This window comes from Bos indicus, chromosome 21 (genome assembly GCF_029378745.1).
Source record: "Bos indicus isolate NIAB-ARS_2022 breed Sahiwal x Tharparkar chromosome 21, NIAB-ARS_B.indTharparkar_mat_pri_1.0, whole genome shotgun sequence".
NCBI lineage: Eukaryota > Metazoa > Chordata > Mammalia > Artiodactyla > Bovidae > Bos > Bos indicus.
The window spans coordinates 62,855,186-63,143,543 of NC_091780.1; the positions used below are offsets into that span (position 1 = coordinate 62,855,186).

Here is a 288,358-nt window from a genome sequence, read left to right on the forward strand (position 1 = left end):
ACTTTAGAAAATCAGAAATTTAGACATAGAATGTATTGAACCAATAAATTCAGGGAGGGACCCTGAGAAAGGCAGAGAAGATGAGGGGGAATGCCCACAAGGCCTTGCACAAAATAATCCCATTGATGAGTTCATCCCAGGCACAGCTGGGAATCCACCTGGGTCTCCAGAGCTACCAGGTTAAAGCAGTGTTCTGCAGACACGTGTTACCTGTTTTGATGCCCTTCTCTTATTTACATTTCTTTACAGTGGAATGTTACAAGGAGAGTGTCTGGGGTAATAACATTCTTTTGTTCACTTGGTGAATATGTAAAGAATAAGACTGATTTGATATAATTGACATGATTGATCGAGCCAGCTCCATCTTGGAGGATAGATAACATGGGGAAAATTCTGGACAGGACAGAGGTTGAGATCCTGAAGCGATGGAATTGGACCACTTCAGTTTGTGAATTGGGAATTGCCAACATGTTTCCTAAATAAGGATATTGCTAAAGGAAAGGAAACCCCAGAACTGAGAGGTGACAGAGCCTTTGCAAATGTGTTTGGTGCAGTGGTGATTGTGGCGGTTCCCTAGCTTGATGTCATTCCCCACAGAATGCTGTACATCCAAGGCATTAGGTGAGCAGAGATTCTTAAGACACGCATCATTGCCTTCAGAACTTGGGAAACGCTGCATTCCAGTCTCCTGGCACTGGTGTTTGTTATAGAGAAACCTGCAGCGAACTTGAATATTTCCGTCTTTGTCAGTAACTAGCTTTTTTTTTTTTTTCTCTTCCTTGATGCCTGTAGCTTTCAGCCTTCATCCTTTTTCAGTAAATTTTACATATCTTGATGTTGTTTACCCCATCAAATTCTTCCCTGGGATCTTGGGACCTACTATGTACTTTTTAAATTAATTAATTTATTTTTAATTGAACTATAATTGCTCTACAATGTTGTGCTAATTTCTGCTTTACACCAACATGAATCAGTCCTCCTTCTTGAGCCTATCTCCAACTCCTCCAGCCCATCCCTTTAGGTCATCACAGAGTACTGAGCCCCTGTCCTTACCCCAGTGTGTACTATACATTTTTACTTCAAATTCAAGCTTTTATCTAAGCATTAAACTTTCTTTATAGCATTGGATATTTTCCTATGACCTTTTATGTTGACCTGTTGATTCACTGTGCTCATTGTCTTCACTCTGACTCTCCTTCCTCATGTGTAGTAACTTCTCTGTAGTCATTTATTACTCAGCCATTAAAAGGAATACATTTGAATCAGTTCTAATGAGGTGGATGAAACTGGAGCCTATTATACAGAGTGAAGTAAGCCAGAAAGAAAAACACCAATACAGTATACTAATGCATATATATGGAATTTAGAAAGATGGTAACAATAACCCTGTATATGAGACAGCAAAAGAGACACTGATGTATAGATAAGTCTTATGGACTCTGTGGGAGAGGGAGAGGGTGGGAAGATTTGGGAGAATGGCATTGACACATGTATAATATCATCTATGAAACAAGTTGCCAGTCCAGGTTCGATGCACGATACTGGATGCTTGGGGCTGGTGCACTGGGACGACCCAGAGGGATGGTATGGGGAGGGAGGAGGGAGGAGGGTTCAGGATGAGGAACAAATGTATACCTGTGGTGGATCCATTTTGATATTTGGCAAAACTAATACAATATTATAAAGTTTAAAAATAAAATAAAATTAAAAAATTAAAAAAAAATGCTTTTTCATTTAAAGCACTGTCATTTTTCTAAGAGAATTTTCTATGCCCTTGTCTCTGCTTTAGTTTGTTTATCCCTCCATTTTCTTTCTGGTTTTTTTTTTTTTTTTTTTGTACCTTTTACTTCTTTTCATTTTTCTCTAATACCCATTTTCCTGACCTCAATTTCTTTCTATTTAATCTTACCATCTAGTCATCAGTCGGTTGCATCTCTTTCCTGAGCTGTTTTCCCAAAACACCAATTTCGGGATTGGTGTCTTCAATGTCTCCCAACTCTTCATCTGTTTCCAGGATTTATTCTTTCCCAGATTTATGTGTCTTACCTGATATGTTCTCATTTCCCTCCTTCCATTCTTTCTCTTTCCTCAACAACTTTTGAACACCCTGATACTTGATTTCTGGTATTTATTCATCTTCAGTAAGAACGGTCCTTTCTGGGGCTAATATTTTTTTAAAAGAGTGGGAAGCTGGCTTAGTCTGAGATTGTTCATGTTGTAATAGATATCTAATACATCCATTTCTCGCAGTCAGGTAGCTTGTAAGCATCCCGCGGGACCACATGACCCATAGCTGCTTGTGCTATGATACGTCAGTTACGGCTTCCTCCCCCTTCTGCACCTTATCTGGTCTCCATCACTCCTTTTGGTGAAGAGATAGAATCTCAGAAAGTGGGAACAGAGCATCTGTGCTCCGCCTTCACCTCTACCAACCTTGACGTTATGCAGCACAGAACTGTGTCTAGAGAAACATCTTTCTACTGTTTGCTTTCTTTCTTTGCTCCATTTTCCCCTCTGTGTCTAATCCATAAGTCAGGGTCTAAGGATTTAAAGAATCCATCTGCAATGCAGGAGACCTGGGTTCGACCCCTGGGTTGAGAAGATCCCCTGGAGAAAGAAAAGGCTACCCACTCCAGTATTCTGGCCTGAAGAATTCCATGGACTGTATAGTCCATGGGGTCACAAAGAGTCATACACGACTGAGCGACTTTCACTTTCACCTTCCACCCAAAGTCTGAGGAGATCTGTGTTGGCTCTTGCCCGCCTTCCACAATTGGATTCACATTTTATTATATCTGGCAGAAAGTCTTCATATTTTGTGGTTTGGGATTGTGGCCATTTCCTTGTCTCATTGAAAATGATGGTCTCTTCTTTACAGTGTGTGTTTCTCAGAAGAGAGATAGACTTTCTAGCAAAAACTATATCCTCTGACCATGCTTTCTGCATTGTTACAAAAGATACACAGAATTTTTTGAGATGCACGAGAGAAAACAAAATTTTTAATAGGTTGAATTGCCTGATAGTCTTTCTTTTTTCACAAAAGGTCTGCATGAAGAGAAAACTAATGTGGCAAAAGGGCCATGTTGATAACTTACCTCTCTAGAAGCTAGCGAATTTCCTGACAGTCAAGGCAATTCTGAGAAAGCTGCTTTTAACAGGTTTGACTACTGGATTTCTAAGTTACTTTGCAAAATAGAGTTCTGCTTTTTGTCACTGGCCTTGGAAGTTCATACAGGCAGTAGTAGCTAAGAAAAGAAACAACAATATCTCAGATTTCTAAAACTGGCGTTTTCCTTAGCTATATAACTTTGGTGACATTATGTAGCTTCTTTAAAGGCTCAGTTCGGTCACCTGTGAAATGAGTATTTGTGTTGATAAAGTGAAAATGAACACAAGAAAGAGCTTTTTAAACTATAGGCCCCTCTGCCTGAGAAATAATGGCAGGAGAACAGGTAGAAAGGCTGAGAGACATGGCTTTCAGTAAGAATTACTCTCCTGACCTGCGAGACACTTATTTTCACTGACTCTAACTTTCTTCATCAGTAAAAGAGATAGTCTATGCAAGATGATTGAAAAGATTTATTAAGACGATCACATAAGTAGAGAGTCTGGAGGCAAAGATAGGGAAATTGTTGAAATTCAATTAATGACTGGCCCTCTTTAAATTCTTGCTAATTTACTTTGTCATGAAAGGTTCAAGGTATTTATGGGTGTCAGAAATTCCGAGGGACCTTTGCAGGCCCCAGGCTTCCCCTGTAGCTCAGCTGGTAAAGAATCCGCCTGCAATGTGAGGAACCTGAATTTGATTCCTGGGTTGGGAAGATCCCCTGGAGAAGGGAAAGGCTACCCACTGCAGTATTCTGGCCTGGAGAATTCCATGGACCCTATAGTCCATGGGGTCTCAAAGAGTCGGACACGCCTGAGCAACTTTTACTTTTGCAGGCTCCCGGTCAAGGTCCTTAATACTCTTATTTTATGAATACTTTCTATCTGCAACTACCAGTGGAGCCACTGACATTGTGAAAAAAATAATAAATAAATAACGTGGAGGGACAGGCAGGCCTGTACCAGGGCCAGGACCCACTGCAAACATGGCTGCCCAGTCCTGCTCTCTGGGTCTCCCCAGTCCTTCTTCCTCACCACGGTGGCCTTTTATGGGACTGACCCCATTTCTCTGAAATCACAGTCCTCTTATTCATGAATGGCTTCATTTGACAGTTCTGCTTCTTACCTGCCCTCTCTGGCAGTCAAGTCTAGATTCCTCCTGACACTTGCCATCACAGTCTCTGCTCATTCAAAAAGCATCCCCATTTCTATGAGTGCAAAATGATAGGGTTGGGCTAGATCGTCTCTAGGACTGCTGTAGAATGTGGCGGTTTAGTCATTAAGTCATGTCTGACTCTTGTGATCCCATGGACTGTAGCCCACCAGGCTCTTCTGTCCATGGGATTCTCCAGGCAAGAATACTGGAGTGGGTTGCCATTTCTTTGTCCAGGTGATCTTCCTGACCCAGGGATTGAACCCAGGTCTCCTGCATTGCAGGCAGATTCTTTACCGTCTGAGCTATGAGGAGGGAGAATGCAAGAAGACAAAAGCATGGGAAAGATTCGCTCCTATTTCCTGAGCCAATGAGGCACAACTCTGTAACAGGGCACTTTTCTATCTGGCCTGGAAGGATTTTGAAATCTCCTTCTACACCATGGTCCAGCATCAGTTGTAGGTGAATTAAAATCTCTTCACTGTGCAAAGACCAAGAGACAATGGAAGACAGTGATTTCTCCTGCTTCTCTAAAAACCCAGCACCAAGCCCAGTGCCTAGGACAGGTGGGTGCTGAATGGGTGCCTGACGAATCAATTAGTCTCAGCCATCAAAGCTCTTGCTCCTACATCTTTGAAGCTGGAACTGAAAAGTGATGTCATCTCTCTGGGAAGGAACATTGAACACTCCTTTATTTATTTGAAAGAGAAGCGGCTCTCTCCACGTCTTGGAGATGATGTAAGTTGGGCAGAGGACAGACCATTCTCCAAAGGGAAGAGACATCATTAAGAGCAATCGCAGTTCCTGCCTTGTTGGCTTCTTCTCAGAAAGCAAAGAGCAGTTACTGTAAGGAAGCTGGCTGTCTGGGCCAGCGGCGTTATCAATGAATAATTTCCTGAAAGGAAGAGAATCTGTAGAGACCATACACTATATTTGATCTCGGTGTGTGCACCAAGCTCGCAGGACTATCTTTGATTCAAAGGAAGCGAGATAATTGTTTCCCAAACAGACTCTTGCTGGAGAGCGTGCTCCCTCCCACTCGGGTGACCCGTGCACCAGCAGCCTGGGGTCTGCCCCAGACAATTATCCTGTTTTGCTAGGGAACAAATTGCTCTTTTGGGGTAATTCCGAGCAAGTTTGCCAAGTTCACAGCCATCCCAGGGGAGCCTCTGGGGGAAAAGCACTCTCCAAATCCCCTCTCCGGCCCTTTGAAAGGAAAGCAGGTCATTTTTTACAGAATTCCAAAGAAAGCAGCTCATTCTGAATGATCCATCCCACCTTGCGAGAGGCCTCGGGGGCCATCCGCTGAGTTCCTTGTGCTGGTCTGAAGCTAGGGAATCAATTTCCCATGCAAGTAATTATGTGTACAATTAAATAATTGTAGATGGAAAGGGAAAAAAGAAGAGGACAATGCCAAAAAAGAAGTTGTGTGCCTTTAACTTTCAAAAGACAGCCTGTAGGACTTGGGAGTTGAACCCCATTTGGATCTGAGTCTTGCAAAGGACTGAATAAAATCCAGAGCTTGGAAAGAATAAACGTTAGCTATCGTGTAGTACTAAGAATATGGACCCTGAGGCCACCTTGTGCGTGTGCAAAGCATGGACCTGTCATTTGTCTGCCGTGGGATTTGGGGCAGGTTACTTAAGCTTTCTGCACCTCCCGTTATTGAGTCAGGTTAATAATTGAGCCAGTATCACGTGGTTGCCAAACTTTAAATAAATAAATGGCGTTAAGTCACCAAGTCATTTCCAACTTTTGGTGACCTCATGGACTGTAGTCTGCTAGGCTCCTCTGTCTTGCCTGGGTCCCAGGCAAGAATATTGGAGTAAGTTGCCATTTCCTCCTCCAGGGGATCTTCCCAACTCAGAGATCAAACCCACATCTCCTGCACTGGCAGGCAGGTTCTTTACCGCTGAGCCACGTGGGAAGCCCATGTATGTGTGTGTATATATATGGGTTATATATGTGCATAGAGGTGTGTGTGTGTGTGTGTGTGTGTGTGTGTGTGTGTGTGTGTATGTATGAAGTTTAAAACAGTACCAGACATTATAAAATTAACTATTATTGCAGTTTAACTGATGATATTTTAACTAAATCCTGAGCAGTCATTTTATTAAAGAGCTAAGGTACTCATTCAGCTTTTTTGGGAATTCTTTTCTTGTGACCTTTTCCCTTTAGTCTTAGAAAATCAACCCAGTAAGTAAAGGGTAAACAAGTAAAAAGTGCTTGGTTAGGAGATGACAAAAAAGTACTCTGAATCCGGCAGGGAAACGGTCAAGGCCACGACCCTCCAGGACTCCCCAGAGAACGGTGTTGTTTACAGTATATGTTTAAAATAATATTCTTGCTTAGTTGGGGCTCCCCTTGGGACAATGCAATTTCAACAGTAACAGAGGATTAATTAAAGCTGGTCTCGCTGGTGAGCCTGGTGATTTGGGAAGCAGCAGCGGGGTGCACCCCCCACTCCATGGCCCCCACTGCCCACCAGGAAGGGGCCAGGCCTGCTGGAAGTAATTAGTGCAGCCCAGGGGCTCCTGATGCCTTTGCCCCATTTGTATGATTTTGATTAATACTTTCATTTCACCTTCTTTGAATGCAGAAGAGGCAAGAAATGAACAAGGAAGATGGAGCCTCTCCAAACCAAAATTAATAAAGACTGAATCCTTTCTCAGGCCACCTTGGAAGGGGTTATCTATTTTTCAGATGTTGTGGGAAAGGGCCTCTGGATGGATCATACCTGTGCTGTGAAGGGTGGCTCCCAGCAGATTCGTTTTTGAAAACAGACACAAAGGCATACGTTGGGGACAGGGAGTGAGCTGGTTTGGAACCCCAGGGGCTGCAGGAAAGAGAGCAGACAGCCCTTTTATGCCCCAGGAAATATCCGCAGGCTGCCCACTGTCTGCTGGGCCACGCAGATGCTCTTGGCTTAGGCTGCACATCTTAGGGTATCAGCCCTGCATCACTCCAGCCATCCTTCACTGGCTCAGGGAGCAATCCCGTGACTGCTTCCCTATCCTGGTTCAGATCTTCCAAGAATGGGCTTCCTGGGGTCCATGATCCTGTCTGGAAATTGTGTACCAAAGCATGGAAGGGGAGATAGAGTCCATAGCTCCCTGGCCCTAAAGGGTTAAGAACCACAGCTCTAGGGCATCCCTATTCCCTTTAGGACAAGGGTTTCCCTGATGGCTCAGCAGGGTAAAGAATCTGCCTGTAATGCAGGAGACACAGGAGATGTGAGTTTGATCTTCTAGAGTAGGAAATAGCAACCTTCCCTGGTGGCTCAGAGGTTAAAGTGTCTGCTTGGAATGTGGGAGACTGGGGTTCAATCCCTGGGTTGGGAAGATCCCCTGGAGAAGGAAAAGGCAACCCACTCCAGTACTCTTGCCTGGAGAATCCCATGGAGGGAGGAGCCTGGTAGGCTACAGCCCATGGGGTCACAAAGAGTCGGACACAACTGAGAGACTTCACTTTTTTTTTTTCCCTAGTATACTTGCCTAAAAAAATCCAATGAACAGAGGAGCCTGGTGTGCTACAGTCTAAAGGGTGTACAAGCACATGTGCCTTTTAGGACAAAGCCCAAGCTCCTCAGTATGATGAGCCAAACTCTCTAGGATCTAGGATCACACCTCTCTGGGCTGTTCCCTCCCCACACTCCCATCATGGGAGTCCACAGTCCACGCCTAGAGCCTCTTTGATGCCCAACCCTTCCCCTTTCTGCCTGGAGCTCTCTGCTCAGACCCAGATCAGGCTTTCCTTGATAACCCTTGGCCCAGCTGAGCAATCCCACCCTGTTCTATCTTCCAGATACCCCCAGATCACAAAGGTGAGCTTTGGAACACTGGACCCTGTGTCCCTATGTCTGTATATAGTTGGGAGGAGAGTCTGGTGAGGTGTTGGACTCAATTGAGTAATTAGGATTAGGACCTTGGGGCTTTCCTGGTGGCTCAATTGTAAAGAATCCACCTGCCAGTGGCAGGAGAAACAAGTTTGATCCCTGGGCTGGAGAGATCCCCCGAAGAAGGAAATGGCAACCCCCTCCAGTGTTATTGCCTGGGAAATCCATGGACAAAGGAGCCTGGTGGGCTATAATCCATGGGATCACAAAAGAGTGGGACATAACTTAGTGAGTAAACAACAACAGCAACGATGATAGGACCTTGGGTAAGGCAAGCAGTCCAAGGCTCTGAGCTTGGAACACAAAAATGTTGATAATCAAACGAAATCTATTAGAACAGGGAAGATTCTCTCGGACTGTGATGTTGGATGGATAGTCACTAACCATGTGCGGCCATTCAAGTTAAATAAAATGGAACATTCCAGGCCTCAGTTGCTGGAGCACTTCCGGGCCGCGCAGTGACCTCTCTCGGCTCACGGCTTCTGAGCTGTCCTGCACTGTGCAGTATATTGCAGAGTGTATGTACTTGCGCAGAATGTTGCATGGGACGCAGCCATCTTTGTGGACATTTCTGATGGACAGCAAGGCTCTAGGTAGCTCAGTTCCTCCACAGCTGGCACACTGGAAGTTTAGAAACCTGCAGATTCCTTCCCTGTTGGCCCTTTCTCCTGCTGATCCCAGGCTTTCCTTTCAAAGTGACTGGAATTACAGAGAAACAACTCCCTGCTCACCCTGTGTGCATTCCCTGCACTTGGATTTTTTGGATTGTCTTCCTTGAGGCAGGGAGAGCAGGAAATGGAGGGTCTCTTCCCCTCCTCCCCGGGGAAACCCAAACAGACCCTCCTCTATGCTGTGGGTCACCAGTGGGGAGGGATGGGGCTCCTGGGGTTCCTGTGGACCAGATACATCTCAGGGTGGGCCTGGAGATGAGGGTGAGACCCTTCAAGTAAATGTACCCCTGGATAAGCCTTCTGGCTTATTCAAACCTGGAGCTTTGGAAATAGGTTCTGGGACAGAAAACTTCAGGCATTTGGGAGGAAAAACAAACAAATGTTAAAAACTGAAAGAAAATTTGGTGAATTTTTGGAAAAAGACTCAAGTACAGAGTTCAGACAAGCTCTGTTTCCAAGCATAGGAGGCAGGGGCAAGCTCCGGCCAGGGAACTGAAGAGGCTCATTTTAGTGCCTCTTTGCCACCCACTGGCAGGTGATCTACGGTGAGTCCCTGCTCTCTTTCTGGGCCAGCACACTCCCCATCTCTTTACTAAAGGTATAAGCGAGAGCTCTCAGTGTCCTTTATTCCAGAGTAGGGTGCCGAAGGGTGCCAGTCTGTTTCCTTTGGTAGCTCTTAGAATGGTGCAATCAGGAATTCCACTGAAGGCCTTTTAGGTCTGTGGATGGAGTCTGCTCTCTTGAGGGTCCCCATGAGGCAAAGTGGGCCTTAGAAAGCATCACTACGAACAAAGCTATTGGAGGTGATGGAATTCCAGTTGAGCTGTTCCAAATCCTGAAAGATGATGTTGTGAAAGTGCTGCACTCAATATGCCAGCAAATTTGGAAAATTCAGCAGTGGCCACAGGACTGGAAAAGGTCAGTTTTCATTCCAATCCCAAAGAAAGGCAATGCCAAAGAATGTTCAAACTATTGCACAATTGCACTCATCTCACACGTTAGTAAAGTAATGCTCAAAATTCTCCAAGCCAGGCTTCAGCAATATGTGAACCGTGAACTTCCTGATGATCAAGCTGGTTTTAGAAAAGGCAGAGGAACCAGAGATCAAATTGCCAACATCTGCTGGATCATGGAAAAAGCAAGAGAGTTCCAGAAAAACATCTATTTCTGCTTTATTGACTATGCCAAAGCCTTTGACTGTGTGGATCACAATAAACTGTGGAAAATTCTGAAAGAGATGGGAATACCAGACCACCTGATCTGCCTCTTGAGAAATGTGTATGCAGGTCAGGAAGCAACAGTTAGAACTGGACATGGAACAACAGACTGGTTCCAAATAGGAAAAGGAGTTCGTCAAGGCTGTATATTGTCACCCTGCTTATTTAACTTATATGCAGAGTACATCATGAGAAACGCTGGACTGGAAGAAACACAAGCTGGAATCAAGATTGCCAGGAGAAATATCAATAACCTCAGATATGCAGATGACACCACCCTTATGGCAGAAAGTGAAGAGGAACTCAAAAGCCTCTTGATGAAAGTGAAAGTGGAGAGTGAGAAAGTTGGCTTAAAGCTCAACATTCAGAAAACAAAGATCACGGCATCCGGTCCCATCACTTCATGGGAAATAGATGGGGAAACAGTGGAAACAGTGTCAGACTTTATTTTTCTGGGCTCCAAAATCACTACAGATGGTAACTGCAGCCATGAAATTAAAAGACGCTTACTCCTTGGAAGGAAAGTTATGACCAACCTAGATAGCATATTCAAAAGCAGAGACATTACTTTGCCAACAAAAGTCCGGCTAGTCAAAGCTATGGTTTTTCCTGTGGTCATGTATGGATGTGAGAGTTGGACTGTGAAGAAGGCTGAGCGCCGAAGAATTGATGCTTTTGAACTGTGGTGTTGGAGAAGACTCTTGAGAATCCCTTGGACTGCAAGGAGATCCAACCGATCCATTCTGAAGGAGATCAGCCCTGGGATTTCTTTGGAAGGAATGATGCTAAAGCTGAAACTCCAGTACTTTGTCCACCTCAAGTGAAGAGTTGACTCACTGGAAAAGACTCTGATGCTGGGAGGGATTGGGGGCAGGAGGAGAAGGGGACGACAGAGGATGAGATGGCTGGATGGCATCACTGACTCGATGGACGTGAGTCTCAGTGAACTCCGGGAGTTGGTGATGGACAGGGAGGCCTGGCGTGCTGCGATTCATGGGGTTGCAAAGAGTCGGACACAACTGAGCAACTGATCTGATCTGATGAGGCAAAGACTCAACATCAGGCCCGTATTCACCACTCCAGCCTTTCTGGGTCTCTAAGCCTGAAACTGGTGGAGGAAATGAGCCACCTGGATGTTTGGAAATGACTCTGAGTCATTCTGGTGTGTGCTGCTGATGTGTTTCCCACATCTCCACAGTGCCTGGGTGATGGAGGCCCAGTCAATTAGAAATAGATGACCAACAGCCCCCAGTCTCATGGTCTGCACAGGCTTCATGCTGTCACCTCTCGTCCCAGACACCCTCTCCTTTAACATTCTCATCAACTCCTCCAGGAGGGCAAGCTAGAAATTGCAGGTGTGGCTGCATGACAGAAGCAGGCCTTAGAATCCTCCAGCATAGCTCAGCAGAAGTGGAAAAGCTGAGTTTCAACTCAGGGCCTCTGAGGCTGGTCCCCTGGGCAGGTTGGATTTAGAGTCTCCTCCTTTGGAGGGAAGTAGGTTAGAGTTGGACTATAAAGAAGACTTGATGCTTTTGAACTGTGGTGCTAGAGAAGACTCTTGAGAGTCCCTTCGACAGCAAGATCAAATCAGTCAATACAAAAGGAAATCAACCCTGAATGTTCACTGGAAGGACTGGAACTGAAGCTGAAACTCCAATACTTTGGCCACCTGATGTGAAGAGCTGACTCATTAGAAAAGACCCTGATGCTGGGAAAAATTGAAAGCAGGAGGAGAAGGGGACGACAGAGGATGAGATCGTTGGATGGCATCACCAACTCAGTGGACATGAATTTGAGCAAACTCCTGGAGATAGTGAAGGACAGGGGAGCCGGGTGTGCTGCAGTCCATGGGGTCCCAGAGAGTCTGATGTGACTTAGTGACTGAACAGCAACAACAACAAAGTGAGTCCATGAGCTTCTGTGAAACTCTGTGCCGTTCCAACCAGAGGCTGGGCCCGAACACCGCTTGCTGTTGTAAACCTACAGTCATAGATCACAGGGAGGTATTGAGAAAGCCTGGAGATGAAATCAGGTTCCTCTTCCTTTTTTCTTGTGAAGCCAGAACTTGTGCAAATTCACCTCCTGCAGGCTTACAGTCCTCCTTTGCAACAGAGAAGGGAGTCCCTGCCCTCAGGCTTGTTTTGAGAACAGAAGCATGGTAATGAAGCTCTTAAAGTAGATGCCCCCGTGGTCTTTTTCCTTTCTTTATAACAGCTTGCAAGAATGGCTGAAAATAGGCAGAGAGAAGGACAAAGCTTCGTGTTCCTGGCCGGGGACTGAGCACTGAGACTGGTGAGCAGATGCTCCTAACAGATGTGAGACTGGTTCTTGCCAGACGACTGTTTTGGATGGTGGAAGCTTCTGCAGAAAGTAGGGAGGTGTGGCTGGGACCATGAGAACCTGCACGGAGACCCCAGAGCCCAAGGACTGAGTCTTTCTCTTGTATCCCCATCCACCCAGGCTTCTCCAGCTCCTCTGTTCACTCCTGGCATGATACCCATCCCTTCAGCCAAGCAGGGAGGAGGTGGGGTTAGGGGTGATGGCAGATTCCTGCCACTGAAGGAAAGAGGCCAGGCTTTGTCCCCGTGTATGGTGGGGTGGGTGACTCAGGGCTTTTGCTTAATTTAGCAAGAATTATGTGAACTCAATCCCGCCCCCAACCCTGCCCCGCCCCCAGCTGGCAGTCCCAGACATTGCTCTATGTGACTTTCCCAAAGATGGTGATTGAGTTCAGAGTTGGGATGGGAATGAAGCTGCCAAGTGCCGTGGGAAAGGGCCGGGCCTGCAGAGAGCTCAGTGACCTCTCCCTCCCAGGGTAAACAAAAGCAGCTGCCAGGGGACCCTGCCTCTGATGAAAAACTGACCTCTTGTTATCTGACTCTTTTATTTTCTAGAAAGAAGAGAAGAAGATAAGGAGCTCACAGGGACCTGGGAGCCATGGATTCTGCTCCACCTCCTCCCTAACTTTAGGTGTGACTTGAGATCAGGAGTGAGTGAAAGGCACTCAGTTGTGTCCAACTCTTTGCGACCCCATAGACTACAGCCCTCCAGGCTCCTCTGTCCATGGGATTCTTCAGGCAAAAATACTGGAGCGGGTAGCCATTCCCTTCTCCAGGGGATCTTCCTAACCCAGGGATAGAACCCAGGTCTCGTGCACTGCAGAAAGATTCTTTACCATCTGAACCACCAGAGAAGGAACTCAAATATAAATGAAGAATTATGACCTAAGATCAGATGCTACAAGTCACATCCAAAACACTGTTGGCGTGTGCTCTTTTAAAGAAATTAGCCCCCTTTTTCCAAGTTGTTTTTAGCAGTAAATTCACACAGGCCTATGGGGGCAAAGTCTCTGGTCTCCCCCCTGAAATAGAAATACTCTCCTTCAGTTCAGTTCAGTTCAGTTCAGTCACTCAGTCGTGTCCGACTCTTTGCGACCCCACGAATCGCAGCACGCCAGGCCTCCCTGTCCATCACCAACTCCCAGAGTTCACTCAGACTCACGTCCATCGAGTCAGTGATGCCATCCAGCCATCTCATCCTCTGTCGTCCCCTTCTCCTCCTGCCCCCAATCCCTCCCAGCATCAGAGTCTTTTCCAATGAGTCAACTCTTAGCATGAGGTGGCCAAAGTACTGGAGTTTCAGCTTGGTTTGTGTATTTCCTTTTTTTCTCCTTGTTTATTGTCACGTATCTTTCCTGCCAAGAAGAATAACAACTGTGATTAATTTTATTGGGTTCTGACAATGAGTCAAGTCCTGTCTAAACACTTTCCCTGCCCTCTTACTTACTCCTCAGCAGATCCATGATGTCGTGGCACTGTGAGTGACCATTTACAAATGAGGTGACCGCAGTTCAGAGGAGGGAGATGTCTGCCCAAACCCCCACTCTTGGTCACTTGAGAGCCCAACTCTGTGGCCAGCTCCTCTGCTCTCAGGGACTACCTTCTCCTTTGGAGCACCCAAGCCTGGGGTCGGCCTGAGATCTTCCCCTCGGGTCATCTGGGCTCACAGAGTGGGACTCCCAGTCTCCCCACTTTCCTACTGGGCTCCAGGCTCTCAACACCTGGGGTGCCTTGAGAAGTCCTTCTGGTCTCTCGGGGCAGGACCCATCATTCCTGCAGGGGCTACTCCGAAGAGCTGCTAAGGGTAGGGGCCTGTGAGAGTCTTCCCCAGTGTCCTGAAGAAAGTGAGTGAGGACGAGGGGGAAGTGGGGGCAAGGGAAGGGGTTTTACAGTGCATTCAAAGGCAAGCATTAGTGTCTAGATTTTAAATCGAAGCTAAAATGCATCTAGGGGCTTCCCTGGTGGCTCAGTGGTAAAGAATCCACTTGCCAATGAGGAGCCACCGAGATGAGCAGCCCATGCACTGCAACTGGGGAAAAGCCTATAGAACAGTGAAGACCCAGCACAGCCAAAAATAAATAAACAGACAAAATGCATCTAGGAAGGACCATATTTGCCCTGCTTCCAACACACAATGTCACCAGAGGTGCAAAGGACTTGAGGACATTCCTATTTCGAACCTCAATTAAGTCAATAGGCTCGATGAAAACAAGCAAACAAACAATCTTTGTAACTGAGTTTATTACAGAAAAATTTAAGGGCTATATTCATCGACAGGCAGATGCCAGAGGACCCATAGTATTTCTTAAAGGATGGAGTGAATGGATGAACTAAATATAAATGATTTAGATTATTAATAATTGGCTTTAGTCTTTGGTACATTCTTACAAATGGCAATGATTGCAGTCTTGCGAGAGAATGAGGTGGATCTGGAGACTGAACAGAAAGGTGGCCCTTCTTTCCAGACTGGACTCTCCTGACGGAAGGTCTGGGGCTGGTGGGAGGGCGCACTAGATGCTGACCAAACCTACTCTCAAAATTTGGCTCCTCTGCTTCCTAATTCTGAGTCTCCTGAAAGCCATTTAAACTAGTCCAAGTTTCTTCATTTATAATGCAAATTACTTTTAGAAGTTCTCTTGACATTTTGTGAGGACTCGAGGCTTCTAAAGCATCCAACTCAGAGTCTGAAATACAGTCCTATATAGAGAAAGATAGGGGGATCAAGAGCGGGGATCCTACCTATTAGCCAAATAGTTATAGCTGTAGTTCTAGTTATAGCCTAACTGCCTATTAGCCCACAGCTCCAGGAACTGTATCACTCAACTGCCTTTAACTATTCTGGGTACAGGACATGTTGAATCCAAAAGATTAGCAGATTCTTTGGCTTTTCATTCACATTGGATTCTGGGAGCTTGAGCTACTGAGATGTCAGTCAAGGAAAAGTGTTGGATGCTCAAAATAACACACAAAGTTGTGTCTCTCTCAGGGTTGTCCATCTATCCAATTGATTGTCCTTATCTCAGGCTGAGTCAGAAATTCAAACACCAAGGCTGTCCTAAGGCTAAAGGGATGGAGTCTATCAAGTGAGTAAAGCACTGGACCAGCTATTTAAGGATGCTGGGTCCATCTTTAACCACCTATGAGTATGCGAAAGTCATTAACCTCCCTGATCCCCAGTTTCCTCATCTGTAAAATGGATTTGATAAAGCTTATCTCCTAGGGCTATCATGAGGTTAACTGTGATGAAATATTCAAAAGTCCCTATCTCATTAAGGTATCAAAAATATCCTGGCAACTTGGGTATGTTGATGAACAGATCTAAACTTTGTACGTTTCATAAATGATTTTCCAATGTGACATCTGTGGGACCCAGTCTATGAAATGCACCTCCGTTTCTCAACTGAGCTTTCAAGACCAGGATTCCATCAGTCAGGCTCCACTGCACAGACACAGAAGGAAGTCAGAGGGTAACAACTTGCCTTGGGCACATGAAGAAGCATTTTGAGAGTCAAGGTAAACATTCATGACTCCCAGCCCCCTGCGGCCTAAGCTGCATCAGTCATGTCCAACTCTGTAACCCTATGGGCTGTAGCCCCAGACTCTTCTGTCCCTGGGATTCTCCAGGCAACAATACTGGAGCGGGTTGCCATGCCCTCCTCCAAGGGATCTTCCCAACCCAGGGATACCATCTACATCTCTTCCATCTCCTGCATTGGCAGGTGGGTTCTTTACCGTCAGTGTGACCTCGGAAGCCAATTCCCCTATAAAGACCACCTCCTGCTGACATAGAAACTTATAAGGAAAGCTTGGGGTCAGCCAGGATTTACCCTCAAGGTGGGCTCAAGTTCAGCACACATAAGAAAGATTTTTAGCTATTATTCTGAAATCTTTCTCATCTTAAGTGATTCCTCCATCTTGGAAGGCAGCAAGTAAATAAAAGAGACCTCACCCAGACTTGCCTTCACTGTGAGCCCATGAAAACCTGCATGACTTCACACACCAGAATTTACTCTCCTGAACCTTAGCATCTCACCTCTGAACTGGGAATAATGAAAAGTCTTTAGGGAACAAATGGAATGAAATGTGTAGAGTGCTTAATCAATGCCCCTGCCACACCTATCTCCTGAGATAGTCACATTAAAAAAAATTATTGATTTTTAATGGAAGGATAATTGCTTTCCAATATTGCTTTTGTTACTACCATACATCAGTATGAATCAGCCATAGGTATACCTATACCTCCTCCTTTTTGAACCCCCTTCCCACCCCATCCCATGCCTCTAAGTTGTTACAGAGCCCTGGTTTGAGCTCTGTGGGTCACATAACCAATTATCCCCAGGATGTCTGTTTTGAATTCAGAGAACTTATCGAAGCTTCAGAAACTCTCCCACTTGAAAGAGCCTGGGAAGCAGCTGGGAAGATTGTGGATTTGGACTCTGTGGTCTTGGGTAAGACCTGAGATTGAGACTCTGCATTTCCTACAAGCTCTCGGGATTCTAGTGGTTCACGAATTCCATTTGGAGTTTTGGTGACTTCCTGGATGAAGGAAGGTAGAACCAGGAAGCATGAAGCCAGGGATCTGATTTGTCTTCAGCTCACAGGGGGCCTCCTCTTTGTATGCACAGAAGCGCAGACACACTCCTGCTGACACACACACTCCTGGAGACACACGCAAGCATGTCTTGGTGCACACTCAACTGTGCACAGACTCCCACTGCACTTGGCCTCACCAAGCTGGTTGACTCCATACTCCTTCTCACAGGCGGAGTTCCAGCTCCTGTGCTAGCTGCAGTTCCTGAGCACAGGATTGATCCTGGAGCCTGTTCTGGGTGTGACAAAGCTCATTTCACAAATGGGAAATCTGAGTGCCACAGATGGAGTGCTTGTGTTCCCTCAAAATTCATATGTTGAAATCCTGATACTCTGCTACCCACCATTCCCACTCGCTGCCTTGAGACCATATTAGTACCCGGAGCCTTTGGGAAGTGATTAGGTCATGAGGGTGGAGTCCTCATGAATGGGGTTAGTGCTCTTATAAATGGTGCGGTAGTAAAGAATCCTCGCACCAAAGCAGGAGATGGGGGTTTAATTGCTGGGTCAGAAAGATACCCTGGAGGAGGAAACGTCAACCCTCTCCAGTATTCAGTCAGACACAACTGAGTGACTGAGCACACATGCAGCACACATGCACACTCATAAAAGAGACCCCACAGGGCTCTCTGCCCATTTCTACACGCATGGTCAAAGAGAGAAGATGGCTGTCGGTGAGCCAGGAAGACGGTCCTCCCCAGACACCAAATCTGCTGACACCTTGATCTCAGGCTCCCCAGCTTGCAGAACTAAGAAAGATATAAATTTCTGTTGCTTATAAGCTACCCAATCTGTAGTATTTTGCTATAGCAACCTGAATAGATTAAAATACCAAGTCTTGGGCTCATAAAGAGAGATGACACAAGCCTCTCCAGGGGTAAGTGGCAGCTCAGAAGTTGTACCTACCCTGGCTGACACTTTTCACTGTTACTTGGTCTTTCCTCCTACACAGGAGTCACAAAGAGGAAGATAAGAATAAATTTTGAAGAAACATTCACATGTGAGAATTATAGATGGTCGTAGTGAAGGAGAATTTATGTAGAAGATAAGAAACTTGGGCCCTTAAAGGAGAAAAAGCTTGACTGATAACTGGAGGTCATGGGGCTCACCAATGACCCTGACATCACTACACCAATCCATGGAATCTTCTCCAGGCTGGTGCCGTGGTGGAAGGTGGGCTGCAAGTCCTGTTCTCAACTCACAATCCTTTATCATGTAACACACATACAAGCACACATACACACAATCACACACAATTTGAATCATGGGAAGTGTTGTGTCAATTCCACTGAATCTAAACTTTGTGTGGGTTAGTTACTCAGTCATGTCCAGCTCTTTGTGACCCCATGGACTGTAGCCCATCAGGCTCCTCTTTCCGTGGAATTCTCCAGGTAAGAATACTGGAGTGGGTTGCCATTTCCTTCTAAAGGGGATCTTCCTGACCCAGGAATTGAACCTGGGTCTCTTGAATTGCAGGCAGATTCTTTACCAACTGAACCACCAGGGAAGCCTATCTAACCTTTACAAGGCTGTTATTTCAGTCTCTGATCCTCTGATTGTCAAAGGCAACCTCTAATTTCACTATTTGCAGAGAACCAGGGTTTGGTCTCATACAGGTCTCACCTAGTTGTACACATGGGAAAGTTCATGGAACTCAGTATTTTGGGTGCCCTGGTGTGATCTAGCTTCATGCTCATACCCTCTTGTTACATTATCCAATTCATTGCCAAGACAGATTTCTCAACGATACAGTAAGATGTGGATTTTAGACAAAGGGATTTCTGTGAAGAGTCAGGCTGCTTCGTGATGAAATGTTTATAAGGTGATATTTCTACACATGGTCCTCTCTACCAGATTCATTGGTGTTGTGATAAAAACCACATTGATCCACACCTATTTGTCTTGTTGTCTCATCTCTTTCCCACTCCTCACCATCTTTGCTTACATGCAATATGGCTTTCCTTGTAATTTCCTAATTCAATCCCGCTGTTTTTAGACTTCTGTGCTCTTCCTCATCCATTTGTTCTGCTTGGAACTCCATCCTTTCATTTATAAGACATCTCAGGGATCCCCCTGAGCAAGCCACCTGCCCGACCACAGCTCTCCTTTTATCCAAAGAAGTTTATCTTCACGACTGTCCAACACTGTGCATGGGTTTCTATCTTAGCTCCTTTCTCCATATATTTCAAAGATTTTCTTTGCATTGCATCTCCTCTATAGGCTCAGGAGTTCCTGAAGTTGATGAGTTTCCTATTTATCCCTGTAGCTCTAACACAGAACATAGGGCCTGGCACGGAAATACTTCCACGTGGCTGGTTCAGTGAGTGAACAAGTGGATGGATGGGTGGATGGATGGATGGATGAAGACATGGATGGATGGATGGATGGAGGCATGGATGGATGGATGGATGGATGGGTGGATGGATGGATTGGTGAGAAGGTTAAGGGGGGACAGCTAAGTAGATGTTGGGAGATTTGCTCCACCATAGTGAAGGTCGCTCAGTCGTGCCTGACTCTTTGCAACCCCATGGACTATACAGTCCTGAAATTCTTCAGGCCAGAATACTGAAGTAAGTAGCCTTTCCCTTTTCCAGGAGATCTTACCAACCCAAGGACCGAACCCAGGTCTCCCGCATTGCAGGCGGATTCTTTACCAGGTGAGCCACCAGGGAAGCCCTTGTTCCACCATAGCGAAAGAGTAAATCCACATGGGAGAAGCTTTACAAAGCTGAGAAAAATTCATTTTTTACTGAAATTAGCAATGAAGAGTCATAGACACTGCTTGTGTAGGAAAGAGATTAGATCAGAACAGTCCACAGGAAGAACTGAAACTCTGTAATTACAACTCTGCTGTCTTTTCCTGATCATACTCTCCATTGCTCGTGATACTCCAGCCACACTAGCCCTGCTGTATTCCCCTTAAGCACACCAAACCTGAGCTCCTCTTCTACTAAGCTGCTCATCAGCAGCTGCTTTAAAACTGGAGCTCCAACATTGGGCTCCTTCTTATTCAGTTCAGTTCAGTTCAGATCAGTTCTCAGTCGTGTCCGACTCTTTGCGACCCCATGAATCGCAGCACATCAGGCCTCCCTGTCCATCACCAACTCCTGGAGTTCACTCAGACTCACATCCATCGAGCCGGTGATGCCATCCAGCCATCTCATCCTCTGTCGTCCCCTTCTCCTCCTGCCCCCAATCCCTCCCAGCATCAGTCTTTTCCAATGAGTCAACTCTTCACATGAGGTGGCCAAAGTACTGGAGTTTCAGCTTTAGCATCATTCCTTCCAAAGAAATCCCAGGGCTGATCTTCAGAATGGACTGATTGGATCTCTTTGCAGTCCAGGGGACTCTCAGGAGTCTTCTCCAACACCGCAGTTCAAAAGCATCAATTCTTCGGTGCTCAGGTTTCTTCACAGTCCAACTCTCACATCCATACATGACCACTGGAAAAACCATAGCCTTGACTAGATGGACCTTTGTTGCTAAAGTAATGTCTCTGCTTTTCAATATGCTGTCTAGGTTGGTCATAACTTTTCTTCCAAGGAGTAAGTGTATTTTAATTTCATGGCTGCAGTCACCATCTGCAGTGATTTTGGAGCCCAAAAAACTAAAGTCTGACACTGTTTCCACTGTTTCCCCATCTATTTGCCATGAAGTGATGGGACCAGATGCCATGATCCTCGTTTTCTGAATGTTGAGTTTTAAGCCAACTTTTTCACTCTCCTCTTTCACTTTCATCAAGAGGCTTTTTAGTTCCTCTTCACTTTCTGCCATAAGGGTGGTGTCATCTGCATATCTGAGGTGATTGATATTTCTCCCGGCAATCTTGATTCCAGCTTGTGCTTCTTCCAACCCAGCATTTCTCATGATGTACTCTGCATAGAAGTTAAATAAGCAGGGTGACAATATACAGCCTTGACGTACTCCTTTTCCTATTTGGAACCATTCTGTTGTTCTATGTCCAGTTCTAACTGTTGCTTCCTGACCTGCATACAAATTTCTCAAGAGGCAGGTCAGGTGGTCTGGTATTCCCATCTCTTTCAGAATTTTCCACAGTTTATTGTGGTCCACACAGTTAAAGGCTTTGGCATAAGTCAATAAAGAAGAAATAGATGTTTTCCTGGAACTCTCTTGCTTTTTCAATGATCCAGCGGATGTTGGCAATTTGGTCTCTGGTTCCTTTGCCTTTTCTAAAACCTTCTTATTACTCAGGTCCTAACCCAGATATCATATCCTTGGAGAGGTCCTTGAGCCCCGCCCTTGTACTGCTAGTCCACCCACCACTCTGTATCATATCACTCTGGTTCATTTCATCCACAGTACTTTTCACTATTCAAAAATATCATGTTCTTTCTTTCCTGCTTTTTTTTTTTCCCCCCACCAATAAGAATGTGGCTTTTCATTGACTTCAATCTGGTTTATCTTGTATTCAGTACTAGGATTGCTTGGCATAAAATAGAAGCTCACTTAACATTTCCTGAATGAATGTATGAGTGAATGAATAAAGAATGGATGGAAAGATCCAGAGAGTAAAGACAGGACATCAGTTAGGAGGCTGTGTTAGCCAAAGCCTTGGGAAAAGGGAAACATCCCTGAGAGGGGAACAGTGGCCATCGGATAGACTGGATTTGGTACTATATTTCAGTTCCAAAAGCAAGGAAAAATCTGTTAACACCCCCATAACCAATGCTTCACTGGTGAATTGACAGAGGCCCTGGGGGTAGAGAGAAGACTCAAGGAATCAGCTTGGTGGATGAAGAAAAAGGGGTTGTAGAAGGAGGAGCCCAGTACTCTTTGACGGAAGAGTCATGCATTTCTGGGTGTGATTGAATTGTCAGCTGGAAATATGGGACTGGAGTTGAGGAAAGAGATTTGAGGCTGAAAGTAATCATTTGAAAGGTACTCATTCATTCCTTCATTTATGATCTGACACTTTATAAAATCCAACTACAAACTGAAAACTTACTGAGACACGTATTGAAAAAGCAAAATAAATAAATAATTAAACCAGTGCCCTGACCCTGTCCCCAGGGAGCTGACAGTTTCATTGGTCCTTCTGAGCTTGCACATTTTCAGATGAGATTTCTGAGGATTTGGGTAAAGCTAGTAAAAGAGAAAGAGTTTGCTGTCTACTCTGGGCAACAGGAGAGATGGGGGGCGGGGGGAAAGGAGGCATTAGAAAAAAAGATTGGAAGTAAGAAAACAGGAGACTTTACTGTCACAGTAGATAGGGGAATCCCACTGAAGAGAGACATTTCCTTTTGTTTATGAATGGTTGCACTGTATTTGATGCTACGGTACCTTAAAGGTACAAAGAATGGATGCTGTTGAGTGAGGCAGCCCTACACTGGTGTCCCAGTGCTTCAGTGAGCTCTCCTGCTTCTAGAATGATATCAAGACTTTGATACGCCTCCTCTGGTGCATCCTGGGACCGGAACAAGACATAGAAAAGGGAGAGCGGCCAGGTCTTTGCCCTCACAGTTGCAGCTTTTGGTAGATCAGAAGCTCTGCCCACTTGCAGTTTCGGCTGGAGTCTTGAGTCTCGTAGCCTGACAGCATCCTGGCGCCCTTGGCCCCGTGTGACCTCACATCCTCTCTATTTAAATGATGTGAATTAATTCATGAAAAGCTCTTGAACCAATGCCTGGTATACCTTACACTCTTAAAAATAATATTACTCTCCCTTATTATTCCTTGTCGATGAAATCTACAGCCATCTCTAAAAGTTGTGTAAGTCTGCCAGGACCTTCAAGCAGTCAAGTCACACCGAGGAACCCCCTTGCTCAAAGGACCTCTTCGTGACCCCAAGCCAAGGCTCTGTTAAGTCCTGATGCACAGAAAAACTCTTTCAGCCATTGCGGTCCACAACTACTTAATTTGTTAAAAGTATATTTAATGACTGTTTGCCTTTATCAGATAGCGTGTTTTACATATCTGGCAATTATATTTCTCCTTTTAATCCAAGGAGGTTTTTTCCTGAACTCTACATGGAACATCTCACATTTGTCCTTTAATGCCAGAGGGGGAAAAGGGTGTTTCATTTTATTAGCAAGAGGGACAATTAAAAACACCCCCTGCCCAGTTTTATAGCTCTCCTAAACACTTTCAAACACACTTGCAGTAGTTACATGAGGTTAGTGTTAAATGCTCCACGTCACTAGATGGAATCATGGCTCAGAGAAGTTGTGTGATTTGCCCAAAGTCACTGAGCTAGAAGGGCTTCCCTCATAGCTCAGCTGGTAAAGAATCTGCCTGCAATGCAGGAAACCCTGGTTCGATTCCTGGGACAGGAAGATCTGCTTGAGAAGTGATGGGCTACCCACTCCAGTGTTCTTGGGCTTCCCTGGTGGCTCAGCTGGTAAAGAATCACCCTGCAATGTGGGAGACCTGGGTTTGATTCCTGGGTTCGGAAGATCCCCTGCAGAAGGGAAAGGCTACCCACTCCAGTATTCTCTCCTGGAGAAAATCATGGACTGTATAGTCCATGGGGTCTGCAAAGAGTCAGACACGGCTGAGCGAGTTCCCTGAGCGAGGAAGTGATTAAATGGGGAATGCCCCTTGGTTGTTTCAATTCACAAATTATGTTCTTTCAAATATTTCCAGGTGCTTCTAAAATTCGGAATTGCATGTAATTTGTAATTTATGACTCAAGTTACTCATGTATATGCTTTTAGGTAGCTTCCCTGGTGGCTCAGAGATAAAGAATCCACCTGCCAAGCAGGAGACAAGGGTTTGATTCCTGGGTCAGGAAGATCCCCTGGAGAAGGAAATGGCAACCCACTCCAGTCATCGTATGGACAGAGGAGCCTAATGAGCTACAGTTCACAGGGCTGCAAAAGAGCTGGATGCAACTTAGAGACTAAAAACTATAAACGTATATATTTATGCATGAAAATAAATCCCTACCAATGTTCTGTGTAGTGGAAATAAGCAACTCTATAGCCCATGGAAGGGGCCATGTAGGTGGTTATCTGAGTGTGGGGCTGTGTTCACCAGTCTTGGGCTTAGGTGCTAGAAGATTCTCTCTTGGAAAGAGAAGGAGGTGCCTGGAGCTTAAACAGATGGGTTGTTGGCCTCTCGCTGAAAAGAACAGCACTGTATCAGAGTCTGCTGGGGTTTCACAAACCCCAGACAGAGGCAGAGGTTGTGGCATAACCCATAGGAGAAAAATTAAGCGAATGCTGAAACCTTTCTTTGAGAGAACGGCTTCCATGTGAAGACTGCCACTTGGTTGGTTGTTGGCACGTCTCCTGTCCTCGATGGCAGGGTTCCACCCGACGCCCCAGCGCCTGCCTGCCCATCGTCCCTGAGCCGCCCTGGTGGGGGACCGCCAAAGCACACAAGCACACATCCCTGCGCTCCCGGCCCACGGCCCCCTAAAAATAGCTTCTTGCTCTCTGAGTCTTGAGAAGAAAATAACTTGGTTCGCTCGAGGCATTTTTGGGTTGTGCTGCTCTTTGTGGTTGTTCTGTTGTTGTGTTTTGCTCACTGAAAAGAGAAAGTTAACATTTGTTCCTCCACACAAATCTCTTCTCCATCTGGAATCAATGGGGGGGGGGGCCTCAGCAGATCACCCCTGAGGACTGGCTGATGTTTATAAGATCTTAATCCTGGGGGGACAGGCTGGCTGAGGAGGCTGGTAATAGGATAAGAAACCTCTCTTCTCCAGGGTACCAGCTGGAAGCCAGCCCAGCTCCTAATGACGGGAAGTTTCCAGCTATCACGAGGTTCTTTCTGCTAAATGTGGTGGTGGGCTGAGTCCAAGGTGGCTTCTGCTCCATCCCCCCCCCCATTCCTGTTTCCGGGTTCCATGTCAAGGATTTCCACTCAGTGTCAAGGAGGCATTGGGGCCTGAGGACATGCTCACCATGATCAGTTTGCAATGGACACAATGCAGGAGAAATGGGGACGTGTTTTCCCACCAGACAACCTACTTGTGCCAAATGCTCTGCAAGGTCAGAGAACATGCTGTCCCAATTAACCCTCAGAGCCATCCCCTGCTTCCCAGATGGCAGCAGTGGTAAAGAACCCACCTGCCACTGCAAGAGACATAAGGTACTAGTTCAATCCCTAGGTTGAGAAGATCCCCTGGAAGAGGGCGTGGTAACCCAATCCAGTATTCTTGCCTGAAAATCCCCATGGTCAGAGGAGCCTGGCAGGCTACAGTCCATAGAGTCACAAAGAGTCAGGCACAACAAGGGATTTAGCATGTATGCCATCTTCTGCAGATGGCAATGGCACCCTGCTCACACAGATAGGGAAACCGAGGGTCAGAGAAGGGGGTGTAATTTACCCAAAGCTGTACAAGTAAAATGCTTTCCTGATGCCAGAATCTGTCGTCTTTTCATTTCTCATTAATGATACGGAATTAGGAGAAGGGGTGCATGTTACAAAAAAAGAGATTGGAGTGAGTGAAGGCCTGGGGTACAGAGTGACTCTGGAGATAGGGAATAGTCTGGCACAGGGGTGTGACCCAGAGGAAGATCAAGACCAGCTTAGGAAAAAACTGAATGCTGGCCAGAGATCTCTACATGTGGTCTACAATCTCCACTGGGTTTGTACATATTCCAAGTGCAACTGGAAAGGAGATTTGAAATTGCATGTCCAATGATTTGAAACTGATTTATGGTAAGGGAGAAAAACACACATGTGGAGGTACAGGAGAACATGTGCTTCTGGAATCAAGTGGGCCAAGAGGGCCTGGCTGTAGCGATAGGAGCCGAAGGTCCAGGGGAGCGAGACATGCAGAGCAGAAGGCGGAAACGTGCAAAATCTAAGATCAGCCCAACCTTGGTGAAAACATACACCTCTGGCTGTGTGACCTCAGTCCAGTTGCTTAACCTCTCTGTGTTTGAGCTTCATCCTGTCCTTTGACTCTGAGTGAATGCTGTGTACCATTCAAGGATATGATAACAGTGACAAGAGGTGGTGCCAATGACACATGCAATCTGTGTCTGAGGTCTGTCCCTGTGTGTGCTCAGTTGTGTCCAACTCTTTGTGACCCCCATGGACTGTAGCCCACCAGTCTCCTCTGTCTTTGCGATATCCCAACCAAGAATACTGGAGTGGGTTGCATTTCTTTCTTCAATATCAGAGGTGTGTTAGGACCTTAACAAGCACAGGGAGACTTTCTCTTGTCCACGATCAAGACATGTGCTTCATTCAGAGCAGAGCTGTTGAATTCCTCCCTGATTGCAAGGGCAGAGCATCCTGCCTTCAGCTGGGGTGGGTGGGATGATGGGATTCCCATGAGGACATTGCTGCCTTCCTTGGGAAGCCAGGAGGAGAAATGGTTTCATGTCTATGCCACATTTGCTCTCTGCACATCAATTCTTGAGTCTTTCTTGAACACCCCAAGCCCAGTTCTCCCTCTCAGCAGGTGCATAGACTTTCCTCACTTCCAGAAATATCTCTCATTTCTTCTTTCCTCTGAAATCTCCCAAGGCCCAGACCAAAGGCCACCTTCTTGGTGAAAAGTCCCCTGAGTTTCACCTCTGTCGTTCATGATGGTCCCACTCTAATGTCGTGACGAAGCTGCACTGTTGATTTATGTCCCTCATTTTCACTTTTCACTTTCATGCATTGGAGAAGGAAATGGCAACCCACTCCAGTGTTCTTGCCTGGAGAGTCCCAGTGACGGGGGAGCCTGGTGGGCTGCCGTCTATGGAGTCGGACACGACTGAAGCGACTTAGCAGCAGCAGCAGCAGCCACCCAGAAAACCCAAGTTTCTCAAGACCAGGTTTGAGTTACCTTTGTGAAAATAGCTTCTGACATCACGTTTCTATATTTTGTGCAGATTAGGTACAAATGATGGTACAGATTGGAGAATGAACAGAATCAGAGATAAAATAGATACTGTATCTTGGCTGCTGTATACAGTCCTGGCCTCATGCTAGGAGTTTTGTGATTAATATTTATTTAATGTTATTTTTTATCTAATACAATGCCTCATCAGTAGATGTCATTTTCCTTGACAAGAAAGGAAACTGAAGCTCCAAGTGACAGAACACTGCAAAATCTGCACTCAAAGCTGCCTGCCTTTCAAAGCATAGGTCTTCAAGCAGACCATCTCTTTCCCCAGGACCTGGAAATAGCATGCACAAACAAACATCCTCCTTGGCTCTGCTCCCTCAACACAGGGCTGTGCTGGGTCTGTGGGATGTTCTGAGCGATGTCCTTGGGGTTCATTGTGGTCACCCTGCTCCACCGGTGGCCTTAAATGCACATGGAGACTGAATGCCCTGGCACAGCCGAATTTCTCCTGCACTCAAAGGCCCCTTCACCGACAATGACGAATTCGAAAATGGAGACATCTTCCAAAGGCACACATTTGAATGGGGTGAGAACAATAGCGTCATCCTTGAACCAAGGGGCGGGCAGAGTGACTGCTTCAAGTGTCTGGTTTCTATTCTGTGTTTTAGTCATCTCAACGCTGCATTTGTACAAAGGAGCAAGAAGCGTCTCCCCGTATGTGCTGTCCAGCTGCACAGGCAGAGGCGGCCGGGTGGGGGGTGGCCCGCCCTGGGAGGCACAGCTGTTTGTAGAAAGCCACTGAGCCCACATGATGAAGTCCTCAGATGGGCAGGATTAGGGCCGCCCAGAGATGCCTCATAGTCCCTAGGACCCAGGAGTAGATTACCTTTGGGGGGAAGGGGACTTTGCAGGCGTCTTTCAGATGTTGAGATGGGGGAATTATTTTAGATTATCTGATTGGGTCCTAAATGTAATCACAAAGATCCTCAAAATCAGTGGACCTTTCTTGACTGAGTTCAGAGTCAGGGGGAGAAGTAAATACAGAAAACTCAAGAAGGATGTGATGGTTATGGCTTTGCAGAAAGAGGAAAGGGTTCTTGAGCTGAGGCATGAGGGAGACCTTTATAAACAGAAAAAGGCAAGGGGACATTTTCCCCTAGAGGCTTCAGCAAGGAACAAGCCAGCTGATACCTTGACAGTGGCTTAGTGAGACGGAGATCGATTTCTGTCGTACAAAATCGTGAGATCATATGTTTGTGTTGCTGTATGTCACTCAACAGATGCTAACTGGCTAAAATGATAACAGAAGACTAACACACATATCCACTCTTCGGTTTCCCCCAAAACAAACTAACTTCTCATGAAAGGGCAGCCAGCTCACCTTCAGCTGCGGCTTTCTAGCACCAAAATGCTTACAGCCCAGGACACCTTTGACATCTCCAGAAATGGACTCGTTGTGACCCTAAGGACCATAGCTCACCAGACTCCTTTGTCCATGGGATTCTCCAGGCAAGAAGACTGGAGTAGGTTGCCACACCTTTGGGGGATTTTTCCAATCCAAAGGACTGTACTTGTACCTCTTATGTCTCCTGCAATGGCAGGTGGGTTCCTTATCATTGGCACCACCAGGGAAGCCCTAAATAATCAGTGCTGGATCCCAAAAGACAGCATGGGATACGGGAATATTCTTGGGGTTTTCAGTCAAATCTGCTGAGTTCAGATTCTGCTTTATTCATTCACTGGCCTTCTGGCCTTCAATGACCGTGATCGGTTTAGTCTGAAAATCATAGCGTGTGACTTCTGCTTATGTTGAGGATCACACAAGACGGTGACTCTATTATCTAACTGTCACCACTGAAACCTCGGAGATGCTCAGTAAATTGTATTGTTTTTATTATTTTGCTGCTTTTCTTTAGTTTATGCCTTTATTTCCCCCCAAATATTGGAACTAAGTTATTCAGTTACTTCATATGAGTATCAGTGATAACTATCAATCCAATATCTCCTTTTATGAATTTCTGAAATTTTTATTAAGTAGTAGGTGGATATCATTTTAAAAAGTCAAATGGTAGCACAAGAATTGCCACACAAATAAGCAGAGTTCTCTACTCAACACAGACTCCAGACTTCTCTTTCTAGAGGCAAACATTTTTAATTTCTTTAGTCTTTTTGATGATATTTACCCCTCACTTTATAAATAATATTCTTATAATACCATTACATCTTGATTTTCTCTTTTGTACATACTGTTATATTTAAAATGAATAGCCAACAAGTATCCGACTGTATAGCACAGGGAACTCTGTTCAACGTTATGCGGCAGCTTGGATGGAGAGAAGCTTGGTGAAGAATGGATATATGTATCTGTATGTCTAAGTCCCTTTGCTGTCCACCTGAAACTATCAAAAACATTGTTAACTGGCTGTATCTCACTATAAAATAAAAAGTTTAAAATAAATAAATTTTAACTTCCTAATTCAGAGAGTGATTTAGCTCTCTTCAAATATACACATACATGACTTCCTATGTAGCTTTAATAGAAACTTTCATAAATCATAAGTGTTTGAATAAGTTAAATACTGAACCATTTATTGATTACAATTTTATATGCTTGGTGGTGAAGCTATTTTCCCCAAAGTAAATGACTATTTTTAAAATTATTATTTAGTTTGCTTAATTTTCTGTATCACTATTTATTTATCTAATTTTTATCTTAAAAATTGTAATATGGTTCACATTTAGTCAGACACTGGTGGTTTATTAGAATTCTTTATTTCCCTCAGAAATATCCATTCTCCATTTCTCTGTCATGCTTCAGTGAGATAGGCTGTTTCTGAGGCTGACTTCTCAGCTTTGACTGAGAAGTCTTCAATCTCAGCTCAGAATTTCTCTCTGCCTCCTTCTCTATCGCATCCCCTTGTCTTGAATTCTGTCTTTGTTATTATTGGTTTAATAACTTATTCTGTTGGAGAACAAACTAGTAACCTCCTAAGGCAGCTTATGGAAGTTCAAATTTCAATTTCTTTCATGTCTGGAAATTTCTTCATTTTGCCTTCATACTTAAGAGTCTGACTGGAAGTCATATTCTCTCGTGATAAGAAAGGCATTGCACATCTGTCGTCTAGTTTCATTATCACGGCTGAGAAACCCAATTTTACCACCATCTAGTTGTTTTTCTTTTCTCTTCTGTGAATGTACAGGATGCTGCATTTATTCCCCGTGTCGTGAAATTCTATGTTGACATGCCTTGATATGGATGGCTTTCTGGGAACTGTGCCAACCGCTTTGGAGAGATAGTTGTTGTTTAGCCACTAAGTCATGTCTGACTCTTTGTGACCGTGGAGTATAGCCTGCTAGGCTCCTCTGTCCATGGATTTTCCAGCCAGTACTGGAGGGTTTACCATTTTCTTCTCCAGGGGATCTTCCTGACAGAAGGATCAAACCCTTGTCTCCTGCACTGGCAGGTGGATTTGTTACCACTGGGCCATCTGGGAAGCCCTTGGAGAGATGGAATAGCTTTCAAATGGAAACTTACGTATTTTCATTCTGAAGAAAATTTCTTGTATTATATCTTGAAAAACATTCTTTTGTTTTCTATTCCTGAAGCTCATATGGAGAAAATACTGAGTTTCTTAAATTTATATATTTATCTTTATTACCACATTTTTATATACTTGAATTTGTTATTTATCTTGAAAATTTTCCCAATCTAATCTTTAATCTCTGTATTGGATTTTTTTCCCTGGACTCTTGCTCTTTGAACTCCAAGGGTTCTATCTTATTCTCTGAATATTATTTCATTGTGTTTTAGTGTTTATTGAATGCAATATTTTTTTTTATTTCACTCAGTATAGTAATTATGTTTATTTGCAACTTTCTTCTGGTCAATGCAGTCTCCATTTCTGGTGGTTTTCTCTACTTGTTTGTTGTTTTGGTGATAATATTCCATGCTACGAGTTTTTATCTAACATCTGGAAGTACTTGGTTGTCAATTTTGACTTGGGAGCTTGCGAGTAAATACCTAAGAGGAAACATTGTATATTTGGATGGAGCCTGTCCACCACTGAGTCTCACTGTTGCTTAAATGGAAAGTCCCCTGGGTTAAGCACATGTAGTCTTTTCTCTCAGGTCAGTCAGTATCTCCTGAGAGGGTACCCAAGGATGGTGTCTAATTGCCAGTGCTGTGACTCAAGTGTGAGAATGTTATTTTTCAAAGACCTCTGATTTAGATTCCTATAATTTCCAAGGCTTGTTGAATTCATATAGAAACATAACCCAGTGTTTCATTTGTTTGTTTTCCACGAGAAACCTCTATTTTCAATACCTGTATTACATTAAAGAGTTATGGCTTCAAACTTTCTCAAAAGTCCAGAAACACAAGCAGTATTTTCTTGGCATCAATCTCCAGGGTCAAGGAGGAAGAGACTGAGGGATCAAGGTCATAAATAGGTGCCAGAATTTCTAGAGAGCAATGTGTCTGCATTTTCTCTCATCTGATCTTTCCAGTCACTTGTGGCAGTTCCCCTTACCCCAATCAGACAGACGAAGAAGCCAAGGTCATACGACCATATGGTGAGGTCACCTGTCCATGGCTGCATGGCTAATCAATGGTCAGAGCCAGTTCCAAGGGAAGGTCTGGCTAATTTCCTCTGTTCATCACCTTCCCGCTACTCCATATTCTATTCTTCTTGCTATAGCAGATTTACTGAAGATGCTTGTCTACATCAATACTTGGAGCTAGGAATCATACTTATCATTGCCACTTTATAACTGTGAAAGGCTTCGTCACTTGGAGACTTGATATAACTTGATTAAGACCATGCCACTCATGGTGATAGAATGGGAATTCAAACTCAGTCACCCAGATTCCATAGACTGCAATCTGCACACTTTACCACTGGGCCATAAGCCGTCTTCTTTCTTTCTTCTCTTTATTCAAAAGTCTGATATGCTAATTAGTTAAAGAACAAAGTTCAAACTTTTTAGCAAAGCATGCAGTGTTCTTTATCTCTGGCCCCTGCAAATCTCTTGTTCCCCTTTCTTGCAAATTATATATGCACCAAATTCCTTGCAGATTCAGGAACCTGGCACACTTTCTCTTTTTATAGATTTTGCTTGTGTTGGTGGCATTCAAGCATCCAGGTCAGCCACACGTCTCAAGTTGCCTGGGCATTATTGACAGATTTTTCAAGACTTAGTAAGAATGTCAGCTTCCCTGGAATGATTGCTATGCCCCTTCCTTGCACCAGATGAAGACTCAACCCACGATGAATTGGGGGCTCACAGTAGGCTCCTCGGGAATCCAGCATATGCTTTGTATCACACACACACAAATGTCTATTCTTTATTCTCTTTTATTGGCTGACTATCTATCACCCCATATTATAAGGTCAAGAACTGTCTGGTCATCTCTACTTTCTCCATCTAAACACTTTGGCACTTAGAAAGTGCTTTAAAATATCTTCAGAAAAAAAAAAAAAAAAAGAAAGAGAGAGAGAGAAAGAGAGAAAGAGCAGGAGCAAGAGAAAAGACAAGAAGAATAAAAAATAAATAAAACATAAAATGTGAGCTGCAGTTGCTTGGCTGGTTCGAGGTTTTTTTTTTTTTTTTTTTTTTTTTTTATATTCATGTTAACACACATATAAATACTGGGAATTCCCGTTGCTAAATTCAAGTTTGCAAAGCTTTGGTCTTTCATAAGATTACATCATTGGAGAGGAAATCACTACATTTTTTAAAGAGGAGCCAGACCAAATACTGAGAAGTGTATAATGGGAGAGAAAATAATAAACTCCAGAAAGCAATTGCCATAAATGTAATGTTCACCTCCCCACAACACATGCATATGCCAAAAAGGCTCTGCTTTTGCTGAATTTGCAGTAGCTAAAGTCATTAATTAAAACCATGTCCAAATCTACATCGACCAGGATAATAATGCCAAATAGATTAACCATGCTAATCCATCTTTTATAACAGTTTTAAATACAAAAATAATAATAATAAAAATAAATCAAATGGAAGAAGAAAATGTAGGCAGACATAGCCCTCTAACCACTAAAAAAAAAACTTTTTAAAAAAGATGATTAAATAAAAAAAGAAAGAAAAGAAAACTTCCAAAGTGGTTGAACCAGTTCATCGTGGTCTGTTAAGGAAAACACATTTTTTTGTGTGTCATATGGGAAGGTGTTTCTCATGGTATGGTCTAGGCATTCTCTCCAAAGTATGCTGTGTGAAACATTCTCAAGCTTTATTTAGCATCAGGTCATATTCCTCCTTCCAAGGTTGACCACTTGTTGTAAGAATAGATTACGCTGAGCAGTTTGTTCTGAGATGGGCCCACCCCTTTAAAGCCAGGATGGAGTATGTTAAGTTGAAACCAGCCAAACACACGGTGGAAAGAGTAAAGAACACCTTCCTGCAAGTTAAAAAAAAAAATCAAGAGATGGTCATCCTTCTACCATCTGTGTTCTTGCTGCATTTCCCAAGCCAAAGTCCGAGACAAGTCCTAGGCCTTGTAAGGCTCTTGAAGTCTTAAATCTTCCTCACTAGGCCCTTCCTGTGTTTGACTCGCTCTCACACCATGATGCACTGTGAATCCTCTCTGGCCCCATTACAGATCCTTTCCCGGAGGGTAAGTGGAAAACCGGGCAAGGTTTTAGGTTTGTGTAAAGTCCTGCTGAGAAACCCTAACATTTGATGCTTCTGGCTCCATGAAAGAGTGTTTGAAGTAGATTCCAGGTACTAAAAGTTAAAAAAAAAAAATCTGATTTTTCTCTTACATGCTGAAGGGAGGGGGACTAGTTATGGGAGTCTGACTTTATGTCTGTGTGTCTCATATTATAAGAAATCTTGAAGTTTTGATAGACTTAATCCTTACCACAGGAGCATATAAAATAGCAGAGTTAAACTGCCAGCAAAAACCAGGGCCACACCAGGAAAGCCGTGGGCTTTCAAGTGGCTACCTGCCATGTCCTGCCTGGCAAATTCCCAGCTAATGAATGAATGCTCAGTATCCCAATCTATCAAGCTGGACTTGGCTTTGCCCTGGTCCAGGTGAGGTCTGAGGTGGCCATCACTATTCAACACACCGTCTTTCTTGGACGAACTTCTCTATCCTGTGGAAGATGCACACGTGAAGAGAAACTTTTGCTGGAACCCATCTCTGCGTTCCCAGTGCCCTTGTAGGCCTTACCGGTTCTGCTGTGTATGTGCGTGTATTTGTCAGTACTTTCCTCCTACCAAAGTGTCTTTACGAATTATGACAACTCACAGATCTTTCTTTGTCTTTTCCTAGTTGCTGCCGTTCAGACCGATTTTCGTCTTGCATATGATTTTAATACAAGCTCTTGTAATATGATTACATTAACTGTTGAGCAATATCGCCTCAGCACAACCAAACCACAGGGCTTTTTTTAACTGCACTGGGAATGCCAGGGCTGGATCCACACTTTCAATTCTCCATTAAAGTTCAGGAAAGAGAGGTTGGCTTTAAAGCTGTGTGTAACTGTGCATTTGGATGGCTGGGTGTAATGGCTCAGGAGAAGGGCATGGTGGGGAGGTAAATATTGCTTTTTTTTTTTTGGACTCAAAGTAAATTTTCCTTCTTCCCTTCAATGATTCTAGTGACTTCCTGGAAATGTGCCCTCTTTCAAGTTTGGCCTTTGGAAGTTTGGATAAAAGTGAGTTCTTTCCTTTTACCAGTTTTCCAGAAGGGAATTCTAGGAGAACTGTGAATTGTGGCTAATGGACAGAGGGAAGGGAAATAATCTGCTGTGGTTTATAGGAAGGAATGCCTCTGAATAAGATTCTGAAGGTCAAATTATGATGATTATGATGACAACGATGATGACAAAGAAAAGAAGAGGAGAAGGAGGAGGGGAAGGAGATTATTCCATTCACCCATGCGTGTGCGTGTTTTAAAATTGTGTGTGATCAGTATAGAAACTTTATGTTCCAATTGTCTTATTCGGTGATTTCTGGAACAGTGTGATGTCAGAATTTCCATGCCATTGTCTTTAATAAAACAAAAAGGATTCTACAATCCCGCTAATGAAAGAGTAAAAAGTATAGCCTCTACACTGCCTCTTGACATGGAAATATTCCAAGAATTGATCTTCTCAGACTGTGTACCTAGAATTTTTCTTTTGGCTCAGAAAATATCACAATCCTGTCATCGAGGGAGGATGTGTATATGTGGAGGGGTTTTATACTGGAGGTGGCAGACGTAACCTTAAGGTATATTCTGATCAGGGAAACAGCACAAGCCACTCAAAGCTTTTGGTCCATTCTCAAACCCTCAAACCCAAATGGATAGGATGTTTTGTTTATTTATTTTTCTTAATCTTCACTTTTTTTTCTCAACACATTATGACTGTACAAAATATGAATATATACATATATAAACACAGATTTTTTTCTTGTTGTTCCAGGTTCACATCTGATGCTCTTTGCTTAGCTTAGAGAGGATGCATCTGATGAGGGTGGCTAAAGTAACCATTCTTATAACTCAAGTGCAGATGTTAATGATTTTGATGCTTAAAAAAAAGAGTTGCTCATGGATCTGCCATTAGTATGATTTCATTCTCTCCCATTCTCCCGTCTTCTTGTCCTTTGATATCAGGGCAGGAGTCTCTTCTGTTCTGAGCTGATGTCATCTGGAAATGCTCTCTTTGCTTGTTCTGGGAGCCATGGCCTGTTTCCAGACAAGAACACATTTCTGAACACCCCTACAGGACTTCTGTGGTCAGTGGCCCTGGTCTGCCAAGACGAAGGGGACTCTGGCTTCCGGAATATTAACACCAGCTTGTGCCAATGACAGACCAGGTATTGCTGTCCAGGGGCCCATAGTTGGGACCTGCTGAGGAGACCCATGGTTTTAAAATGCCTTGGGAGATGATTTATCTTAAAGTATCCTTGAACTTGCTTTCTTATTTCCCAAAAGGGTTAAGAGTGCCTCCTTGTAAAGAGCCAAACAATGATGAAGACACGCTATAATATTTTCTTTTGATTACATATGAAGACCAGAAGCAGAGGAACAGTGACGTGCCAGTGAAGTTTAACAACCAGAACTCTGGGAAAAACAGCTGAATGGTTGTTGTTCAGTTACTAAGTCGTGTCTGACTCTTTGTGATCCCATGGACTGCAGCACATCAGGCTTCCCTGTCCTTCATTATCTCCCAAAGTTTGCTCAAACTCATGTCCATTGAGCCAGTGATGCCTTGACTGGTAGCAGTTTTGACTATTTCCATGGTGTAATAGTCAAACTCACCATGGCTGACTTCAAGCTATCTCCCTTAATGTGAATTTGGAAAGAGGTGCCTGTAATTGGCTCTTATAAGTCAGGACTGAAATGGAGCAGAATCCTATGGTCCTTGCCCCTGCCTCCAAACTCCCCAGTCCTCAGCCTGCCTTTTGCTTGTGGAAAACTTTAGTCAAAGAACAACTTTAATCAGATAAATGAGAACATGCAGAAATTAAGGAAAACAGTCAAAGGAGACTAATTAATAATAATGTAGTCATTAAGCATAGGAGAAGGCACTGGCACCCCACTCCAGTACTCTTGCCTGGAAAATCCCATGGATGGAGGAGCCTGGGTAGGCTGCAGTCCATGGGGTCGCAAAGAGTCGAACGCAACTGAGCAACTTCACTTTCACTTTTCACTTTCATGCATTGGAGAAGGAAATGGCAACCCACTCCAGTGTTCTTGCCTGGAGAATCCCAGGGATGGAGGAGCCTGGTAGGCTGCTGTCTATGGGGTCGCACAGAATCGGACACGACTGACATGACTTAGCAGCAGCAGTCATTAAGCATAGTCAAGGACCTTTGTTCTTTCTCAAGGGCTATAGACATTATTCTGAACCATATTCTGTGAATTTTCTTATAGGTACTGAAATCCCAGGTGGAGAAATTAACTCATGATGACCAGACTGTACCCATGACATCAGCTGCCACAGTTCTGAGAACGGGTCTCAAAGATACGGAAACAAACCGAACTTGGAACTGAAGATTAACTGTACCTAAAACAATCAAGATGACACTAATCAGACCACCAATGATCAGTTTGAAGATGGCTGTCAGAGCTGACTGTGCTGCTTCTGCATGTAGCCGCCTCCTTCAGTCTATAAAAGCTCTCGTCCCACTTGTTGTCAATGGCAGGAGTTGGCCTTTGGACAGATGTCCACCTTCTCACCCAGTTGCCTACATCTGAAAAAGAGCAAATTTTCCTTTCCACCAACCTGGCCTGTTTACTGGCTTTTGGATGGCGAGCAGCTGGACCCTACCCCATTCGGTAACAGGATCAACTTTAGCACAGCCACTGCTTTAGGCTGTGGAATAGCAGATGAAGAGAGCATGGAGTTTGGAGAACAAAGAGCTGGCTTGGATTCCAAATATATTTTTTCCTGACTCAAGTATTGCTAAGCTACTTTTGGATCCTCTGTTGTTCAGTTGCTAAGTCATGTCCATTGAGTTGGTGATGCCATCCAACCATCTCAACCTCAGTCATCGCCTTCTCCTCCTTCCCTCAATCATTCCCAGCATCACAGCCTTTTCCAATGAGTCAGCTCTTCACATAAATGGGCAAAGTATCAGAGCTTCAGCATCAGTCCTTCCAGTGAATACTCAGGGTTAGTTTCTTTTAGGATTGACTGTTTTTATCTCCTTGCTGTCCAAGGGACTCTCAAAAGTCTTCTCCAGCACCATAATTCAAAAGCATCATTTCATTGGTGCTCAGCCTTCTTTATGGTTCAACTCTCTGCTGCAGCTGCTGCTGCTGCTAAGTCGCTTCAGTCGTGCCTGACTCGACTCTGTGTGACCCTATAGACGGCAGCCCACCAGGCTCCCCTGTCCCTGGGATTCTCCAAGCAAGAACACTGGAGCAGGTTGCCATTTCCTTCTCCAATGCATGAAAGTAAAAGTGAAGTTGCTCAGTCGTGTCCGACTCTTAGCGACCCCATGGACTGCAGCCTACCAGGCTCCTCCGTCCAGAGGATTTTCCAGGCAAGAGTACTGGAATGGGGTGCCATTGCCTTCTCCGAACACTCTGCTAGTACCTCCAAAAAATAGAAGAATGTGAGCTTTTCCAGCTGAGTGTAACCTTACTAAGGAAATGCATGCGGAAGTTTTCTCTGGCAAGCGCATTGTCTTCATCTGGACTCACCTGAGAGGTACTGGGCTGCTCCAAGGGTGCCACTGGATTCCTCTCAGTTTTTCCTACTGTGCCTTCTCACGTGTAAAATGCAAAATAGTTTTAATTTACAAAATAAAAACTGTCTCTGAGAAGTGAAGAAATCCCCTCATAAAACTCACCCGCTCTCGTCTGCATTTCTACACAGCCTTTTCATTGCAACTTCTGTGAGATGAGAAAGTATTTATTTTATACTAATGGATATCCCTTTGGAATTTTTTTTTAAAGGGAATTTCCTAAAGAGAGAAAGGTGGCAAGATCCTTGTGCTATACCAATTCAAGTATTAATAACATCCTTTTATCTCTTCCCATCAGTTAAAGAATGATGGACTGTATACAAAAGGCATTCTTGTGTTCTCTGAACACAGGATTGATTGCTTTCTGGGAGCTGTGAAGACAAGCTAGCCGTGTCATTGGCTTATTTATTTACATTCCACTTCTAAGGAAGGTAAAACCTAAAGGTCATGAATTGGGGATTGCAGGATGCTGGCTTCTCCCTCCATCTCTTCCATTTACTGCATGGCTGGCCTAGGTTGAGGTCTTCCTTTCTCCAGGAATCAGAAGAACCTCATCTGGAAACAAAGAATATTCATAAATTCCTCATTGAGTCTGTGTGTGTGTTTGCAAGACAGAATGCAGATAGTGAGTGCAAACTCCCAGAGGGCAGAGTCTGCCTCTCCCAGCCTTTCACCTTCAGTATACATCTAGCTGCAATTTTGTTCCTATTTGATTAATAAGTCGGTCAAGAGTCCGGAACAAAAACCACCAACAGAATACACTTAATAAGTGTCAGTGGTATTGAATCCAGACCCTAAGAGCCTGTAACAACCTCCTCAGACTTCTGGAAAATGACAGCTCTATGGTTGTACCATTTCCAGATCAAGAGAGACACGTATTTCTTCATTGTGAGCTTACTTTCAATGTGAAATGACTTCTCCAAAATAACCACCACAAGCAGCTAATAAATTGGGAATAAATCATGTACAACACTGCAAACTGCATCCCTAATAATCTGTCATACATACATCTACTCTGGATCATGCAAGCCAACCATGACACCTTGATTTAATTGGACCAGTGAGTGGTGGCATATGCATTATGGTGGTCTCATTGACATCTTTTGCACCCAAGGAATCAAATTAAAGCCTACCTGCATATTAAGCACTATGTGGTCCTTTCTCCCCTGGAAGTGAACATGTGTTGCTATAAGCCTGGGCTTGACGGCATGGGAAGAGAATCTTGGGGTGCAGTGGTGAGGCCAGGCAATATCCTATTGATTTCAGTGGGACCGTGTATTCTTTGAAATGATCTGCCATGGTCCCGGATGGTCTCTTTCTCGGTCCAGCTGCAGTGCTAATAAAAGTGCTTCGTAATAATGACCTAATTACATGCGGGGGCCTGAAATATTGCCACATATACTGTATCTTCTCCATCTTTGCCTCCGAACCACTTTGATGCTCTCTACTAGGAACAATACCAGAGCCACCCAATCAGATGACCTCGGCCACACCTTAGCTGTGCTCAGGAATGCTAAGCTGGCCAATTCCATCTCATTTAGCATCAGAAGGGCAGTTTAATTCTAGCTGCTTCAGTCCTGGGTCTCAGAGAGCAGAGTATCAAAGCAGTGCTGAAACAAATATCAGATTGAATACATTTTGTACCATCCTTCTCGAGGAGAGGTTAGCGTGCTGGTCTCTTCCATTGGAGGGCAGGGCAGGGAATGGAATCATCACGGGGTCCTTGGGAAGGGGAAGCACAGAGGGACTTGCTCTTCCTCCTTCTCTGAGGGCTGCTTGGCTGTGTCCAGCAAGCCCACCTCCCCGTGGTCATGCCTGCCCCCGCCTGCATTATGCAAATCAATCTCTCCTACAAGCTTCTATTCACTGGCGGGCAGGAATCTCAGCCTTCCCAAGCCCCAAGCCTGGAAGCTGAGCAGCTCTAGGCAATTATCTGTTTTGAAGGAATACACTGATTTGACATTCTTAAGAAGTCACAGACGTCTGATTTCATAATATAATTTGTAGAAGTAAAAAAGGCAAGTTAAACATTTGCTTACACATATCATGTTTACATGTGTTCAAAGAACTTTCCAAAACTTTGCAGTCTCATCCAACTGCATCTTTTTTAAGCTCGCTTCGCTCTTGTAGGTTTGCAAACAAATTCCACAGCACATTCAACCGCAAATTGATTTACTTTTGGGGAAACTCCTTGAGTTTCGCGACTTTCTTCTTGCTGTTTAACGTACACACAGATGCAAAAAAGAAAAAACAATCTCCTAACACAGGAACACAAATCTGGCATCCGGAGGAGTCAATTTTTTCATTTATTCTCAAAGTGAAGGGAAAGCAGCAATGGATGAGATCCAGATTGCCAAGGAGTGTGCAAATGACTTCTTGGTCCCCGCTGGCGGTGTGACTGACAGCGCATCTCAGGGTAGGGTGGCGGAGGGAGACGGGAGCGTCCCCGCACGAGGGAAGACCATTTGTTTAACATGTAACCTGGGTGTCCGGCCTTCCATCACTCAGTGAAGGGCATCACCACTCTCAGGCGTTCAACTGCATTGTCTCTGGTATCTCCCATTGAGTAATCAGTCCCTGAGGCTGAGTCCCACTGAATAGGAATCCTGTCTCCTGCATCTTGAATTTGCTTCTTCATCCCTGATACTTTAGCACTTGGATTCTGGCAATAACTTCCCCCCCAAACTGTGCGGACCCAGCCTCCTTCTGTCCCATACATGCTCCTCATTGCTACCAGAGAGAGAAATACAAGCTGTCCATCTGACCCCAGGGACATCCTTGTTAAACGTACAAGGACTCTCCCTCCTTCAGGATAAAGGGTCAACTCCACAGCATAACTTTGGAGGCCTTTTATGATCAAGCCCCTGCTTTCTTTGACTCTGATTTCCATGAGTATGTCTCAAGCTCCAACCAAATTCTGGGTAGGTGTCTTTCTGTGCATCCCACAGGGCCTTTGCATATGCTGTTCCATTGACCATGAATAACCTCTTACCATTTTCACCCGGAAGACGCCTACTCATCCTTCAAAATCAGCTCAGATGCCATGTCTGGATCATTCCTGAGTGCCCCCCAGAACAGGGTTAAGACTTTCTTTCCCCTGTCCCTAGCACCCTACACTTCTCTACACTAGCATCTGTTATTCTCTATAATCACTTGCCTCTTCACTGATGCATATCTCACTAAACTTTAATTTTCATGAGACTGAGGTGGTGTCCATCATGAGATTTGAAATCTGTATGTCTTTTAGCACCGCACTTTGATCACTTTTCTCCATATGACAAAAACAGTTCCTGGAATGCAGTAGGTGCTGCAGAAAAGGTTCACAAAAATGAATGGCTACATGAAGGAGATAGGTCATGAAGTGGACTGGTGAGCAATAGCTCAAAATGCTATGGCTCAGGCCCTTCTGCCTAGCAAAGGTGCCTCCTAAAAGAGCCCAGATTTATTACACAAAAGTCAGGCCACTGAATGCTGCGAACTCCGTAGGCAGTGGGTAGGAAAACCACTTCCTCAGGGGCCTGAAATAAAGGCAACATCATTGCATCATTGCATTGGCCCCAATCTTTAGACATTAGCCTTCTTACACACCTACCACTGCATTGGACGGCTTGATTTTCTGCTGATGCTGGAGGGGGCCTCAGAGAAGCTGAGGGTGTAAAGAGAGGGCTAACACCTGGAAGGGAGCCCATGGGAGAGCCAGAGAGCTGGAGAGAGGATGGCGGGGTGCCCCCTCCTGCAGCTGAGCTGGCCCAGGGCTTACTGGACAAGGATCTCTCATCTGTACGGTGCCAGCTTCTCCTTGGCTGGAGTTTCAGAATACCCCCTGCCCTACAGTCTGTGCCGTGAGAGGGGATGGAGACCTTACTGACTCCCCAACCCCACCCAGCCGGGTCTCTCCTCACTTTAAAGTCACCTCTCTCAGTTTGGCAAAGATGCCAAAGGCCTGGCCACTGACGACAGGCCCCATGGAAAGCAGCCTTCACAGAGCACAGTGAAGGACGCCAGAGTTTACCAACAAATAGGACTTCCAATCTGCCTGACTTCTGTCCGTGAGTAAAGGAGCATCTGCCCAGCCTCCCACCTTCCAAGTTTTGCAGTTCTGTTTTTTGTGTTTGCTTTCTGAGAAGTTTGTAAGTATCCCAGTGTCCAGGCCGTAAAGGCTGACTCCGGAAAGATCTTGCTGGATTATAACCTGGTTGGCAGCTGGCTGCCCCGGGCCGTCCTTGTCTCCAGCCAGAGCTCTGCCATTAAGGCTTGGAAAGCCGCAGCGCTAATAGGAACCAGGCAGGGAAAGTGAAGCTGAAACCAGGAATGTGTGGCCAAGGCTTCCAGCTCTGCTCAGCTGTGTGGGGCCCGGCTCAGTCACGCATTGCTGCAGCTGGGTCGCTCCAGACCAGGGCGTTGGCAACTGGGTGCCTGGATTTGGCCCCCAGTGTTTTCTAGGTGCTTTTGTCCAGGATTTTGGTTCCCAGACACCCCTTCTTTGTTCCTGGGAGGCAGCCTGGTGTTGAAACCCCAGCCCCCGTGGGACTCACAGTCTATTCTTCAGCCTGGTCCTTGCAGGCATTTGGAGTGAAGGGTGTGGAAGAGCCCTGGATACAGTAGAGTTATTTTGGCCAAGGGCTCGCTCTGCCAGATCTGCAGACCTCGAGGTGTGACTCATGGACCAGAAGGAAGCAGGCGTGGACACTGACCATCAACATGGTCACCTAATGGGATCATGGACAGAAAATTAATTGCAGGCTACCAAGGATTGATGCTTTAGAATTATGGTGCTGGAGAAGACTCTGAAGAGTCCCTAGGACAGCAAGGAGATCAAACCAGTCAATCCTAAAGGAAATCAACCCTGAATATTCATTGAATGACTGATGCTGAAGCTGAAGTTCCAATGCTTTAGCCACCTGATGTGAAGAGCCAACTCATTGGAAAAGACCCTGATTCTAGGAAAGCTTGAAGGTGGGAGGAGAGGGGGACAGCAGAGGGTGAGATGGTTGGATGGCATCACCGACTCAATGGACATGAGTCTGAGCAAACTCTGGGATATTGTGAAGAACAGGGGAACCTGGTTGCTGCAATTCACATCTCAAAGAGTCAGACACGACTTAGTGATTAAACAACAACAACAACAACACATCAATCCAACTTCAAAAGCCCTCACACAACTGTCCTTGGAAGAGTCATCTACATGCACGCCACCTAAGAACTCTGATGTCACTGAGGAGCTCAGTTTGAATGCCCTTTAGAAGCATCACCTTCTAAACTCCACTTCAAGTAAAGAATCTGCCTGCAATGTTGGAGACCCGAGTTCGATCCCTGGGTTGGGAAGATGTCCTGCAGAAGGGAAAGGCTACCCACTCCAGTATTCTGGCCTGGAGAATTCCATGAACTCTATAGTCCATGGGGTTGCAAACAGTTGGACACAACTGAGCGACTTTCACTATCTATAACTGTCTAACCTTCAGCCTCCCTGTAGGTCTGACAGCTCTCGCTGCAGGCTGGACTGCCCATCCTGGAAGCTCTGTGCTGCCAAGGACAACACAACTGCTCTGGCCAAGGGGGTGCCAAGCTGGGGGTGGGGTGGGGGGCTGGGGCAAGAACTTTGGGAAATCTTAATACTGTTGCAGAGCATTGGTAGCACAGACAGTTAAGAATCTGCCTGAAATGTGGGAGACCTGGGTTCGATCCCTGGGTCAGGAAGATCCCCTGCAGAAGGGAATGGCAGCCCACTCCAGTATTCTGGCCTGGATAATTTCAGGGACAGAGGAGCCTGAAGGGCTAGTCCATGGGGTCACAAAGAGTCGGACACGACTGAGCAACCAACACAATGACAACAACAATACTGTTCAGATCATGACTAACCCTCAGGAGCTGAGGGAAGTGGAGGCTGGGAATGGGGAGAGGGTGTCTTCCGGACCTGGAATATACACAGTACTAAGCTAAGTGAATGGCCTACCACTGGCTAGGTTCTCTAATTTTTCCTTTGTACCTGCTATTTTGGGTTTGTTTTTCCATGGACAAGCTGGCGTGATTCATACAACAGAGTTGGCAAGTGAATTGACAGCATGCATGGGAGGTGCTGTCTCATTACCTGCGTGCGTGTGCGTGTGTGTAGAATACTTGTAGATTTGAGATAGGTATAGATATAGATACATATTTTTATAATCATGAAAGAGAATTTATTCTTATTGTAGGAAACTTGGAAGACATTAAATAGGTCAGTTCAGCTCAGTGGCTCACTCATGTCTGACCCTTTGCAACCCCGTGGACTGCAGCACTCCAGGCTTCCTGTCCATCACCAACACCTGGAGCTTGCTCAAACTCATATCCAACAAGTCAGTGATGCCATCCAACCATTTCTTCCTCTGTCACCCCCTTCTCCTCCTACCTTCAGTGTTTCCCAGCATCAGGGTATTTTCTAAGGAGTCAGTTCTTTGCATGGTGGCCAAAGTATTGGAGCTTCAGCATCAGTCCTTTCAATGAATATTCAGGACTGATTTCTTTTAGAAATGACTGGTTTGATCTTCTCGCAGTCCAAGGGACTCTCAAGAGTCTTCTCCAACATCCAGTTCAAAAGCATCAATTCTTCCGTGCTCAGCTTTCTTAATGGTCCAACTCCCACATCTATACACAATTACAGAAAAAAACATAGCTTTGACTAAATGGACTATTAAATTGGTAAGAAAATGAAAATCATTCATGATTGCATCATCCAGAGACTCACATCTTAACATATTTTGCTCTGCTAGCAAATATTATTTTACATGTTTGAAGTCACACTGAATACATGATCACATCTGGCTTTTTTTTTTTTTTTTTTTCATCTAATGTTGTGTTGTAAGTAGGTTTTATGCCCCCTGCCCAGGACATAATTCTATTTTAGCTTAATTTTCATTTTGTTTAATAAGGATACATTTTTTCATTTTATCTGAGTAAGAGAGAGCAGGAACACTGATTCTGGACAAGAATTCGAGCAAACTCTGGGAGATGATGAAGGACAGGGGAGCCTGGTGTGCTGCAGTCCATGGGGTCGCAGAGAGTTGGACACGACTTGGTGATCGAGCATCAACAGCAAAAAGAGAACAGAAACTCTGAATTTCTTTTAAATGTTTTCAGCTGTTGGTATTTGTTCACTCTCTGGATTTCTGCAGCCTTTTGGTAGTTTGAACAAAGAAAGAATAAAGTCACCTGCTATCCATGCCCAAACTATAGGTCAAGTGTGTGAAAGGAAATTAACCACACAGAGCTGAATGGTAGTCTGATCTTCTTATAGCAGAGTCATGTGAGGCCCGAGGAGGCAGAGGAGGACTCTGGTGCCACAGAGTCAGAGGGCAGAAGCAGAGGTGGAGGGCCCTGCTCCTGACAACTCTGCCGAGGGGCTGCAAGCACGTTTAACTTCCCATTAGCCATTTTACTGCCGTGTTTATTCTTTCATTCCTGTACAGAAATCCATGCGTAAGCGATAACCTTGCATGTCAAGCATACGTAATCATGGTGTTTCTTAACCAAATTGAAAACATTCAGACCAGGGCCAGATAGGAGGGTGGTGGGGTATTTTCAATTGTTCATGCCAAAAATGGGACAGAGACACTGTTTTCTTTCTTTCTTGCATGCGTGTGAAGTTTGAAAGAAGGATATACTAGGGTGTGGAGTAATGGAATAAAAGGCAAACTTAATCCTATTTTGACATCAAGCCTTCACTTCATTTTGCTAGGATTGGTTTGAAAAACAAAACAAACCTTTGCTTGGCTAAGCACCCAACTTGCCAATTTGTAGATCTGTATGTAGGTGTGCACACACATAATGGCTCGCTTTATCCAGGGACTCTTGGGAAATTTTCAAGTGATACTCTTTCACGAGCTCCTCGGTGTCACGTACCATCTCAGACAAGTTACATCCAAAGACCAGTTATGTCCTAGGCCTGCAGCCAGGCTCTTTGTATCCATATGTCAGTGGAAAAAGGGGATAAATGATGAGCAGTCAAGACAGACATATGGGGGGAATGATTTCTATTTTGGGTGTGTGTGTACTCAGTTCTCAGTCAGGGTCCAACTCTTTGCAGCCCCTTGGACTGTAACCCGCCAGGCTCCTTTGTCCATGAGATTCTCCAGGCAAGAATACCAGAGTGGGTTGCCATTTCCTTCCTGACCCAGGGATGGAAATCGTGTCTCTGGAAGCTTCTGCATTGTCAGGTGGATTCTTTACCACTAAGCCACCTGAATAATTTCTTATGTATCCTAAAGGGTGATCATTCTACTGAGAGATGTTAATGAAACAGAGATGGATTTTGTTGTCATGTAGCTGGGTGGCCTTGGCAAGCCCGTCTTCACTCAGTGCTTCAGTGTCCCCAACTTTAAAGTGAAGCCAGTGGCAGTTTCTGCCTGTGAGGCTGTTGTAAGAGGTCGGTGTGACCATGAGCATCCTACCTGCATGTATCAGGTACTCACCAAAGAGAAATCAGAGAAAAGAAAAATGCAAGCGTAGTTATCATTAACCCAGTGAAGGACTCCGCGTGACAATAGCACATCTGATTCTGATTCACAGCCATCCTGGTGACTTTTCCCATGTGTGAACTTCCACAGCCCAGGGATTGTACTTGGGCTGTGAAAGTATGAAAATCAGAAACTCATCACAACACCGTCATACTGAATATCTAGGCGTCAGGGTCTAAACATCTTTTCTCACCAACAGTTAGAGGTGTCGGAGGTTTGAGAGGAGGACCGACCTGCCCACGTTCATGTGCTGAGTAGGAAATGAGTCATAGTCGAAGCCAAAGCCAACTAAAGTCTTGTCCTATCCTCTGAGTACCACACCACACTGCTCCTCATCCTCTCCCTCAGGGAACTGGTGAGTGGATTCTCTGAGATGATGCTTGCAAGTCAGCCGACAGAGGACCAGCTGCTGCCTATACCTACCAGGCATTCTTCCAGGCACAGTTACTGGTCACACAGTATGGGCCAGGATCTCTAGTGGGCACTGGGGAGTAGAATCGAATAAATCCCCATCATATTTTAAAAGATTCTATAACCCAGCGGAGAGAAGTCTGTGTAGACAGCAGATGAAGCACAGTACAGTGCGGATTAGGGAAAGGAGGCTTTCTATGCTTCCTGACCACCTCATCTTTTCTCCTGTCTAGATCACTCTCCTGCATCTCAAACTTCTTGGTGAGATCTTGGCTTGGACAGAACCTTCAACTTTCATGTCCCGTTTAACTCAGATGGTAAAGAATCTGCCTGCAATGTGGGAGACCTGGATTCAATCCCTGAGTCAGGAAGATCTCCTAGAGAAGGGAATGGCAACCCACTCCAGTATTCTTTCCTAGAGAAGCCCATGGACAGAGGAGCCTGGTGGGCTCCAGTCCATGTGGTCACAAAGAGTCCAACACAGCTGAGCGACCTTCACACACTTGACTTTACCCACAGCATTCTCTGCTTACTTACTTTCCTACACCTACTGAAGCCTTTTTGCCAGAAAGTCTTCCTCCTTCCTGAAATCCCAGGGAAAAGCTACACAACCCACTTTTGAACAAATGACCTTTTGGTCCTACAGTTGCTTTATATCTCAGTGTTGGCTTATTTTCATGGTTGTATTGACAGTGTAAGGTTATAAAACTCAAGTGTTCCATTTATCCCAGCAGAGTCATCAGCACACAGTAGGCAGTTAGCAGGTGTGTTTTGATTTACCAGCTCTGAAGTCTCCTGAAAGTGAATCAAGGGGGAAAATGCAACTCTGGAGAGCCAGGAGCCAGGACTGCAGAGCCCAGCTGATCAGAGCGCACTATCTCCAACAGTTTGTGTGCCTAACAGGTTCCCTGAGATGTGATCAATGAGTCAGATCCAAGAGAGCCTTCAGGACTCTGGGCGAGCCGGGTTCAGTTGGTTGTGAGGTGAAAGGCAAGGGCAAGCTTGTGGTATGCTTGAAACAGAATTCATCAGCACAGCCTCTCCTGATGAGCAGACTAGCTCCGTGTTGGAATAGAATGTGGAATCAGTCTCCTCCGTCTAAGTGGCCAAAAAGATAGGGTTGTGTTTGCTGGTTTGGGTCAGATTTGATAGCAGATGCCCTCTTTGCCCTTACTGATGGATGGATGTGTTTTGCCAATTCCTTCACTGCGTGAGGCTTCTTGTACCGTCAAGTTGTCCTGCTGAATCTTTAAGTATCAATCTCCATCAAGGGAGCAAAGAACATTCTCATGTGAGTGAAACTCGCATGAAACATTTGCTTCCATCAGCTATGACCCTGTTTGATCTTTATACCAGACTCAGTATATTCAGCATCTGGGCACTGATTCATTTGAAAGGGGGAGATCTGATGACTTCACCATCAGCCTGATCCCTAGGAAGCTCAGAGGTGTGGTGCCAGCTGAGTCTTGATGGTTCTGCTTATAGCCTAACCGAAAGAAGGATCTGGATGATTTTTTTAATTGAAGTATAGCAGATTTACAATGTTGTGTTAGATTCTGGTGTACAGCAAAGTGATTCAGTTACGCATATGTATACATATTCTTTTTCATGTTCTTTTCCCTGATGGTTTATTACAGGGTATTGAATCAAGTTCCCTGTGCTGTATAGTAGGACATTGCTGTTCATCTATTTTATAGATAGTAGCTGGCATCCGCTAATCCCAAACTCTTAATTTATCGCTCCTCCACCTGCCCCCCCTTGTTTTCTGTGGCTGTGAGTCTATTTCTGTTTCATAAATAAGTTCTTTTGTGTCACATTTTAAATTCCACATGTAAGTGACATCATATGGTGCTTGTCTTGATGTAAGAAAGATCTACACTAATGTTGATGCCTAGAGATCATGGTGGTCCCTTTGGTGTGAGAGCAGTGACTATGTTCACAGATCTGGGTGGAGGGTGAATATTGAATATATTCCATGAAAGGTTCCTCTGGGCAACAATAAAACTCCAGGAAGGAGTTTCCTCCTTGTTTCCATTCACTTAGCACAATCTGCTTACATGGAAGATGTGTCAGGAACCATGTGGAGGGTTAATGAGGAATAAATTTATAGGGCAGCGCCTCTGTCTTTAAGATACTCAGGTTGCCCAGCAAGCTTGGGATGACCATACTCCATACAATAAAGGAGGGTTTAACAGAGATCCATGAGATATGGAATGGCTCAGGCTTCGAGGTCAGATGGATACTGGGTCCTAACCCAGACCTACCTTAATTCGGCTATTTGTCCTTGGGTTTAGTTTTGCTCCCCAAATCTTTCTTTTTTATTCTTCTTTTTTAACCCAAATAATTATTAATTTGAGATTTTTTTCTTTTGTAACATGTAATAGTAGGTATTGTGTGCCAAGCACTTAATGCCTAATACCTGCTAAACACACCTGGATGTTATTGTTACCATCATGTTTTATTATTGATACTTTTATCACCACCATCATCATCATCATCTCTATTTAGTGGATGAGAAAAGGCTTCATGGTAGAGGAACAATCAAGTAACATTTTGAAAACCAGGCAAGGATTGTCAAGGTGCCTGAAGGCGGAAGCACAACCCAGAGAGAAGAGTTTGTGCAAAGACTCAAAAGTGTGGTGGGGTGGGTGGGAGGACTGGGCTACTTTATGGGATCAGCAACCACTGAAATGCTGAAGGAAAAGATGGATTTCTGGATGAACTGGGGCCAAAGGGGTGAGTATATAGATCCTTAAAGAACTGAGTTGTGGCCTAATAGATGATGATCAAACCATGAGACGTTTCAAATGGGATGGCAAGAAAGTAAGGAGAAGTTACTGATGACATTGGATCAAAGCTTAGCATGATGGTCAGAGTGGACACTGGGTTGGAGGAAACTGGGAGATAAACTCATCTAGAAAGATCAGGAAGAAGTGGTACTTAAGGAAGGCACTTGGTACTAGAAGCAGCCAACCATCAGAAATGCAAGGCAGGTGGCTGAGGTTTATCTCTGAAGGTCATGAGATGGTCCTCTTGCCCCCTTGCACTCTGAAAAGCCTGTTTTCTTCTTTAGTTCTTGAAGCAATTAAAAAGCTGCAATTTGGATTTTTATTTGCAAAGGAAACTATGACTGCAGAGCTGACAGCATTCCTGTCAGATTTAAAATATGGATTCTTTCTTCTGATCTCTCAGTTTGATGGCCATAAGTGAGCTGAATTCCACAGAGCTAAGAGAACCTGCTTCCAAGATCAGCTCCCTTCTAGCTAATGGCATCTGTCAGTCCAGATCTTTTAGAGAGGCTGAAAGAATTATTTGGGGGAACGAAAAGGAAAACAAATATATAGTATAGAATTTCTTCTTCTAGTAATAGATCCTCTGGTTCTACTGGAAAGAGATTTTAATTTAAACATGCACAGCCTCAACTTTTCAGGAAGATTTCTACTGTGTCATGTAACAGATCCCTGAAAATTGTTTCTAGTTTTTTTTCAGAACTGGTGCTAGAAATATAGAGATGAAAAATTAGTATCCCTGCCTTTTGAGGGCCACAGTCCAACGCAAGACACCAGAATGAAAGTGCTTGAATGAAGATGATACAGCAACTGTAGTGGGAGCTCAGAGAAGCAGCTTCATCTGCCTGGGAAAGGAAGGCAGGGAAGAGCTTTTGTACGTGGGTAAAGAAAGCCTTCTATCCCATAGTGGTGAAGATACATCTGCCATATGGAGACCATATTTTTGAATCAGAATTGGGATAGATGATCTGACACTAGCTCTGTCGATGGGACAGAATATTTGAAATCAAGGCTGTCCAAAGAAACCCAGGACATATGGCCACCATAACCAATCATTATCGTGCTTACGGGGCCATGGTTTGATCCACAGAGTAACCAAAGCCAGGATTCAGGCAGACGATTTATGTTAATACTTAACTGCAGATGTGTAAGAACTATATTCCCTGACCTTATCTATCAGAATAGGCAAAGGCTAGTGTACTAACAAATTCATAGCATCCTAAACAAAGCCAGGCATACCAGAATGTTAGAATGACAAGGCTGGAAATACCTTTAGTGACCACTGGGTTTGAACTTCAGCCCTCTGCAATGGCTGAAAAAACTGAGGCTCATTCCTCAAAAGCATGTATCTGCCAAGGGACAGAGTTGCCTATCTGTGTTGTCCAAAGCCCAACTGAGGTATTGCACTTCTTTAGGGTTGAATTTGGAGATACACCAGCAAATCCCATGAATTACGAGAAACCCCACAACACTGGTCTTGGCCCCACAAAGTTGACATTTAGTAGGCTACCACCTTGTCAAACAACCAGGCTGCCATATTTGATGACCTTGAACTCAGATCTCACCAGGATATAGATGAGGCTCCCAAGCTGAATGTCAATACCAGGCCATTTACGATGCAGAAGAAGTAGTTGTAACAAAAGTCAGCAATGTCACAGAGTCCAGGGTACCTAGTCCTCTCATATTTTGCTGACAATTCTCCACTGGTGATGAGGCAGTAACAGAAAGGAGGCTCATCACAAAAAAGTGGGGGTATTTAGTTATGAGCATTTAGGAGTTAGGAGTTCAGTCTCTGCTGGGCAAGCAGAAGGTCAAAAGTCTATAGGTCTCTTTCCAAGATGGCCCCAGGGAGGTCTGGGAACCCACTTGGTAACTGAATCCACTGATTTCTAAACTTTTTGACTCAGGAAGAGGCTGAGCTCTAGACTGCACACTTTCAAGTAACACTGAAAGGATAGACTACCCACTTCAGTATTCTTGGGCTTCCCTCATAGCTCAGTTGGTAAAGAATCTGTCTGCAATGTAGGAGACTTGGGTTTGGTCCCTGGGTTGGGAAGACCCCCTGGAGGAGGACATGGCAACCCAGTCCAGTATCTTGCCTGCAGAATCCTTATGGACAGAGGAGCCTGGGGGGCCTACAGTCCATGGGGTTGCACAGAGTTGGACAAGACTGAGTGACTAAGCACCTTCACAGCCCTCCAAAAAAGCAAGATGCTGCCTAGCATGTGAGAAATGTAGACAGGGAAGTGGCTTTATATCTGGGGCTGATAAATATCCATGCAGAACTCTGAGATTAAAATGCATGGCAGACATTCTCCTCCTAGTGTGGGTCTGGACTGGAGGAACGGTAATTAAAAAGGATAAATGGTGTGGTCTGTGCTTGGGCTACATGTGTCTTCCTCTGGACTTCCAGAACAATTCCACCTGGGGGATGCAGATCTATTTGTGGGCGTGTGGTCCAGGCTGCAAACCACCAGGGCTTTTTGTTTTGTTTTTGTTTTTACTTTTCCCTTCTTTTCTTTTTTCTGCTTTCCTTTGCTTCACAGCCTTTTGTTTTCATTGCAGCCTCTCTGGGCTGATATATACTAGTGACTCTAGGTATGCATCTTTCTTTGCCTAGATGCTGTCAGGCTCCAAGTTGCCCTCTAGACATGACGATTATTCTTAGCCAGCCCTCCAGGGGTCCACTCATCCATTCACCTAGCCATCCATTTCTCTTACCATCCACCAGCCACTCATGTATTTATTCTTCCCTTCACTTCAAATCAGCAAGTATTTCCTGAATCAAAGATAATTGTCAAAGACCCATGAAATCCCCTTTTCTAACAAAGATAAATATGACCTAGACCTTGAATTGGGCTTCCCTGGTGGCTCAGTGGTAAAGAATTTGCATGCCAATGTACCAGATGCAGGAGACACACGTTTGATCCATAGGTTGGAAAGATCTCCTGCGGAAAGAAATGGCGACCCACTCCATTATTCTTGCCTGGGAAATCCCATAGACAGAGGAGCCTGGTGGGCTACAGTCCATGGGGATCACAAAAGAGATGGACATGACTTACTGACTAAAAAGCAACAGACTTTGAATTAAAGATACCACTCATAATCTAGGAGGTCGACTTGTAATTATGTCTTAATAAGTGCTGTAAGGGCTTGATCAGTGCTTGATAAGAGAAGGGTTTGGGATACATACTGTTCAGCCTCTCAGTGAGCAGGAGTTGGTCATTTGAAAGGAGAGGGGGGGAAGGAAACACTAAGTTGAGGGTTGGTAAGGCAAAAGCATAGAAACAGGAAAAGCAACCAATAGCTGGGTATTTCTAGAGGAGGAAACGGGAGGTGGAGGCTGATAGTGCCCAAACTGCAGACCTAAAAAGGGTCCAAGTCCGAGTGAAAAATATAAACTACTAACCTTTCCAATGAGTATGGATTTTAGGCCTCATCCCATCACACACTTAGGGTGACTAATGGTCCTGGTCCCCCCAGGACTAAAGAGATTCTGAAGATACAGGATTTTCACTTTTAAAACCAATGCAGTCTCAGACAAACTCAAATGATGTATGTGGTAGCAAGACTAATGTCCCCAAAGATGGTCAAATCCTGATTTTTCAAACTTGTAAATCCGTTACCTTCATGACCAAAAAAAGAGAAAAACTTTGCAGATGCAATTATTATACATTAGAATTTTGAGATGGGGAGATTAACCTGAACTATCCTGGGGGCTCAGTGTAATCACCAGCATCCTGAGAAGGGAAAGAGGAAGGAGGCTCCAAGTCAGAGGATATGTGATGCTGGAAGCAGAGGTCAAATGATGTGATTGCTAGAAGGGGCCACAAGCCGAGGACTGTGGACCATATCTAGAGACTGGAAAAAACCTTTTCCTCCAGAGCCTCTAGAGAACTATAGCCATTCTGACACCTAGATTTTGGCCTTGTTAGAACCATTTGGCGCTCCTGGCCTCCAAACTTATAAGAGAATAAGCGTGTGCTGCTTTAAACCACTGAGTTTATGGTAATTTGTCATGGTAGCAATGCAAAACTGATACACTCTATTGTCCAAATGATATGTCTAAAAGATGGCTGCAGGTGGTGCCTTGATGATTTTCCACGGCCACTGGGCAGACCCTGGTTTCTCCCCAAATAGCATTATTCTGTTAAGTACAGGAGGTATTATAGGAAGGACCCAGAGCACCTTGAAAAGCCATCCATTTATTGATCACCCTGGCATGGTGGGAGTGCTGGGGTGGGATTCAGGATGCTTTAGTATCTGCCTGGTTCTGCCTTTCCTGTCTCTGTGAGCTTGGCTCACTTTCCTGGACCCTCTGGTTCTTATTTACCTAAATCACCTTCCCTGGTGGCTCAGATGGTAAAGAATCCACCTGCAATGCAGGAGACCTGGGTTTGATCCCTGGGTTGGGAAGATCCCCTAGAGAAGGGAATGGCTACCCACTCAGTATTCTGGTCTGGAGAATTCCATGAACTGTATAGTTCATGGGGTTGCAAAAAGTCGGGCATGACTGAGCGACTTTCACAAGACAAATTAAATGATATAGATCTATCACTTCAAATTTATAAAGCTTTTACATATTATTAAGCGACCATGCATTTATAATATATTTTTGGCAAAGCATATATTTTCAGGGAAAGGCAACATTACCCCCCAAATGGGCTAAAGTTGTTTCTTGGGGGAGTAGAGAAATTTCACTGTACATTTAAATCACAAGCATATAGATGGTACATAAACAAGTATTCAATATATGGTGGTATCAACATTTCATGGGGGGCATTTAGGGAAAAGTCTCTGAATATTTTAATGAAAATAAACAATATTGAGAACCACCTATCTAGTGAACATATGCCACATATTGCTATCCATCGACATGCACACACTGTTATACTTAAAATAGATAAACAACAAGGTCTGACTGTATAGCACAGGGAATGCTGCTCCTACACTGTAATAACCTAAGTGGGACAAGAATTTGAAAAAGAATAGATACGTGTGTGTATTACAGAATCATTCTGCTGTACACCTGACTCTAACACAACATTGTTAATCAATTCTACTCCAACATAAAATCAAATTAAAAAAAAATCACATGGTAAAGAAATAGATACATATATATGTAAAAATGAATCACTTTGCTGTACATATGAAACACGTTGTTAATCAAATAAGCTCAATATAAAATTTTAAACAATTAAGTATTTCAAATGGCACTGGGAAAGATGATGGAGCAGACAAGCTGAGGAACTTTATGGAGTTAAGCTGATTTAATTTCATCTAGTTTAATCTGATTCTTCCACATAGCTATGGGGTCCCCACCACTCTGAGCTTGGTCTCTTTATCTGGGAGAGAAAGAATCCACCTATGATTGCTGTTTGTGATGGTGGTGGTGCTTTAGTCACTCAGTTGGGTCTGCCTCTTGCGACCCCATGGACAGTGGCCCATCAGGCTCCTCTATCCATGGGATTTCCCAGGCATACTGGAATGGGTTGCCATTTCCTTATCCAGAGGATCTTTTCAACCCAGGGATGGAGCCTGTGGCTCCCTCATTGCTGGTGGATTCTTTACTGCTGGGCCACCAGGGTAACTGCTGTTGGCATTTAATTATATAATATGGATACAAAGATACCTAGACTATTGGCTATAGACTCTTTGCGATCTCATGGACTCTAGCCCACCAGGCTCCTCTGTCCATGGGATTCTCCAGCCAAGAATATTGTACATTCCCTCCTCCAGGGCATCTTCTCAACCCAGGGATCAAACCCGAGTCTCTTAAGTCTCCTGCATGGGCAAGCAGGTTCTTCACCGCTAGCGCTGCCTAGGAAGCATACACAGATGATGATCCACAGCGCGGACCCTCCTCTTTTCCTTCCAGCATTTTTTTCCCCTTAGAAAGCTGTCCCTTTGGGACCTTTTCCTTGCTGTCCCTCACCCACTCCCACTCACACATACTCTTGCAAATGAAATGAATCAACATATGGAAACCACCAACTTCATTTCAGCCCCTGATTAACTGAGCCCAAAACAAATATGTTAGAATATTCCAGAACCCAGGAAGCAGACAGCACAGGAATAGGTTGACCTCCATCAGATCAGATCAGATCAGATCAGTTGCTCAGTCGTGTCCAACTCTTTGCGACCCCATGAATCGCAGCATGCCAGGCCTCCCTGTCCAACACCAACTCCCAGAGTTCACTAGCCAGTGACAAATAGAAGGTTCACAGGATGCTTTGGGCTTCCCTTGTAGCTCATTTGGCAAAGAATCCATCTGCAATGCAGGAGACATGGGTTCAGTCCCTGGGTTGGGAAGATCCCCTGGATCCCCTGGAGAAGGAAATGGTAACCAACACCAGTATTCTCTCCTGGAGAATCCCATGAACAGAGGAGCCTGGCAGGCTACAGTCCATGGGGTCACACGAGTTGGACAGAACTTAGAGATTAAACCACCACAGGGTGCCTTGCCCAACCTCCCCCTGCCACATACCCAGGGGTTCTGCTTATCAGTTCAGTTCAGTCGCTCAGTTGTGTCTGACTCTTTGTGACCCCATGGCCTGCATTATGCCAGGCCTCCCTGTCCATCACCAACTCCTGGAGTTTACTCAAACTCATGTCCATTGAGTTGGTGATGCCATCCAACCATCTCATCCTCTTTCATCCCCTTCTCCTCCTGTCTTCAATTTTTCCCAGCATCAGGGTCTTTTCAAACGATTCAGTTCTTCACATCAGGCGGCCAAAGTATTGGAGTTTCAGCTTCAGCATCAGTCCTTCAAATGAATATTCAGGACTGATTTCCTTTAGGATGTACTGATTGGATCTCCTTGCAATCCAAGGGACTCTCAAGAGTCTTCTCCAACACCACAGTTCAAAAGCATCAATTACGAACTCATCCAATTTCAGCTGAGGGTTCAGTACAGAGGGTCTCTTTTGCCTGATAGCTTCATAATATTACTGTTTTGTCCACATCAACACAGCTTTTGCTTCTGAAGACAGACTTTGTGTGGAATCATCCTTGCCTACACTAAGAAGTGATATTTTGTGGCTTGTTGCTGTTAAAATAATGATATCAAGTCCTAACACAGAGCTCCCTTTGTGGATACCCACTGTAGCAAAATACATGTCTGGAACCAATGTCGGGGGGATAGAAAGGCATCTGAAGGGCATATTTTTCTTCTATAATCTGATGACCACAATGGATTGTAATTCATCCTGTTTCCCCCTTTGCTCAGGCTGTCAGGGAACTCAAACCCAAATTTGTGTGACATCCCTAACATCTGTACAGGATTTTCCTTCTTTTATTTTTATACTTTATGTATTTTTATTTATCTCTTCGGCTGCTCCTCTATCCTTCCTACAACCGTGATGCACTGATTTTCTCTCTGAACATCTAAACCAGCTTTCCCTCCTAGCAGAAGACTAGCCCTGTCCTCGCCATTCAACCTCATTTCTGACTCCATCAAAGCTTGTAGATCTGCCTTTTCTCACCAGAATCAATGTCACACTTAAACTGTGACACAGATGACATGGCTTAGAAGATGCCACTTAGATCTTGCTTTTTAACTTGACATTTACCTTTGAGGATGAACTACCCAAAGATGTGTGCTAAGACTCTTCAGTCCTGTCAGACTCTTTGTGATCCCATGGACTGTAACCTGCCAGGCTCCTCTGTCCATGGGATTCTCCAGGAAAGAATACTGGAGTGGGCTGCCGTGCCCTCCTCCTGGGGATCTTACTGACGCAGAGACTGAACCCTCATCTCTTACATCTCCTGCATTGGCAGGTGGGTTCTTTATCACTAGTTCCACTTTGAAGTGAAGTGAAAATCACTCAGCCACGTCCGACTCTTTGTGACCCCATGGACTATACAGTCCGTGGAATTCTCCAGGCCAGAATACTGGAGTGGGTAGCCATTTCCTTCTCAACCCAGGGATCAAACCCAGATCTCCTTCACTGAGTGAATTCTTTACCAGCTGAGCTAGAAGGGAAGCCCAAACTCCCCTAAAATCACAAGAATGGGAATCTTGCATGATACCACTACACCAGTGGCACTTAAAAGAAAATGCTGAAATTAACTCCAGGAACTCAAGTCTGGTTTAAAGTTAAGACCAACAAATATATCTCGACCACTTAATGTGGGTGCTTTTGAAGCACAGCTGAACAGACTCTCTAGTTCTGAGCCTACAGTCTAGCTGGGGCGGCTGGTGGGCAAGCTATCCAATGCAGTCTCATGAGCAGCATAGCAAGAGAGGTGCCAGGTACTCTGGGCACACAGTGGCAATGCCTGCTCCCAGCCAGAGAGAAGCAGGCCACACTTCCTGGAGCTCCCCTCCCAACCCCCAGGCATTTGAGCTGAATTTTAAAAGAGGAAGTTAAAAACTCATGACTACATAAAAATCTGTACACCAATGTTTATAGCAGGTTTATTGATCACTGTCCCCTGGAGAAGGAAATGGCAACCTGCTCCAGTATTCTTGCCTGGAAAATCCCCTGGACAGAGGAGCCTTGAGGGCTACAGTCCATGGGGTCACAAAAGAGTCGGACAAGACTAAGCATGCACACTTTCTTATTCTCGCTTTATTGATTACTGCTAAAAGCTAGAAGCAATCAAGCTGTCCTTCAATAGGTTAATGGATAAATAAAACCATGGTACATCCGTACACTGGAATATTATTTGTCAATGAAAAGAAATGAGCTATCAAGCCTTGAAAAGACATGGAGAAACTGTAAATGCATATTTCTCGGTGAAGGAAGCCAACCTGAAAAGGCTAAATACTGGATGGTTCCAACTATATGACATTCTAGCAAAGGCAAAACTATGGAGATGATAGAAAGATCAGTGGTTGCCAAGGTTTGGTGGCATGGAGTGAGAGATCAGAACAAAATAAAACACAGACAGGAATAAAAAGGAAGTCATGAAGGAAGAATGTTCCAGTTGTTGGCCAAAGTGTGAACCAAGACATAATTCTGTGCAAATACAGAGCCCACTTCCATCAGAACAGGAAGTGCTATGTTGTAGGAAGTAGAATATAAGGGACGGATAACCCATGTGACCCATCTTGGAAGCTGCTTTCCAGAAGGCCTCACTGAAGAAGACCATGTTTCTTTGGATGGAGACGTGGTAAAATGTGGAGAAGGACTAAGCAGCATTTGCTACGGTGAGGGAGAGCAAGGGGCTTCCCAGGGACCATGGCATATGTCCTGAGGATGCCCAACCATCCAAGGACACAGAATGAAGAGACCCAGAAGAACTAGATTCTTGGGGACATGATTGAGCCTCTTGATCAAGCCTCACCTGAAGGCAGAAGCCCCTGACCTGTTCAGAAAACACTGAGTCAATAAATTTAATTTACAGAAAGGTATAACAGATGCATGACCCTGTGTATACATACAGTCAGCCATAGAAAACTTTTCTGCCTCTTTAGATAGGGATTAGATATTGAGTTGGCCAAAAAGTCCATTTGAGTTTTTCCATGAGAGTGAAAGTGTTAGTCACTTAGTCATGTCCGACTCTTTATGATCGTATGGACAGTAGCCGCCAGGCTCCTCTGTCCATGGCTTTCTCCAGGCAAGAATCCTGGAGTGGGTAGCCATTTCCTCCTTCAGGAGATCTTCCCAACCCAGGGATCAAACCCAGGTTTCCCACATTGTGAGTAGATTCTTTACCATCTGAGCCACCAGGCCATAAGATGCTACAAAAAGCATGAATGATGGTTTTGGTCAACCCAATACAACTCTGTTTTATCATTTGTTATCATTTGCTTGCTAATCACCCACATCAGTTTTGCGAGCTGAAATGAGCTGGCCATCGGCAGCCTCGTGGTTGGGTTTTTAGCTTCATCTGCATTCATTCATTTGCATTCATTTTCCGTGGGAGAACTCCTGACAGTTTATCCGGAGCCCTGAAGTCAAGCAGCTGATTAGGTTAAGGGCTGTCCACACCTGAGCACACAGCCCCCCCACCCCCCACCCCTCCCCAGGTCCCAGGGACCATTTCTTTTGCTTTGTTCACAGGTGGGTTTTTAACAAAATTAGTAATGAGATCGCACCTCCAAATCCCTTCTCCCTAGTGAATTCACTGCAGGGAATCAGCTGGTCTGCAGAGAGCTCACATGGCCTGTGTTTTTCAACTGATGTTGAAACTCTACCTTCTCTCTGCTGTGCCCTCTGCCTGTACCACCCCCACACAGACAGAGAACCTTCAACCTGTCTTTTCCTGTTTCACTGAAGAATTTGTCAACAGTGGCTTCACCCCCATCTTCTCTCTGTGTCTCAGACTTTAAGCAGTACTGATTTGCAGATAGTTACAGAGCGGTTCTGGAGATGCATCTGTTATGTGGTCCTTTTTAAAGATTGTCACCTTCTTCTTTCATTTAAATACTTCTCTCTTCCTTCCTCTTACCCAATAAATGATGTCCAAGCTCGCAGCTTCCAGTTAGTTTTCCGATGACAATTACAGGTGACGGAACCGCACCGTCTGCTCTGGGGACCGTGACCCTCTCCCAGGTGGACGCTTGGCTCCCCCACAACCTGTTCCACCTTGATCAACGAGGTAAGAAATAACTATTCCCCAGGCATGGAGCGTCTGACTCACAAGGAAAAAAAAAAAATTATGGGAGGAATAACAGGAAGGGTGTGGATGGTGTTTGGTCTTTTACTTTTTCTTCTTACATTTTACTTGCAGAATTTTAATGACTAAGTAGTAATGGCCCTTTCTGTTTACCTATACTCCAATTGTAATGAATTCTTCTGACTATAATTACCTACTTTTTATATTTTAAATGACTAGACTCATACAGTTTGGAGAAAATTGTATCTTAACATGATGGTAACATATAGTACCAAATACTATGCAGGTATGGATTAATCAATAAGCAAATTCAGTTCTTGTGAACTGCAGTTAGTTCTTTAAATTGAACAGGCTTTGATAAAAGGAGGATCAGGGTTTATTGCTACTTTCCCAGGATAAAAATCTACCCCTTGAATTGGCTCAGTGCTCCTGTTATTAGTTTATCACGCAGGGAAATGATTTAATATTGTTAAGGGTGCTCACTATAAACAGGCTACATTTGTCCTGTTAAAATGAATTTCCTCTTTTCTGCACATCATTATATTTAACATGAAAAAAGCGGTCTAACTGTACACTCAAGCCATTTAATTCTGGAAAGTTCACAGAAGGTAAACACCAGAGACACCACTTCTAACAAAAGTGAGAAATAAGATTGTCCCCTCATATGAATGTGGAGAAGACGATGGCACCCAACTCCAGTATTCTTGCCTGGCAAATCCCATGGATGGAGGAGGCTGGTAGGCTGTAGTCCATGGGGTCGCTAAGAGTCGGACACAACTGAGCGGCTTCACTTTCACTTTTCACTTTCATGCATTGGAGGAGGAAATGGCAACCCACTCCAGTCTTCTTGCCTGGAGAATCCCAGGAACGGGGGAGCCTGGTGGGCTGCCGTCTATGGGGTCGCACAGAGGTGGACACGACTGAAGTGACTTAGCCACTTAGCCGCTCGTATGAATGTGGGTAATAGAATCAGGCATTTCAACTTCTAAAGGTACCTGAGCTGTTTAGGAAGATACCAATAACCTCTGCATCAGGTACCACTTTTCGATGCTTCACCGGGGGCTTCACTCCCATCAGTGGGATCCTTCCAGCATTCCTGCAGTGTGTAGGCTAGGATGCCCACTCCACACCAACCTGGCTGTGAAGCCTGTAGGTCTTAGCTCCCAACCAGGGATCGAACCCATGTTCCCTGCAGTGGAAGTGCAGAGTCCTAACCTGCGGACTACCAGGGAAGCCCTGAGGAAACTTGAGTTCTGACAGATCAGATCACCTGTTGCATGCGTGTGTGCTTTGTCACTCAGTCGTGACTGACTCTTTGTGACTCCATGGACTGTAGCCCACCAGGCTCCTCTATCCATGGAATTTTCTGGGCAAGAATACTGGGGTGGGTAGCCTTCCCCTCCCTCAGGGCATCTTCTCAACGCAGGGATCAAACCAGGGTCTCCTGCATTAGCAGGCTGAGTCCTTACCATTTGAGCCACCAGCCTTCCCCTCCCTCAGGGCATCTTCTCAACGCAGGGATCAAACCAGGGTCTCCTGCATTAGCAGGCTGAGTCTTTACCATTTGAGCCACCAGGGAAATCCCCTATCACCTGTTGCGGTTACACATTTTGTCAAGATGCTAAGGCAAATGCGTCCGATGTTTATTCTTTCTCTGTCCCTCCCACTCTACTACGCTACATTACTTTTTATTCCTTTTTCCCCTTTGGAGGACTCACACCAAACCTTCCTCACAGTCTATTAGGCAAGGCTCATTGGATTAAGGTGGGCAATGGCTTGAACTTCCCCATTTTTGCTGGGGCCCAGGTAGAAGCAGGCATGGACCTCTGGAGACCAGGAGGCCCCGGCACAGGTAACAAGGGTCCAGGTGAGACCAGAAAGGGCAGGAGGTGAGGCGGCTAATGGACTCCCACCATCCGCCTGCCGGGAGCCCAGGGGGCCCAGGGGCTTGGAGTTGTTAGCCAGCCTAAAAGAGCATTTTCAGCTATCCCAGGGGACAGCCATTTAGCCAGGACAAATAGGCCATTTACACTGACCATATTTTGTGTTAAAACCAAGGGAATTCCTGGTTCAGCCTACCCCAGCTTTCTTAAGCTCACTGAGTAAAGAAGCTAGAGAGGAAACACAGGCATCTCTGTGCGGCCTTTGTGACCAGAGAAGATGCAGAGACGGGTTCCCGGAGGGTCCCGTGAAGGGCCTACACCCATGGAAGGAAGGGAGCGGGGCACAGGGCAGGAAATGGTCATTGAACATAAAACAGAAAGGTTATAATAAGGGTGAGGGCAGAGGAGGCCCACAGGGTGGGACGTAGCCATCAAGCACAGGACAGTGTGAAGGCTGGTGTGATGAGGTGGTGACCATCACCACGACTCTGAGTGACCACCTGGATAAGCTGGGGAAAGGGTGGTGGTGAAGACCACACCTGAGGCTAGAAGGCTGCCAAGTGCCAAAGAGTTTTCAGCGCCAAGATGCAAGGGAGAGTAAGAAGGAGAACAAAAGTTTTCATGCAGGGTTCTCCTTAAATTTTAATTTAAATTTAAATTGATGTTCTATTTCAAATTGTTTTAAAATTAAATTTAAATTAAAAAAAGAATGCCTGTATGCATTTTCAGGATGACTTTTCTAGGCTCTCCATGACCTAGATGGAATCACACCTCCTCCAGGAAGTCTTTCTTGATGCTCCACATCCCACTCTCCATTCCTTAGCATTCTCTGGATACTGACAAATTGTATCTTGATTTCAACCTAGACCCTCTTTTTTGATGTGGGGATGATAGCTCCAGCTCCACTCTGAGCTGTTGGAGGGCAGTATTCTTGCTGTAGAATTCCTCCAATTCCCCTGATATATTCTGCTCATAACACTCACCAGCTAAATGTATAGTTGCTGATGACTGACTTGAAAAATGCTAGATTGCCTGCTAAAAGAAAATATAAACATCATCTCTTATTATAATATATTTGAAATCTCATTTTCTCATAACCAAATCTCCTCTTCATTTTTAGTTAAAAAAATAAACTCTTTAGAAATTGCCTCTATGTCAGTGTTTGTGGCTGTTGTTGTTATTTGCTAAGCTGTGTCTGACTCTTTTGCAGCCCCACGGACTGTAGCCTTCCAGGCTCATCTGTCCATGAGGTTCTCTAGGCAAGGATACTGGAGTGGGTAGCCATTTCCTTCCTGATACACATATCAATGTATAAAAAGTTCTAAACCTCAGATGCTTGACTTTTCCAAGATTTCTGAAGAAAATCTGATTGATTTACATAGAACTTCCAAGTATATAGAAAACGTCTGGAATCATTTTCACTTTTTCCTTCACAACAGACTGGGCTTATATTTTCTACCCATTTCACTGATGAAGATGCTGACACAGGGAAGGAACAAGAGTGAGCTCAACAAACCACAGGAGAGGAAACACACCCAGAATACCTAACGTCAGACTCACGCTCATTGTACTATAATACACTGGCTCTTATGTTTTTTTTTCAACTTTTAGTTTAGAAGCAGATACAACAATATTTATTTTAAAACATTAACCGGAAAACCCAATGTAATTTGGAAAGACAGGCAGGCATTATCGCTGAGTGAGACATGAAAACATTGTGTTGTCGTGGGGGACAGAGCACAGATGCATTTCTTATCCTTTCTTCTCTCTTTTTAAAATATTTTATTATTGTTATTTTGTGGGGGGCAGATTTTGCTTCATTTTGTTTTTCTTTTTCCTGGAATATAATTGGCTTACAATGTTGTGTTACTTCACATGTACAGCAAAGTTATTCATACACACACACACACACACACACACACACATATATATATAGGTATATCATGCTGCTGCTGCTGCTAAGTCGCTTCAGTCGTGTCCGACTCTGTGCGACCCCAGAGACGGCAGCCCACCAGGCTCCCCCGTCCCTGGGATTCTCCAGGCAAGAACACTGGAGTGGGTTGCCATTTCCTTCTCCAATCCATGAAAGTGAAAAGTCAAAGTGAAATTGCTCAGTCATGTCTGACTCTTAGTGACCTCATGGACTACAGCATACCAGGCTCCTTCATCCATGGGATTTTCCAGGCAAGAGTACTGGAGTGGAGTGCCATTGCCTTCTCCATATATATATCATATATATATATATATCATATATATATAAATGTACATATATGAGTGAGTGAAAGTCACTCAGTCATGTCCAACTCTTTGCGACCCAATGGGCTATACAGGTCATGGAATTCTCCATGCCAGGCCAGAATACTGGAGTGCATAGCTCCAAGTGGTCTTTCCAACTCAGGGATCGAACCCAGGTCTCACAGATTATAGGCAGATTCCTTACCAGCTGAGCCACTAGGCAAGCCCAAGAATACTGGAGTGGGTAGCCTATCACTTCTCCAGTGGATCTTCCCGGCCCAGGACTCAAACTGGGGTCTCCCACATTATTTCCCAGTATAAGCTATATCAAGATATTGAATATAGTTTCCTGTGCTATACACTATGGGCTTCCCAGGTGGCATTAGTGGTAAAGAACTCATCTGCTAATGCAGGAGACATCAGAGATGCATGTTCGATGCCTGGGTTGGGGAGATCCCCTGGAGAAGGAAATGGCAACCCACTCCAGTATTCCTGCCTGGGAAATCCCATGGAAAGAGGGGCCTGGCTGCCTACAATCCATGAGGTTGCAAAGAGTCAAACATGACTAAAGTGACTTAGCACGCACACATATGCTAGGCTCATCTTTCTCCTCTTGCAAGAAGTAAAATGGTGGAGTAAGGTATTGTGCTTTCCTTAAGCCAATTTCAAGGTGTTGCAAAGAGCTAGAACCACCTGTAGCTTTTAAATCAAAAGGTTCAAACCTGAAGATCAAAATCACCATTGAGAACACAGTGCTTTCAAGTAAAGAGGGACTATGGAGAGAAAACTCAAGAGGAGAGTGACCAACAGTTGGCACTTAGGTTTCAAAGTAATTTACCAGCTGGGAAGGACCATGGAATTTGAGGTGAACAGGCTGAGCTGGTGGTGACAGCACTGTCCTGAGTCATGCTGCGTTCTGAGGGAGAGACAAGGGCTGGGAACTCCTGAACCAGGGGGCATCGGTCCTGGCTTTGATCCTTTAGTTCCATGGAGACGGCACCTGGACTGCCATGCAGCTTCGGGCCGTGTGGTATGAGAAGGAAAGGCAACGACTAGAAGGCATTCAGCCAAGGGGCCCAGGAATAATGAAAAGAAGAGTGAGATTACCTTTCATTGACAAAGACGACTATACTTACTCTAAGTGACAACAGAAGGAGGCCAAGAAGATAATTGAAGGATCCTGAAGATCAAAGGGCTAGAGGATTTGCTCTCTCTTTGGCACAAGGGTCTAGAATTGCAAAAACCAGAACAAATGTAGGATGCTAAAATGCAGGTTGTTTGAAACTTTCTTAAAAAAAAAAAAAGGAAGTTAGCTTAGGAACAACTCCGAGTTGAGGGACCATTGAAAATCTGTTTGTAGGAGCTCAAAAATGTATGTGGAAGGGAGAAACCATGTATGGCCAGTAAAAGGATAACTTAGAGGATCTGCTAGCATAGATCATCATCACTGACCATGACAATGTGACATAAAAGTTAAAAAAAAAAAAAAGAAAAAAAACCTCTGTTCTGATCAGTCACATGTGTGTTCTACAACCAGAGCTTTGGGAATAGAAACAGGAAAAGATTCTTACAGTCCTGATAGAATATAGAGCATCTCTTTGGAAGAAATTCTTGCATAAGCTTAAAAGAGAATTCAGGTATATTTCTAAATGTGTAAACTCAGGGATATGCAAAGACACATCACAAGAGAACAGATTGGTGGGGAAAAAGACCACTTTTTGAGGAAAAGTCTCACAGAATTAATTCCATAGCTGATCTCAAGAAAAAGAATACAATAATTTGTTCAAAAATACATATTCCATTCATTTTATACATCCCTTTTATGGGACTGGTCATTTTGTAGTGGACAAGGGAGAACGGATATTCTAAGAAGTACACTGTATACTGATGTTTGAAAGGTGGCTAGGAGTTAAAGAAGTTTGGGAAGAGACAACAGATGAGAAGGCTGAGACACAGAGCGGGGCCCAGGGCAGAATTAAGAGAAGCCCAACAGCGCTGCAGGGCTCTCAGGTGCAAGACACAGAAACCCAGGGTTGACAGCCCAGGCCAAGCTCTTTGTGCGCCATACAGAGGCATTGGAACATCTGCCCCAAACAAGCAGGGGAAACACTGAAAGCTGTCAAATAGAAAAATGGTGAGATAAACTTGGTATTTTAGAGCAATGGTCCTGGCTAATAGATGGAGAATGGATGACAAGGATAAAGACTAGAGACAGAGAGATAAAATAAAATAGGAGTTTGTTGCAGAAGTCCAGAAAAGAAACAATGATGGTCTAGACAAAGATGAAGGATGGTGATGGACTGGAGAGACTGAACAAATTTGAAAACTATTGTAAAGGAAGCCTTGAGGCTTAATCAGATGGGCAGATCAGTAAAGATGTCTAGGTTTCTCACTTGGACATTGAGCATGGATGTCAATGAGAGAACATTGAAATAGAATAAGGATTTAGGGGTGGGTACATGGTGCTAGTGGTAAAGAACCCGCCTGCCAATGCAGGAGATGCAAGAGACACAGGTTCGATCCCCAGGTTGGGAAGATCCCCTGGAGGAGGGCACGGTAACACACTTCTGTATTCTTGCCTGGGAAATCCCATGGACAGAGGAGCCTGGTAGACTCCAGTCCATGGGGTTGCACTCAGACATGACTGAGGTGACTTAGCACACATGCACAGAGAGAGAAAAGTAAAATCAATTTGACACTATTGAGTTTTCAGGCTCTGGGAAATAGGCCGTCCACAGGATTGTCATCACATCTGTGAATGGAAAGGTCCAGGGTGTAAGGAGAAGCAGGCAGGACTAGAGAGGGAGCTTTGAGAGGCATCAGCTCACAAGTGGCTAATGCTGCCTGCGGAGTAGACTGATGGCCAAGACACAATTATGATCATGATATTTTTAAATGACATATGACCAAGCTTGAGGAACACCAACATGTAATGGCTAGTAGAGGAAGACTGTTCCAGGAAGAATGGAGAATGAGAAGCATTGGAAATACAAGAAGGAAGGCAAGATCCAGGGAAATAGCTGTGAAGACTCAAAACTCCATAGACAGATGAGTGGGCTACAGTCTTTGGGGTAGCAAAAAATTGGACCTGACTAAGCTCACATACGCAGGCCATGACATGTCAGGCTTGGTTGATACAGAGATGAATCAGACAAATACAGTTTATTTCACTGCCCAGAGAAGTCAGGAAGACTTCTGAGAGAAAGTGACAATTGCTGTGTCTTGAAGGGTGAACAGAAATTGCTATAAAAGAGGTCACATCCTTCCCGAGGGACTGAGGGTGCCAAGTCAGAGTGTTGGCTCAGTGTGACATGTTTGAGGCATGAGAAGCAATTGCCCGTTGCACGTCCAAAGGGAGAAAGGATGTTTAGTGAAGGGTTGTTTGAGGGGACAGGGGATGTACCAGGGTCTGGAGCAGGAGTCTGTGCTAAAGGTGGGGGCCCTCAGAGCTTTATAAGAATGTAAGGAGTGTATCCTCCTGGTTTAGAATCATGTGTTTAGTAAATGCCCTGGATGCTACAGAACTGTACAAAGAGGAGATTTGTTTAGGAAAGGGAATCGATAGCTTCGATATGAATGTGGGAGACGCAGCGGTGAGGGCTCCCTGGAGCTGAGAATCACCAGTGATGCTGTGGTCCTTGCCTAGTGCAGCTGGGTGGAGGACTCTGCAGTTCTGGGAAGATAGGAGAAGGCCAGGATTAGAGGTTGGTGGAGAATAATTTAGTTAGAGTGTAACTAATCCTGAGAACTGTCACTCATACAGGTATTTCCATTAAAAAAATAATCCACCTGCAATGCAGGAGATCCAGGTTCAATCCCTGGGTTGGGAAGATCCCCTAGAGAGCAGAAAGGCAACCTACTCCTGTGTCTTGTCTGGAGAATTCCATGGACAGAGTAGCCTGATGTTCTACAGTCCACAGGGTCACAAAGAGTCAGCCACGACTCAGCGGCTTTCACTTTCAAAAAAAAAATGAAAAATGAAAAAATAAATTAATAAATAAACCACTAGGCAATAGTGTTGACTGGATGCTAGGAATTCAGAGATGAAAAAATCCTTAACTCTTGGTGATGAATTTTTATTTGATTCCCTTAAAGTTGGACCAGAGATACCAGATCATGGCCCAACCTCCCTTAACATCATCAGTGTTGCACGGTCTTTGGTAGGGAGGAAGCTGCCTTATACTGAACATCCCTGAGTTCTAGGAGCATCACCCATGTGATCAATCCATGTTTATGCTGACAATGAGGTTGCCCTCACAGGGGTTAATAACCTGACCTTGGTCAGAGTTTAACAATGGCTGAGTTGAATAGCCCAACTCATTCAGACTCCCAAAGGGCTTTTTCTTTCTTTATATCTGCACTGTCTTCGCTCACTGATCACATTTAGTGAAAGTGAAAATGTTAGTTGCCCAGTTGTGTCCACAGTCATGTCCAACTCTGTGACTCCATGAACCATAGCCCGCCAGACTCCTCTGTCCATGGAATTCTCCAGGCAAGAATACTGGAGTGGGTAGCCGTTACCTTTTCCAGGGATCTTCCCAGCCCAGGGTTTGAACTCTAGTCTCCTGTATTATGGCAGATACTTTACTATCTGAACCACCAGGGATCATACATAGAATTGAGCATTTTCATGGCAGAACAGTTGGCTGACCTTCCTGTTTCCTGACTTTTTAGCTGCTGGTTTGCTAAGGACCAAAGGAAAGGCTACACATTAGTGGTGTGAGGTGGGGGATCAGGACCTGCATCACTAGTACGGTGGTTCTTGCTGACATTGATGAGGGTCTCACCTAGGTGGCTAGCAAAGGTCATTTGCTTTAATGACTTTTGATTTTTATCAAGGAATACGCATACACTTGTTCTAGAAACTCTCATAAAAAGCCAGGACAGAGGTAGCAGTTGGAATGGGACCACAGGTCCTCCTCACCTCCCACCCTTCCATATTTACTGAGTGCCTCCTGGGTGACAGATGGCACAGGGCATCCTTCTTTTTCTTCTCAAGGTGATCAGGCTGTTATATCCCCATGGTACAGAAAACAAAAAAGAGGCTTGAAGACTACATTTTCCCAAGGTCGTGTCTCAATCAGGGTCTCCATAGAAGTAAGTGTATCGCTCTGAATAATCATTTACACATCTGTCTCCTCCATGATAGAATGAACCACTGACAGGAGAAAGCTTCGTCTTCCATCTCAGAGGCCCCAGTGCTTAGCGGTTTGGGGGCACAGACAGCGATGAAAGGCTACTATTTGTCAGGCGTTTCATTGGGCCCTAGGGCTCCAGGAATGATGTTAATCACTCTTGGAGAGTTTGCTCCCCCTGATTTTGTGTTGCATCCATTGTTCAGTTTTAATTGGCTCTCCCTTATAAAGAAGGTCATATCATCCTTGTTTTTGTGAATGTAGAATCTAAGAACCTAATAGTTGAATAGACCCACCTCTATTCACAGGGCTTGTTCAGTGGTAGACAGGAACCTGAAGCCACAACTTCTGATCCTTCATCCTAAACGACGTGCAAATCTATCATGTAGCTGCCAAGATGAATCACACCCCATTCGCAACTACAGGGTGATGCTCATTTCAGAAAGATGCTCTTGGAAGATAAACTGAGGGATCTGTGCCCCCTTTCTCTGCTGCTTGGGGTGGATCTGTGGGTTCCAGTCAAAAAATCCACATGTTTGAAAGGGATTAAATCTCTGCTTGGAGAGAAAAAAGTAATTAGGTCTCAGACCTGTCTTGAGAAATGGTTAAGTCATCAAGATGGTTAAGTCAATGGTTAAGTCATTGACTGCTTCTTTGGTGGTCAATGGTTTCCAACTTGTGTGTTTATCTCTTTTTACCACAGGAGTTAGAAAGAGGCTGCCAACCAACTCCAAACAGAGATGGTCCAGGAGATCTTGGATCTGTGTGATACCCTGGCCATAGCACCACTGGGGAGAGGCTAGAGATTAAGCAGTGAAAAATGCCAGTATGGATGATCACCATAATTGCTTTCTGGAAAGCGACAAATCTAATTCCCAGTAAAATGTCATTAGAATTTGCCAGGTCCTTTGATGGGGAAAATAAAATACCCTTCCTAGAAATTTCTCATGCTCTGTGGTTTCTAGAGAGATTCCAATGACTGCAGGGAAAGATAATGTGATGATATGATTTTGGAACCTATGTTAATTTCCCTGCTCCATCAAATGTCTGTGGACTGTTCATAGACAGTAAATTACAAAGCCCAAGCTGGTTTTTTTATTTTTTAATTTCTATGAGAATGATGTATCCAGGGACACAGTCTCAGTTCAGTCCTGCCTTTTATTGAAGGTTATAAAGTTCTGGTTTTGTTGTCTCTACAATGGGGCTAATACTAGAATTTTCCTCATAAGTTTGTCAGGAGCTTTGCATGCTAGTCCAGGTTAAGCACTCAGCCTTGTGCCTGGCACTATAAATGTTAGCATTGATCTTGATTATAACACTTGAACTGTCTCTTCTTTTTCTTTAGGCTGGGGTATTGTGATTGAGCTGGTTTTACTTAAATGCCTCTCTTTCTTCTGTGTCATCACTTCCTTACTGGGTTGATTGACTTGCTGTGAGTGGAGGACTCTCCAAAGGGAGTTTTGTGAGCTCACCATACCCGACAATGCTCAGGGGTAATTTCTAGTGCTGGTTAAATGTCTCTGGCCCTGAACTTTGTGGAGAGAGAATTGGTGAGTTGGGTGCTGAAATATACAGTCAGAAGACTCAATTCCTTTCTTGTGATAATTGAAATCATTTCAATTCATTTCTTTCTTGGTTGGACAGAAACATGCTTTCAGTAGTGAGCAAATCTGGAGGGAATCCATTGACCTGAGCAGTCATATAATGCATGAAGTTAATGGACAAAAAATGATACTCATCTTCAGTTTATAATAGCATTTTTTTCCACAGCATCTAAGCTTGGGGCAGCCAGGGAAGCTATCAGAGCAACAACAGAACCACTGGCACATAGGTGACCTTTGTTGTATCTAACAATTATTGGATCTACGGTGAAACAAAATAAAAACCAACCCAAGTTTTGACACTAAGATAATAAATTATAAATTATGGACGTCTACGCCACCGACGATCTTGTAAACAACAGGCTGGTCTCTTAGCAACAGACCAAGGAGATCAGGCTGTTGATAGGAACAGAGCAGACAGGACTGTCTTGCTGTGCTTGCTACACAGGACCAGAAACAACATTTTAACCCCTGCCCGAGGCCCCTTCTCTGCCCAGAGCTTCTTTCCCTAGTGCCCAGCCTGGGCCAAGAGCAAAAAGTTGTCCTAGGATTTCCGAGTCTCTATCACCAACCCAGGTGCCGGGTCCCATGGAGAGGATGAAAGAGATACAGGCTTAGGAGTCAAGGGGTGGGACAAGGATGCCCTACATGCAAGTGAGGGAATCAGAAACGAGGACGAAGGAGAAATGAATGCATTCTCATTGGACATTGTCTGAAATTAGAAGTCTATAAGTGGGGACCCCTTTTATTCCCCCCACCCCCAACTCTTTTGATTTTTAAAATCTCACTTAGGGTGGTTGTCATGAAGAAATTTAGACAAGACTTTGACAATATGCCAAAATGGTTTATTTTTAAATGTTGTTCCCGAAAGCACCAGAATATTAAGTTGGAGCAAATGTTGCTTGGAAGAGTGGAGGGATGGTGGTCACACAGATGCTGGAGGGAGGCTGGGAGGTTTGAGGTCTGTAGACTTTAATTATCAGAGGTGGTCGGGCTAGACGATTCAGTTGCCTGGAAGCCTTTTTAAAACTGTGTGTGTATGTGTGTGTGTGTTTCTAAATTGCAGTCTTCTCTGGGTTGGGGTGGAGAGAGAAAGGTTTTCTTTAATTAATTAGATGTTTACCTGGAACATCTTCCCTCAGTGGTTTAGACAATCACCTGCCCACATGTTAGGAGTGAAATGTGATAAAGTCTCTTGGAGTGTGATTTTTCTAAAGAAAAAAAAATCTTAAGATATTTAGTAGCAAACGACCTCTCTCTCTGTGATGGAAGCAGCGAGTTCTATATTATCCATCCATGAAGAGATGGACATGGACGCCGACTCAGGATTTTAAGAAAATATCGGCCCCTAACTGTACAGGGACCACGTGACCTGCATCTTCCTCCATAGGGCTGACTTCTTGCAGTTTAATTTTTCAGGATAAACATGGCTGGCTAAAGTATGATGACTTGGGGTGTATTTGGCATGTCATTTTAAACTTTCCATACATGTAAATTTACTTATGTCAAAGAAAGAGAAAATTCTCTGCAGTTCCCCAGGGACGTCATTTTTTTTTCCCCCCAGGCTCCCTGTGATACCATGAAAGGTGGCTTGGTGACATCCGAAGTGATTAGCTCCCGTCCTGAGGTTTCAGAATGTATTTGTTCTTAGCAGTCGTCTGCTGGGATGAAATTCTACCTGGGGTAGTGCCCTGGCCCCAGTGGAGAGGGGCCCTGGATCTGTCAGACGCCCGGCCAAGCCCCCTGGGTCTGAAACCCTTCGCATCCACATCCCTAGCACACAGGGCAGCTCCAGCAATGAAGGTGCAGCTCCTTCCTTCTGCAGACAGGGCCTCAGAGCCTGGCAACGTCAGCTGACTTCCTCAAGCGTTGTGCCAGAGCTGAGATTCCACTCCAGGACCGAGTGACCCCAAACCCCTCCAGGCTGTCTCCACCATGGCCTGATGGTTGCCTGGAGGTCATGACCAGGCTCCCTGCCTGGTGCACTCTTGGTTTTTTTTGGCCTTCCCCACCTTTTTTTAATTAAAAAAGAATGTATCATCATGCATTATCATAAAAGTCAACAGTACACAAGATAAAAAGTCACAAGGCTACATCTCCTCTCATCCCCTCTCCTAGCCCCCCAGGCGTGTCACTCCCCCGATATCACAGCAGATCTTTGTTGAGCTAAATTTTTGTTGTTTGCAGGGGAGTGTTTCTGAACAGAAAGAACGTGATTCCTTTTCTTCTGTAATTTGTTTATAATGGGCACATTTCGAGGAAATGAGAAGTAACCCTTATCTTTGACGTGTTTTAGTTTCACTTATCCTGTCAACACACCAGGGAGGGGGTCGAACTCTTTGAATCACCTCCCCCAACCCCGACCCCAGTGGGAATCTGAATCACCTAGATTGGACTTTTCCAGAACCCACCAACCTTGAATCCATGACACGAGGAGCTCAGTTCCATGACGAACTGAGCACATCAGCAGTTCCGGTCAGCTCTGATCTTGGCAACATGAGTTCTCCCCTCTCCCTGCTGGATCAGAATCCTGCCTCAGATTCCCCAAGGGGTGTGTGTGCACTGTCCTGTTGGAGAGAAACGCAGAAGGGGGCTCTGCTGCTTGAGAGGGAAGACCCAGAACAATGAGTGAGCCATGGAGAGAGGCTCAGGCTTCCAGGGGAGACTCCTGGAACTCAATAGACATATGCAGCACAAGACGGCTGTTGGTGCAGCGCTTCGCTGCTGGGAGAGAGTTGAGGATCGCTTCTCCTCTGAAGAGGCCCGACTGTAGCAAAGACTGTGGGGAGGATCCCCCACCTAGTGGCTCTCAGCGCTGCCTAGTCTCTGAGATGGTCTAAGTGGTCCTGCATTGAGTGGGGAAGCAAGCAGAGAGCAAGACCCTTCCTCTGCCGCTGGTTTCCTCTGGGTCCCGGGTCCTGCTCCCTGCCCGGCCCTGTGCGAGCTGGTTTTAACGCAACCCCGCCAGGCTTCCTGGCCCCACAATGCAGCACTCCGGCTGGCAGGCGTTCAGCTCCACACTAAACACTTGGCCCCGTTTCAACACGGCTGCCAAGATTTGGCAACCAGAGAGTTGCAGGGAAGCAGCAGGCTGCTAAACCCTTTCACATTTTTAATTAGATCCACACACCCATGTCTTTGAGCTATCATAAATATACAGATGACATAGAGAGTATTATTCCCGATTAGAGAGAGAGAGGAAAAAAAAAAGGAAGCCAAATCTCGATCATGGTCTATCTTACCTTATTAGAATAATTGACCTATCGCTAGTTGGGGGGGATGAAGAGGAAGAGAGAGGGGAGAGCTATTTGCTTGAGTGACACTGTGTCTTGATGTCGAGAACCTCCCCAGGAATCTGAAAACACAGGTCTTGGTCTGCCTTGCTGTCATCCTGGGCTTTGAGAGCATCACCAGAAGAGGGCATTCTTGGCAGTCACTCAGCCTCCGATGCCCAGGAACTCGAGGGGTTTTAGGGTGGGTGTTAAAGCCACCCCCACCTCCCTTTCTAGGTGACAGCCTTACCACCCCGCAGAGCTCTGGGGTTGGTGCCTCTGCCCCAAAAAGCAGTCACTTTTGCTTCAGTGTGGCTTTAAAATGTTTTTATCACTTTACCTCCTCCGCTGTTTTGTCTCTGGGTATCCTTCACTGTAAAATAACGTATAACTGCTGCTGCTTATTTTTTTTCTAAATCTCTTGCCACAATACACACACCCAGCTTCTTTCACTCAGAACCCAGCTTTTCTCTCCACTCAGCTCGTGGGTGATCCTGCAGGTCTGGGAGGGCTGAGCCGGCCAAATCTTGAGTCTTGTCGAATCTTGAGTCTCATCGTCCTGGGCTCTGACTCCGGCCCTGACATACGGCTGCAGACACGTGACTTCTAAGCCCATTGCTTTGGTTCCCTCTTCTGAAATATCTCAAGCACTTCTGACCTCAGAGATTGTGGGAGTTAAATGACATGTGTGTTAGGCTCCTAATGCTGTGGGCTCCCCGAGCTGCACCTGATCTTTATTATCGTTAGAAAAACACGCACGGCAGTACACAGGCCTTTCAGAGGCTCGGCGGACCAACCACAAGGACACCCAGGTGGAGGCTTCATCGAGTTCTCCATCCTGCCTTGTCTCCCCTCTCTTGTGCGACAAGGACCGCCTGTGTGTCTGAGACGACCACCTCTGGCTGGATTAATTGCTGTGAGATGAAGGCAAATAGGGTTTGACTCGGGCCTCCGTGTGGGGAGGCGTGTGCTTCATTTTAAAACATGTTAAGAAGGAAATGAAACACTTGACATGTCAGGAAAGAAGTGTCTCTGGTTGTCCCACCTGAGAGCACGCGGTGTACAGACAGAACCACAGAGGCCTCCACGGCGCGGCTGCAGGGAGATGTCCAGCTCGCAGGCCCGCTGCCGCTGGCTGTTTGCCACCCGCTTTGCTGAATGTTGTGGACATCCGGCAGCATCTGGGCTTTCTTCTTCTCTTCCTTTGATTTAGTTTTGTTGTTATTTCCCCCCCACCCCCCACAGGACTTGAAAATAGGATCATCTTTTACGGCGACAACACTTCCTTTGTGTTTTTCCTGCAAACGGGACAGCCTGACAAACTGGAGTGACTGTGTCCATGAAATGGGCTGGAGATGTTTCCAGGCCCCACTTGTGCCATCCCGTAGAGGCAAAGGCTGAGGACAGGCTGTGGCCAGAGGCCTGGGCGTCTCATTTTCCCCTGCAGCTCTGTGCTTGTCCCCAGTCCCTCACCTCCTTGTCCCCGCCGCTCACCAGTTACAGGGAATTCCCCTTAATTAGGAGAGAAAGGATGCAAGCTACACACACACACACACACACACACACACACACACACAATGGATAATGAAAACAGGACCCCTGCATGAGGAGTATTTCACCAGGAAATGGAGGGAACAGTGATCTGTCAGGGCCGCAGACAGCAGCATCAGCCCAGGTTGAGCCCCCAGGTGTCTCCAAGGTCATAATCAGACTCCAATAGGGAGAATACGGCTGCTCATTATTAGTTATTTATACAAGAAGCAGCGGCTAATTTCCACGAGAGTGAAACAATGCATAATCTAGATAATGTCCTTCCTGGAGCCAGAGGTGTCAGCCTGAAGTCAGTCCTGAGTCCTGAGATGCTATTGGCGGCCACCCCTGTGCCATTCCCACCTGTTCTCGAAGGAGACGGACAAAGATACACCCGAACCCTTCCTGTGTCCTGAGTGGGGTAGGGGTGGTGGGGTGCCTGAATGAATGCAGGCTTTGGAGGCTTTTAAGGCTGTAGTAGGTAGCTTGGGTTGCAAAAACAGAGCATCACGGCCTGGGTGGTTCAAGCAACAGAAATATATTTTCTAACATTTTTCTAGTTTAGAAGTTCAGGATCAAAGTTCTGGTCAACTTGGTTTCTGGTGAGACCTCTCTTCCTGGCTTGTAGATGGCCAGCATGTCCCTAGGGCCCTGCCTTGGGTCCTTGTAGGGAGAGGGAGGGGAGAGAGAGAGAGAAAGAAAGCTCTCTGGAGTCTCATCTTTAAAGGATACTAATTCTATAGGATCAGTGTTGAGCTCTTATGGCTTTATTTAACCTTCATCACTTGCTTAGAGGCACCATCTCAAATCACAGCCTCACTGAGGGTCAGAGCTCCAACATGTGAATTTTGGAAACATACAAACATTCAGTCCATCACAAAGGCATTTCATGTGCTATCGAAAGGAGACGGAGTCAGGCTGGGATTCTACTCTCACTCCACCATATTAGCTGTGTGACCTTGTGCAGATCAACTAGCTTCTCTGAGCCTGATTTCCATGCTTGAAAATGAAGGTAAACAATGTTTCCCTCGAGTGTGATTGTGAAAACAAAGAGTGAGGTAAAGCACGCACAGTGCCTGGCCCAGGGAGGCACTCACAAAAGGGAGCAGCCGTGGCGGTGGTGATGGTGTTAGTTATCATGTGCTGTGAGCGTTTACTAACAGCACCAGACATTCTTGTCCAAAATGCTGCCTTAGAGTCTTGCATCCTCTGGATTGCTGTCTATGTACCTTACCCTTCATCACCAAGGCTCACTGGTGTCAGGCAGGCAAATAGGAAGTAGAATAGTGGGTAGTGGTGTCTATTACGGGATCCAGAGGAAATGAGAGTGCTCAGTTCTAGGCGGGGTTGGGGTTGGGGTGGGGGGACTTTTTAATCTATAATCACTTAATTATTAGTGAATTGTCCATTCATTGTTGCCACCATTATGCATTAACGCAGTCATGACCCCCTAGTTTGAAACTCTTTAAAAAAACTTTTTTGGAAGCAAACAGCATTTTACTGGAGTGTAGTATTAGCGTCAGGTGTACAGTAAAATGATTCAGTCTATATAGATATATATATGCATATAATTTTTCGGATGCCTTTCCATAATAGGTTTTTACAACATTTTGAGTACAGCTCTCTGTGCTGTACAGCAGGTCCTTGTTGTTTATCTCTATTTTACATATAATGGTGGGTCTCTGGCTTAAAGCAAAGTCCTGCAGAAAAGAAGAAAGTCCTTTTCTTGCTGGGAATCTAAAGCTAAGTGACCCAAACTCACAGTACCAAAAGGAGGCAGAACCCTGTTCAAAGGACTATGCAATTCCAGAGGTAGGAGGAGTTGGGAGATTGGGACTGACCCGTGTACACCATTGATACTATGTACAAAAGAGACAGCTAATGAGAACCTAATGTATATCAGGGAGCCCTACTCCATGCATGTGGTGACCTAACTGGGAAGGGAATCCAAAAGAGAGGGCGCAGATGTATATACACAGCTGATTCACTTTGCTGTACAGCTGAGACTAACACGACATTGTAAAGGAACTATATGCCAGTAAACATTAATTCATCAAAAATCTGGAAAAAATTAAGAAACCTCAGAACACACACACACACACACACGAAGGACTATGCAATTCCAAAGTGAAGTGAAAGTCAGTCGTGTCCAGCTCTTTGTGACCTCATGGACTATACAGTCCATGGAATTCTCCAGGCCAGAATACTCGAGTGAGTGGCCTTTCCCTTTTCTAGGGGATCTTCCCAACCCAGGGATCAAACCCAGGTCTCCCGCATTGCAGGCAGATTCTTTACCAGCTGAGCCAGAAGGAAAGCCCAACAGTACTGGAGTGGGTAGCCTGTCCCTTCTCCAGCAGATCTTTCTGACCCAGGAATTGAACCGAGGTCTCCTGAATTGCAGGCAGATTCTTTACCAACTGAACACTCAGGGAAGCCCTGCAATTAAAAAAGGCCACTCTCTAAGGTGCACAATCCTGACGTAGTTAGCAGCTGCAACAACAAAACAAAAGTGGAGGACCACCTCAGCCCAGTGTTTGCAACACTGAGTGTTTATTCTCAGGCTCACTGGTCTCCAGTTCACAGTGGTTCTGTTGACTGAGACTTGGTTCAGCTGCAAGGCTCTGCTCCAGGCCGTGTGTTTGCTGGATGTAGTTTTAGGCTGTAGACTGGATTCATGTCTACTCAGTGTGTATTTGTTCTGGGTCCCAGAGTGGAAGGGCGCTAGCCACCGCAGGCACGTTAGACACAAAGCCAGAGAAAAGCAAGCACATCTAAGGTTCCCGATTGCATCCAGTCCACTGGCAGCCCAGTGGCTGAGCCCAGTCATGAGCAAGGTCCAGATCAGGGAGTGAAAAAGCAAAATATGGGCCCAGTCTTGTGAGTAGGGTGGGGAGGGAGTCAAGTTTAGCTGCACAGCAGTCCAAACTAAGAGTACCCTGCAGACAGTGACGAACAGAAAGCTCGAACAGTGACAACAGCAGGACTGTACATCCCCCATTTATGGCCTTTCTAGGCTTACAGGCAGCATCCGGGTTTCCCTGGTGGTTCAGATGGTAAAGAATCCACCTGCAATGCAGGAGACACGGGTTGGATCCCTGGTTCAGGAAGATCCCCTGGAGAAGAGGATGATTATTCATTCTAGTGTTCTTGCCTGGAGAATTACATGAACAGAGGAGCCTGGCAGGCTTCAGTCCATGGTGTCACAAAGAGTCGGACACGACTGAGTGACCAGCACTTTCAAAGGCAGCATCCATTCTGATTGGTGTGAAGTCACCTTACTGACTTCAAGATATTTTGTCTTTCACCCTTGACTATGAGTATCCAGCAATACCAGAAAACGCTAACTTCTAGAGCCTGTGACCACCAGCCCCAGTGAACCTCCCCTCAGAACCCTGCTCATTCTAAAGGCAGAGTCTAGCCCTGTAGCAAGTGCCAAGTGGACACAAGTTCCAGAATCCAGGAAATGGGGATCAGAGCTCCAGTGCTTCCAAAAAGAGTGACCTTGGGCCAGCAACGTGACCTCTCTGGATCTCAGGTTTTCAGCAGAATGCTCATGGGATATTGTAAAGTGTAAACAACCTGATGAGTCTAAATCAGCTAACATACAGATGTAAACTAGAGTATGTATTTGCTAAAGGATGACTCTCCTCCTGTCTTTTTGCTGTTAAGTTGAACCTATAGAGTTGGCAGTAATTAATCAAATGTTGGCAATTTCATATTGCTCAACCTAACAGGTTATATAACCCTGACGGGCAAATGTGATGTTTTCTTTAACCCTATCCTGTGCCATCTGAACATGAAGGCAGTTGAGCTTTGTAGCAGAACCCACCATCTAGGTCTTAGTTTTGTTCCAGTGGTCAGGATGGAATGGTGGGGCTGTAGGGAGGTGCAGATGGAGGGGCCCATGTGCAAAATTTGCCTTCTGCCCCGTGAAAGTGCTAAACAGGAGGAATAATGTAAGGATGGGATGGAGTTTGCAGAGGAGGAGCGTTTGGGGACACAGGAGAAAATCTGTGCCCATGTGAGGGTGTGGGAAGATTGTGTGCTTCAGATAAGGGGGTTTAAATCCCAGCTGTTTCCAAAAACAACTATGAAATCTTGGGCAAGTCTTTAATTTCTCAGAGCTTCCTATATGTAAAAATGGGACAGCTGTCCCACGAGTTTCACAGGCATTATGGAAATGATCTAGACAACACCACCTAAGACAAAACCCAAGTCTCAGGGGGGGGCTCAGTCATCTCAGGGACCCATCACTCATCACTATCCTATTTTGCTCCAAGCCAATCCTGAGGGTGAGACACAGTGGAGGGAATACTGAATGGATGCAGAGCAGCAGAATTCCAGGGTGTCTACACCATCCAGCAAGAGACTTTCAAACCGCACCAGAGGGATTTGCCAGGAAACTAACTGGCATTCCCAGAGCAAGACATTTTAATTCCCCATGCTGCTGCTATAGCAGCCAGAAAGTTCGCTGCATTCCTGCCCCCTGGGCATTGCACAAATAACACAAGCAAGATGTGAGCACGGGTGGTGTCTGGGAAGATCCAGGGGAAAAGTCAGATATACAATGATGACTATTATCATACCTGAAAATTAATTTGCATTATTCCTTTTAATCAAAGGATGAAAAGCCCTGGACAAACATAAGGGTCAAAATTAGATCCTAACATAGGTGGAAGGTGGCAGGATTAGCATTATTTTTGCCTTTAGACAGAGCAAAGCATTCAACACATATTGAACACCTACTCTGTGCCAAACACTAAACCAGGGCACCAGGGCCAACAAAGTCTCTGCTTCTGCAGAGCATCCTTCATCATCTGTGTCTGGACAGAGAGGAAGGAAGGAAGGATGGTTGCATGAGGCTTCTGTCTCCATCTGCGGAATGAAAGCAGAGGAGACATCCCACGATAAAACAGGAATGCTGATGCCCAGTGAAAATACGGCCGAAGTATGATGCCCATCGGAAGTCAACTGAGTGTGTGTTAGTCACTCGGTCATGTCTGACTCTTTGTGACCCCATGGACTGCAGTCCAGGCTCCTCTGTCCATAGAATTCTCCGGGCAAGAATACTGGAGTGGTATGCACAAGCGTTCGGTAATTAATAGCATTAATAAAGCATCTTCTGTGAGCTCATCACTGTTCTAGTAATTGCAGGCAATAATCTCTCCCTTCTTCATCATAGTTTAGAATTTAGCTTAAAATATTTTATTATGTTGTCCAGTCGCCAAGTCATGTCTGATTCTTGATGACCCCATGGACTGCAGCAAGCCAAGCTTCTCTGTGCCTCACCATCTCCCAGAGTTTGCCCAAGTTCATGTCCATGTGGTATTATACACATATGTAAAACACACAGAAAGATAATACAATATTATATTCATTTATTTCCATTTTAAACATAGCCCATGTAGCAATATACACATATGGAAAACACACAAAAAGATGATACAATATTATCTTTATTTATTTTCATTTTAAACAAAGCCTATATCTTTGGAAATTCACTGGGGACAAAGTCTGAAGGATTCTCATGCCATGAGTTTATCAGTGGATGACCAAAAATGGAAATTCAGTATGGTCCACTCAAAAGGAGGAGGGGACGTAGCATCAGCTCCCCACCAGGGTTTTTATAATTACTCCACCTGAGCGCCAACTTGCCCCTGAGTTTCCTGGTAGTCAAGGCAAAGGGCAAATATAGGCGATGGCAAATGTGTGTTTTTATTTTTGTTTTGTTTTTAAGAAGAGAGGGCACACACGAAATCCTCTGGGGAGAGCTAGTTAGCATCGTGGACAAAGTCCAAAACACTAGCTTCTAGAATAAATGCATAGCAAATGTCATATGACTGTTTTCCATAATGACTCTCAATAAAAAGCAAAGACGCAACAAAACACAACTCAACGGAGGTGATTTGGCGAGGAGCTACAGCAAGTGGTCCAAGTCGGTAGCTTTCCAGGGATCCAGCCTGATGAAAGCCTAACTCAACATAGCAGCTTCCATGAGTAGATAAATAACATGTGCTCCACATCATTTTCCTTATCATTTCTCCAATATGGGTTTTGGTAAAAAATAGGAGGACCTAGAGATGGGGCAAGCTGTGTTGCTAACTGATGGAAAATGTACACGATTTGGAAAAGCAGAGAAGTGGGTGATAATGTAAAAATTTATTACAAACCAACTGATTTGGCAATCAATCCATGGATTAACCCAATAGCTGTTAATGAACCATCATCTTAATCACTCCAATGTCTGGTGCTGTGCTCTATACCAGGACCCCAGACACCAGCCCTCAGTGAGTGAATGTCTCCTAAGAGAAATGATGGTACAGAAGGATAATTATAGCCCCAAGAAGAAAATGCTATGGCAGAGCTAAGCACAGGAGACTGCAGACCCCAGAGAAGGGACAGCTGGACAGGTGGTTAGCAGAACTTTCTGAATGAGGCTGTGCCAGCAATCCAAATAAAAGTTTAAAATGAGATGGCCTGATAATCACTTCCCTCCTTCACTCCCGGATGTATATCTGGACAAAGCTGTAATTCAAAAAGATACATGCATGCCTATGTTCATAGTAGCACTATTGACAATAGCCAAGACATGGAAGCAACCTAAATATCCACTCACAGATGAGTGGATAAAGAAGATGTGGTACATATATATAATGGAATATTACTCAGCCATAAAAAGGAATGAAATAATGTCGTTTGCAGCAACAATTTCGATTTACTTCCCTAAATAGGGTAACCTTGAAAGGCATCTCCAGCAAGATGGGGACTCAGTTCAGTTCAGCTCAGTTCAGTCACTCAGTCATGTCCAACTCTTTGCGACCCCATGAACAGAAGCACGCCAGGCCTCCCTGTCCGTCACCAACTCCCGGAGTCCACCCAAACCCATGTCCATTGAGTTGATGATACCATCCAACCATCTCATCTTTTGTCGTCCCCTTCTCCTACTGCTCTCAATCTTTTCCAGCATCAGGGTCTTTTCAAATGATTCAGCTCTTCACATCAGGTGGCCAAAGTATTGGAGTTTCAGCTTCAATATCAGTCCTTCCAATGAACACCCAGGACTGATCTCCTTCAGAATGGACTGGTTTGATCTCCTTGCAGTCCAAGGGACTCTCAAGAGTCTTCTTCAACACCACAGTTCAAAAGCATCAATTCTTCTGCGCTCAGCCTTCTTCACAGTCCAACTCTCACAGCCATACATGACCACTGGAAACACCATAGCCTTGACTAGACGGACCTTTGTTGGCAAAGTAATGTCTCTGCTTTTTAATATGCTATCTAGGTTGGTCATAACTTTCCTTCCAAGGAGTAAGCGTCTTTTAATTTTATGGCTGCAATAACCATCTTCAGTGATTTTGGAACCCGGAAAAATAAATTCAGCCACTGTTTCCACTGTTTCCCATCTATTTGCCATGAAGTGATGGGGACTGGTATTTCTCAAAGGTGCACAATATAAGGGGGTGTCAAAAAACTTGGTGGACAAAATAAGGGATATCTCATTTTTATTTATCTACTTACTTATTTTTTAATTTTTTTATCCATACTGCACAGCTTATAGGATCTTAGCTACTGGATGAGGGATCAAACTTGTGGCCCCTGCAATGGAAGCACAGAGACTTAACCACAGGATGGCCATGGAAGTCCCAAAATAAGGGGTATTTTAATGTGATACCTAAAACATCAAAGTTAATGCCACAAATCCACAGTGAATAAAACATTAAAAATTTAGGTGAACCAGGATCTGATCCTGTAATGCAAGATTCACCTCTCTCACCTCACCCTAATTTACCCTGTGAATCCCTCCTCTATTGAAATCTTCTAATATTTTGTCCATTGTGGATATTTTATACATTATTTTCTAATTTTGAAAATATCAGATTGTCCAGAAAATACAGTAATAGAATTGAGTTTAAAACTGAGCAAGGGAAACTTTCACCATTCTCACCTTTTAAGGAGATGCAAAAAGTATACTTACTTGACACAACAGAAGAGAATCTGATTATGATCCATGGGTATTGGGGTTTGTTTTGATGTCATTCCATTATAATTGTTCAGCATCTTGTAGGGAAAATACACTCAGTGGGTCTATTGGGATTTAAGGCCAGGTAAATTATAAAATGTTTGATTGTAACATCTCTTTCATGATGAGTTGGCATTTACATTTCTCCACTGCCTTGAAATAACTCACGCTGAGGGGAAGCTGGTGATTTATTAAGTGTAGTGACTACAGACCTTGTCATAAGCTCCAAACCTCCCTCCCCGCCCCGTCCCCAGCTAAGAGGCTGTGTGCTCCCCCAAATACCGAGACTAGAACACAGGTATTGATTCATCTCAGTAGCAGAATGCTTAGGACCTATTGTGCAAAGCAGAGCTTTTAAATATAGCATAAACCCTTTTTTTTTTTTTTTTTTGCCCTTAGACTGTCCAAAAATACATTCAAAATGGCACCAACACTTTCTCTTGTCCCGGCCGATAGAAAGCTCATTTACTCATCAGAATGTCCCACACAAGGGGCTGGAAGTAAGTTGAGCAATTTCGAAAGAATTTTAATTCTGATCTTGCTTCTGAAGAGTCATCAAACATGAATCCTTGCGACTGCCTACATAAGTCCTCTTCCCTTCTGGGTCCTCGCTATTGTTTGCTCTGGGCCAGCTGTCTCTACCACTACTTACCTCTTTGCCTGAATCAAAGAAGACATCTGAAAAAGCAAGGCTGGCTTCTTCCCAGATCAACTATTGACAACCACAAACTTCTTTGATGTTTCCAGATGAAGAAGGCACAATTAGTTGGTGTTGTAATGGGTGTGGTGTTTTTCACTTTCTCTAATTCTTTTTTGAGCTAAGGTTTGAGTTGTTGAGTCAAAGAACCCTGTGGCAGGAAGAGAGATTATATGTTTCAGAGGTCAGAAGTCTGACCTTTGGCTGGGAAAGTGCCTGAAGGTGAAATTGAGCCAAGTTCAAAGGGAAGTCTAATTGACTGCCCTTGGTCTAGATTCCTTGAGAACTGCTGCCCTTGCATCATCAATCTGCTGTCTCAGGGTGTCCAGGGTGGCCCTAGAGAGATGGTCTTTAAAATGCCACAAAAAGATCCCACTCTTTGGTACAAGATGGCTTTTGGGGTCCTCCTTGAGCCCAGCTCATCTATTCATTCAACAACATATATTTTTTTGGCACCTACTTACTGTGTGCTAGGGAGAAGGAAATAGCAACCCACTCCAGTGTTCTTGCCTGGAGAATCCCAGGGACGGGGTTGTCGTCTATGGGGTCGCAGAGAGTCGGACACGACTGAAGCGGCTTAGCAGCAGCAGCAGCACTGTGTGCCAGGCACTGTTCTTCCATGGAAGTTGTGTTCAAAGTCTTATCTTGGGGACCAGTGCTGCCTAACATCAGAAGAAAACATGCAATCTTCCCACTGGGTTCATGCCTTTCTAAGAAGTTCTTTGTAGAAACAATGGCAGGTCATTTTGTATAAATCATTATTAGGGGCCCCACCAACCAACCGGATCGTCCCCTTGGTGTTTACTAAGTATTCCCAATTCCATAAGTGCTACAATTTCCCTCTTTTCCTTTCTCCTCTCCCTCGCTTATTTTTATGTCTTGAACACTTTACTGTGTTTGCTCCCTTCTAAGGAGCTCTCTGCCCATAGCGCCATAGAACAGATGCCCCAGAGAGGGTATGAAACTTGAATCTCTTCTCACCTTGGAAAAATCCTAAAAGCAGACTAAAGAAAACCACCAAGTGCTACTACTCATGATTTTACTTTTAATTTCAACAATTTTCTCCCATCATGTAGACAGATGATCAGAGATCTGGACAAAGAAAATTTGACTAGGTTTCTCTTATTGAATAATAAAGATGAAGAGGTTATCATAATTGCAAGATGGAAAGTCCCTTGAGAGTCTGTGGGATCCACCCCCCTGCCTCAGGTAGACATGTATGCAAAGTACCCAAAATAGGAAGGAAAATGGCTCACAACACCAATTGTTACTGTTGTTGTTCTTTCAAATAACTTAAAAAAAATTATAGCATAATTTCTTTACAATGTTGTTTTAGTTTCTGCTGCACAACAAAGTGAATCGACTACAGGCATGCATATATCCTCTCCTTTTTGCACCTACCCCACCCATCACTTCCCCCGCATCCCATCCCTCTAGGTCGTCACAGAGCACCGAGCTGAGCTCCCTGTGCTAAACGGCAGGCTTCAGCTGGCTAATTATTTCACATGTGGTAGCGTTTATGTCAGTGCTACTTTCTCAATTCATCCTACCCTCGCCTTCCCAAACTACAAACAAGAGGAAGAGAAAACCACCAGAATGGGAGCAAATGTCTGCAAACAAAACAATGAGAAAAGGATTAATCTCCAAAATATACAAGTATCTTGTGGAGCTCAATATCAAAAAACAAACCACCCAAACAAAAAACAGGCAGAAACCTAAACAGACCAAAACCAAACCTGGATGTCTTTCTCCAATGACATACAGTTGGCCAAGAGACGCGTGATAAAATGTTCAACATCACTAATTATTCAATTCAGTTCAGTCGCTCAGTCCTGTCCGACTCTTTGCCATGGGCTGCAGCACGCCAGGCCTCCCTGTCCATCACCAACTCCTGGAGTTTACTCAAACTCATATCCATTGAGTTGGTGATACCATCCAACCATCTCATCCTCTGTTGTCCCCTTCTCCTCCTGCCTTCAATCTTTCCCAGCATCAGGGTCTTTTCAAATGAGTCAGTTCTTCACATCATATGGCCAAAATATTGGAGTTTCAGCCTTAAGATCAGTCCTTTCAGTGAATATTCAGGACTGATTTCCTTTAGGATGGACTGGTTTGATCTTCTTGCAGTCCAAGGGACTGTCAAGAGTCTTCTCCAACACCACAGTTCAAAACCATCAATTCTTTGGCACTCAGCTTTTTTTATAGTCCAACTCTCACATCCATACATGACCACAGGAAAAACCATAGCCTGACTAGACGGACCTTTGTTGGCAAAGTAATGTCTCTGTGTCTAGGTTGGTCATAACTTTTCTTCTAAGGAGCAAGCATCTTTTAATTTCATGGCTGCAGTCTCCCTCTGTGGTGATCTTGGAGCCCCCCAAAATAAATCTCTCACTGTTTCCACTGTATCCCCATCTATTTGCCATGAAGTGATGGGACCAGATACCATGATCTTAGTTTTCTGAATGTTGAGTTTTAAGCCAGTTTTTTCACTCTCCTCTTTCACCTTCATCAAGAGGCTCTTTAGTTCTTTTTCACTTTCTGCCATAAGGGTGGTGTCATCTGCATATCTGAGGTTATTGACATTTCTCCCGGCAATCTTGATTCCAGCTCGTGCTTCTTCCTGCTCAGCATTTCTCATGATGTACTCTGCATTTAAGTTAAATAAGCAGGGTCACAATATACAGCCTTGACGTACTCCTTTTCCTATTTGGAACTAGTCTGTTGTTTCGTGTTCAGTTCTAACTGTTGCTTCTTGACCTGCATACAGTTTCTCAAGAGGCAGGTCAGGTGGTCTGGTATTCCCATCTCCTGAAGAATTTTCCACAGTTTGTTGTGGAAACTATGCCAAAGGCTTTGGCATAGTCAGTAAAGCAGAAGTAGATGTTTTTCTCGAACTCTCTTGCTTTTTCAATGATCCATCGAGTGTTGACAATTTGATCTCTGGTTCCTCTGCCTTTTCTAAATCCAGCTTGAACATCTGGAAGTTCATGATTCATGTATTGTTGAAGCCTGGCTTGGAGAATTTTGAGTATTACTTTGCTAGCGTGTGAGATGAGTGCAATTGTGCGGTAGTTTGAGCATTCTTTGCCATTGCCTTTCTTTGGGATTGGAACGAAAACTGACCTTTTCCAGTCCTGTGGCCACTGCTGAGTTTTCCAAATTTGCTGGCAGATTGAGTGCAGCACTTTCACAGCATCATCATTTGGGATTTGAAATAGTTCAACTGGAATTCCATCACCTCCACTAGCTTTATTTGTAGTGATGCTTCCTAAGGCCCACTTGACTTTCCATTCCAGGATGTCGGGCTCTAGGTGAGAAATCACACCATCATGATTATCTGGGTCATTAAGATCTGTTTTGTATAGTTCTTCTGTGTATTCTTGCTACCTCTTCTTAATATCTTCTGCTTATGTTAGGTCCATGCCATTACTGTACTTCAATATGCCCATCTTTGCACAAAATGTTCCCCTGGTATCTCTAATTTTCTTGAAGAGATCTCTAGTCTTTCCCATTCTGTTGTTTTCCTCTATTTCTTTGCACTGATCACTGAGGAAGGCTTTCTTATCTCTCCTCACTATTCTTTGGAACTCTGCATTCAAATGGGTATATCTTTCCTTTTCTCCTTTGCTTTTCACTTTTGTTCCTTTCTCAGTTATTTGTAAGACCTCCTCAGACAACCATTTTGCCTTTTTGTATTTCTAGTTTCTTGGGGATGATCTTGATCCCTGCCTCCTGTACAATGTCATGAACCTCTGTCCATAGTTCTTCAGGCACTTTGTCTATAAGGTCTAATCCCTTAAACCTATTTCTCACTTCCACTGTATAATCAATTGTCAAGGAGTTGATTTAGGTCATACCTGAATGGTCTAGTGGTTTTCCCCACTTTCTTCAATTTAATTCTGAATTTGGCAATAAGGAGTTCATGATATGAGCCAGTCAGTTCCTGGTCTTGTTTTTGCTGGTTGAGTAGAGCTTCTCTATCTTTGGCTATAAAGAATAGAATCAATCTGATTTTGATGTTGACCATCTGGTGATGTCCATGTGTAGAGTCTTCTCTTGTGTTGTTGGAAGAGGGTGTTTGCTATGACCAGTGCATTCTCTTGGCAAAACTCTATTAGCCTTTGCCCTGCTTCATTTTGTAGTCCAAAGCCAAATTTGCCTGTTACTCCAGGTATTTCTTAACTTCCTACTTTTGCATTTCTTTCCCCTATGATGAAAAGGATGTCTTTTTGGGGTGTTAGTTCTAGAAGGTCTTGTAGGCCTTCATAGGACCATTCAACTTCAGCTTCTTCAGCATTACTGGTTGGGGCACAGCCTTGGATTACTGTGATATTGAGTGGTTTGCCTTGGAAACAAACAGAGATCATTATGTCGTTTTTGAGATTACATCCAAATACTGCATTTCAGACTCTTTTGTTGACTGTGATGGCTACTCTGATGGTCATGTGAGTTAAATTCACCCATTCCAGTTCATTTTACCTCTCTGATCCCTAAAGTGTGGATGTTCACTCTTGCCATCTCCTGTTTGACCACTTCCAATTTCCCTTGATTCATGGACCGAACACTAGTTATTATTAGAAATTAATAATTAGTTTTACTAATTATTAGAAAATCAAAGCTGCCATGAGAGGTCACTTCATATCAATCAGAATGGCAATAAGATAACATTAAGAAATTAATCTATTGGGACATATACCTGTGGACCCTCTGGTTAGACATTTGCCAGGTCTGTTGGAGTCAAACTCACCCATATGATAACTGAATGGACTCTTTGGCTACAGATGTATGAAACTGTCACCAATGAACTGTGTATGTTCTTTCTCCTGGTAAGCATATGAGAGCTGTCCTTTACAAGGCTGATGGTATATCTTTCTGAAGCCACAGGCCAAATGAATGTTGCCCTCCTCCTAGCTTTAGAAGCCCTCAGTAGCTTTCAACTATGTGTCCAATGAAGTTTACACTCATTAGCATAGCATGCAAGACCTTTCATCATCTCTCCATACATCTGGAAAGAAAGTGAATGTGAAGTCACTGCTGCTGCTGCTGCTAAGTCGATTCAGTCGTGTCCGACTCTGTGCGACCCCGTAGACGGCAGCCCACCAGGCTTCCCCGCCCTGGGATTCTCCAGGCAAGAACACTGGAGTGGGTTGCCATTTCTTTTTCCAATGTATGAAAGTGAAAAGTGAAAGTGAAGTCGCTCAGTCATGTCCGACTCTTAGTGGCCCCATGGACTGTAGCCTAGCAGGCTCCTCCGTCCATGGGATTTTCCAGGCAAGAATACTGGAGTGGGTTGCCATTTCCTTCTCCAGGGGATCTTCCCATCCCAGGGATTGAACTCAGGTCTCCCACATTTTGGACAGACTCTTTATCATTTGAGTCACCAGGGAATCCCTGAGATTCTGGAGAACATGGCAAAAACAGAGAGGGACTTAGGAACTCATAAGAATCAGATCTTAGTTCTGCTGTTTACTGCCCTTTCGTCTTTGGGGCTAAGCCTCAGTTTCCTCATCTTTGGGTAAATTGTTCATTGGAACCTCCATCTCCCAGGGCTGTCATGAGGACTGAATGAAACAAGATATGTACAACTCTGAGACGGCTGCCTAGTGACAGGTTCTCAACAAACACTGTACCTACAGTTGAAACTATGCTAAGACTCTCTGAACTCCTCTCTGATTTACAAATATATTTCCCATCACATTCTTCCTCTCAGTCAGAGGTCCATTTGTGACATTCTCTCTGTGTGTCCATAACCCACTCTGCTAAATTCAGCCTTCCGTGTGAGTTCCTACTGTGGATCCTCTACCCTGACCTCACCCATCTTATCAGGACCCACTCCTGGAGGAAGTGATTCATCTATTTATCTATATCAAATCTTGTTTCCCATGATAGTTCTTCTTGAGAATCAAATGTGGCTTTTACATCCTTCAGCCAATTTTTAAAAACTTTTATGTCATATTGGAGGTTATCCATTTAACAACATTGTGATAGCTTCAGGTGCACAGCAAAGGGACTCAGCTGTACATATACATGTATCCAGCCTCCCTCCAACTTCCCTCCCATCAAGCTGCCACATAACATTGAGTAAAGTTCCCTGCTCTATACAGTAAGTCCTTATTGGTTATCCATTTTAAATATAGCTCAGGAATTCTGGAGTGGGTAGCCTATCTCTTCTCCAGCAGATCTTCCCTGCCCAGGAATTGAACTAGCATCTCCTGCATTGCAGGCAGATTCTATACCAACTGAGCTATCAGGAAAATCCAAATATAGATGTGATAGAAAGAAAGAAAGAAAAGAAAGAAAGTCGCTCAGTCATGTCTGACTCTTAGCGACCCCATGGACTGTAGCCTACCAGGCTCTTCCATCCATGGGATTTTCCAGGCAAGAATACTGGAGTGGGTTGCCATTTCCTTCTCCAGGGAATCTTCCCGACCCAGGGATTGAACCCGGGTCTCCCACATTGTAGGCAGATGCTTTACTATCTGAGCCACCAGGAAGTCCACCAGGAATCTCCCTAACTATCCCTTCCCTCCTGGTAACCATAAGTTTGTTTTCTAAGTCTGTGAGTCTATTTCTGTTTTATAAATAAAATTGTATCATTTCTTTTTCAATTCCACATAAAAGGGACATCATATGGTATTTCTCTTTCTTGTTTACCAAATTGTAGGTTCCCAGAGGATAAAGATGCTTTTTTGTAACTCTGTATTCTCCAGAGGCATTGATAAAGCAGTATTCATCAGCTTGTCCTAGGTCATGCTGAAGTAACAAACAACCCCCGAATCTCAGGAATTTATTGCAGTGGTTTATATTTTGCTTATATGGATGTTAATGGTGGGTCAGTAGGAGCACCCCTTGTTCTACCTTTGCACTGAGATCTAGGCTGAATATGCAATGTCTCTCTGGCACTTGAACTTCTCCAGACAGAGGGAAAAGAGTGACGGCAACACTCTGCAGTGGGTCTCAGGACCACTTTCCTCTTATTGGCCGAAACACATCATGTGGCTAAACTCGACATTCTTCATTGGTGGGCCTGGTGAGCATGCACTCTTCCAGGATGGAGTACCCCACACTCCAGAGCAATAGGCAGGGGCCAGGAAAGGACAGTATATATTTCAGCATGTTGACTACAGTTTACCGCACTTACACATCTGAGATACTCGGGGAATAATACTTAAATGAAGGAAAGGTATATCAGGTAAACTCTCAAACCTAGAATCTGATGGTAATCAGGGTATTACTAAGACAGTGCACAAGTAATTGCAAAATGTATGCTTTATGAAGAAATGCCAATGTAATTTCTTTAGCTCTAAGTACAAAAGTAACTGACTTTGAGCTTTCCCAGTGGCTCAGTGGTAAAGAATCTGCCTACCAAGGCAGGAGACAGGACCTCAATCCCTGGTCTGGGAAGATCCCACATGCTTCGGAGCTCCTGTGGGCCACAATTCCTGAGCTTGGGCTCTAGATTCTAGGAGCTGCACCTACTGAAGCCTGCATGCTCTAGAGCCTGTGCTTTGCAGCAAGAGAAGTCACTGCAATGAGGAGGTCACACACCACGATTAGAGAGTGGGCCCTGCTCACCACAACCAGGGAAAAGGCCGGGCAGCAACGGAGACCGAGCACAGCCAAAAATAAATGAATGAATAAAAATTACTTAAAAATTAGGTATTCTTCTATCCCACACTTTCCCTATGAAACTCTGTCACTTATTTAATTGGCTGCTAGGAAGCTCAAGCCTAAATGATGCCACCCCCATCTTTGTGAATTATTCAGAAATGTATGCCAACCTTTTCCAGAATTGACCTCCTGCCTGGCATCATTTTATTTCACCTTCATCCTTATTTACCCAGCCATAACTTTATGCTATATTTTCCATAAGCTACTTTTTTTTTTTTTTTTTAAAAGTGAATTATAAACAAACGAGCTTATCTTAGATATACCCTTTGAAACTGTTTGAAGCTTGTCTGCCCACTGGACTTCATTGTATTCTCGCTTAATGTTTTAGCTCTGCTTTTCAGGAATAAATGAAAACACATGTGCAAGACAAATCACTCCTTGTCCTTCCAAATATGCCATGAACTGCCTGATCAAAGGGAAAAGAGAAAAGCCACTTTATAGACAGGGCCCCAGGGGTCCCTGAACCAAGCCAGTCTCTCTAGGGCTAGGAAGGACAGATTCCCCTCAAGTCTGGTCTGGTTCCCCAAGGCGCCTGCCTGACCCATCACCTTTGCCCTCATCATCAAGGAGAGAAAACATACATACAAGCCTTTAAGCATAGAGGGACTGTGGGAAATAATATTACAGACAAGCCCTAGACCCCTAGGAGGCATCTCCTTCAGATAACAGGGAAGAAGATGAATTGCAAATACCTGGTCGGTGTGTCTCTAAGACAAGTCAGTCTGACTCTGTGGACATGTGACTGACCTGCTCTTTGTACAGAGGGTAAGAGCAATTTTATCCCTCATCCTTGGCTCACAAAGCACTCATCCATTGCAGGTACCTTTTTGAGCTCCGTGTGTGGCTTCTTACTAGGTTTAGGGTTAAGGCTGAATTACTGTGCTAAACTTGTTTTACGAGCCTCTAGAAGCTAGCTCATGCCTCCTCCTCTGCTCCAATCCTTTTTATTCTCCCCACGAGCCCATTGTCAACCAACATCATCAAAGTGTTTCTGGTTCCTAACATTTTTCATTCTCTTGCTCAAGCTCATGCCTTTTCAGTTACTGCTTCCTTGGTCAGGGATGCCTTTCCTCCACCTCTAACATGATGCTAATGATGATGATGTCATAGTAATAACCATAGCAGTAAGCCCTAGCTAAGTCTCCATCAGCCTTCCTACTCCATCCAACATATCATTAGGGACATTTTTCTTTTACCCTTCAGGATGGGTTGTGTTTTCCTGCTTTGTGAACTCAAGCAATGCCTCCACCTGCTACGATCTTGTATTTGCAGGTCTTTTTTCTCAACTCTTCTATGATTCCTTCAGGTCAAAGGTCAAACCAAGCTCATCTCTCCATCTCTGCCACTACTTCAGTAGCTGGTATTTGTGAGATATAGAATGCTGCTGCTGCTGCTAAGTCACTTCAGTTGTGTCCAACTCTGTGCAACCCCACAGACAGCAGCCCACCAGGCTCCCCCGTCCCTGGGGTTCTCCAGGCAAGAACACTGGAGTGGGTTGCCATTTCCTTCTCCAATGCATGAAAGTGAAAAGTGAAAGTGAAGTTGCTCAGTTGTGTCCGGCTCTTTGCGACCCCATGGACTGCAGCCCACCAGGCTCCTCTGCCCATATAGAGTGAGTGTTTGCCAAATAAACGAGTGATGAGTTAACTAGGCCCCAGCCAGTTACAATGGTTAAGTGAGTCACAAAGAACAAAACAGCATGGAGAGGGTCAGAGGAAACAGGAAGAGGAAACCACTCTTTGAACTCACAGTGTTTACACCACCTCAGGCCCAAGGCAGGGGAGACTTACTTCACATAGCAAAACGTCCTCCAGGTTCATCCTTGTTGTTGCAAATGTCAGGATGACCTTCTTTGAAAAGCTGTATTCCATTGCAGGTATTCACTGCCCTGTCTTTATCCATTCACCTGTGAATGGACTTTTAAGTTGCTACCTTACCTTAGAATTGCGAATAATGCTGCAATGAATATGGAAATGCAGGTATTTCTTTAAGATGCTGATTTTAATTCCTTTGTATTTTGTTGTTGTTATTCAGTCGCTCAGTCATGTCCGACTCTTTGTGACCTCATGGACTGAAGCACCCCAGGCTTCCCTGTCCTTCACTATCTCCTGGAGTTGGCTCAAACTCACATCGATTGAGTCAATGATGCCATCTATATATACCCAGAACTGGGATTGCTAGATCACATGATATTTTTAGTTTTTTAAGGAAAGTCCATACTCAAAAAGGTTTTCCATAAGGGCAAATACTGCATGATATTGCTTATAGAATGAATCTAAAACAGTCAAATTCATAGAATCAGAGAGTGAAATGGTGGTTTCCTGGGGCTGGGGTTCTGGGAAGGGAACAGGTATTAGTCAATGAACACAATTTCAGTTATATAAGAAGAATAACTCTAGAGATCTGTACACCCTGTACAGCCTGGTGTCCAAAATTTGCTAAGACGGCAGATCTTACGTTAAGTGTTCTTATCACAAATGACAGTGGTAGTTGTTATAAACAACATGGGGAACAAATATTGCATATTAACACATACATAAGGACTCTAGAAAGATGGTACTGATGAGCCTACGTGCAGGGCGGCAGTGGAGATACAGACGTAGAGATCGGACTTGTGGACACAGAGCGGGAAGGAGAGGGTGGGGTGAAGCGAAAGCGTAGCACTGAAGCATGTACTTAACCGTATGTAAAAACAGACAGCCAGTGGGAATTTGCTGTATGAAGCAGGAGCTCAAACCCAGTGCTCTGTGATAGCCTAGAGGGGTGGGATGGGGTGGGGGGTGGGAGGGAGGTTCAAGAGGGAGGGGACGTTATGTATACCAATGGCTGATTCTTGTTGATGTATGGCAGAAACCAACACAATATTGTAAAACAATTATCCTCCATTTAAAAATAAATTTAGAAAAGCAAAGCAAAATGGAGAGAAAACACTTTTGAAGGTGATGAGTAGGTTTATGGTATAGATTGTGGTGATGGTTCCGTAGATGTCTACTCACCTCCAAATGTATCAAGGTGCATGTATTTATTATGTGCAACTTTTTATAAGCTCAAGGAAAAAAAGTGAGGAAGAGAGTCAGGACATGTCCTTGAAAGAGTTGGAGGGAATGGAATGAAGCTGGCTTGAGAGTGTGACCTTTCCCTCCTGTGCTTTTGATCTTGGGATGGCTATTCACGGGAGGGCATCTCCTGGAAATTCTCCATGACTGTTCAGGGGTGCAGAGACAGCCTGACAAGACGAGCAAAAATAAGCTGGACAAGAAACCGTATGGGTGAGTTTTGTAAGAAAGAGGACCAGTGAGAACGCAGAGTTTCACAAATAGCCCTAATCATTACACAACTATTATTACTATTACTAAAGAAAACTGTGTGGCAGGTAAAACTAGACAGTGAGCACAGCAGCAAAACAAAAGAAGCAAACAAACAAGCAAAAAATGGATGGAGCATTTTTCCTGAAAAGGGAGCAAAGAGAGAGGGAGAGAAAGAGATGCTATACCTGTGCTGTTCAGTATAAATGCAATGAGGGACCCATATGCAGTTTTATATTTTCCATTCACCACATTTTCAAAGAACATAAAAGGCAACAAGTGACATTATCTAATATTATACTTTATTTAACCTTATTTATCAGTAAAGTGTCTGCCTACAATGCGGGAGACCCGGGTTCAATCCCTGAGTTGGGAAGATCTCCTGGAGAAGTAAATGGCAACCCACTCCAGTACTCTTGCCTGGGAAATCCCATGGATGGAGGAACCTGGTGGGCTACACAGTCCATGGGGTTGCAAAGAGTTGGACACGACTGAGCGACTTCACTTTCACTTCTCATCCAAAATATTTCAATCTGTAAGCCACGTAAGATCATGAATGAGAGATTTTCCTTCCTCATCTATGTACTAACTATCTGAACCCCAGTGGGCATATGTAACACTTCTCATGCATCTCAGTTCAGATCAGTCACATTTCAAGTGCTCCAGTGTCACACATGGTTCGTGACTACAGTGCTGGAGAGGACAAAATTCAGAGGCACTCCTGTGTGTGTGTGTGTGTGTGTGTGTGTGTATTGTCCCATATCTAGTGGGTCACTGACCTGGAGTAAATGTGGAGAAGTGCCTTTCAGAGCAAGAAAATGCCATTTGCAAGAGCATGGATGGACCTAGAGATGGTCATACTAAGTAAAGTAAGTCAAACAAAGACAAACATCATATGATATCACTTATATGTGGAATCTAAAACATGACACAAACTTATTTACAAAACAGAAACAGACTCACAGACTTCAAAAACAAACTTACAATTCCCTAAGGGGAAAGAGGGAAGGGATAAATTCGGAGGCTGGGATTAACATATACACACTACTATATATAAAATAAACAACAAGAATCTGCTGTATAGCACAGGGAACGTGATCTAATATTTTGCAACAACCATTAATGGAAAGGAATCTGAAAAAGAATAGGTACATGTATGTGTATACCTGAATCACTTTGCTGTACATCTGAAGCTAGCACAGCATTGGTAATCAATTACATTCCAATAGAAAATAAAAAGTTTTAAAAAAGACACAGACCTTGATTTGAGCCACCAGTGAATGGGGTGGGACTTCCTGGGGCTGGCATGAGAATGCCATGAGGTCTAAGATGAGCCCCTTCCCCTCTCAATGAGGAGATAGAATCAGCACCTACTACCTAAAAGCCAACATCATGGTGTCTTACATGCACGTCCATCGATCTCTCATAACTCTGACAACCAGTCAGAGTTGGAACTCGAGCCCTCATGGATAGATGGAGACCCTGAGACATAGGTATGTCAGATAAGGGATTAAGGACAGCCCTCAAAGTCATGGACAGATGAGCCTGGAGGGCTACAGTCCATGAGGTCGCAAAGAGTTGGTCATGATTGAGCATCTAACGCTTTCATCCCCTTCTCAAAGTCAAGGGTGGGCTGAGGTCAGTGCTCTGACCAGTCCCACGGGCTTGTGAGTGATGGTTATTTTATGAAAAGTTACTGGAACTCTGAAGGATGTCTGTACACAGAAGATTGTATCTGCCAAATCGCTGCAAATGCCTACATTACCCAGTAGATAACTTCTGTTCTGGGTACTTCCTGCCTTCTGGATGACAAACTTTGCAGCCTTTCATCCTATTTAGGTTAGAACAAAAACACGTTTCAAACAGGGCTTCTTCTCTCCACCTCTCTGCCTCATTCAGGCTGATTTGGGTTCTCAGGCATTGACAGAGATGGCTCCCTGTCATTTTCTCTACATTTTTTGAAGAGAAGAAACTGGAAAAAAAAATGTCAAAACACTAGGAAGGTTATTGCAGCATCAGAAATCTTGACAGGGTTTGGTTAAGCCTCTACCTCTGTGGGAAGCAAGAGCAGATCTGTAATGCATCCTGAAGTTACACACCTCCCAGCAGGTCTTCCTCCCTGCTTGGCCCCAGACGGTTCATAATCACTTCTCTTGACATCCTTGGACTACTGATGTTGAGAAAGCCTAGGAACCACGGCCCTGTCTCAAGATGGGTCCCAAGAGAACAGTGTACCAGCCAGGATTTTTCTTTTATATTGACCTGGGTTCAAGTCCCAGTATCCCACTTGGCATGTGACTTTCAGAACATCTTTTATTTTCCTCTCAATTTTCTCACTGTAAGAGTTGTATTAATCATAATAACAATTCTTCCCAGGGTTGGTGTGAGTATTGAATAAAATTGTGCAAGGATAGTGCCTAGCAGATACTGGCATATGATCATGAAAGCCAAGCTATTACTTATGGCCATTGGGAAAAAGCAATATAGATGAAGTGGCTGTCCCATAGACCTTAAAATCATGGAAATATATGACACATACTCCCCAGAAGAGCCAACTTACCACAGATCATGAAAGTGAAAGTCGCTCAGTCATGCCCAACTCTTTGCCACCCCATAGACTATACAGTCCATGGAATTCTCCAGGCCAGAATACTGGAGTGGGTAGCCTTCCCCTTCTCCAGGGGATTTTCCCAACTCAGGGATCGAAACCAGGTCTCCCGCATTGCAGGCAGATTCTTTACCAGCTGAGCCCCAAGGGAAGCCCAACAATACTGGAGTGGGTAGCCTGACCCTTCTCCAGCGGATCTTCCTGACCCAGGAATCGAACCAGGGTCTCCTGCATTGCAGGCAGATTTTTTACCAACTGAGCTATCAGGGAAGCCCACAGATTAACAAATAGCTATTTTACTGAAAATGTCATGAGAAGACATAGAAATGTTTTTCATTCAATGACATGTGGCAAAACTCCACAAAACCCTCCTTGAAATCTTTTGTCCTCACCCCAGATTTTCCTGCCTAATATGGGCTTCTCTTTACCTTCCTCTTCTTTTCAGTGGCCTCTCTGAGCTCCACTTCTGTTCTGGATCTCAGCTTGCTCCCCATATGGGATAACAGAACGCTAGCCAAGTGTCACTCCATTTAAGAAAGCTGCTGGGCACCATTCAGGGTCATTCAAACATGACACCCTAGGCTGCCTGTCATGATTAGTAATGCACGGTTCCTGACTCCAAGGAGCTGGGGGTCTAGAAAGGAAGTAAGTGTGTGTGTGTGGGGGGGCCCTTAGTCACCTCTGACTCTTTGCAATTCCATGGACTGTAGTCCACCAGGCTCCTCTATCCATGGAATTTTCCAGGCAAGAATACTGGAGTGGATTGCCATTTCCTGCTCCAGAGGATCTTTCCAATCCAAGGATCCAACCCTCCTCTCTCGCATCTCCTGCATTGGCAAATGGGTTCTTTACCAGTTGAGCCACTGGAAAAACCCGAAGAAAGGAAGACAGACATGCAAAGAGGTGAGTGCCCAGGAGAAAAGTAAGGTCTTTATGAAGCATACAGCAGGAGCCCAAGTAAGGCTTTTGAAGCCTGAAGATATCAAGAAGAACTTGATTGAGAAAGCGATGTCTGAGCCACCAAATGATGGAAGTGAAGGAATATTTCCAACTGAAGAGGAAGGACGTTCCAAACAAAATGGGGGTATACAAGGGCACGTATTGTTAGAAGAGAGTAGAATATTTGGGGAAATGTAAACCACTACGTACTATTTATGAACACCTGCCCTCCTTGGAAGGGAGAGCTGCATGTAGTGGGGGTGGCAGATGAAACTTACAGGAAGACTTGGTTGGGCATGTTAATGAATTTTCACTTGATGTTGAAGGTAGTGAGTGTCTGCAGAAGGATTTCAGGCCGAGAGATGGCATCATGACTTGTATTTTGAAAGATGAATCTCGCTGCTATGTTTGAGAAGAAATGATAAGATTAGAGGAAGAGACATCAGTTTGTAAGGTACTTTGGTGACACAGAGAGGAGAACACAGAGATGAATGCCATTCATCTCAAAATCCTAGCGAAGGAGATAAGTGAGCCTGAGCAAATAGAAGGCAATGCACACACTTGTGAGCAGAGACATGAGGTTTGGCTTCCGGTAGTTTCCATCCCATATTATGGGCTTTCTAAGTGGCTCAGTGGTAAAGAATCTTCCTGTCAATGCAGGAGATACAAGTTTGATCCCTGGATCAGAGAAATCCCCTGGTGGAGGAAATGGCAACCCATTCCAATATTCTTGTCTGGAGAATTCCATGAACAAAGGAGTCTGGCAGACTATAGTCCATGAGGTTGCAAAGAATCAGGCACGACTGGTGACTGAGCACACACACAAGTCAATTACCAATCCTATGGCAGGATGTCACTCAACAGATATGGTTTCTGTCATGGGTTGGACATGGCCTTCCCACAAGGCATCTTTGTGGGATGACCAGGTGACATCCTAAGTTCTTTTTAGACATCATTGTCATCATCACTCTCTCCCAGGTAATCCTGACTCAGGCTCAGAATTCTCAACATTGCCTATTGATGTTTCCAGTCATCTTTTCTCTGGGTTAGTTATTCAGTTTCTCCTGTTCTTTCTCATCTCTCCACCAAAGGGGGGGAGGGTAAAAATGCTCAACTTGACTTCTTTTGTGATTAGCAGCACCAGGTTCAAATTTATTAGTCCCAGGAGCAGAAGGCTAATGAGTTAAATACCCTGATTTAATTAAGCCACCTAATGGTTTCAGCTTACATAAATTCTCACCTGATCGGTCCAGCATCTCTTAAATACATTATCTCTGGCACTCTGCAGGAAGACAGAGAGCTAGATCTCCAAACTGTCAAGCAGATCTTGATGTCCCCAGACATTCAGCTCAGAGGTGTAGGAGAAAACCAGTCTATCCTGTCTCAATACCTGAATCTTTCATGGCCTCAAATGTGGGGGTCTGCCAAAGATAATCAATGTTCAGAGCAGCTGGTCACCTGCTGGGATTAGTGGAGTTACACTGCCATGATCCATTACTCTGCTCTCTGCAAACCTGTCTTATTCCCAGAAAGGAAGTCCACTGCGGTGAAATGATTCATGGTTTGGGTGTTAGAAACATGGTGTTGAGTCACTTACTAGCTATGTGATCTCAACAAGCCATTTAACCTCCTGAGCCCCAGTGCTCTTATCTGCAAAATAAACACTGCAGAGCCAGCATCACTGCACTGCTATGAGGGTGAGAGAAGGTAATGGACCTAAAATATATGACTTCAGTGACTGACCCCTTTGATTATTATTTTCCAAGCAGGAAAAAAATAGCTTGGAAAATAAGAATGTGTGGATCACGACAAACTGGAAAATGCTTAAAGAGATGGGAATACCAGACCACCTTACCTACCCAGGGGCTTCCTTGGTAGCTCAGCTGGTTAAGAATCTGCTTGCAGTACAGGAGACCCCCAGTTCGATCCCTGGGTCTGGACGATCCCCTGGAGGATAGGCTACCTATTCCAGTATTCTTGGGCTTCCCTAGTGGCTCAGAAGGTAAATAATCTGCCTGCAATGCAAGGGACCTGGGTTGGATCCCTGGGTTGGAAAGATGCCCTGGAGAAGTAAATGGCTACCCACTTCTGTATTCTTGCCTGGAGAATTCTACGGACAGAGGAGCCTGGCAGGCTACAGTCCAGGGGTCACAAAGAGTGGGACATGACTGAATGACTTTCACTTTACCTACCAGACCACCTTACATGCCTCCTAAGAAATGTGTATGCAGGTCAAGAAACAACAGTTCGAACTGGATGTAGAACAACAGACTGTTTCAAAATTGGGAAAGGGAAACATCAAGGTTGTATATTGTCACTCTGCTTATTTAACTTATATACAGAGTGCATCATGTGAAATGCTGGGCTGAATGAAGCACAAGGTGGAATCAAGACTGCTGGGAAAATATAAGTAATCTCAGATACACAGATGATACCACCCTTATGGCAAGAAAGTGAAGAGGAAATAGAGAGCCTGTTGATAAAGGTGAAAGAGGAGAATGAAAATGCTGGCTTAAAATTCAACATTCAAAAAATTAAGATCACAGCATGTGGTTCCATCACTTCATGGCAAATAGATGGGAAGACAATGAAAACTGACATTTTATTTTCTTGGGCTCCAAAATCACTATGGATGGTGATTAGAGCCCTGAGATTAAAAGACACTTGCTCCTTGGAAGAAAAGCTATGGCAAACCTAGACAGCATACTAAAAAGCAGACATTACTTTACCGAAAAATGTCCATATAGTTAAAGCTCTAGTTTTTTTCAGTAGTCAGGTATGGATGTGAGGGTTGGACCATAAAAAAGGCTGAGTGCCAAAGAACTGATGCTTTTGAACTATGGTGTTGGAGAAGACTCTTGAGAATCCCTTGGACAGCAAAGAGATCAAACCAGTCAATCCTAAAGGAAATCAGTCCTGAATGTTTATTGGAAGGACTGATGCTGAAGCTGAAGCTCCAGTATTCTTGCCACCTGATGTGAAGAGCCAACTCATTGGAAAAGACCCTGATGCTGAGAAAGATGGAAGGCAGGAGGAGAAGGGGGCGACAGAGGACAAGATGGTTAGATGGCATCACGGACTCAAGAGATGTGAGTTTGAGCAAGCTCCAGGAGATGGTGAAGGACAGGGAAGCCTGGTGTGCTGCACTCCACGGGGTCGCAAAGAGTCAGACATGACTGAGCGACAACAGCAACAAAGCCATAGGAAGCTGAAGATGCGCCCAGGCATGAAGACAGTGGCTACAAAATATCTAGGGAAGCAAGGATTCTGCACACTCCACAATGGCAGCATTTGGGCCACTGAGCTACAGCTTTGTAAGCAGCATGGCTTCTATCTTCAACAATGCGAGAAGATGGGGTTGGATAATTTCCTAATCTAAAGAGAGGAGAATAAAGATCAGAGATTTAAAGTTCTGTGCCCAGTGCCATAACTGATAAGTGTCAGAATAAGAATTTCAACTCTATCCACTGATGTTTCTGATGACACATGTAACTCTTTTCACTTCTTGGTTTTCTTACTACAAATCTCAGCTAACTAAAATGAATTTAAAATAGAAAATGTATTTTAAGCAGGTAGTCAAGAAGGCGGGGACACTGGTGGTGATAAGGCATAGTCAGGAAGTGGAGAAGGCAGGAAACTATGCAAAACAGATTTTAAAAGTATGCAGTGTGGAGCCATTCAGAAAACAGGGCAAGCAGAAATTCTCACTACATTTTCTTTTATGAGAGACTTTTACTCTGTGCATAAGGATGGCCAAATCATGATAAATGTGGGATGGTGTTTAGGGATCTTACTTTCAAAACACAGAAGGCTTCCTGGATATATCTCATTTTAGAAAGTTATTGTTTTTGTTGATTTTATCAAAAGTGACGACATAAAGTATTTAGGACTTCAAAGGAGAAACCTCTGCGGTACCACGTGTGGCATACAGCAGGCACAGAAAAGGAGAGTGTTGATTGAAACCATGAAGAAATTCCACAAACCCAAGAATACCAAAGATACAAGTCCTGGGTAAGCATTGACCCCAAGGCTCTTTATTTATCACTGCCATGTGGGTAACTAGCTGGCTAGGTCTTCCTAAATTTGTTCTGAGATTCACATAGTTGCGTTTCTTGAAGCCACAAGATCCAAGAGCATGCTTGCTACATGTGATGGGGTAGAAGAAAAAGCATTGCCAAGAAAGAATTCTCTTATCCACTGAATATCACAGAACATTCTCTGGAGACAAAACCACGTTTGGAAACATTTTAGCTATCTTTCAGAGATCTCTCCAGAAAGACTACTCTGTGTTGTATCAATGGGGAATGAAGACCCCAGCCCAAACAGAAACTTTCCTAAGATCAAACATCAGTAGAAGGCACCTTTTAGGAAGACTGTGAAGAAATCAAAGGCAGAATTCCGCTCAAGCGGTGTTCAAACAAGCACACAGTAAGCACTTATTATGTGCTTGGCACAGTGTCTGTGCCTGGGAAACAGAGACAAGGTCATTGCCATCAAGATACGCCAAGTAAGCTGGTCATGGACCAAGTGGTTCCAAGAGTCAGGTGTCACTTTAATGCTCACAACACCTCTGCAAGTGTAGGTCATTGTACCCATTTTCTAGAGAAGGAAACTGAGGCTAGGAGAGCTTACACAGCTTTTTGTTGTGTTCAAACAGATAGGAAGTGGCTGACAATGATAGAAATAATAATGGTGGATTTTATATTTCTTCCATCATAATATAATATATTATAATATAATATAATATATTATTATATATACTGTATATAATACAGGCTTCCCAGGTGGTGCTAGTGGTAAAGAATCCATCTGTCAATGCAAGAGATGCAGGGTGGTTTCTATCCCTGGGTTGGGAAGATCCCAAGGAGCAGGAAATGGCAACCCACTCCAGTATTCTTGCTTAGAAAATTCTACGGGCAGAGGAGCCTGGTGGGGCTACACCAGGGGGCTGCAAAGAGTTGCACATGACTGAGCACACACATACACATATTTCATATGATGTAATATATAACATTATATAATGATGGAAAGAATATATATCCATCATCATTATTTCTTAATTTCTGTATATATCTATGATCAATATCATTTGCAAAAAGATTGTGATTCCTCATCTCTCTGAAAGAAAGCCAAGAACATTATAAGCATTTATATCCAGTCAGGATATTCTTTTCTTTGCTACTGAGTATCCAGTCCCACCACTTCATGGGAAATAGATGGGGAAACAGTGGAAACAGTGTCAGACTTTATTTTTCTGGGCTCCAAAATCACTGCAGATGGTGACTGCAGCCATGAAATTAAAGGACGCTTACTCCTTGGAAGGAAAGTTATGACCAACCTAGATAGCATATTCAAAAGTAGAGACATTACTTTGCCAACAAAGGTTCGTCTAGTCAAGGCTATGGTTTTTCCTGTGGTCATGTATGGATGTGAGAGTTGGACTGTGAAGAAGGCTGAGCGCCGAAGAATTGATGCTTTTGAACTGTGGTGTTGGAGAAGACTCTTGAGAGTCCCTTGGACTGCAAGGAGATCCAAGCAGTCCATTCTGAAGGAGATCAGCCCTGGGATTTCTTTGGAAAGAATGATGCTAAAGCTGAAACTCCAGTACTTTGGCCACCTCATGCGAAGAGTTGACTCATTGGAAAAGACTCTGATGCTGGGAGGGATTGGGGGCAGGAGGAGAAGGGGACGACAGAGGATGAGATGGCTGGATGGCATTACTGACTCAATGGACGTGAGTCCGGGTGAACTCTGGGAGTTGGTGCTGGACAGGGCGGCCTGGCGTGCTGCGATTCATGGGGTCGCAAAGAGTCGGACACGACTGAGCGACTGACTGGTCTGATCTGATTCTACAATACTGCCTTCCTGAAAATGTGATTGTTTTATTTAAGTATTCTGCCAATGACAAAAAATATGCATGTCACCTCACATTTGCACCCATTCGCCAGGCCAGACCATTTCAGAAGATTGAGAAACCAGCCCTACTTCCTATAAGGTCAAGACACGTTTCCCTGTCCAGGTTCGTAGACACCCCAAAGGCAAGTTCTCTGTCAAACTCTGACACTTAAAATGCCATATTCATGGGCTTCCCTGGTGGTACAGATGGTAAAGAATCTGCCTGCCATGTGGGAAATCCAGGTTCATTTCTTGGGTTGGGAAGATCCCCTGTAGGAGCGAATGGAGCCCACTTCAGTATTTTTGACTAGAGAATTCCATGGACAAAGGAGCCTGGGGAGCCACAGTCCATGGGGTCACAAAGAGTTGGATACAACTGAATGACTAACACACACACACACACACACACACACACACGCCATATTTATTTGTACTCCCTACAATGCTTGACGTAGAGAACAAGCGACATTTTCCATAAATATTTGTTAAATGAATGTATAACTATTTTGCTATTCATTTGTAATTTCATACTCACTACCTTGAGAATCAAATTGAGTTTTCAAGATTCTATCCTCCACTATCTATGATGTGGATAGTAAAATAAATTGAATGTAAAAATATGGGAAAATTAGGCAGAAGGCCTTATGTTATTTGGGAATGAAATGAATCATATCAAATTTTCAAGACTCTATCCATGAATTATCTGTGATATGGGTAGTAAAATAAATTGAATGTTAAATTATGGGAAAATTAGGAAAAGGACTTGATATAACATAGAAATGAAAATGGATCCTTTTGTACATGAGCTTAGAAATGAAGCCTATATCTGAATAATGTGTGTTATTTGCTTTTTTAGTTGTGTTATCCTTAATCCCTTTCCCAACATTTTACTGGATTCTTGAAAGCCATTCTCTCTGCATTTACACTATTTCAAAACATCTGCTGCTTTGGGGTTCAAGCTGTGCATTAGGGTTCCAAGAATTTGCTGAGAAATTTCAAAGTAGGTCTCTCCCCTGAATGACTCAGTAGGAAACACAGTAGAAATCTGCTCTTTTATAAGAGTGCTTATAACTGTCTTGAAATGTTTAAAACCTAATTCCTTTACAACTGTCGTGTCCTTTTATTTGCTACCAAACTGTATTTTTTGCTATTTGCATCTCTATGGGATACTATGGTCCAACCAGTGTAGACAATTCAGGTCTCCTAATTGCAAGCTTGGATGCTTTCTTTCTAGCTGTGGACCACCTACTGCAGTGGCTGAAATTGTCTGATCATCTATGAAGCCACCATGTTCAACCTCATCTCATATCCCATCACCCTGGGAGACAGGAATCGATGAACCCTCGTGACTTATGACCCTGAGCCCCTCATCCCAATTCAATCCACACATCCTCTCTTATGATGTGTGCCCATTTGGTTTTAATCTTTGTGCCCCTCCTGATTCCAAGCCTCAACACCACTTCAGCTCCCTTACTTGTCTTCAGTGCAAATCCACTATCCATATATAACTGTCTCAGTCTGACCCGGAAAACCTCATCCCTCCTCCCTGGGCAGACTTTCCATGTCACTCAGAGGCTGCTGACCCTGTCCTCTTGATTCATCCTGAGTCCTGACAGTATGAACCAGAGAGAAATTAACAGCTTCCTTTAAATAATATTACTAATGGTAAATATAAAATAACACAATTTGAATGACTCTCAGGGTTGATTTGGAATATTTTATGGTAACATTAGAAGGTGTTAAAAATCTGGGAAGTTTCCTTCCTTCTATATAATGTTATTGTTGCTTTATCTCAAGTGGTTTCTAACACTTTTGTGACCTCATGGACTGCAGCCCACTAGGCTCCTCTGTTCACGGAATTTTCTAGGCAAGAATATTGGAGTGGGTTGCTATTTCCTTGTCCAGGGGATCTTCCTGACCCAGGGATCAAACCCATGTCTCTTGAATTGTAGGTAAATTCTTACATCTAAGTCACCAGGGAAGCCCATATAATGGTTATAGTGCTCAATTAAACATAGACAGTGGTGCAGTATAAGGCGGCTTCATGGAGAAAAGCACACACACATACAAACAGATACCACTGTTTAAATGAAGGACATGGATCTTTAATTCTCTTCTTTAAATAACAGTGTTAGCCACTCAGTCCTGACCGACTCTTTGCGACCCTGTGGACTGTAGCCCGCCAGGCTCCTCCGTCCATGGAATTCTCCAGCTAAGAATACTGGAGTGGGTTGCCGCTTCTTCTTCAGAGGATCTTCCCAACCCATTATTTTATACATATAATTTTTATTTAAAAAATAAAAGCATTCTTTTAATGACAGCAAAGAAAAGAAACACATACTATAATTCTCTTTGTCCTCATTAAAAATGCAAAAATTGAAATATTTATTAAGACAATGTTTGAGATAGAGTATGGAAGAGTCGAATTATTTATACGTAATTGTTTAATGGGCAGAAGATCTAAATAGACATTTCTCCAAAGAAGACATGCTGCTAAGTCGCTTCAGTCGTGTCCAACTCTGTGCGACCCCGTAGACGGCAGCCCACCAGGCTCCCCCGTCCCTGGGGTTCTCCAGGCAAGAACACTGGAGTGGGTTGCCATTTCCTTCTCTAATGCATGAAAGTGAAAAGTGAAAGTGAAGTCGCTCAGTCGTGTCCGACCCTCAGCGACCCCATGGACTGCAGCCTTCCAGGCCCCTCCATCCATGGGATTCTCCAGACAAGAGTACTGGAGTGGGGTGCCATTGTCTTCTCTGAAAGAAGACATACAGATAACTAAAAAGCACTTGTATTTATGCTCAACATCACTAATTATAGAGAAAAGCAAATAAAAATTACAAGGTGGTTATCATCTTATGCTGGTCAGAATGGTCACCATTAAAAAATTTACAAAAAAATACATTCTGGAGAGGGTGTGGAGAAAAGGGAATCATCCTATACTGTTGTTGGGAATGTAAGTCAGCGCAGCCTCTGTGGAAAACAGTATGGAGGCTCATCAGAAAAGTCTACATAGAATTACCACATAATCCAGCAATCCCATTCCTGGACATATATCAGGAGAAAACCATAATTTGAAAAGGTGCATGCACCTCAATATTTATTGCAGCATTACTTGTAATAACCAAGGTCTTTAAGTCTAATGCCAGACTTTTCACTAAGCGATTCTAACTTTGGGCAATACATAATACTGAGGGGCTCTTGTCCATAGCAGATGGTTAAGACATTCTAATGTCTTCTCAAATAAATTTCCATTAAGACATAAGCATTTTTAAGTGTAGCCCTGCTTAACAGTATTTGCATGTCAAAGTCAAAGACAGATACAGAGAGGACCTCAAAGACTCAAGAAGAAGAAGTTCTGATGGTGGAAACAGCTCCCACAATCTTGGAGCAGTTCCAGGAACAGTGGGAGTGAAAATGAACCCCCAGATGAAATACAGCGGATACCTAGGATCAGCATTGTCATGGGCTGCAGTACTTCAGTACTGTAAGAATCCTTCCACATTTTCCTTTTGAATCTTGCTCATTCCCCAGTGGTTCAAGTGGTTAAGAATCTGCCTGCAATGCGGGAGACACAGGAGACGCAGGTTTGGTCCCTGGGTGGGAAAGATTCCCAGGAAGAGGAAATGCAACCCTCTCCAGTATCCTTGCCTGGATAATCCCACGGACAGGGGAGCCTGGAGGGCTACAGTCCATGGGGGCGGTGAAGAGTCGGACACAACTGAGCACACACGCATATATCCTGTAATCATACAGGTTGGTGAATTGTTAATAATCAATTTATAGTCTCTACATTTTTAAGCTGAATTCAGTCGAATAAGGGGTGAAAGATGAAAAGAGACACACAGAGTGTCCAGTGTTATGACCAGAGATCTATCTTGTTTCCTTGGAATACAGTTTCTTTTTGTGGTCTTTTCAGTATGTTATAGACCAGAGTTCTTGGCCTCCTTGATCAATAGAAATGGGTAAGAGGCCAGATGAGAAATTTAGACAAGACTTTACTGGGGCCCCTGTTATAGCAGGGGGTAAGAGGGGAAACAGGGAGCTAGCTCCTTAAATAGGGATGAAGCTAAGGAGAGGTCCAGGGGCAGTCAGCGGGGTGGCTTAGATGGTCTGCCCACCCCCTTGGTGGTGTGTGCAGTACCCTGCTTTCGCTCCCAACTCCCTTCTTTTGCTTCCCTCATTGGTCAGTTGGTAAAGAATCCTCCTGAAATGCAGGAGACCCCAGTTCTATTCCTGGGTCTGAAAGATCTGCTAGAGAAGGGATAGGCTACCCATTTCAGTATTCTTGGGCTTCCCTGGTGGCTCAGCTGGTTAAAAATCCACCTGCAATGTGGGAGACCTGGACTTGATGCCTGGGTTGGGAAGATCCCCTGAGAAGGGAAAGGCTACCCACTCCAGCATTCTGGCCTGGAGAATTCCATGTACTGTATAGTCCATGGGGCCACAAAGAGTCGGAGACCACTGAGCGACTTTCACTATCATTTTCCCTTCCTTCGCTCCCTCCTCCTCAGAAGCGGCAGTTGGGTTTTGGTTCTTTTGTATCTTGCTGTCCATAGCTTGGGCTTCCCTTGTGGCTCAGGTCGTAAAGAATCTGCCTGCAGTGCCAGAGACCCAGGTTTGATCCCTGAGTCAGGAAGATCCCCTGGAGAAGGAAATGGTAACCCACACCAGTATTCTTGGCTAGAGAATTCCATGGGTAGAGGAACCTGCTGGACTACAGTCTATGCCCCAACTGCAAGTGCACACAACGGTTTTTCCTCTTATCAGTTTTCATATTTTGTTGCTCCAGGAGCCATTCTTTAGGTGCAAGCACTGAAGCAAAGGGTCTCAGGACCTGAATCCTGGCCTGTCTCAGGACCAAACATGCTCAGCATTCTCTCCAAGCTGTGGAATGACTCACTTCTACCATCCTGTGATGCTCTGCAGGAATGATTCCTTCATGCAAACAGAAGTTAATTTTTCCTAGCTAGCAGAAAGCTATGCAAGTACAATCAACACAGGAAGGGTTTTGTTTTTTCTTTCCAAGAAGCAAACAAACTTTTAGAAGTCTTCCTTCGCACACACCTTTGGCAGGTGCTCCCTGTTCCTCTGAGTTCCTCAAAACCAGAAGGAGAAGTCTCTCTATTGAAATGCTAATGGGGGAGCAATCTGTATAATAAGATGGCATCCCCTTTGGGTCTACATATAATTTACACATAAAATAAAATTGCACATGGCCTTGTTCCGCAGCATATTTGTTTAATTATCCACTTTTTAGGATGCTTTTTTCTTCAATTAAGTTTCAATATTTAAAAGAGGAATAAAAGTGTCAGCTTATCTGCACACCTGATAATTAAACATAGTGTGGGGAATAAGCACATTATCTAAACAGTGGAAATTTGTCCAGCTCTAATAACTAACATTTAGCAAGGGACTTTCTCTTTTCCTCCTCTTCTAAGGATGGTCTTTGAATTTCTCTCTCCCTTTCTCTCTAAGGAAAGAAGATCAAGTTGCGAGAATGACCCATGCCGCCCTTTCCCCCACATTTGCAGCCTTTGTTTTACCATGAAAAGATGCCATGGGAAACTCTACTAGAAGCGCTAATTTCTGCTCAATTCACATTTTTCCCCAAAATGAAAAGTTAACTAACATAAGAACCGAAAGAAAAGAAAACAGCAGTTCATTGCATTTTTACTCCTCTACTTTTTTTAAAAAAATTATTATTATTATTATTTTTTTACTTTACAGTATTAAAGTTGGTCATTTGGTCTGGGTGAGCTGCTTCATCGTAATTTACAACTGTGTCATCTTTGCGTTTGTAACATAATAACAAAACAGTCAACAGTTTATTTAAAATAATAATTTTATTGATAAGTAAACTGAGTGCTTATTCTCGGCAAAGTATTGGAATGTTTCTTTTCAATGAGTTTTGTTATTTTCAAAGCCTAGACTCACAATTGCCCTTTCATACTAAAAATAGTCATCATCTCTTTCTAATATTTTCATACTGGAAACCAACAAAGCCAGTTTGTTTCTGTATTGGCCTCAGGTAGGGAGGGGAAAAAATCCCTTTTAATAAAAACAGCAAAAAAATTAAAACTACAAGGAGAGAAAAGGAACATTTGTTAAATGCACTTCTTTTTAAATTGAGTTACAGTTGATTTCATATAAATGGGGTGCCATTGCCTTCTCCAAGTGATTATAATATAATATGGTGATTCATAAATTTTAAGTTTTACTCCATTCGTAGTTATTACAAGATATTGTCTTCCCTGTATTGTACAACTTATCCTTGTAATTTATTTGATTTATTTTCCTTGTAGCCTGTCTTATACTAGTAGCTTGTACCCCTTGCTCCCCTACTCCTATAGCACCCCTCCCTTCCCCCCTCTCCCCACTGGTAACCACGTTTTTTCTCTACATCTGTGAGTCTGCACCCTCCCTTGGTCCAGCCTCACCCTGTTCTTCACTCCACATCCTCTCCCCCTTAGTGTCCCTTGATATGGTGTATTTTGACTTTCCTATTTTTGTTTTTGAGGTTAAAAAAAAAAAAGCAGAGAGGGCTTATTATCTTCAATGATACAACCAAGAAATTCTAAGGGCTGAACTGGAACATCAGCTGCGTCAGTTTTCTTGGAAGTAGGAGACTTTCAGAAGACATGTTCAAGTGTCAAATGAGAAACCAACACCGCCCATCTCTGGAGTCGCTCCAGATCAGCCCTGTTGGGTAAGACCATGGCCAGAACGCTCTCCTTCCTGGCAGGTCATGCAGGACTCCACTGCCACCAGCAGCACAACTGTTCTTCTCTGCCTTGCTCTTCCGCCGGTAAAGTCAGGGCTGCACCGTCCAGGTGTCTGGTCCATACCATGGCTTAGGCTCCACAGGGACTGGTTGCTTTAGTGCCACTCCAACACAGGGGAGAAAGGAGGTCTAGAAGAAATGAGTGTAATAGAAGGAGAAAGCCTGAGCTAATAGAAGCTTGTACATCAGGGATTCATTTTTCTCTTGTAAGAGAATTTTCTCATCTAATAAGAAATCCGGATAGAGGTCGCTCCAGGGACGATCAGCTATTCATCAAGGTCTTTAAGGACCCTGGCTGTTCCTACCGTTCTGCTACACTATAAACACCATATAAATGGATGTCCCTTCAGGCTCTCAAGGTGTCTATAGCAGCTCCAAGTTCATATCCTCTCACAGCAAGGTGCAAAACAGCAAGAAACAGAAAGAAGCAGATTCTCTCTCTCTCATTTATTTCTTCTAAATATGTGACAGTCCTTAATCTAGAGGCACTGCCCACAACATTTTATCAGTTCTCTTGACAACTCACCTTTTTTTTCTTTTCTAAAGAAGAGATGAATAAGTCAAGACATCCTCCCATTCATCTACTCATCCATCTATCCACACACGCATCCATCCATCCATCCATCCAAACACTCATCCTCTCAAGGACCCCCTTCGACTCTCTTCTACTACTATATCTGTGTCAGTATCTCAGTCATATCTGACTCTTTGTGATCCCATGGGCAGTAGCCCAACAGGCACCTCTGCCCATGGGACTTTACAGGCAAGAATACTGGAGTGGATTGCCATTTCCTTCTCCGAGGGATTTTCCCAACCCAGGGATCGAATTCTCATCTCTTTGTCTTCTTCATTGGTAGGCAGATTCTCTACAGTCTGAGCCACCAGGGAAGCCAACTTCTACTAACTGTTAACTTCAGCGTTAGACCTTGAGGATTCAGAGATGACTCGGTCAGGTTTCCGTGTTCTGCCTCGGTCCTCACGCTCTTCTGGGGGAAGGTGATGCATGGAGACAGATCAGCTAATGCAGCATGGCATGTGTTACATGTGTGTGCCCACCGGGCACCCGGAAGTCAGCAGGGGCAGTGCTGGACCTCTGAGATCCAAGAACGTAACGAAGATGGTAACCCTTTCCTAGAGTGGGGTGTTTTACTGCTCCAGGACTGTACATGACTTCTGTCCAAATCCAATCTTAAAGAAGCATGGCTCTGAGCAAGCTTTGAACTCCATTATAGATGTCTTAACACTGACATTCAAGTCGTTATCCCAAACTATCATCACAAACTACTCGATACAGGAGCTCACCACTGTCAACCCACTTGAATTTTAGAGATGTGAATTTTTTTCATTGAGTCGTAAGCTTTCTTTTCAATGTTACACTATAAGAAGAAAGGTGATGCTTTGAACCCAAAGAAGAATTAAGTGTTCTCTTTATGCCTTGGGGAGAAGAGGGCAGAGTATGCTTATCCATAGCCTGTTGATGTGGCTTTTCTAGGAGCACAGAGAAGCTTGAAGGACTCTCTGTTTGAAGTTGGTAGAGCCTCAGTTTTGGAAGAGAGAGGTATTTGGAGAAAATCTTCAGAGAAACCGTGTTCATGGCTGCTCTTTGTGTGACTAACAGGGATCTCCAATTTCACTCTCCAGTGTGTAACTTCCTCCACTAGACTGGCTCCAACAAATTAAAGAGGGAACCCCTGAATGCCTACTTCTAGTCGATTTGGCTTTAGCAACATATCAGTGAAAATTGTATTTTAATTCTGACTTTTCTTAAAAATAAATAGTCAAGGATGTTGTACTTCCTCAGCTCCCCTATTAAAAGTCCATCTAAATTCCATCAGCTTTATTAGCTCACATGAACATTAAATTTCTTCCAAAGGTGAGTTATCATTATATAATTCCACCGTCTGGCATTTGCCTTAGATTCAAAATGCTTGCAAGGTTTAGCTTAGCAATCCTTTCTCAACAGTTCTAAGGCTGGTTCTCTCTCTCTCTCTTTTTTTTCTGATTAAGCACCTTCTAGTATAGAGCTTCATTCATTCTTATGTTAATTCCTTAGCTTATTCACTATTTTTCCATTCATTTATTCTGCAGACATTTGCTTCATCTGCATCTTGTAGCCCACCCACACAAAGGCACACATTTAAATTTTTAAAAAGGCCCCTGGACTTGGATGGACCTAGAGATTATCATATTGACTGAAGTAAGTTGGATAGAGAAATACAAATATACCACTTACATGTGGAATCTAAAAGAATGGTACATACTACGATATTTAAAATGGATAACCAACAAGGACCTACTGAATAGCTCAGGGGATTCTGCTCAATGTTATGTGGCAACCTGGATGGGAGGGGAATTGGGAGGAGAATGGATACATGGGTATATATATATATAGGGCTGAGTCCCTTTGCTGTCCACCTGAAATTAGTACATCATTAGTAACTGGCTGCACTCCAATAAAACATAAAAAAAATCTAAGAAACTGTTTTCAAAAATATTTAAAATAGTAGAAATGAACCTATTTACAAAACAAAACCGGAGTCACAAATGTAGAAAACAATGTAGAAAAAAACCCCCTTTGGTTACCAAGGGGGGTATAGGGGGAAGACAATTTAGGAGATTGGGATTGACCTATACACACTACTGTATATAAAATAGATAACTGCTGCTGCTCCTAGTGGCTTAGTCGTGTCCGACTCTGTGTGACCCCATAGATGGCCTCCCACCAGGCTCCCCCGTCCCTGGGATTCTCCAGGCAAGAACAGTGGAGTGGGTTGCCATTTCCTTCTCCAATGCATGAAACTGAAAAGTGAAAGTGAAGTCGCTCAGTCCTGTCCGACTCTTAGCGATCCCACGGACCACAGCCTAGGCAGGACCTAATACATAGCACAGGGAATTCTGCTCAATACTCTGTAGTGATCTATAGGGGTAATAGAATCTAAAAAAAGAGTGAATCTATGTCTATGTGTAACTGACTCACTTTGCTCTACCCCTGAAACTAACACAACATTGTAGATGAACTCTGCTGCTGCTAAGTCGCTTCAGTAGTGTCCGACTCTGTGCGACCCCATAGAAAGTGAAAGTGAAAGTGAAGTCGTGTCCGACTCTTTGCGACCCCATGGACTGCAGACTGTCAGACTCCTCCGTCCATGGGATTCTCCAGGCAAGAATAGTGGAGTGGGTTGCCATTTCCTTCTCCAGGAGATCTTCCCAACCGACGGATTGAACCTGGGTCTCCCGCATTGTAGGCAGACGCTTTACCATCTAAGCCACCGGGGAAGCTCCCATAGATGGCAGCCCAATCAACTCTACCACAATAAAAATTACTTTAAAAAAATGTCCCATTCCGCCTGTATTTCGTGAGCTGGGAGCAGACAGAGAGCAGAATGCTCACTATCAGAAAGCAGAATGAGTGATGTATAGGAAAATACTCCGTCTTGGGCTCAGGGATTCCTTCCTAGAGGGACATGACCTGTATTTGAGTGAACAGAGCAGATTTTGGTTAAACGTGGCCTTCTTGAAGAGGGGCAGTTTATGAAAAGAAGAGCTTTAGGTTACTCATCAAAATGAGTGATTAACACATTATACAGTATCATCTATATTTTATGATCTAAAGGAGACTCACGTATTCATCAAAACCAAACTTTGAGGATCACTAAAGAATGGACACAAGGTGAAGTGGAACTATCAAAGATTGGAGGAGGCCTCCAATATTCTATGACCTCAGGTAATTTATTTCTTCTTGTCTTAAAACATCACAACCAGCCTGAATGTGGTGAACTCCTCCTCCCCTAAGTATTGCTGCCTTTAGACATAATCTTGACCACAGTTGTCAGAATTGTCGATGCCAAGACAAGAATGCGGCCTCTTTGTGTAACCCGGGGCCACACTCTACCAAGGCCATATTCATGATATTGAACCTCCAGCTCATTTTGCTTTACTTGCTTATTTATTACAACTCCCTCTTACAACAGTAGAGTCAACTCTGCTGTGGACTGCGGAACTATTTAAATGTTCTCTTCATGACCCCAGGAGAGACGAAAAGCAAGATGGAAAAGAGGTCTGGATCATGAGTAGTATGAGAGACCAGAGGTTAGAGAAGCTCCCTCCATGCTTTTGAAGCATCCTGTGTTTCCAACCTGGCTTAACTCTCCTGTTGTGAGCCTAATGATTGACTCAGCTGGTGTTCAATTCAGTTCAGTCGCTCAGTCGTGTCCGACTCTTTGCAACCCCATGGACTGCAGCATGCCAGGCTTCCCTGTCCATCACCTACTCCTGAAGCTTGCACAAACTCACATCCATCAAATCGGTGATGCCATCCAACCATCTCATCCTCTGTTGTCCCCTTCTCATCCTGCCTTCAGTCTTTCCCAGTATCAGGGTCTTTTCCAGCATCAGGGTCTTTTCCAAAGAGTCAGTTCTTCACATTGGGTGGCCAAAGTACTGGAGTTTCAGCTTCAGCATCAGTCCTTCCAATGAATATTCAGGCCAGATTTCCTTTAGGATGGACTGGTTGGATCTCCTTGCAGTCCAAGGGACTCTCAAGAGTCTTCTCCAACACCACAGTTCAAAAGCGTCATTTCTTCAGTGCTCACCTTTCTTTATGGTCCAACTCTCACATCCATACATGACTACTGGAAAAACCATAGCTTTGACTAGATGGACCTTTGTTGTCAAAGTAATGTCTCTGCTTTTTAATATGCTGTCTAGGTTTGTGATAGCTTTTCCTCCAAGGAGCAAGCGTCTTTTAATTTCATGGCTGCAGTCACCATCTGTAGTCATTTTGGAGCCCCCCAAAATGAAGTCTCTCACTGTTTCCATCGTTTCCCCATCTATTTGCCATAAAGTGATGGGACTGGATGCCATGATCTTAGTTTTCTGAATGTTGAGTTTTAAGCCAACTTTTTCACTCTCCTCTTTCCTTTTCATCAAGAGGCTCTTTAGTTTTTCATTTTCTGCCATAAGGGTGGTGTCATCTGTATATCTGAGGTTATTGATATTTCTCCCAGCAATTTTGATTCCAGCTTGTGCTTCATCTAGCCTGGCATTTCACATGATGTACTCAGCATACAAGTTAAGTAATCAGGGTGACAATATACAGCCTTGACATATTCCTTTCCTGGTTTTGAACCAATTGGTTCTTCCAAGTCCAGTTCTAACTGTTGCTTCTTGATCTGCATAGAAATGTCTCAGGAGGCGGGTAAGGTGGTCTGGTATCCCCATCTCTTTAAGATGGATTCCAGTGAGTCCTATGTATTACTTGAATCAATCAATTTAAAAATGGACACAATTAAAATAATACCTTGACCCTCAGCTCTACACAGATTTCCCCACGCCTGTGTATAGAATGTGTCTTTTTTTTTATTTCTTTGTTTTTTTTGGTAATTTTTTAGTGTAAGAATAAGTGTAAGAATAATTGGAAGGGGAGACTAAAGGAAGAGGAATAGGAAGGAAAACAGTTACTGGAGGATGATGAGAAGGCAAAGAGGAAAGACAGGAGAGGCAGTTAGAGATGGAAAGACCGTGTGGTGGAGAGAGAAAGCCGAGAGCGTTACATTGTTCACATCCACTGTGACCGTTGTGACTGGGGACACTCACAGCGGCTCCAGGAGAGGGGAAATGAGCTTTCAACAAAAGGAAAACAAGAACGTGGCCGAACATTAGAGCAAATACCAGTCAAAATGGCTCACTCAAGACATTTTCCGACGCATCTACTCACACGGATTGGGATAAAAGAGGAGGAATGTTATTAAAATAATAAGCTGCTCTGTCTTATTTAAAAAGTAATCATTGTATCTTAGAGGAACAATCAAGGTGGGATGATCCTTAAAAATACTTCTCCACTGAAAATTTTGTTTGTTTGTTTTAGAAGTAGCTGTAATTAGCATTAAATGAGCAATTAATATGTGCCAGGTATAAAGAACCTTAAATTGATTTAGTCTTTAGATAAAACTCTGTAAAAAATTTATTATTTTTCTTTAGACTGGAGAAAACTGCATCACAGACTGGCACTGTTTCTCAGATGCATGTTTATAACCACTGAACTCAGGGGAAATATCTAATATTAGTGTAGAATTCCATAAAATTCTTGAATAAAATAATATTATTGACTCCACAATAGTTCTCTGCTCTTTCATTCTTTTTCTCTAGATAAAGGCAATAAGGCTGAGAGAAGTGTGATCAGTGTAGTCTCTTTTGATTTGCAAGGAGTGGAGCCATTTTTGGAACTCAAAATTTGATGCCATATCTCCAGCTCTTTCCATTTTACCCCAAATACCATTACGTCTCACCACAGCTAACAACAGAATCACCGGGATGCTGTAAAAGTATGTACGTGATCACACTCTCAGATTTTGTCTTAACTGATTCAGACTGAGGCCAGGGAGATGGCTATTTAACAAACTCCCCTGTGATTGGTAAGCAATTTATTTATTTTAATTACATGTATTGGCGTATACTTGCTTTACAATGCTGTGTCAGTTTCTGCTGCACAGCAAAGTGAACCAGCTATACATATATGTATATCCCCTCTTTTTTGAATTTCCTTTTCATTTAGGTCACTACAGAACACTTAGTAGAGCTATATAGTAGGTTCTCATCAATTATCTATTTTATACATAGTATTACCAGTTTATATACGTCAATCCCAATCTCCCAGTTCATCCCACCTCCCCTTTAGCCCCTTGGTATCCATACATTTGTTCTCGATGTCTGTGTCTCTGTTTCTGTTTGGAAATAAAAATCATCAAAATGGTATAGATAATCTTATTTGGTAAGCAATTTAAATTAGGAAAATTCCTCTGCCCTAAGGGTGATCAGCTACTTGCTCGCTGAGCTGTTACCGTGTGGACACTCTGCTCTGCCACCCTGATTACCCAGGCAGAATTGAGGGACTTATTTCCCCATTTTCTGCAAAAATGGGCAACTGATAGATCTTTGTGGACAGCTGGCCTGAGAAATCGGGTCCTCCTGAAGGCAACCCAAACATTAACTGATCAATGCATGGGGTGCAACTAGCCACTCCCATGCCCCAGTTTGGGGGATTTGGAGGGGTCTCTCCAGCTTCAGAAATAGGGCTTCCCAGGTGGAGCAGTAGTAAAGAAGGTGCCTGCCAATGTAGGAGACACAGGGTCGATCCCTGGGTTGGGAAGATCCCCTGAAGAAGGAAATGGCAACCCACTCCAGTATTCTTGCCTGAAAAACTCCATGAACAGAGAAGCCTGGTGGGCTACAGTCCACACAAAGAGCTGGACATGACTGAGCGAGACTGAGTGACTGAGCACACATGCTCCAGCTTCAGAGATATCCGTGGGTCCTTGTTGTGAATGCTCCAAAGCCCCATCTCTCCTTCTTCTCAGTTCTGTGCTCCGTGCTCTGCCAGCACTCCTGATAAACTTTGCAGATAGGTCCCTGCCTTAGTGGCTTAGGGGCCTCTACTTATGACCTTCATTCCCTATGTACAAGTTCCCACCAACCACAGGCTGAATCTTCAACATTAAGATTTATTTCTTTGATTCAATCAGACTCCTTTTGAGTTCCCTATGAGTTCCCACGTCTGTAGTGCAGCTGACAGAAGGCAAACCACCCTGTGAAGCCTTTCCTACATCCCAGTCACATCTGAAATATAGACCTTGCTTAGAGGGCTCCTGGTTTGGCTATTGTCATTTCTGAGCCAGAGGTCTTATAAAAACCAATAGATCGATTCACAACTAAGTACAACTTTAAGGCATCTTGTAACATCTCAGACAATGCTTTTCCTTCTGCAGTTGAGAAAAGTGACACCCTACCAGAAACGGGTAGTCACTGTGTAAGGTCAGGGCCAGAGTCAAGTTCAGAACCAGAGTTCCTAACTCCCAGTCCTCTCTTGTCTTCCCCACTTCCTGGAACTTGCCCAGTCTCCTGTTAGTGACTTTCCTTGTCTAGTTCAATTAGCCTCCTTTTTTTTTTTTCCCTGACTCCATTTTTCTGTCCATCCAACTTCAAGGTGTTTAAGAAACTCATATAGTTTCATGTGGATTCAGTAAAAAGTATCTGTAGAATTTTTCCTATCCCAACAAGTCATTGTGTTGCAACAAATAGAGGGAAGCCTGCTGGACTCAGAAGCCAGAGATTCTTTTCCCATTGAATCACCTGGGGATGTGAGAAAGCAGTGTGTACTCAGATGGTTCCAAAGAGTCCGACACGACTGAACAACTGAACCAACAACAACTCAAAGATGGTCCCGGTCTGGCTTGCTTCAGCCCAGCTCTTCTTTAAAAATAACAACAACAGCAGCAACAACAACAAAAAAACACCCAAGAACATGGAAGTCATGTTGGAACAGGATCCGGGGACAGATCACTCAGGCCTGCCTTGTACCCAGGAAGACAAGCTCTACCGGGGGCTAAAAATCCATAGGTGAGAGGGCAGCCTTGGCTCTCAGTCATATCCTGCCAGGACTAAGTGTCCTGGGAACAGCTTGTGATCTAAGTTTGAGAGCAGCGTGTCCCCCGCCCCCTTCCCAAGCCCAGAAGGAGACTTGGAGAGTACCCAGGCTGTGATCTCCTCGCTTTCAATTGCAGAGCTCCTGTCTCCAGCTCAGCATCGGGGCATTTCTCCAAAGCCTTATGTACTTACAAGTCTTTCTTCCCCATCTTAATTTGCCTGGAGCCAGGCTTTCATCTTGACTTTTAGCCAAGAGGCACCTGCTGAAATATTCATCAGCAGAAATTGTGCCATGGGTGCTTTTTCCTATTTGTCCAGTTTCATGTCATCAGAGCAAGGGTGAGGTGAGTGGAAATGGAGTTTGACACCAGAGAGTGGAATTCACTCAGAACTCCAGGTAAGAGGCAATTAACCCTTTGAAGCACAGGAAGGGAAGCACTCAGAACAGAACTTTGCTGACATTATCCACTCATCCATGGATCAGTTATTTCTGGCACCTGTTCATTTTTTCAAGATGCTTTATTGAGCGTCTACTGTGCATGAATCCCAATGCTGGACCCTGGGCATACCCAGATGCATATGATTTAGTCCCTGCTCACCAGGTCTTACATTCTAATGTGGGAAAGCAGACAAGGATACAGATAAAAGGGCAAGCGTCGTTATGAAGTTAGGTACAAGAGAGCATACAGCAGAACCCATATTTAGAAGAGATGAACAGCATTTCCTAGCAGAGCTCCAAGCTGATTCTTAACAGCTAACAGGATTTTTCAGTTAATGAGAAAGTAAGTGGCAGGGTAGAAATTTTGGGAGATACCAAGAGGAGAAGATGGAGAGAATCAATGACAGAAGCAAAGGCAAAATGCATCTAGATGTGACATTATGATGAAGCTATGAGCAGTCCTGGGATGATGATGAATAAGATGGGGTGGGGGGAGAGATCTAGCAAAAAAAAAAAAAGTGGCCAGGGGCAGGTCAGGGGCCTTGTCTGCATGTTCAGGAGCTTGAACTCTGTTCTTTATCTCTTGGTGGGGGAGGGGGTCAGCGTTGAAGAGTTCTAAACAGAGAAATAGGATGGTTAGATTTAGGCTTTGGAATTATTATTCAAGTTTCAATGGGCGCATATACAGGCAATGGAAGATAAGCAAGACAGCCATTCAAGTGGGCAGGAGATAACAAGGTTGTGAATTATCATAGAGGGAATGGGGATTGAACGGGGGACAGAATTTTGATAACAATAAATACAACTTTCTCAGTTTAGTGCAATGACCATTTCCTGAGCATCTACTGTTAGCCAGGAACTAGTCCACGTACCAAGGGGAGACTCCCAAATCAGTTTCAGAGGCCACTTTATTTGACACAGTCTAACATCTCAAATGAATTGACAAAGAATAAGGTAATTATCATTGGGTTTAGAAAAATTTTTAAGGGACAATATTGACCGTTCACTGAAGATAAGACAGGTAGGGAGCAGAGGACGCATGCTCTTCAGTTCCCTAGAGTGGGCTCTGTGTTTCTTGAAGAGGATTCAGTCTGTACCCAGACCTCCAGTCTCATTGCTTTGGCTTGGGCTGGAGAAAATGCCTAGACTTTTCAAATCTCCAATGATGAAGCCATGACTGATGAACTCAGACTACAGCAAGGGCTCAGTGGGTCCAAGGCAGAGCTGGTTGTCTTTCTTCATATTCATGGCTCCACTGAAAAGCACCAGCTAACATTTCAGGCAACATTCTAACAAAGCACATCGCCCATTGCTTTCAGCTCCACAATGTTGGTATTTATAGAGGAGTCATGATTTTTTTTTTAAACATTTTGTCTCTAAGGTGGAATGATGTAGGACCAAGTTGCCAGTGTGGGCCACAGGCAGTCTCAGATTTTGTGCCTGTGCCCACACAGATATAAAAGCACATCTGAATTTTACTTGGAGTTAAATCACTGTGAATGTTCCTGGCTGGATGCAGTGGGATAGAAATATTGTACTGGGGAAAACCTGGCATGGTAAACAAGAGTTTGGAAGTTACTTGTGCAAAATAGAACTGTATGGATATGCACATGACGATGTGTATGTATGCACGTATGTGACTCCTACATATACGTAATGGTAATAGAAAAGGGAGACTTAGTCACTTGCAATTTGAGGCAAATCTTGCTTCTGTTGTTATGATTAATTCACAGTGTTCACGTTTCTATGACCCAGTTTCCTCATCTATAAAATGAGGATAATTATATTTATGAATAAAACACTAGGAGCTCGTTGGATGAAAGAGAATAGATGATGGAGAGGAAGCAATTTTATGACAAACTACAAAAACTGTGTTTTCACAGAGCACCCAGGCACAAGCTCTTGCTGGAGCCAGACACTTTCATCGGTAGCTGATGGATGAAAAGTACTGAGGAACTTTAATTCTAAAGGAGCTTGTTGCTGTTGTTGCTTAGTTGCTAAGTTCTGTCCAACTCTTTTGCAACCCCATAGACTGTAACCCACCAGACTCCTCCATCCATGGGATTTTCCAGGCAAGAATACTGGAGCAGGTTGCCATTTCCTTCTCCAGAGGGTCTCCCTGACCCAGGGATCAAACCCACATCTCCTGCATTGGCAGGTGGATTCTTTACCACTGAGCCATTGGTGGTAAAGAATGATGGATTTCAAGGCACATTGACATGGCTGGTTGTTTGCAGCATCCTTCCCACTCCAGTCCCAGTCAGAAATGTTGTGATAGCACATAGATGATTGAAAAATTATTCCTGAGCTGTGCCACTCGTGTTATGCCCTACAGTCTCTGATGGTTTGAAGTGGGTAGAGTCTGAACTAGGCTGATGTCCTACCAACCACTGGTTCCCTAGGTAGAGACAACACATTTTTCTATAAAAAGCTTTCATGATCAGAGGTCTAGGATTCCAGAAATCTCTACAGTCTCTCCTCTGTATTTTCACTATTTATCTCCTTTGTTGTACTGCTGCATAGGCAATCATCAAATATTTAGTGGCTTAACATATGGCTCAAATATGTAATCTCACACCTTCTGTGGGTGAAGATTTTGGACATAGGTTAGCTGGGTCCGATGCTCAGACACTCAGCAGGTGAAAATCAAGATGTCAACCAGCAGTAGAATCTGCCTCTTTACTTGTATAGTGTAATCTGATCAAGGGAACATCTGATCACCATCACTGGCCCCACCCACGCTCACAAAGCAGGGATTTCAGAGGACAGGAAGCTTTCAGGTCATATGGGAGTTCTCCCCACCACCTCCGTTATGGCCGTTGTCTGCTCTGTTAGGAGGCAATGGTCCTTTGCTGTCAGGTCATGGGTCTGAACATGTTTCAGAGCAGAGATGATTTTAGCTTGGATTTTGAAGGATGAATAGAAGTTAGAGTTAACAAGGGAAACCCCATCTTAGACATAGTGGAAATAATTTAGGTTTAAGACACTTGCTCCTTGGAAGGAAAGCTATGACAAACCTAGACAGCATATTAGAAAGCGGAGATATCGCTTTGCCAACAAAGGTCCATGTAATAAGGCAAAGCTGTGGTTTTTCCAGTAGTCACGTACAGATGTGAGAGTTGGACCGTAAAGAGTGCCAAAGAATTGAAGCTTTTGAATTGCGGTGTTGAAGAAGACTCTTGAGAGTCCCTTGCACTGCAAGATCAAAAAGTCAGTTCTAAAGGAAATTAACCCTGCATACTCATTGGAAGGACTGATGCTGAAACTGAAGCTCCAGGACTGTGGGCACCTGATGTGAAGAGCTGATTCACTGGAAAAGAGCCTGCTGCTGAGAAAACTTGAAGGCAGAGGATGAGATGGTTAGATGGCATCACAACTCAGTTGTTCAGTCACTCAGTCATGTCCACCTCTTTGCAATCCTGTGGGCTGTTATCCTTCACTATTTCCTGGAGCTTGCTCACACTCATGTCCATTGAGTTGGTGATGCAAGCTTCAGCATCAGCCCTTCCAATGAATATTCAGAGTTACTTTCCTTTAGGATTGACTGGTTTGATCTCCTTGCAGTCCAAGGGACTCTCAAGAGTCTCCTCCAACACCACCGAGCATCAATTCTTCAGTACTCAGCCTTATTTATGGTCTAGCTCTCACATCCATACATGACTACTGGAAAAACCATTACTTTAAGTATATGGAACTTTGTAGGCAAAGTGTGTCTCTGCTTTTTAATATGCTATATAGGTTTATCATTTGAGCAAACTCTGGGAGATAGTGGAGGACAGAGGAGCCTGGTGTGCTACAGTTCATGGGGTCGCAAAGGATTAGACACAACTTATCAACTGAACAACGAAAGTCCTAATTCCTGCTGTTCTATTATTGGATTCATCTCTTCCGTCAGGGATGCATATAGCGGTTATGAGATTCTTCACTTTTCATATACAGGTATATGGAGCTAACTGCTCTAATAGACCTGAGTTTTAGAATGTGTATAAAAAGAGATGGGATTCCCAGGTGGCTCAGTGGTACAGAATCCACCTGTCAGTGCAGGAGATGCAGGAGACACAGGTTCAATTTTTGGAGGAAGACATGTCTATTGTCTCCAGTACTCTTGCCTGAAAAATTCCATGAACAGAGGAGACTGGTAGGTTATGGTCTGTGGGGTAGCAGAGAATAGGACACAACTGAGTGGCTGAGCACACATGCACAGAAAGAGGGAATTGAAAGAAAAAGTGAACCACCTTCCTCCACTATTCTGATACAATAAGAAACATATTTAGAAATGGATTTCATGTGCTTTAGTGTATATGAAAATTACCTAATATATTGGAAAAAAATGAGGGCTTTTGAGTCCTATCTCCAAAATTACTCCTTTAGCAGAGCAGATGTGATGACCAGGCATCAGCATTTTAACAAGCTTCAGGGATGTTTTCAAGACAGGGGGTCCAAGTGTGATGCTTTGAGAAACATTTGTTTGTGTCACCAAGACGTTTCACAGACACTTCACGCCCCCCTCAATGACCTACTCAGTGCAACACGATGTTCATTTTACAGATGAGTCAACTGAGACTTAGAAAGTCATTTGCTAAAATCACTAAACCAATATAAGAGAAGAGTTAGGGACATATTCAGATGATCCTTTTCAAAGCTCCAGATGGTTTTTGCCTCCTCATCTCTTAAGACATAATTTATAGATGTGGGTATTAATTTTATCTATTTCCAACTGATGGTTGGGCTCTTTTTTTCTATTACTCCATCTCCATAATATTTATGTAACCTGGACAAAAGGTCTGCCTCTGCTTCAATTCCTATAAAAAGCCCTGCGGAATCCACATTAGCACTTCCATAAAAGTCATAAAGGCTCTGCAAACTACTCAGAGTTTAAATATGGAAGTTGAAACCCTAATCACAATTTAATATAACTAAATATGTACATACTTTATGGTCAATCATCCAGACCATTTACAGGGTCCCTTGGCTTTGAAATTACTAAAACTCAAATGGTGCTGTAGATGAGCCTTGCTTGACATGACATATATTGAAACAGACTGTGGAGCAATCACATAAGGATGAAAACCTCGCTTCAGTCTTAGTGAACCAAAGCTAAGAGGCAAATTATTCAATTACAGTAAATTTACAGTAGCTTAATATTTGATAAAAGTGGTTCTTCCATCATCAGAGCATCTTATTGAAAACCCTTGAGCGGCAAAATAGCTCCGGAAACTCTTAAGATGTTTTAAACACTTATTAAGAATATTCATCTAGCTTGATCTTCTATGAGCAGTCTAGTTTGAATATCTGCTCTCTTTTTTGGTAATTGCCAGGTACTTTGTGCATGCACCAGTGGCCTCAAAATTCACCTGCTAATTGTGCTCCTGTGAGCAGGGAAGGGCTGGTTGGGGGTGGGAGGGGTGGGCACAGCGACATCCTCTGGAGAAAAACTGCTTGGGATTGAGAGCCTGGCCTTGTGAGAGGAATTCTGTATTGATTCCCAAATGCTGGCCCTGCCGAGGTGAGGTGTGAGATGTGCCCGGCAAGGGGACAGAGTGCTCTCTGAGAAGGTGAGTTGCAAGTCATATGACAAATTCAAGGAGAAGCTTGTTGTTTGCCCAAGAAAGCTCTAAGACAGGGCTTCTCAAAATTTGATAGAGATGGATCACGAGGGATCTGGTTAAAATGTAGCTTCTAATTCAGCCTGAGATTCTGCATTTTTCACAAGCTCTGGAGAGATGGTCAGCAGAACCCCTAGCCTGTGGATGGTTCTGTGAGTCACCAGGAGATGGGAGGCGCTCCTGGCCCGATCTGGATCAGGCATACATATGATGGCAGGATCTCTGGTGTAATATCCGAGTTCTAAGACAACAGATGGTAGTGGACCCTGCCTGGTGGGGTTTGAACCTGTGTGTGAGTGTGTGTGTGTGCACGCTCAGTCGCTCAGTCATGTTCAGCTCTTTGTGAGCCCATGGACTGTAGCCAGACAAGCTCCTCTGCTCGTGGAATTTTCCAGGCAAGAATATTGGAGTGGGTTGCCATTCCTTACTCCAGGGGATCTTCCTCACTCAGGAATTGAACCCTTGTCTCTCTTGTATCTCCTGCATTGACAAGTGGATTCTTTACCACTGTGTCACCGGGAAAGCCTAGACCTTGAATCTGGACTTGAACAATTTCTGGCTATATGGTTTGTGATAAGCTGCTTAGCCCATTTGAGAAATTCCATGGCACTGGATTCAAGGCAGGATATATATAAGGACGGGTTCTACTTTTGACGTGCTAGATTGAGGAACTCTTGGGGAAATTCAGCTCTGCTTTTATCTTCCTCCAATGGGTGCTCTTACACACAAATGCCTGAACTAGAGCTAAAGTCACCGCCATAGAAATAAATATTCCCTCTGCCCAAACACCTTCCTTGTCAAGCACCACCCGCTGGGAATGTTGATTTTTCTAACTTCCAGAACCAGAGCATGACTTCTTAATCTGGGTTTAGTTAAACTTCCCCTACTGCTCAGGCACTGTCGTCAAATATAAAAGAGGCAAAGAGAGGGGGTGGAAATGCTAATTAGACCCTGTCACAATTCCAGCTACTGTTGTGAGAAGTCACAGTATGCAAATCAGATTAAATCTGCCCTCAGCTTCTCTGGGCTGTGAGGGCAAGGGGTGGGGGATTGGACTGACAATCCCAGGGCGAGAGGGGTAAGGGCTGATTCCCATTTGTTCATCTCTTGGCAGTGTCTCTGATGCATTCAAGCTGAGAGATACCTATGAGAAGTAGAGTCAGATGAGTTGTGTGTATGTGTGTGTGTGTGTTTAAATAAAACATTTTCTGTGTCCCAATGTTGCAGCTGTATTCAAAGTAAAAGTGAGCTAAATGGCTTTAAACACACACACACACCACACCACCACACACACACACACACAGAGCCACCATTCAGCTCAGTATAAATGTCACAGCGTCAAATACTAAATACAGAGAATTATTAACGTAAGTGGCCTCCTATAATAAAGCTCATTATTAATAGGCCTATTAGCTCAGCATTCATTTGAACTGACAGCAACTTCTTTCTATGGCAGCTGTTTGCTCCCTTTTTATATCCAAGACCCCTCCTGACAACTCAATGTATGTTAAGAAGCAGAGAATGAGGTGGAGGATGGCAGGGAGGCAGGGATGGGAGTAGAGCTGATTCTTTTAAAAGGGGGAAGACAGGCTGGGAATTACTATTTATTGAACACACAGTATAAAATAATGGTGAATGTTATTGAGTATCTATCCCATGCAAGCGGATTACACATATTATTTTATCTAGTTGGCAGAAAATTCAGGAAGCCAATTAAATTTGAACTTCAGTTAAAAGATATATCTTTTATTAGTTCTGAATATCGCCTGGGACATAGTTTTCTTAAAAAAAATTTGCTGTATATCTCAAATGCAGATTTCACAGGAGACTTGTGTCTTTATTTGATAAATATATAGCAAGTTCTATTATTATTCATATTTTACAATAAGGGCATTGAAACTTAAAGGATAAAGTCTGAGGTCAGACCTCAAACTGGGTTAGAATCTCAGACTTTGAAATTGATTTATTCTAGAGCTCATTCTAGTGGTGTTCACAAACACCACTTTTCACAGAAGACTTTCTACCAATGCATCTATCCTGAGGCACACGGCCCCACCCACAGCTTCCCTTGTTCATTTCTCCAGAGTCTCCTGAAGTTGCTCTTATCATACCCATCTTGCAGATGAAATTCCAAGCTATTTGGTTGCAGCAGAGTGCCATTTTGATAATTTATTGAGCATCTACTCTCTGCTCGGTGTTCTGCTGACTGCAGGGGTATAAAATTCAGACCAGACTCAGTTTCCAAACACGAAGCATATCGTAAATTGAATAAGGCGCACACACAAATAAGGAGAAATGCACAGTGGGGCTGGTGTTATAACTGCTCCTCCAAACAGTTAAACCAGGATGTCAGTTTCTCTTTAGAACAAAGTTTCACCTGGTGAAGACCTTTTAGGGGACATATATTGCAGCCTGATTATTAAATACAATCTTAAAGGAAACCCTGGATTGCCATATGAGAAAACAATGTCATATTTTCAGCTTAAAAATATTGTAAAAGTCCTGAGGGACTGAATCATAAGTGAAAAATATGAGAAATTTAATAAATGGGAATTTGCAGAAGCCAGTTTAATATCACACAGAAAATGACATGAAAAGATGGTTGCTCCTTCATTCTTCAGCCTCAGCTCAAATTATCTGACACTTCTTTGGAGATCAAATTATCTGACACTTGTTTAATCAATACTTATAAACACCTACTATGTGCCAAGCACTATAGAGAAAAGGCATGTATCTGCTCTCACGGAGCACACAGTGGTTACATACCTTCTCTGCCTCTCATTTTCCTCATCTTTGAAATGGCAATAATGTTATATTTGCATCATAGGCTGTTGTGACTATTAAGTAAACTAATAAACCTAATCTATTAAAAGTGGCACATACTAGGTACTCACTAAACATTAGCTTTCACTGTTATTTGCCGAGGACCGAGAAATTGCAGGGGAGCTTATTTACATTATGTACGGATGTGACCATAATGTGTCCCATTATGTATATGGATTTGGACCATAAAAAAATAAAAGCTGAGTGCTGAAGAACCAATGCCTTTGAATTGTGGAAGGAAATCTTGAGAGTCCCTTGGAGATCAAACCAGTCAATCTTAAAGTATATCAATCCTGAATATTCACTGGAAGGACTGATGCTGAAGCTGAAGCTCCAATACTTTGGCCACCTGATGCGAAGAACTGACTCATTGGAAAAGACCCTGATGCTGGGAAAGACTGAAGGCAAAGGAGAAGAGGGCAACAGAGGATGAGATGGTTGGATGGCATCACCAACTCAATGGACATGGATTTGAGCAAGCTCCAGGAGATGGTGATGGACAGGGAATCTTGGAGTGCTTCAGTCCATGGGGTGGCAAAGAGCTGGACACGGCTGAGCGACTGAACATCAGCATATTTACATTATAGAGTGATAAAGGTAGAGGGTGGGGATGAGACACCACTGAAGTCCGCCCCGCAGCAAGGCCTTAGAGACATGGATAAGGCTTCAAAGCCAACAAAGCTAGCTTTTCCCCAAAAGGCAGGAGGAAAGGATATGCCAGCTTAAAATGTGTTAACATTTACTGAGGTAAGTACTATTTCCACACACGAAGAAGCAGGCTTCATATGACAGGTCTGAGCTATGGACCAGAGGGCATCGTCTTTACTCCTGCTCGGTCTCTTATGACTGGAATGGCAGGTGGTCTGGGGCAGCTGGTGTCCAGTGAGCATGGAAGAGCAGAGAGGGCTGGGTGGCATAGCCTCAAAACTCATGTCCGTTGCTGACTCTGTCCTACAGGTACTGGGGGACCACCAAAGAGTGCTAACAGGAGAATGGGGATGTTTTGGCCAGAGTTAAGTTGTAAAAGATGACTGGAATAGAAACAATAAAGAATGATGTGGAGAGGGGCTGACTGAGATTGAGACACAGACATGAAAAGAGGTGGAGAGAGAGAGGTGTAGTTTTCTAGTTAAGTCCTTTTGTGCAGATTTGGTCTTCAACGTTTTGACAAATATTTCTGAATTTTGTTAATAGAATAGTTGTGGACTTATGGTTCAAAGGGAGTTAGATTTCTGAAAAATGCATCTGTCTTCTAAAAGTGGTTGAAATTCCGTAAAGCATCTGTTTTTATTTAATTGTTGAATTCTTTTCTTTCTACCACTAAGTTGAATATGTAGTCGGTTTCCTTTTCCACCAATATATGAGATACTTTGTGAAGATAAAGCATCCAGGAGTAGTAATAAGTAGAAAATTCTAGGCTCACTCATTTATTGATCATTTAGTTTGTTATTATCCACTAAGCCAGCATCTCATCCATTGAACTTTCCATCTTTCTGTCTTTCCAATCATTCATCCTTCTGTCTGTTCATGTTTCCATCCATCCATCCACCACCCACTCCCCCTCTATCGATTCACCCATTTATACACCCACGTATTCATTCACTCACTTACTCCTTCATCCATCTATCCATCCACTTCATTCTGTTTCATTTACTAAATGCATACTGAACATCAGTTATATGCAAGCATATTAATGTCATTGTTTAATCAGTTGTTTATCTGACTCTTTGTGACCCCATGGACTGCAGCACACCAGGCTTCCCTGTCCTTCACTGTCTCCCAGACTTTGCACATTAATAGAATTAACTAAGCACAGTTCATTTCCTACAGGGATCCCACAGCTAACTATAGGAAATAAACTGGTAGACAGCCATGTTAGAATATCTCAAGAAGATTCACCCACAAAGATAGATATTTCCAAAATCCAGAGACAGAACAAGGCAAGGAGTGATAAGCTAGAAGACTTTAGCCTTTTTAAGGAAGTGACTTGGTTGCCTGGCAAGTTCTAGAACTGCACTAGCCAATGAAAATTGACTGAAAGTGTGTTTGTTTTACTTGGCTTCCATCCCTACTTTTCAGATTTCAGGTGTTTTCAGAGGGCAAATGTTTTTCACCCCACAAAATGACTGCAAAGAATTATCAATGTAGCATGTTCTTATTGAAAGAAAGTCATTTCCTCCTGAACCTCCCTCCCACCTCCTACTCCATACCACCCCTCTAGGTTGTCACAGAGCACCAGGTTTGAGCTCCCTGCTTCATACAGCAAATTCCCACTGGCTCTCTGTCTTGCATCTGGTAATGTGTACATTTTAATGAGGGAAGGGACATATGTGGACCTATGGCTGATTCATGTGGATGTATGTCATAAACCAGCAAAATACTGTAACAATTATCAGCTAATTAAAAATAAATTGATCAATAAAAATAAGTCATTTCCTCCACTCTTCTTGTTTTACCATTTCAGAAAATAATTTGTTCCCCCAGAACTCTTCTTACCAACATCTGCCTATTCAGTAGTGATGTGCTAAAGAACCAGTTAACTTGAGACCTTTCTTTAGACTTGAAGAAGTTTGGGGAAGCAAGCTGGAGAACTGAGCTCTTTCTAAGCTGTGCCTTTGAAACTTTGAGCTGGAGCCAACATAACTAAAAAATATTGCTGGTGAGAATAAAAAAAAATGTTGTCCATTACCTAAAATTAATTTTGGTTTTATTTGGCTATTTTTCTTTTAATAAGTGTAATAAATGAACATTCCTAGGCAAATTGAAGAACCCAGGTAGTTTGGCTTTTGAAGGCAGTTATATCCAGGATCCCTAGATCCTTCAGATGCTAAAGACATCAGAGTGTCTCTCTACTCATCTTCTCCTGCAGACTTGGAGGACATCTCAGACTGCCAAGACAGGGAGAGAAACATTCCTGCCTCAAGGGCTCCTCCGTAATATATTCTCACAGTGACTTGTACATTGTATTGGATTCCAGTGATTAAATAGGAGGTGGCCATGGTGCACTTGCTAATGACTGTGGATGCTCTGAATTTATTTGGGAGCCTGGAGGATTTGAGATCCATTCCTCCACCCCAAAATCAAAGGGCGATACATGCAGAGCACGTCAAGTCAAGTGTGAAGATGAAGACAAGAGAACAAGAGGAGAATGAGGAAAGAAGCAAGAAGGGAAGCAACAGAAACTTTAAAAACCTTCTTTAAGTGGTCCTCCCTCTGCCATGATACCCAAACTACTCCCAGGCTTCACTGCTGTCACTATGTCCTGATCTCCACCCCTCAATCCCCTTCCGGCCCTTTGATCATGAGCCCCTTGAAGATACTGACAGAATTTTAAACTGTATTTGAAAATCTCAGCACCTAGCAGTGCCTGGCACAGAGTAGGCAGTCCATAAATAATTGTATGAATGGAAAATGGATGAGACGATTCTAAGTGATAATCAAAGATTGTCACAAAGATCACACTTTTATAAGCAGTAAAGAAAAACAAAGTGAAGGTGAGACTGTGGGATTCAGTAAAGTTTAAGAGTTATCAGAAATGAAGTCAGTAAACCTATGTATTAACTACTCAGAGTGGGCCCCTGGACCGGCAGTGGTGGCATCTTTTTCCTGGGAACTTTACTGGAAATGTAAATTCTCAGTGCCCATCCTAGGTCTACAGAATGAGGATCTGTGGATGCAGGATTCAAAAGTCTTTGTTCTAACAATTCTTCTAACAGGTTTTCAAGCATTCTCAAATTTGAGAAGCATGGGAGTAAAATACATTGCCTTTAATCAGTGAAATATCAAGTTAAATGAAACATGGAAAATGCCTTTTCTATACATCTCCCAGAATTGGTGCTGTCCAGTTTTACTAAGAAACATTTGGCAGTTTTCACAAAAGAAAGAAGGAAGGGGAGGAAGGGAAAGCTTAGAAGGAGGGATCTTATTGTGGTAATAAACTATGCTACTTGCTGTGATGGCCACTTCTCACATGTTAGAGTTGAAATTGCCATGGAAGCTTCTACGTTCTGGATTCCACAGACAGGGGCTTCCCTCAATCAGGGAAGCCTGGAGGATTTTGCATTTGGTCACAGTTCTTGTTTTTTTCAGTGGATCAGTTGTGTCTGACTCTTTGTGACCCAATGGACTGCAACATGCCAGACTTTCCAGAATTTTCTCAAATTCATGTCCATTGAGTCGATGATGCCATCCAATCATCTCATCTTCTGTCACCCCTTTCTCTTGCCCTCAATCTTTCCTAGTATCAAGGTCTTTTCCAATGGGTCAGCTCTTTGCATCAGGTGGCCAAAAAATCGGAACACTTCAGCTTCAGCATCAGTCCTTCCAATAAATATTCAGGGTAGATGCTTTTAGGATTGACTGGTTTGATCTCCTTGCTGTCCAAATGACTCTCAAGAATCTTCTCCAGCATCACAGTTTGAAACCATCAGTTCTTTGGCTTCAACCTTCTTTATGGTCCAACTCTCACATCCATACCTAACTGTTGGAAAAACCATAGTTTTGCCTATCCGTACCTTTGTCAGCAAAGTGATGTCTGTTTTTCAATATGCTGTCTAGGTTGGTCATAGCTTTTCTCCCAAGGAGCAAGCATCATCCAATTTCATGGCTGCAGTCACTGTCCACAGTGATTTGATAGCAGAAATGAATATATTTAAGGTGGAGTTTGCTTTGGTGACCTAGCTGAGACACAGTTCAATTGGCCTCTCACAGTGGTCTGATCTGATCACCTTAATGACACTATGAATAGGGCTGGCACTCTCTGCATACTAGCTGTGTGATGTGGGTAATTTACTATTTCTGAGGCTCAGTCTCCTCACCTTTAAAAATGGAATAAGACCCATTTTATAAAATTATAAGTACTAAATGAGTCAATGATTATGAAAGCCCTTAGAATAATGGCCAATATTTAATAGAAATTTAAGGAGGCAATGATCAAGACCATCCCCAAGAAAAAGAAATGCAAAAAGGCAAAACGGTTATCTGACGAGGACTTACATATAGCTGAGAAAAGAAGAGAAGTGAAAGGCAAAGGAGAAAAAAATAAATATACCCATTCAAATGCAGAGTTCCAAAGAATAGCAAGGAGAGATAAGAAAGCCATCCTCAGTGATCAGTGCAAAGAAATAGAGGAAAACAATAGAATGGGAAAGACTAGAGATCTCTTCAAGAAAATTAGAGATACCAAGGGAACATTTCATGCAAAGATTAGCATGAAATCTTTAGCATAAAGATTAGCATAAAGGACAGAAATGGTATGGACCTAAGAGAAGCAGAAGATAATAAGGAGAGGTGGCAAGAATACACAGAAGAACTATACAAAAAAGATCTTCATGACCCAGATAACCACGATGGTGTGATCACTCACCTAGAGCCAGACATCCTGGAATGCCGAATCAAGTGGGCCTTAGGAAGTATCACTACGAACAAAGCTAGTGGAGGTGGTGGAATTCCAGCTGAGCTATTTCAAATCCTAAAAGATGATGCTGTGAAAGTGCTGCACTTAATGTGCCAGCAAATCTGAAAAACTCAGCAGTGGCCACAGGACTGGAAAAGGTCAGCTCTTATTCCAATTCCAAAGAAAGGCAATGCCAAAGAATGTTCAAACTACTGCACAATTGCACTCATCTCACACACTAGCAAAGTAATGCTCAAAATTCTCCAAGCCAGGCTTCAACAGTATGTGAACGATGAACTTCCAGATGTTCAAGCTGGTTTTTGAAAAGGCAGAGGAACCAGAAATCAAATTGTCAACATCTGTTGGATCATCAAAAAAGCAAGAGAGTTCCAGAAGAACATCTACTTCTGCTTTATTGACTATGCCAAAGACTGATTGTGTGGATCACAAGAACCTGTGGAAAATTCTTCAAGAGATGGGAATACCAGACCACCTGACCTACCTCCTGAGAAAACTATATGCAGGTCAGGAAGCAACAGTTAGAACTGGACATGGGACAAGAGACTGGTTCCAAATATGAAAAGGAGTATGTGAAGGCTGTATATTGTCACCCTGCTTATTTAGCTTATATGCAGTATGCTGCTGCTGCTAAGTCACTTCAGTCGTGTCCGACTCTGTGCGACCCCGTAGACAGCAGCCCACCAGGCTTCCCCGTCCCTGGGATTCTCCAGGCAAGAACACTGGAGCGGGGTGCCATTTCCTTCTCCAATGCATGAAAGTGAAAAGTGAAAGTGAAGTCACTCAGTCATGTCCGACTCTGTGCGACCCCATGGACTGCCGCCTACCAGGCTCCTCTGTCCATGGGATTTTCCAGGCAAGAGTACTGGAGTGGGGTGCCATTGCCTTCTCCTTATATGCAGTACACATCATGTGAAATGCTGGGCTGGATGAAGCACAAACTGGAATCAAGACTGCCAGGAGAAATATCAATAACCTCAGATATGCAGATGATACCACCCTTATGGCAGAAAGCAAAGAAGAACTAAAGAGCCTCCAGATTTGATGCAGGATACAGGAAGCTTGGGGCTAGTGCACTGGGATGACCCAGAGGGATGGTATGGGGAGGGAGGTGGGAATGGGATTCAGGATTGGGAACACGTGTATACCCATGGCGGATTCATGTTGATGTATGGCAAAACCAATACAATATTGTAAAGTAAAAAAAAATAATAATAAAAAATAAATACTGACAGATTTTCATATTAAATATGAAAAGTGTATAAAAATAACATAAAATAAAAAATAAAAAATAGAGCTAAATAAAAAAATTTAAAAAAAATTAAAAAATCAGCAATAAAAAAAAAAGAGCCTCTTGATGAAAGTGAAAGAGGAGAGTGAAAAAAACTGGCTTAAAACTCAACATTCAGAAAACTAAGATCATGGCATCAGGTTCCATCACTTCATGGCAGCTAGATGGGGAAACAGTGGAAACAGTGAAAGACTTTATTCTGGGGGGCTCCCTGCCATCTATGGGGTCGCACAGAGTTGGACACGACTGAAGCGACTTAGCAGCAGCAGCAGAAAATCACTGCAGATGGTGACTACAGCCATGAAATTAAAAGACGCTTGCTCCTTGAAAGCAAAGCTATGACCAACTTAGAAAGCATATTAGAAAGCAGAGACATTACTTTGCCAACACAGGTCCATCTAGTCAAATCTATGGTTTTTCCAGTGGTCATGTATGGATGTGAGAACTGGACTACAAAGAAAACTGAGCACCACAGAATTGATGCTTTTGAACGGTGGTGTTGGACAAGACTCTTGAGAGTCCTTTGGACTGCAAGGAGATACAACCAGTCCATCCTTAGGGAAATAAGTCCTAAATATTCATTGGAAGGACTGATGCTGAAGCCGAAACTCCAATACTTTGGCCACCTGATGCAAAGAACTGACTCATTTGAAAATATCCTGATGCTGGGAAATATTGAAAGCAGGAAGAGAAGGGGACTACAGAGGATGAGATTGTTGGATGACATCACCAGTGTGATGGGCATGAGTTTGAATTGGCTCTGGGAGTTGGTGATGGACAGGGAGGCCTGGTTTGCTTCAGTCCATGGGGTCACAAATAGTCAGACATGACTGAGAGACTGAACTGAACTGAATGATGGCTGAATATGAGTTAATTGGAGACTGAATCTTTAATAATATCTAGCATATTCACCAGAGTAACTAATGCCAGTTGCCATAACAGACCAGTCCTAAAATCTCAGTGGCTTAAAAGCAAGATTTTTATTCCTGTTCACACTACAAGTTCATTAGCAACTGGGGAAGATCTAGAATGGAAGCAATTGTCACAGTCATTCAGGTACCCACCCTGGTAAATTCCTCAACATATGATTGGTCCATCTGAGCCATGTGGCTGGATAGGCTTTTTTGGTTGTGTCTGTCTCTTTGTGACCTCATGGACTGTAGCCCACAAGGCTTATCTGTTCATAGGATTTTCAGGCAAAAATACTGGAGTGGGTTGCCATTTCCTCCTCCAAGGGATCTTCCTGATCCAGGGCCTGAACCCACATCTTCTGTGTCTCCTTCATTACAGGCTGATTCTTTACCATGGAGTCGCTGGGGAAGCCCAAAGAGAGAGAAGAGGTGGTAAAAGCAGGCCATGCCACTTCTCTTGGGGTCAGGCGGGTAGAAGCCGGTGCATAGTTCTCTACATGAGTGCCCTCTCTATGTGCCCTATCATCTCTGCATTCTCAATGCCACTCGCTATGCCAGCCTCTGCTTTGCCATGAAACCAGATCTCTGAGAGCAGCTCTAGCCACTGATGGGAGGAGAAGTGGTAGATAAATACCCCAGCTTCCTCACTCCTCTGTCTGAGTCATTCTGAGGCTCCTTTCACACTGATTTTCAGAGTTCTGCAGTAGCATTAAGCTCCAGGTGACCACAGTGGAAGCTGACTCAATACCACACTCTCTGTTGCCTTCACTTCCAGTTACCAATTTATCTAAAGTGAACATATATGCCTTGTGGACTACAGTCCGTGGGGTCACAAAGAGTCAGATGCAACCGAAAAAGGCTATCCAGCCCCATGGCTCAGATGGACCAATTGTGTGATGAGGAATTTACCAGGCTAAAGTTGCAAGCGTTAGTTGCTCAGTCGTATCTGACTCTTTGCAATCTTTGGATCTTCTCTTTGCAATCCCATGGACTGTAGCCAGCTGGGCTTCTCTGTCCATGGAATTCTCCAGGAGTGGGTTGCCATTCCGTTCTCCAGGGGATCTTCCCAACCCAGGGATTGAACCCAGGTTTCCCACATTGCAGACAGATTCTTTACCCTCTGCAGCACCAGGGAAACCCATCTGAAGATATCAGGGATACACTGATTTCTGTCCTGTTGTCTGCTTCTGGAAGAGTTCACGCAACAAACCCATCCAACAACGAGTGAGACAGGAAGTACAGAGAAGTCCATGGGATATTTGAGACCCACTGTCTCTGCAATGCCCAGCCTGTTCAGCAAAGTGCTCCTGCGAAAAAAGCACAGGTAGAGAAGTCTTTCCTCTGCAATTTTAGAACAGTTTCAGAAACATAAGTGTTAACTGCTCTCTAACTTTTTGATAGAATTCACTTGTGAACATCACTAATTATTAGAGAAATGCAAATCAAAATTTCAGTGAGATGTCTCCTTATAGGAATCAGAATGGCCATCGTCAAAAAAATCTAAAAATAGTAAATGCTGGAGAAGGTGTGGCAAAAAGGGAACCTCCTACACCATTGGTGGGAATGTAAATTGGTGCATCTACTACGGAGAACAGTATGAAGAAGTGAAGATGCTCAGTCATGTGCGACTCTTTGCGATTCCATGGACTGTAGCTTTCCAGGCTCCTCCGTCCATGGAATTTTCCAGGCAATAATTCCAGACATGTAATTTGCCAGGAGTGGGTTGCCATTTCCTTCTCCAGGGAATCTTCTCGACCCGGGGATAGAACCCGGGTCTCCCGCATTGCAGGCAGACGCTTTGCCCTCTGTGCCACCAGGGAAGCCCAACAGTATGGAAGTTCCTTAAAAAACTAGAAACAGAGCTATCATATAATCCATCAACCCCTCTCCCGAGCATGTATCTGAGGAAAAACATGGTTTGAAAGGTTACACTCACCACAGTGTTCATTGCAGCACTGCTTACTATACCCAAGACATGTAAGCAACCTAAATGTCCATCGACAAATGAATGGGTAAAGAAGATATGGCACTTATATATAACCGAATAATACTCAGCTATAAAAAAGAATAAAATAATGCCATTTGCAGCAACATAAGCGGACCTGGAGATTATCATATTAAATGAAACAAATCAGAGAAAGACAAATATCATGCGATATCACTTATATGAGGATTCTAGAAAAATGATACAAGTGAACCTATTCACAAAACAGAAATTGAATCATAGATGTAGAGAATAAACATGCGTACCCGGGAGGAGGTGGGGGGAGAGAAGGGATAGAGTGGGAGTTTGAGATTGGCATATACACACTGTGATATTTAAAATAGACAACCAAGGAAAGGATCTACTGTATAGCACAGAGAACTCTGCTTAATATTCTGTAATAACCTAAGTGGGAAAAGAATTTGAAAAGGAATAGATACATATTCGTATATAGCTGAATCACTTCGTTGTACATCTGAAATTAACACAACATTGTTAATCAACTATACTCTAATATAAAATAAAAAATTATTAAAACTATAGGAAGAGATGCCTGACTATTTGTAATCTATTTATGTTTCCAGAGTTGAAAAGCCTGTGGTTTCAATGCATTGCTTCTTAGCATTTCAAATCTGAATCGATCGCATAATGAGGCTTTGCGATCATACCCACCCTCTTTACACTAATGCTAAGCTTTGATTAATGAAGCGATACCCATTGCATGGATAGGAAAAATGATTCAGGGCTAGTTGTTTCCACTCAGTTGAACACAGTGTGATACTTGATATAACATTCCAACAATTTCCTATTCAGAGTCCAGTCTCCCCTCTTTTTTTTCCCCCTTGTCTCTTCATATCACAACTAAGTCCAAAGTTATTCATCCTGGTATTAGGCTCTTAATTCCTGTCTCTGCACAAAAAAATCAGGAAGAGCTACACTGCTCAAGAATTTAAGCTGTTACTTAACCTTGAATCTTCTTGGCTCTTGATTTAAAGCCTTTCAAACCCTTTTTAAGAGAGAAAGACATTTCTCATTCTAAGATTAATATCGTCACTCTCCATTCTCACCTGAAGGAAGTAGTAATATGAGGCTTAGAGAATGTGTATGGATCAGAATCTCCAAGAAAGAGCTCAGCTCCCTTGGTTCACCTATTTATCTCACGTTCATTCAGCACCTACCATGTGATAGATGCTGTGATGCTGGCAGTGATTCTTATCCATGAGAAGTGTGCAGTCCAGGAAAGGTGATACCAAATACACATGTGTAGCTCATGCTAAATACAAGAGTGATAAGTTACTTTAAAAAGGTACAGTTATGAGACTTCAGAGGGAAAACAGATCCAGGTCACTGGGTATACAAGCACACATAATCCACTGGGTATTCACTCATTCATTCCTTTAAAACAATGTTAGTCATTACCACATGTTAGGAAGTGTGCTGGGGTTTCACTAGTGGTTCAGATGGTAAAGAATCTGCTTGCAGTGCAAGAGACCTGCACTGCAGGGTTTGATCTCTGGGTAGGGAAGATCCCCTGGAGAAGGGAATGGTAACCCACTCCAGTATTCTTGCCTGGAGAATTCCATGAATAGAGGAGCCTGGTGGGCTACAGTCCATGGGGTCACAAAGAGTCGGACACAACTGAGCGACTGTGTGTGTGTGTGTGTGTGTGTGTGTGTAGGAAGTGTGCTAGCTCTATGGGTACAACAAATGAATAAAAATGACCCAGCTCCTGCTTCCTGTGAGGTCTTTAGTAGGTGGATGAAGGTCTGAGTTATATCTGGACATGTTGAAATGGGTCAGATGGCTGAGATTTGGGGAGATGAACATTTTCCAGGCAGAGGGAGCAATGTGAGAAGAAGCCACAAAGTGGCTACAGGCCAAAGAGTGAAAAGAAGATAGAGCATTCTGTAGAGAAGAAAGCTCTGGGATCATGCAAGACAAGACATCAAGCTGAATCGGGGCTTCGTCAGGTTTGGAGGAACGAGACTGCCTCTCCCTAAGTCCTGGCAATTGTGTGATAGACACACAGGAGACTTTAAAGTTGTTTTCAGAAAACAAAGACATGGGCTGACAAGCTTGACCTCTCGGGGAAAAAGAGAGATGGAGACTGGAACTGTGACGGCAGAGACTGCAGTTCCAAAAACAGAAGAGGAAATCCCCGAACCTGAGCCAGGGCAGTGTCGACGTGCTGAGAGAGGAGGGAAGGCTTTAGAGCTATTAGGGTGATAGAAACTATGGGGATCCTGATGCCTAGATGTAGGTGCTGAAGCCAAGGGAGACGGGAAGCAGAAACTAGGCGCTCACAGATCCTGCTTCTCCTTCTATCTGGACACAAGGGTAATACTCTTCTCTGGCATCCCTGAGAGATCACATGTAGCCATGAGCTTTGGCCAATAAATACAAGTGGGAGTGTTAGACAGGACTTCCACTCCTAACCCTAAAAAAAAAAAAAAAAAAAAAAAAAACCTCCCCCAAAATCTCTACCTGCCTGAAGAATGGAGAGACTTCCAGAACTCAGAGACGCGGGGAGACATAAGAAGACAGCGTCCCTGAATGCCTGCCTAGAGCAAGGGTCGGCTGACTGTTTAGACACCATGCCAATGAATGGGTGAGGCTGTATTCCAGTCAAACTGTATTTATGAAGATAGGTGTCAGGCTGATTGTAGTTTTCCAACCCCTGGCTCAGAGCAAGGTACCCCCTCCCATTGACCTCACTGGACAAGAGACACAAAATGCTAATTTTTATTTGTTAAACTTCTGAGACCTAGAAGTTATTTGTTATACTGGTTAACTCTGGTGTATATGAGAGGAAAGAAAATGAAAGTGAAAGTCGCTCAGTTGTGTGGACTCTTTGCGACCCTCATGGACTATACAGTCCTTGGAATTCTCCAGGCCAGAATATTGGAATGGATAGCCTTTCCCATCTCCAGGGGATCTTCCCAACCCAGGGAATGAACCCAGGTCTCCCGCATTGCAGGCAGATTCTTTACCAGCTGAGCCACAGAGAAAGAAAAAAAGCTGTAAATTTTCCCCATGTTCCTCTGAAAATGTGAAAACCTATGGAATAAAAGATGTGAAATCCCACCACAGGTTTTAAACAATCCCTTGAAAATGAATGTGACTGGAAATTTATAGGGAAAAAAGGCCCCCCTAAATGCTGGAAACTTCTGGGGAGATGCAATCTGTGAATACCCTAGGGATTCAGTGTTTCATTGCTTAGAAGTGGAGTGAGGTGATGGCGAAGGGCCCCTTCTCCCGACACAGCACGATAATTGGGTTTTAGATACATTCATTTACTGATGGAAAAATCTGCTGTCTGCATTCCAGAATTCAAAAGAAAGAAGGGAGAAAAGAAGCCTTGGATTTGCGCCAGGTGGAGGAGACCTGAAGAAGTCTGTTAGCAAGCCCTCAGGTAACAATATCATAATTTAAATTTTTTTCTAACAATGGGGGAGTAATTAATGATACAGTGTTCCCTTTCTGCCTAGCAAAATGTGGTGTGGGTGTGCACAGTGAGTGTGGGGTGTGTGTGGTGAGTATGGTCTGAGGTGTGTGGGGAGCATATGTGAGAGGGGGGTGTGTGTGTGTGGTATGTGTATGGTGTGTGTCTGTGGTACATATGTGGTTTGCTGTGTATGTGTATGGTATGTGTGTGGTTTGGAATGTTTGTGTGCAATGTGTGGTGTGCTTGTATGTGTGTGTGTGTGTGGAGTGGTGTGTGTGTGTGTGTGTGTGGTACCTGTGAGGCTTGTATGTGTGTGTGGTCAGTAAGGCATTGCGTGTGTGTGTTTGCGTGTATGGTATATATGTGTGTGTGATATGTGTGTATGTGGTACATGGTTTGGCATGTGTGTGTGGTGTGGTGTGTGTGGTGTCTGCATTCATCCAGACTCAATAGGAGGAGCCCGTCTCTGGAGGTTTAACCATGGATTTATTTCCTTGAGACCCCGTCAGACCTGGGCCACATTTTTGCCTCTGTAGGAACCTGCAGATTCCTCAAGGGGTTTTAATAGGCTGTTAGCTGTGAGAGAGGTTGATAGACCACCACAAGTCATCCAGGGACGGCATTCTTCAAAGGCAGATATGAAGGCCTTCATGATTTATTTGGATTTGAAAGGCGAGAAGACAAAAGTATCATTCTGGCTGGCTACCCCCTTGCCTTCCCCGTGCCTAAGTGACAGGGGGATTTCAAGTCTCCCCAAATGCCCAGTGGCGAACATTCCAGGACAAGGTTGCCTGAAATGGCTTATTTTCTCTCTAGGGCACCATAAGTTTCTTTCTGAGGCACCTGAAGATCTGCCATTCATATACGGGATCCTATCTACTGTGCATCTAAAATGGTTTCAGAATTGGAAGTTATTTTCCAAATCATAAAAAATAAGCATGAGAGCTGAGAGCAAGGGACCAACTTTCAGATTACTTGGGCCAAAGTTCAGTCCTACAACTAAACAGCTGTGACCATTGACAAACCATTGACAAAAGGCCTTCCCTGGCCTTTGATTTTCTTCTGCAGATGTAAGGGTTAAGTCAAATTCATGCTTTCCAAAATGTGTTCTAAAGGACGTGGATAGTAAGTTATGTGCAAAAGGATTTCAGTGATTGATTTAAACAGGGATTGTGTTCCAGTGCTATTAAAAAACACCAGAACTTTAAACGATGAACATTTATTTTTCTTTCAAATGGAATAAATTCTGAGGTAAGCCATCCTGGGCTGGTATGGTGAGAGTCCCAGATCTTTTTATCTGTCTCTTCCACCATCCCTAGCAACAACTTCCATCTTTAGTGTCACTGTGTAGTTCAAAACGGTTGCCAGAGCTCCAGCCATTACATCTGCATTCTAAGTAACAGAAATGAAAATTATAAAGCATGGCAGACACAATGGTCTTCTACATAAAGCAATTTTATTTAAATACCTTTTCCTGAATTCCCTTGGGACACTCTATTTTTACTTCATGGGCCAGAATATGTAGTCATATGACCACACCCAACTGCAAGAGAGATTGTGAAATGTAGTATTTCTCTGTGTGTGTGGGCGGGGAGGGAGGGGGAACTGTGAAAAGAGTGTTGTCAATGTGAATAAAATCAGCATTCTATTACCAAGGAGGTTGAAGAAAATGGATGCCCAATGGGAACAAACCATCTCTGCTATAATGGTGAATTACAGCTGAGTAGATTTCTGTACATTTCAAAGATCTGTATATCCAAATGTACATTGTGACACATCCTATATGAGCTGTGGCCCATAATTATTTAATTATAGATCCTTTTCACTTCAGAACATCACATGCAAATTAGTTTTTATGAAGTAACTTGGAGGAAAACTGTGTGTGATGGTCTCAAGTGTTCTTGGTTATTGATGAGATGTCAGATGATCTCAACCAGAGATCTCAACCCCACTCCCTCATCAGATCCCTTGAGAACAACCCTGCTTCTCATTAACATTTTCCTCCTGCTGACTTTATGGGCTCTACTGATAAGCTCAGGATGACCCTGGAGCCCTCAGTGGGCATCAGAGATGACACCTGACAATCTCTTCTCCTTCCTGGTCATATTTGGTCACCTATAGGTGGGTTTTTCCTGAGGTGGGATCATTGAGGTGTTAGGCAGCAAAGAGTTGATTTGACTCACATCAAATCGAGGATGTCATTGGAAGCAATCAGAATGAAGTGTCCCATTTTAGGAAAAGTCTTTTTATGCAGCAAAACTTAGTAATAGCACAATTATCATTTAAAGTTCAGTTGTGAATTTAAAAAACAAAACAAAAGCCAAGAAAATGACTCTGCCATGGGTTCCCTTCATGCATGAACATGCTCAGTCCCTCAGTCATGCTCCCCTCTTTTGTGACACCATGGACTGTAAGCCACCAGCGGCTCTGTCAATGGAATTTTCCAGGCAAGAATACTAGTTCAGTTCAGTAGCTCAGTCATATCCAATTCCTCGTGACCTCATGGACTGCAGCATGCCAGGCTTCCCTGTCCATCACCAACTCCTGAAGTCTACTCAGATTCATGTCAATCACCTTGGTGATGCCATCCAACAGTCTCATCTTCTGTCGTCCCCTTCTCCTCCTGTCTTCAATCCTTCACAGCAACAGGGTCTTTTCCAATGAGTTGGTTCTTCACATCAGATGGCCAAAGTATTGGAGCTTCGACTTCAGCATCAGTCCTTCCAATGAATATTTTGGACTGATTTCCTTAAGGATGGACTGGTTGGATCTCCTTGCAGTCCAAGGGACTCTCACCAGTCTTCTCTAATACCACAGTTCAAAAGCATCAGTTCTTTGGCATACAGCTTTCTTTATAGTCCAACTCTCACATCCATGCATGACTACAGGAAAACCATAGATTTGACTAGATGGACCTTTGTTGATAAAGTAATGTCTCTGCTTTTTAATATGCTGTCTAGGTTGGTCATAGCTTTCCTTCCAATAAGCAAGTGTCTTTTAATTTCATGGCTGCAGTCACTATCTGTAGTGATTTTGGAACCCCAAAAAATAGTCTCTCAATGTTTCCATTGTTTCCCCATCTATTTGTCATGAAGTGATGGGACCAGATGCCATGATCTTAGTTTTCTAAATGTTGAGTTTTAAGCCAGCTTTTTTACTCACCACCCCATCACAGGGAAGCCCCATCATGCAAGCCTCTGTATTTGTTCCATTAACAACACCATGATACATGATGATGCCAACATACAATTACAAGTAAAATTTTCAAGGACATCACTGGCTGCTTAGTAAAAAAAAAAAAGATTCCCTATATATGTGAAGCTCCTTGTCTTTTCATTCAGAACTGAAGCATGAGAGACATATAGTGAAATATAGTGAAGTAGAAGAGAGAAATGTGAAACAGAATTCAAGTGTTCAGGAGGTTTTCATAGACTAGCGGATGGGTCATCGCGAAAGATAGCTCCTGGGGGAAAAGCTGAGTTCTAGAATAAAATGTGCTTATGGCTGAGCCTTGGCTACTCCATTTTTTAGACTTTGGGAAAGTTATTTAACTCCACTGTGCCTCAATTTCCTAATTTGTAAAACAGAAAATAGATGATTTCCATTCTCAGAGATAGAAAGAAAGAAAGTGAAGTCACTCAGTAGTGTCCGACACTTTGCGACCCCATAGACTGTAGCCTACCAGGCTCCTCCATCCACGGAATTTTCCAGGCAAGAGTACTGGAGTGGGTTGCCATTTCCTTCAGTACTGGAATGGGTTGCCATTTCCTTCTCCAGGGGATCTTCCCAACCCAGGGATTAAACCTGGGTGGCCCGCATTACAGGCAGACACATGACCATCTGAGCCACCAGGGAAGCTCTCATTCTCAAAGATAGTCTGGCTGTTAAATAACATATCTGGTATTTTATCAGGGTTTCCCTGGTGGCTCAGTGGTTAAGAAACTGCAGGAGACCGGCATTCAATCCCTGGGTTGGGAAGATCCCGGGGAGTAGGAAATGACAACCCACTCCAGTATTCTTGCCTGGGAAATCCTATGGACGGAGGAGCCTGGAGGGCTACAGCCCATGGGGTCACAAAGAGTCAGACACGACTGAGGCACTAAACAGCAACAAAGTAATGTACTTGATCTGTGTACATCCGACAGTGGCTTTACTGCTGTTATTGCTGTTATTAATATGAATACATGTACTCTTCTTCATATTTTCATGGAAATAGCAATGGGGATACACAAAGGATCAAAGGATAGTTCTATCTTGGGGAAAGGGGTGGGGTGAAGAATAGCTTTATATGATAGCAACTTTGGACTGAGTTAGGGAAGACAGAAGGAATGTTCTAGGAGATGAGGATATCTCAGTGGTCATCTAGACCAGCCTGCCAATCAAAACATCTGACCTCACCTGTGGTCCATGCTGGTTTCAGATGTGCTTCCTGTAGCCAGCCCCAACCAGCAGACCTACTATTCTAGCCAGAATTCACTACATATTTGAATTTGAATGATCGTCTCCTTCTTTATAACTCTGTGGTCTGTATAGGAGTGATCCCTGGCATGTTTGTTTACATACTGGACCCTCTTCTAGGGGAAGAAGCTACTAAAAAAGAAAGACAGTGGCCAAAGCTGATAGAAGGAATGAGGTCTGGACCATAAGACTCAAAATGAAGACAGAATCCAGGGAGGTGGAGAACAGACTAGAATGTGGATGTGGTGATAAGATCAGAGGAAGACATTTGGAGTTAGGGTACGCTAGCTACTGGTCCATTCAGAGCTGATCATGACTATTCTTAACCAAAGGATTACCTAGGGAAAATGACCCCACCCCTCACCTCCAGCAGCCTCCAATTTCCTCATTTTTAAAGCGGTGTGGGTAAATGGCGTCAAGATGATTACATCCAGATTCTGATTCCAGTTACACAGTTCTCTACAGGCAGAGTAGAAGGACTTTGTCAGAGGGTATTTCTTCATCCATAGATCCACATATGTTGTCCAGAAGTCTCCCTGTGTTTTTTTTTTTTAATTTCTTGTAAGCCCTACTATTCAGAGAATAATTCCCAACACTACAGTTTCTTTTAATAAGAAGTTACATCATCTTTCTTGCTACCACCACTCACAGCCTTGAAACAAATGGGTCATTTGTTAAAATGAAGTCTTTGGATGCCAAGGTCACTCAGAATAAGAAGGTATAGTCACATTAGATTGAAACCTCTTAGCTCTCTGTTCCCTTTCTTCTGCTCAGAGAGAAAAGCAGGGCAAAGTATGCATTCAGCTCCTAAAGGAGATGCTCCATATCCCTCAGCCTCATCCCCATGTTCACTGGAGTATATTTAGCAATATTCATATAATGTATAAATGCAAAATTAAAGCAGAGCTTTTGTAATGAACATACTTTGGTTTTTCACTTTTAAGGCTTCTTGAGAATATTAAACTTTTCCCCTAAGTCTTATGCCTTCTTTCTTCCCATTTATAAAAATAAGAGTAATATGAATCAGTAACACTTTTCTGTGAGGCTTGGAAACCATTGAAAGAGGAAGCATCCAGAATGCCCAAAAGCGATCAAGTCTCCACTTTCCAGTGGCACATGGGACATAATGTTGCACACTGAGAAGCATTCTTCTCGAGACCGGCTATTCAATGGTCTTGAGAGCAAATGTCATCTGTGTTGTGTCTTCATGTGTGGAAGCCACCACTGTGGCTGGGAAGGGTTTCTTGGCATTGGCTAGAATCCTAGCACCATACTCAATAGCCATGCGACTTTGCCAGTCTGGATTGAAGTCTCAAATCTGTAATTTGAGGATTATCGTGGTTTTTTTTTGTTTTTTTTTTTTTATAGGATTGCTTTGCGGATTAAAATGAAACAGCAGTTGCCTGTCATAAAAGATCAAAAAAATTGTTCATGTCTTCCTTCTCTCCTATTTGCAGAATGGTTACATTTATTCAAGTCTTTCTCCAAAATGTATTTAGTTTATTTATTTGGGACCTGGAAAACCTAATACCAGTAGTGAACTGAGTTTTTTAATTAACAAATCTACATCAAACATCTATGAAGTTTATAAAACTGTGTTGTGTACCATGGGAAATATAGAGCTTATAGTCCCTTATTTTAAAGGAGCTGAGTTGGAATGAAAATGCAGAAACACTTTCATAATTGAATGGCTACAAAATTCTGAAATGGGATATTAAGAAAGTGCTCTGTTGTTGTTTGGGTTTCAGGGATGGATAGGAGAATAATTGGCATGTCTATGATCTCAGGGTGCACGCACCCACACACGCCAATAGTCTGGGACAAACAGTGGTCATCAGTGAATGCGACTTAGATGCTGAATGGATCAATGAATGGTTCTCCGTGTTTAAGCACTATGACCAGCTCACAGATTCTGCAGATCAGCTGTATGAACTAGACAACGAGAGTAGCTGTCTCTGCTCCAGTATGTCTGAGACCTCATCTGGAATACTTGAGTAAGGAGTGACTCAGTGGCTATAAGTTTCTGAAGGCTCATTCATTTGTGTCTTGCACTTGGTACAGGCTATCAGCTGTCAATGATGGGAACACCTACATGCTGCCTGTTCATGTGTCCTGGGCTTGCTTACAAAGTGGAGATTCTCAGAGTGACATCTCAAGAAAGAGATACATACTGAGGAAACCAGAATTGAAAGAGACACGTGTACCCCAATATTCATTGCAGCACTGTTTATAATAGCCAGGACATGGAAGCAACCTAGATATCCATCAGCAGATGAATGGATAAGAAAGCTATGGTACATATACACAATGGAGTATTACTCAGCCATTAAAAAGAATGCATTTGAATCATTTCTAATGAGGTGGATGAAACTGGAGCCTATTATACAGAGTGAAGTAAGCCAGAAAGAAAAACACCAATACAGTATACTAATGCATATATATGGAATTTAGAAAGATGGTAACAATAACCCTGTATATGAGACAGCAAAAAAGACAGTGATGTATAGAACAGTCTTTTGGACTCTGTGGGAGAGGGAGAGGGTGGGATGATTTGGGAGAATGGCATTGAAATACGTATAATATCATATATGAAACGAGTCACCAGTCCAGGTTCGATGCACGATACTGGATGCTTGGGGCTAGTGCACTGGGACGACCCAGAGGAATGGTATGGGGAGGGAGGAGGGAAGAGGGTTCAGGATGGGGAACACATGTATACCTGTGGCGGATTCATTTCAATATTTGGCAAAACCAATACAATATTGTAAAGTTTAAAAATAAAATAAAATTAAAAAAAAAAAAAAAAGAAAGAAAGAGATCCAGCTGAGCACGGCATCTCCTTTGTTGTTATTCAGTCACTCAGTCATGTCCAACTCTTTGCTACCCCATGGACAGCACCACACCAGGCTTCCCTGTCCTTCACCATCTCCCAGAGCCTGCTCAAACTGATGTCCATTGAGTCAGTGATGCTATCTGACCATCTCATCCTCTGCCGCCCTCTTCTCCTCCTGCCCTCAATCTTTCCCAGCATCAGGGATTCTCCAGTGAGTCAACTCTTCGCATCAGGTGGCCAAAGAATTGGAGCTTGAGCTTCAGCATCAGTCCTTCCCATGAATATTCAGGGTTGATTTCCCTTTGGGTTGGCTGGTTTAATCTCCTTTCTGTATCCTCTTTGCTCATCATCATCAGAGGTCATTCAGCATCACTTCCACCCTCCTTTAGTTGAGGCAGCAGTTACAGATGCCACCCAGATTCAAGGGGAGAGGGTAAAAACGCCACCTGTTATTGAGGAGGGAAGAAGTTTTGTTGGAGCACATGGGGCTAGAAATATTATAGCCATTTGTAGAAAATCCTTCACGAATATAACAGATCTAAAGAGATGAATGAATAAATGAATGCTCCTGAGTTCAGATTCACTCAAGTCAGCAGAGGTGGGGAGATTGAAACAGAGATTCCAGGAGAGTGGGGGCAGGGAGGCCTGTGGTCTAGACTTTGATAGGGATGTTGAAGACAGTAGAATTTTATAAGTCAGGGGTGAAAGGTCTCTAGGAAACTTATGATCTAAAGGAATGAGTCAGGGCAGCACAAGTCCAAACAATGTAAGTTGGTTTGACAGAAAAACTGGAATCAAGGGAGAAACAAACCAAACAAACAAACAAACAAATGTATATATATATGGGAAGAAGAAATGTCCTTTGTTGATGTCGTGACTTTGGAAGCTCCATGCCAAGGTCACGTTGCCATCAACATGACTTGGAGTGGGTGGAGGAACACATGGGCCGTATTTCAGGTTAACCTGCAGTGAATCAGCCAAATGCACTTGGGAGAAGATGGGAGAAAAGGAACAGGCCTAGAAGGTTGGTTCTTATGACTCTGGGGGATGCGAGAGCATCTAAGAAAAAGACAATTACTCAACTGTTTTCATTTAAAACGACACTTAGATTGTTTCTTTCCTGAAAGAAACGGAAAAGGAAAAGAATGAGCTATCCATTTTCTTTAACATCAGAGGCCAACACAGAGATGGAGCGTGCTCTCTGAGGAGAGCAATGTAAGGTCACTGCATTTACGAAGTTCTGTCCCTGGAGCTTGGAAAGCAGGCTGACACGCGAGGAACTTTTATTTTTCCCTTCGATGCTAATTGAATGAGCAGATAGAGGGGTACCAAAGTGACTACATTAAAATGAAACATGTCCCCTGAGTACCTGCTTCTATCCATCCTCTCGCCCACTGACCTCCACCCCAGCAGGATAAGTTTTTCTGGCCAACAAAGCCCATTTTCAGTTATTATTTCTTTTTGTCTCTTTTCATATCTCCTCATGGAAACATTCCAGTAGCTGCTGGCTAGAAAATTAGCCATCTGAACTCTGTTTCTCCCTCTCTCCCGTTCTCTTTCTTCCCATGCCTCTCTCTTCTCATCAGATTAGTGAGAAAATTCAGCACTGAATCTCTTTCAAGCTCTTGGCTCTGCACAGCCTGGTTAACACATGGAAGGGGCTAAGATTAAACCTTAATTTAACTCTGTCTCTCACCCAAACGTCACCAGACTCCTGGCCCAGTTTAACTTTCAATCATTTTCTACAAAGTCTGGAGGAGTGTGGCTCCTCACCGCCCGTGTCTCTAATGTGACCATCTTCGCCTGGTCAAATGCCTTGTGGTGAAATCCAAGATGGCATTAGGGAGGAGAAGGAGAGTGAGAAGATATGAATATTTATTGAGTTCCTGGCATATGTCAGGCACTTTAAATGCATTATCTCTTTTCATAGAACAGCCCTGAGGGATAAGTATGTGTCTCTCTAATTTTTTTTCAGAGAGAGAAACTGAGGCTTATGGAGGTAATTTTCATGTCTAAGTTCACATGGATAGTCACAATTTCCTTGCAGTGATTTTCAACGTATCAGTCATCATTGAGGCTGAATTAGCCACCAGCATGCCTAGTGACCAGCACAAAACCAGCAATCAGAAGTCCTCAAGGCGACTCATCCAATAGCTATGGCCATCTTTCGTTTTCAGACAGGGAATTGAAGCTCAGACAGGTTCAATAAGTTCATTGGATTTGTCAAGACTAGAACTCAGTTCTGCTGAAAATCAAAGCTCATGCTGGTTTAAACTAGAGTTTTAATTTTGAAAGTCAATCCACCTATAAAGCATGCTCTCTCTGTTTAATTCTACATCTCTTGGAATACCTGATACTGACCATTCAAAATCAAAACAAAGAAAACATGAGGGCTACAATGTTTTCAAGGGCTTCCCAGGTGGCTCAGTGGTAAAGAATCTACCTGCAATGCAGGACGTGTGGGTTCAATCCCTGTATAGGGAAGATCCCCTGGAGAAGGAAATGGCAACCCACTCTACTATTCTTTCCTGGGAAATCCTGGTGGGCTACAGTTCAGGGGGTCACAAAAGGGTCCAGCGTGACTTAGCAACTAAACAAAAATGTTTTCAAAAGGCATCCTGATAGAATGGAAAGAGTCAGTTGTAGGGTTTTATCTGTTTCTGTTTTTGATAATCTGAGACTAGGAATATTAACTCTAAGAGGATCAGGCAAGCAGAGATGTGACAGGAGTCCAGACCAGCCCTGCCTCTTGAGTAGGAGATCCAGTCCTTGAGCTGAAGAACATGATACTCAAGGAGGCACAGAGCCACATAGTAGGCCTACCAAGAGGCTGCTATCAGCAAAGAAGTATGTCAGAAAATCAAAGGAGTGAAACCCAGGGATGGAGCAAATGACATTTAGAAACGCAGGAGAGAGATAAGAATTCAAATTAGACAAGTCCATTGGCAACTCCAAGTTATGTGCATGAATATCTGTTCATCACATTGTTGTTCACTTATATTGGCCAAATTTACATAAATATACCACCATATAAGAATCACTGAGTACATAAGTATAGCCCTCCCACTATTATGCAGCTATTATCAATTGTTAAAAAATTTTAAGACAAGGAAAAAATATTTTTAAGCCCCTTTACCTTCTTCCCCAACAAATAGGATACAAAACTGTTGTCTATCTAAATAAACTCACCTGCATAAAAAAAAAAAAATTTAAAATGAACCTGGAGGAAATCATGATGAAATATGCTTAATGTAGGACTCTAGACAGAAAATTTGAAGGTAAATCTTTTCATTTGTCTGCAATAAATATCTATGTTTTAAAAATTAGGATATATTACAAGAGGAGAGATGAGGGCCTGGAGCCTGGAGGAGGCAGACTTTCTGTTGGAGTCTGAATGTCTCAGTCACGTGTTGTTGGTGGATTGGTCACAGAGAAGCTTCCTAGGCGTGGAAGAGAGCCCAGAGGCAGGAAGGAGACACATTAGCATCTAGGTGCGCTGCTTACTCTGCCCCAGACCTATGACAGACATTATCTTGCCCAATCTTCTCACATCCTTGCTAAGTATGTATGATTATCTCCATTTTATAGATGTGAATTTGAAAGTTAATAAAGGTTAAATAATGTGCTTGCAGCACTATTTACACTAGCAAGGACATGGAAGCAACCTAAATGTCCATCAACAGATGGATAAAGAAGCCATACATATATACGATGGAATATTAATCAGCCACAGAAAAGGAATGACATTTGGTCATTTGCCAAGATGTAGATGGACCTTGAGATTGACTTGCAGAATGAACTAAGTCAGAAAGAGAAAAACAGATAATGCATGTTAAACATATAAATATATATGTGTGGGAATCTAGAAAATGGTATAAATGATCTTATTTGGAAAACAGAAATAGAGATAGAGATGTAGAGAACAATGTATAGACACCAAGGGGAAAGGGAATTGGTATGAACTGGGACATTGGGATAGACATATTTATACTATTGATATTGTGTATAAAATAGATAGCTAATGAGAATATACCCTATAACTCAGAGAACCCTACTCAGTGCTCTGTGGTGACCTAAATGGTAAGGAAATCCAAAAAAAGAAGGGATCTATGTATATGCATAACTAATTCACTTTGCAGTGCAGTAGAAACTAATGCAACAGTGTAAGGCAGCTATGCTAAGAGCATGCTAAATCACTTCAGTTGGGTCTGACTCTGTGACCCAATGGTCTATTGCCCACCAGGCTCCTCTGTCCATAGGGATTCTCCAGACAAGAATTCTGAAGTGGGTTCGCATGTGCCTTCTCCAGGGGATCTTCCTGACCCAGGAATCAAATCCATGTCTCTTAGGTCTCCTGTATTGACAAGCAGGCTCTTCCCAGGCCGCCTGGGAAGCAACTATACTCCAACAAAATTTAATAAAAAAAAAATAAAATAAAAAAATTACAGTAAAAACAAAGACTAAATAATGTGTTCAGAGTCAGTCAGCTCACATAGTAACCATAGGTAAAATATTATTGAACACTCATGTGCCACAGTGAACACTGAGAATCATTCACACATGGATCAGGTTAATTCTTGTTACAGACCTATGTGGAAGGTACCATAAATCCCTCCACCCTACAGATGGAGACATGATGCACATTTGAACCCTAGTCCACCAGCAATGCAGATGGAGTTGGTGTTGGGTCAGATGACTCCAGAGTGTGCCTAAAACTACTTCAGGTCACAACCAACGAGGTCTACAGTGGTCAGCATGAGCGTAGAATGGAGAGTTTTCTGTCTCAATAGAGTGAGCTCTTTCCAATAAAGTTTGGCATCCATGACTAAATCAATGCAAAAACTGAAATAGCCAGGCAATCATTGAACAAGACTGCTATTTCATTCCAGCTCCATCACTAATGTATCGTGCAACCCTTCTAGTCTGGTCTAGGATTCTATTTCATTTCCAGAACAAAGAAGAAGGGGTGTGTTTTCAAAAATCTTTGAAGTTCAATTCCAAGTCTAACCTCATTAGGAAACACATCTCTGCACTGAAGTCTGTGTTGGCTCTCCATTAGCTTCAAGTCTTAGTATCCTATTTACAGTACATGCACTTCCTAAAACACTTTAGTATTTTACTTGGAAATAATCAAAAGATATTGCAAAGATAGTGCACAGAGTTGTTATGTACCTGACACTCAGCTTCCCCCAGTGATTACCAGCAAATTGACATTGGTTCTATTAACTAAATCACAGAGTTTGTTCAGGTTTCAACCATTTACATGCATCCATCTGTTGAGCATCCTTTAGACATCAGGATGTGGGGCCCAACAAGCTGCTTATCCTTCTTCTCATCAATAACTCCTTTATACTCCTGTAACCTTGATCTTCTTATGTTGCTGTTGTTCAGTCACTAAGTAATGTCCAACTCTTTGTGACCCCATGGACTGCAGCACACCAGGCTTTCCTGTTCTTTACTATCTCCCAGAGTTTGCTCAAACTCAGGTCTGTTTAGTTGGTGATGCCATTCAACCATCTCACCCTCTGTCACCTCCTTCTCCATCTGCCCTCAGGAGGAGTGCATCAGGGTCTTTTGCAATGAGTTGTCTCTTTGCATTAGGTGGCCCTAGTATTGGAGCTTTGGTGTCAGCATCAGGGCTTCCAATGAATATTCAGGGTTGATTTCCTTTAGGATTGACTGTTTTTATCTCCTTGTTGTCCAAGGGACTCTAAAGAGTCTTCTCCAGCACCACAATTTGAAAGCATCAATTTTTGGATGTGCAGTCTTCATCATGGTCCAACTCTCACATCTGCATATGACTAATGGATCTTTTTATGGGTCCCAAGTTCACACCATATTCTTTGTATGAATCTGCCCTGGACCCCAAACAGACTCTGACAACATTATAGCCCACCAGTGTCTTAGATTAAAAGCTACCTCCTCCGTTGTGCATCTGCTTTATGTACTATCTGCCTTTTCTCATAATCTCTTTGTGAATGCATGCTCCAAGGCTGGCTCCCTTTGGGAATTTGTCCTCTTGAGCAGGGGTCTGTCTTTACTTCCTGGCAAATTCTGTGTCTAACACCATGCCTGAGGCTGACTAGACTTATAACATATGTTTCTGGGAGGAATGGACCAATGCAACCTGGGATCTTAACATATATGCTCTTTGCATCTTGAAGTGTCTCTTTACAGAGCACCTTTTGCACCTTGCAAAACTTCCCAGAGAAGGATCATTAATTTGGAAATGAATAGTATATATAGGATGCAGTGCAAAAAAAGGAAGGAAATGCACATCAAACTTATCACCACATTTAAGGCTCAATAGTACCATTTTACCACTTAAGAGAAAGGCAAAACCACTGTGCATATAATTGAATCTTAATGGTGAAAATAATATTCATTCTCACTATGCATTAGAGATACTATTTTAAAATTATTTCTAATATAAACACATATTTTCCAGCCCTCATTTTCCCCCTTTTTGCTCCTGCTCTCAGGCACAAATTACTGTTAAGTTGGGCTGAATAATGAATGAAAACAGTCAGTGTCATTAATGACAAAGTGTAATATTGAGCTGATGAGACTTTTTGTTTGCAAAGCTTTTCTCTCTCTCTCTTTTTTTTTTTCCTAAACATTCCTCTGCAAGGATCACTTGCAAAATAATTTATATTCAACTGAGTATCTAATTGAATGATTATGAACCCGTGGAAATGTAGGCTACCAGGTCTGATATACTAAGGAAAAATAAATAAATAAAAAACCTTCCCTGTGGATAATTAGTTACTGGTGTACGGCAGTCTCATATTTAGAAGAACCTCCATTTTTAGAGCATATGCAAGTCTCACAAAAATAAACTCTCAGCTTATGAGTGTCCATCACTGCAGTGGGGAAGGGTTTACTTGGGCAGAGTTTAATTTTGTGCTATTACAGTTGCTGAAGTGCAGTGTGCCCTGACATCAATTTCCTGTCAGACACATGTTTTTTGAGATGTGAGGTTCATATATATATGAACATCGTCCTGGAGAGGAACCATCCATTTTCCCAGATTGAAATGATCTTGAATCAGTAGGTAGGGTGAAGTGTAGCCTGAGTGTGAAAAACTAATTGAAGGCTGGAACGCTCCAGAAGTTCTAGGCTTGCGTCTCATCTGTAATAATTTTTAGCTTTATTTTAATACCTGACAAGGTAAGTACGCTTACTTCCCCCCTTACTTATTACTTTTATAGGTAATAAAATTAAGACTCACAATGGTTATACATCCTCTAAAGTAGTCCCTGGAATAGTGTACTCAAAAGATATGAATAGAGGGAATAAATCAATATTCCTTCTGATGATGGATTGACCTCTGTCGTGGGTTTGTAAGACTAAAGACCATGTGAAGAACTTTTAAGTATCTGACATAACAATGAAAATCAACTTTCTAATTAACTAGGTAATGTGTATTGAATCCCTTCTATATCATGCACTGTGTTAAGCTCTTTTGATGTACCAAGGCCATTAAAGACATCACAACGACTCAGTGAAGAATATACAATGCATCTTCTCAATTGGGGGGAGGAGAAAATGGAGGCTCAGAGACATGAAGAATCTCTCCCAGGTTCAGACTGGCATCTAGAAACTGCTAGATCTGGGCCTTGTGCTCAGGCCGGTGTGATTCACATCTATTATTCTGGAACACACACATCTGTGTCCCTTTTATGAGTCATGACATAATCAAGTATTTTCAAGAAAGTCCTCTGACCCAAAAAATGTGTATTTACTCCCGTTACGTAATAGGGAGATGACACCACCCTTAAGGCAGAAAGTGAAGAAGAACTAAAGAGTCTCTTGATGAAAGTGAAAGAGGAGAGTAAAAAAGCTGGCTTAAAGCTCAGCATTCAAAAAACTAAGATCATGGCATCCTGTCCCATCGCTTCACGGCAAATAGATGGGGAAACATTGGAAACAGTGACAGACTTTATTTTATTGGGCTCCAAAATCACTGCAGATGGTGACTGCAGCCGTGGAATTAAGACACTTGCACCTTGAAAGAAAAGTTATGACCAACCTAGACAGCATATTAAAAAGCAGAGATGTTACTTTGCCTACAAAGGCCTGTCTAGTCAAAACTATGGTTTTTCCAGTAGTCATGTATGGATGTTAAGAGTTGGACCATAAAGAAAGTTGCATGGCAAAGAATAGATGCTTTTGAACTGTGGTGTTGGAGAAGACTCTTGAGAGTCCCTTGGACTGCAAGGAGATCTAACCACTCAATCCTAAAGGAAATCAGTCCTGAATATTCATTGGAAGGACTGATGTTGAAGTTGAAGCTCCAATACTTTGACCACCTGATGTGAAGAACTGACTCACTGGAAAAAGACCCTGACGCTGGGAAAGATTGAAAGCAGTAGGAGAAGGGGAAAACAGAGGAAGAGGTGGTTGGATGGCATTACTGACTAGATGGATGCAAGTTTGAGCAAGTTCCAGGAGTTGGTGATGGACAGGGAAGCCTGGTGTGCTCTGTAGGCCACATGGTCACAAAGAGTTGTGTCGCAAAGACGCCACCGAGTGAATGAACTAGCTGATGTTATAGCGTTTTGCGGTTATTTTTGAAATAATAAATACATGCAAGTCAGCATCTTTCTCCTTTGGGCCTTAGCTACTGCAAAGCTATGGGCTAGATTCATTGCTCAATCACAATAATTTTATTAGCCTTCAAAATAAATGTGTTCTCCCATCCTTCTGAATGGATGTTAAATTTCTGGTTCTGTTTTCACCATCTTGAAGTATCTTTTATTGTAAATCCTTATGGATCATTTTTTGAGGATATATGGGCAATTAGGATGAATTTTCACATTAATTAATCTTATCTTGCTGTGAGGTAAGATCACTTTGCAGATCAAGAGAGAAAGGGAGTTAAAAGACTTGACCAACATAAATGAGCTGATGAATTCTGGAACCAACTATCCTTATTCTGCATCTAGAGATTATTCCCTCCTTTAATGTTGCCTTTTGGATATAGGGAATATATATCGCTTAAAAATTTAAACTTTCATAAAGGTGGTCCCAACTAAAAGCAGACACACTGAGAGTGTTGTATGCCTTGCCCAGCACTTGAAGATTTATTTAAACTATTTTAATGTTTTTTTCTTCGACATCAGTGAATTTGCCTTAGCTTTCTATTGATGTATGTGACAGTCTTTGTATCAACTTGGCTAAGCTGTGGTCCCAGTTATTTAATCAAATACTCATCTATGTGTTGCAGTGAAGGTGTTTTTGTAAAAGTGAAAGTGTTAGTTGCTTAGTCATGTCTGACTCTTTGTGATCCCATGGATCATGGCACACCAGGCTCCTCTGTCCATGGAATTCTCCAGAGAAGAATACTGGAGTGGGTTGCCATTCTCTTCTCCAGTGGATCTTCCTGACTCAGGGATCAAACCCAGGTCTCCCACATTGCAGGCAGACTTTTTACTGTCTGAGTCACCAGGGAAGCCTCCAAGTTTCCAGATCACAGCAGTTGTCCTACTTTAGAAATTCTGCAGCCTCATTGAGACCTCTAGTTCCTCAGTCCTACCATTTTTAAAGCTATTTCACACATTTCTGATTATTCTCCTTTCTAAAACATGGCAGAACTGCTTCATGACCATTTTTTGAAATTAGGTGGAGTCTTGTGATTTGCTTTCACAAACAAATCTGAGAAGTGATATATGCATTTTAATTGCCACTGCAATTCCCTGACCCTCTCTTCTTCCCATTGCAGCAATTGCAGAAGCTGACGTGGAGATGGAGTCTTCATCAATCCAGGTCCTTGAGTGACCATGATGGACAACAGCTGTAGCCATCCTGCTTGAGAAGTAAATGTTTTTTGTGATAGGCCATTGAGATTTGGGGCTGTTTCTTTTCTTAGGGATATAGACTCTCACCGTGTACAATTTCCCTGACTATGACCATAACCATCCCTTGAAAACAGTCTTCATGCCCTTGCCCATTCCCTGCTCGTAAGACACCCTTAATAACCCCAGTTCCGCCTAAAACCTATTGGAGTAGTCAGTATTCTCAATAGAAACAAACCGAATAGGATGTACATAGAGAGAGAAATCAGTTTAAGGAACTGACTCATGTGATTTTGGAAGCTGTCAACTTAAAAGTTATTCAGGGTAGACCAGAAGGCTGGAGATCCAGGGAAGCATGACATTTTGAGTCCAAAGATAGTCTGTTGGCAAAATTCCCTCTTCTTCCAGGGAGGTCACTGTTTTTCTCTAAAGGTCTTCAACTGATTGCATGAGGTCCACCCACATTATGGAGGGAAATCTGCTTTACTCAAAGTCTCCTGATTTAAATGTTAATCTTATCTAAAAATATCTTCACAGAAACATCTAGAATAGTGTTTGTTCCAATATCCGGGTTCTGTGGTACAGCCAAGTTGACACATAAAATTGTTCATCATACCTAGTTACATGGATTGTCTTCTTTCTCTGCATCTGCTGCCAAAGAGCTGACTGTGGCTGAAGAATGTTGCAAAATGGGACTGAATGGATGCATTTCAATAGATGACCACACATCTGAAGTAGGCATTTGATCCAACTAGACAATCATGTTTTCCAGATGGATTTATTTTCTAGCTCTGGAGATGATGGTTTCACACCTTATCTATCCTCAAATATCACTCCCACCTCCACCAAATTCTACTCATCTTTTATCTCAAAGAAGATGGATGCAATCAGACAAATTTGCCATCTTTATTTCTCTGATGACACTGGCCACCTGTATCTGTATCCCTGGCTTCCACCATGTAATGGAATGAGCATCCATCTCAGCCCTAGAACAGACTCCCGTCTTATGCTCCTTGTCCCCTGCCCCTTGTTTTCTCAAGGACTGCATTCCTCCAGATATTTTTCATCACTCTCTCCCTGTCTACTACATCATTCTCATAAGCCAACAGATCTGCCATCAGATATCCATCCAAAACAAAATCGCCCATGCCTCCACACTCCCTCCAAATGTCAGGGCCTTTATCTATAGGTGATCACAGCAACACCTTCTGCAAAGAGCTTTCTTTCTATGTAGTGGTGGACATTGTGTCCCTGTTCACCGACTCATTACCTCCTTATCCATTCCCTCAGAAACCATTCTAAGTAAATAGCTTGTCTCCAATAATCTCTACTGTTCTGTACTTTCCTCTACATAGAACATAGGATTATTATATATGCTCACATCTGTTTACTTACTCATGTGCATGTTCATTACTGGTCTAAGCCTATTAGAATATAAGCAAGTCGAAGGCAGGTTCTCAGACTATCTGTGGAGCCTGGGCTGCCCACCAGCACATGAATATCACATGCCTGAAAGATTCCTGCATGTGTGTTACCCATTCACTTCAATCATATCTGACTCTTTGTGACCCCATGGACTGTAGCCCGCCAGGCTCCTCCATCCATGGAATTCTCCAGGCAAGAAAACTAGAGAGAGCTGCCATGCCCTCCTCTAGGGGATCTTTCCAACAAGGATCAAACCTGTGTCTCCTGTGTCTTCTGCATTGCAGGTGGATTCTTTACTGCTGAACCACTGCGGAAGCCCCTGAATGCCCCCTCTTTCCAGGCAAATTGCAACCCGTTTGAAACCTTATTGAGTAGAGAAACTGGGCTCTGTACAAAAGAGCATCCAAGTCTGGATAAAAACAGCACTTAACAATTTCCATAATGAGGCAGGGCACTTAACCACTGAGTCTAACACACCTGCATTCTCAGATTTGCCTGGGAATACTGGGGAGAGTGTTTGCTTAATATTCTTCCCCATGTAAGGGGGTTGCTTCCAAGCAGTAGAGCAGACTTCACCAAAGGCCAGCTCCACACTCTAGCTCTCTGGGAGAGAAAACTTCCTGCAGCTTTGAAACGAGATAACTTTCTTTGTCTCTGTATTACTGTCATTGTTAGTTTGGGTTTTTGGTTTGCTGTTTTGTTTTCATGTACCCCTATCCATCAAGGTTACAAAAAAAAAAAAAAAAACAAAACCCGCATCCCAGTTCCAGGCATGACACCCTAAAGCCAAAATATTCCACACATTTATGTAGTTTCCTTGGGATAATTTTCCAGATGTAGGTCTGCGGGGTCCAAAGGTATGTATAGTTTTAAAGGTTTTGAAAAGGAATGCCAAATTGCCTCCAGAAAAGCAAAAACACTTTATCCTCTCCCAGGCCGGGGCTGAGAGGGTTAGCCCCCCACGGCCTTGCCTGCACTACACATTATTCTTTCCCAGCTTTGCAATGCAAACACCAGGGAGCTCTTTCCTCTGCAAGGGAGGGAAAGAGTTGCCTGGGGCTGCCCCCCCCCATTTCCACAGGTGCTAAAATCCTCCCTAACACCCTGATCACCTCATCCGCATGCATTTGATGGAAGACAACCCCAAACACTGCCTCGCCAGGGCTCTGAGTACTTTGTAAAACCAACTCAGGCTCTCTTTGTCCTACAGATGAGGTCAGGAGGCAGGCTGTGCACCCCGGGGTCCGTGATCCACCACCCTCTCCACTTCTAATGCTGTCTCCTCCCTACAGCCCCCCACAATAATAGACACATTTTCAGCTTCCTCGGGTTGGGCAACTTATCAAAGAGAACCCAGGGGTCTCACGCAGAGCTGCAAGTGAATCTTAGCGGCTTACTGCAAAGTACATCATGCAAGGACTTGTGTTCCATTTTCATGGATTACGGCCTCTGCCAGACCCTGGGAAATGAAGTTACCATCGAGTACATGCAGGGCTCTGCTGAGCTGTGGAAACTTTCTAAGGCAAACAGATTTTCTCCTTTTATTTCTTTCCCAGTTTTCTTATTATTTTGAGGAAGATGGCGGAATACACAATGCCTTGACGTTAGAATTTACAGGGCTAAGTAAATCTGCAACGTTGCCATTAGCTGTAAGATGAAAAAGGCGACGGGATCACATGCATCTGATTGACGTTACCTTGTTCTCTTCGGGTGGTTAATGTCTGCCCTAGTTCCGTGACCACGTTATTCATAATAGTGGTAACTGCGTCCACTGATGGAACACAGTGCGTGCCCGCCGCTCTGCTGGGGCTTCTATCAGTATTGTTTGTATAATCCTCACTGCCTAATTAAACATCAGCATCTACATTTTACAGATGAAGAAACTGAGATTTAAAGTCAAGTCCAAGAATTACCATCCTGAGTCCAGGTACAGGGGAATTTGTGAGAAATGCAGGGTCTCAGGGACCCTCTCTGCTCCAGACCTTGAGAAACAAACTCTGCATTTTAACAGGAACCTTGAGTGATTCATGAGCACAGCACAGTTTGTAAAACAACATTCAAGGTCACAAAGCTAGTCAGGAGGGTACCTGAGCGTTGCTTTCTGATCCCAAGAATTCTTTCTAGCATGCAGAGCATACTAGAATACTTTATATATATATATATATATATATATATATATATATATTAATAAGGCAGAAATTGTCTAGCTTCTTGTTATTCATTCGCTCAGTTGTGTCTAGCTCTTTGCAACCCCATGGAGTGTAGACCACCAGATTTCTCTGTCCATGGAACTTTCCAGGCAAGAATACTAGACTGAGTTGCCATTTCCTTTTCTAGGGAATCTTCCTGATTCAGGGATTGAACCTGCATCTCCTGTGTCTCCTGTATTGGCATGCAGATAATTTACCAACTGTGCTACCTGGGAAACCCCTAGCTTCTGGGCGGCAGGGTGGGAGGGGATTATTGTACGACTAGATCTGATAGATAGAGTGCCTGATGAACTATGGACGGAGGTTCATGACTGCACAGGAGACAGGAATCAAGACCATCACCATGGAAAAGAAATGCAAAAAAGCAAAATGGCTGTCTGGGGAGGCCTTACAAATAGCTATGAAAAGAAGAGAAGTGAAAAGCAAAGGAGAAAAGGAAAGATATAAGCATCTGAATGCAGAGTTCCAAAGAATAGCAAGAAGAGATAAGAAAGCCTTCTTCAGCGATCAATGCAAAGAAATAGAGGAAAACAACAGAATGGGAAAGACTAGAGATCTCTTCAAGAAAATTGGAGATACCAAGGGAACATTTCATGCAAAGACGGGCTCGATAAAGAACAGAAATGGTATGGACCTAACAGAAGCAGAAGATATTAAGAAGAGGTGGCAAGAATAAACAGAAGAACTGTACCAAAAGGATCTTCACGACCCAGATAATCACGATGGTGTGATCACTGACCTAGAGCCAGACATCCTGGAATGTGAAGTCAAGTGGGCCTTAGAAAGCATCACTACGAACAAAGCTAGTGGAGGTGATGGAATTCCAGTTGAGCTTTTTCAAATCCTGAAAGATGATGCTGTGAAAGTGCTGCACTCAATATGCCAGCAAATTTGGAAAACTCAGCAGTGGCCACAGGACTGGAAAAGGTCAGTTTTCATTCCAATCCCAAAGAAAGGCAATGCCAAAGAATGCTCAAACTACCACACAATTGCACTCATCTCACATGCTAGTAAAGTAATGCTCAAAATTCTCCAAGCCAGGCTTCAGCAATAAGTGAACCGTGAACTTTATTGACTATGCCAAAGCCTTTGTGTGGATCACAACAAACTGTGGAAAATTCTGAAAGAGATGGGAATACCAGACTACCTGACCTGCCTCTTGAGAAACCTATACGCAGGTCAGGAAGCAACAGTTAGAACTGGACATGGGACAACAGACTGGTTCCAAATAGGAAAAGGAGTATGTCAAGGCTATATATTGTCACCCTGCTTATTTAACTTATCTGCAGACAACATCATGAGAAACCCTGGTTTGGAAGAAGCACAAGCTGGAATCAAGATTGCCAGGAGAAATATCAATAACCTCAGATATGCAGATGACACCAACCCTTATGGCAGAAAGTGAAGAGGAACTAAAAAGCCTCTTGATGAAGGTGAAAGAGGAGAGTGAAAAAGTTGGCTTAAAGCTCAACATTCAGAAAACAAGGATCATGACATCTGGTCCCATCACTTCATGGGAAATAGATGGGGAAACAGTGGAAACAGTGTCAGACTTTACTTTTTGTGTGCTCCAAAATCACTGCAGATGGTGATTGCAGCCATGAAATTAAAGGACGCTTACTCCTTGGAAGGAAAGTTATGACCAACCTAGATAGCATATTAAAAAGCAGAGACATTACTTTGCCAACAAAGGTCCGTCTAGTTGAGGCTATGGTTTTTCCAGTGGTCATGTATGGATGTGAGAGTTGGACTGTGAAGAGAGCTGAGTGCTGAAGAATTGATGCTTTTGAACTGTGGTGTTGGAAAAGACTCTTTAGAGTCCCATGGACTGCAAGGAGATCAACAAGCCCATTCTGAAGGAGATCAGTACTGGGTGTTCTTTGGAAGCAATGATGCTAAAGCTGAAACTCCAGTACTTTGGCCACCTCATGCAAAGACTCTGATGCTGGGAGGGATTGGGGGCAGGAGGAGAAGGGGATGACAGAGGATAAGATGGCTGGATGGCATCACCGACTTGATGGACATGAGTCTGAGTGAACTCAGGTATTTGGTGATGGACAGGGAGGCCTGGCATGCTGCAATTTACGGGGTCACAAAGAGTCGGACACGACTGAGCATCTCAACTGAACTGAACTGAACTGATACTGTCATCATCTTGCTAGTATGCGTGTGTGTGTGTGCGCACCTGAGTAAGTGTGTGTGTGTGTGTGTGTGTGTGTGTGAATTGTTTATTCTATCAGTGTAGGGCTATAGCTACCAATGTAGTAATATTTCTGATGTAATGAGGAACAAAAATAAAGATGTTTTCATAAATAGACAATGCTGGCTGGTTGCATGTTCAGCATTGACACTAAAGGATTATTTACCTATCATTAAGATATGAATGCTTTACGTTGTACTGTTTTTGCCTGTAGCAGAAATCATATTAAACATGTAAATTATTAGACTGTCCGTACATTAAGTTGCATTCCAATCTTATGTAATATAATATAAATGATGAAAAATAAATCCAAGGCAATTGGTCAAGCAACCTCCCCATCTTTACTCCCCTGTCCTAACTCAATTTTGATAGAAGGCACTAATACCAGGACGCCATGTACCACTTGGATCTTGCTCAGTATTTGTGCCCAGGTCTGTAGCACAAAGTCAGAGCAAGTATTTGGAAGGTCTTGATTATGTGTAAAGCTGGCTGCTCTGTAATGGTGCACTCACGCACTTGTCCTGGGAGGCGCCCTGCACACTCTGACATCTTGCACCTCCTGGTGTAATTGACAAACAACTCCCTGCTATGTCCTCGTGGCCACATTCCAGTTGTGCAAGCTTTAGTAGAGCTATTTCCACTACAAATTCTGCCTTGTCTTTTTGTCTGCTTGTTTTATTTATTTTCGACTTTTAATGCATTAGCGTTCACTTACAGAAACACCAGAAAGCAATCTCTCTTCTTTAATAATGAATACACTTGGCATGGGGAAGTGGGTGCCTTACTCTCTCATAAAAACAAAGCAGGAAATAGATTTGCTTTTACTGAACACTTACTAAGTGCCTTAGTACTATGTACACATCACACCCACATAGATACACACAACACACAAACACAGAATGCACACACATCCACATATACACACAAATACACAAACACACATAGGCATGTATACACATAGACACACATACACAAACACACGTAGGAAACACATCACACACGCATATAATGCTACTGAGCCCACAAACATGCTCACATGGGTATAAAACTTAATTCGCTTTTAAGAAAACTGATGCCTACATTTTGCTAATAAAATACAAGTTAAAATCCTGTAGTATGATTTTTTGGTTTGTATTTCTATCAAGAGCCCTGAGAAAAGTATTTTTTTCCCTCTCTCCCTGTCTAGAAGGAATGTTCTCTTTTGAAACCAATGCATGTGTGTGTGTGTGTGTGTGTGTTTATTTATTTATTTATTTCTTTTAGGCCAATCTCACTCCTTTGGCTGTTGATTCTTTTCATTTCACACTGAGATGTAACTAAATCACAGATTCCTGAACATTTGTATTCATTATGAATACAAATGTTCTCTTCCAGTCTTTTGAGATGTGCTTGCTTGAACTGAAAAAAAAAAAAAAGGAGGGGAATTACATCTGGAGCATATCATTTTGAATTTGATGTATTGTACCAATAATTGTCTTCCTGCAGGTACAATTCCTTATTGATTACAAAATTATGGAGTGTTGTTGGCTACTAGAGAATTTTGAGCTTGCGGGTAACAAGAAGCACTTGAACAGATAAACTCTACCAGCAAGCAGGTGGAGACAAGTGTTTACATGATGAACTCTTGGGATATGAAGTCACAGGGATTTTTATCCTACATCAGAAGAGAAGTCAATGGGAGATAAATAACAAGAGGACAGATTTTGGCTGTATGTATTGCTACCGCCTCAAAGAAGGGAAATGTTATTTGTGGACCAGAATGTCTAAGAACCCTAGCTGCCGTGACACTGGGGAGAGTGGTGTGCCAGGAAACATTTAACAACAGGGGCTCTAGGAGGAAGAGTTAGTTTGGATCTGCAGCATTTCCCGATTTCTGTAGTGTAAACATTTCCACCATGACCAGTTTCAAGCCATCAGTGGGGTATCACCGAACATGGATTTGCTAAGAGTGGTATCCAAGTGGCTGCTGTGATCCTGTGTCTGGTATGCATGCCTCTAGCCTGCCACTGGTTTGGGGCTTCTTTACTTCACTTTCCTGCAAGCACCTTGTGTTACTTTGAGAGTCCTCTAGGAATCAAACAGCAAAACTGAATCTGAACTGGGAGAGATGGATCAGGGGAAATGATCGTGGATGATAAAGGAGAGGAGGAGCTGGAGCCAAAGGAGAGAGCCTTCCAGCTGCGATGAGGGTCAGACACTTACAAATAGAGAGGAGGGAGCAAGGAGGGTGGGCAAGAACCCTCATCAGACTGCAGCGCAGCTCTGAGCAAGTCTTGCTCAGGCTGGTGGAGCCCCCGAGCCAAGATTCCCCATGAGTGGACTTCTGTTAGAGGCAGACGTGTCCAGCTTCTGAAGTCCTCCATGAAACGGTCCAATGCTTTCATGCATTGGTTGAAAGCAGCTGAGAAAGAGATGACCTTGGTGTGAGCACCATGCAGAATCCTGGACCAGAAAGGGTGGCCCCTGGAGCACGTCAGCTCATTACACCCCATGCAGAAGGCTCATCTTAAAAGGAGATCTGAGAAACTCCTTACACGACTACCACACATCTGAAGGAAGCAGGGTGTAAGTAGAGGACAACCAGGTGAAGGAGGCCCCCTGAGCTTCTGGATCAGAATCTTTGGGTTACGTGTAAAAATGGCAGACTCCCGGCTTCCTTGGTGGTTCAGGGGTAAATAAGCCATTTACCAACGCAGGAGATATGGGTTTCCTCCCGGATCCGGGAAGATGCCACATGCCACAGAGCAACCAAGCCCATGTGCCACAACTACTGAGTCTGTGCTCGAAACCCACGCTCCACAAGAGAAGCCACTGCAGTGAGAAGCCTGCGCACCACAGAGAGACAGGAGCCAGCACTTGGCACAACCGGAGGAAAGCCTGCACAGCAACAAAGCCGTGGTGCAGCCAAAAACAAATGAATCAATATATATACAGTTTTTTAAAAATACAGGTTCCTAGAACTTTTGGGCCTGTAGAATCAGAATCTTTGGGGGATCTTACATTTTTAAGAATTTCCCCAGGATTTTTTGTTTGTTTGTTTGTTTTCAGATCAAAGCAGAGTAGAACAACTCCTGATCTGGGAGTCAGACTTGTCATATAAACGTTCCAGGGACAAAGTTACTTTAATTTATTAACTGGACATTCTTCACCGGAACTTCTTCAACTGTAAAGTGAATGTAATAATAAAGTGATGGACTGGATTTTTGGTTTTGATTCTAATATTTTTTCTTTCTGATAATAGTTTGGTTCAGTTGCTCAGTGGTGTCCAATTCCCTGTGACCCCATGGACTGCAGCTCACCAGGCTTCCCTGTCCATCACCAACTCCCAGACCTTGCTCAAACTCATGTCCATTGAGTCAGTGATGCCATCCAACCACCCCATCCTCTGTCATACCCTTATCTTCCTACATTCAATCTTTCCCAGCATTAGGGTCTTCTCCAGTGAGTCAGTCAGTTCTTCACATCAGATGGCTAAATTACTGGAGTTTCAGCTTCAACATCAGTCCTTCCAATGAATTTTCAGGACTGATTTCCTTTAGGATTGACTGATTTGATCTCCTTGCAGTCCAAGGGACTCTCAAGAGTCTTCTCCAACACCACAGCTCAAAAGCATCAATTCTTTGGCACTCAGCTTTCTTTATGGTCCAACTCTCACATCCATACATGACTACTGGAAAAACAATAGCTTTGACTAGACAGACCTTTGTTGGCAAAGTAATGTCTCTGCTTTTTAATATGCTGCCTAGGTTGGTCATAGCTTTCCTTCCAAGGAGCAAGCATCTTTTAATTTCATGGCTGCAGGTACCATCTGCAGTGCCTTTGAAGCCCAAGAAATAAAGTCTGTCACTGTTTCCATTGTTTCCCCATCTATTTGCCATGAAGTGATGGGACTGGATGCCATGATCTTAGTTTTCTGAATGTTGAGTTTTAAGCCAACTTTTCACTCTCCTCTTTCCCTTTCATCAAGAGCCTCTTTAGTTCTTCACTTTCTGCCATAAGGGTGGTGTCATATGCATATCTGAGGTTATTGATATTTCTCCCAGCAATCTTGATTCCAGCTTGTGCTTCATCCAGCCTGGCATTTCGCATGATGTACTCTGCATATAAGTTAAATAAGCAGAGTGACAATATACAGCTTTGATGTACTCTTAGGAAATGGCAACCCACTCCAGTACTCTTGCCTGGAAAATTCCATGGACTGAGAGGCTCCTGAGAACCTGGTAGGCTACAGTCCATGGGGTCGCAAAAAGTCGGACACGACTGAGCGACTTCACTTCACTTCACTTCACTTTTCCCAATTTGGAACCAGTCCTTTGTTCCACGTCCAGTTCTATCTGTTGCTTCCTGACCTGCATACAGGTTTCTCAGGAGGCAGGTCAGGTGGTCTGGTAATAGTTAGATTATAGAGATGGTTGTCTGTCAGTCAGTCATTGCCTGTGACAATAAAACCATGCGATAGTCTTCTCATGGTGCATTCAATTGTGAAATAATAAAGAAAACACACAGCTTCTTAGTACTGGTTGCACATAAGTCCCTAAAGAACTAAAAAATACTGAGACTTGTATTCCATCCCAGAGACTCTGAATAAATTGATCAGGTTGTGGTGGGAAGAGGGGCAGTACCAGGTACCTGAGTTTTGCCAGCTCCCTTCCCCTCATCTCAATTGCCTCATCCCAAATATTATATGTGTTTAAAACCATAAAAATAATGTTATTGAGCTTTAGTAAAATGTATACAAGGCTCAGACATCAACACTGCAAAATACTGGGAACTCTGCTCAATGTTGCCGCTTGGATGGGAGGGAAATTTAGGGGGGAATGCAGGCACATATACATGTGACTGAGTAGCTTTGCTGTCCACCTGAAACCGTTGAAAGCGGAGATGTTAGTTGCTCCGCTGTGTCCCACTCTTTGTGACCCTGTGGACTGTAACGCACCAGGCTCCTCTGCTCATGGAATTCTCCAGGCGAGAATACTGGAGTGGGTAGCCATTTCCTTCCCCAGGGGATCTTCCCGATCCAGGGATAGAATCCAGGTCACCTGCATTTCAGGCAGATTCCTTATCATCTGAGCCACCAAGGAAGCCAGCTATATTCTAATATAAAATAAAAAATAAAAAAGTCAAAATATATGCATAACATCAGAAGGAACTGTAATTTAACATAATCTATTGTTCGTAAGCAGTAAGGCTGTTTTTGTTTTCCTTCTTACTTTTCTGAACTTTACATCCTTTCTTTCATGGGCTTCTAGGATTCTTGTTGTTCAGTCACTCAGTCATGCCCAACTCTTTGCGATCCCATGGACTGCAGCACACCAGGCTCCTCTGTCCTTCATTATCTCCAGGAATTTGCTCAAATTCATGTCCAGTGAGTTGGTGATGCCATCCAACCATCTCATTCTCTGCAGCCCCCTTCTCCTTTTGCCTTCAATCTTTACCAGCATCAGGGTCTTTTCTAATGGGTTGACTCATTGCATCAGGTGGCCAAAGTACTGGAGCTTTAACATCAGCTCTTCCAATGAATATTCAGTGTGGTTTCCTTCAGGATTGACTGGTTTGATCTCCCTGTAGTCCAAGTGTCTCCAAGAATCTTTTCCAGCACCCCAGCTTGAAAGAATCAGTTCTTCAAAACTCAGCCTTCTTTATCCAACTCTCATGTCTTTGCATGACTACTGGAAAAACTATAGCCTTGACTATACATGGATAAGGAACTTGTGTAACTCAATGAAGCTATGAGCCATGTCATGTAGGGCCATCCAAAACAGAGGAGTTACAGTGGAGAGTTCTGACAAAACATGGCCCATTGGAGGAGGGAATGGCAAACCACTCCAGTATTGTTACCTCAAGAATCCCATGAATATTATGTATGACTAATAATAATTACAATGAAAATGTGTGTGTAGAACTTATAACAAGATGATTGTGCCATACTGTGCTTAGTCACTCATTTGTGTCCGATTTTTTGTGACCCCATGGACTGTAATTTGCCAGGCTCTCTGTCCGTGGGGATTCTCCAGGCAAGCATACTGAGTTGCCATGCCCTCCTCCAGGAGATCTTCACAATCCAGGGATCGAACCCAGGTCTCCCGCATTGCAGGCAGATTCTTTATTGCCTGAGGCACCAGGGAAGCCCAACAAGATGATTATCTCACTCCAAATTAAAAACACTAAGTCAGGGACTCCTTTTTATCCATTCCTCTGCCACACTAGACATTCATCATTCTTTCTCTTCCTACAGAACCTCCAGAATGGGGGCCGTGAATTTATATTTTTATATCTCTAACCTCTTGTACAAAGCTTGGCATATAGGTGGCACTTAATAATTATTAGGTAAAAGGATAAATAAACGCTTATCTGGCATTTGCATGGTATTTAAATAGAGTTGGCACACCATCACTCCATAAATGAGACAGAGAGAGAGCAAATATTGCAGATCTTATTTTCCAGGGCTGTGTGTTCATAGCTGTGGGATCTTGATACAGTGGGGCTGCTTATTCATTCTATTGGTTTGAGTACGATTTTTAATGCGTCTATAAAGAGAGGTTTTCAAGTTTAATTGCAGCGTCATCCTCTTCGTGCTCACTCTTATCTCTGACCGCACTTTCTTCCTGGTGGATCAACCTGGTTTTTATGACTCTCCCACACATAATAAAGCATCCAAACAACTTTTTCACGTCATCTTCAATGAATTCAGAGAATGCAACAGTTTGCACCTTCTTCTCTGCACAGTTTATGGCTCCTGCTTTCATTCTACAAGGTTGAGTGTATCAGGTGATAAATATCTGTCCTAGGACGCTGAGTGTGACAAAGTGTTTCCTTCCTAGGCCCACTCATCCCTCATACCTTATGAAGCTGGAAAAAAAAAAAAAAAGCAGCATTCCAAAATGTCTTTATTTTCTCTCTCTCTACTTTACTCTACCAAATTTTGCAGCATTGAGATGTCTACGTATCATCCTACTTCAACTTCGGTGTGATTAAATTCTGATTAGAACACACATACCTCTGATCATAGAGTGATTGCAGAATAGGGCCACATATCCATATATCATGATGGATATTTGTTTGAAGGAAGACATATGAATCAAAACATCCTTAGGGAAGATAGGAAATCTGGTTTCTATTGCCATGCCTTCCTCCAGGGGACCTTCCTAACCAGGGATCAAGCCCAGGTCTCCCACATTGCAGGCGGATTCCTTACCATCTGAGCTGCCAGGGAAGCCCAAGAATACTGGAATGGGTAATCTATTCCTTCTCCAGGGGAACTTCCCAACCCAGGAATTGACCGGGGTCTGCTGCATTGCAGGTGGATTCTCTACCAGCTGAGCAACCAGGGAAGCCCTCTAAAGTTAACAGGGCTGCTTAAAATGGGGCATCTTCAAGTTTCTCACCTTTAAAATAACTATAGGGAAGTTCATCTATGTTTTCACTTTTAGTTTTTAAGTCATTCTTAGAACCATGAAGGCCACCTGGTGATCCACTGCATCCCTTCATTTATTTAGCCGAAGTTTACTGGTGCATCTCAGACAGGGACCAAGTAGACACCAGCATAGGGTCACCCGCAGATAGTGGCAGGCCCCAGCTTTGCTGCTGCTGCTGCTAAGTCGCTTCAGTCGTGTCCGACTCTGTGCGACCCCATAGATAGCAGCCCATGAGGCTCCCCCGTCCCTGGGGTTCTCCAGGCAAGAACACTGGAGTGGGCTGCCATTTCCTTCTCCAATGTATGAAAGTGAAAAGTGAAAGTGAAGTCACGCAGTCGTGTCCAACTCTTAGCGACCCCATGGACTGCAGCCCACCAGGCTCCTCCACCCGTGGGATTTTCCAGGCAAGAGTACTGGAGTGGGGTGCCATTGCTTTCTCTGATAGTAAAGAACCTGCCTGTCAATGCAGGAGACATGGAGATGCAAGTTTGATCCTTGGGTCGAGAAAATCCCCTGGAGGAGGGCATGGCAACCCACCCCAGTACTCTTGCCTGGAGAATCCCATGGACAGAGGAGCCTGGTGGGCTGCAGTCCACGGGGCCACAAAGGGTTGGACACGACTGAGCGACTTAGCATGCACCAGTTTTGGGCCCCGATCTTTAGAAGGTCCTCCTGAGCCCTCTTCCAGCCTCGATGATTCCCTATACATGAGGATTTCCTGGGGCCATTGGATTGAGCTTCATTTCAGTTCAGTCACTCAGTCATGTCCAGCTTTTTGTGACCCCATGAATCGCAGCACGCCAGGCCTCCCTGTCCATCACCAACTCCCAGAGTTCACCCAGACTCACGTCCATCAAGTCAGTGATGCCATCCAGCCATCTCATCCTCTGTCATCCCCTTCTCCCCTGCCCCCAATCCCTCCCAGCATCAGAGTCTTTTCCAATGAGTCAACTCTTCGCATGTGGTGGCCAAAATATTGGAGTCTCAGCTTTAGCATCAGTCCTTCCAATGAACAGCCAGGACTGATCTCCTTTAGAATGGACTGGTTGGATCTCCTTGCAAACCAAGGGCCTCTTAAGAGTCTTCTCCAACACCACAGTTCAAAACCATTAATTCTTCGGCATTCAGCTTTTTTCACAGTCCAACTCTCACATCCATACATGACCACTGGAAAAACCATAGCCTTGACTAGATGGACCTTTCTTGGCAAACTAATGTCTCTGCTTTTGAATATGCTATCTAGGTTGGTCATAACTTTCCTTCCAAGGAGTAAGCGTCTTTTAATTTCATGGCTGCAGTCACCATCTGCAGTGATTTTGGACCCTCAAAAAAAAAGTCTGACACTGTTTCCACTGTTGCCCCATCTATTTCCCATGAAGTGATGGGACCAGATGCCATGATCTTCATCTTCTGAATGTTGAGCTTTAAGCCAACTTTTTCACTCTCCTCTTTCACTTTCATCAAGAGGCTCTTTAGTTCCTCTTCACTTTCTGCCATAAGGGTTGGTGTCATCTGCATATCTGAGGTTATTGATATTTCTCCTGGCAATCTTGATTCCAGCTTGTACTTCTTCCAGCCCAGCATTTCTCATGATGTAGTCTGCAGGTAAGTTAAATAAGCAGGGTGACAATACACAGCCTTGATGTACTCCTTTTCCTATTTGGAACCAGTCTGTTGTCCCATGTCCAGTTCTAACTGTTGCCTCCTGACCTGCACACAGGTTTCTCAAGAGGCAGGTCAGGCAGAGCCTCTGTCTTCTACCTGGTTCCTAGGATTCCTTGCCTGAAGCCCCAGGCTTACTTGCCTTTGCTGGTTCTCCTCCATGGCTGCTTGCTCTTGGGAGGATGGTGCCACCAGGGGGCAAGGATCCACTGCTCTCCATGTGCTGTGTGGTCTACAGACATGCCAGCCAGTGATAAATGTAAAAGACTAAGTAGTTGGAATGGCTAGGCCATCATTAAATTTTCCTTTACACACATACAGATACATGTATATCACACACATGCATGCATACATCCTGTGCGTGGACACATGTGCACAATGTTTGCATACGTGTGTGCACATGTATTCACAGAGAAAGACACACACACAAGTACAACTAACGCACACATACACACACACATTCGTGCGTGTGTGTTACGTCACTTCAGTCGTGTTCAGTTCTTTGCGACCCTGTGGGCTGTGGCCCGCCAGGCCCCTCTGTCCATGGGATTCTACAGGCAAGAACACTGGAGTGGGCTGCCATGCCTCCTCCAGAAAACACGCACACCTGTGTAAAAACAGACACACTTCTCTTATTAAGACTTTTATTCCTAGGTGGGAGAAGAGCATGTGGCTTGGGACCAAATGACCAAATTCTGTAAAGAATAAAATCAAAATGAGACATAATCCCATAACTCAGATGAATCCACCATTGGTATATAATATTCATTATGCTGCCCTCTCAGTTCCATCGTTTATGAAGTCCTTTAACATACATGACTACATGTGACATTGCTGTTAGACAAGATTGTCAGATTCATCCTCAGATGAGCTGACTGAGGCGAAGGGGGAGTTCCTCTGTTGCCTGAGTCACTAGCTGCTCGTGGCTAAGCTGGTGCTCAAATCTGCATCTTCTGAATCCAGTACGTGGAGCTCATGACTTTTATCCACCAGGCTCCTTTTCAGGATCTACTTAATTGTGGCATTACCTAGATACATGGATCAACACACAGGTGTAAGTAGGAATGCCTGTGTGCATGCTAGGTCACTTCAGTCGTATTTGAGTCTTTGCGACCCTACCAACTGTAGCCCACCAGGCTCCTCTGCCCAAGGGATCCTCCAGGCAAGAATACTGGAGCATGTTCCCATACCCTCCTCCAGGGCATCTTCCAACCCAGGAATCTAAGCTGTGTCTCTTATGTCTCCTGCATTGGCAGGCAGGGTCTTTACTACTAGCGCCACCTGGAAAGCCCGTAAGGATGAATACAGTGATGGATATAGATAAAAGCGGTTTCTCCAAACACCAAGAAATTAGAGCATAATACTAAAGAGCAGATCACACGCTATTTTGCCAAATCCAGATTTATCCAGAACATGTGTTATAGTGTATATCCAGAAGGATGTAAATCCAGGTGAATTCATACTTACAGGGAAAAACAGCCTTCCACACCTGTTCTTTCCTTCTGGAAGTGGGCTTCCTGCAGACAGGGAAGGGGTCTTTAGCACACCAGGGAGAGCATCAGGACAGCATGGGGTAGGAAGGTGTTGTTTAGATAGAGACCTTGTCTTCATTATGGGCCCCAGAGCTCAAGAGGCTGAATGGCCCTCCGGGGGCCACCTCCCCTCCAACATCTCCCCTGGAGGACTTCATCTCCATCCTTTGCTGACATTCATAATTTAGAATTCTGTTTCTCGTGCATTTTTTTTTATCGGAGGAAAATTACTTCACCATTGTTGGTTTGCACCATACAACAATGTGAATCAGCCATACGTATACACATATCACCTTCCTCTTGAGCTTCCCTCCTTCCCCCATCCCACTCTTCTAGGTCATCACAGAGCCCCCAGCTGGGTTCCCGGTGTTATTCGGCAACTTCTCAGCAGCCGTCGATTTTACACATGGGAGCGTATTTATGTAGATGCTCCTTCCTCCATCCGTCCACCCCTCTCCCTCCCCTACTGTGTCCACAAGTCTGTTCTTCACATCTGCATCTTCATTCCTTCCCGGCAAACGGGTTCACCAGTACCATTTTTCTAAAGGAGCTCTGATCACAACCCAGAGAAGGTGTCTTATTCTTTGTGTGGAATTCAGGAGGGAGTTTGCAATCACTTGCAAAGGAGAAGAATGTAGAGGGTGAAAGAAGAGGAAGGCAGGCTGGCGTGTTGCCTGCTGTGCCAGTAACTGCGATGGACACAGGACACAGTGTTTCTGTTGTGTTGGGGGAGTGAGGGCCCAGGGGGATCCTTGCTACCAGGGCTTTGGCTCCCAACTCTCAGCAGCCTTGTTACAAGTAATCGGCAGTGTTAACTTGGTATGTTATTAACAGGCTCCATTTGCCCTTGTCCACAATCCAGCCTTCATCTCACGGATTACTTCCCTGAAAGAAAATAGTACCTTTCCACGTGTTTTCCATATTTCAGTGGAATAGAATTAAGTCACTAAGTCCTAGCTGCAAACAGGCATTTACAATTCCGAACACTCTCAATAGCCACCTGCCTGGAAGGTGGCTCAAAGGGGGAAAGACAACTGAATACAATACTGATCGATGTGTATTTATATCTTTACTTATATAACACTTTAATAGATCAGAAATCGACCCAAGTTTTTTTTTAAAAACACTCAAAGTCTTATTTTGCATATACTGTTACAGACAGGGGAAAACAGCTCTCTACAACCCCCTTTTCCTCAGAGGGGTGGGCTCTCTGTAGATGGGAGGGGGTCTCTACTTCACACTCTGGAGTTCAAGGACAAGGCAGGCACTCCTTTTAAAGGTATGTAATCATATGGAGTCTACGACCATACCACCCTGAACTCGCCCGATCTCGTCTTATCTCGGAAGCTAAGCAGGATTGGGCCTGGATAGTACTTGGATGGGAGACAGCCTGGGAATACTAGGTGCAATAGGCTTTAGGGCTTCCCTGGTGGCCCAGATGGTAAAGAGTTTGCCTACAATGCGGGAGACCCGGGTTCGATCCCTGGGTCAGGAAGATCCCCTGGAGAAAGAAATGGCAACCCAGTACTCTTGCCTGGAAAATCCCATGGGCAGAGGAGCCTGGTAGGCTACAGTCCATGGGGTCGCAAAGAGTTGGACATGACTGAGCAACTTCACTTCAATCATATGGAAAATGGAAACAGTATCCTATTTCAAGCAGGCATGTTTATTCTCTGTCCAGCGAGGTTTGATTATGGAAAACATGCAACCACACAGCAGGATCAGACCTCAGAGATCTGAAGCTCTCTCTCCTGACCCGATTTACAATCCCTACTAACATGCTTTGACTCTTCTGTGGGCTTGGTCAGCATACTTAGGCTAAGCCAGGAGAGTCTTCTCTGTTCACTACAGTGACTTCTTGGAAGAACCACTGACTCTTCGTCAAGGTCAAACAGCAGCAGATAATTGGTCCTCTCATGTCCCTTTAATCTCTTGCTTCAAAAAGCCTCACTTTTCTCTTTCCATCCTGTCTTGACTATTGTACATGATCCTTACCAAATCCCAACCAAGCCTCCACATTGGAAGACCTGCTTACCCCAAATTCCTAATCCTAAATCAGTTCCAGCCTTGCCTCCTCACCTCACCAGCACTGCCTAAGCTCTCTCCAACTTCTCCAATACTTTAGTAATCACTGACTCATTGGGAAAGACCCTGATCCTGGGAAAGATTTATGGCAGGAAGAGAAGGGAGTGGCAGAGGATGATATGGTTAGATAGCATCACTCAATAGACATGAGTTTGAGAAAAGTCCGGGAGAGAGTGGACAGATGAGCCTGGTGTGCTGCAGTCCATGAGGTCACAAAGAGTCAGACACAGCTTAGCAACTGAAAAACAACTATGAGACCTAGAATTTTCTTCTAACAGGTTGTGTTAGTGACACTTTGGGGGCCAGCATTTTACAAGATAAAAGCCCCCAACTGTAGGGTTGATGTAACATTGCATGCGACAATGACAATGCTTGTACAAACTCAGCCTTAAGCACAGAGAAATCTTGTCCTTCTTTGGAATATAGACAAAAAGGGGATAATGGGGATGAAGGGGTGGTCCTCTATTTGTAGCTTCTTTATTAAAATATTGGTCTAAAACATATACATTATAATAAGGATGTAGTGTACAATAAATTATACCAATGGTTCACATTTTCCCTACTTGAACTGATCTATTTTGTTGCAAAATCAAAATGAATGTGACACCATCCTCAATAAGGATTTAAATTTTGGAAATTTGCTTTGTGGAGTCCTAGGTCCTTGAACTGTTATCTGTAATAAATTCTTAATCTTAGAATTTGATTTTACAAGTTGCACATGCTATAGAACTTTATGATTTACACTTTAATATAATTTTTTGAAAAATACAAATTTAAAAAGTTATGAAATAAAACTTTAGGAGAATTAAACTCTTAAGTGGCAATGATTGTTTATAAACAGAAAAAAAAATGTAGAATCATAGCTTTAGAAATTAAAGTGAGACTGTTAGTTGCTCAGTCATGTCTGACTCTTTGTGACCCTATGGATTATAGCCCACCAGGCTTCTCTGTCCATGGAATTCTCCAGGCAAGAATACTGGATTGGGTAGCCATTCCCTTCTCCAGGGGATCTGTCAATCCAGGGATTGAACCTGGGTCTCCTGCATTGCAGGTAACTTCTTTACCATCTGAGCCACCAGGGAAGCCCCATAGCCTTAAAAAGTAACCATTTATTTACTCATATTCATTCAAATAATATTTTTAAGCATTTACTGTGTGTCAAGTACTTTGCTCAGAGCCTGGGAACATGGCTTTCAAGTAGACATAAGTCCTGCTCTCAAAGAGTGGGTAAGAAATGTGAACAAAAATGTATGAAGGCAGTCACAGACAAGGCGACAGGTGAGAAGTGTCCTGAGAGCTGAAGGTCTAAAAGAGAAGAATGTTCAAGCATCTTCCTGGAGAAGGTGGTGCTTTACTTGATCCTGGATGTCTGGGTCAGATTCGATCCCTCAGGCATGGTTGTAGGAGGAAGTCCCAGGGCCTGAGACCCTACACAAGCAAAGACATGAAGAGAGAAGTAAGACCCTGCTAGATCCCTGTGGCCAGAGGAGGGTGTGCCAACAGAGTATCAGTGGGAGAAGGATACACCTGCCAAGATGATAAGTGGTACCCTCAGAGAGCCATGACAGTCTAGCAGATTCATCCCACCAAACGGCAAATCAATGTATAAAAGACTCAAAACTCGGGCCAATGGGATACAGAGGTTCATTTTCCCAGGCATTCATTTCAACGATACGTTTACAGTGCCTCCTGTGTGCCTTTCCTGCTCTAACTGCTGGGGTTGAAGTGGTGAAAGAGATGAGCTTCATCCTTATTCCCAGTGAGCTGCCAGTCTAACTGGGGGTAACACCATTAAACAAACAAGATATAAAAGAGAATAGACAGAGTGAAAGAGAATAGCAGAGGTCCCAAGGGGACAGAGCATCTTAAGCAGTGTTGCCCAATAGAATATTCTGCAAAGAAAGACATGTTCTGTCCGCACTGTTAGATACAGTAAGCACTAGCTATGTGTGACAACTGAGCACTTGAAATGTGGCCAGTGAGACTTAATATCTGACTTTTAATCTTGTTTCCTTTGAACTCATTGGAATTTAAGTAACCACAGGTTGTTGCTGTTATTCAGTCACTAAGTCATGTTCAACTCTTTGTGACCCCATGGACTGCAGCATGCCAGGCTCCCCTGTCCTTCACCATCTTCTGGAGTTTGCTCAAATTCATGTCCATTGAGTTGGCGATGCTATCTAACCATCCTCTGCCACTCCCTTCTCCTCTAGTCTTCAGTCTTTCCCAGCATCAAGGTCTTTTCAAATGAATCAGCTCCTTGCATGGGGTAGTCAAAGTAAGTAGTCACAGGTAGTTAGTGACTATTCATATTTTGCTTCTAATTATATGTGCATATAATAAATTTCAAGCCCATTGACACAAAAATTCTTTTTCATCTGGCAATGTTTCTTTAGGGCTTCCCCGGTGACTCAATCAGTAAAGAATCTGCCTGTGATGCAGGAGACCTGTGTTTGATCCCTGGATTGGGAAGATCCCCTGGAAGAGGGCATGGCAACCCACTCCAGTATTCTTGCCTGGAGAATCCCTATGGACAGAGGAGTCTGGTAGGTTACACTCTATGGGGTCGCAAAGAGTCAGACAGGACTGAACGACTAAGCACAGCACATGCTTCTTTAGCCAGGCCCCCACTATATCCTGGGCTTCCCTGGTGGCTCAGTGATAAAGAAATCTGCCTGCAATGCAAGACATACAGGAGACACATATTTGATCCCTGGATCAGGAAGATCCCTAGGAGGAGGGAATAGCAACCTGTTCTAGTATTCTTGCCAGGAAAATCCCAGGGACAGAGCTTGATGGGCTACAGTCCATAAGGTTGCAAAGAGTCGGACACAACTGGAGTGACTAAGCACACACACATCACTGTATACCAGCCAAGTAGAACTGAATGCCTCAAGTGAACACCTTTGTAAGCTTACGTGACAAACACTATGGGAAGGTTGAAAAGCAAGCCAGTATGCTGTTTGGAGAATTGAGAGACTGCCAGTGAGGAGACAATGCATGAACATTAAATGTTTATCAAGTGAATGAGCAGAGAGCAAATGTCATTGGAGACAAGCTTTGTCAGATCCATGGGGCTTGTTGGTGGAGTCTGCTGCTTGGGGTTTCAGCTGTGGGATGCTGGGTGGCTGAGGATGCTGAAGTGCGAGAGTGTGAGTGCACGGAGGGCTGTGTACAGACCTACAGGCTTCAGCCTCTGTCCTTCCTGGAATCGTGCAGCACAGGATACCTTCAGCAGACACCCACCCCACCTTCCCAGCAACTGGGCAATCCAAGAAATGGAGAAAAGGGTGAGTCTTCAGTTTTGAGTGTCAAAACAAGGTTGTGTGATCCTTCCCTGCCATCTTCAGTGTAATTGGTTCTCTCTCCAGGAAAGCAGAGCTGCTCATTAACAAATCGTCATGTATTGGGGATCAACTGACAGTCAGGTGCTTTGCAAGCTTTGTCACAATCTCCCAGTGAGACGACGAGACAGGGAGTAATATCCTCCTTATACGGGTTAGGAAAGTCTCGAACAGTTTATGAGACTTGCCTGAGGGTTCCCAGTTGCTGAACTGGAACCTGAAACTCACATGCGACAACCTCTGACCCCAGATCCTCTCAGACTGTAGCTCGCCATGCTCCTCTATCCATGGGATGTTCCAGACAAGAATGCTGGTGTGGGTTGCCATTTCCTCCTCCAGGGGATCTTCCCCAACCCAGGGATCGAACTAGCATCTCCTGCAGTGGCAGGCAGATTCTCTACCACTGAGTCACTTGGGAAGTCCTACCATGTATCTATATTAACATGATAATGTGATATAATAAATAATATAATGTAATATACAAATCCCAGACATTGACGAAAGAGCCGTCTGAAGCCCAGGAACATTGTCTAACATCACAGAGCTCAGGAGAGCCAGAGTTTGTACCAGAACCACTCTTGGCCCTTAGTCCGGGCCCCTTCCCTGGCTTTGGTGTGATGAGCCCTGACCCTCCCCATCCACAGGGCTCCTGTGTAATCACACGAGGATCTCTGACCAGTTCACAAGGCTGCCTGTGCCCTGCATATTTTCAGCGCTCACCAGGATTCCCAGGGGCTGTGAATACTGAGTGTTCTGGCTGTGGGAGGCCCCTCAGGCTCAATCTGTAGTTGAAGACAAGAGGTTTTTACCTGTGGGGGGACCTCCCACTCCCTTTCCAAGGCTAGGCAGGTCTGGAAGTCACTGGTAAAACTCTTGGGATTTCAGAAAACAAAAATAGACTCAGTCACAGTGAAGTGACCTGAGGCTTTGGATCAAGTTTCTGCACAAACAGTGATTAATCGAATGCCTTCCCTGGAATGTGGGCTTGGCAAGAGGTGAGAGGCACATGAACGAATCTGTCTGTATCCTTGGGAAATACTTTTAACTTTCATTTTCGCTTAAAAGATACTTCTAATCAATTCCACTCACTGGTTCCCCCTTCCCTCTTCCGGGTTGATAGGGAAATACGAGAAAAGGAAAGAGGCTTTGAGGTCAGACCATGACTTCGTGTTGTGTGTGCTTAGGTGGCTTACTTTCACTGAGCTTTGGTTTGTTATTCAGTAGGTCCAGGTGGGGCATGAGAGTGTGCAAGTCTAACAAATTCCAAAATGAGGCTGATCCTGTTGATCTGGGACCTTCGGTTACCACTGGACTGGGAGAGAGAAATAATTTCCTCCAAGTTTCACAGCAGCTTAAGACCAAGGGCAGAGATCAAACCCCGGGGAAATAGAGAAAAATGATTATTTGCAGTTCTTCACAATCTTCCTAGATTTAAATTATATATTTATGACTTTGGTCACATGACTTTGGTCACATGACTTTACAGACCCACCTACCAAAGTGGAATTTCCCTGCCCTACTGATCTCTCACTCAGCCATGTGCAACATGGTGGAAGGAGAGAGAGTCAGTTCCAAACCAGGACCTCAAGAGACAGTGTCTGTTTTTGTTGACGCTCTGGGATTCCTGCCATTTGCCATGAGTAGAGCATGCTTCAAACAGCCCCAGTCTAAAGAGAAGGAGGAAGCAGAAGAAGTTGGCTCTGATGGTTAGTCTGGGTGCAAGTCAGCTGACCAGCATCTGGAATCAGAGCTGCTCAGCCAAGGTTCATCTAGTTCAGACAAACTACAGATGACCTATGGACCCATATGTGAGAGAGCCACCCATATATGGCTTTAAGCTATAAGCCATTGATTTTGGGTGTAGTTAGCTGGTTATACGGAGAAGGCAATGGCACCCCACTGCAGTACTCTTGCCTGGAAAATCCCATGGATGGAGGAGCCTGGTGGGCCGCAGTCCACGGGGTCGCTGAGAGTCGGACAAGACTCAGCGACTTCACTTTCACTTTTCACTTTCCTGCATTGGAGAAAGCAATAGCAACCCACTCCAGTGTTCTTGCCTGGAGAATCCCAGGGACGGGGGAGTCTGGTGGGCTGCTGTCTATGGGGTCCCACAGAGTCGGACATGACTGAAGCGACTTAGCAGCACAGCAGCAGCTGGTTATACAGCATTAATGTAATAATTGCTGACTAATGCACAGTTGTGTGTTAGCATTACACAAAGATCATCTTTCAGTCCAGAAAGGCAAAGAACTATATCACATATTTAGTAGCTAACATGTTCTAGGACTGGGCTTGTAAACCTCTGTCTAGGAATTTCTTGCTTCAACTATTTTACTATGTGGAAGATCTAATGCTGAAGCAGAAGCTCCAATACTTCGGTCAGTTGATGTTGAGAGCCAACTCATTGGAAAAGACCCTGATGCTGGGAAAGATTGAGGGCAGGAGAAGAAGGAGGTGACAGAGGATGAGATGGTTGGATGGCATCACTGACTCAATGGACATGAGTTTGAGCAAACTCCAGGAGATGGTGAAGGACAGGGAAGCCTGGCATGCTGTAGTCCTTGGGGTCACAAAGAGTCGGACACAACCGAGCAACTGAACAACAGGGTGTCTCCCTAAATTCAGTACATTTAAAAAAGAGGTTCCAGTAATCACAGCTTTGTTTGTATAAACTCCACTCTTTACCAATGTCACCCCAAACTTCACCTTGATCTATCTTGGATAGTTTGCTCAAGTCTGCCTGGTATGGGTTTGTGCTGTTTATGTTTAATTATTCTGGTTTCAGAGGTCACCCAAGGCTCTGCTTACAGTGTCTCTAACTATTTGCTATCCACCATGGCATGGTTTCATTCTGACACACGCTTGGAAAAAAAAGAAAATAAAAATAAAACATCAAATCTCAACTTCAGGACACAGGCGATAGGCAACTTGTTTTGTTGCTGCTCATTTTAGGGGGGAGGAAAGATGAGTGTCTTTTCTTCTTATGAATAGGCAGGATTGACATAAAAAAGTACTTCAAGCACTGAACTCTTCCACTGAACACAAATGCAGAGAAATTCTGTATATCTTTAAATGTTTTATATGTCCCCGTCATATATAATTTATTATGTTGTGAAGCTGAGTCCTTCTTTGAATGAAAATTTTACTGTCAGAGCCTGGGGTACTTTAGTTTGATGATTTAAAACTCCCAATGCACTCGTAGCAAATAGCACATTTTTATGACAGTGTGTTTGTCCAAGAGGTCAGCTTTCAGCACAGTCGGAAATTTCCCCCAGTAAAATTATTGCAAAGAGAAATATGTCTCCCAGCCTAATTCTTCTTGCAGAAAATGCAGGTGCAATTCCAGATAGCACTGGGTGTCCATCTTTCAAGAAGACACAGGGCAGCAGGGCTGCCCATCCGTCTTGTGGTTTTGGACTGGTGTTGTAGAGATGCACTTTGAATCCTGTCTTTGCTCTCAGTTGGCTGAGCCTCTTGGTTTTCAGCCATAACACGAGGTTAATGATATCAACTTTCAGGAATTTATTTGTGAGGATTAAATGAGATGGTAGTCTGTCAAAATGCCTGGTCTGTAGTTATTATTATACCACATTATTCAGCAGACTCTGCTTTGAAATGAAATCAGCTCCTCGATGGGATGTGACAGTGTACCATATAAAGAAAGAGTCCAGTCGGCTTGTAAGCAAAGATTTAGGACCATCCATCCAATAAAGCAGAGATTCAGCAGCCAGTGCCCTGAATGGTGAGGGAACAAGTAAGGGAAGTTTTCAATACAAAGGTTTGATGAAAAGAACAATATGCATTGAGGAACAACACTCTGGCCTCCCAGCCTCAACCTTACCCTGTCCTCTGCACCATGGGGAGCTCGAGACTAGGAAAAATATTAAACCTCCATCTGTGTAGTCAGCCAGCCAGGCACTCAATCACCTGTCTTTCCAAACATATATCCATGCATGTATCCATCCCACCTTCCACTCATCTGCTTCTGTCCATCCAGTTGTTTATCTATCCATTTCATCTTTTAATTCATCAATTTACTCTACAAGCTGTAAAGAGATTCAATATAGACGCTCTGTCCTGCACACACCACGATGTAAATCTAAGCCAATGGTCTCTAAGTATTTAGAGATTAGCTGTGAGAAAAGTCAGATAAAACCATATTTTCAAGACTGTGCTCAACTTTACAAGAGAAAGGGCATGGAAAGCTAAGTGAACACAGAACCAGGGCACCCTCTCCAATCAAGGAAAATCCAGCAGGACCAGCCAGGTATGTGAGCTGAGGACCATTTGATCATCAGATGGGTAATATGAGAAGGCATTCCAGAGAGACAATAGACATCCTGCTTAAAGCACGGCATCTTCCACAGAATAGTGTACTAGTCGGCTGGAGCTATTGTCATCAAGTACCCTAGTCTGAGAACCTTAAACGGCATTTATTTTCTCACAGTTTTGTGAGCCAGAAGTTGACAATCAGGATGCCAGCAGGATCAGTTTCTGGTGAGAACTCTTCTGGCTTTCAGACATTCTTCCTACATCCTCACAAGTTTCTTTCCTTGTGTTTGCAGAGAGCGGGGTGCCCTGGTATCTTCCTCGTCTTCTAAGGACACTGGTCTCACTAGATCCTCCATTACGACAGCATTTCACCTAAATTACTTTTAAGGTCTTACCTCCAAATATAGTCATATTGAAGGTCAGGGTGTCAAACTATGGAATTTGAAGGAAAACAATTCAGCCGAAAATATGGGACTGGCAAAAAAGGCTGTTCTGGATTTCCATAACATCTTATGAAAATTGGCCAATCCGATCCATGGTATCGAAGTGCATACAGCTGACACTCAGCAGGCGTGTGGACAGAAGATGGTGGGGCAAAGGCTGAAGAGGTAGGCAGGGGTGCACTCAGCTTGGGGTGGTCCCTAGGTCCACATAAGCATGAAGAACACACAGGTGGGAGCAGGTGCCCACCTCTCTCAGAAAGAAATCAGTAAGGAGATCTGAGCTGCTTTGGAGTCTGTGCTCCACTCAGACACCACCGCTCCCAGAAAGCACAACAGTGGGTCACAAAGCCACTCTTATTAAGGTTTCAAAGTTTGGCTTCCCACTGACTTCTCCCTGAGCTGGAGGTTTCCGACTTCAGAAACCTGCACATTTGATTGGGGAGTGACTCTCGAAATCCAGGTGTACACCGGTGGGGTTTGATTTAGGATTTCTTTCCCTTTGAGAAGATCTGAAGTGGAAGCTGTCTCCAGAGGATGCTAAATTCATTGCAGAAAGCGATGGGAACAGATTAAAACCATGTGGCTGATTCCTGTGAAACCTGCAAGGGGTGGGGCGGTGGAGGTCTGCAGTCCAATGATGAGTTGCACCCTCCAGGCTGTGTGATCAGCGTCCTCTGCCTCCGGAGGAAGCAAGCGGGGTGGAAGCCCTTTCGCCATCAAATCCGCTCCCCCAGCCCCCTGCTCTTATTCTCTGCTGAACTTATTAAGCTGGTATCAAGTCAACGCGTCCCTTCTTGATAGTACACAAATTCTCCGAGTGCTGCAGAATTCTGCGACTGTCCTCTCACCTGTCACTTCAGCCGCCTTTTAGTGATGTTAAAAGAAATCTTTACTGTCACTCACATCACCCACTCACTTTGTTCTCCGGCAGTGACACTCTTGCTGTGTTTCTCCCATTGCCACAGCCGACTCCCGTGAATTAGCATTCGCCAAATTTATACGTGCTCATTAGTCTGAATAAATTTAAAAGCTGCTGCTCCTGAGTTTTAAAAATGTAACCAGGCTTTTCCTTGGATATAATTGAGGCATCTTTAGAAAAGTAAATTACAGCCTGACTCCCAAGTAGGCATTTTATGAGTTTAGAGTCAAGGGGTCTCTTTGGAGCATCATTTGAGCTATAAATACCCGGGGGGTGGGGAGGAATAAAATAATAAAATCCCTCAGTAAATTCCTCCTTCCCTGTTCATTTTGCCCTTTCCCTCCTCTCTGTCACACACAGAGAAAACCACAAATGGCTACCTGTGTTGAACAGGGACCCAAGTCCTACTCTTGTCTGCTCTTTTAATAGACAAGCAGCGGGTGGAGTCTGGGTTCTCAAAGCCTCAACCCTGGACTAAACGCTTAAAACCACTGAGGGATGGTTTTAAAATACGAGTTCCCGTGCCTCTCCTGAGGCCTCTGGCATAAGAAACCTCCCAACTGGGGACCCGGGAGTTATTATTCATTACAAGCATCACATCAGAATTTGATGTTGCATAAATTTGAAACTTGCTCTTGCAATTGGCAACACACAGACTTTTGGAGCCATTCTGGTTTAGGATAACCGGACTCCACGGTATTCTCACAGGACAATGCCAGGGAAATTGATCCCCCTCTGAAGGGAACAGGATTCACTGAATAGTGCTTTTATAGTGACGAAAAGAGAGATTCAGGTCTATGTCGTTGTAGGTAATTGTCAGACTGTCGAGGGCAGCTGTCAGAGGGATAACTCAGGTTGATTTTCTATCTATCAGAGTTAGTTGGGTTGTTAGTTATTGAAATCACCTGCATGTTTGGCCTCCTGGGTGAGAGTTTTCAATGGAGTCCATCCTAAAGGAGATCAGTCCTGGGTGTTCATTGGAAGGACTGATGTTGAAGCTAAAACTCCAATACTTTGGCCACATGATGTGAAGAGCTGACTCATGTGAAAAGACCTCGATGCTGGGAAAGATTGAGGGCAGGAGGAGAAGGGGACGACAGAGGATGAGATGGCTGGATGGCACCACTGACTCAATGGACATGGGTTTGGGTGGACTCCGGGAGTTGGTGATGGACAGGGAGGCTTGGCGTGCTGCGGTTCATGGGGTCGCAGAGTCGGACAAAACTGAGCGACTGAACTGAACTGAGGTGAAATCCACTGTTGTGGGTGCTAGCAGTGTGGTGTTGAAGCTAGCAGCAGTCAACTGCAAAAGTATGATGCGTCACTATTTAGATGGTGAGAGTCCCTTGAAGAAAAATAAAGCCTGTTAGGGGTACAAAGAGCCAGATGTGTGTCAGGGTGGGGTGCTTGAGGATGCTTCACTGAGAGGCTACATCTGTGCAAAGACCAGACAAGGAAAGGGCACTAACCAGAACTATCTAGGAAGAGGACATAACTGTTCCAATGGCGGGGGGTTGGTGGTGGTGGAGGGGGGCAGCTGGAAGGCTGTGGGTTGGGTCAGAGAGCTGCTTCTCCAGCAGGAAGACAGGTGAGCAGAGTCCAGGGAACATGTCCCCATCTACCCAGTTTCTCTCTGTCCAAATAATCTCACTGGGCAGCAAGAATGCAGAAGAAATTTATGGAACTGCAGCCCAACCTGGAGATGCAGACTAGACTTCACAGAAAATGAAAATGAAAGTCACTCAGTTGTGTCCAACTCTTTGTGACCCCATGGTCTGAAGCACACCAGGCTTCCCTGTCCATCACCAACTCCTGGAGCTTGCTTAAATTCATGTCCATTGAGTCAATGATGCCATCACACCCTCTCACCTCTGTCATCCCCTTCTCCTCCTGCCTTCAATCTTTCCCAGCATCAGGGTCTTTTTTTTTATTTTAGGCTTTATTTAATTTAATTTTTTAAAATTTTATTTTATTTAACTTTACAATATTGTATTGGTTTTGCCATGTATCAAAATGAATCTGCCACAGGTATACATGTGTTCCCCAACCTGATGAATCATTTTGTCATATTAGGTGGCCAAAATATTGGAGTTTCAGCATCAGTCCTTCCAATGAATATTCAGAACTGACTTCATTAAGGATTGACTGGTTGGATCTCCTTGCAATCTAAGGGACTCTCGAGTCTTCTCCAATACCCCAGTTTAAAAGCATTAATTCTTTGGTGCTCAGCTTTCTTTATAGTCCAACTCTCACATCTACACATGAATACTGGAAAAACCATAGATTTGGCTAAATGGACCTTTGTTGTCAAAGTAATATCTCTGCTTTTTAATATACTCTCTAGGTCGGTCATAGCTTTTCTTCTAAGGAACAAGTGTCTTTTAATTTCATGGCTGCGGTCACCATCTGCAGTGATTTGAGAGCCCCCCCAAAATAAAGTCTGTCACTGTTTCCATTGTTTCCCCATCTATTTGCCATGAAGTGATGGGACCAGATGCCATGATCTTAGTTTTCTGTATGTTGAGTTTTAAGCCAACTTTTTAACTCTCTTCTTTCATTTTCTTCAAGAGGCTCTTTAGCTCTTCTTCCCTTTCTGCCAAAAGGGTGGTTTCATCTGCATATCTGAGGTTATTGATATTTCTCCCGGAAATCATGATTCAAGCTTGTGCTTCATCCAGTCCAGCATGTCTCCTGATGTACTCTGCATGTAAGTTAAATAAGCAGGGTGACAATATACAGCCTTTATGTACTCCTTTCCTGATTTGGAACCAGTCTGTTGATCCATGTCCAGTTCTAACTATTTCTTATTGACCTGCATCCAGATTTCTCAGGAGGCAGGTAAGGTGGTATGGTATTCCCATTTCTTGAAGAATTTCCCACAGTTTGTTGAGATCCACACAATCAAAGGCTTTGGCATAGTCAATAAAGGAGAAATAGATGTTTTTCTGGAGCTCTCGTGCTTTTTTGATGATCCTGTGGATGTTGGCAATTTGATCTCTGATTCCTCTGTCTTTTCTGAATCCAGCTTGAAAGTTCATGGTTCACATACTGTTGAAGCATGGCTTGGAGGATTTTGAGCATTACTTTGCTAGCATGTGGGATGAGTGCAATTGTGCAGTAGTTTCAACATTTTTTGGCATTGCTTTTCTTTGGGATTGGAATGAACACTGACTTTTTCCAGTCCTATGGCCACTGCTGAGTTTTCCAAATTTGCTGGCATATTGAGTGCAGCACTTTCACAGCATCATCTTTTAGGATTTGAGATAGCTCAACTGGAATTCCATTGTCTCCACTAGCTTTGTTTGTAGGGATGCTTCCTAAGTCCCACTTGACTTCACATTTCAGGATATCTGGCTCAAGGTGAGTGATCACACCATCTTGGTTATCTGAGTCACAAAGATCTTTTTTGTGTAGTTCTTCTGTTTATTCTTGCCACCTCTTCTTAATATCTTCTGCTTCTGTTAGGCCCATACTGTTTCTATCCTTTATTGTGCCCATTTTTGCATGAAATATTCCCTTGGCATCTTTAAATTTCATGAAGAGATCTCTAGTCTTTCCCATTCTATTATTTTCCTCTATTTCTTTGCACTGATCCCTGAGGAAAGCTTTCTTATCTCTCCTTGCTATTCTTTGGAACTCTGCATTCAAATGGGTATATTTATCTTTTTCTCCTTTGCCTTTCACTTCTCTTCTTTTCTCAGCTATTTGTAAGGCCTCCTCAGACAACCATTTTGTCTTTTTGCATTTCTTTTACTTGGAGATGGTCTTGATCACTGCCTCCTGTATAGTGTCATGAACTTCCGTCTATAGTTCTTCAGGCACTCTGTCTATCAGATCTAAACCCTTGAATCTATTTCTCACTCCCACTGTATAATTGTAAGGGATTTGATTTAGGTCATACCTGAACAGGCTAGTGGTTTCCCCTAATTTCTTCAATTTAAGTCTGAATTGGGCAGTAAGGAGTTCATGATCTGTGCCACAGTCAGCTCCCAGTTTTATTTTTGCTGACGGTATAGAGCTGCTCCATCTTTGGCTGCAAAGAATATAATCAATATGATTTTGGTGTTGACCATCTGGTGATGTCCATGTGAGTCATCTCTTGTGTTGTTGGAAGAGGGTGTTTGCTATGCCCAGTGCATTCTCTTGGCAGAACTCTGTTAGTCTTTGACCTGCTTCATTCTGTACTCCAAGGCCAAATTTGCCCATTACTCCAAGTATCTCTTGACTTTCTACTTTTGCATTCCAGTCCCCCATAGTAAAAAGGACATCTTTTGGGGGTGTTAGTTCTAGAAGGTCTTGTAGGCTTCATATAACCATTCAACTTCACCTTCTTCTGATTACTTGTCAGGGCATAGACTTGGATTACTATGATATTGAATGGTTTGCCTTGGAAATGAACAGAGATCATTCTGTCATTTTTGAGACTACATCCAAGTACTGCATTTTGGGCCCTTTTGTTGACTATGATGGCTACTCCATTTCTTCTAAGGGATTCTTGCCAACAGTAGTAGATACAGTGGTCATTCAAGTTAAATTCACCCATTCCAGTCCATCTTAGTTCATTGGTTCCTAAAATGTCAATATTCACTCTTGTCATCTCCTATTTGTCTACTTCCAGTTTACTTGATTCCTGGACCTAATATTCCAGGTTCCTATGCAGTATTGCTCTTAATAGCATCGGTCTTTACTTCTATCACCAGTCACATCCATGTTTTTGCTTTGGCTCTGTCTCTTCATTCTTTCTGGAGTTGGTTCTCCACTGATCCCCAGTAGCATGTTGGGCACCTACCAACCTGGGGAGTTCATCTTTCAATGTCATATCTTTTTGTTTTTTCATATTGTTTATGGGATTCTCAAGGAAAGAATACTCCAGTGGACCATGTTTTGTCAGAACTCTCCACCATGAGCCACCTGTCTTGGGTGGACCTACATGGCATGGCTCATAGTTTCATTGAATTAGATGAGGCTGTGGTCCGTGTGATCAGGTTGGTTAGTTTTCTGTGATTGTGGTTTTCATTCTGTCTGCCCTCTGATAGATAAGGATAAGAGGCTTATGGAAGCTTCCTGTTGGGAGAGACTGATTGAGGGGGAAACTGGGTCCTGTTCTGATGGGTGGGTCCATACTCAGTAAATCTTTAATACAATTTTCTGGGCTGTGCTCCCTCCCTGTTGTTTGACCTGAAGCCAAACTATGGTGGAGGTAATGAGGATAATGGTGACCTCCTTCAAAATGTCCCATGCAGGCACTGCTATACTCAGTGCCCCCGACCCTTGAGCAGACCACCCCAACCCATGCTTCCACTGGAGTCTCCTGGACACTCACAGGCAAGTCTGGGTCAGTCTCTTGTGTGGACACTGCTCTTTTCTCCTGGATCTTGGTGAGCACAAGATTCTGTTTGTGCCCTCCAAGAGTCTGTTTGCCCAGTCCTGTATAAGTTCTCATGTTTGAGCAGCCCTTACCACATATAAACCTTTTAAATTATTTTAAGTTTTCAGCATCCTCTCCTCCATTCTCCACACACACACATACACACATACACACACACACCCCTCATTCCTATCCTGCTCTTCTACTGCCCATCATGGTCAATTGTCCAGTCATGTCAGACTCTTTGTGACCCATGGACTGTAATCCACCAGGCCCACTCTGCTTAGGATTCTCCAGGTAAGAATGGGCTGCCATTTTCTCCTTGAGTGGGTTGCCATTTTCTCCTCCAGGGGATTTTCCTGACCCAGGGATCGAACTCGCGGTTCCTGTGTCTCCTGCATCAGCAGGTGGATTCTTTACGGCTGAGCCATCTGGGGAGCCTCCACTCAAAGGAATAGACTAGAGCATATTATTTTTCCAACCCATGCCTCACTTTCTCTTTCCTATGGCAAGGGTAGTTCTTCCAGGTCATCTGGAGCAGAGGGCATATGGCACCTCCTCCCCATAGACTCCCTTCAACACACAGGCTCACTTAAGTGTTCTTCACAGGTCTCTACTAAGTCTTGCCCCTCTGTCGGGGCATGGAAGGACTTCCTAAACTTTGGAATAATTCCATGTTACTCTCATGTATTTACTCCCAGATTGTGAATTCCTTGAGACAATATTTTATTAAAATTTGCTCTGGAGGCTTAGGGTAATACCTAGAATTTTCCTGGCATTTGCTATATATTTTATTGGATAAAATCATCAGTTTGTAAGTTGGACATAATTCAGGTTAGGTTTGTCTCAACTGAACCAAAGACCTAATAAAACCCCGTCATCACAAGCAATTGAATTTTAGGATTCATCTCCATCACCTTTCGGAGAACACAATGGCAACCCACTCCAGTACTCTTGCCTGGAAAATCCCATGGATGGAGGAGCCTGGTAGGCTGCAGTCCATGGGGTCCCTAAGAGTCGGACATTACTGAGCGACTTCACTTTCACTTTTCACTTTCATGCACTGGAGAAGGAAATGGCAACCCACTCCAGTGTTCTTGCCTTGAAAATCCTAGGGACGGGGGAGCCTGGTGCACTACCGTCTCTGGGGTCGCACAGAGTCAGACACGACTGAAGTGACTTAGCAGCAGCAGCAGCAGCCATCATCTTTAATCACCACCAAAAGTCATCTCCCTCTTCTTTACATTGCTGCCATCATCATCTTCATAATTTTATATCATCAGCACCACCATAGTCCCCCTCATTATCACCATTCCATCATTATCTTTACATCTTTGTCATCACCATTCTATAAGTTCCTGTGACTTCTAGCACTTGGTAAATATTTGAGAAATTCTCTGAAGTTCCTTTCGGACCAAGCCTTCCAAAGCAGGTTAGGTTTTATTTATTCAGGGGGATCATTCATTTTATCCAGTCCACTAGGAGGCAGGGCTTCAGTTCTGTGGGTGAAATGAATTCTCTCCACTGTTTCAAATTAGTAGAATAAAGGAAGCTGGAGGTTGGCTTTGAGTTTTATACATTTAGGTAATTCCCCTGAGTAGAACTTCAAGGGAACTCAAACTCCCATGTCTGCAGCTGCCTAATTTCCTTGCAGAATCTGCCACCTATCCTGTGACGTCTCATCATATTAAGGTTGATGGTGCATTAAATTCCAAGCAGATAGAGCTGGTCACATGCTCCCTACCGAGAGCTTAACCCCCTACTTTTGCTTCAGTTTTGGGAGTTGAGTATCTGTAGTCTTTATCTGGGGTCCTTTGGGAAGTGTTTCTCCATAAAATACCCTGAGTTCCCTGGGATGTAATGTTGCCCTCTCAATAAACAGTAATATCCCACTCACTAAAAAAGTAACTCTGAATCTAAATGATTTGTGGGACATATGCCTGAGACAGAGACAAGTCAGCCTTGAGGATGACTTTTACAGAAGTCATTTATCTCATTTTGAAGAACATACTCTGCTAACACATTGTAATTCATTTTAAGGAAAAGCATAGACCTCAGAAATAGGTACTTATATATATACTTTATATAAAAACTTTTTCAAATGCTTAAAATTATGTTTGTAATTCTTAGTAAACGTGTCTCTTTGTACACTTCTATGTTAAAATGTGTAATTTTTAATTAAAAAAATCCAGATCTATTCATTTTTTTTTAGCTATAAGATGCTGTTTATATGAAATCTACAGAATAGGTAAATTTATACAAAAGCATACTAATGGTTGTCAGGGACTGGGGGGGAGAAAACTGCGGACTGACGTCTTAATGGCATGAAGTTTTTACATGGTGGTGAAAATATTTTGGAATAGATAGAGTTGATGGTTACACAACATTATGATTGTGCTAAATGTCATTGAAATGTACACCTTAAAATGGCTATTGACATTGTGTCAATAATTTGACAGTGTGTAAATTTTGCAAAAGAGAGAGAGAGAGGAAAAAAAAGGCCGAGGGAAAGAGAGAGAGAGTGCAAGGTAACACAGATAGCTATTGGTCAGAAAGAACAGAACTTTATTTTGATCTCACTGGTTTTGGAGGATAAAATCAGAGAAGTAAGGGAGATATTTTGGAGTCACACAGCATATAAGTTCAGGGCTGAACAAGTCATTTCAATTCACGGGAGGAAGAGGAGAACAGCAGTGTGCCAGGCCTCCTCCCTGGTCTAGAGGGGAAGGTAAGAAGGGACACAGATCCCCTCCAAGTCCTTCCATCCAGCCCCTGCCTCTGTCCAGAAATAATGTGTGCATGCTCTTGACTCCTCCTTCTCCCCATCTACCCAGACCTATTCTAAATTCACCAGGTTACTTAAAGTCAGAGGAATCTTGAAATGTATTAGTTTCTTCTGGCTGCTGTAACAAATTACTGCAAACTGGAGGCTTAAAACAATAGAAATTATTTTTTTCACAGTTCTGCAGGCCAGGAATCTGAAATCAAGGTGTTGGTGGGCAGAGCACCCTCCAGTCTCCAGAGGAGGATCCTTCCTGGGCTCTTGCAGTTTCTGGTGGCTCCTGGCATCCTTGGCTTAGAACTGTATCAATCCTTTTTCTCTGTGGTCACAGCCTTTCCTCTTATGTGTTAAGACTCACTCTGCCTTCTCTCATGAGGGTATATGTGATGGCGTTTAAATTCAGCTTCTCTCTGTAGCTTATCTCATGTCTTTTGGGCTTCCCATGTGGCTCAGTGGTAAAGAATCTGCCTGCCGATGCAGGAGACACTGGAGATGCAGATTCATTCCCTGGATTGGGAAGATCCCCTGGAGAAGGAAATGGCAACCCACTCCAGCATTCTTGCCTGGAATATTCTATTGACAGAGGAGCCTAGCCATGCACAGTACATGGGGTCACAAAGAGTTGGACATAACTGGACACAACTGAGCAACTGAGTGCAGCAACAATCACATATGTTGCCATGTTATTACTGTTCATTCACTGAGTGATGTCCAACTCTTTGCCCTCCCATAAACTGCAGCATGCCAGGCTTCCCTGCCCTTCACTATTTCCTGCAGTTTGCTCAAACTTGTGTCCATTGAGTCAGTGATGCCATCCAACCATCTCATGTTGTGAAGGTTCCAGGCCCCACATCTCTTGCAACATAGGATACTAGTAATATGCATGGTTCTGGATATAAGGTCATGGATATAACATATCTAGACATCCATCCATCCACCCATCTACCCATCCACCCACCCACTCACTCACCCAGCCATTCATCCATCCATCTGCTTATCCACCCACTCTCCCATCCATCCACCCACCCACCCTTCCATCCATCCATCCATCCATCCACCCATCCATCCACCATCTCTTCATTCAGTGCATATTTGTTGAATTAGGCAATGGCTGAAAGGAGGCAGACAATTTAGAAAGCAAACAAAAACCAGATCATTTCAGAAAATGACAAGCACTATGATTAAACACAAATAAATATAGATGCACGATAATATGCAATCTTAAGGCCCTGAAGAAAAGGGATCAGGAAAATTTTATTCAGGGTTAGCCATAGGTGACCTTTGTTTATGAATAAGGAGTAAGGACAATTGCTGTTCTATCATGTTTGCATTAAATATGAACAAGGGAAAGGGAAGTCGCTCAGTCGTCTCCGACTCTTCACGACCTCATGGACTGCAGCCTACCAGGCTCCTCCGTCCGTGGGATTTTCCAGGCAAGAGTACTGGAGTGGGATGCCATCGCCTTCTCCAAAATATGAACAAAGTTATCCCAAACTCATTCCCTGTGCCTTTGGAGGAAATGTAGGTTTAGGATGTAAGAGCCGTTCTGAACTGCCTACAAAGCCTGAAAACAGGATCACTCTTCGCCCCATCATCTTCTCTGCATTGGGTCCAGTACAGTTCTGTCTGGAGACTTGGCTCCAAATGAATCTCTGGGATCATTTCATTCTTACGGGGTGAAGTCAAAAGAGAAATGACCCCCAAAATTTTACGCCCTAATCCTCTTGAACTGTGGATATGTTACCTGACATGGAATAAAGGACTTTGTAGATGTGATGAAATTAAGGATGTTGAGATGTAAGGATTATCTTGCATTACCTAGATGAGTTCAATGTCACCACAAGTATCTTTATAAAAGGAAGGCCAGGAGGCTCAGAATTGGAGGAGATGTGCAAATAAAAGCAAAACAAGAGAGTCGAAGATATTATGATACCGCCTTTGAAGATGAAGGAAGAGGTCATGAGCCAAGGAGTGTTCAAGCCAACTTCTAGAAACTGGAAAGGCCAAGGAAACAATTTGCCCCCTAGAGTTCCCAGAAGGTGTATGGTCCTGTTGACATCCCAAGTTTACATTAGTAAGATACATATTGAACCTTTGACCTCCACAAATTTAAGATAAGTTTGTGCTGTTTTAAGCCAATAAGTATGTGGCAATTTTTTTTAACAGAAGTCATAGGGAAGTAATAAAGAAAGTTTCAGAAGAAGTAATATATATCCACAGAATCAACCTATTGCCCTCAAGATCATTCCATGTTGTTATAATGACAGGATTGCCTTCTTATTCATGACTGAATAATATTCTATTGCATATACATAGATACACCACAGCTTTATCCATTCATCCAGGGAAGGACAGCCAAGTTGTTCTTCCATCTTGGCTATTGTAAATAATGCTGCAATGAACATGGGAATTCAGATATCTCTTTGTGATACTGATTTAATTTCCTTGGGGTATATACCCAGGAGTGGAATTGCTGGTTCACACAATACTTCTATTTTTAGTTTTTTTGAGGCATCTCTAACTGTTTTTAATAGTGGCTGTATCAATTTATAATCTCACCAGTAGTATACAATGGTTTCCTTTCTTCAGATTCTCACCAGCACTTATCTCTTGTCTCTTTGATTATGCACGTTCAGTCGCTTCAGTCGTGTACAACTCTTTGCAACTCTATGGACCATACCTCAACAGGCTCCTCTGTTCATTGGATTTTCCAGGCAAGAATACTAGAGTGGGTTGCCATGCCCTCCTCTAGGGGATCTTCCTAACTCAGGGACTGCACCTGCATCTCCTGAACTGCAGGTGGATTCTTCATCGCTGAGCCATGGGGGAATCCCCCTTTTTGATTGTACCCATTCTAAATGTGAGGGAATATCCATTGTGCTTTTAATTTGCATTTTCCTGTGATGTTGTGATGTTGAACACCTTTTCATGTACTTGTCAGCCACCTGTATGTCTTCTCTGCAGAAATGTCTGTTCAGCTTTCTACCCATTTTTAACAAGATAGTTTCATTTTTTGCTATTGAGTTGTATAAATTCTTTACATATTTTGAATATTAATCCCCTTGTCAGGGCTTCCCTGGTGGCTCAGACCGTAAAGCGTCAGCTTGCAATGTGGGAGACCTGGGTTCGATCCCTGGGTCAGGAAGATCCCCTGGAGAAGGAAATGGCAACCCACTCCAGTACTCTTGCCTGGAAAATTCCATGGACAGAGAAGCCTGTCAGGCTATACAGTTCATGGGATCACAAAGAGTTGGACATGACTGAGCAACTTCACAACTTCACATCAGGTACATAATTTGCAAATATTTCCCCCCTATTTCATAGGCTGTCTTTTCACTTTATTGATTGCTTCTTTTTCTGTGTAGAAACCTTTTTCATTACACTAAGGGAAATAAGTCAGATAGAAAAAGGCAAATACTGTGTAACATCATTTATATGTGGACTCTAGAACTGTCAAATTCATATAAACAGAATAGGATGGTAGTTAGACCAGGGGATAAGGGAAATGGAGAGACAGTCAGAGTACAAACTTCCAGTTATAAGACAAATAAGTTCTGAGGAGAGATATGACATACAGCATTGTGATTATGGTTAATAATACTGCCTTAGGTAGGCTTCCCGGGTAGCACTAGTGGTTAAGAACCTGTTTGCCAATGCAGGAGATGTGAGAGACATGGGTTTGACCGTGGGTTGGGAAGATCCCCTGGAGAAGGAAATGGCAACCCACTCCAGTATTCTTGCCTGGAGAATCCCATGGGCAGAGGAGCCTGGCAGGCTACAGTCCTTGGATCGCAAAGAGTCAGACTTTGCAACTTAGCATGCATGCTTATACTTGAAAGTTGCTAAGAGTGTATATCTTAAATGTTCTCACCACAAAAAAGAAAGAGTAATTATATGATGTGATAGAAGTATTAATAATATTATGCTAGTAACCATTTTGCAGTATATATAAAATCAACATATTGTGCACCTTAAATTTATACAATGATATATATCAATTATGTTTCAATAAAGCTAGATAAAATAAAATAATAAAAATGAGCCTACTGTATGATGAACAGTATACAGCATTTAAAATATTATGTTGTTTATTTCTCAAAACACTTCCACGAAGCTATTTCCATTTTAGAGATGAGATACTGATGCACAGAGAGGTTAAGTACAATGGCTGTTAGGAAATATTAAATTTCAAGGAGAATGGACAATAAAGGATTTCTCTAAATGGGATATAAGTATAGAGAAGCAGTATCAAGAAGAAAGCAGATGAAAGAGCTTTCTTCATTTCCTTCTCTCTTTTTCTCTCTCCTTTCTTTCTTTTTTATTCTTTCTTCCTCTCTCCTCCTTCCTTCCACCCTCTCTTCCTTCCTCCTTCCCCACTCCTTCTTTCTTTCTTTCTTTCCTTCCTTCCTTTCTTTCTCTGTTTCTATCTTTCTATCTCTCCTGGAGAGTTGGGACAGAAGCAATGACCAGTATTCCTTGCAATAACATAAGAGGCAAAAAGGAGAAAGGAGTTTTGGTTTACTGAGGTGGCACTTCCCGTCTCTCCTACTTGCTTGGCCTGATGGTTTATTTTATGTGTCAACTCAAAGGGAACACTTGGTGCCCCAATTAAATATTATTTCTGGGTCTGTTTGTGAGGTTGCTTCCACAAGAGATTATCGCTGAGACTGGCAGTCTGAGTAAAGCAGATAACCTTCCCTATGTATGTAGACAATGTAGCTGGGCATTACGTTAATGTCAAGAGCTGGGGTAGAACATGGAGGAAAGGGGAGATTTGCTTTCTCTGCCTGACAGTTCCAGTGGAATACCAGCCTTCTTCTGCCCTCAACTGGCACTTTTACCACTGGCCTGTGGTTCTCAGAACTAAATCATCAGTTTTCCTGGGTCTCCAGCTTGCAGGGACTTAGCTTCCATAATCACACATGAGTCAGTTCTTTATAATAAATTGGTTCTATTTCTCTGGAGAACCCTGGCTAATGCACTAACCAGTCTTGAAGTGCTGGCAAGGCACAGAGCTTCAGTGTTTCTGTTTCCTCAGTCCCACAATGTATAGAAATAAATTGATCCAGAAAGGATTGTTTTGAGTGAAGAGCAAATTGGAGAAAAACATTTTGTAAGGATTCTGTTTATCAGATTGCACTTGCTGTCATTAAGCTTTTGTTGTTGCCTAGTACTACAAGAGAACTCATCCCCCATAAAGAAAGCTAAAAGTAGTACATGATATGGATATTTGACCTGTTAGAATCTTGTATGTGTTTTGAAACAAGATCCGTGCAACTTAAGCCCTTTCTATAAAGCAACCGTGTACCTATTTTGTTCAATTTTCATGTCTTTAATAATTTATTCATTTTTAAATGGTTGCAATAAAAATAATACAGTGAATATACAATTAAATATATGTGCAGCTAGAATGTTATGGCTAGAGGGGGAAATGTGAATGATATTCCAACCTAGAATGACTCAGTTGACTTTACAATTTGTTGCAGAGCATTCTGATATTCCAAGTGAAGTGCAAGTGCAATCAGTCATGCAATTTTCCTTGTTGACAAAGAGGGTTAAGACCAGTCTGTTGGGGTAAATTAATATATTTTAGGACTTCCCTGGTAACTCAGTTGGTAAGGAATCCACCTGAAATGCAGGAGACCCTGGTTCAATTCCTGGGTCAGGAAGATCCACTGGAGAAGGGGTAGGCTGCCCACTTCAGTATTCTTGGGCTTCCCTGGTGACTCAGTTGGTAAAGACTCAGCCTGCAATATGGGAGACCTGGGTTTAATCCTTGCATTGGGAAGATTCCCTGGAGAAGGGAACAGCTACTCACTCCAGTATTCTGACCTGGAGAATTCCATGGATGTATAGCCCATGGGGTCACAAAGATATACTTTAAGCCCATAGGGTGGCAAAAATATATTTTAAGCTGTGAAATTATAAAAGTAATTTTTCCATAAAAGTTTTTATATAATTTTATATTTTGAAATTTAGATATATCATGGCATAGTACTAAATGTGCAGAATATTATGGCAGACTCCTTTCAGCTCAAATCCTTTATAAAGTAGGTTTATGGCAAACATTATTTGCTATTTACTTTTACTCTCAGAAATACAGTTTCCTCACCATGTTCAGAGGACCATTTATGTTTAGCAAGGTCTCTGATGCCTTGTAAATTCTCAGTATACAATTGTTGCTATTACTACTATTTTTATTATCATTATTTGGAGGGCCAGGAACACTGAATGATTGAGCAGACAATATCCTTCAAACATGATTCCAGCAAATGTGTTTCTGGTAGTATAGCAAGTTGATGATCAGACGAATGTCATGGCTGAAATACTACCAGATCTTGGGTTAGCTAGAAATTAATAACAGAAAAACAGGTAAACATAATTGCCATGCTTTTCCAGGCTTGATAGAATACAAGAGGCGTCTAAAAACAAACAACTGTACAAAAAGATGACTGAGCCTGATTTCAACATGGAACTTGAATATTTAGCAAGTCTCCCTTGAAGAATCTAAGTCTAGAGTCTAGACTCTAGTATTATGGAGGAGCTCAACCTGAGGGCTATACTTTGAACCAGGAAGCTTATAAACCAAAAGTAGTCCCAGGCTGTAACATTCTCTGACCCTCAGAAAAAGCAAATGAAAACCCTCTCTGGAGATCATATGAGGCTCCCATATACATGTATACAGAGTTATACATATGATGTAAAATAAATGTCTGTGAAACGTTTAAGAAAATAAAACAAGCTTAGAAAAGGATAAAATTCAATCAAATGTGTCTATGTAGGATTGAAAAAAATAAACATTAATCTATTTATAAATAAAATTATTTAATTTCAAAACCCCATAAATGGGTTAAACATTAACTAGGGCACAAATGAACAGACAGTTTGGAATCACAATGGTAAATCAGAAGAAATTCTCAGAATATTTGAAAAAGAGGCATGAAAATGAAAAACATTGAAATCAGTTATAGAATAGAAATAATAATAAGATAAAATGCACTGTATATTAAACAATGTTAAACTGAAGAACTTTGCACTAGACTCAGTGTAAAAATGCAGAACATCAAATAGAATTCTAAAAGCGGAAAGAAAAAGATCAACCAGCTGAGAGCAGACTTCTCAATGGAAATAATGGAAATTAGACAGTGGAACAACATTTTTTTGAGTTTTGAGAGACTACAACTTTCAACCAAAAATTGGACAGCCGCAAAAACTATCATTAAAAATCAAAGTAATGCTATTTTCTGATATTTCAAAGCTATCAGATAAAATTATGATCAGCATCCTACTCTAAAGTAAGTTAAAAAAATATTCTTCAGGTAGATAGAAATACATTTTATAAGCAAAATATCTGAGATTCTCATATTTCTTTTTTAAAAAGTTTTAAGATACTTATTAGCTTTAAACTTTATTTAGTATACATGGCAAAACTTTCAGATGTAACTATCAAAAATAAAGTTACATACATAAATTTCAAACCAATATAGAAAAAAAAAACAATTAAGCAGCCAAATTCTACAGTTAAATCCCTAGAAAATAAAATTTGAGAAAACTGAATAAAGAGTCCAAAAAATGGCTTTATCACTAAAGGCATCAAATAAATGCTATGGACAATCAAAATAAATATAAAAGGATTAAAATCAGTAAAACATTTAAGACTCGAAAAATTACTTATATGTTGTTTACAAAGTTATACCTAACATATGACAACATAGAAAGATAGCAAAATATATGAGGCAAATAGTAACCATACTGAAATTACAAAAATAAAATTTAAGACAGGAATGATTATTATGTATAGTGGTAGTTTTTCTATAATGACAACAGGTGGCAAAGAGTTCCCAGGTGGGGCCAGTGGTAAAGAACCCACCTGCCAACACATGAAATGTAGGAGATGTAGGTTCAGTCCCTGGGTCGGGAAGATCCCCTGGAGGAGGGCATGGCAACCCACTCCAGTGTTCTTGCCTGGAGAATCCCATGGACAGAGGAGCCTGAAGGGGCACAGTCCATGGGGTCACAGACAGACACATGGAAGCCACTTAGCACACACACACAATAGGTGACAATTAATCAAGAAGATACAAATAATATGACTTGATTTTAATATTTAATACATTTTTAAATACATAAAGCAAAAATGATAGAATTACAGGGAAATTGAAGAATTGACACCATTGTAGTAAGATATTTCAAAATTATTATTATCATATTTCAAAATTATACAAAATTATTATATAGAATTCAGTTATATACACAATCACTTGATAAATATTTATTGAACATACAGGTGGGGAATGCTTATGATTATCTCTTGGTAGCATTAGATTTAAGCTGATGATATAAAATTTAAACCTTGTCAAAGTTAGGAAGCTCTGGCAAGGACCAGAATATGTGGGTTTCCAAACTGAGCTGTCTAGAAGGAGCATGTCTGAGGTAGCAGTTACAGACACACAGCACATTCCTTAAAGAAGCTTCCATAAATCTTGGGCAGGCTTTTGACAGGAACATAGAAACATGATGGTCTGATGATACCTTCTCTGAGTACCTACAAAAATGTCCATATTCTGAATTAAAGAGTGAGTGTTCCGTTATAAAAGCCTATTGAGCATTCATGAGGCTCCCTTTTGCAGGCATACTTGAGGGCCTTAAGCAAGACTCCTGAGGATAGAGGTCATTGAGAGACGGCGTCGGTCTCAGCAATCCAGTGAATGTGTTAGCCACTCAGTTGTGTCCGACCTTCTCAACCCCGTGAGCTGCAGCCCACCAGACTTCTCTGTCCATGGAATTCTCCAGGCAAGAATACTTGAGTGGGTTGTCATTCCCTTCTCCAGGGGATCTTCCCAACCCAGGAATTGAACCCAGGTCCTTCTGCATTCTAGGAAGATCCTTTGCCCCATTCAGCAATCCAGCAACATCTTCAAATCATAGACTATGTTTAATCAGCAAGAAAGTCATGCTTTCAAACTAGGGGGACAAGGGGTACCTACATGTATGGCAAAGTCTTTAAAAGAAAATTTGATTTTGAGGTCAATGGCCTGAGTTCCAGTCCTGATTCTACTCTTTAGAAGCTTTGCGAAGCCTCTTGTCTTAAGTAAGTGAACCATGACATCTTACCTACATCTCCAGTTTGCTTACCTCCGGCACAAACATCAAATGAGATAGTGGACACAAAATCACATTGCAAGCTCCAAAAGCAGTGTACAAATGGAAAGATCTGTCGACCTTGTAACCAAGGAAGGCAAGCCCACATGTGACCCTGACTCATTTGTGGACTAGGCTCTTAGGAAAGAGTGGAGAACACTGTCACCAGATAAAAATCTCAACAGAGAGAAGGCTGCTTTGAATATGGTCAGAATACTTTGTGTGTGACTTGTGAAGAACCATGAAGCCTTCATAGAGGCATTTGGGCAGGTTGCTTAAATATTAGTGGTATCAAAATAAGGATGGGGTGGGAGGGGAGAGGGAGGTTCAGGAGAGAGGGGACATGTGTATAACTATGGCTGATTCATGTTGATGTATGGCAGAAATGAGCACAGTATTATGAAGCAATTATCCATCAATTAAAAATAAATAAAAATTTAAAAACACACACAAAAAATGAATTGAAGTGTATATGTTTTGCTTTGTCAACTCAGAATAAGGATATCCATTGAGAAACACTGACCCTTTCAAATCAGTGTTCTACAGAAGTTCTCTGAATAGTTTATTTTAATACAAATTGGTCACATGACAGAAACTAAACCAGTCAGAATTCTTCCCTGGAATATTTTCTAATTTAATCTTGAAAAAGAGCCAGCATTCCTCTCTGGTGACGACAGAATGGCCACACAGTTCCCAGACACTGCAGAGCCAGGATGCCCGCTCAGTCTTTCCAGCCCACTGCCTTCTTACCATCTTCTGTTACATAATGGTGGAGGTGGCACCGCAGCCAGAACCCTTTCTGCTGGGTCTTTCATGACCCCCTGACCTTAACCTCTAACGCTAACCCTCCTCTATGCATTACCCGAGCGATTTCTCTCACATCATCCCATTTGATCCTCACAACAGATGCATGACCCGGACCCTGTTGCTGTAACTTAAAGGTGAGGTGTGAATAGACCGATGTCATCCAGTTCAGAAACAGTGATGCCCTCATTCCAACACACCCCATTACACGCTGCTTCCAGCCGTATTTTCTCCTATCCTAAACCCAGGATAGGTTCTAGTCAGTGCTCTGGTTTGGATAGGATTTTAATTCTAGCGGTTTTCTATTCATGTTGAGGGTGGGGAGCATTTGTGTCACATTACCCTAGACACCATTAACTGGAAACACACACACAGCATGGAGGACTCTAAAGCCATTTTCCCTTTCTGACAATGACAGGTGCTTTGAAATCTTATGTTTTGCCCTGGCAGTTAGGTATTGAGGAAGAAGTCTTTCCCTGTTCCATGGAATTAGTGCAGATCCAAAAAAAAAAAAAGAAAAGTGGATTTAATTTGCAAGACAAGGCGCTGAAAAGCAGATAGATGAAAAGTAAACAAACGACTAAATCACGAGCTAGAATAAAGCAAGTCCCCTTTGAAAGCTTGCTTCTCAGTGTAGCTTTTGAGCCAGAAATGTTCTTCCTGTCGTTGCTACGAAAAAAATTTCTGCCCCTGATCTGTCAGTTTGTACTTCAGCACGTGGAGATTCAAATGCGATCAGATGTGGGCACTTTTCCTTAGCTGCATTTTTAAGGGCCTCAGAATTTTCAGTTTGATTAACACATTGATGAGACACGGATTTTACTTAAAGCAAGGATGTCTGGTGGGATTTGGCGGGGGGGGGGGATTCCAAAAATGAGGCCACACTGGAAATATTAAATGAAGATACAGTAGTAAAACATTCAGCTAAAATAGCAATAAAATGGACCTTCGATGGGCCTCCTGAGGAATTAAAAAGAGCAGCTTTATTCCGCGGGTGTGTTCAGACAGAAATAAATCAACTCCGTGCTGCCGAGTAGAAATAAGACCTGGGTATATCTTTATTTAAGATATGGGATGCCAAGTCCGAGAACAGTAGAGGAGAGAGACATATTGTTTTTGAAACTGAAACATGAATATGGTTGCGGTTTTAATGTTTCTTGCTGGAAAAAGGTCATCTTTGGCGAGGTCGGGGTTTTCTTAAGGTCATTTCACATACAGATCTCTGCCTTCCTTTGACATTTCATCTTGCAGAGACCCAACTCTTCTGACACATGAAATGGGTTCTCAGCACACCCCATGGCTATTTCTATCAACATCTGTGATTCTTACACAGAGAGGAATATGCGCTGATTGGGGACAAAGATCCAGTCTCTCTGAGGCTGGAGATCAAATTGAAAAAATGGAGAGAAAGTTTTTATTATCATTTAAAGGGACAGTGGTCGTATTTCCAAAAGAAAAGTATAGCTCCAAATCCCTGGGTGGAGGGAGGGGATTGGAACAGGATATAAATGCAGGAAATATGATGCTTGCTGTTGCCTTCCTCCATAAAAAAGTATACTTTCAAAGAAGATGCATTTAATTCATTTCAAAGTACGACAGGTGACCCTTTCTTTCAGGAAAGGCAGCCCAGATATATAAATTCACAATAATGGTTTTAATTAAATTGTCTGAGGTTATCCTTGCTGTTGTTTTAGTTACTAAGTCATGTCTGACTCTTTTGAGACGCTATGTACTGCAGCCCCGCTGCCCCCCAGTCTTTTCAGTCCATGGAATTTTCCACGCAAAAGTCCTGGAGTGGGTTGCCACGCTTTTGTCCAGCAGATCTTCCCAACCCCAGGATCAAACCCATGTCTCCAGGTTTGCAGGCAGATTCTTTACCTTTGAGCCACCAGGGAAGCCCTTGTCTGAGTTACTTTCTAGTAAAATAGACCACAGCTTAGTGCTTTCTATGCTCAGAGTCTTAGTGCTGAGTCCTGAGGAGCTTACAAGGGTCATATCTAATCCTGCCATATGTCTCCGAGTGGTTTATAAAATGGTCTGAAATGGAAGGAATCACTATTATTATTACATTTTCATAACTGACAATTATGACATTGAGTTCTGTAGCTGGGTATAATGTAGCTAGATTTCCTACAGGGAACGTAAAGAAAATGCAAAGAAAGGAAATTAGAAAGAGAATACAAAACAAGGCTGGCTTGCTAGGGAATTGATACTGTATATGTAAAATCTAAGCTGAGCCTTTCACCTGTCTTTTCCCAATATTGTGTTTTTGGACTTGGTAAATAATTGAATCAAGGTATAGGAAAAAAAAAAAACATCATTTTTGCTTACCTCCTGGTTCAGAGCCCTTTGTTGTCTGAACATTTCACTATGCAAATCATCCAACCCCTCCTACTGGGGTGGGGGTTTGGACTTCTCCTGTGTGATAATAGTGGCCTCAGAGAAGAAAATCATCTTCCTGAGAAGCGGGAGAAGCTATAATGCACGGTGCGGGATGGTGGCGTGACTCATTCAGAGCCCACTTCCATCCCACCCTCGCTGTACCCCACCTCGGATGTGGGGTCTGAGTGATCTCGCAGTTGACGGTTCTGTCCAATATTTCAGCAGGAAACAAAGATGTGTGGAAACCCTCCAGCCCGTGGGGGACCCAGGTGTTCCCTTTCTGGAAAGTATCCAGCTGCCCCCAGGGCTCAAAAGAGGTGAATATCCAGGTGTCACTGCAACTTCTGTTTCTTGTTGCTTCCCAACCTGCGCCCTCCTGCCTGCACCTGAATGGTCTCGGGCAAGTGCCAAGACCACACGTTCATGTTCTGCCACGTGCAGAGGCCAGAGGCCACCAGGGAGGGCTGTAACGTGTTCTGTTCATTCATTTAGGATGATTAGGAAAATAGAGCATGAAAGTTCTTCTCCTGTACCTCCCCTGGAAGACCTACCAAAACAGTTCTCTAAAGACAGACCTTTCCTGCCTCGTAAGCCAGAATCCTCTCCCTTTTGACAGAGAGGAAGCAAAATGCTATACAAAGAGCTCTGCAACCCATTGTAGGGAGACTGCATTCAGGCTCTCTCCCCTTCTTGTTTTGTTTCTTCCCTCACTCTTTGAGGGCTCTGTCTTTGAGGAGCTCATTATCTAGTGGGGGATGTCCACCAATAAAGGTTAAGAGGACAGTAGTGTTGAGTGCTACAAAGAAATGGTAGGAGAAGCAGGTGTGGACAGGGGATCAGGCTTGGAGTCTTAGGGAGAGACTCCTGGAGAAAGCCAAGAAGGAACCAGCATCCTTAGGATGGAGAGGATCAGTCTGGCTGCAGGGAAGGAATGGGCAGAGCCTATCACAGTTCTGGAGGGAGCTTTGATGGTGCCCTTGGGGAGTGGAAGGGAAAAGTTCAGCAGCTTTAAAATGTGATCCACAAATCATCTGATCTCCTTTCATCAAAGGACGGGGTTTATGTCCTTTGAAAATGAGTAGTCCATGGGGTCGCAACTGAGCGACTTCACTTTCACTTTTCACTTTAATGCATTGGAGAAGGAAATGGCAACCCACTCCAGTGTTCTTGCCTGGAGAATCCCAGGGACGGGGCAGCCTGGTGGGCTGCCGTTTATGGGGTCGCACAGAGTCAGACTCGACTGAAGCGACTTAGCAGCAGCAGCAGACTTTTGTGATGACCTCGAGGAATAGAACTGATGGAAGTGATGCTTTGTGACCCACAAAGCTAGAACATGCAAGGCTATGCACTTTCTGGCAGCCTGTCCTCAGCCATCCCAGCCCAGACCCCAGGCTCATGATGAAGATGCCATCACGGAAGGGGGTCCTCCAGCCTTCTGAGCCCCAGCCCCTGGTCTCAGACATCTTCATGGGGCTCTTTCTGAATTTCCCACCCATAGAATTTCTGGTTTCATGAAACATTGCTGCTGGTTCTTCTAAATGTGGAATGGTTTATGTCACAGCAAAGGACAACCTGAACAAATGGCCTGGGTAGTGTCCACCAATGAGGTCAGGGATGCTGTGAAGTGAGATGGGAAGATAATATGCTCTAGACTGTACCTGGCCTGGGGACCAGATGGTAGGCTTTGATGGCTATCCATAGAGATGTAAGAATTTACTGGGAGGTTTTAATACAGGAGAAACAAATCCAGATTTGTTTTTTGTAAGATTATAGACGCTTCAGAGATTGTTTGAAAGCGGCATGGATTGGGTTTGGAATTAGAAATCGTTAAAGTGTCTGGATGAGAGATGATGACATCATGAGTAAACAAGACTGTGGTGGATCTTAGTTTAAGTGATAAGAGTAGAAAGAGGGTAAAACTGCCTTGTCTTGGCTGTGGGTTGACTAGGAGGATGAGTCTCTACAAGAGGGCCTATTGACTCCTAAGGGACCAAGCCACATTGCTTATTAATGGTGATGCCACTTATTAAGGGGCTTCTCAGGCGGTACTAGTGGTAAAGAACCTGCCTGCTGATGCAGGAGACATAAAAGACACAATTTTGATCCCTGGGTTTAGAAGATCCCCTGAATGAGGCCGTGGCAATCCACTCCAGTATTCTTGCCTGGAGAATCCTGTGGACAGAGGAGCCAGGCAGGCTACAGTCCCTGGGGTCGCAAAGAATCAGACACGACTGAAACAACTTAGCACCGCTTATTAAGATGGGGCATGACAGAGATCAAGAATTTGGTCTCAAACATTTTGAGTTTAATAGAACTTTCAGCATTCAGAGTGGAGGTAATGTATAGGTAGCTAGATATATGGGTCTACAACTCAGAGGAGGAAACTTGTCTTTATCCACCAGGTTGGAAGTCACCAGTCTAGAAATGACTTCTGGAGCCAGAGGTTGAATTTATTTGGTTTAGGAAGGAAGTACAGAATAAACATTTGGGGTGGCAGATGAAGGAATGACAACATTAAATGACAGTAATGGCAGAGAAGAAACTCATCTATGGAGGAGGAAAGCCAGAAACCATGGGCCCTAGAAGGCTGAGGAAGACCATGGACAGGATGGAACACCCCATGGCCTGAGGAAGAGCATCTTGAAGCACAGATATGAGCAGAATGTGAATAGTTATGACGGAAATGTGATGCTTAGGGATTTCAACGGGAGCAGTCTCTGTTCATAAGACATCAGTGAAAAGGAGAAGTGATTAAAAGGAGGTTGAGGGCAGTACTCTTTTTGCTCTCTAAAAGTGGCAAGATCACGATTGAATGATTGAGTATTGTTGTCAAGAATTTAGCAAAGTGTACTGGAGAGAGACAAGAAATAACTGAGCTCTTGAAATGTATGAGAGCAGGGAAGGCCCTCAGAACATGGGGACAGAAATAATCTTCCATGAAAGAGGGTGTCCCCTCGAAGTTACCAGAACAGAAGGACAGGATGCAGGCGAGCTGAAGGTCCAGTATTCATGTGAAGTTGAGAGGGACCTCATCTCATTCTCCCAATTTTCTCTGAGATGCTGGAGGTTCTGCCCTGTTCTGTGTATTACAGAGAGACGTGGTTAGAGTCTGACATATTTGTTGTAAAAACAGGACCTTGATGGGCTCCTGAAACCCAGGAGGGCTGCCTGGCGCTGGTGAGTCTGCTTTTGAAGTTGATCATCAATACATTCTTCCTCGCTGGACCATGTCCACCATTACTTTATTCTTGAGTGAAGATGATGGATCCCTGAGATCTGCTGGAGTTTGGATTTCACTCAGACGATTGTGAAAAATGGAAGTTAAGGGATTAAAGGGTATTGGCAAACATATTCCTGAAATAATCTAGACTGCTCAAGGAGGAAAGTGAAGACAAGAGTAGGGAGAAATCCAGGAGATTGATTGATTGGAGATTTTTAACATCTTCTTCCAGGTAACCCTGGGAACTGCTCAAAGACACCAGAATTTATTGAGAATATGAAGCCCTATGCAGCCCCCATACATGTTCTAGAAATATGAGGCAGTTCAGCATAGGAGCTATGAGGTCAGAAACCTACATCACGCTGGCCAGAGCTCAATCTCAATTCCTCTACCTAATAGAGTTGCTAGCATTGGCACATCACTCAGTCTCACAGGAGGACCACTCTCCCCACCTGTAGGATGGAGAAGGTGGTCATTGTCGAAACTACTTCACAAACATGCTGCACGTGAGTTAATATGCACAGAATATATTGACAATGCAGGCCTGTGTAAACAACGCATGTTAGATAGCATTGCCTCAAACACTCATCAAAAACCTTGAAGCAGTTCTTACCGCCTCTCACACATACTTGAAGAAATGGAGATATGGAGAAATTAGGCAGTTTGCCCAGGATCTCAGATAACGAAGGTCTAAGGCCAGTGTAACCATACTAATACTTAAATCTTACATATTGATAGGTTTGCTTGACATCCATTGCCTTATCTAGCAACTGGGCCAGTTGGAGCATGAACAGAGAGCTGGCTGTACGTCTAAGTTGCTGCACCTTGCACTGTTCCTAAAATGTGTTCTGGAGAGTTCCTTAGGCTGTTTCTTCATCTGCACCTTGGGGGTTATTGTATTTGCTCTGTCCACTTTATAGGTGGATTATACATATGAAATGGGATGTGAGAAATGGATTTGACACCTGTAGACAGTTTCTCTTCTCTGACTTTATCTTCCTCCTTCTTTCTGCCTTTCGTATCTTCCCATCTTCTAGGGTACCTTGTACCTCAGTGTGCAATAGCCCCTGGATGTTTCTGCTTTGCTCCAGTCATGCACAAGAGGATTGGGAACAAAATTGAGGGATTTCAGCCAAAGAGATCTGTCAGCAGTGCCATCGGCCTCTTAAAACAAATCCTCTAACAGAGATAGTGGATATTTTACCTCTTTCTTATCAAGACAAAGTCAACTAAGGAGATGGAAATACAAGATAACAGAGGACACTCTTTATCATGACCATCTGGAAGGGTCCCAGTCTTTGTGACCTAGCCACACTATATTCTGTATCTAGCAATCAACTATTTCCCTCTTGGGAGCTCAGAAGCCAGAATCAGCTATTTCCTTCTTGTGGCTTACTAAAAAGATGGAAAAAGGAAAAATGCAGGGTGGTCATAGAGAAGCTTAGTGACTGAAAGGCACTCAGTCATGTCTGACTCTTTGCAACCCCATGGAACATACAGTTCATGGAATCCTCCAGACCAGAATACTGCAGGGGCTAGCTGTTCCCTTTTCCAAGGGATCTTCCCAACCTAGGGATCGAACCCAGGTCTCCTGCATTGCAGGTGGATTTTTTTTTTTTTTTTTTTTTTTTTTTTACCATCTGAGCCACCAGGGAAGCCCAAGAATACTGGAGTGGGTAGCCTATGCCTTCTCCAGAGGACCTTCCTGACTCAGGTATCAAACTGGGGTCTCCTCCATTGCAGGTGGATTCTTTACCAGCTAAGCTACCAAGGAAGCCTAGAGGAGGAGCCTCAGCATCTCTCAAAGAAAACTTTGCCACTTCTCTCTTCTTCAGGTTCATCTGTGCCTGCTATGTTAAGGAAGAAGCCTTTATCTGTCAGAGCTCCTCTCAATAATGCCGTCCTTCTATCCTCCAACACATCTGGGCCCTTGCAGTTGAAAAGGGGATCCCGTCAGTGGCTTGCTACATTTTGTCACCCTCTGCCCAGCACAGAGCTAACCTGGCTTTCGGATGCTTTATTTAACTCCTGGGCTTCCCAGGTGACTCAGTGGTAAAGAATCCACTTGCCAATGCAGGAGATGCAGAAGACGTGGGTTCAATCCCTGGGGCACGAAGATTCCCTGGAGGAGGAAATGGCAATGTACTCCAGTATTCTTGCCTGGGAAATCCCAGACAGAGGATCCTGGCAGGCTACAGTCCATAGCGTTGCAAAAGAGTCAGATATGACTTAGCGAATGAGCACCGCACAGCACAGTTGAACTCATGACTTGACATACTCCCAGCGGTTCCCAGTCTCTACAGAAAAATACCCGAACCTCTAGCAAGATGTTTTCCATGGAAGGAAGTCAATGAATAATACTGGAAAGGGGAAATTAAAAGAGCATCATAAGGATATCATTTTAAAGTATATCAAAACATAAACATGTAGATGAGATGCAAGTGCTTGGCTCTGAGAAGCTGGATTTGGGAATGGACAGGAGAGGGGTCAGAGATTATGCACCATTTGACTCATTATATTATGTACATAGATTACTTTGATAAGCATTAAATATAAAAATAGCACTTTCTGAATGTTTAGATTCTATCTGTTGAGGGGTGGGAGAAGGTAATGACTTTTGCTAACTGCTACTCTTTAAGAAAAGCCAAAATGTAATTTTTCCACTAATACTTCAGTGCCGTCTGTGTTTATCAGTTATGACTTATCTTTTTTATTTCATCAGAAACATTTTATAATTGGAAAGAAAACAGGTAGGGGAGAGATGACAATCTAATGTACATGATAAAAGAATATTTAGAAAACCATTAGATAGCTAAGGTCCAAGGGCAGCCTACCCATTTAAAGTTTGCATGTTGCTTAAAGTTTTTAACGTTTACTCCTTTATCTTAAGTTTGCAGAGAATCAGAGCTTACTATCTCCATGTTAGCTATAAAGATGCTGATTCTACACAAATTAGTTTGCCCATGGATTCATAGTCACAAAAGGAGTTTAAACTGGAAAATGGTAGTTTCTCTCTTCTCCCCTCCTTTTGCTGAGCTCTGTCCAGGACCTTAGATAAGCTGGGTCACGCTGTAGGAAGAAATAGCCCCCACATCTGGACAGAAGAGATGTCATCCTGCACCACGGAGATTCCTTCCTGCGGTAATGTTGTCCTCCCTATACATCTGTATGGACTGAGGAGCCACTGACTGGGTCAGTGCCAGACACCATAGAAGGACAAAGATCTGAGGCATCTACCTGGACAATCATATACTCTAGCCTGGAAATGCTGCCCCAAACTTCTGTTCAAACTCACTGGTCAAAAGACTCTTGGACTCCCATATATACTGTGCTTCCAGCAACATATTTTTTTTAAACTTATACTTGCTTTTTTTAATTTAATTTTTTTGGTTGTGCCAGTGGTATGTGGGATCACAGTTCCCACAGGGATCGAACCCCTGTCCCCTTTATTGGAAGCATGGAGTCTTTACCACTGAGCCATGAAGGAAGTCCCACTTACAGTTATTTTTACAGCTCAGAAGGAAAGGGATGAGGTATTTGTAGAAAAGGTCTGATGACTACCTTGTCTTCATGTGCCAAAACCACTCTTCTGTAACCACAACTCTGTTTTTTTATCACAGCTAGCTATGACAAACGTTTACCCTTATTTTCTTCTCATGGTCTGTGGCTCATTGATCCCCACCTAGCAGCAAACACTGGGGCAACAGCAGGAGAGGGGCTGAGGAAGGTGATGAGTATTATTAATAACACAAGTGAAATATATTCTAGGGAATCATCAACTCAGTAATAGTTTAACCACTGCTTGCTGCCCCAGGTATGAAAAAGAGGACCTTCCTTGTGTGATCCCCACCCCAACCCCTGTAGCCACCTGAGTAATTATTATCATGATAAATCATGGCAATAATGATGGTAGGTTTGAAGTGGAATTTTATTTGTTTTTTTTTTTCTGCCACAAAGATAATCTCTGGGAAGGAAGAAGCTTCTTTCACGTAAACAAAAAATTAGGGGAGGCTAGGTGAGGATGGAAAACCCCATGGACGGAGGAGCCTGGTGGGCTGCAGTCCATGGGGTTGCTAGGAGTTGGACATGACTGAGCAACTTCACTTTCTCTTTTCACTTTCCTGCATTGGAGAAGGAAATGGCAACCTGCTCCAGTGTTCTTGCCTGGAGAATCCCAGGGACGGGGGAGCCTGGTGGGCTGCCATCTCTGGGGTTGCACAGGGTCGGACACAACTGAAGCAACTCAGCAGCAGCAGCAGCAGCAGCAGCAGCAGGTGAGGATGTTCAGAGCTGGAAGACATAGCATGAGGACAGGCAGTCAATACAATTACTTATTTTTGCACTGAAGATGAGGCTTTGGAGGGCAAGAATGGTTACACTGCTTCCTCACAGCCATCATGAAAGAGAGAGCTAAAAACACACATCCATTACCAGGAGTGGCAACCAGAAGACTAGTCAAGAAAAGGTGAACACTTGAGAAGAATAACGGTATCTTATGTATATGGTTAGATAGCATCACTGACTCAACTTGACATGAATTTGAGCAAACTCCAGCACACAGTGGAGAACAGAAGAGCCTGGATTGCTGTAGTCCATAGGGTTGCAAAGAATCGGACATGACTTAGGGACTGAACAATAGCAGCAATATATTGATACCTTTTCTGCTAAAATAATCCAGATTTTGATTGCCTAGGAAAGTACAGAGTAGGCAGAACCATATATAAAATCAGCCTGCTCTTGGGAACTTCAATAATGAAACTTCATGTCTTGGGGAACAAAACAACAACATCTAATAGTGTGGAGAAGAGGGGTTCCAAGTCAGGGCAAGTTGTGGTGAGTCCATATCCCCTTCACAACTCAAATCAGCAGGTGCTTTTGAAACATTAAGGGGACAGTGCATGTTTTTTACTCTACATTTCAGTTATATGTGGGGTCTAAAAAGACAAATGAACAAGCTTACCTAAACAGAACCAATCAGAGATTCGGAGAACCAATAGGTGGTACCAGAGGAAAGACACATAAAGGGTTGGGAAAATAGGTAAAGGGGATTAAGAGATGTAAACTCCTAGTTACAAAATAAATAAGTCATGGAGATGCAATGTACACACAGAAAATACGGTCGATAATACTGTAACAAATTTCTATGGCGACATCAACTGCACTTATTGTGGTGATCATTTTGCAGTGTACAAAAGTATCAAATCACTAAGTTGTACACAGAAACTTCTGCCCCTTCTTTGGTCTCTTAAAGTAATGAGGTATAGATCACACACTGAAGGAAAAATCCCTACTGCTGGCTTTATTCAGGACAAGCCCTCATTAGTAAATTGAAACCCAAATGAGATGGAAAATAAACTTTTCTTGCCTCTAGATGAATGAGACTTGTCTCTTCTGTGTACCAGTATTTTTCCTCTAGGGCTGCCAGGCAAATGACCACAAACTGGTAGGTTAAACAATATAAATTCATCCTCTAAAAGTCCTGAAGACCTGAAGTCCAAAAGTGAGACGGAAGCAGGCCCACACTCCCTCTGAAGGACCAAGGGTAGAAAGCTTCCTTGTCTCTCCCAGATCTTGGTGGCTTCAGGCATGCCTTGGCTTCAGAAAACATCACTCGTCCCTGTGTCTGTGTCTTAAATATCCCTCTGTCTTTCTCTTATAAGGACATCTGTTATTGGATTTAGGACATACCTTAAATCCAGGATAATCTGATCTCAATATTCTTAATTATATTTTCAAAGACCCTATTTCTAAATAGGTGGTTGAGTGGTAAAGAATCTGGCAGTTAATGCAGGAGACACAAGGCAGGTGGGTTCAATCCCTGGATTGGGAAGCTCCCCTAGAGAAAAAAATGGCAGCCCACTCCAGTATTCTTGCCTAAAAAATCCCATGGACAGAGGAGCCTGGTGGGTTAAAGTCTGTGGAGTCACAGAGTCGGACACGACTGAGATCACACACGTGCACACACACACACACCCCAATAGATACATACATACACACTACACACATGCATTCATCCATTCATCATTTAAGCTCTCCTCTATCCATCCATCCATGCATTCGCACGTTCAGTTATCCATGTATCCATGCATGCATCCTTCTGTGTATTCATTCATCCACATATGCAAACATACATAACATATATACATCTATCCACAGCAACTCATCCATCCGCTCCCCTTTCACACTGTAGGGTGAGGGCTGCATTCAGTGCTGAAGGTAAATAGGGTGAAGTAAGATTTATTGTTAAAGATAAAAAAAATGAGGTGAAACTTAGTTCAGGTAGGCAGGGTGAGACCAGGTATAGGCTTATGGATAGATTGGATAAGATTAAGTTTAGGGTTAAGAGTGGGCTTCCCTGGCAGCTCAGTGGTAAAGAATTCACCTGCCAATGCAGGAGATGTGGGCTTGATCCCTGGGTAGGGAAGGTCCCCTGGAGAAGGAAATGGCAACCCACCCCAGTATTCTTGCCCGGGAAATCCCAAGGATAGAGGAACCTGGCAGGCTGCAATCAATGGGTTGCAAAGAGCTGGACATGACTTAGCAACTGAGTTTGGGCAGGAGGGTTCAGGGTGGAGAGCAAGGCTAAAGTTTAAGTGTAGGAATGAGTAGAGTAAGGCTCTCATGCTTCTCAGGTGGCGTTAGTGGTAAATCATTCACCTGCCAACGCAGGAGACAGAAGAGATTCGGGTTCAGTCCCTGAGTTGGGAAAATCCCCTGGTGGAGGGCACGGCAGTTCACTCCAGTATTCTTGCCTGGAGAATCCTATGGATGGAGGAGTCTGGCAGGCTACAGTCCATGGGGTCACAAAGAGTCAGACACGACTGAAGCCACTGAACACAGGCACAAATCTCCAGGGTAGGGCTTGGATGGGGAGAGGGAAGGCTAGGTTTAGGGAGACATAGATATCTTCTGTGAGAGGTGATATGTGATCTGACTCTTGAATAGCCAATACAAACGAGTGTGTCCACCAACAAGTGGATTCAGAATTACTTCCCTGCAGAGGGAACGGCATGATCATATGATCGAGGAGGGGAAGCAGAAAGATGAATGCAGGGGACTTCCCAGGGGACCCCAGGCAGGCTGAGGGTGTTAGGAGGTGATGAGAGACAGGACGCTGAGGGTCAGGAAGGAAGTACCGCAGCAGCAATAAAGTGTTCAGTGTAACCCGGAGATTGTGGACAGTGTGGGAGGATTTTAGACAGGGGTTACCATCCAACACCTCCTTCCAGCTGTGAAGAATTCTTGCCTTTTCCTTGGATGAGTCCTCATTTGCCTCTGGAAAGATCTGCCAGCATAGACTGAGGGGATTTCAGAAACCCCTTTCCTAGGCAATGAAAGACTGAAGATATGAGTGGTCAGTTCAGAAAAGCTCAGTCTTCCCTGTTGCTGTACCTCTGGCTCCTGTTTGACCCCCTGTAACTCATAAGGATTTTAGCAGGATTCCTTGCCAAACCATAAACAATTGGTGTGTGTTCTTATTCCTCTACTCCCCCCTTCCTTTCATTCTTTCTCTCATTTGTTAAGGAAGAACCAAGATATTCTTCCTAGTTATTAACTGGGGAGGAACACTGAGAGCAGCCTGGCATCCTACAGAGTAGCAGGCAGCATGTGCAGAGGCCCAGGGACACAAGAGAGTCTGGGCCTTTGAGATATAAAATGAAACCCTTTCTTTTTGAGAGCAGATACAGACTGAGTAGGAAGAAATGAGGTGATGGAGGTTATGAAAGCCCTATTAGTTCACTGGATTTAAATTTGGTTCTCAGGAGGAAGAAGGTAGAAGACAAGAACGTATTTTAAATTTAGGAGGGAGATATTAACTTCGAGTGTTGAAGTCTTTAGTCATAGCTACAAAAGTTACTGAAGACAGAAAAGGGGTGTGTGTGTACACACATGTCATCACTGTTGTCATTTAGTTGTTAAGTCGTGTCCGACCCTTTGTGACCCCATGGACTGCAGCCCACCAGGCTCCTCTGTCCATGGGATTCTCCAGGCAAGAACACTGGAGTGGGTTGCCATTTCCTTCTCCAGGGGATCTTCCTGACCCAGAGATGGAACCCATGTCTCCTGCTTGGCAGACGGGTCATTTCCCACTGAGCCACCAGGAAAGCCCGTACGTGCATTTATATGTATGTGAAAGAGAAATGATAGAAAGGTAGGAAAACACATAGATAGGTTACATCTTGGGGTGGATCACATCTTCCAAAGAAAACGTATGAACTAGAAGCCAAAAGAAAAGAGTGGCATATTCAAATATATAAAAATATAATTTTATGCCTTTGAAGATGCTATCAGAGAAGGCAATGGCACCCCACTCCAGTACTCTTGCCTGGAAAATCCCATGGGCAGAGGAGTCTGGTGGGCTGCAGTCCATGGGGTCGCTGAGGGTAGGACACGACTGAGCCACTTCACTTTCACCTTTCACTTTTCACTTTCATGCATTGAACAAGGAAATGGCAACCCACTCCAGTGTTCTTGTCTGGAGAATCCCAGGGACGGAGGAGCCTGATGGGCTACCGTCTATGGGGTCAGACAGAGTCCTACATGACTGAAGCGACTTAGCAAAAGATGCTATATAAGAAAAGACAACAGATGTATAGAACAGTCTTTTGGACTCTGTGGGAGAGGGAGGGGGGATGATTTGGGAGAATGGCATTGAAACATGTATAATATCATATAAGAAACGAATCGCCAGTCCAGGTTCGATGCAGGATACAGGATGCTTGGGGCACTGGGATGACCAGAGGGATGGTATGGGGATGGAGGTGGAACAGGACAGGGAACATGTGTACACCTGTGGTGGATTCATGCTGATGTATGGCAAAACCAATACAATATTGTAAAGTAATTAGCCTCTAATTAAAATAAATAAATTTTTTAAAAAAGAAAAGACAACAGACTGAGAGAACACACTAGCCATAAATACATAAAAATATTATTTTTCAAAAACAATTTAATAGGAAAATTAGCAAGTGAATAGAAGAATGAGATATCAGTTCACAAGAAGAGAAATGCAATTAGCCACTATTAGTCTGAGAAATGCAAATCAAAGCAATAAGACAGCATTGTTCAACCACCATAATGTTTTTCTTAAAAAAAAAATACAATAATTCTAAACTGCAGAGAGCTTTCACTTCTACTGAAAGCTGCTCAGTGAAATTTTAAAATTAGTGTGGTCTCTTTGGGGTGCAATTTGTCAGTTAACTTTCACATATTTTAAAGGTGCACAACTTTTTATCTAATGCTATGCATGCCCCAGAATGTATTTATTGCATCACTACTTACAAAACAAGAATGGCACCCAAACTAATTCTGATGTCTATCAATACATGGAAAAAAAAAATTAAAGTATCCTAAATCCCCAAACCCTGAAATACCAAAGATCCATTGGAAATAAGATGGGTGGAGGAGAAGAAAATAAGATAAGACAGCCATATGAACTGATTTGAAATTCTCTCTCTACTGGTTGGAAAGAAAAGGCCGAAGAAATCGATGAATGTTCACATTCATCTAAACACACAAACAGAAAATAGAGTGTGTATAAATAGTTCTCAATGAATAAAAGATGGTCTGGAGCCTGGGGGGTTGTTTGAGGGTGCTATATTTTTTGGGGGGTGAGAGGGAACTCTTAATTTGCCCTGGTGGCTCAGATGACAAATAATCTGCCTGCAATGCAGGAGACCTGGGTTCAGTCCCTGGGTTGGAAAGATCCCCTGGAGAAGGAAATGATGACCCACTCCTATATTCTTGCCTGTAGAATCCCATGGACAGAGGCGCCTGGAGGGCTACAGTCCATGGGGTCACAAAGAGTCAGACACAACAGCGACTAACGTACACACACATTTTACAGTGAGAATGTATCTATTATTTATCCATGTGATTTTAAAGAAAAACAAAAAACATGGCTTCAGAAATAGATCCTTTTGTTCTATTTAAAGTGGGGATACCGATATAGATCTCAAGGATTGCTGATGGGATTTTTTAATCAGATCATGTTTGTAAATTCTCCTGCCTACAGTAAAGGATCCAGAAAAGTTTTCTCCTCTTCTTTATTGGTTGACCTCTTTGATTCCCCGTCCTTGTTCTGAGTTGGAATTTCCTACCATTTCAATGACCTTCTAAGACTCAGCTTTTTATCTTTAAAGCTTTCCTCCAAATTACACTCATTCAGTTCAAAAGGCTTTGTTCAAGTCAGTAGATCAGGACTGAGGATCACAAGAGTCTCTACAAAGCTGGAACAGGGTTCTTGGTCATTTGACTTCAAAGTCTAGCCTCATTTCACCACACCAACCTAAACTTTCTAGCAAGATCAGACATGACAGTTGTATAGCTCAAAGATGATTGGAGAGAAAATATGGAGAGATAAAGTACTGAAAGAGATTTGAACAGCTTTCATGATCAGTTCAGTCCAGTTCAGTCTCTCAGTTGTATCCGACACTTTGCAACCCCATGGACTGCAGCATGCCAGGCTTTCCTGTCCATCATCAACTCCTAGAACTTGTTCAAACTCATGTCCATCGAGTCGGTGATGCCATCCAACTATTTCATCTTCTGTTGTCTCTTTCTTCTCCTGCCTTCAATCTTTCCCAGCATCAGGGTCTTTTTCAATGAGTCAGTTCTTCACATCAGGTGGGAAAGTACTGGAGTTTCAGCTTCAGCATCAGTCCTTCCAATGAATATTCAGGACTGATTTCCTTTAGGATCAACTGGTTTGATCTCCTTGCAGTCCAAGGGACTCTCAAGAGTCTTTTCCAACACCACAGTTCAAAAGCGTCAATTCTTCAGTGCTCAGCTTTCTTTATAGTCCAACTCTCACATCAATACATGACTACTGGGCAAAACCATAGCTTTGACTGGACAGACCTTTATTGGCAAAGTAATGTCTCTGTTTTTAATATTCTGGGTTGATCATAGAACCCCATGAACACTTTTTAATTAGTTTTTAGGACTTCCCTGGTGGCTCAGTGGTAAAGAATCCGCCTGCCAATGCAGGAGACATGTGCTCAATCCTTGGATCAGGAAGATCCCCTGAGAAGGAAATGACAACCCACTTCTGTATTCTTGCCTAGAAAATCCCATGGACAGAGGAGCTTGGTGGGCTACAGTCCATGGGATTGCAAAGAGTTGGCCATGACTGAATGACTGAGCATATGACCATTCTTTAAACAAGAAAAATAATTAAATTAACTATTTATACATAAAAAGGAAGTGGATACTTCTGGCAGTGATGCCCATGATAGATTGGAGGGATACGAGAGAGGAGGCAGGAATCTGGTGAAGAGGACCCTGTGGACAGAGTCTGAAGGTATGTGGGGAAGAGCTTCAGAGTCTGGAGAACAGAAGCTGAAGTCACGAGATGCTGAGAAGGCAGAATCCGGAGCACAGGGCGAGGCACCTGTCAACAAAGATGCTTGGAGTTTATTTGGTACGTGGCAGCATGCGGGCAGTACTGTTAACAATGATAGTCACAGAGAATGTGGAAAAGCAATTGAATTCTGAGCAAACGTGTGTGACATTATTTTAGGCAAGGGTTATACATAAGAAAGAGAAAACAACAACTGAGATCAAGGCTGGAGGAGATGTGTGAGCAGGTGGAACATTTTGTTTGGCCTAACTTAGGTGCAAACAAGTTGACTTAAATTGTCATGTGGCAAAGGTGAAATAGACAAAACTTGGCTTGGCTCCTAACCTAATGAAACTGAACTTTTTTCTAAAGCTGCTCAAAGATGCCAGGGAAACTCCTAACAGGTTGGCAGTGCTTTCAAAAGCCTAAAGGAAACCCCCTATCTGGGATGAGGCTGCCCTCACTGACTAAACAGTCCTTTGCTTTGCTTTTGCCTGAATTATTCCACATCTCTTGCTTGCCTGTGGCAGCTTTAAAAGCTCTTAATGATTAATTAAGTGGGAAAACCAAGAAACAGTCAAATACTTGTGGAAAACAATGATCTACAAAGAACAAGCTGCATTCCAGACATCTGTGGGTTGGGTAACAGCATGGACCTCAAGGCTGGGAAGCCTGGACATTCCCTTTGCTCTTTCCCAGACTGGCCAGCAAGCCTTTTAGGGCTTGTTTTCTCCTTGGCAAAATGGATTCTTTTAAGTTCATTTCTGGGCCTTCCCTAGTGGCTCAGCGGTAACAAATCCGCCTGCAATGCAAGAGACGCGGGCTCCATCCCCTGGTCAAGAAGATCCCTCGGAGAAGTAAATGGCAACCCACTCCAATAGCCTTGCCTGGGAAAATCCCATGGAGAGAGGAGCCTGGCAAGCTACAGTCCATGGGGTCGCAAAGAGTCAGACACGTCTGAGTGACTAGACAAGTTCGCTTCCGTTTCCGTGTGACAACGTGTGATCAGCCTCAATCTTGCCCTCTCCCTACTCTCACCCCTCCATCAGTGTATAATTTTTTCCTCTGAAAGGATAGTTGATTGATGGTAGAAGAGAGGATGGTGGAAAGAAAAATAAATTGAATTTATGCAAGTGGGGAGGGAATTGCCTCATTAACAGAATAATTGAGCTGTTAGTTAATTTTACTTGTTATCCTTAGAAAAGGGCAAAAATCTTCTAAGCAATGACTCCTCTTCTTCCAAATGATTAGAAGAACAACAAAAAGGTTTGTAGCTTAGATGTATCTAGTAATTATGTGCCTAACACTTTTTTTTTCCTCTTTTTAAATATCATACGAGGCAGATGTATTTTTAAAATCCTGGCAATTTACACAACACTGTGAAAGTGTCAGCTCTTCCTAATCAGAAATTTTCTGCACTTCCCCCAACCTTATTAGCAGTAATTCCTGCTAATTGATAATTATTACCTTTTCTTAGTCAAATCTAGTTGTTGGTGTAACAACACTTCCTGCTTTGCTAAGATCAATATGTTTAACTATCGCTGTAAATAATGCATAAAATTAATAAGAAAACTATGCTTGCTCAATAGAATGCAAACTTCATCTATTTTCATATCAGCTTCTTAATTTACAGACATTTCATTTATTTATTTTTGTCACAGACTGGTAATAATAAGTAGTTCTTAAGTCCAAATAATGAAATTCTTCACATGTAAGTGTCATTAGGATTTTGACTAAAGCCTACTGGCTCAAAGATGTGAACCGTGGGCTAAGTTCCAGGGGAGAATAAATCTGATCTCTCCTTCAAATCAATTGCAATCAATCTTCATTGATTTGTATACGAGCATTGTTCTTTAAGTACTTAAGTTGGACTGGACTCAGCCCTGTGTGATCACTCACGGGTTTGTGAAGGCTAATTTCCTGGACATTGATGATGTCTTCAAGGCAGTGAAGGGCAAGCCTAGCAGACATCCAGGTCTTAGTCCAAAATGACTTCTAATAAAGGAATATTGGCAAACTGCCTTGGAAGAGTTTCAGAGAGGGTAGCATAAACATCACATTATTCTGGCAAATGTCCCCCACCCCAAATCTACCTCCTTCCCACATTCTCAATTAAATTAGAAACACATAAGACAAAGACCGTGACTTCAAAAAAATTGAAATATAATTGATTTAAAATGTTGTGTTCATTTCAGGCATACAGCAAAGTGATACATGTATATAGATATATAGATGTGTGTGTGTGTATGTGTGTGTGTGTATGTGTGTGCATGCACGTGCATGCTCAGTCTCACAGTTGTGTCCAATTCTTTGCAACCTCATGGACTGTAGTCCACCAGACTTCTCTGTCCATGGAATTTTCCAGGCAAGAATACTGGAGTGGGGTGCCATTTCCTACTCCAGGGAATCTTCCCAACCCAGGGACTGAACCCACATCTCTTGTGTCTCCTGTATTGGCAGCTGGATTCTTTACCACTAGAACCACCTGGGAAGCCTCATATAGATATAGAGATATACAGGTATATTTATATGTGTGTATATATATATATATATATGTATATATATATTCTTTTTTAGGTTCTTTTCCACTATAGGTTATTACAAGATACTGAGTAGAGTTATCATTTGAATATAGTAAGTCCTTGTAATTTATCTAATCCATTTATATGGACGTGAGTTTGAGTAAACTCTGGAGTTGGTGATGGACAGGGAGGCCTGGCGTGCTGCAGTCCACGGGGTCTCAAAGAGTCAGACACGACTGAGGGACTGAACTGAACTGATACACTAGTGTGTGTATGTTAATCCCAAACCCCTAATTTGTTCCTTCCCCTCTTTCCCCTTTGATAAACATAAGTTTGTTTGCTCTGTCTGTGAGTCTATTTATATCTTGTAAGTAAGTTCACTTGTATCCTTTTTTTATAGATTCCACATTTAAGCAATATTATATGATACATGTCTATCTCTGTGTGATTCTTTAAAAGTATGATTCAGAAACCTGAAAATACAGAAGGAAATCATAGATGGAAGAGACGTACTTACAGAGTCAGGGCTTTCTCCTAATCTTGCAGCCGGGATACTGAACACTGCTCGCTCATGGTGGCAGGAAAGGTGTTCCGGATTCTGCATCATCTCCTTGTTAGAAATGATGCTCGCTGGGTGCTGCAGCGGAAGAGCAGGGCACGTCGGCTCCTGCTTTTGTGAACCTTTGCACCTTAGCTGTGTGACTGCACATGCCTCATTCTTTATGGGCCTCAGTTTCATCATCTGTAAAATGGAGAATTTCACAGTATTAGAAGCTTCTCAGCCTCTTCCTACTCTCTCTGTTGTTGTTGTCCAGTCACTCAGTAATGTCTGACTCTTTGTGACCCCATGGACTGCAGCATGCCAGGCTTCCCTGTCCTTCACTATCTCCCAGAGTTTTCTCAAACTCATGTCCATTGAGTCGGTGATGCCATCCAACCATCTCGTCCTCTGCCATCCCCTTCTCCTCCTGACTTCAATCTTTCTGTTCGTTATATGAAAGGATAGACATCTCCCCTATGAGATAGATTATGTTCACATCCACATAGCAAGCTCTATACCCAATAAGGCACACAAACCTACTGTATACAACCCTCATAGGAAAGGAAGTAAATCAAATCTGACTCATCACCCTTCAGTCTGTTAATTGTTGGTTAATTTGCTGTCTTCTCTTCTATTGGATTTTGAGCTCCACAAGGGCCAAAACCTCATCTCTGTAACCTCTATGCAGGATATTTTTCTTAAAAGTAGAGAACTAATAACTATTTGTGGACTGCTGGTGAATGAAACCTGAGACTGCCTTATTATGTGGTTCATAACTAATAAAAGTCCCTAAGTTTACAAAAGATCTTAGCATAAAGGTTAAAGTATAGTCTGTGATTAGGGAAACACAATAAAAATAAAATTAAATCTATAGATATCCTGAGAAAATGATTATGAATCTGCCAGGTCCCAATGTCCATGGAATTCTCCAGGCCAGAACTGGAGTGGGTAGCCTATCCCTTCTCCAGGGGATCTTCCCAATCCAGGAATCGAAGCTGGGTCTTCTGCATTGCAGGCAGATTCTTTATCAGCTGAGCTACCAGGGAAGCCTGGTTAAAAAATAGTCTGCCTACAAATGAATAAAAATCATACTGCTTTGAACTCTTCCTCTCCAACACAAAATGCATATACACTGTTATCTACGGGCTTTGTGAGGAAAATCATTGTGGCCTAAATCTGTGGAACAGATAATGTTTTACTCCATCTAGTGCTTCCCTGGTGGCTCAGATGGCAAGGGATCTGCCTGCAATGTGGGAGATCCAGATTTGATCCCTCCGTCAGGAAGATCCCTTGGAGTAGCAGATGGCAACCCGCTCCAGTATTCTGGCCTCGAAAATGCTTGTGGACTGAGGAGTCTGGCAGGCTACAGTCCATGAAATCACAGAGTCAGACATGACTGGGCGACTAAAATTTCAACACACGTTTGTCGTTGTTGTTTTTATTTTAATTGGAGGCTAATTACTTTACAATATTGTAGTGGTTTTTGCCATACACTGACATGAATCAGCCATGGGTGTACATGTGTCCCCCATCCCGAACCCCACTCCCACCTCCCTCCCCATCCCCTCCCTCTGGGTTGTCCCAGTGCACTGGCTTTGAGTGCCCTGTTTCATGCATCGAACTTGGACTGGTGATCTATTTCACATATGGTAATATACATGTTTCTTTTCTATTCTCTCAAATCATCCCACCCTCGCCTTCTCCCACAGAGTCCAAAAGTCTGTTCTTTATCTCTGTATCTCTTTTGCCATCTCACATATAGGGTCATTGTTACCATCTTTCTAAATTCCATATATATGCGCTAATATACTGTATTGGTGTTTTTCTTTCTGACTTACTTCACTGTGTATAATAGGCTTCAGTTTCATCCACCTCATTGGAACTGATTCAAATGTGTTCTTTTTAATAGCTGAGTAATGCTCCATTGTGTATATGTACCACATCTTTTTTATCCATTTACTGCTGATGGACATCTAGGTTGCTTCCATGTCCTGGCTATTATAAACAGTGCTGCGATGAACATTGGGGTACACGTGTCTCTTTCAATTCTGGTTTCCTCGGTGCATATGCCCAGCAGTGGGATTGGTGGGTCGTATGGCAGTTCTATTTCCAGTTTTTTTATCAATCTCCACACTGTTCGCCATAGTGGCTGTACAATCAAACCACATTTTCTACTCAATGTTGGAAGGCAGGAGGATGGCACCATCGTCTATCTAGACACTCAGAAACGGTGCCACTCACTAATCCTTCTGGAAAAAGAAATGATGAAGAGAAACAAGTTTTCTGAAAGATGAATCCAATTTGAGATCCTCAACGATCAAAACATCATAGCTGTTAAAAAATAAGATTAAGGTAACTGTGTTGGTAGCTTCTGATCAGAGGCTGTTTTACTGCAGATGGAGTTGTGGGTGTTTCCTCAGTTTAGGTTTCGGCAGTAGTAATCTATTTGGGTCCTATGTTACCTGTGAGATCTGAGGATGAATTTTGTCCCTAAATCAGGAAATATACTTTCTCAAGCCCATTTCTCAACCCACTTTTGTTGCTCAAATTTGATGAGCCCTCAGATAAGTCAGCTTTGCTGCAATCACAAATGAAACCCAGACCTCCGTGGGATACAGTAGCAACTGAGTCGAGTCTTTTTCACACTGAACTTCACCCATAAAGTGTTGCAGGTGCGCTCAGGTCTGCTCTGCCTGTCTGCATGATAGGCTCAAGACAAAAGAGATGCTTCTCCTGGGACTTGTTTCCATGGCCGAGAGATGAGGATGAGAAAGCTGTGAAAAACCAAACCCATTACGGTTGTCACAGCTCCCGCCTGATGGAGATCTGTATATCACTTCCGCTCATACGCCATTGGCCAGAGAAAGTTATAAGGCTACACTCCGTGTCGGTGCAGCAGAAAAGCATATGTCTTATACAGGAAGGGACTGCAGCAATGACTGGAGATGTTCTTTTTTCCCTTTACTGGGAGGAGAAGTGAAAACCAGAACACAGGTTAAATTCAGCGTGGAAATGAAAGAAAAAGTTGGTAACGGGTCTACATGTGAGGCAAATTACTGAGCCATCCAAGCCGCCCTCAGAAACTTCAGATTCTGACCCTAAATTACCTAAACTACTGTTTCTGGGCCAGGTTTGCTATGTCCCCCATATATCCCATTCTGTTATTTCCTTCTCTCCCAAAACCAAGCTGTTGTTTTTGTTGTTCAGTCGCCCAAGTCGTGTCCGACTCTTGGCAACCCCAAGGACTGCAGCATGCCAGGCTTCTCGTTCCTAATCATCTTCCAGAGTTTGCTCAAGTTCGTGTTCAGTGAACTGCTGATGCCATCCAACCATCTCATCCTCTGTCACCCTCCCCTCCTTTTGCCCTCAATCTTTCCCAGCATCAGGGTCTTTTCCTCTTCACATCAGGTGGCCAAAGTATTGGAGCTTCAGCGTCAGCAGCAGTCCTTCCAAAGAGTACCCAGGGTTGATATCCTTGAAGACTGACTGATCTGATTGCCCTGCTTTCCAAGGGACTCTCAAGTGTCTTCTCCAGGACCACAGTTCGAAAGCATCAATTCTTCCGTGCTCTGCCTTCTTTATTGTCCAACTCTCACATCCACACTTGACTACTGGAAAGACCATAGCTTTGACTACACAGACCTTTATCGGCAAAGTGGTGTCTTTGCTTTTTAACCAAGTTAGACCAAGCAAAATAACGGTCCAATTTTATTGCCAGAGAATTTACTGAATAACTTTCTGCTTCTTTCAACTTTACACTGAATGACTTAAGTTAATTTGAATGACTAATAAACTATCTAGTGATAGATATTACTGCTTTAATCAAATCTAATTCATTATCAATCATAAGAAGTATCATTGTTTCATGTACCACTAAGAAAAAAAAAAGGTGTCAATTAAACTATGATATGCCATTAATTATAGCATGCATCCCAATTTCAGAGATGTTAAAATGTGAAAAATATGTCTTAGAATCAATGAAATATGATAGTTAGTATAGTTCTTCATTTCCAGTTGTTTCAGATGAGACCTATGAATTTTGTACTAATCATAATTTAAAACCAACTTATATACAAGATGACATCAACAATGTAAAACTGAAAAATATGTCAGCCTTAAAATATTCTAGAATATTCAAAGTGATTGTTATATCTGGACATTAAGACTAATTAAATTTCAGTTTCTTTGCTATATTTTTGTGGCTTTCTATTTTTAATAAATTACTGTAAATTTCACAATCATTAGTACTGTTTGTAGTTTAAAATAATGACATATGATTTTATATATGCAATATGATCAAAATTTTTGTAAGATACTGAAAAAGAGTAATAGGGAGCCATCAAATTTTAATGTTTCTATATCTGGTAATAAACTATGGCTGATATTTTTTCCTTTTCTCTACTTGTTCTCTTTTTTCTGAAAATTTTAGAAACAGGAAAACTTTTTTCCTTTTTTTTCCAGAAAAGCAGGTTATGTCCTTTTACAGAGATTTGAGCACACTAGTTGTAAGTCAAAAGTGAATTAATATTTGCCACCAAAGACCCATTCTCTCCTTTCTTAAGACGATTCCATGTTTATTCCAAGTAGTAAAGCACTCAGCTAAAGACTACTTCCCTGTCAGTCTTCTTCCACCGCAAGTGGCCATGTGAATAAGTTCCCATAAATGAAATATAAGTGAAAATATTCAGTGAGACTTCCAGTAAGCTTCTTAAAATCAAGGCAGGTGTTTCTTTTGTCTTCCTTTCTCCCTTTTTGAATACTGCCATAATGGCCAGAGCTTCAGCAGCCATTCTGGGCTTTGGGTTAGCTTGATAATGGGAGCAAAGCATGCTGAAGCAGACTGACAAAGTAGCCTGGGTGTTTGCTGATATTGGAGTTATCAGACTACCCTCAGGCTTCTCATCTTTGGACCACATATACAGGAAAAAGAAATAAGCCCCTACCTCATTTAAGCCTCTTTCAGTCATAACTGGTGGAAATTTGTAACTCACACAGAAATGTAAATGGAGGTATAACTCAGAAGCCCTCCTCTGAGTCTATTCTATGTATGATGTTGAATGCAGACAATATGTTCCCAGACGATTTGAATTAAACATTTCTGAGTTGTCAAAGTTAGGTTAAAATCAGGCGTGTTCCACATGAGTGTCTAGAGCAGGAGGAAATTCTGAAATTTTCCTGCAATCAGATGAACCTGGCTACATGGATGGCATGATCTCTGTTACAAATGAGTGTTTTTTTGTTTGTTTTTTTTCTAGCCATTTTCACTATTCCCCATATGGGTCAGGGTTTCTGACCTCTTCTTTATTTCTTCCTGTGCTACCTTTTCCCTGAAGCACTTAGCTAATTTTGTGCTCCAGTGACTAAGATAGGCATTTGTCACTTTCTTCACAGAGAAATGAAAGCAGGTAAATGTGACGTTCTTAGCCACACTTAACTGAATCTTGGCTCAAGTGACAGCCCACAAGGCACTTTGCTTGGATATATATGTATCTAGAACATGGACATTTTTCACAAGAAGCATGTATGTATTTCTTTCTATACTTCATGACAATGAACTTTTTTTTCCCCCAGAATACAGAAGATAAGATCTAAAAAAAAAAAAAGTGTTCTAAAAACACTTGAAGAATTCTTTCAAGAAAAAGCCCCTATGTAAGAGCTCTGCCTTATTTAGGGAATCTAATGGTCAGGCCTTAGTAATGCCGGTCAATTAAATCAATACACCTACAAAATGAATTGGCATGGACAGATTTCTAATACAAACAAACAGATCAACTTAGGTTTTTGTTGTTGAATTTTGTGGAAAAAAATGCTCTGCCCTCTCATTCACCTTGTAAACACTGTGGGGTTGATGACTAATTGAGGCATATGATTTAAATTATCCGACACCACAGCTATGGTCTTTGGCAAACATGCACCTCTGAGTTGATGTTACACACTGGAAGTCTTGCCCAAGTGTAGCTCCCCACTATCTTTAGGAGGCTGAGTGAGGCAGTCCACCATCAGGACCATTCCCATCTGCTCCCTCCTTCTGATCTTCAAGGTCCATACTTACCCATCTGATATTAAACTCTTTGCATAAGCTCTGCCTCAAGAACCACATTCCTGGAAGTCTTCTTCTGTTTGTAGATTCCTCCCTTTGTATGGAATGCCATGCCTGTTCCCTCTGTTTGCTTAAGGAACTCCAGCCCAGTCTTCAAGATCCCGTCTAATTATTCCATTTTATGAAGGAGAAAATGGAGACTCAGAGAAGGAGAATTATTTGCCTAAGACCACAGAAGTGGTACCATGGTCAGGACTTGACTGTACCAGTCCAAATTTTGTATTTGTATCCGCTTGTGGGCAGAAAAAGAGTGGCTATATGCACTTATTAGATCACAGGATTATTCATTTATGATATCATTTATTTATATCAAACCCATATCAGAACCCAGATTCATTCATTTATATTTAAATTGGGTTTAATTTTATCCTTTTAGCTTCTTAAAGTGGAAGCTGAGGTCACTGATTTGAGGTCTTTCCTCCTTTCTAACATAAGCATTTTAGTGACATAAATTTTCCTCTAAACACTGCTTTGGCTCCATCCAACAAATTTGCTAGTCTGTGTTATAATTCTCATTTAGTTCTAGTATCTTATAATTTCTATCTTCTCATTCTGTTTTTGATTTCTTCTAATTTCTGCTTTTGATTCTTTCTGCCTAGAGTTCACCAAGATTCTTGTGTGTATAGAACTATAATTTTGATTAATTTTTAAAAATTTTAGTTGTTCATTTTTCAAATATTTTTCTACTTTTCCTTCTTTCAAGGATTCCAGGTGCATATATTTTCCATGGGCCTCTAATACTCTATTCATTCTTCTCTGTTTCCTATGTTTCATTCTGGATGGTACCCATTATTATATCTTCAAGATCACTAATCTTTTTTTCTGCAACGCCTAATCTGCTGTTAATCTCATATAACATATTTTTCATCTCAGCCTTTATAGCATTCATTTATAGAAGTGTAATTCTGGTCTCTTTTCACATGTCTCATTTCTTAACATACTCATTCCTCTAGATCACTGATCATATGAAATGCATTCAAAAATAGTTATAAGGCTTGTTTTAATAGACTTGTCAATTAATTTTATCAACTATTTAATTCTGAGCTTCAGCTGATTAATTTTACTTCTCATTATGACTCATATATGCCTTCTCCCTTCAATGACTTGTAATTTTTTTTTATTTGATACCAGAGACTATGAATTTTACTTGTTGAGTGATGGATAATTTATAGTCCCATAAATATTATTAAGTATTATTCTGGTATGTAGTTAAATTATTTGAATACAGTCTGATTCATCTGGATCTTGGTTCTAGGATTCATTAGAGAAGACCAGAGAAATGCAAAAAACAAACAAAAAACCCCTCATTTGACTGTCCTACCTGATGTCCTGTGAGTTATTAGTTTTCCCACTCCTACTGATGGGACAAGGAACTTTTCAAGCCTGTGTGAGCTCTGGGGGACTTTCCTGGTGGTTCATGGGTAAAGAATCTGCCTGTAATGAAAGAGATGCAGATTCGATTCCTGGGTTGGGGAGATTCCCTGCAGGAGTAAATGACAACCCACTCTAGAATTCTTGCCTGGAGAATCCCGAGGACAGAGGAGCCTGGCGGGCTACAGTTCGTAGGGTCACAAAGAGTTTGGCATACTGTAGCAACTGAGCACAGCACAGCATAGAGCTCCAGGACAGTTTCCTCTGATTATTTCAGGGGGATCTTTCCTAGTCTTTTATTCCTCACCTGCCTGTGCTGATCAGTCTTCAGTTGGAGACTTAAGGGAAACTCACTACAGATCTCTGAATTCTCCCTCTGGGCAGCTGTCTCTTCTCCGATACTCTGCCTGGTGAACTCTATACATCTTGGCTTCCCAGTTATCTTTTGTCCACTCCTGGAGACTGCTAAGCTCTGGTAGGTTGCTTTTCCTTTTGCTGTAGACTGGAGATGCTCTCTAAGCAATAAACTAGGATCATTTGCACTACATCTGATTTTATTCTCATTGCTCAGGGATCCCTGCCCTTCATTGCCTCATGGCCAATTCTTGAAAACTCTTGATTTGTATATTTTATTATCCTTTTCTATTTATTTCATTTGTGACAGTACATCTGGTCTCTTTTACTTCCTCTGGTCATAAGTAAAATTTTGATTCAGCTTTCTATTGTAAAAAAAAAAAAATGACTCATGTTTGAATATTTGAGAAATGTCTGAGACACTTGTGCTGATTAGTAATCTTAATATTTTTGTAATATTGTAGGCAATTATTTCCTTAGCAGGGACCATGTTTCTTTGACCAGCACCCTTCTCCATTTGCCCCCAGTCCGAAAGACTAGTTTCACATCTCAATTGCCTCTTACAAGATACCTGGTATCAGGAAAATCATCTGAATTCTCTGACTTCAATGTTTTTTAAATCTGTAAAGTGGGAATACTACTATCTACCTAATGGACTTGTAATTGTTAAATAGCATATAAAACATTTTTCTCATAAGAAATGTATGAAAACCAGTTGTATAATTAAAGACAATTAAAAGTTGTATGCTCTAAAGTGTCAGAATTTGACATTGTGTCAAAGTCAATTATAGTTTTATATATATATATATATTTACATATCTATTTTTATTTTCATCAAGGATTGTCTATAAAATGATCTCCTTTGTTAAAAGAACTTAAACTTTTTTTCTTTTCATTGCTGTAATTAAAATGATGCCATAAAATATATAGAAAGAAAATATTTATTTGAGTTTGATGTCTGCAGCCGTGTGTCTCACATATAAATGGGATTGAACCTCCTCTTCCAGGAGATAGTAAATTCTTCAATTAATTGGTTTATCTCCATAAGATGGCATTTTATTTGAGAAACCTGTTGCGATTCAGTGGAAGGTTCATCACTGGCAAAGCCAGAAGTTCCTACAATTCTGCCTGGTTCTCACTGAACTGTGGGTACAGAGCTGCCCCCAAATCTCAGTCTGAAGACTGCCTGTCGTCTATTTCCCCAGAGAGAGAGCATGTAAGACGCAGCCAGGCACAATGCTCTCATTCTGACCAGGGTGCATTGTGTGAAGGAAGCTTAAATACCATGTTGGTATTTAAGCTTCCAGAGGTTCACAGTGGCTTCCGGTTGATGTTTTAGTATGATCATCCATATAGTTTATTTTCCTCCACTGTTCATTCTGTAACGACCTGCAACAGAAACCAAGATTATTTCCTTATGTCAGTGGAATCCCCGGTGAAAAAGGGGGAGGGGACATTCCTTTATTTTTATATTCTTTTATAAATAAAAATGAGATTCTTCTTAAACTCTCACTGTAGTAGACATACTCACAGCCCCCTTAAACATACCCTTACATGCAGAAGAGGTACTTCAGAATCCATATTTATAAATGGTCCCAGTGGATTGGGCCAAGTGTGGACAGCTGACACAAGATGGGTGAATACATTTTAGAACTGACATTTATCAATTATTATTATTTTTTTAATTTGTTATTTGTTGTTGTTCAGTCACTCAGTCATGTCCGACCCCATGGACTGCAGCAGGCCAGGCCGCCTGTCCTTCACTATTGCCCAGAGTTAGCTCAAAAACATCAATTCTTGAGCGCTCAGCCTTTTTTATGGTCCAATCGCACATCTGTATATGACTACTGGAAAAACCATAGCTTTGACTGTTTGGACCTTTGTTGGCAAAGTGATGTCTCTGCTTTTTAGTACTCTGTCCGGGTTTGTCATAGCTTTTCTTCCAAGGAGAAAGTGTCTTTTGATTTTATGACTGCAGTCACCATCCACAGCGATAGTTGACACTAGATTAGCTGCTAACAACAACAGCAGCAGCAGTATCTTTGAAAGCCCAGAGTTGTGATTTAGATGTCCTCTACCAGATGGATACTATAAGCAGGAAAGAATATATGCAGCTATAAGAGAAGGAGTTGGGTTGGAAAAGTGAAGCAGAAATAGGACACAAAAAGTCCATTCGCTAGGCTTCCCAGATGTTGTTTCATCTTTTATCCAAGGACTGGCTACGTTCCCAACTTAAATTCCTAGGAGGCATGAGTATGTCTTTAAACCAAACACTACAATTTTACTTTGGCTTATGTTAGTTTCTTCTGCTTTCAAACAAAATGCCCTAATGAAGAACGATGGAGTGATGAGATGGGGGCAAGAGGAGAAGGGGATGACAGAGGATGAGATGGCTGGATGGCATCACTGACTCGATGGACGTGAGTCCGGGTGAACCCCGGGAGTTGGTGATGGACAGGGAGGCCTGGCGTGCTGTGATTCATGGGGTCGCAATGAGTCGGACACGACTGAGCGACTGATCTGATCTGATCTGATCTGATATACCTCTAAAGAGAGAGGCAGAACACCTTGAAATGACTAAACATTCAATGCAGACCAACAACCTTGCTACAAATAGATTCATTTCATCCAAAAAGCAGCCCGTAGGTGGTAGGCTTAGGTACAATTTACAAAGAAGTAAACTAAGGCTTGGTTAATTTCAGCAATTTGGCCAAGATCATAAAGTTAGTAGATTCTGAAGCCAGGTTAGCTGGCTAATTCCTCCAAGAACAAAAAAAAGTGATGGGTGTCATGAGGCTTCTAAAGTCCTTGACCACATGCTGGGTTTGGCTTATTGACAGATCATTGCAGTTTCCTCATCAAATTAACTTAAAAATCGTCTCAAGTGTCACTTAAAAGGAGTAAGATACAGCTAGGTACCCTCAGAGAAGACCTATTCCCTCCATGTATAATAATCAATTAGGTGAGTTTTGTGTTAATTCAATCAGAGAAGCAGAGAAAGATTACAACTCTTTGGATTAAAGTCTGAAATCAAATATTTTTTTTACACAGTTGACCTTTGTCAGTTTATTGTAAGAGGAACTGATGATGAGCCACTGAACTAGCAAATTAGCTTTGCAAAGCTGTTGACAGGGTCAGTAGGAAATCAAACCCATTTGAACAAATATGAGCTGGTTTCTAAGCTGTAGGACTCAGTTTGGGAGACTTTAGCCATAAAGATATTCAGAGGCACTTTGGAAGCAGGTGCTAAAAAAAAAATGCAGATTTTTTTTTTTTACCTTGAGATACTTAACTCTTTACTTCTTCTAGAACCAGTCAAGAGTGTAATGTTGGCTTACTAAAGTCTTCAGGAAGGCTGGACTCTTTCAACTGCTTAAAATCAAACAGAAATGTCAGGCACCTAATGTTTATCAGGCACATTCACTGCCATGGTGTGTTGACTCCTCATATCATAATCAGAGGCCTTCCCTGGTGGCTCAGATGGTAAAGGATCACCTTCATTGAGGAAACCTGGGTTTGATCCCTGGCTTGGGAAGATTCCCTGGAGGAGGGCATGGCAACCTACTGCAGTATTCTTGCCTGGAGAATTCCCATGGCAGAAAAGCCTGGCGGACTACAGCTCATGAGGTCGCAAAGAGTTGGACTCAACTGAGCAACTAAGCACACATCATAATCAGAAGTTGTTTCCAATTTACAAGGGAATAAAAGAAGGTACGGGAAAGTTTTGAAACTTACTCATCTCTTATCCCCATACTTATGTCAAAGTTTAAGATCACTGTGGAGGACATAAGATGCAGAAGTAAGGCAAAGACTAGATAGATGATCACAATCCTGTTCCTGACATATCCCAATTAAAAGCTTCACTTTATTTCCCAGGTAATTAAGTTCTAGTCAACGGGCAGTAAGCAGAAGAAATATGTAAAAATCACTTTCTGGTGTATAAAACATTCCCACAAATAACCTTTTGATTTTCTCTTTCAATGGCTTTATAAACACAGCAAATCGGATGCTCTGTGTTAGACATGAGGGAGTCACAAGGCGGATGTCATCTGGGCCCCTGGATCACCACTTGGAGGAGGGCTCCTCACCAATTGGGAATATTTATTTTGGATTTCACAGGGCAAAGACAAAAAAAATCAATGGTAGTATGCTTGAATCACCAAGACTGTAGCGACTTAGCGTGCAAGAACACACACACGCACCACAACTAATGTTAACTAGACAAAGAACAAAGGACCGTGAAAGTGATGAGGATGTTGACGGAAGGTCTCTTACAAGGGCAGGAGGAGAAGCAAGTAACAGAGGATGCAGTGGTTGGAAAACGTCGCCTTCTCTACGGACATGAGTTTGAGCAAACCCCAGGAGCTAGTAAAGGACAGGGAAGCCTGGTGTGCTGCAGTCCATGGGGTTTCAGAGTAGGACACTGAACAACTGAGAAACAACTTTTACAAAGAAATATAGTTCTTTAGTGTGATGAATAATTTTATATATCAACTTGGTTAGACCGAGGAGCCCATAGTCTAACACTGATCAAATATTTATTAGTCTAGGTGTTTTTGTAAACGCATTTTTATTTTATTAAGTTTTTAGTTGTTCGTTTTAATTTTTTGATATCAAAGTGTAGCTGATTAGCAGTAATGTTATAGTTTCAAGCGGGCAGCAAAGGGACTCAGTCATACATGTACATGTAACCATTCTCCCCCAAACTACCCTCATTCAGACTGCTCCATAACATTGAACAGACTTCCCTGTCTCTGTCTCTTTCTTTATAGACGTGTGTGTATGTGTGTGTGTGTGTGTGACTTTTAAATATGTCATCACAATTCTAATTGGAAGGGCATGCAAAAGCAGGTCATGAGCTGGATTTGGATGCTAGGCATAATTGGCTAACCCCTGGTTGTACCTATTTCTTTGGGGCCTATTGTGCCCATTTCTTTTGATTTACCTTATAGGAGATCTCCACCTAACTTCTTTTCTGGAAGGAGCTAAAGGCTTATCACAAATAGGTATTCACCCCACACACACTTTGTGCATGCCCTGTACTAGTCAGCACACTTTCCCTCAATGCTGACCACGGGTCATCGGCTCTGCTCTTAGCTGGCTTCAGTCTAATAACATGGAAATGATATAGCTACTTGGCCCCTGTCCCTCAGGAGTGAGGTGGTCTCATTCATTCCTCCAGTAAGTACAGCTCATGAAACTGATTCTTGCAGGGAGAGCAAATTGTTTGTTTATGTGGATAAACGTTGATGAGCCACATTGTGACGTAACAAAGAACTTCCAGTGTGGGTGCTCAAGGTTGGCTTGCTGGATAGAAGCAGCATGTGGTTAGCGTGGATTCGACCTAGCCCTTCCTGATGGCCAATGTGGTCCACAGAGGTTATGGATCCACTTGTTGAGGGTTGTTATGAGAATAGGATGAAGCAGATGTTTATGGTCCATTGTAGAAAATCCCCACTGCAGGATAGTTTTCAAGATTGGCCCCTTCTAATACTTAACACAATAATCCCAGCCTTCCAAGTTCTTGACAAAGCAATAACTGCCGTAGCAGAATCATCTATTTCCCTAAGAAAGATCTCAGGCGGCCTTGCATCACTTCTCTGTAGGCATGGCCCTACATTGGTTCACACTGGCTGAATCTGACTATTTTGCAATCTTTTTTAATAATGTTGTCTAACTCAGCTATTGCCTCTTCTAGTCCTTGGCATTGGCTTTGCAATTCTGTTTGTCCATCTGTTATTTGTCCTTCTGGCATTGTTGCCTGCCCATTTTTTATATTTTTCTGGATTTTTTTTTTGTTTTGTTTTTCCTTTTTTCCCCAGTAATTTTACAAAGCCTGTCTACTGTTTGATATTCTGTCTTGCTGCTTTTCTGAAGACATGCTGTGAGAGATTCTAGAACTGGAGGGAAATACTGGGTCTTGTTTCTCTGAGGGTTTGTGTCTCAAACTGAAGTGTCTCTGGGCACATTAAGAATGCAGCTGCAGATTTGTGGAAGCACAAGAAAAAGTCTCCATATTTTCCCAGGGCAGTTTTACATCACAAAGACTTTAATCTCTTTTATTTTAATAAATGTAGATTTTACATAGACTAGGTCAACCTTTCTGTTTGTTTTTAAGTAAATAAAAGTGCAACATTGCTGAATGCCTCTTTGGGTTTTGCATCAAGTTCCCCCTCTCCTGCTGGTAAAGGACTTGGATGAAAACATCTGAGAAACACTGACTAAGTGATGGGTGGTAGGGGAGAGACCCACCTCCTGTACCTTCCTCTGCATTGGCTCTGCGCTCGATCCCCTGGTGTGTCTTCTTATTTAATTCTCATAATACATGGGGCCACAGTGATGTTTACACTTTTGATAAAATCAAGGTTGAAAGACTCAAACTCAGAATAAGACCGATAATGTTATTACCATTATATTAAGTAATTGTGCTAAAGGCACATCTTAGAAACAGACCAAGCTGCAAACAGAGTGCCAGTCTCTCACTTAGAAGGAGATATTCTTCCATGATATTATGGCCTGGATTGTGTCTCCCCTAAAATTCATATGTTGAAGACCTAACCCCTAAAGTGCCTCAAAATGTGACTGTGTGGAGAAAGGCCTTTAAAGAGGCAAGTAACCATGAGACCTCTAGGGTGGCCCCTGATTCAGTGACTGGTGTGTTTATAAGAAGAGACACAGACATACACAGAAGACAATGTAGAGATACAGGGAGATTATCTAGAAACCAAAGAGAGAGGTGTCCAACCAAACACCTTGATCGTAGACTTCAAGTCCCCAGAACTGTGATAAAATAAACTTCTCTTTAAGCCACCAAGTCTTTGATACTTTGTTACAGAAGCTGTAGGAAAATTAGTGCACATGGAAAGGCTTTTTAAAACTCAACTATTTTTAATTGAGGAATACTTGTTTTACAATATTGTGCTGGTTTCTACGACGGGCTCTTAATCATTCTTTTCCTTCTGTTTCTTCATTCCTTCTTTCTTTCTTTTTCCACCAAACTTTTTATCTCTCTCTACCTATCCATCTATCTACCTACCTACCTACATATCCTCTACTGATTCATCTATCATCTACAGCACATACAAACATCCAATTCATATACAAAAGTCTACAGGAAATATCTTTATTTATCTTTATCTTATTTATCTTTATTCCTGCTATCCTAAAACAGTTTCTGCTTTAATGGTGACACAGTCTTCTTATTTATACCTGCAAAATCACGGCAGATGATGATTGCAGCCATGAAATTAAAAGACGCTTACTCCTTGGAAGGAAAGTTATGACCAACCTAGATAGCATATTGAAAAGCAGAGATATTACTTTGCCAACAAAGGTCCGTCTAGTCAAGGCTATGGTTTTTCCAGTAATCATGTATGGATGTGAGAGTTGGACTGTGAAGAAAGCTGAGCACTGAAGAATTGATGCTTTTGAACTGTGGTGTCAGAGAAGACTCTTGAGAGTCCCTTGGACTGCAAGGAGATTCAACCAGTCCATCCTAAAGGAGATCAGTCCTGGGTGTTCTTTGGAAGGACTGAGGCTGAAGCTGAAACTCCAGTACGTTGGCCACCTCATGCGAAGAGTTGACTCATTGGAAAAGACTCTGATGCTGGGAGGGATTAGGGGCAGGAGGAGAAGGGAACGACAGAGGATGAGATGGCTGGATGGCATCACCAATTCGATGGACATGAGTCTGAGTGAACTCCAGGAGTTGGTGATGGACAGGCAGGCCTGGCGTGCTGTGATTCATGGGGTCACAAAGAGTTGGACACGACTGAGCGACTGAACTGAACTGAACCATAACATGTATATACATGCACGTGTGCAGGCTCAGTCATGTCTGACTCTTTGCGATCCCATAGACTATAGCCTACCAGGCTTCTCTGTCCATGGGATTTCCCAGGCAAAAATCCTGGAGTGAGTTTTCATCTCTTCCTCCAGGGAATCTTCCTGACCCAGGGATCAAACTTACATCTCTTGCAGCCCCTGCATTAGCAGGTGGATTCTTTGCCACTAAGCCACCCAGGAAGTCCCCAACATGCATATACAAGAATGTTCTCATACTTCCCCTGATCTTTAGCACTTAAATATTGATTAAAATTTACAGAATATAATGAATCCTGCTAAAGTACATATATTTCTTTGTATATATTTATTGAAATATTATACATTTAATTATTATTTTCATGTGTTTATTCTAGAATCATTCTAGAAATGTACACAGAGTAGGAATATAATCTACAGAAGAAATTTTAAACTCACTCATAATTTCATCATGCAGAGATATTTGATTTGAACTTTTTGCCTTTCGTATTTTATTCTATATTTGCATGGATATAAGGACATACACAGAGACCTCATAAATATGTAATATACTTTATTGTGTTCTTTACATAGAAAATATAGCAAGTCATTATCTGTTACCTTTGAGGCAAAGAGTCTCCCAGATTTCTGTTATTGTTATTTTCATTTAAAGAACTTTTAATTCTTACACATTCTGTGATATTTAATCATGTGGGATTTTTGTCATTTTCCTGCTCCAAACTTGTATCTCTATTCTGAGATGAAACAAATAGTCACCTAGACACTCTAAGATTTCATTTTTTTCCACTCAATTGTTTAATCTATCTGAAATTTGATTTGCTATAGAGTATTTTATGCAAATTACTTCATAAGTAATTGATAAGCTGTTCTATTAATATTTGTTGGTAATACTACCCTATTACTATTCATTTTCAATTTCTGTGTTACAAACCCCACAAACAAGTTAACTTAAGATGTCACCTAGTTATTAGCTCATGGTCTGCAGGTCAGAAGTCCTGGTACAGTCTCCTGCCCAGGGTCTCACAAAGCCAAGGTCAAAGCAGCAATGGCTATGTCTTCATCCAACAATAAAAGTTTTCATAATATAGTTAAGCTAGGTGCCTCTCCCTCGCCCCCCATCATTTTATCTTTTTTTTTCAAAAATAATTGTCTGTATTCTCTTTTATTACTTATTTATTCTCTCAGATGAAATCTAGCATGATTTATCAAAGATTCAGTCTCCATCTAGATATACTGTCATTTAAATTTTGATTTCAAGATAGTTAAATACATGCTTTTGTATTGGGGGATAATTTGCCTCTTTACAAAATTAAGTTTTATGTATAGACAATGCTCAGAGAAGGCAATGGCAACCCACGCCAGTACTTTTTGCCTGGGAAATCCCATGGACAGAGGAGCCTGGTAGGCTATAGGGTAGTCCATAGGGTCTCAAAAAGTTGGACACGACTGAGCGACTTCACTTTCACTTTTCACTTTCATGCATTAGAGAAGGAAATGGCAACCCACTCCAGTGTTCTTGCCTGGAGAATCCCAGGGATGAGAGCCTGGTGGGCTGCCATCTATGGGGTCGCACAGAGTCGGACACGACTGATGTGACTTACCAGCAGTATTTAACTTAATTGAAGGAATGTATGTTGTGTGTTTACCTTGCATCAGACATAGAAATGAACAAAAAGAATCATGTTCCATGGAGTTTTCATTTAAGGAAAGGAGATGGATGATAAACAAATAAATAAGTGGGTAATTTCAAATAATGGTGATAGTTGACAAATAGAGTCAAGTCATATAAAATGACTGGGGATGATAGTGGTCAACTTTGGATAAGGCATAAAGGAATCTTCTTTGAAATGACATTTGGGCGGAAGCGGCGGGGCTCCGCGGGCGCAGTGCTGGGCAGCGGGTGCGGATTCTGGCGGCACTGAGGTCCTTGGTCCTCTGGCTCCGGGCGTGGGCGGGATGACGCGCTTCGCTAAAAAAAAAAAAAAAAAGAAATGACATTTGATCTGAAGCTCAGAAAAACTCTGAAGCATGAAACAATCAGAGGGAAAAGCATTATGGGCAGAGGAAACAGTAAGCACCAATGCCTCAGAACAGTGTGAGATAGAATCCACCAGGTGAGTAGGAACAAGATACCTCAATCAAGTCTTTGTTTCTATTTTTAATTAATGAATTTATGCAATGTTACCTGTGCATACACAGTATATATAGTTCTAAGTTTGACTTCTATAGAGAATAATTTTTCTCTGATATTTTCTACATGATTGATGCTAGTTTACAGAAAAGTTATTGATTTTTAGAGTATTTCTTTTGAAATGGTCACCTTACTTAACTGTGGTTAATTCTGCAAATTCTTCAGTTTATGCACAAATGGATTTTCGCTTCTTGTCTTGTGTTTTTGAGATAGACACCCAAAACAAATGTAGTAATACTATTTTTGCAGTCACATGCATTTTTCATGTTCCTTTTAAAAGGTCATTACACCTTTGATTTCTGTTTCATATCCTAACACTCGTTTTATTTTCACACATCTCAGTAGGAGTTATATTTCCCTTCTATAGTTAGTTGCATTTTTGTTTAAAATGGAAGGCATGGTTCTTTCTTTAAAAAATATATTTTCACAGTGAATATAGGAGTGTTTCCCTATTTGGATCTGTTATATGTAAAACCACTCTAGAGTATTTGCTTCTTTCAGCATTTATTTCTCCTCTAAATTATTCCCTTCAAGTGTATTAAAAGACCTCAAATTTATGGGTTAAAAGGAATCACTGGCTGTTGGACAGGGGTCACTGGGCTCTGGACAAACTTTACTAGCTACTTGCCTTCAAAAACCTGTCTAGGAGTTTACATTATAAATAATAATTTAATTGTCTTAGAGAAAAAGTGAAACTTTACTACAAAGTTGGGGAGGAAAAAAAAAAAAAAACAGGAAAGGCAGACTGAGCCAGTCAGGGTCTTGAGAATGTGATTGGAAGTCTGCACCATCCCATTTTTGCTAGGCGGTTCCTGACTGAGGAATTGGCTCTCTCTGTCCCTGGGGAAGCTGTACTGTATACTGACCTGAATTCAGACTCTGCGGTTGATTTGCTGTGCAGCTTTGGACAAGCCGGTTAACTCCTCTGAGCCCCATTTTTCTTCGAGGAGACTATATCCTGTAGCTTCAGGGGCTGCAATTAAATTACAGAAGGTACCCCATTTAAAGAGTCAAGCGTCTTACCGTGGACAGAACAAGTTCTCAAATATACTAGTAGTTCCTTCTTTTTCCTTCCAAGCCAAAGGGGCTTTCTAGCTCCCATGTAATCTACAGATGGTTTCCATTTGCCATCTCGCATGGAAAGCAGCCCCTCGGTGACTGGGAAGCGTTGACGCTGTGGCTGCTTTGTTGTTACTGTTTTTGTCGTCATCACGAAGAACATCATCATCACCTCTACGGAGATGAATCTGGGTCGTCTGGGTCACCTGGTGAGCACGGATTCTTAATCTCCAGGCCAACTATGTATCTTGAAATATTAAAGCATGCAGGTAGTTACAGGCAAAAGAGGTGCTGCGTTTCTCATGCACTACAGGGGTGAGCATATTATTGAACAAAGCATCCCCTTTGCCTCTGTCTCTGCCCCGTGGAGACTCCTTCCCCACTCCACCACCTCAAACCCCCTCTGCTCACCAGCCTCTTCTGACTGAACAGACACTTCCGAGAGCAAACGTACCTGCATTTATCATAACTGCTCTTTACACGTCCTGAGACCAGACTGCCACTCTCTCCTCCCCACCCCACCCCCAAGCCCAACACACCAACTTTCTGTCAATTGTATGAATTGGTATCCAAACTCGGCCATAATTTTTAACCATCTCTTTGGGTGCCATGTTTCCAGAATTTATTATTTCCTTTTCCACATCATTTCACAAAGAATGGGCAATGTACAAAATGAAATGTAAAATGGAAGGAATGATCAGAGAAATTTAGAGCACAAATGCCATTAAAATTCATGTTCCTGGACCTGAATGGTTGTGTTGAAACGATGTGGGCAGGTTGTGCTTCCTCGGGTACAGCAGTCCCTGTGCTGCCTCGTGGAGACTGGCTAGTGGTGACTTGGGCACTGTCCATCTGCCACGAAGAACCGTTCACGAGGGCCATTCTTGGCTCGCATGCAGACTGTCCACAGTGAAGAAAACAAAACAAACGAAAGGCTCTGCGACCAAACTGCTGATCTCTGACATGATGTCAAATAATCCGATAGATCAAGCTTGAAATCTCGGCTCCTACACACAACTCTCCCAGAACTCAGTTTTCCGCCTGGAAAATTGAGAAAAGAACATTTCCCAAAATAGGAGCTTTTTGAGGGTGTCAGTGAAACAGTACTCATTTTATTTTATAAATAAAATATTTTCTTTATAAAATAAAATTTTATCAATTAAAAATTTTATTTATGAAATAAAATTCATTTTATACAGACTGGCACTTTGTAAACCTCTAATAAATTATAACCCTCATGGGTTTATTTATTATTTCTTGAGCCTCTAAAATAAAATGATTGCCATCGGTTGAATATTGATAGCTTGTACTCTGAGCTGTGGTTTTAAGGACCAAGCCCTCGTCAACACTTGTGAAGTCCATTTGCTTATTTAAAACTTGAAAACAATTTTCTCTCCAGTGAGCTAATTTAGGTGAACCAAAATCAACTTTCTTTTTGCAACCTCTGCTTGCTTCATCTCATTTACCCAACCCTGCTGCTGAGGGCCACCAGCCTTTCTCTTTGAGCCAAAGCCATAGCACTTTAGGAACCAAGCCTGGGACAAAACAGGAGCCTCTTCTGGGTTGTTCAGTGGGGTCTGGATGATGTTCATTTGCCCCTGTTTCATTGTGTGCTTGCATTAGGGATAGATTTAGGACAGATGGTAACTGCAGCCATGAAATTAAAAGATGCTTACTCCTTGGAAGAAAAGTTATGGCCAACCTAGATAGCATGTTGAAAAGCAGAAACATTACTTTGCCAACAAAGGTCCATCTAGTCAAGGCTATAGTTTTTCCTGTGGTCATGTATGGATGTGAGAGGTGGACTGTGAAGAAAGCTGAGCACTGAAGAATTGATGCTTTGAACTGTGGTGTTGGAGAAGACTCTTGAGAGTCCCTTGGACTGCAAGGAGATCCAACCAGTCCATTTTGAAGGAGATAAGCCCTGGGATTTCTCTGGAAGGAATGATGCTAAAGCTGAAACTCCAGTACTTTGGCCACCTCATGCAAAGAGTTGACTCATTGGAAAAGACTCTGATGCTGGAAGGGATTGTGGGCAGGAGGAGAAGGGAACGACAGAGGATGAGATGGCTGGATGGCATCACTGACTCGATGGACATGAGTCTGAGTGAACTCCGAGAGTTGGTGATGGACAGGGAGGCCTGGCGTGCTGTGATTCACGGGGTCGCAAAGAGTCGGACACGACTGAGCGACTGAACTGAACTGAACCAAACCAAGTAGACACTGCAAAAGATCAGCCCTAAGTCCTGGATGGTCAGACTACATCACTGCATATCTTAGAGCCTGGTAGTCCCAAGAAACAGAGCCTGAGATGGAGACTTTTATGCAAGTGACTTATTGAGAAAGAAACTTAAAACAAGAGTGAGGAAAACAGGGAAAGGACAGGGGAAAGAACTGTTCCTACAAGATAAAGTTGCAGTTTTATGTGGAGTCTAGCTTATGCCTGATCCCATGAGAGCTGTGGAGTATGAATTGTACGGCAAGGCTGATGCCCCTTGTGACCCAGGCACCAAGCCTTAGCTACTAAGTGTCAGTCATCTGTTAGCTGCAGGTCACCTGTGTCAGGGGTGGGTAGGTGGAGAATGCAATTTTTAGGACAATTCTCCATAAACTCGTTCAACAGCCAACTCTTGGAGTAATTGGAGGATGGGTGCTCTGGCTCTGTAAAGCCAACCTCTACAGAACACTCAAAGTGACCTCTAAACTGACCCTTCTACTTGGGTCCCTGATGCATACATCTGTTCCCATTTTGTGTAGAAATGAGGACTTGGTCACAGTTCTCAAAGAATGCCCAGAAGATTCAGCAGCTTTTCAGAACTTGACTCTGCACCTGACAATCTCCTACAATACTGACTGCTAAGAGCATTTATTACATTCATTTATTTAACTCATATCTTTTTCAGCAGATGATAAACTTCAGCCTGATAAGGACTCTGCACGGTAGGCCCTGCACCCAGACCAATACCTAGCTTATAATAGATGCTCAGTAAAAAATCATGGGCAAACATATACAAACACATATGTCACACAGATACAACATTACAGAGACACATAATATTCAGTGACACATAATAACTCTCAGAAAAAGAGCAGTCTAAGTTCGTGTTAAGAGAAAATTGGCTATAACTGTAACATAATCTGCTTCTGTGTGCAGTGGAATTGGCACCATCCATCACATACATCATCACACTGAAGAGACCCGGTCCTTTCAGTTAATCGTCCTGATTGCTGACCGTGCTGGAGTTCACCGTGAATAAAAATGGACCCCACTACAAAATGACTGGTATCTCAGATAGATAAAGACTTAGTAGAAGTTTGTAAGAATGGATTTTCTTCATCTCAAAGGACTGTAGTTATCCAAGTGACCCCAACCTGGCCCAGAATAAAATCCCAGGGAAGATCTTCAGGCATTTGACTTCCTCTTGGGTGCTAAACACAAGCAAGAAAGAGCCATATCCCAGTACTCACACCATGAAAGGAGGTTTCAAGGGATCTCATATCCTTTCCTGGTATGCAGAGCACCCCTGCCTCTGGTCACCCTCAGTCCCAAAGTCTCATTCCAGTCTGTTACTCCAGTCCGAATTTCCAAAACTCTCTTTTATCTTCGGTTTTTTGATAGTTCTCCTCTCTGCATGCCCAAAGCATAAAGAGAGTAGAATCAAAGTTCAGCCAATGCAGCTCAGGATGATGGTATACAAACATAACCACAACCCCGTAGTCCAAGCTGTCCCCAGACGTGAATGGATAGACAAGCATTTGTTGTTCAGTTGCTCAGTCGTGTCTGACTCTTTGTGACCCCATGAACTGTGGCCAGCCAGGTTCCTCTGTCCAAGGAATTTCCCAGGCAAAAATACTGAAGTAGGTTGCCGTTTCCTACTCCAGGGGATCTTCCTGACCCAGGGATTGAATCTGAGTCTTTTGTGTCTCCTGCATTGGCAGGCAGATTCTTTGCCACTGCGCCACCTGGAAAGACAACCCTTTGCTTTGAGTCAAAAATCACCCTCCTTATTCTCCAGTTCTCATTCTGTCACCTATATGCATACACAAAATGCGTTTCTGGTTTTCATGATCGCTGTCATTTCTGAGATGATGGCAAGCGTAAGCATGTTGCCTGCATGTGGTAACACACAAATCTAGGAAGCAGGACTTGAAACTAGAGGCAAAAATAAAATATTATTTAGATATAGGGAGGGTCTGAGCAAACAGAGCTTGAGATTCAGAGAATATAGCTTTTCTAGAAGGGAAGTCTGGAATCAGGCCTTAGAATTTGGTGCAAGTTAAAGGGTAATGGCCACTCTTAGAGCTAAAGGACTCATCTTGGTTAGGCTGCTGCTCCTGAGGCTACAGAAGCACCCAGTGCCCCAGTGGCTCGATGGGGCTGGTGCAGCACGGAAACCTGGGAGACAGCAGCACCTCCAATGGGCAGGCTTGATTTGGTAGCTCAGCCCATATGATGCTGGGTGCTGGGGCACTCATGCCTTGCTTTCAAAGGAGCTCCTGAAACCTGGCTTCCTACAGCATCCTCCCGAACTAGATCTAGGGATGCTGAGACTGAACTTAGGATTAAGTTCACCTGTGAGAAGCCAAGGATATAGTGGGTAAGCCAGAAGTTATCAAATTCGTCTTTCAAGCTTTTGAAGGTAAATGTTTCTCAGCCAAAGCTGTGTCTTCATTATGCTAAAAATCTCCAGCCAGCATTGCCACTGCCTGTACTTAACTCAGAAGTATTTATCCAGCACCTCCTGTTTGACAGACACTGTAGAAGGAGCTGAGGCTATTCACACAAAGTCCTAATTCCTGCCTGTGCTGGTTAATTTTATACATCTGCTTGATCTGATAACAAGACTCAGATGTTAGGTCAAACATTATTATGGATATTTCTATGATACCATTAGTTGGAAGAGATTAACATTTAATGGTAGACTTAGTAAAACAGATTGCCCTTCCCAATATAGATGGGCCACATCTAATCAGTTGAAGACCTGAACTGCTCCTCCTGAAAGTAAGTGGGAACTCCTCCTATTTGTCTATGATTCGAGACGTAATTTCTTTCTGTCTCTGGACTCTAACTGAAAGATGGCTTCCCTGGCTCTTGAGTCTTCTGACCTTTGTACTACACTGTCAGCTTTCCTGGGGCTGTAGATTGCAGACTACAGATCTCAGGACTTTTTAGTCTCCTTAATCATGTAAACCAATTTCTTCTAACCTCTCTGTCTCTCTCTCTCTCTGTCTCTCTGTCTCTCTCTCTCTCTTATTGGGAACCTTAAAGAACCCTGACTAATACGCCGTCTTCAATTTCATAGTATAATTACAGATATTTCATGTGGGAGACATAGAATGCCAACAAGAAGCCTGTCAATGCAATAATATGGGAAAAGGGTTGCAGTCGAGGGTAGTCCTGGTATGTATGGAGTTCAAGCTTGAGGAAGGCAGAAGATTCCAAATAAAGATTTTCCATTGCAAATGCAGACCCTTGTGCCTGGTGTGCAAGGACACCCCTGCATCTGACTTGTGCTTCCCTACCTCATATCTCTTCAGCATCATTTCCGCTCAGCTAAAAACCTGGGCTTTCAAGTTGAGCCATGCTGTTTGCATGCCACCTCTCCTACTTATGAAGTATAGGACTTCGGGTAAATTACTTGACCTCTCTTTCCTTACAAACCTTAGTTTTCTTATCTGTAAACTAGAAATGTTAATATCCACCTTGCAGAATTTTGTAAAGATTAAATAAATACTATACTTAAAGCACTGAATGCAATGCCTGATACATTAAAAATGACCCATGTTAACAATTTTCAGCATCTTCATTATCATCATCACCACCAAAATTTTCAGCATCACTGTTACCATTATCATTACTGAACCACCCACTTTCCTCTTCATCATCATCTTCATGGTCAACACCACAGCAGCATCGTCCTCTATTCTGTTTATTCATCATCTATTTCACACATTATATGTGTCAAATAAAGTAAACCCCTCCTCAGATTATTTTAAAAAAAATATACGTCTTTGGGGCTTATATAACTGTAGAATTCATACTCATCTAGTCTGAGGTGAAGATTGATCCAGCAACTCAAACAATATCACGTGGACCCATTTCATCTCTGTCTTTCTGTTCTGACTTCCTGCAATAGTTCTGGCAGTCTTGGATCCTTCCCTGTCAGTTTAAAAATAAAAGGCTGACACAGGTGTAGACCTTACAACCTCATACCGCATTATCCAGAGAAAGAGTTCTGAGAGATTTGTGGAAGAGAGAGGAGGCTTCTCTTTCCCAGAGTGCACGCGTGCTCAGTCACTTCGGGCAAGTCCAGCTGTTTGTGACCCTATGGACTGGAGCCTGAAAGGCTTTTTTGTCCATGAGATTCTCCAGATAAAAATACTAGAGTGGGTTGCCATGCCCTCCTCTAGGGGATCTTCCCAACCCAGGGATTGAACCTAGCTCTCCTGTATTGCAGACAAATTCTTTACTGCTGAGCCACCAGGGAAGCTCCCTCTTTCCTGGAATCCCCAGAAAAGGCCTTAAGTTTCGTTGGCTTTGAGTGGGTCATGAGGTCATCCACAAACCAATCACAGTGGCCAAAGGTACGGGCACAATAATTGATGAAAACAGTGACAGCCTATCCCTAAACCTAAGGATGGGGCTCAACTGTACTACCTCACATGCCTCCGAGTGTGGGCGGCTCCCTGAATAATGTTCAGTGCTATCTGCAGCGGTTGTTGGATGGAGAGAAGAGAGCAGGCTCCACAGAAGTTTCACTACACTGACCTTCTCAGTTATATCTTTGAGTGTGCTTTTGCTCTCTCTGCCTCATCAACTCCCTTACCCTCATCTCAGACTAGCTCTTCCACACCCAGTTCAGCGCCCCTCCTGACCATCCCCACCCTGGGCTACCTTAGGGGTCCCCTAAAGTCTCCTAACAAACACCTGCTTTTCTCCCAGCACTTATATCACAATGTATGCTGTGCTCAGTTGCTAAGTTGTGTTTGACTCTTTGAAACTCTGTGAATTGTAGCCCACCAGGCTTCTCTGTCCATGGAATTTTCCAGGGCAGAATACTGGAGCAGGTTGCCATTTCCTGCTCCAGGGGAATCTTCCTGACCCAGGGATTGAACCCATGTCTCTTGTGCCTCCTGCACTGGCTGGCAGATTCTTTACCGCTGAGCCACGTGGGAAGCCCTTATATCACTATAAGTGCATGTTAGTATATCGAGTCACTGGTTATTGTTACTGTGACCCATTAGGCTATAAGTTTTGGGGAATAGAACAACTTGGTTGTTTTTCCTATTATCACCAAGAGGAAACATAAAATCAGGAAGTACTAATTAAGCTAAAAAAGATTTTAAAAGGGAACACAGGGCTGGATGAACAAGCAACAGAATGACTGGGTAAATAATGCCGTGATTGAGTGAAGTGACCTGGACTTCAATCTTAACTCACAGGAAAATAAACATCTTATTTCCTGCACTCTAGCAAGCCAGGGGAGATTGTGTCTTCCTGGCTACAAGTCAAAATTGATAGAGGTTCCTGCTTGGAATAAAAGAAATACTGAAACTGGGGACAAAACCAATATAACACCATAAGAAAGAATTAGGGATACAAAAAAATAGCAAATGATCACAATTACTTGTGATTTAAATAGTGGCCATATAGGAATCTTTTCAGCCTGAATTAATGTAGTGAATTCCAAACCAAGGACCCTGTGGAGTCACATGAAGACTAACTGTGGGCCACGGTGCTGTGCTGGAGGACTGACTCAGGTCTCTTCCTCCTTCTGGGAATGTCACCCTTGGAGGTGACATTCCAGAGACAGGCATGAGTCTAGAGAGACAGGCAGAGGTGGAATTGGCATAGATATAATCAGAGATGGAGCGCAGGAGTGTCACTGAAAGGGCTTTCCCCCAAATCATGAAGCCAGTCGTTAATTGCTACTGTGGAGCTTCATTCTTGCAATCATCCAGGTTGTTGTTTTTTAGTGGCTAAAAAATGTCTGATTCTGTGCGACCCCATGGACTATAGCCCACCGGGCTCCTCTGTCCATGGGAGTTTCCATGCAAGAATACTGGAATAGGTTGCTATTTCCTTCCTTCCAGGGGTCTTCCCAACCCAGGGACTGAGCCCTCGTCTCCTGCATTGCAAGTGGATTCTTTACCACTGAGCCTGATACTCAAAATACAAGTCTGTGTCAACATTGCAATATACATGAGAAGGAACCACCCTGGCCATAATCACAATAGAAATTAATCAGGACGCACGGCCTCGGCACCTTACAGATAGAAGCCATGGCACTCCTCATGTTGTTATTGCTCCTTATCCAACCAGCCAGGAGGAAGTCATGCTTCTCCCATTTTACAGGAGAGAAAACTGAGGCTCAGAATACTAATGGGATTGGTGCAGGGCTACTAATAATTGTTCATCTGATGATTTGAACTCAGATTGCTTTTTCTACAGTCCATAATACAACTTGCTCACTCTCCTCCTATGTCAAATGTGAGCAGCATTAAATGGAACTTTCTCTAAAAGAACATTTTCATTCAGAAATTGAGGCAAGTCATTCATGGCATTGTATATACATCTGTGTGTGTGTGTGAGCATGTGGGCATATATGTGTTTGTATATATATGTTTGTGTATATACATGTGTGTATTCTTATGTATGCTAGAGTATAAAAAAATGTATAAAAAATAAACAAACAAACAAAAGCACCCCCCAGAAGTCAAAAAAGAGAATGATTTCCAGTAGGTTCCTGCAGAGCCCTTCTCTTTATTCCTGAGAGGTTCAATTAACGGGTGCAAGCCATAAAACAGTGCGTTTTCCCCCTGCTATGATGCATTGTTTTTAATCTCACTGCCTTGTATTATATCACATTCCTATAATTCTTCCGACAGGAAAAGGCTTGTTTCATAAAAATATAGTCCCCCGCATTTGAAATATAAGTTCACATGCAGGCAACATATATATCACCGCGCCGGCAAACTAACTCACTTACTTAATCCACTAAACTTCAGGTGCTTCCTATATTATGTGAAATGGCTTGAAACAGGCAGCAGCTGCCAGGACCCATCACTGCCTCTTTGCTCAAGAGAGACAGGGAGAGGGGAGGTGGGGGAGTGGAAATCCCCTCGGTGGATGCCAAATAACAAGTCTTTCATTATCACCCAGTGTCAGGACACTGGGTAATGTTCATTGTGCATGCACAATAAATTACTATTTACCTGGCAGCGCCTTTGATAAGCCCGTCTTCTCTCCCTCTTTCTGTCCACGCAGCACGGAGCAGCGAAACCCCTTTGCCTATAATTCTTATTAAGGTGATACCTTTTCTGAATAAGAAAGTACACACTTCCAAAGCCTGGCGCTCTCCGGGGTTTTTGAGGGACATTGTTTTTATTGGTTCCCTTTTATTTCTCCCTCCCTGCTGTGTTTTAATGCTATAGTGACTTCTGTGTATACAACTCTCATATTGAAATGTCGGCGGCTGCAGATATATGCAATATTAAAGAGCGCTTATGAATTTTTGACATCTAATTAGTCGCTACCCAGTTAACATGTCAGGACTCAGAGGGATTAGGGAGGCAGCCCTTTCTGAATAAGTTACAGCGAGGCCCCTGTCCTTTTCATGTATTATTCTTTAATGTAGGTGGTGATTATTTGGCTGTGATTAATTGATGAAGCTCATTGGTCTGGCAAGTGGTACGGAATCCACCATTCTTCACTTTTATTTCTCACAGTAGGGCTCTGCCACTTACTCGGAAGGACTCACTTCCTTCCAGGCAGCCTGTGCTCTCAGCCCAGTGCTCCTGGTCGGGGGCTGGGGTGGGGGGTGGCGGCTGTTCCCTGGGCCTGGCCTTGACTTCTCCCACCTCTTGACTCACACATCGGCCATGGCTTTTGCATCCTGCCTTCTCTCGAAGGCTCCCTCTGGTGGTCCAGGCCCCCCAGAAACCCCATGGGACCCCTGTCCCCGAAGAAAAGCTTCTGGTTGCTCTGCTGTCTCCTGGCCGATGTTTCAAGCCTTGCCCCGGTGCCTTTAACACCTGTAGCATCCCAATGGGGTTCAGTTTCCACCGAGGTTCAGCTGCCTGCCAAGATGCCAGGTGACAGGCAGGGCCCTCCGTGGCCACTGCTGCCATTGTCTCCAGTGGTGGGGCCCCGGGAAACCTCACATGCCGCGATGTGCAGTCTGATAGTGTTCTCTCTGCCCCGAAGGGTAAGTGACACCAAGCTCTTAAAGAGATCGCCTTGTAAGCGGAGGTCTGCGGGAGGAAGTGCCCCGGCTGCCCGGAGAGGTGCCTGTCCGATGTCTCAGCTGTCACCCTGAATGAGTGTGAAGGCGGGCTGGAAAGAAACACCTCAGCCTGTTCAGTGCTGGCGAAGCCCAGGTTTTGCACATGACTGGGTCCTCTTTGGGTTTGTGAAAGTTGGGTTTCCATTGTCGTGGATTTGAAGATGAGCATGATTTTTAATTTTTAAGATAAAACAAGGATTGGGATGGTTTGTGATCTACAGCCCTGTATTTATTGCAGGGGTGGGGGTGCTATTAAGATTTATTTGTCTTCACTTTATGAATCTCCTTCAACATACTTGTGTATGCACACAGCCACATACACACTCAAAGACATGCGTGTGAACACACAGGGTATACACACAAGCACACACACATATGTATACATACAGACACACGCACCCAGTCAGGAACAAGCATCTACACTCACAGACACACATCCCATGCACACGTACAGCCACACACACACTCACAGACATGCATGGGGACACGCAATGGATATACGCAAGCATGCCTACATATATACACAAAGACACACATACCCACGCAGAAATGTAGGCATCTGCACACAGACACACATCTCATGGACACACACAGACATTCACTAACACACATACACACATGCACATTCTCTCCCCTGTGGCTTCTCAAACAAAGGCTCTGCCATCAGACTTTCATACCCCAGCCTCCTGGTTTTATGGGCAAATAATTATTTCCTGCAAAGCAGAATCACCCCCGCTTATGAACCCCCCACCATTTAAATCTATAATTGGGGCAGGAACAGAGCTGTGGTGGATTCTCCTTTTTAAATGCACCAACTCTGGACAAACCATCCTAAAAAATGTATAATTATAAATAAACCTTCACCTACGTCAGCTGGCGGGGTTTTTAATTACCGCACTTGATGTCAATCAAGGCCAGCACTGGGCACGCATGCGAGGGGCAATTTCAGAGAAATTTCACGGACATAAGCTGTCGCCTTATTCCATTATCTATATTTAAAAGAGACGGGAGGAGATGAGGCGGCTGCCACCAGAATGGGAAAGGGAGAATGTGGCGGGCTGGAGGGAATGGTGTGGAAGGCACTTTCCCCAAAGGGCAGTGTCCTGCCCTGGAGAAAGCTGGACTCCACGCAGCTGACCGCTCTTTGTCTCCCCAACCCTTTTCCTCCAGGAGATGAGCTGGGAGTGGGGTGTCTATTTGCTGATGAAAGGGGGTGGGGTGGATGGACTTCTGCAGGGACAAGGCTGGCTGAGTGGGGTGGTGGGGAACCAGGCAGAAAAGCGGGGAGCACAGAGAGCTAGAAAAGAGGGGCGCTAGAAGGGAAAAAAATCAACTGATGCAAATTCACTTTCTCCTTGACGGCGGATTCTCTCTGAAGGAAACACTGAACTTTGTAGTGTTAGCAGCAGCTGAAATTTAGAATTATTGTTTCCTTCTAACAGAAGACTCATTTTCCACGGCCGCATTTGCAGCATAATAAGCTTTTTGTTATTTTTTCAATTAGAGTCAATTGACCTAACAAAATGCTTGGCAATTAAGTGATTTTTGTAATGGTCCGGGGGTAATTTAGTCGAGCTTGTCAGCTGTGTTTCATGAAGCCGAGATGTCTTTTTTTTTTCCCCACTGCCTCTCTCTCTCTCTCTCTCCCTCTCTCTCTCTTGAGCATAATGGCTCATAATTTCGAAATCTTTTCCTTCTGTTTCCCTCACAATAATTCGCAATTACAGGAAGTTGTTGGAGGTGATTTTTTTTTCCTACCTTGCCTTTTGAGTCAGTAATTTTAAATAAAATGTACATACTTATAAAAAGGCAGCTATTACTGAAATCACTTTTTGTGTAAACTCAATTATTTTATGAATAGTGACACCAGCTTATACTGGGTCCTGCTCCTGAAAGCGGAGGCATTATTATCTTCAGGGTAAAAGGTTTGGAACACTCAGAACACACTTTCCAAATCAAACCAGCGTTCAGTAATGTAAACACAACTTGAGGAGACAGGAGGCATCAGGGTTACCTGGTCATGAAAAATGGCAGCAGCTACATCTCCAGTCTCCTGGCCGCCCCCACCCCTCCGCTAGGACTGAAAAGAGGGTCTCAGGCTCTGATTTATGAGGGAATTCCTCATTTGCCTAATTGATTCATTTTCTTAAGACGACATCTGGAGTTACATTTCCTTTTTAAAAGGCTGCAGTTAGATCTGATGACTGGATCAGATGTTCCTTCATTGTACTATTATCTGTTTATACCTATATTGAAAACACACACACACAATATTCAGTTTGTAACTGCATGCACACATACATATACAAATGGCGAGGAAGCCGTGCGCCCTTTTCTTTCAGAACAAATTTGACAAAAGTCACATTTGACAAGGCAAGTCATTGTGGGGATGTGTGTTATCAAGGTTCATCTCTTTTAACCTTTAGGAGGCTTGAGTCTGCTCCCGCGTTAATTTTTTTTAAGACAGTCTCTGGTTTCTAGCCTTGAGCTAGAATCTCCTGTTGACTTCAGTGTGCCCCTTTGTGAAAAACAGCTCAGAAGCCGCCCACCTCACACCTTGGCAGGAAACTCCCCAGTAGGGGGCAGTAGAAGAGCAAGCCAACCAAACCCCATCTTGGCAAGCCCTACAAGAGGGGCAAGACCACCAGCCCTGGGAAACCCATCCCCTCCTGCCTCACGCGTGGCCACAGCTCGGAAGATCCATTAGTACAGATCACTGGTTTTGAATGGGTCTCCCAGTTCTGTCTGAGAAGCATCTAATCAAATGCTCTTCCTTCTCCTCTCTGGGCGTCTGTTTCCCAAAGAGGCTCCTTGAAAACTGAGGCTGTTGTCAGCTGGGTGATACAAGCCTTGGATGCATTCCCTGCCTGGATTGCTTAGGCCGCTTGGGGGGCTGGGAGACTTGTTGAATCCTGGAGGCTTTTGCAAGGCCTGAGAAGATGAGTGGTCAACACTGTTTTTATGCCAGTTTACTTAACACTTAAATTTGGCTATCATTTCCTTTTCTTGCACCTCAATTTCCCCAGTTCTAAATTGGGGAGAGGTCAGGAGGTCATGCTAGCTGCAATCTGCCAATCAATTATGGGTTCATTCATTCTTGGCTACATGCATTTATTCTTTACTATCTGCATTCTTTCATTATTTACTGTACACATTCACTCGTTCCTTCTTTAGTAAAGGCATATTCATAGGCAGAAGACATACTCCGTATTAACAAGGTCATCATATTCTTGAATTTGATTCGATTATCTTTTGAAATATGGAGACTTTGTTCAACTCTGAGTGGTTCTTAATTTTTTTTTTTTCTAGTTGACTAATCTGTCCTTGGTGAAGGCATAAAGAGATTTTTGGAGAATTCAGCGTATATCATATCTTTTAATGTGGTGTGTGCTTTCCACATACCACTTGTATTTAGAGACACTTGGGAATCTCTCCTCATTTCCCCAGTTGTCTTGGGCAGCCCCAGGTCTGGTTTAGTTGAGATTCTAAGTTCTCCTGCATTGGTCTGGGCTGGAGCTGGGCCCAGCCTCTCAAGGCTTTGATTAATCCACTGCCCCTCTCATTTCCCCGACTATAAAAGAAGCTACAGTTCTGAATAAGCATCTTGCAGAAGAAAGAAGCCAAAGCAGAAAGTATTAAACTTTCATCCAACACCATAGGAGAGATGTAGTTATTAAATTTCAGCTGCTTATCAAACTGATATGAAAGTCATTTTGCATGATTGCTTTGCATCCTCAAATCTTCTGCTTTTATTTGCAATGCATCTCTGTGCTTTCTTATTAGAAAAATACTCAAAGGATAAAAAAAGCTGATAATATTATTCAGTTTTGACAATTAGGTAGGAAAAAAGCATTCAAAGAAGTGCTTTTTTATTGCAGCTGGTAATAATATCAGGGGTCCTCTTGATAGCCATCCATACTCACTCTTCCAAGGTGACACTGGTTTTACCCTCTAATTGCTGTTTACTGGTTATACTGGCTCTAGGCAAGAGAGGCTATTTTTTCTAGTCTTTTCATTGGAACATGCAAATCTGGTTTATGAGACATGTAGACGTTTTCTGAGTCTCCTGCATTTGCCCACTTTCATCTTTATGGCAGACCCAGTATGCTTATTGGACCCCAGAAAGGGACTTTTGCTATTTATTCAGTATTCCTTTGTCAAAAAATAACTGTGTTGGGAAATGTGATCAGTCCTAGGGACAAATCTCCAGGCAGCAGTCTACCTACATTTGAGTTTCATCTCTTGTTTATTAAATCATCATAGTTTACTTTTAAATATATACACATGCAAAATTATAAATTATGTATATAGGTAGGGCCTTTTCCCCCCATCACTTCACTATGTTTCCATGGTCTGTAGAAATGCCAAAATAATACATTTGCATCTAGCAGCCTACCTTATTTTATTTTGGCCTTCTTAAAGCTTTATGAGTTAGAGATATTTTCTCATTGGATAGCAGTGGAAACTGAAGCAGACAAGTGAAGTGACTTGTTCAAGGTCACACAGCTGGTGCATGATAGCTAAGTGTTTCAAGTTGTATCTGAGTAACTCTCAAGAGGGTGCTATGTTGACCTTCGTCTTCTGTCAAAGCACCTTCAGCCTCATTTCCCCCGTGGTCTCCATTACCCTTTATTTCCAAATATTCAAAGACTTACACAACTAGCATTGCCCAGTAACAGAGGTGAGCACCAAGCCTTCAGAACAGAGAGGGGGCAGTGGAAGCCAAGTCACCAACCCCATCCTCCCCACCTTCCTTCAGAGATGCCATCTACCTCTGCTCCTCTTACTTAGAAAAACAGACACCCTTACCCTATCCATCAGACTGATACTTACAAAAGGGAGGTGCGGCTACTGAAACCCAATCCTGGAGCGTTAAAAGAGCCCCCAGCAGAGGAAGGGATGACCACGCCCAGTGGAAGTCATTCTTACTGAAAGCCAAGAGAGGTCGTAATTAATTCAACAAGATTTACTGAGCATCTATGAGTCAGACATGGTTCTTGGCACCTGGAACAGGAAACATAGACAGGCAAAGCTGCTTGCTACAGAGAAACCTACCTTCCAACTGGGGAGCCAGGCTGATAGCAGTAGACGTCATAGCAGGCTCGAGGGCAGCGAGCGTTGCAGACAAAGTGAAAGTGAACAGAGTGGAGGAGAACTATAGACCATTTTTAGAGTTAAATAGCCTGGTCAAAGATACGGGACCCAACCTTGGGTGTCTCTTTTGGGAAAGTGTTATCCCTCTGAGTCTCATATGTCATGATTGTGAAAGAGGAAGTTGAACTAAATTCAGTTCAGTCAGTTCAGTTCAGTTCAGTTGCTCAGTCATGTCCAATTCTTTGCAACCCCATGAATTGCTGCACCCCAGGCCTCCCTGTTTATCACCAACTCCCGGAGTTTACTCAAACTCATGTCCATCGAGTCGGTGATGCCATCCAGCCATCTCATCCTCTGTCGGAACTAAATTAAGAGTTCCCAAACTTGGCTCATAGAGGAATATTTTTCCTTTTAAATTTTGTCTATTAGTCTGAACTTATAGATTCAGACTATAAGATTATCATGTACCTGGGGCCTAAGGAGTCTGTATTGTTAAAAAAGAATCAAAAGAGATGAAGGTGTTCATCCAAGTTTAAGAAGCCCTGGACCAAGTGTCTGTGTGTACTCTAAGGATTTCGGGGTGTCCTCTGTGACCTTGGAATTATTCATCAACATACAGATATTCTTTATCCCCAGGATTGTTAATGAGGGTTGACTGATCCAATAGCTGGTAAAACCCAGGTCTTGGCACATCACTGGAGCCCAATATGACCTTCCTATTCTTTCTTGTAGTTCTAACATCAAATGATGCTTCTCTGGAAGAGTGAACAAAAGACAAAGACATTTGAAGAAGAGCAACTAGATCTATGAGGGTTAAGAAGAGAAAAGAAATAAAAATTGGTAAGGTGATTACCCTGCCAAGAGTAAAAGGACTCTAAGCCATAATTTAGGCAGAACCAGTTATATCAACAGTGTTAGCAAAATATGCCTGCTACTAACTGAGGTGATGGAGAAAGGTGGGCTTCAGCACTTTTCATAGTCAGTGCGTCTTGTACTGGATGGGCTCTGATTTCCTCCAGGTTGCAGGTGATGGAACATGATCTCTGAGCCTAGTGGGTTCCATGCAAGAAAGCATCACTGAGCCTTCTGTTCACTTTCACAAAGCCCTGACATTCAACCTCTGCCCTTAAATCATCTCTGTGCTTAGAAGTTCTTGTTTCATTTATCACATCAGCTCTTATAAGACTGACATTATATTTAAAGGAACAAAAACAAAGCAGAAACAAGAGTGCCAGAAATCATATACCACATGCTCATCTACCAAAGGGTGAAATTATCCATTCTACCTTGGTTGCCTGTGAGGGCTCCCCCCAATCCATCGCTTCTTATTTTCTCACCCTGTTCTATGTTTTGTAGGGTTTATTCCCATCTGGTAGATCATCATTTTCATTGTTGGTTGTCTTCTGTACGTGGTTTCTTTTCCCCCAACTAAGTAAAAACTCATGACATTTGGGACTTGGAATCCCATACATTTTTATGCCCTTACTTATACCACATAACAGGTGCTCAATAAATGATATTCTGAATACATGATTTTCAACCTCAGTCAGGTTGAATGTCACCAATATTTTCTTCTCATTCTCTCCTTTCAATTCCCTTAGTCTTTTAAGCTGGCATTGTAATGGTATAAATGGCAAGCTGGTAGAAAAAGGAAATTCAAATAAGGAAGAGAATAAATTAAAGGAGAAAGAAAAAGCCTAGTAGAAAATTGAGCATAAAGGTATTTGACTCAGTGCTGTCATCTTTATATATGAGAGTTGATGCCTATAGACTTCATAGATATTATATTTTGAATTTTAATTTGGGACACACATTTGTAGAATCCACCATGTTAAGGCCAGAACAGGATTTTAATGGTCAAAGGCAATTTGCAGATTCATTTCCAAATTGCCAATTTCTTGTATATTACAGGGAAACGAGAGGCTGAGATATATTTGCAATGAGTCAAATATAGATTTTATTTTTTAAAACATTCTTTGATTAATTTCAGGTACTAATTATCTCCTCAATTTAACAACTGTTTCTGTTTAAATGACAGCTTTTTAAATATTTGACTCTAATAAACCTCCCCTGGAAACTTGTTATGCTATTAATTTGATAATATTTTTAATGGAATGTTCATTTAGTAAAGAAAACCCAGTGCATATCTAAAAAAGTCAATCTCTTTGAAGAATGTGATCCAAAATTGTATTTTACCCTCTCACTACCAAAATGACTGTGCTGAGAGAATCCATTCCACCATGTGCTCTGATGGACTAGGGTGATGTCTTTTCTGAGGTTGGGGACTAGAAGAGGGTACTGCAGACGGGAACCCATATGATGTCCTCAAGTCCATGCGGACTCCTGTTATGGGAGTGATCTTCATTGCAGTTCAATCTCATATGCAAATACAGCTTGGGAAACTCAGAATTCTACCATTCCCCACGTGTTCTTGACAATGATGACAAAGACGTCTATAATAGGTAATTATGCTTTCCTTTCATTAAATCATCATTTGTTCATCAGTAACAGAAGATTAAGGAGAAATAGTGACTAAGAACAAATGGATTTCCCCATTCCTATGGTGTCATATCTGGAACTTTGGCCTGGGAATCAGAAGACCTAGTTTCTAAGCCTAGTCTGCTAAGGACTGTACGCTCAAGCCCCCATATCTGTATCTGTATGCTGAGACTTTGGCATGAGCATTAATATTTGAGCCATTTACAAAGGTAAAAAGCATGGCTGTGGACCAACTTTTAGACTTGTTGGAAATTCAAGTCAGGAATCATTTATCCAGTGAGTGTTCTGTGCCAGGCCAGTACTAAATGCCTTCTGGGGAGTGAAATTTAAATATACAGATACATGCATGCATAGGAATACACACACACACATACAAGAGTGGTTGACCTCAGGAAAATTACAAATTTTTGGACACTTGCAACTGGAAAGAAATTATCATATAGAAGAAAAATGTAAATATCCTGTATTCTGAGTTTAACATCACCTTCAGCATCTCTGTGATCATGGGCAAGGGACAATCTTTTTGACCCTTGCATCTCAAGTGTGCATCTCAAGGATGCCGATATGGTTACATACATTATGGCTCAGTTACAGAGATGAAGGTAATTTGCTCTAATAGACCACAGAAGGCACCCAGGCACACAGTAGGTCCCTGGGGAAGAGTGGCTGTGATGACAAAGATGACAATGATGGAGACAGAAAGATCTAGTATGTCACTCCCTAAATAGGTTCCATAGGACAATAGGAGATTTCAGCCCAGAAGCTCTAAGTCAGGGACCCAAAGACTATGAGTCACCACTTTGCTTCGTGCCTGTCAGTTCATTTTTGAGAATCCACAGAAATAGAAATGTTCTATCAGACCAACTTGGATTGCCATCTGGCCCACACATTTTCCTGGCACGGCCCGAAGGCCGGCACTGCTATTCTCCCCTCCAAGCAAAACCCCAAGTTTAGCAGAACAAAATCTGCTGCTGAAATCCATCAAGCACAGCATCAGTTCATTATCATGATTAGCGTATGAGTAGTTGTTATAGGTAATTAATATGCATAATAATTTAATCTAGGTTATAGTAGTTAACAGAACTACTAATGATAATAAGGTCAACTGGAAGAATACCATTTAATAAAACAGCAACAGTCATTGGGAGGAATTCATACTTTCCAAGGGGCTTTCATATTCATTAGCCCTTTGGGTCTTCTTTTGGGTATATGACTATCCTTGGTTTCCTTCTAAGGAAACAGGCTTTTAACAGTTGAAACTCATTCCACGTGATGGTGATGCAGTGATATGCAAAAAATCTAGAATTAGAAACTCTGTCTTCCAACTATTACTGTAGCAGGTCCTGAAGACACAGTGAAGAGAAAAGAGAGAAAAATTCATCAAATAAAGCATTCTTTGGCTGGATCACTGAGTAGCACAGTATGCCAGGGCCAGAGGGGCCTCAGCACACGTTAAATACAATGCTTACATTGTACAAATGAGGAAACTGAGGCCCTGAGAGGTGAACGATTTACCTCCAGTTAACAGAGCTATGAGGCAGATTCCAAACTGCTTTTCTTTTTTAATCTCAGTGTTCCTTTGTGCAGTCCCAGTCTGGAACTGGGAAAACAATCTTTCTAAAATTTTTCTGTGAACTGAAAACCAAATAATCACATTTGCTAAAGGTGCATATTGACTTAACCAGTTTAACTCTAAACCATGATCTTGTGCTGTATTTCCAAATTGTGCCTCATTTAACTAATTTGGTAACATGCATTCAGTTCAGTCACTCAGTTATGTCCCACTCCTTGCGACCCCATGGACTGTAGCATGCCAGGCTTCCCTGTCCATCACCAACTCCCAAAGCTTCCTCAAACTCATGTCCATTGGGTCAGTGATGCCATCCAACCATCTCATCCTCTGTCATCCCCTTTTCCTCCTGCCTTCAATCTTTCCCAGCATCAGGGTCTTTTCCAATGACTCAATTCTTTGCGTCAGGTGGCCAAAGTGCTGAGTCCCTTCAGTCGTGTCTGACTCTTATTGACTTACGGACTGCAGTCAGCCAGGCTCGTCTGTCCATGGGGTTCTCCAGGCATGAATACTGGAGTGGACTTCTCTGCTCTCCTACAAGGATCTTCCTAATTTGGCAGCACAGTATTAGCTATTATGACAAAAATAGTATTCCTTGGTCAGTTACATTTGGACTATTCTGGGTTAAAACATGAACTAAATAGGCTTTTGTCTTACTGATCCTTCTGTTTTTTCCCTTGTGGTGGTGGTTTAGTGGCCAAGTCATGTCCAACTCTTGTGACCCCATGGACTGTAAACCCACTAGGCTCCTCTGTTCATGGGATTCTCTAGGCAAGAATGCTGGAGTGGGTTTCCATTCCTTCTGTACACAGATAGTATACTGTGTTCTCATTCATCTTTGACCATGAAATCCTTGGCTCTCCGAAAATCCCTTAAGACTTCTATTTGAAAGATTCCAGTATGAGAAACGAGTGCAGTGGCATTTTCTCCAGGGTTCTTGTCCATTTAATTTGTAGCAGGTATTCCTGATATATCAGTCTGCTGTTTATTTCTGAGTCTCTGGCAGCTTTTAGAATGTGGATGCCCCTAAAAATATAAACTGCAGATACAAGGAGAGCCTTAACAATCTAGTTTCATTTTAACTGCCATGGTTTTCGAAGCAACTAAATCCACACTACATAAGATGATTTCAGACCTCTTTCTCTGTCCTAAAACTCTCTGTTAGCGACACTCATCTTCAATTGCTGCTTACCAAGTACCTACGATGAGCCGGTGTTCACATGATTTCTTGCTATTTTAAGCTCTTACTTCTGGATCTTGGCTTCCCTGTGGTGAGACCCCTGAGGAGAAAGCCTTCACAGAAGGGTGAGTATTTATAGGTTTGGGGACTATGAAATTAGGTAGTTGTACTTGAACAAATAATTTCTAACAAATAATCATAATCCTTGAATATCATCATATCAAGTGAACAGTGAAGGCAGCCATATTTCCTAGGTGTCCTAGATAATATAACTACTGAAAAACAACAGACTTTGATGGAATAAAAACATTTTTAATGAAAAAAATTAAGACGGATGGGAGTCAATGAGAAAAATCAAAGCATATTGACCAAAATCTTGGTAATATTTGCTGTTCTCAGAGGCACATTTCCTCTGCTATTAATCCTTAAAATTGATAGGCTTTGAGTTGGAGAAGTGAGTTCTTACCAGTGGAAAACGTGACTCCATCTGTGTCTGTCCTGAAAATCTGATTGTCTGTTTGCTTCTTTATGATTTTTTTTTTAAGGAAAAACTGTTGACTTTAAAAATTGCATGCAAATAAACAGATGCAGGATGGTTTGGGGTGTGGTCATCCTAACTTAAATTCAAAACATCACAATTCACTCAAAATTTCCAGTCCAGCATAGAAGCTCAATATTGTTTGCTCCATTTTGGGAAAGAAAAAAATAATAAGACTAGCCAAAATGCTGAGGTTGAAAAAGTGTCAAATGAACCATAACTTTCTTTCCCAAAAGATCTGCACTTATGGATTTTTTTACTTTGCACTTAAGACCATGTTTTTCAAAGGCTGTTCCTCCCCTCGTCTCCTCTTTGAATATGTAAAACTGCGGGCATCTAATCGGTCCTTCAATTGTCCACTTGCACTTTCAAATTATGGGACAAGTGGCCAATTGGGCCTGCAATTGGCTAATTGCAGTGACAATTAGCCAATTGTGGGTATAATTAGCTGCATGTAGAATTAATCATACGCACCGAGTGGGCGGCCGCTCTTTGAAAGCGTAGAACGAACTGTGTTCTAGATGCACATCTGTACCCAGACACAAAGGGGACACAGGCGAGGATCCTAGATGAATCACTCTTAAGAGAATCATTAAAATAAATCTGGCGCTTGGTTAGAAAGACCACACGATTAACCACTGAGTATCCAGTCTATTGGTTTTCTCTAAAGTTCCCGTGTGGAGTCCTGTGTGAGCAAGGCAAAGAAGATCCTAGCCTTGAAACTTAATTCTTTAAGTTTAAGCCATCCTGGCTGCTGATGCCCTCCAATTAATTTTTTTTAAAACTAAATCTTTGGATGTATGGTATAGTTGGTGAGTTGTACCAGGCAGGCTCTAACTACAGTCCTCAGTAGGGAACCTAATGCATTTTGGTTCAAATACCTGCCCCTGTAACACATGAGTGATACCACCTCATTCATACCTAACATCCAAGCTGGTGTGTGGGCATTCCTGGGGGGACCAGGGACAATCCCAGGATAAGCACTATGTGTATCTATGAAGCTTCCATTGTATTTGATGGTAAGCAATATAAAATAATTGTAAATGTTAACAGAAAATTTTGAAAATGGTTAAAGTCGTAGTAATAACCCACATATGAGTTTATTTACTTAACTTCTCTACCACCTAGTTTCTTCAACTATAAGGATAAGCTAATGCAACTTAATGAGAACTATCTCACAAGGATCTTTGTAGGGTTATATAAGGTCATATAAAATTATATACTGAAGGTGAGATTATGAGAGAGGGAGAAAACCTGGAACTCAAGACTCAATCAACCAAGAAATTAACACACTAAAACTTAAAATTTCATGCTATAAAGAATTCCTTGTTTATTTCAGCATTTTTTCAGAACAAAAATTACAAAAGACCAGTCTTTTCAGGTCATGCCTTTTACTTCATGCTGGGAAATGCCATTCCTGGTGAAAAATAATCAGGGGAGGACCACTAGCTACAGGAAAACCCAGGTATGTTGTCTACTTCCATCCCTCATCATGGGCCACAAACTTCCCTTCTACTCTAATCCTCCATTTATAGCAGAACCTTTCAGAAATCCACCCATTCTGCAGGTAGGTCTCTCCACTGAATGTTTTTATCTGTATCTGTCAACTCTTTCTACAATAATGCTGCTTAACAAACAGCTCCCAATTATTTCCCATTCCACCTCACTCCAGGATCTAGATTAAAGAAACAGCCCCCACCTGCTGCCTGACATTTGCTCATGGCAAAGATCAGGAATAAATGAGTTGGCAGAAACCCACTGCCTCGGCTGAGTGACTAACACTTTCACTTTCACTATGTTATCGACCTACATATTATCTTCCCCACACTGATCAATAAAGTATCAGAGCACAAGATACGTATTTGTCCTCTTCTCTCATTACTAGTTGAGATAGTTATGAATTATCTAGAGTTACCTAGAGTTGGTGTCATTTTAAAGAAGAGAAGAAGAAGCCTAAGAAGACTTAGGGAAGCTAGACAATTTCTCCACAGTCACACAGCTATGAAAGTAAAGAAGAAAGAGCCATATTCAGACTTCCTTGACTGCTGATTGTATGATCTTAACCTATAAGTTGCACTGAACTCCATCTTCTTGTTCTTTGTAGTGTATGGTGAAAGGAGAAAACGGATGAAGCAGAGTAAGCTTCTATGATGATGTGCTAAGATATTAGGATCAAGAATAGTCCTACTATAGTGTATTCTTCTTGCTGGAAGATACAGCTGTGATGATACAGCATGTGAGGGTACCCTTGTAGAAATTAGCAGCAGACACACGTGGATGATGAAATTGTTATCTAACAGTGCTGACCTAATTTTTTATATCAGGGCACACATAGGAAATGTTTTTATTGGTGTTGACACCAGGGTGAAAAATAGCAAATATGTGAGTGATCTGGAAAAAGGTGACTGGCCAGAGGCCTCTAGTTGCCACAGACCCCCATCTGACCATCTAAAGGCACTGGGGTTCTCTGCTGAGGGCAAGCCTATTGAACACAGCCCTGAAATTGAGAAGCACACATGTTTACACTAGTCAGAATCAGAGGAGGGCAGGGCTGGAGAAACAGACACATCTCAACCACAGGTGGTGTGGTCAATACTTTGCATAACATATTTCTCAGTGGTTTGCTAAGCACTCTTGTAGATATAGTAAATTCTCTATCCAAAATTCAACTGAAAGCATCGCTGTTGGGGTAAATTATAATACAACAATCAGGTCTTTTGAGTCATTAATATTAGGATACAAAAGTACTTAAATGTCAGTATCCTGATTCCTACTGCCAAAGTTGAATACTTTTATCTGTAAATTACTCATCTGAGTCCACAACTCTCCACATCACAGCCAAGAAGCTGAAAGGACTTCTCAGGCTTTAATTATGCATACATATGTGCATTCTAAGTTGCTTCAGTCATGTCCAGCTCTTTGCAACCCCATGTACTTTACCTTGCCAGGCTCTTCTGTCCATGGGATTTCTCAGGCAAGAAAGCTGGAGTAGATTGCCATGCCCGTATCAACTTGAATCATGTGTGTGAGATTTTAGTCCTACTCTGCAGACTCGATTCAGAATCAAAAAATACAATAATAATCACTTGCTTTTAAGGTTACTGAAAAGGACAAATAACTGAGATGGCTCATAAAGTTATTATTATTACACAGAAGATTGACTGCTAATAGGCCAACCAGGAAGAGAAAGACAAAAGAGAATTGTTTCTAAAAATTAGAAGGTGGAGGCAGTGACAGATTTTATTTTCTTGGGCTCCAAAATCAATGCAGACAGTGACTGAAGCCATGAAATTAGAAGACATTATTTCTTGGAAGTAAAGCTATGACAAACCTAGACAGTATATAAAAAGGCAGAGATATCACTTTGTCAACAAAGGTATGCGTAGTCAAAGCTATGTGTTTTCCAATTGTCATGTATGGTTGTGAGAGTTAGACCATAAAGAAGGCTGAGCACTGAAGAACTGATGCTTTCAAATTGTGGTCCTATAGAAGATTCTTACGGAAAAGGCAATGGCACCCCACTCCAGTACAATTGCCTGGAAAATCTCATGGACAGAGGAGACTGGTAGGCTGCAGTCCATGGGGTTGCACAGAGTTAGACACGACTGAAGCGACTTAGCAGCAGCAGCAGAAGACTCTTGAGAGTCTCTTGAACTGCCAGGAGATCAGAGCAGTCAATCCTAAAGGTAATCAACCCTGAATATTTATTAGAAGGGATGATGCTAAAGCTGAAGCTCCAGTACTTTGGCCACCTGATGTGAAGAGCGGACTCATTGCTCTTGCTGGGAAAGATTGAAGGCAAAATAAGAAGGGGGCAACAGAGGATGAAATAGTTAGGTAGCCTCATAGACTCAGTGGACATGGGACTGAGCAAACTCCAGGAGACAACGGACAGGGGAATCTGGTGTGTTGCTGTCCATGGGGTTGTAAAGAATCAGACATGATTTAGCGATTGAAAAACGACAACAAAGCAAAAAGAATTATTTCATTCTGGAGGCATTTGGTACAAGGGCAAATGGTCCTACAGTTCCCAAGTTTACGATTGTAACTGAGGGGTGAACAGTATGTACAAAATGACAGTTGAAGAATACTTAAGTAGTTCAGGATGTGCATTGGAAAGTTTTCTCATCATTTTTAAAATAAAGCAAATAAATAAAAAACAAAAATAGGACAATAGGAATAAATTTGCCTTCAGAGGGAGAAAGGGAAGAAAGCCACCCTTTTAAGTTCCTATTTGTTATTGTTGCTTAGTCCCTGAGTTGTGTCTGACTCTTTTGTGACCCCATGGCCTGTAGCCTGCCGGCTTTGTTCATGGGATTTCCCAGGCAGGAATACTGGAGTGGGTTGCCATTTCCTTCTCCAGAGGATCTTCCTGACCCACATGATCAAACCCACATGGCCTACATCGGTAGGCGGATTCTTTACTACTGAGCCACCATGGAAGCCCTTCTAATCAGGATAGAAAGAGTTTCAGATCTGCTTTATCTTGGTTTTATCAATGAAGTTTAAGGATATCTCTTTTGCTTAAAGTTCCATTGTGAGTTTCAAACTCAGGGATATTCTTTTTCAGTGCCCATGTCTTGAGATGCTTAGACAGTCCTTCTATGGGACACTTCATTTCCTTGCTGAAGTAAGGTAAGCTGAAGTCCTGTTGTTAAAGGCAGTGATTAAGGGGACAGGAATGTGACGGTGCTGTACACATTCACCAACAAACCGACCACAGAGGCGTGTCCTTCTTTCCCCGCCTGGTCCACGGCAAGCCCTTTCCTTAAGCGAGTACAGAGAAGGAAGCTCAGGCTGGAGTTCACACCTGGACCCCCGTGTGAGTCATCTGTAGCAGGCAGACCCAAGGCATTAACTAAATGTTGCTTTTCTGTATTTATAAATAATAACAACTCTGTGCCACTAATGCAGTGCCATTTCATTTAATGGCATCCAGCACTGAGCAACTTAATTATTCTTTTAGTCACTGAAACATTCATCATAATTTTCCTTGGTTCCAAAACAGCCCGGTTGCCTCCTGAAGCCATTAAAGTAGACTTGGTGAGTTGCTTTTTCCTTAAAAAATTTGCTCAGCTGTGAATCTGGGAAAAGAGGGCCGATACCTTTCAAAGTTTCATTTCTATTTTTGTGATTCATGGATTTAAAAAACAAAACAAAGACTTATTGTGTTCCTGATACAAGTACCTATTGTGTTCTGGCTTCTGCACTGAGCTCTTTTACTTAAGTGTTCTTATTCATTCATCACTGAAAACTGTGAGTCAGGTATCCTTATTCCCATTTTATAGGTGAGAAGACTGAGTGCCAGGGAGTTATTAATAAAATGACTCCACCAATGCCACACATTGATCTGAGATTTAAACACATGTCCAATTCAAAACTCTTATCAGGGCCATCAGATTTGTAGATAATTGCAAAAACACTGATAATAGTTACCCTTGAAAACAATGTATACCAGGCATTTCACATTGATGGTATTTTTGAATCCTTCAGATAACCCAGCAAGTTAGACCACTGTATTCTCAGATAAGGCAACAGACTCAAGGAAGTTGAATGATAAACTAAAGAGCACATAAAAATGTACAGAACCAGGGCTTATTTGGGAGTCTAACTCCAAAGTCAACCTAGCACACATTAGTATTAATAGAATGTAATAGAAGTCTTCAACAGTTATTGTGAATATTAGTTAACACGCAAAGGTAGCTCCCCCTTTTGCCAAAAGTTTGATTCCTAGTTTTTCGGGGTTTTGTGACGTTTAAATGAGATCATTAATAACATTTTTCTATCATGCATAATGATGAACATGTAACTATTTTTATTGGGTAAATGAGAAGGCAATGGCACCCCACTCCAGTACTCTTGCCTGGAAAATCCCATGGATGGAGAAGCCTGGTGGGCTGCAGTCCATGGGGTCGCTAGGAGTTGGGCACGACTGAGAGATTTCCCTTTCACTTTCCACTTTCATGCATTGGAGAAGGAAATGGCAACCCCCTCCAGTGTTCTCGCCTGGAGAATCCCAGGGACGGGGGAGCCTGGTGGGCTGCCGTCTATGGGGTCGCACAGAGTCGGACACGACTGAGGCAACTTAGCAGACATCTAAACCACTAGGCCTCATGGAGTTAGCCTAAGGAAAAGTCAGGTGTGCTTTTCAAAGGGAACTAAGCTACTTTAAGATATTCCAGGGCTTCCCAGGTAGTGCTGGTGATGAAGAATCCTCCTGCCAGTGTAGGAGACTAAGAGACAGGGGTTCGATCCCTAGGTCAGGAAGACCTGGAGGAGGAAATGGCCACCACTCCAGTACTCTTGCCTGGAGAATCCCATGGACAGAGAAGCCTGGCGGGCTACAGTCCATGGGGTCTCGAAGAGTCGGACACAACTGAAGCATCTTAGCATGTATTCACAAGCTACTCTAGTGCCCATTTCCATCTAGACTCCATTCTAAAACTAACTGCATATTTCTCAGATCTTTAAAATGATCATACTATATGACACTGAAATTATATTTTAGGAATTTATTCTAGGCAAATAATCAGAGATATGTGATGCAGTATATAAGTATTCATTGCTAGGTTGTTATCACAAAAAAATAACAGAACCATCCTACAGACTGTCATTGGTTATGCAAATTATAGTGCATTCAGTCAACTGCATTTCATGAAGTCCTTAAAGATGATGATACATACAGACTCAGACATATGCGCAGGAACACACACAAACACACACGCACACCCAGACAAAACAGTGAGAGAATGCTCAGAAACAATCGAAAGTGTCTTCAAGTTAGATGAGGAGGGGTATTGTGGATGTGTTTTGAGAGAATATGCGTGTGGGTGTGTGTTACGTTTACCAAGCTTCTATGTTGGCCAAGTTTTCCTTCTTGATTATAACTTCCTTTTTGTTGTTGCTTAGTCGCTAACTCAAGTCTGACTGTTTTGCAGCTTCATGGACTGTAGCCTGCCAGGCTCCTCTCTCCATGGGATTTTTCAGGAAAAATGTTGGAGGGAGTTGCCATTTCCTCCTCCAGGGGATCTTCCTGACCCAGGGATTGAACCCATGTCTCCTGCTTGGCAGGCTGATTCTTTAACCACTGAGCCACCTGGGAAGCCATGACTTCTTTAGCAACTAGCAAATAGAGGATCATGCCTAAATACCCTGTCATAAAGTCCCGTCCTGCTCTGTAGTTCAGTCGTTAAGTCATGTCTGACCCTGTCCTTTAGCATATCTCTCTCAGAGTTTACTCAAACTCATGTCCATTGAGTCAGTGATGCCATCCACCCACCTCTTCCTCTGCCGTCCCCTTCTCCTCCTGCCTTCCATCTTTCCCAGCCTCAGGGTCTTTTTCAATGAGTCCTGCTATTAACTATAAGCATTGCTATAGTTCAAACACCCTGAAACAGCTATTTTAGACCCACAGCCCCTGTGAACTGCATGGTTTCCTCCGTAGTGGTGGATATCTGATAAAGGCTGCCTGCACTGAAGGAGACCATGACGGCAGTCTCCATAACAGAATCTGAAGGGCACTTGTCTTAAACATCTGCAAGTGAATGGAGGAAAAATCCCTACCTTTTCTCCTTAGGCTATGAGGTGGCACAGTAATGGTTTTTGCAACAAAACCAACTTTATCTAAGGACACTGTTGGTGTAGATAATGTGCCTTTATTTATTTAAACTCTTGGTCTTTTGGTTTTCTGCCAGTTGTTTCTAGAACAGAGTTAATTCAGTATGGGTAGACACCCTCAACCATTTCAAACATTAGGCCTCCTACATTAACAACAAAACATAAGTCTGTGATATTTGATTATAGCTTATGTTGATTATAGATTATGCATAGACTATTACAGATTATGTTGATTAGGATCTGCTTATGAGTAAAAGACATTGATGCATTAATTCAGGAATCCTTTTAAATGATTTGCTATACTTTAATCCCAATAGAGTCTAGGTATGTATGTGTATACATATTTATTTATATATGCAAGCATGCCATGTATTTCTGGGCTTCCCAGGTGTTTTGGTGGTAAAGAATCTACCTGCCAGTGCAGGTGACCTGGGTTCAATCCTTGGGTTGGGAAGATCCCCTAGAGAAGGAAATGGCAGCCCACTCCAGTATTCTTGCCTGGGAAATCCCATGGACAGAGGAGCCTGACGGGCTACGGTCTGTAGGGTCACAAAGAATCAGGCACAACTTAGCAACTAAACAGCAACAATGCAATATGTTCCTATGTCAAGTATAATAGTTTCATAAGGTTCATGAAAACCAACTTTTGAGCACTTACTATATGTACCAGGCCTTGTGTTCAGTGCTCTGGCAATATTATTTTGGTCAGTACTCATGGCAAACTCATGGGGTAAGAACGGCCGTCACTCTTTCTACAGCTGGGAAAGAGTTGGGTTGGAGACGTTGGCCACATGACATGGTCATGCAGTGGATTTCATCCTGACTCTTGAGCATGGGTAACTGAAAGTTTCACAAAGTTTGTTTATTCCTGCAGAGCACCACAAGGCCTTGGACTATCTTACACTGAGAACTCCTATAACAGGGTCAATCCAAATATTTTTAGAGGAAAAAAAAAAAAGGCTTTGGGATTGACTCTGGGGGTGGCCGCTGGCTGAAAACTGAGGCTTGAGTCCACCCTCCAATGCTCTGTGGTGCATGTAGGCATTTGTACAGCTGCCAGGACAGTGGAAACCTCCCTTCACTTGGCACCATCACCCCCAGCCAGTGAGATGCCTGCGCCCTTGAAGGAGCAAGCCCATGCCGGCTTCCTCGTTGCTCACTGGGTTTATCACTGTGGCGAGGACCTTCCTCTCTCTGGCTGCAGTTTCTTCATCAGTAAATGAGTTAAGCGAGAGGTTTGGGCTGTGAGTGCCAAGCTCTTGTACCCGAGGATCCCCAGACATAAAAGCAATGAGGTTTTATTCCCTCTGGCATTGCACACACAGGCAGAGGCACTTAAATGCCTTCATTTGAGATAAGACTATTTACAAAAAGATCCAGCAGCCTTACCCTCTTAGAGGATAAGCCTTTTTTTAGTTTCGTATTTTTGAGGGGTGGAGGGAAGGGCTTTTTTTTTTTTTTTTTTCTTTTTCCCAGATTCAACTCATACTGTAAGAATTAGAGCTCGATTTTTTATTCTTTTCAGGCCTTCCTGGGACAGTTTCCTCTGTCTCCCCAGCACCAGCAAGTGGACTCTTTATGTCCCGGCATCTCAGGAGACAGCAGGGAGAAAGGGCCACAGAGCCAGCCTCTGAGTCCTCGGTCGGGGTGGCGGAGGCATTCCTTGCTGCCAGTTCTCAGGGGCGAATCTGTGTAGATCAATGCATTCATTTCTCTCTCCCAGCCTCTCCCTCGGTTAACACCCCAGCACACACAATACCAACGAAGGTGATTATCTCTGCTAGCATAATTCCTCCCTAACATCTGCTTTCGCCCATAACACTCCACTAATTTTTCCCTCATTTCATTACACATAATTTTCTTTCAACACAATCTACATGTATTAAGTGGTAATGACTTTCCAGTTAAGAGCAAATCGACACCAAGGGACCCCCGTCCCCCCCACGGTTGCCTGCAGAGCCTGACTCTGGCTATTAGAGATAAATTCGGTACCTCAGGAAGCTGCAGTGAGGTAATCAATCAATTAAGCGGTTAGGACATACATTATCAAACTTCCACAGTGCGGGGGGCAGGGGGCATGCTGATCTACTTGCCATGATTTTTTTTAGGAATTCAAAAAAAAAAAAATGAATAAATAAGATGGAGAGCTATTATACAACCAGGCTATAATTTGCCACTCAAAGTCAGGGGCTGGTTTTGTCAGACTTAAGGCTGCAGAAGGAATGGGAGAGACATGGGCCTTGGGAGTGCACTCTCCAGCGGGGAGGAAATCCAAGGTCTGGTATTTATTGGGGTGTCCTGGGGCACACAGTGCAAGCAGTGGGACAGGGGAGTCTGAGAACCTTGTCCTTTAAAAAGAAAAAAAAAAAAGAAAGAAACCTAGAATTATAACTCTTACCGCCCAGGTTTGCGGCAGGGATTAATCAAGGCCACATACACGGAAGCACCAGGCACATCATAGGCGTGTGGGGCGCCTTCATTATCGTACACCTCCTCATAGACTGTGAACTTAGGAAGTGTAAGGTAGCTGGAGATCACCCAAATGCTGGCACTGAACCGTGCATTGAAGATCACAATCATTACCATCATCATGATCATTTTCCTCAGGTATTTTTTTTTTTTTTTTAATTTGTATTGAAGTATAGTTGCTTTACTCTGATACAAATCTTTATCGAGCTTTCCTGGTGGCTCAGATGGTAAAGAATCTGCGTGCAATGCGGGAAACCTGGGTTCGATTCCTGGGTCAGGAAGATCCCCTGGAGAAGGGAAAGGCAACCCACTCCAGTTTTTGGCCTGGAGAATTCCATGGACAGAGGAGCCTGGTGGGGTATAGTCCTTGGAGTCGCAAAGAGTTGGACATGACTGAGCAGCTAACACTTTGATTCACTTCATAATTGCTTTATAATGTTGTTAGTTCCTGCTGTATAGCAGAGTAAATCGGCTATATGTGTACATATATCCCCTCCTTTGGGGATGTCCTTCCCATTTAGATCACCCCAGAGCACTGTGTAGAGTTTCCTCTGCGCTATGGTAGGTTCTCATTAATTATCTTTCACATACATAATATCAATACTGCATCTATGTCAATTGCAATCTTCGAATTCAGCCTACCCCCCTTTACTCCTTTTGTTTGTTTTTAAAGAAAAGTAGCAAAATGTATAGCTTTTGAACTTACATTCAGAATAGTTGCCAGTCCCCATTTACCAGCTCTACCTGTGCTCCCTTTTTGCCCGTCTCATTTACCTCATCTGTAAAATGGATGTTGTAATATTTCATCTATCACAGTAAGGCTTATGGGAAGACTCAGAAGAAACATATAGTAAGTGTTTTAAAAATTGTAAATCACCAAAAAATAAGGTTATTTTAAATAAAATAGTCTACTTGTATTTTTTTCTATACTTCATTGATCTTATAAATATCTTGTGTTTCTGCAAAATGCATTGAATGCTACTTGAAAGATAAATCAGTCACAAAGGCAGAGGATAAAGAAAAAGAAACTCTAGGTAGATGAGTCAACATAAAAACAACATATTTCTGAAACAGACAAAATATTTTCTACATATGTGTCAACCAATGATATGAATATGCATCAAATCAGAGCAGTCGTGTCTGACTCTTTGCGACCCCATGAATTGCAGCATGCCAGGCCTCCCTGTCCATCACCAACTCCCGGACTTCACTCAGACTCCTGTCCATCGAGTCGGTGATGCCATGCAGCCATCTCATCCTCTGTTGCCCCCTTCTCCTCTTGCCCCCAATCCCTCCCAGCATCAGAGTCTTTTCCAATGAGTCAACTCTTCGCATGAGGTGGCCAAAGTACTGGAGTTTCAGCTTTAGCATCATTCCTTCCAAAGAAATCCCAGGGCTGATCTCCTTTAGAATGGACTGGTTGGATCTCCTTGCAGTCCAAGGGACTCTCAAGAGTCTTCTCCAACACCACAGTTCAAAAGCATCAATTCAGCACTCAGCCTTCTTCACAGTCCAATTCTCACATCCATACACAACCACTGGAAAAACCATAGCCTTGACTAGATGGACCTTTGCTGGCAAAGTAATGTCTCTGCTTTTGAATATTCTATCTAGGTTGGTCATAACTTCCCTTCCAAGGAGTAAGCATCTTTTAATTTCATGGCTGCAGTCACCATCTGTAGTGATTTTGGAGCCTAGAAAAATAAAGTCTGACACTGTTTCCCCATCTATTTCTCATGAAGTGATGGGACTGGATGCCATGATCTTCGTTTTCTGAATGTTGAGCTCTAAGCCTACTTTTTTACTCTCCACTTTCACTTTCATCAAGAGGCTTTTTAGTTCCTCTTCACTTTCTGCCATAAGGGTGGTGTCATCTGCATATCTGAGATTATTGATATTTCTCCCGGCAATCTTGATTCCAGTTTGTGTTTCTTCCAGCCCAGCGTTTCTCATGATGTACCCTGCATATAAGTTAAATAAACAGGGTGACAATATACAGCCTTGACATACTCCTTTTCCTATTTGGAACCAGTCTGTTGTTCCATGTCCAGTTCTAACTGTTACTTCCTGACCTGCGTACACATTTCTCAAGAGGCAGATCAGGTGGTCTGGTATTCCCACCTCTTTCAGAATTTTCCACAGTTTACTGTGATCCACACAGTCAAAGGCTTTGGCATAGTCAATAAAGCAGAAATAGATGTTTTTCTGGAACTCTCTTGCTTTTTCCATGATCCAGCGGATGTTGGCAATTTGATCTCTGGTTCCTTTGCCTTTTCTAAAACCAGCTTGAACATCAGGAAGTTCACGTTTCACGTACTGCTGAAGCCTGGCTTGGAGAATTTTAAGCATTACCTTACTAGCGTGTGAGATAAGTGCAATTGTGCAGTAGTTTGAGCATTCTTTGGCATTGCCTTTCTTTGGGATTGGAATGAAAACTGACCTTTTCCAGTCCTGTGGCCACTGCTCAGTTTTCCAAATCTGGCATATTGAGTGCAGCACTTTCACAACATCATCTTTCAGGATTTGGAATAGCTCAACTGGAATTCCATCACCTCCACTAGCTTTGTTCATAGTGATGCTTTCTAAGGCCCACTTGACTTCACATTCCAGGATGTCTGGCTCTAGGTCAGTGATCACACCATCATGATTATCTGGGCCATGAAGATCTTTTTTGTACAATTCTTCAGTGTATTCTTGCCATCTCTTCTTAATATCTTCTGCTTCTGTTAGGTCCATACCATTTCTGTCCTTTATCGAGCCCATCTTTGCATGAAATGTTCCTTTGGTATCTCTGATTTTGTTGAAGAGATCCCTAGTCTTTCCCATTCTGTTGTTTTCCTCTATTTCTTTGCATTGATCGCTGAGGAAGGCTTTCTTATCTCTTCTTGCTATTCTTTGGAACTCTGCATTCAGATGTTTACATCTTACCGTTTCTCCTTTGCTTTTCGCTTCTCTTCTTTTCATAGCTATTTGTAAGGCCTCCCTAGACAGCCATTTTGCTTTTTTGCATTTCTTTTCCATGGGGATGGTCTTGATCCATACACATACATGGGTATGGTCTTGATCTTGATACACATACAGGGTATGTGTCTCCTGTACAATGTCACGAACCTCATTCCATAGCTCATCAGGCACTCTATCTATCAGATCTAGGCCCTTAAATCTATTTCTCACTTCCACTGTATAATCATAAGGGATTTGATTTAGGTCATACCTGAATGGTCTAGTGGTTTTCCCTACTTTCTTCAATTTAAGTCTCAATTTGGCAATAAGGAGTTCATGGTTTTAGCCACAGTCAGCTCCTGGTCTTGTTTTTGTTGACTGTATAGAGCTTCTCCATCTTTGGCTGCAAAGAATATGTATGCATAAATATGCATACATGATATGTAATATTAAATTCTTAGAAGCCAATAAAAAGGAGAAAATAAAAATAGAATATGAGTTACAATCATGGTGAGCAATCCTTACTATTTCCCAAATATTCCTAAATGTTTTATGTCTTTTAATTTGATTAATAAGATAAGGAAAAAGACACTGAAATAAAAATGAACAAATGAAATAAACACTAAAATAATACATAAAATAATATCCTCATAGAGAATTGTAAGATGAAATTAAGGAGAGAGGACTTTCCATCTATCAATAAGGTTTAAAAATAATTGGTGCTAAGGCATCAGGAGAAGAGGTGATTTCTACACTATTCTTAGGAATGTAAATTGGTAAAAACAAATAAATAAAGACCACTTTTTGAGGAGTGGGAGAGAATTTCCATTATGCTTGAAAAGCCTTTAAATATTCCTACCAATTAACCCAGAGATTATATTTTCCTGCACTTTATCTTTACACAGCTAGAGATGATTGTGTAAGTAAAAGATGTTCATCACAATGTTATTTATAATCACAAAATATTGGAAGCATTAGAGTCCAGCTTGGGAAGATTGTGGCCATTTATTAAGAAGAATTTCTTTAATAAACTGTCCTTGGAAATAATTGTAAAAACTTTAATATTTTTTCTACCATGTATTCACTTTCATTACACACCTCTATTCATTTTTATTATTTGGCTTCCAAAATGAGATTATTTTGAAAAAGATTTTTTCTTTATGTGCTATCCATTTCAAATAAATCAATTAGTCAGTCAATTCAGTTGCTCATTTGTGTCCAGCTCTTTGCAACGCCATGGACTGCAGCACACCAGGCCTCCCTGTCCATCACCAACTCCCGGAGTTTACTCAAACTCATGTCCATTAAGTCAGCGATGCCACCCAACCATCCCATCCTTTGTCATCCCTTTCTCCTGCCCTCATCTTTCCCAGCATCAGGATCTTTGCCAGTGAGTTGGCTTTTCACATCTGGTGGCCAAAGTATTGGAGTTTCAGCTTCAGCATCAGTCGTTCCAATGAATATTTAGTTAGGAGAGCTGAATATCAATTAGTAGAAATTTGTAAACGACAAAATTAGTGTCAAGTACTGTCAGAAAGGTATTGTTTTTATTAATAATTCTATGCAATAAAAGCTGATTATCCATAAAAAGTAAAAAATAAATAAAAAAGAAGAAGAAACATTTCTTGAGCAGCTATTTAGTGCCAGGCCTTGTTCCAAGCACTGAGATTGCAGCAGAGAACAAGACTGGATAAGATTCCATGCCCAAGGATGCCCAATTATAGTGCAAGGACATCTAAACTGAGCAAGTTATGATGCACATGCAAGGTGGACTGGAGTAGATTTGTTTGCCTAGATATTTATTTGGGGCCTTTCTCCAGTGTTCCAGACACAGCTTTAAATCTGAGAGACATAGCTATGTACAAAGCAACAAATCCTTGTGCCCACAGAGCTTGCATTCTATTTGGAAATATTGGAAATATACATCTGAATATGAATATGATGCTGCAGAAATGTATTCAATGACATTGAAAATAAAACATGTTCTAAGAAGTGAAAATGTTTATATGACAGTGCACACAGTATGAAGCCATTTGTGTAAACAAGTAAAAATATTCATATGTACATTTCTAAAATATTAGAAAGATTATACACCAATTTTAAGCAGTAGTAGAATTTTTTATTTTCTAAATTTTCTTTATTTGCTGCTTTAAAATACAAGAAAATAAGTAAAAAAAAACTACTGACAAAGATGGCAAGTCCAAGCTGAGCTATAGATTCCATTAACAAATAAATCGTTGATTTACCCATTTAAGCAGCCTCAAGATTTGATTTGACTTGATTTCTTAATAACGAGGATCAATAAAATAACGTGAGTCCTCGGTCATTTTCCAGATTTTGCTTTTCACGACATGGAAGAGTTCAGTGCTAGGCTTCGATGGGAGGAAAGGACCTAAGGAATTATCCTCAGCTCCAGTAGAGCAAACTCAAGTCCCCAAGAGTCAGGAGGAGTCAAGCAGGACTTGAGTCTAATTCAACTCAAACTGACTTCACTTTCCAGTGTTTTCAACGTTAGTACATAACTGTCTTCTATTGTGTGATCCTATTTAATCCTCTGCCTACTTCTGCTCAATATCCCAAAGGATGGAGGGCAACAAGAGGAGAAAAAAATATCCCCACATTGTTAGTCATTCCATGATACCTTCTTTGTTTCAACAAAAGCAGAACGAAGTTAAATAAACTATTGCTAAAACCCCGTGGAATCGATGTGGCTCTAGATCCTGCGCAGAAACAAAGAGAACATGGGAACCTGTGGAACACAGAAACTCTCCTGATGATTAAGGAGACTTTAATGATTAAGAGATGATTAAGGTAAAATACCTGATAGGTATTTTGCCTCTAAACCAACATTGTTCAAGCCTATACTGATCAGATGTGGTTCTAGAAATTTGCAGATGAACCCTGAGGTACCACAAAGCAGGGAGCTAGAAAATGTTAACATCATTAACATTAATGATAATAGGATAATTATCAGGTTATAGCTGTAGGTCCTATATTGCTGTTCAGTAGCTCAGTTGTGTCCAACTCTTGGCGACCCCACAGACTGCAGCACTCCAGGCTTCCCTGTCCTTCACCATCTCCTGGAGCTTGCTCAAACTCATGGTCACTGATGCCATCCAGCCATCTCATCCTCTGTCGTCCCCTTCTCCTCCTGCTTTCAGTCTTTCCCAGCATCAGGGTCTTTTCCAGTGAATCGGCTCTTCGCATCAGGTGGCCAACATATAGGAGCTTCAGCTTCAGTATCAGTCTTTCCAATGAATATTCAGGGTTAATTTCCTTTATGTGTATATAAACTTTATAGCTTACAGGTCCTGGGATTCTCCTGAGGGTTATATTGTGTCATTCTTGTACCCATTTCCTAGTTGAGTATGTTGAGGTTCTGATAACCTGACCCATTTACCTGCAGTCACGTTTCAGGAATGGAACTGAGCCAGAACAAGTCATCTGACACCTAGCCCATTGTTCTTTTTAAATAAAAAAATGGGAAAAGGCTTTTGTACAATAGACTTTCAACTTAAAAAATCTTGTCAGGAATTTGGAGAGGCAGTGCAAATATCAAATCAAGAAGTTATTGTATTGCCTTTTTTTTTTTCTTTTTAATGAATCCAAAGAAGGCAACTGTGTGTGTTCTAAACATCCAGCTGTCTGTTTTTTGTCTTCTAAACCTTTTAAACTAAACTAAACCAAACCTTTACCTTGTTTGGTTTTTGGACTGAAATGTCCTTACTCAGCCAGATCTTCATGCCAAGCAGGCTTTTAATTTTTTAAGAAGTAAATCTGAAGAAGACAATATAAGAGCTCCAAAGAACAGTAGTCTATGAGAAAACACATCATTTGTTTATTTGGCCATTTGTTTTAAGACAGAAGTAAAAACACCGGGCTGAACAGATCAGGAGGCTTCAGGCTATTTCCTCTGAGACCGTAAGACCGGGCAGGATGAAACGTGAACAGAAAACACGCCAGATGCACATGGTGCAAATACAACTTTCTGTCGCACGCTGCTTTGGTTATTTCTTTTTTCCTCCGACGCTAAAGCCCCTAACACTCTACGGAGCTGGAAAATAGAGTCATATGCAAAGTGATTAAAAACACCCCTTTGCACCAAGCCAGTCCTGACACAAAACACCTTTTACCCCCAAGGGGCTCACAGTGCTTCTCATCGTGAACTTTCTTCTTGGCTGAGATTAGTATCTTGAACGTGTCAGAGAAGAATGCTGTCTAAATGGCTTAGGAGTACGATTTTATTTTCTCCCATTCTGTTCTTCTATTTAGCCACTATTTTTCTTACTCCCCCTATCCTTCCCCTCCCCACTGCAAGATGTCTGGCACCCAACGTCTGGCATGAAATCTTACGGGTCTGCATTTTCCGCAGGGCTGTGACAACAGGTTTCAACTTGACTTGCCATCCCTGGGAACATGAAGTTACATTTGTTTGTTTCTGAGGATAAGGAGGTTTGTAGCTCCTGGTGCTGAAAAGGGACATCTTTATGTTTGATTGGAGTTTTCTAAAGAGAAGATGAATTCATCTGTTGTGGATTATTTCAGAAAAGTATTTTATTGTGTTATATATTGTAAAAACACATTCCACTTATGCCTGACATTCTGTTGCTTTGTTGTTTTAAAGTTACTGTTAGTCTTGAGAATATCCACTGGCAGAAACCTGCGCTTAGCACCCTAAAAATGCTAGCAGCACAAGGATGTAGGGAATCATGTCACCTGTCCATCACAGTGTATTGATGCAATACACCCTGATTTTACAAGCTCGGGAATCTGAGGCCAGAAAAGAGAATTGATTTTCTCGAAGTCAGAGCTGGTTCATGAAAATGTTGGAACTTGAGTCAGAATATCAGGGTACCTCAGATCCCTGGGGTCTTTGACATGGTCCTATGGAGGCTTTAAATATTCATTTTACTTTTTTTTGATTTAGTCAGTCTCTTATATTGCAGCTAGTTATGTTTTTAAATGTGGCCTTTCCACATAATGGTATCTTTATGGATTTGAACATATTACTAATATTTGATTATTTTGCAGAATTGAATATAATGATTTTCCCACTCTTCCTATTTTAAGTGCTATTGTACACTTTTATTGAGTTTTGAATTGGAGAATACCAATTTTATCCACTTCCAACAGACTGTGATCCGTATACAGAAAATGATTTTAAAAGGGAGGAAAAAGGGATGGATGGATGGGTGGGTGGCTGGATGGATGAATGGATGGTGGTTGCATGGATAGATGGATGGATGGATGGATATTATGGATGAGTGGATATATAGATAGATAAATACATAAGGCTTCCCTAGTGGCTCAGACAGTAAAATCTGCCTACAATGCAGAAGACCCCGGTTTGATCCCTGGGTCAGGAAGATCCCCTGGTGAAGGGCATGGAACCCCCCCCCCCAGTATTCTGGAGAATTCCATGGACGGAGGAGCCTGATGGGCTACAGGCCATGGGGTCGCAAAGAGTAGCACACGATTGAGCAACTAACACTTTGACCTTCCAACATATATATTTATATACACACGCGTAATTTAAGGATATATTGTATTGCTTTTCACAGAGTTCAAATTAATAAACGCTGTGCATGTGCATCTCCTCAAACATCTTCAGGGCAGAGTCATCTTCCCTTTCTGGCTGCAGTGCCTGGTACCCATTAGATGCTGAAAATGGTAGTAGAACAATGACTATTCGAAGGGCTCAAAGTTACAGAAAAGGCTGAGGCTCAGGATTCAACAGAATTTCATCAGTTGAACCAGCTATAGCCTTGAATCCAGATCTTTCTACTTCCACATGCGGTCCTCTCCCCTGTCTCAGCTTTTGGGGACCTTACAGTCTGTTGATGTTTGAGGACAGGCTGATCTTTTTCTGCAAGGCATATCTGGGGTCTACCTCGATGCCTTTCTCTCAATTAATTAATTGATTTTTTTGTCTCTTCTCTCCCCCTCCCCTCGTCCACGCCCCCTCCCTGGTGTGTTTACTCGCAGCATCCAGAAAGACCACCTTCCGCCCGCTCTCTCCACGGTTCAGCTGCACCTCTCTACTCCAATAAACCGTTTGCATTCCATCTGGCAAGCGTTTGCTCTGAAGACATTTCTCTGTCAATCTCTCCCGCCACATTAAAAATCTGTCATTACGATTGCATCGCCGCCTGGCTCCTGAGATTTCTGACTGCTTTATTGCTCTCCTCATTTTTTTTTTTTTCTCTTCCCTGCTACAGCCGAGAAGCAGAAATAAAGGTTTGTTGTTGAAACATGGCCGGGAGGAAAGTAGGAGGCACACATCTGTCAAGGTATTACCTTTCTTCAACCAGGGATTAAGGTGTTTTACGGCACTCGCTACCGAGCATCACACTGAATAAATTTTCTCAGTAGAACATAAAAATGAACTCATACATTTTGAACCAAGATCCCTTCTTTTGAGCCAGCCCAGATCATTATGCAGCGGCACCCACGTGCAGGGGGAACAGTGAGGCAGGAAGTGCCTGCCACCCACCCCACCTCCCACCGAAGCTGCATTATTCAAATGCCAGTGGAGTCTGGGGCAGCATCTGGATCCGGGGAGATGCTGGTTGTGAATGCACAGCCTTCCCTGCCTCCTGGGAGAGAGTGGAAGGATCCAGAAAGGACCTGGCCCCAGAATCCATCTCCCCCTTCCTGCCTGGCAAAGAGGCATATTGAATCAAATCACATTCCTTGGGGAAGGTCCCTTGATCCCTCCTGATGCTTCCTCAGGACCTGCTTTGTAGGACTCTGCTGTGATAAGTGTCTGTCCCAGGTCTGATTCGCCCACTGGTCCATGACCTTCTCCAGGCCAGGGGCACGTACTTCACCCTGGTGCCTCGTGTCTACAAGACTTGGCAATATTAACTAGGAGTATCCCAAGTCCTTTTTTTTTTTCAGGTTCCCTCTCTGCATTCTATTCTGTGCATAGATTAATCCATTTAAAATTCCCAGTAATCTGCTTCAGTGGACTATTCATATTTCCTTTTTTGTAGACCAATGAACTAAAGCAGAAAGAGGGCTGTGTCTTGTCGAAGGTTAGACAGTTAGCGTGGCTGGTCTGGGGTTAGAGCCCAGCAGGCTGGTCCATTCTGTGAATGGCAGGAAGCACAGGAAGGAGGGGGGGTGTAGTGTGGCTTTGAAACACTTTTGTGGCACAGCAGGGGCTCGGGAAGAGCATTGGTGCCAGAGAACACTGTGTCGTCTTGGTGTCCTCCATCCCTCTGAACTGTCACAGTCTCACCTGAGGTCGCAGTGGCTCATGTCTCTGCAGAGCTCAGGATTGGTGCCACAGGCTCTGGTTTCCTTTGCGCATCACCCCCCAGCACACACAGGCCCTACATACACATATGCACACTCACACACATACATTCACGCACAGACACACTTTATTATTCCTATATTCCTCTCTGCCTATGATGTCCCCCTACATGGAATTATCTTTATTTTTTTAAAGAAAACTCATATTCACCCTTAAAAACCTTTGCTTCTCTATGCATTTATTCCTTATAAGCATTAGAGACTCCCAAAAGACCCCCAGAAGCCTTTTCTTCACCTCTTGATAGTGGATGACACTCCCTGAGTTTTATTATACATCATTTGTTTGCATGTCAGCATCCCCAGTAATGATCAGAAGCCCCTCTGGTCTATTTATAAAAGGATAAATACAGTTAACAGTCGTCACTCCTGCTGCAAAAGAAACTTTTCTTTATATATCCATTTTATGCTATTTGAAGTTTTGGGGGGTTTTTGGCAATGCACATGTAATGCTTGTAATAAATTATGAGTTGATTTTATTTCAAGTGCTCTATCCTGGGGGACCGTCCTAAGGGACTACTGATATGTAGAGACAATGGCATCAGCTAAGGGGCTGTGACCATCCACAGACAAACCACATGAGAAGTTGGGATCTCCAGCTTGGTCCATGTGCTCATGAACATTTGGGACTTGGGAACCCAAGTCAGGTCTCACCTTCTCAGGCTGAACCAACCCTGCCTTAGGGACATATAGCTGTGATCTTGTCATCTTGGTGATTCAGGCACTGAGAAAATGTCCCTAGCTCCCCTGCCAGTTCCCTTTCCTTCCCTATTCGGTATGATTTCTGATCAGATAGATGGACCAGTTGGCATGACCATTGCGATTGACCTTGGCTGACCCCTGAATGAATGACCTTTTGAATAGTGGTTATTTGTCCTGTCCCAATCAGCCACGATGTAGAAGTCCAAACATCACCCATACCCAACTGGGAACTCACCAAGGAACAATTACCTCATGTACGGGGTGTGGGGAGGGGGGCATTTCCCAATGGCCCTGGGAGCCTGACTCCACCTGTTAAAGGACATCCAGCTTGCTGAGCGCAAACCCGAGTCAAGTTCACCTTCTGGAGGAGCGAGGAAAAGGGAAAACGAGAAGCTGGCAAACCTTGAGAGCCTACGAGGCGGTAAGCACAGAGGTAGATCGACATATTGATCAGATAAAATCAATTCTTGTCCTAACAACAGCCCTAAGGAGTGGGTTTTTCATTATCCCCATCTGCAGACACAGGGGCTGAGCACACCTGGGAGGTGATGAAGATGGAGACAGGAGCGTCTCAGGCACCAGGGAACAGACTCCGTGACCCCGTGACTCCTTGCACTACATCTTCTGGCTCCACCTGGACAGTGAAGTGGGGGTGTGTGTGTTGTGGAGTTGGTGTGGAGTCAGCCTGCATGGGCTGGATTCTCATCCTCACCACTGGAAAGCCAAGTCAACCGGGATGACTGCCTCACTTCTCTACTTTGGTTGTCTCATCTGTAATGAGGAACTGACCCTGGTGAGCCACTGGGAGGATGAAATGAGATACTCCTTAGAAGCCTCAGCATCTGGACTGACATACGGTAAGTGCTCAACGAGCCCTAGTGATCCTAAGAATTCATCTTGCCGAAGCGCCCCTCTTTGGGTTGATTCCTTGCTGGGAATTCACACATGTAGAGACCAGGACTCTATTAAGTCTCCCTTTCTGCCTGCCCTTTCCTCAAATTTGTAAAATTTGTTCTGTTTGTGCAATTATGTTTTCCTTGTGACCATTGTGTAAAACTGGTGTCCGAGCCCAAAATGCTGTCAACTTGAGCACGTGAATCTGAAATTCACATCAGAATATGTCACATGATTTACAGACGTATTTTCTTCTGCTTAACCATACCAGGTTCACATTACACTCACAGCCACTTTCGTCATCCCACCAAACTTTGGAGTTTTATGGTTGCATCAAATGAATTGCGGCTATGTATTATCCCCAGCTGTCAGCCTAATTCTTTTGAATGAGTGGGGGCCTGTTGGATGGGGCACAGTGGACACACACTGGCCGAAGGGCTGTGAAGGCCAGTGTTCTTCATCCAGGCCCTGAGAACTATTGGGGCTGATGTGGAAGGCCCAGCTCTGCACCCCACCCCAGGGCCGGCCAGCTCTGCTCATCTCTTCCTCCTAGAAAATCCCCACCAATGATGCTTCCAAGAGGTCGGGTTTGCAAACAAGTCCTTGGCTTCCTTCTGCCGAAAAGCAAGCTGCTCTCCCTTGGTTTTCCACAACAATCATTGAGGAACCCACCTGGCTAGTGTCAGGGCTGCTTTCTGGCCCAAGAGAGAAAACAGAGGATTTTCTTCAATCAAAGGAGAGCAAGGCAGGATGGGGTGCAGGGCTGGGTGGGGAAAGGGAGCTCAGCATTTATAAACCAAACCCATGTGGTCAACCTCTGGTCACATCTTAGCAAGCCTGTGGGGGACGACGGGTGTGAGCCATGATGTTCTACACCAAGTATAGAGACAGAATTTTCTAGAAAGCTCAGTCAAAGCTCAGCTTTCTGTCCACAGGCCCTGCCACACCCCCACAGAAACAACCTTGGTGGACAGTGTTTTCCAGCTTCCGTCTGCCTCCCTTGTCGAGCACCTGCTCTGCGTCAAACACCGTGGTGGGTGCTCCCACCTGCCTCTTCCCGTTCCTCCTCAGGTTGGCTGTGAACACCCAGAGGCCCAGGACCAGATACCTGATGCCCCCTGGGAAATATGTGTCGGGGTCACTGTGCCCCACAGCAGCCCACGTGGCTTCTCTCTGGCGAGGACCTCCCCTGGTTGCCATGATAAAGTCCCTTGATAAACCAACTATTTCAAATGATGTGCTTCTACACCCAGGTCTCTTTCAAAGAGTTGCTTTGACAGTGGTTTAGTTTGAAAGAGGCAAGTTCAGTTGAATGGCACAGTGGCCATGTGCCCTCTGTCCCTCTGGCCCCATTCCGGCTGGGGGAATCCTCCAAGTGAGAAAAACAGCCCCACAACGGGCCTGGCAGCCTGCACAGGCCACCATCTTCCTTCTGGCCCCATACCCCGTGGCCTCCAGCTCACGCGCAGCCTCGCTGACCTCCGGGCCCGGCGTGAGCGCATGCGCAGGTTCGGGCCCCGCGATGCCTCCCCGGGCCGCGGAGTGAGTGTTGAGCCAGTTGACACCA

The 288,358-nt window shown here is 43.0% G+C and overlaps 1 long non-coding RNA gene and 1 pseudogene across 1 annotated transcript; both read left to right on the top strand.

The window, feature by feature from the left end:
• The first annotated feature begins 59,978 nt into the window (after positions 1-59,978).
• On the top strand, positions 59,979-159,654 carry LOC139178362 (uncharacterized). Its single transcript, XR_011562780.1, has 3 exons — positions 59,979-60,164; positions 141,973-142,057; positions 159,106-159,654. It is a non-coding gene; the product is annotated as an uncharacterized lncRNA (long non-coding RNA).
• Positions 159,655-176,918: 17,264 nt separating this feature from the next.
• LOC139178399 (5S ribosomal RNA) lies at positions 176,919-177,037 on the top strand (annotated as a pseudogene).
• The last annotated feature ends 111,321 nt before the right edge of the window (positions 177,038-288,358 follow it).